The sequence below is a fragment of the Phacochoerus africanus genome, chromosome 3 (genome assembly GCF_016906955.1).
Source record: "Phacochoerus africanus isolate WHEZ1 chromosome 3, ROS_Pafr_v1, whole genome shotgun sequence".
NCBI lineage: Eukaryota > Metazoa > Chordata > Mammalia > Artiodactyla > Suidae > Phacochoerus > Phacochoerus africanus.
In genome coordinates, this window is record NC_062546.1 from 60,083,940 (window position 1) to 60,372,297 (window position 288,358).

Here is a 288,358-nt window from a genome sequence, read left to right on the forward strand (position 1 = left end):
AATTTCTATGCTCCTAAATTTATTGAGATTAGCTTTGTGTCCCCATATGTGGTCGATTCTTGAGAATGTTCCATGAGCATTTGAGAAGAATGTGTATTCTGCTTTTTTGGGATGTAGTGTCCCAAAAAAGCAGATATCAATGAAGTCTAACTTTTCTATTGTTTCCTTTAGGCTCTCTGTTGCTTTATTGGTTTTCTGTCTAGAGGATCTGTCCATTGATGTGAGGGGGGTATTAAGGTCTCCTACTATGATTGTATTCCATCAATATCTCCCTTTAATGTCTGTTAATATTTGTTGTATGTATCTGGGTGCTCCTGTATTTGGGGCATATATGTTGAGTGATAGTAACATCCTCCTCCTTGGATGGATCCCGTAATCATTAAGTAGTGTCCTTCTTTGTCTTTCTTTATGTCTTTTGTTTTAAAGTCTATTTTGTCTGACATAGACTCCTGTGCTGTGACTCCTGCTTTTCTGTTGTGTCTATTCGCGTGAAATATTTTTCCCCACCCTTTCACTTTCAATCTATATGTATCTTTTGTCCTAAAGGTGAGTTTTCTTGTAGGCAGCATATTGAAGGTTTTTGCCTTTTTATCCACTCAGGCCACTCTGTGTCTTTCGATTGGGGCGTTCAGTCCATTGACATTTAAGGTGATAATTGATAGATGATTATTTATTGCCATTTGAACCTCGTGTTCCAGTTGATTCTATGGTTCTCCATTCTTCCTTTCTTTTTTTTTTTTTTTTTTTTTGGTTGGATGGTCTCCTGTTATTGTCTGCTTGAGTGTATTTTTTTGCAAATGCAATATTTGTTTTTGGCTTGTGGTTGCCCTGTTTTTTAAGTATGCTAACCCCTTCCCATAATTGTGTGTTTTAGCCTGATGGTCCTGTAAGTTCAAACACTTCATTACTATATTGAAATTAAGAAGACAAACATACAAACAAACAAACAAATAGGGTTATTTACTTCCTAACATCCCTTGCCCAAATTTTATGGTTTTGATGACTCTTTTTTATTTTTTTCTTTTTAATTTTATTTTGTTTGAGGCCTGTTCATGATTAAATCTGTATGCTGGCTTATTTGAGTGAGTGCTCTCTGATTGCGGTTTCCTCAGTCCTAGTTCTTCCTCTTCTTCTTTTTTTTTCTTTTCTTTTTTCTTCTTCCTTCCTTCCTTTCTTTTTGGTTTAGAGAAGCCCTTTCAGTATTTCCTTAAACCTGGGTTTTGTGTTGCAGTATTCTTTAAGTTTTTGTTTGTTGGAAAAAATTTTTATTTCCCCTTCTATTTTAAATGATATTCTTGCTGGAAAGAGTATTCTAGGTTGCATATTTTTTCCTTTTAGCACTTTAAATATCTCTTGCCATTCCCTCCTGGCCTGTAGTGTTTCTGTAGAGAAATCAGCTGATATTCTTATGGGGGTTCCCTTGTAGGTAACATTCTGTTTTTCTCTTGCTGCCTTTAGGATCCTCTCTTTATCACTAACTTTTGCCATTTTTATTATGATGTGTCTTGCTGTGGGTCTATTGGGTTCAGTTTGTTTGGGGCCCTCTGTGCTTCTTGTATCTTGAACCCAGCATCCTTAGATTTGGGAAGTTTCCAGCGATAATTTCTTCAAATATATTTTCCATCCCCTTATCTTTTTCTACTCCTTCTGGAATTCCTATTATGCCTAGATTGGCCCGCTTTATATTTTCCCATAGGTCTCTTATATTGCTTTCCAGTTTTTTGATTTGGTTTTCTGTATGCTGACCGGATTGAGTGATTTCCATTATTCTATCTTCCACATCACTGACTCGTTCTTCTGCATTATTCATTCTGGTTTTTACTGCCCTTAGTTCCGTTTGCATCTCTGCAAATGAATGTTCTAGTTTTTCTTGGCTCCTCCTTATATGTTCTAGTTCCCTTCTGAGGGTATCTGCATTACTGTTCATATCTTCTCTTAATTCCTTCAGTATTTTCACTAGTTCTCTTTTGAACTCCAGGTCTGTCAGACTGCCGAGATCTGTTTCATTGTTGACTGTTTTGGGTGAGTTCTCCTGTTGGTTTGACTGGGGGTGGTTTCTCAGCTTCTTCATCTTGCTTGTTGTTTTCTTTCTCCTGAGGGAGTTGTACTCTCCGTTATCGGGCAGTGTTTGCCTTGTCACTGCTGTGGAATATTTCCTGAGGGCTGGCGTTGTTGGTCAATCTTTTTTGAGGCAGTGTGGCTTTTCTGGAGTGTTGATGGGGCTAACAGTGTTTTTCTTTGAAGCAAGGAGGACTTCCTGAGGGCAGACAGGACTGGGAGGTCCACACCACGATGGTAGCAGATTTCACTTGGTCATGCAGAGCTTGCTCTGGTGTTTTTAGGCTGTGGGGTTCTTGCAGGGGGTTGGCGGTGTTGGGCAGCTGTTCCTCAGGAGTGCAGCACCCCCTGGGGGCTGGAGCAGCTATCTGGGTCACTGAGAACCTAAGAGGCTCTTCCCTAGGGCATCCCAACTCAGAAGGATGGCCTGAGAATGTAGGCAGATCTTTTCACAGTCTGGCCAAGCTTGTTGCAGCTTTTCTGGGCTGCAGGGGCTCTTCTAGGGGGCTGGTGGTGCTGAGCAGCTATTCTGTGGGAGTGGGGCACCCCCTGGGGGCTTGGGCGGGTAGCAGGCCAGTTGGAAATCAAAGAGGCTCCTCCCCGGGGCAGCCTAACTCAGAACAACCGTCTGAGATCTTTTCCCGGCTTGGCCAGGCTTGTTGCAGCTTTTCTGGGCTGTAGGGGGTCCTGCCTGGAGCTGGCAGTCCTATGCAGTTGATCCACTAGGGCACCCCCTGGGGGCTTGGGCGGGTAGCAGGGCCGTTGGAAACTGAAGAGGCTCCTCCCTGGAGCAGCCTGACTCAGAAAAACCGTCCGGGAATTAGGCAGATCTATTCACTGCCTGGCTAGGCTTGTTGTAGCTTTTCTGGGCTGCAGGCCTTTTCTCTGGGGCTGGTGGTGTTTGGTGCTGCTCTGTGGAAGTGTAGCCCCTCCAAAGGGCAAGCAGGCCTGTGCAGGGACAGCCCCTGTGGTGGTAGGCTTCAGGCAATTGTTGAGGCCAGCCCTCCTGGATGGCAGGCAGCCCCAGGTTCAGCGAGAGCATAGGGGGTGGTGGGGGTGGGGGGAGGGGATGCACTGGGAAGCACAGCTTTCAGCTAGCTAGCGGGCCTATAAGCTTGCTGTGGCGTGGGGGGTATTCTATGGGGACCCACCCCTTCTTCTCTCCCCTCCCCAGCACGGGTGCAGACCAGGCTCTTTTCCCAGGTTCCCTCTGATGCGGCTTTCCACTTCCCCGCCCCTAGAGTATTGCTCCCTTCCTCTGCGACAGCTTTGTTTTCTAGTCTCCTAGGCAGTCTCTGCCCCGTCAAACGGTTTCTAGACCTCCCAAGCAGTTTCCACTCTGCCCCGCCCCCCCAGCCCAGGGACTAACCTCTGGAGCCTAGCTCTCGGTGCCCAGCCCCCACCCAGGCGTCCCCCGGCCCTTTCTCAGGGACTAACCTCTGGAGGCGAGGTCTCGGTTCCCAGCCCCCACCCAGGCGTCTCAATTTTTGGTGACTGTGCCCGTAGTTCAGATGGTCCGTTTGGTTCTTGATCAGCTTTTCCGTACTCCAACTTACTGCTACACTCTTCTCTGCATCTGGAGATTCCTCCGGTTCGTTTGATCTTTCCCCCATGTAGGTGACTTTCCAGGGTGCGGGATCCCTTTCTCCTCTGCAGTTCCCTTTCGGGAGCGCCCCTCCCGCTTGGATTCACCTTCTCTCACTCTCCTCTTTTCTCCCATTCTGCCCCGTAATGTCACGAACTTCTTGCCATTATTGGAGTTTAGGTTCTTCTGCCAGCAATTGGTTGCTGTTCTGTGTGAGTCATTTATTCTGTAGATGTGCTTTTTTTTGTTGTGTTTGTGGGAGAGGGCGAGCATGTCCCCCTACTCCTCCGCCATCTTGTCCTCTCTCTCCGAAAAGGATTTTAACATCTAACACAGTGATACTAAATTTTAAAACTTGTTAAATAGTAAATAATGGTAATGTAGGGAAAATTAAAAAGCTGTATTGAACTTAAAAATATGAATACATGGACAAGTGAGAAATCTAAATCCATGCATTTTGAGATACTATAGAACTGAAATTTGAAAATGGTGTATTGACACATCAAGTACTGCAAAAATGCTTCAAAAATAGCACTTCCTAAGTATCCAACAACAGCCTTACCTCCCAGAGGAATGGTTAACAAACCACATGCTCACACTTTCAGGAACTGGTCCTTTCATAAAGGAATCTGAAAATAGGTGCTAAAGATTGACATGCCTTCTTCCCTGGGGGTAATAGAAAAAGAAGTGTAGCTACATCAGAGGTGAAAATGAGGCACCAGAAATTAAAAAGCCTTACAATGAGAGTGAATCTTGTATAATAATCAGCTGAAAAGCTGCTGATATAAAAGCAATTGCCAATGAAGATTTGCTAGTTCTTCAAGGCTACTGTCCTTTGCACAGTGGTAAACTAAATGTGCTGTACTATATAGAAACTACTGTGCTTTTGAAAAACAGTGAAATGGATAAGCTCATCTTTTCTATACCTACCGTGTAATAAAATTAAATTTTTTTTTTTTTTTGCTTTTTTGGCTGCACTTGTGGTATAAGGAAGTTCTGGTTAGGGGTAGAATCAGAGCAATAGCTGCCGCCCTACACCACAGCCATAGCAACACTGAATCTGAGCCAGGTCTGCGACCTACACCACAGCTTATGGGCATGTTGGATCCTTAACCCACTGAGCGATGCCAGGGATACTAGTCAGGCTCATTACTGTTGAGATACAGTGGGAACTTCCTAAAAATAATTTTTTAAAATATTGAAAACACTCTCACCCTCCCATCATTTACTTAGATTTTTTCTACATTGGTTTGATTATCCTGTTTTCTGTCCATTTTCCTAATTGCTTTCCACTCTCATCAATCTCTTTACTCATATAAGGGCACAATGAAATAGGAGAAAAAGGCATATTCAGAAGTGATGCCTCTTATAAAAATTAAATGATGGCTTTCTACCATTATGGATATCTTATTTACATAGTCATATGTGTGTATATCTGTATATCTACCTCTTTGGTGATTATGTACCTAATTTAGGTACACCAGATGAGAGGACTATGACTTCCTGAGTAGTATTGCTTACAGGTTGCCAAAATTTTTTTAGTTATATGTGTGATTTCTTTGTGGTGATAAAATAAACATAAAATTAACCACTTTAACCATTTTAATGAGTATATATGGTATATTAACTATATCACAAGTATATAACAATCACTACTATCTAGTTGAAAAATATTTTTGTCATCTCAAAAGACCTCGAATCCATTATGTAGTCACTCCCCATCTTTCTCCTGCCCCCAGCCTCTGACAACCACTACTCTGCTTTCAATCTCTATGGATTTTCCCATTCTAGGCATTTCATGTCAATGGAATTATACAGTATGTGGCTTTTTGTGTCTGGATCCTTTCACATAATGCTCTCAAGTTTCACAGGAATATCTCTTTTCAATTCTTAGGAGTGGAATTGCTGGGTCAAATGGTAATTATGTTTCCTTTATTGAGAAACCATTAAATTGTTTCTAAAGCAGGTTACTCATTTGATATTCATGTTGACAATGTATAAGGATTCCCATGTTTACACATCATTGCTAACTCTTGTTCTCTTTCAATTATAGCCTTTCTGGTAGTGTGAAATGGTATCTCATTGTTGAGTTTGATTTAGCATTTTTCTAATAACTAGTGACATTAGGCATCTTTTCATGTATTTGTTGCCTTTTTTTGTTTTTTGTTTTTTTGGGGGGTTAAGCAAATCTTTCTTTTTTGGGGGGTGTTAGGCAAAGCTTTCTTTTTTTTAATTTTTTCTTACTCAAATGAATTTATCACATCTGTAGCTATATAATGATCATAACAATCTAATTTCACAGGATTTCCATCCCACAGCCCAGGCACATCCCCCACCCCCCAAACTGTCTCCTCTGGAGACCATAAGTTTTTCAATGTCTGTGAGTCAGCATCTGTTCTGCAAAGAAGTTCCATCTGTACTTTTTTCATATTCCACATGTCAGTGAAAACATTGGATGTTAGTGTCTCATTGTATGGCTGACTTCACTTAGCATGATAGTTTCTAGGTCCATCCATGTTGCAAAAAATGCTGGTATTTCGTTCTTTTTAATGGCTGAGTAATACTCCATTGTGTATATGTACCACATCTTCTGGATCCACTCCTCTGTCAATGGACATTTAGGTTGTTCCCATGTCTTGGCTATTGTAAATAGTTCTGCAATGAACATCGGAGTACATGTGTCTTTGCGAGTGATGGTTTTCTCTAGATAGATGCCCAGGAGTGGGACTGCTGGATCAAATAGTAGTTCTATTTTAGTTTCTGGAGAAGTCTCCTTATTATTTCCCACAGTGGTTGCACCAATTTATAATCCCACCAACAGTGCACTAGGGTTCCTTTTTCTCCACACCTTCTCCAGCACTTCTTATTTGTAGACTTTTGGATGATGGCCATTCTGGCTCATGTAAGGTGGTATCTCAGAGTGGTTTTGATGTGCATCCCTCTAATAATGAGTGATGTTGAACATCTTTTCATGTGTTTCTTGGCCATCTGTATGTCTTCTTTGGAGAACTGTCTGTTTAGATCTTCTGCCCATTTTTTGATAGGCTTGTTTGTTTTTTGGTATAGAGCTGCAGAAGGTGTTTATAAATTTTGGAGATCAATCCCTTGTCAGTCGATTCACTTGCAAAGATTTTCTCCCATTCTGTGGGTTGTCTTTTTGTGTTGTTTAGGGTTTCCTTTGCTGTGCAGAAACTTTGAAGTTTGATTAGGTCCCATATGTTTATTTTTGTTTTTGTTGTCAATACTCTGATAGGTGGATCTGAGAAGATGTTGCTGTCATTTATGTCAGAGAGTGTTTGGCCTATGTTTTCCTCTAGGAGTTTGATAGTGTCTGGACTTATATCTAGATCTTTAATCCATTTGGAGTTTCTTTTTGGGTATGGTGTTAGGGAGTGTTCTAATTTCATTCTTTTCCATGTGGCTGTCCAGTTTTCCCAGCACCACTTATTGAACAAGCTGTCCTTTCTCCATTGTATATCCTTGCCTCCTTTGTCATAGATTAGTTGGCTGTAAGAGCATGGGTTTAATTCTGGGCTTTCTATCCTGTTCCACTGATCTATATTTCTGTCTTTGTGCCAGTACCATGCAGTTTTTATGACTGTTGCTTTGTAGTATAGTCTGAAGTCCAGAAGCCTGATTCCTCCAGCTCCATTTTTCCTTTTAAGGATATCTTTGGCTATTCTGGGTCTTTTGTGCTTCCAAACAAACATTAAAATATTTTGTTCAAGTTCTGTGAAGAATGTCCTTGGTAATTTTATAGGGAATGCATTGAATCTGTAGATTGCCTTAGGTAGTATAGTCATTTTGATAATATTAAGTCTTCCAATCCACGAGAATGGTATATCTTTCCATCTATTTGTGTCCTCTTTGATTTCTTTCATCAGTGGCATGTAGTTTTCAGAGTACAGGTCTTTTGTCTCTTTAGGTAGGTTACTGCTAGGTATGTTATTCTTTTAGATGTGATGGCAAATGGGATTGCTTCCCTAATTTCCTTTTCTGCTTTTTCATTGTTAGTATATAGAAACACAGTCAATTTCTGTGTATTGATTTTGTATCCTGTGACTTTACCAAATTCATGGATGAGCTCTAACAGTTTTCTGGTAGAGTCTTGAGGATACTCTAGGTATAGTATCATGTCATCTGCAAATAGCAATAGTTTTACTTCTTCCTTTCCAATTTGGATTCCTTTTATTTCTTTTCCTTATCTGATTGCTGTGGTTAGGACTTCCAAAACTATGTTGAAGAGTAGTGGCGAGAGCAGACATCCTTGTCTTGTTCCTGATCTCAGTGGGAATTCTTTCAGCATTTCAACATTGAGAATGATGTTTGCTGTGGGTTTGTCATATATGGCCTTTATCATGTTGAGGTAGGTTCACATTATGCCCACTTTCTGAAGGGTTTTTATCAGAAATGGGTGTTGGATTTTGTCAAAGGCTTTTTCAGTGTCTATTGAGAGGATCCTATGGTTTTTATTCTTCAGTTTGTTAATGTGGTGTACTACACTGATGGATTTGTGGGTATTGAAGAACCCTTGCATCCCTGGGATAAATCCCACTTGATCATGATGTACAATCCTTTTAATGTATTGTTGGATGCGGTTTGCTAGTATTTTGTTGAGAATTTTTGCATCAATGTTCATCAGTGAAATTGGCCTATAGTTTTCTTTTTTTGTGGAATCTTTGTCTGGTTTTGGTACCAGGGTGATGGTGGCCTCATAGAATGAGTTTGGGAGTATCCCTTCCTCTGCAATTTTTTGAAATAGTTTCAGAAGGAGAGGTGTTCTCTCTTCTCTAAATGTTTGATAGAATTCAACTGTGAACCCATCTGGTCCTGGACTTTTGTTTGTTGGAAGTTTTTTAATCACAGTTTCAATTTCAGTTCTTGTGATTGAACCATTCATCCTTTCTATTTCATCTTAGTTTAGTATTGGAAGATTGTGCTTTTCTAGGAATCTGTCCATTTCTTCTAGGTTTTCCATTTCATTGGCATATAGTTGCATATAGTAGGCTCTTATGACCCTTTGTATTTCTGTGATGTCCATTGTTACTTCTCTTTTTTCTTTTCTAATTTTATTGATTTGGGTCCTCTCTCTTTTTGTTGATAAGTCTGGCTAGGGGTTTATCAATTTCGTTGATCTTTTCAAAGAACCAGCTTTTCATTTCATTGATCTTTTCTATGGTTTTCTTTGTTTCTATTTCATTGATTTCTGCTCTGATCTTTATGATTTCTTTCCTTCTACTAACTTTAGATCTTGTCTGTTCTTCTCTCTTGAGCTGCTTTAGATGTAAAGTTAGCTTGTTTATTTGAACTTTTTCTTGTTTCCTGAGGTGGGCTTGTATTGCTATAAACTTTCCTCTTAAAATGGCTTTTGCTGCTTCCCATAGGTTTTGGAGTGTTGTATCTTCGTTGTCATGTTCTGCTAGGTATTTTTTAATTTCCTCTTTGATTTCTTCAGTGATCCATTGGTTGTTTAGTAGCATGTTGTTTAGTCTCCACGTGTTTGTGTTTTTTGCAGTTTTTTTCTTGTTATTGACTTCCAGTTGTATAGCATTGTGGTCAGAAAAGATGCTTGATATGATTTCAATTTTCTTGAAGTTGTATAGCATTGTGGTCAGAAAAGATGCTTGATATGATTTCAATTTTCTTGAAGTTACCAAGGTTGGTTTGTAGCTGAAGATGTGATCAATCTTAGAGGATGTTCCATGTGCAGTTGAGAAGAAGTGTATTCTGTTGCTTTTCGATGGAATGTCCTATACATATCTATTAAGTCCATCTGGTTTAATGCTTCATTCAGGGCCTGTGTTTCCGTATTGATTTTCTGTCTGGATGATCTGTCCATTGCTGTAAGTGGAGTGTTAAAATCCCCCACTATGATTATGTTATTGCTGATTTCTCCTTTTAAGGTTGTTAGCAGTTGCCTTATATATTGTGGTGAAACTGTGTTGGGTGCATAGATATTTAAAATTGTTATATCATCTTCTTGGATTGATCTTTTGATCATTATGTAATGTCCTTCTTTGTCCCTGAAAGTGTTCTTCATTTTAAAGTCTATTTTGTCTGATATGAGTATTTCTACTCCAGCTTTCTTTTGATCCCTGTTTGCATGAAATATTTTCTTCCATCCTCTCACTTGTTTGTGTCCCTAGAAGTGAAGTGGGTCTCTTGAAGACAGCATATATATGGGTCTAATTTTTATATCCATTCAGCCAGTCTATGTCTTTTGGTTGGGACTTTTAGTCCATTCACATTTAAGGTAATTATTGATATGTATGTTCTTATTGCCATTTTCTTAATTGCTTTGGATTTACTTTTGCTGCTCTTTTTCCTTTCCTTCTTCTCTTGTTCTTTTCTGCCTAGAGAAGTTCCTTTAGTATTTGTTGTAAAGTTGGTTTAGTGTTGCTGAATTCTCTCAGCTTTTGCTTCTCTGTGAAGGTTTTTATTTCTCCTTCAAATCTGAACGAGAACCTTGCTGGGTGGAATAATCTTGGTGGGAGTTTTTTTCCTTTCATCACATTAAGTATATCATGCCACTCCCTCTGGCCTGCAGAGTTTCTGTTGAAAAACCTGCCAATAACCTTATTGGGGTTCCCTTTTATGTTATTTGTTTCTTTTCCATAGCTGCTTTCAAGATTTTCTCTTTGTCTTTAATTTTGGTCAGTTTGATTAGTATGTGTCTTGGGGTGTTCCTCCTTGGGTTTATTTTATTTGGTACTCGTTGTGCTACCTGGATTTGAGTGAATGATTCCTTCTCCATGTTAGGGAAGTTTTCACCTATTATCTCTTCAAGTATTTTTTCTGTCTCCTTCTGGTACCCCTATAATACGGATGTTGGTGCATTTCACGTTGTCCCAGACTTCTCTGAGACTTTCTTCATTTGTTTTCAATCTTTTTTTTCTTTTCTGTTCTGCATCCGTAATTTCCACTAATCTGTCCTCCACCTCGCTTATTTGTTCTTCTGCCTCTTGTATTCTGCTGTTGGCTGCTTCTAGTGCATTTTTTATTTCAGTTATTGTATTTTTCATCTTTCTTGTTGAAGTTTTATATATTGTATCTCTTTGGTCAGTATTTCCTGTAAGTTATCCATCTTTGCCTCCAGTTTATTTCTAATGTCTTGCTTCATCTTCAGCATCAACAGTCTAAAGTCTTTCTCCTGGATGCTAAGAATCTCCTCCTCACCTATCTGATTTTCTGGGGTTTTTCCTTTCTCCCTCATCTGAGTTATAGTTCTCTGTCTTTTCATTTTTATAGGTTTTTGGTGTGGTGACCTTTTTACAGATACTAGATTTGTAGCCTCTCTTACATCTGATGCCTGCCCCCCTGTGGCTGAAGTCAGTCTAGGGGCTTGCTATAGGCTTCCTGATGGGAGGGGCTGATGCCTGCCCACTGGTAGGTGGAGCTGATTCTAATCCCTCTGGTGGGGTGGGGCTTAGTCTCTGGATGGGATTAGAGGCAGCTGTGTGCCCAAGGGGTCTTTCGGTGGCCTGATTACTGAGGGGTGAGGCTGTGATCCCACCTGGATTGTTGTTTGCCCTGGGGCATCTCAGCAGCTGACTGAAGGGTAGGGCCAGATTCTCCCAAAATGGCCACCTCCATAGAAAAACACTGCTGCTGAATATTCCCGAGAGCTTTGCTTTCAATGTCCTTCCCTCACAACAAGCCACATTCACCCCTGTTTTCCCAGGATGTCCTCCAAGAACTGCGGTCAGGTTTGACCCAGATTCCCTTGGAGACTTTGCTTTGCCCTGGGACTCAGTGCATGTGAAAGTCTGTGTGCGCCTTTTAAGAATGGGGTCTCCGTTGCCCCCAGTCCCGTGGAGCTCCTGCGCAGAAGCCCCACTGGCCTTCCATGCCAGATGCTCCGGGGCTCTTTCTCCTTGTGCCAGAGCCCCACACATCAGAGTTTGATGTGTGCCTCAGAACTCTCACTCCTGTAGGTGAGACTCTGTGAACCAGTTAGTTTCCAGTCTGTGGAGCTTCCCACCCAGGAGGTATGGGGTTGTTTATATCATGAAATTGCCCCTCCTACCTCTTGATGTGGCCTCCTGTTTTTCTTCTGGGGTAGGGTATCTTTTTTAAGTTTTGCTGTCCATTTGGGTGAAGAGTGCTCAGTCTTTAGTTGTGAATTTTGTTGTTTTTAGGAGAGAAGTTGAGCTCCAGTCCTTCTATTCTGCTGTCTTAAACCCGTCTCCTGCCTTGTTTTTTATTTTTGTCCTAATGTTTACTCAGGACTTGGCCCATTGTATTAGATTCTTAGGGCTACTGCAACAAAGTACCACAAACTAGATGGCAGAAAACAACAGGAAGTCACGGTGTCAATGTTCTGGAGGTTTGATGTCCAAAGAATATGTTGACTGGACCATGTTCCCTCTGAAATCTTCTATCTCTTCGTAGCTTCCAGTGGTTCATTGGCAACCCTTAGCACTCTTTAGCTTGTGGATGCCTCCTACCAAGCCTCCATTTTCATATGATCCATCTTGAGTTAATTTTTTGTATATGGCATGAGGTAAATGTCCAACTTCATTCTTTATCATGTAGAAATTCAGTTTTCCCAGTATCATTTTTTGAAGAGATTATTCTTCCATCATTGAATGGTCTTGGCACTCTTGTCAAAAATTAAAAGAACAGAAACTGCAGGTATATTTTTGGGTTCTCAATTTTATTCTACTAATAACAAGTTTATCTTTATCTATTAATAGCAAGTTTATCCTTAATGCCAGTGCCTATGTTTGGGAACTTATAGTTGTCAATACCAACTGCAAGTAGTCATAGAGACACTGGTCTATAAATTTAAATATAATATATTTTCCTGGTTTTAGTATCAGGATAAAGGCTAGCCACAGAATTAGCTAGGAAGTGTTTGCTCATGCAGTTTTTTGGAAGAGTTTTGAAGAATGATTGGTGTTAGTTTTTTGTTTGTTTTTTTTTTGTCTTTTTGTCTTTGCTAGGGCTGTGGCATATGGAGGTTCCCAGGCTAGGGTCTAATCGGAGCTGTAGGCACTGACCTATGCCAGAGCCACAGCAACGTGGGATCTGAGCCATGTCTGCCACCCACACCATAGATCATGGCAACGCCAGATCCTTAACCCACTGAGTGAGGCCAGGGATTGAACCCACAACTTCATGGTGACTAGTCGGGTTTGTTAACCACTGAGCCATGAAAGGAAGTCCATTGTGTTAATTCTTCTTCACTGGTGAATTCTATAAAATATTTAAAGCCATCTGGATTGAGTTTTTATTTTTTGGTGCTTTGAAAAAACTGATATGATTTTCTTACTATAGGTCTGTTCAGATTTTCTATGTTTTCCTTGATCACATTTGGTAGTTTACAGAAATTTGGTTATATCATCTAGGTTATCTAATTTCTAGTTGTATGATTGTTTATAGTGCTCTTCTATAATTTCTTAAGACTAGGTGATAATTCCCCAAATGTTATTTCTGATTTTGGAAATTGGAATTTTTTTTTTTTTTGTGAGCCTGAAAAGTTTAACAAAATAGATAAATCTTTAGCAAAAGAATTAAGCTTTGGTTTCCTTGATTTTTCTATTATTTATCTAGTGTCTATTTTGTTGATTTCTCTCTTAGTCTTCTTTCCTTCAGGTTTAGATTGCTCTTCTTTCTCAAGTTACTTAAGGTATAAAGTTAAGGTTACTGATTTGAGAGTTTTTAAGTATTATTGCTATAAAATAGCCTTCTGAGTACTGCTTTCACTGATTCCATAAACTTTGGTATAAAATGTTTTTTGCTTTCATTCAACTCAAAGTATTACATAATTTCCCCTGTAAACACTTTTTTTCTCCCATTGATCCATTGCTTGCTTAACAATTGTGTTTAATTTCAACTAGAGTTGACCCTTGAACAATGTGGATTTGAACTGCCCAGATCCATTTATACTCAGATTTTTTAATAGTAAATAGTAGACAGTACTACATGGCCTGTGATTGGTTGAATCTGCAGATGGAGAGGAATCGTGGACACAGGGGGCTGATGATGTTATACGCCATTAACATGTGCCTTGTTAAAGTGTTAGCCATACCTGTAAATTTTCTGGTTTCCCTTATTGTACTGATTTTTTGTTTCATTTTATTGTTTTTTAAATTATTTTATTATAGTTGATTTACAGTGTTCTGTCAATTTCTGCCATATAGCAAAGTAAGTCAGATGTATATATACACAGATGTATATATGCAGTTCTTTTTTTTACATTATCCTCCTTCATGTTCCATCGCAAGTGGTCAGTTATAGTTTCTTGGGCTATATGGTAGAATCTCATTTTATTGTGATTAGAAAAGATACTTTGTATTATTTCAGTATTGTAAACATCTAGAGTTTTCTAAAATATGGTCTATAATGGATAATGTTACATGTGAACTGAGGAAGAATGTATATCATACTAGTACTGGTTCATTGTTGTGTATATGTTAGAATTTACTGGCTTATAGCATTTTTTCTGTCCTCTATTTGCTGTTTTATCCTTGGTAACCATTTGTGTGGAATATCTTTCCCTACCTGTTTCTTTCAGTTTATTTGAATCTAAAGTGAATTTCTTGTAGAGAGCATGTAGTTGGGTCATATTTTTAAAATTTTAAAAACAGTCTAGCGGAAAAGATATAAATGAATGAATAATAATTTTGGTGCCTCTAAGTGGAAGAATATTAGATATTATATAAAGTATTTTATTGCATGTACTTTAATTTTTTTAAAAAAGGTAACATTGTTTTAATATTATATGCCCCTGTGTACATTATATTTCAACTTCTGTATACACTACAGCTTGTTTATCACCAAAAGTTTAGTTTCTGTCCATCACCGTTCAGTTGGCCCCTGTTTACCCATTTCATCCTCCCCCCACTCCCTCTTTGCGTCTGGTAAGCACTAATATGTCCTCTGTATCTACGTTTGTGTTGATTTTGTTTGGTTAGTTTAGTTTTTATATTCCACATATGAGTGGAATTATATGGTATGTCATTCCCTGTCAGAATTTCACTTAGCATAATACACTTAAGCTCCATCCAATACACTTAAGCTCCATCCTTATTGAAAGTGAGAAGATTTTTTTATGACTGATTGGTATTCTACTATATATGTGCATGTATATGTGTGTACATATGTGATGTGCATGTATGTGTGTGTGTATACACATGTGCATGTATATGTGTATATGTGAATGTTCTTTATCCATGCATCCATCTATAGGTACTTGAAATCTATCCATATCTTGGCTGCTATAAATAATGCTGCAGCGAACACAGAGGTGTGTTCATCTTTCCATGTTAGTGGGTTTTTATTTTTAGATAAATACCCAGAAGTTGAATAGCTGGATTGTACAGTAGTTCTATCCTTAACGTTTTTGAAGAAACTCCCTACTCTTCTCCCTAGGGGATGCACCAACTTGCATTCCCACTAACAGCACATGAGGGTTGTTTTTTCTCCACATCCTGTCCAACACTTATTATTTCTTGCCTTTTTGATAATAGCCATTCTGATGGGTGTGTGGTGATATCTCATTGTGATTTTGATTTGCATTTCCCAAATAATGAATGATTTTGAAGATATTTCCATGTGCCTGCTAATCTTCCGTGTCTTATTTGGGAAAACATTTATTTAGATCCTCTGCCCACTTTTTGGATTGAGTTTGTTTTTTGTTATGAGTTCTTTATATATTTGACGTATTAACTCATAGATATGTGACTTGCAAATGTCTTCTCTCATTTGGTAGGTCATTTTAATTTTTTTTGATGATTTTCCTTTACTCTGCAGAATCTTTTTAATTTGAAGTAGTTCCATTAATTTTTGCTTTTGTTTCCCTTGCCTGAGAAGACATATTCAGAAAGATATTGGTAAGATCAAAATTGAAGAGCATATTGCCCTATGTTTTGTTCTAGGGATTTTATATCGGTTTAGGTCTTACATTCATATTTAATCAGTTTTGAGTTAAGTTTTGTGTATGGTGCAAAATAATGGTCATTTCATTTTTTTCTCATGTAGCTGTCCAGTTTTTAACATTTATTAAAGAGGTAATCCTTTGTAAATTGTATGTTCTTTGTTTCTTTGTTGTAAATGAATGTGTATGTGTGAGTTTATTTCCGAGCTCTCAATTCTATTATTTATGTCTTTTTGTTTGTTTGTTTTGCCAATAAAATGCTGTTTTGTTTGCTATAGCTTTTTAGTATAACTAGCAATCAGGGAGTGTTAAAACTCCAGCTTTCTTTTTTCAGCAATTTTCTGGAATTGCTTTAGCTGTCCAGAGTCTTTTGTGGGTCCATACAAATTTTAGGATTTTTATTTTATTTCTGTGAAAAATGTCCTTGGAATTTTGATAGGGATTTCACAGAATTTGTAGATTGCTTCAGGTCATATAGCAATTTTAGTAATGTTAATTCTTCCAATTTACGAGCATAACACATCTTTCCATTTCTTTGTGTCTTCAGTTTCTTTCAACAATGTCTTACAGTTTTCAGTGTACAGGTCTTTCATCACTTTTGTTCAATTTATTACTAGATATTCTTTTTTGTTGAGACCATGAATGGGATTGTATTCTTAATTTCTCCCTCAGTTCATTGCTAATAAAGAGAAAAGCAGCATATTTTTGTACATCTGTGTAGCCTTCGACTTTGTATTTATTTACTAATTTAGTAGGTTTTGGTGGGGTATTTATGGATTTTATATATAAGATTGTGTCACCTTTACACAGTGACAATTTTACTTTTCTTTTCAATTTTGATGTTTATTGTTCTGGCTAGGACTTTGAATACAATGTTGAAAAAGAGCATCAAGGAGTTCGTGTCATGGTGCAGTGGAAGGGAACCCTACTGGGAACCATGGGGTTATGGGTTTGATCCCTGGCCTCTCTCAGTTAGTTAAGGATCCCACGTTTCCGAGAGCTATGATGTAGGTTGCGGAGGCAACTCAGATCCTGTGTTGCTGTCACTGTGGCTAGGCTGGCAGCTACAGCTCCAATTTGACCCCTAGCCTGGGAACTTCCATGTAATGCAGGTGTGGCCTAAAAATTAGCAAAAAAAAGGGGGGGGCAGCAAGAGTGGGCATCTTATCTTGCCTTGTCCCTGATCTTAGAGGGATAGCTTTTAGTTTTTCATTGTTGAATGTGATTGTTAGCAGTGGGTTTGTTATACATGGCCTTTATTATGTTTAGGTATATTTCTCTATACCTATTAAGTTTTTTTTTAAATCATAAATAGGTTTTGAATCTTGTCAAAATCGTTTTCTGCATTTAATGAGATGATTATATACTGCTGCATTTTTTTTAATATGATGAATCATATTGGTTGATTTGCAAATATTGAACCATTCTTCTATCCCTGGAATAAATCCCACTTGGTCATGCCATATTATCTTTGATATTTATTGTTCTATTTGGTCTTCTAATGTTTTTTTGAGGACTTTTCTTTTTTTCTTTTTGTTTCTTTTCTTTTTCTTTTTTTAGGGCAGCACTCCAGGCATACGGAAGTTCCCAGGCTAGAGGTCAAATAGGAGCTATAGCTGTGGCCTACACCACAGCCACAGCAACACCAGATCTGAGCCATGTCTGTGACCTACACCACAGCTCACAGCAACGCCCGGAACCTTAACACACTGAGTGAGGCCAGGGATCAAGACTGTGTCCTCATGTATGTTCATCAGATTCATTTATGCTGAGCCATGATGGGAACTCCTTGTTGATTTTTGCATGAGGGCTCATATTTGTGTTGTCTTTGTCTAGTTTTGGTATCAGAGTAATGCTGGTCTTATAAGAAGTGTAGGAAGCATTCCTTCCTATTCAATTTTTTGAAAGAGTAAGGAATAGTTAGTAAATTTTCTGAATGTGTGGTAGAATTCACCTGCAAAGCTGTCTAGTCCTGGATTTTAATGTTCTGGGAGGGTTTTTTTTTTATTACTCTTTAAATCTCTTTACTAGTAATTGGCCTATTGAGGTTTCCCATTGCTTATTTTTTAATTTATTTTTTTATTTTTTGTTATTATTAATTTTTTAATAGTTATTTCCCCAATACAGTTTTTTTTTTTCCTTCTGTACAGCATGGTGACCCAGTTACACATACATGTACACATTTTCATGCTCCGTCGTGACTAGACGTGGTTCCCAGGGCTACACAGCAGGATCTCATTGCTAATCCATTCCAAAGGGAATAGTTTGTATTTATTGACCCCCAGCTTCCCAACCACCCCACTCCCTCCCCCTCGGCAACCACAAGTCTGTTCTCCAAGTCCATGATTTTCTTTTCTGTGGAAAGGTTCATTTGTGTCTTAGATTAGATTCTAGATATAAGTGATATCATATGGTATTTGTCTTTCTCCTATTGCTTCTTGATTCAAACTTGATTTGGAAGTTTGTATGATTCTAAGAACTTATCCATCTCTTGTAGGTTGTCCAAAGTGTTGGTATGTATCTGTTGATAGTATTTATAATCCTTCATGTTACTGTGGTATCCATTGTAATTTCTTCTCTACCATTTCTGACTTTTATTCATCTGAGCCTTCTCATTTTTTCTTAATGAGTCTAGCTAAAACTTTCTCAATTTTATTTTTTCAAAGAAATATCACTTAGTTGCATTGATTTTCTATGTTTTTGTCTCTTTTATTTCTGATCTTTTTTATTTCCGTCATTTTACTAACTCTGAATTATTTATTTAGTTATTTTTGGTTTAGTCTTTTTCTAGTTCCTTTACGTGTAAGGTTAGATTGTTTGAGGTTTTCTTGGTTCTTGAGGTAGGGTAGTATTGCTATAAACTTCCTCTTAGTGCAGTTTGTGCTACATCTCATAGATTTGGTATGATAATTTCATTTTTGTTGTGTCTTTAGGTTTTGAGTGTTTTGTTTTGTTTTTTGCTTTTTAGGGCCACACCTATGGGATATGGAAGTTTCCAGGCTAGGGGTCAAACTGGAGCTGCAGCTGCTGACCTATACCACAGCCACAGAAATGCAGGGTCCAAGCTGCGTCTGTGATCTGCACCACAGCTTACAGCAATGCCAAGTCCTTAACCCACTGAGTGAGACCAGGGATCAAACCCACAACCTCATGGATATTAGTCGGGTGGATACTAGTCAGGTTTGTAACCCTCTGAGCCACAATGGGAACTCCTTTTCATTCTACTTTGATTCTTTTGTTGAGCCCATAGTTATTCAGTAGTACATTGTTTGGTTTCCACAAATTTGTGGTGTTTTTTCCTAGGTTTCTTCATGTAGTTGATTTCTAGCTCTCTTCAAGTAGTTTCAGACTATTATGTTGGACAATATGCTTGATATGATTTCAATCTTATTAAATTTATTGAAAATTATATAGTGTCTCAACATAATGGTTTATCCTTGCATGCTCCATATGCACTTGAGAAGAGTGTGTATTCTGTTGCATTTGGATGGAATATTCTGTATAAGTCTCTTAAGTCAAACTGGTCTGATATTTCATTCAAGATTGCTATTTCCTCATTGACTTCATGTCTGGATGCTCTATCCATTGATATAAAAGGGGTGTCAAAGATTCCTGTTATTGTGTTTCCCATGTTATTATGTCTGTCTCCTTTTAAGAGTGTTAATGATTATTTTAAATATTTTAATGTACCTGTGTTACATGCATATGTAGTAATAAATGCTATATCTTCTTCATGAATTGTCCATTTTATCATTATATACTGTCCATATTTGTCTCTTGTTTATATTATAATGTATGTAATATATATATATATATATATATATATATATATATATATATATATATTTAAATTCTCTTCCATTATAGGTTTTACAGATATTGAGTATAATTTCCTGTGCAATAGAGTAGGTCCTTGTAGGCTATCTGTGTTACATATAGTAGTGTATGTATTTTAATCCTGATCTCATAATTTATCCTTCTCCCACCTTTTGGTAACCATTCGTTTGTTTCATATGTCTGTGAGTCTATTTCTGTTTTGCAAGTAAGTTCATTTGTATCCTTTCTCAGATTCCACATTAAAAAAATATCGTATGGTATTTGTCTTTTTTTATCTGTCTTCACTTACAATGATAATCTCTAGGTCCGTCTATGTGGCTGCAAATTATACTCTTTCATTTTTGTGGTAGCTGAGTAATATTCCATTGTATATATGTACTACATCTTGTTTATCCAATTCTCTGCTGATGGACATTTAGGTTGCTTCCATGTCTTGGCTATTGTAAATAATGCTGCAGTGGACATTGGAGTGCATGTATTCTGTCAAAATTTTTTTTTTCTGGGTCTATGCCCAGGAATTGGCTTGCTGGATCATATCATAGTTCTATTTTTAATTTTTTAAGGAACTTCCACACTGCTCTCCACAGTAGATGCACCAACCTACATTTCCACCAGTGGTGTTGGAGGATTCCTTTTTCTCCACACCCTTGCTAACATTTATTTTTTGAGGACTTTTTGATGATAGCTATTCTGACTGGTGTGAGGTGATACATCATTGTAGTTTTGATTTCCATTTCTGTAATAATTAGCAATGTTGAGCATTTTTTTTATTTGCCTTCTGGCCATATGTATGGCTTTGGAGAAATGTCTTTGTAGATCTCCTGCCCATTTTTTTGATTGGTTTGTTTGGATTTTTTGATACTGAGTTAATTTTTATTTTCTGGTTACTCTATATCTCCATCATTTTTCATTGTGTTTCTGTCTATTCTAGTTTGGTGGTTTTCTACTTTTCTAAGATTCCTCTTTTTTGATGTTTTATGTCTCTGCTCTACATGTGTTTTGTGGTTATCATATTTGTATGAAACATTTCATGGATACCTTTACTTTTCTATGCTGATAGGATCTTCATTTGTCTATATGAGTTAGTCCTTTTCTTCCATTTGTTTTTGTTGTTACAAACTTTCTCTTTTTCTGTTGTGAGATTATTACCAAATTGAAATAGCTAGTTATTTTTATAGATTTCCCCCCTCTGATTTTTATGCTATAATTGTTTAACAACCTATCCTGACATAGAGCTTCAATTTTCTGATTCTATCCATTTATTTATCACCTTAACACAAAGTTCTGTTACTTTAGTCGTTTCCTTCTTTTATACTTTGCATACTTCTTTTATAAGGCAGGTCAGGTGGTGATGAACTTCAGCCTCTATTTCCCCTTCATATCTGAAGGATAACTTTTCTGGACAGCGGAGTCTCAGCTGATAGTTTTTGATACTTTGAGGCTGTCATTCTGTTGTTCTAATCTCCTGAGAAATCAGCTGATTACATAATAGAGATTGCTTTGTAGATTGAGATTCCTTTGTAGATTGCTGTCTTTCATTGTCTGGCTTCTTTTAAAATTCTTTGCCATTGACTTTTGAGTTGTAATATAACACGTATCAGAAAAGGTCTTTTTGTGTTGAGATAATTTAGAGTTCTTTTAGGTTCATGGATTGTATATCCAGGTTTGGGAAGTTCTCAGGTAATATTTTCTTAAACTCTCCCTCTCTTCTTTCTGGGATATGAATTATCACTTATGTTGTCTTCCTAATAGAGTCAAAGAGTTTTCACAAAATTTCATTTATAAAAAATACTTTCTTCTACCATTTCTAGATTTCTGTCTTCGAGCAGAGCATATGAGAGGATTAGCAAGCTCAATTTCTAGTGCTTTCTAATGTGTTCTTCATCTCAGTTACTGAGTTCTTCAACTCCAAAATTTATGTTTGGTTCTTATATTAAAAAGAGTTTCAGTCTCTTTGGTAAAGTATTCTCTTTATTTATTTATTTTATTCTTCAGCTCATTCAACTGCCATTCTGGGTTTTCTTACTGCTTGTTTCTTCATGACAGCTATTTGAATTCTCTCTAATTCAAGTTTGATTTCTGGAGAATTGTCATTTTCTTGTTGTGACACTGCCTTACCATGGTTTTTTTTTTTTTTTAATTTTCCCACTGTACAGCAAGGGGGTCAGGTTATCCTTACATGTATACATTACAATTACATTTTTCCCCCAGCCTTTCTTCTGTTGCAACATGAGTATCTAGACAAAGTTCTCAAAGCTATTCAGCAGGATCTCCTTGTAAATCTATTCTAAGTTGTGTCTGATAAGCCCAAGCTCCCGATCCCTCCCACTCCCTCCCCCTCCCATCAGGCAGCCACAAGTCTCTTCTCCAAGTCCATGATTTTCTTTTCTAAGGAGATGTTCATTTGTGCTGGATATTAGATTCCAGTTATAAGTGATATCATATGGTATTTGTCTTTGTCTTTCTGGCTCATTTCACTCAGTATGAGATTCTCTAGCTCCATCCATGTTGCTGCAAATGGCATTATGTCATTCTTTTGTATGGCTGAGTAGTATTCCATTGTGTATATATACCACTTCTTCTGAATCCAATCATCTGTCGATGGACATTTGGGTTGTTTCCATGTCCTGGCTATTGTGAATAGTGCTGCAATGAATTTACCATGGTTTTTCATAGTACTTGATGAATTACTCCTCTGTTGGTGCATTTGAAGCAGCAAATACTTTTCTTCTGTGTGTGTGTGTGTGTGTGTGGTGAAAATGCTGAAGATTTACTCCCTAAGCAAATGCCAAGTATAAAAGAGAGTAATATTAAGTATATTCTGTACATTATATCCACAGAAATCACTCATAAGTTAAAATGTATACCCTTTGACAAACATCTGCCATTTCCCCCCCCACTCTTCCATCCCTGGCAACCACCATTCTGCTGTTTTTATGAGTTTGATTCCACATATAAGGGAGATCATACAATATGTCTTTGGTTTATTGCACTTAACATAGTCTTCCATGATCCATGATTTTGCAAATGGCAGAATTTCCTTCCTTTATATGGCTAAATAACATTCCATTGTGTATATATACCACAACTTTAATTCTTCATCCATTCATATAACAATGGACGCTATGTTGTTTTGGTATCTTGGCTACTGTCAATAATGCAGAAATAAACACAGGAATGCAGATACCTCTTCAAAATACTGATTTCAATGTCATCAGATAAATTCCCAGAACTGGGATTGCTAAACCACATCATAATTCTATTTTTAATTTTCTGTGGAGCCTCCATGTTTTCTATAATGGCTTTTCTCTGGATGTACCTATTCCTTACTGTTCCTTCTGTGACAAGTGGAGGAGGGGATAGGACTTTTAAGATGATATGCCTCCTTTGAATCCTGTGAAGCCAGGCTGTGTGCTGAGAGCCTCTCATTTGCTTTCCCTAGAGCTGTGCCCTGAAATGTTCACATTTGTATGCTTTTCACCAGTAGAAAGGATAGTTTTGGGGGTGTGCTTACTAGTCATCAAAACAGGCTCATGCTTGCCACCTACTGGGAACTGGCCACTGGGAAGGGGTTGTTGTGTGGGTGTGGCATGTGGAACACTGGTGACAACTTTGGGATAGCTGGGCATATGTTGGTATGCTCCACAGTGTCTGATAGGTCTCTAAGGCTCTGTCCATTTTGTCTTCATTCTTTCTTTTTTTGGTTTTTCAAACTGGATCATTTCAGTTGATGTAGTCTCAAGTTCACTGATTCTTACATCTGTTCTGCTGTTGTATCCAAGGTATTTTTCCATTCAATTATATTTTTAGCTTCAGAATTTGTATTTGACTCTCTTTATAAATTTCTTTTTCTTTCTTATAGTCTCTGAGACATTGCTCCCCTTGTTGACTTGTTTCATGTAATTGTTTATGGCTTCATTTAACTCTTTGAGTATATTAAAGACAGTTATTGTCTTTTTTCTAATAAGTCCAATGTCTCTGCTACCACAAGGATAGTTTTCTGTTAATTTCTTTACTTCTTGTGAATAGACTGTGTTCTTGTTTGTTTGCCTTTTATTTTTTTTTTTTTGGACCACACCTGCAGCATATGTAAGTTCCCAGGTTAGGGGTTGAATTGGAGCTACAGCTGCTGGCCTACACCACAGCCACAGCAATGCAGGATCCAAGCCACGTCTGTGACCTACATCACCAGCTCACGGCAATGCCAATCCTTAACCCACTAAGTGGGACCAGGAATTGAACCTGTATCCTCAGGGATACTAGTTGGGTTCATTACTGCTGAGCCACAATGGGAACTCTCCTCCACTCCCTTTTTAAATTGTTCATTTTTGATTATGGCTACTCTGGAAATTTTGCTTTCTCTTCAGAGTGAGGTTTTGTTGCTTGTTGTGGATTGTAGTTCAGTCACTTTTCAAAACTGTTGTCTTTGTTATGTGTGGCCTGAAAAGTTTCTATTTTATTAGCTTAGTGGTCAACTAGTGGTTTGACAAAGCTTTCCTTAAATGCCCAGAGATAAAAATAAACAAAATATACTCTCCTTGTGTTTGCAAATTGACTGTGTTGCTGTGCCCTTTCAACATTTACCTAGGGTGTTTGAAGCTTTGCTTCAGCCTTTACCTTCTGCTTGGGCTGGGGTGTAAATATCAGCAAGAGGTAAAAGCTTAAGATCTTCTCAGATCTTTTATGAAAATGAATCCTGCCCCAGGTTATTGGTGGGTCCTTTTGGTTTGCTTTAGAATATGTGGGAGCCTTCCAAAGTCCTTATTCCCAAAGTACTTTACTCCCCAGTTTTCCTCCCAGACTTTGAGCTGTGTCTATTGTTTTTTTGTCCCTACTGTTACCTTTTGCCTGGACAGTAGCATGTTCACTTACCTTTCACTGTTTTAGGGAAACAGCCTCACATGTAGCCTCTTTTCTTCCCTAAGAAACTTTTGAGTTAGGTGAGGTAGATGCCCCAACATTTGGGTGAATGTGACATGATTTTCCTATTACAGTCAGAATATGATCCTTATTAAAATTTTGTGTACTTAGGCTCTAGTTATGATAAAAGTATTTGCATATATTTCAGTCATATAAGTAGATACAGAAGTATGGAAAATTAAAAAAATGACAGATGCTCATGAATTATATGAGGAAATTTAGGGGCTTATATATACGTTCTTGTATCCTTTGAGTATGACTAGCTACTATGCTTACCCTTTTCCCACAATTAGAAAAAAATATTACTAGACTATTGGCCTGACCCAGTATAGCTTCTTATTTTAATGTTAATGAACTTTGTGGACACTGAGGAACATTAAGTCCATTGAAATGTTTTGTCCCTAGATGTTCTAGCTGATGAGTTTGCCCCTCTTATCAGTCCTTCTAAAACACAACATTTAATGTCTTGGATCTTAATATATCATGCTTGATTTAGAATAATCACTCCCTTTCTGTCCACTTAGGGAGGTTCTCATAATAGCAAGAAGGGGAATACTTGCCAAGCTCTATGGTTAAAAGATCTAATCTCCCCAAATTACCATGCTCACTGAATTGTAATTGACAGGGATATTCCTGTATGTGCAAAAAAAAAAAAAATTTACAGTAAATAGCACTATTGGGCTTACTTAAGTGAATATCTAATGCAAGGAACAATATGCTGAGCAAAATGGAAAACTTTATTCATCAGAAGTTATTGTAGATGGAATTGTACTCCTTTAGATAAAATTTTATTTTAAGATTTTTAACTCCAACTGAGTAGGAAAGTAATTCTTATTTTAACTGGAGCTTGTTAAATATATGTTTTTAAGGGAGTTTTCAATACAGTGAGTCAGGTTGAAGTGACATTGTAAGATATAACATTCCAAATACAAATACATTTTTAATTTAAATTAGCTGGCAAAAGTAATAGCATATTTTGTATGTGACATGCCATATGTCACATTCTGAAAGCAAACTTCGTTTGAGTCACCCTTTGTAGTTTTGCCTGTAGCACTTTCTAGTAATGACTTTGAGGTAGTTTTCTTTTTCTTTCTTTCTTTTTTTTTTTTCTCTTTTCCTAATGCAATAACTGTCTATAGAGAAGCAATAGGTTTTTAAACCAAAATTCTGGAAAAAATTTCTTTTCATAATTGGCATTACTTAATGTTCAGAGAAAATTACATAATATAGGCTAGATATTTTTTACTAATCTGGGATTGGGAAGTTCTCCTTACCTAGGTCACTGTGTCTGAGAACTGACTCTGGTTATGATTAAACATGAAAAGGCTTCATAGAGCTATTAGGTGTGTGTTAATAGGAATTCCGAGCTTTAAGGGGATAAACAAAAGTAACTATAATTACTAAAGAAACACTTACTCAATGTAAAAATTTGGCCTCAAACTCCCAATTTTAATGTTTGTTCTGAATAAATTTTAGAAAATATTAGAATACTTAATGGTTTAAGATTTACAGGCAAAATGCTATCTGGACATATGCTTTAAACAAATTGCTAAGATCACTGATTGCTTTTCCATAAAAGCCATTCCAATACTGAATTTATCAATCTTTGAACAGGAACTAGGGCAATTATGTGATTTTTAATAATAGATTTTGGGACTATATGATACGGTTAACATAGTTCAGAAGTACTTTGTAGTTTTTGCCAAATATATGAATGTTTTGACAAAATAGCTTTCTTCCTGCTCTCACAATACTGCCCTGGGATTTAACTTCCTTTGCCCCTCCAGGCTTTTAACTTCCCATTCATCATTGAATTCCACGGTACAAAACAGGGAGATGCAGCGGATCCTGGTTCCTGTCTTGAGACTACATAGCTGGAACTCTCAACCAACAAAGTTCTCCATAGTCTATTAGTCGGAACTTAAAGAAAATTAGACTACAAAAGCCTAAAAAAGAAGTTTACTGAGCTGAATAAATAACTGTGTTTCTTTAGGTTTCACCACAGAAAATAAAAATTCAGGTTTGAGAGTTTGAAAGCAGAGTTAAAGCTCTATTTTTTTTCTTTTTGGCTTTCAGCTTCCAGTACTTAAATAAGTCAGAAAAATTTACATTTCCTGTCTGAATACCTGTCTAATTTACAGAGTTGTTGTGAGGAAAAAATACCATAACAGATAGGAAAGCTTTTTATAAATTGAAAGAGGAAATGCAGGCATAGTAATGGTTATACTTATATAGTTGGTTTTCAAGAAAGCTTCATTGAGTCACTCACTCATATTAGGATAATTAATCTCTATCTAGATCCAGGGAATAGAGATTCGATGGCAAAGCTTCTTCCATATAACATAAGGGGAAAATGTCCATCAAGGGTTAGTTTTGTGGTTATACATCTGGATTCTTGGGTGACACTTGTAAAATTGGAGAAGAATGATTCCTAGTTCTGGTGTGTTGCTTGTGTTGCCTGATGCCTTGAGGCATGTTGTAATGTTTGTAGTCATGTTTGCTTTAGATTTACATCCTAGGGAAAACCTCTATTTCCCTGGGTGGATATCCAAGCGCTATTCATCCCATTACCTGTCCTATCTCCTTTATCTAAATAAGATTAATAAGAACAAAACGCTTTTTGTAACCATACACATCATTTATACTGAAGCTGCAGTTAAGTATAATTTTTCAGTACATGACATATTTTCATGCATACACCTCATCTCTATACAACCCCAAGTTGTTGAAGATACATTTCACAGTTTTCCTTTACTAACACTGGAGTTTTCTTTACTAATGAGTGAACAGTTTTAAAACATGAATTCATGATTACATTATCATTTATTTCAATTTTACAGCACACACTGAATATAATATGCTTGAGAAACACTTCAACAGTTCGTTATTTCCATATTAAATGTAACCATCCACTTCTATAAATTAAGTTTACTAGGAAAACTCACGTTTACAAAAATGATACAAGACTAAGCTGGATTATCACAATCGGCAAGGAAATGAACTCAGGAATTCAAACTAGTATGTCAGGAACACTTTATCTTCACGGTAAACATTCACTTTAGGCAAATCCCACTTGGCTTCATTTAATTAAAAAGCTGAAAGAGAAAGAAAATTCTGTGCTGAAAATAGGGAAAACACATATGTTTTTTTTTATTCCACTTTAAATTAGTACATGTAAATATAAAATTAAAATGCCATAGGTGTATTAATTCATATCATTCTAATTTTTATATTGGGACACTTTCTCTGAATTAGTTCCCTTTGGATCAGGTAGGTCAGGAAGAAGATGCTGACAGGAACTTGAACTTGTGGTGTTTAAGTCTGCATAACTTTGGTGAGCCATTCTCAGTGTTAGCTAGACCACTGGTTTAAACTGACAAGGTATGGGAAAAAGAGGAAATGGATTGAAATGAAACACATATTTTGAGTGGGTCATTTCAATGTCCTAAACAAAATATTTTTTCTTATTATTTAATCTATAATTTAATTTAAAATAACTAAACACCTGATTTTTAAAATTTTTATATTTTCACTATATTGAACTGGAGCCAAAAAGAATGTATCATAAATCATAATAAAAGTATCATCAGATTCTGATGAAATTATACAAATAGATGTTTGTACATATAGAAAATAAAAGTAAAAGGTAACTTTTTACCTTCTCTAACTTACCTAAGCACAGTTTTTAATGTATGAACAGAAATTTAAGTTTATTAAATTGTCACTTTAAAGAACATTCACTAAGCTGTTGTTATTTGTACCTTCCGCTAACCTGCAGCAAGTTTTTTTTTTTTTTTTTTTAGTCTTCCCACTGTAACTTTAGGACAACCAAAGACAAACTCATTTTTAATTAAATATTAAAACAAAAATGAAATTAATGGTTACTATAGCTGAAAATCCACATAGTTGGAAAACTGTTCAAACTAATAAGTTTAATATTTAGATGTTTAATTTATATCTTAGGCATATAATATATTACTTTGTTTTTCTGAATCTCGGTTTCCTCATTGGTGAACAGAACACTTGTTTTGGATGGTTTTCAAAGTTCTTTCCAGTGCTAACAATACCTTATAATCCTGGTGACAATGTATGCTAAAAGTAAATAGATATGTAAATATAAAACATTAGGAGTTCTCTGGTGGCTCAGTGAATTAAAGGACCAGTGTTATCACTGCAGGGGCTTGGGTTGCTGCTGTGGCACAGGTTCAATCTCTGGCCCTCGAACTTCCACATGCTGGAGGCATGGCTAAAAAAAAATTATATAAAATATTTATACATATATAATATATTATCTATAATTTATATTAAATAATACCTATGCAAAACCAAACTTTTTTTTTGTTTGTTTTTGGTCATTTGTCTTTTTAGGGCTATGCCTGCGGCATATGGAGGTTCCCAGACTAGGGGTCAAATCAGAGCTGTAGCTTCTGGCCTGTGCCACAGCCACATAATGTAGGATCTGAGCCACGTCTACAACCTACACCATAGCTCAAGGCAATGCCAGATCCTTAACACACTGAGGCCAGGGATCAAACCCACGTCCTCATGGATACTGGTCGGGTATGTTAACCATTGAGTCACAATGGGAACTCCAAAACCAAACTTTTATCACTCTTTCTGAGAAACTATTAAGTTAAAAGATAGAAATGATGTGCTGATATGTAGATGCAACAAGACACCACTTCCGTTTTTTTGAGATGACAGGATATGACTTAAGTACTGCTAAGGTAACACTGTCATGAAGAAGAGTGTCAGTGGGAAAATTCCTCAGAGCATTAAGATGGTTGCTGTTCAATCCATGTAATCCTTAACAACACTGATGGCAAAGCAGATATGTATGTCACATTTAGATAGACACTTTGTTCTCTGTCTTCAGTTATAAGATTGTCCTGAAGATAAAGCTAACTGAAAAATGAGTGTTAATGAAAAAAGAAAACTTGATCATAGAAGATTTAAAACTGTAAAGTTGAAAAAATTATAACTTAAAACTGAGAATTCCTAATTTCTTTGCTTTTATGTAAGGGGCAGTCAGAACATTTCAAGTTATGGAATACCAAAAATTACCTTTAAGTACTGCTAAAAATATTGCTATACCATAAAAGCAAGAAGAGTAATATAACCCTTTATGATCATTTTATACGTCCTTACTTCTTGGTGCTGGAAAGATTAAAATGGTTCTATGACTTTCATACATCGCTATTTTCACAAAGTAAAAGGATCTTTCTATTTTCTTAATATTGAAATAGACGAAGAACCCCCGGTTACCAAGTTATTTGTTTATGCCAGTGGTCTTTCTAAAAGGAAATACTTTGTTATTATTAAATGAGTTATGAATTATTATGAGATGAGAAATCTTAATCTTGAACTGATCCATCTATTAACTGTACTACAATAAAGGATATATCTAGTGGAATACTACCTATTTTATATTTAAAACCTTTTTCATAAATAGCTATAAGCATTTGTTCAAGATACTGGAAACACTTGAGGAACAGAGAAGTGTCGAATGTTTTGTTAAAATGTTTCATAGAAAACTGTGAACTATTACTCTGTAGGTAATCACTCAATAGTTCATGTTTGATTTTAATTTTCATTATATAAATGTCCAAAGTGTGTCCTAGTCTGAATGTTTTACACTGATTTCATCACTCAAGAAATAAGTATCCTCAGTTCTATTTATCAGGGTCTGACATTTTTTTCTCTTTTCACATTTACCTGTCTAGTAATGTTGATGTATCACTTAATGGTTCTCAGAGATTCATGCTTCTAACATGGTTTGGATAAGTCTTTCCTAATAAGGCTTATAAAAACACATAAGATGCTTCTGTATCATACTGAAAAATAGCTGAATAAGAAAAACTGAATATATTCTTATTCTCTGGAATATTTTTTCAATGTTGTAGTCATGTGGAGAAGCTGTGTTCGGGGTCACAGTCAACTTGTGACTAGACTTGTCTCTACTCCGTCATGAATGAATCTCAGTACAGTTACTGGTGGTGTGCGCAACAGGGACTCCTGTGGCTAGCTTATTCTCAGGTGAGTACATGCATGCTCAACTCTAATGCGGGGAGCAGAATAAGATGAAGGCTACTTGGCAAGGGTAGTGAAATGTCCACAGAGTTACAGAACCAGAAGGTCCCCCATCTCTTAGTCTCAAGGGATGCAGCTATTTCCTGCAAGTCTGTATGTATAACGATTATTGCTTAAAGTACATCAGAGATCCAGAGGGACCTTGTGTATACAAAGAAGGGATGGGATGAAGATCTCAACACACTTCTCTCTTTAGGTTTGGCTCTCATAATTGCTCTCTCTCCATAACAAATATTCAGGATATAGATAAAAATGCAGTCCTTGACTTGCTGGGGAGTGATGCTCCAAAAGTTCATAAGCAAGTTTGTTATTTGAAATCAAGTTTTTCTAGAAAAACATTAAAGTAGAAGCTATTTTCTCTAAATGAGGGTCTGCAAAAGTCAGCTTCAGTCAGTATTCAACAGAGGCTTACTGATCATAGTTGTATAGAAGAATATTATGAATAGAAGGGTGTGGCAAGAAAAGGAATGACTGAGAGCCATGGCCATTATGTTTCCTTTCTAGAGGAGAGAAGGACCTGGGTACTGTTAGGTATAACACAGTAACTTACCTGATATGATGATGGCAGGTCAAAGTGATACAGCAATTTACACAAGCAAAGAGAGGAAAACACTGAATTTGAAAACTAGTGAAATGAAGGGGTAATAGGCTAAGCTAAAGGAGCTGATTGAAGAAAGACAGACCATGAGAGTACATGGTATTGTGCTTGTTACGGCTAAACCAGGGGTGGGCACACTTGCTGTGAAAGGCCAGAAAGGAAGTATTTTAAACAATGTGGGCCATAGTTCTCAGTTGAAACCACCATTCTGAGTTGCTCTAGTGCAAAAGCAGCTAGAGATAACATACAAGCAGATGAATCTGACGTGGGCCAATAAAACTTTATTCATGGGTACAGAAATTCGAATTTGATATAATTCATATGTTACAGCATTCCTGGCTTCCCTCCCTCCCACCCCCTCAATGATTTAAAATTGTGAAAACCATTCTTAGTTTATGTGGCACAAATAAAACTGGCAGTGGGCTAGCTTTGGCCCACAGGCAGTAGTTGCTGGCCTTGAGCTAAATCACAGGCTACAGTGAAGCCTGTATTATACGAGGAAACAGATGGAACCAAACTTTACAGAATTTTTGGAGGTGATTTATTGTGTAGCTAGGAAAGTCATACTGAAGAGCAGCTAATGGTACTGAAATATGCTCATAATGTACAAAAGAAAAAAAGCAGTTTATAAAATATGCATGGCATAATCCTTCATAGGTTCAAAATATATACAAGCCAAACTGTTGACATTGATATCCCAAGTGTTGGAATTATGAAACATTTTATTTTCTTCAGGTGCTTTATATCTTGTAGAAAGAACAGGTATTAACTTTTCCTTCTTTCTGGTTAGCCATTAGTGGATTCTGATAAAGCAGCAGCATAATCTGTGCAGATGTTACAACAATTCTGCATTACTCTAGAATAAGTGATAGCTTATCTAAGATAATGACTATAGATAGGAAGATAAATTAGGAGGTTAGGTGGCAGTTCAAAAAAGATACTATGTACATAATTTAAGACCACAGTAGTGGAAATAGAAAGTGATAGAGGCCAAAGTGACTCCAAGGTTTCTATCCTGTATGACTGTGGGGGTAATGCGTTTTAGGGAAAATGGGTAGAAGAGGAGACACAGGTTTGGAGCAGAGGTGAGCTTGGCTTTAGAGTTGAGGGTAAGGTGGTAATGTGGTAATGAGATCTGGTTCTAGATATCAGGAGAAAGGTCAGGAATTGACATGTATTTCGCAACTAAGAAATAATCTAAAAGGAAGGTACAAGAGTGTCATGTTAAAAAATCCAGGGCATAACATGTCAAAAAGGAGCTGGTTAACAAATGTCTGTCCTGGAAAGGTTCTATGAGTGGCAGAAGGAGAAGATATGTCTGAATTTATTTACTAGTGACCACTGGAGCCCCATGTGACAAATAAAACATGTTTGTTCTTTTTCCTATGAAATACCTGAACAGGCACCAAACAGTTGTTTTCTTCTGACTTCTCTTGAATTAATTACTTTAACTGCTCCCTGGAGTGTTTTTTTTTTTTTTGGTCTTTTGTCTTTGTTGTTGTTGTTGTTGTTGTTGCTGCTATTTCTTGGGCCGCTCCCGCGGCATATGGAGGTTCCCAGGCTCTAGGGGTTGAATCGGAGCTGTAGCCACCGGCCTACGCCAGAGCCACAGCAACTCGGGATCCGAGCCGTGTCTGCAACCCACACCACAGCTCACGGCAACGCCGGATCGTTAACCCACTGAGCAAGGGCAGGGACCGAACCCGAATCCTCATGGTTCCTAGTCGGATTCGTTAACCACTGCGCCACGACGGGAACTCCTTTTTTTGTTGTTGTTTTTTTTAAACACATTGTACACCACAGCTCGAAGCAACCCCAGATCCTTAACCCACTGAGCGGCACAGGGATAGAACCTGCGTCCTCATAGATACTGGTTGGGTTTGTTACTGCTGAACCCCAGCAGGAATTCCCAGGATTTTCTAACCCTTATATTCACAAGTGTTCAGAGGGGGTACAAGGGAGAAGCACATTACAATTGTCAGCCAGGCCTCTTCAGCCAAAAAACCTGGGGCTCTCTTGTTTGTAATAGAAAATTACCTAACCCCGAAAAGTCTTTCAGTCTAAAGTACATGATCTAAAATAGAGGCCTAAAGAGATTCAGGACTTTATTAGGAATTGGGAAGAGGATCTTTGGGAGTAGATGCCTTTCTATATCCATAGTTAGGCAGGTAAGAGCTGGCACGTCCTACTACTGCTAAGACAGCCTCTCTACACAGCCTACAGAGGAGGCATGTAGGAAGAGCTTGGATGACATTACTATTAATAACTAGTCTTGGTCAGAGACAGGGAGACTAGGTCTGGGGGAAAAAGAACAATAAAGCTAGTATGTGGGGTAAGGTCAGGGGAGAGGTAAAGAATAAAACTTAGATATCACAGGAGCTTCTTACAACTTTCCCTGCTTTCAGTAGGTGGCTAAATGGTGGAGTTGCTGCCAGAGTAAGCACATTGTATTAGCACAATGGAAATAACTTCCTAGAGCTTCCTCTGCCGTGTGTCTCTGTTCAGACCATGCGTTCCAAGGTTTCAGAAGCTGGAATATACAATGTCGGATCACAAACACTAAATTCTGAGTTTTCTACAAAAATTACTTTTAATTTATATATGTTCCAAGTATCTACTTCTGAATTATCAAATGTGATTAAAACAATCAGTATGTGTTTAGAAGACTTGTATTTTTTATTCTGAATGTTAAGGTTTATATTGTTTTTTAATGGGAAAAGGGATTTCACTACATTTTTCCTCAGTAGAATTAAATATATTTCTGTCAATTCTTTGGTTCTGCTTTCATCCCTAAGGTAATAAAACAGAAGTAACCACATAGAATTGTATTTTGTCTGAAGTGGTGGGTATATGCATTTATAGGAATATCAGTATTTAAAGAACATGCTGTGTTTGTCGGTGGTTAATTCTGTGGATCAAAGTCTCTTGCTGGAAATTTTTATCTTGAGGATTTGTCCCTGTAGCAGCTAAGTACAATGACATAAGACTGGAATATGTGATCTCACGGTTATCTTGCATTTGTAAAACAATACTTTGCTATAACTTGTCTTACTTATGAGGTCAGTATTACAGTTGTTATCTAAAAGATGAGGGAAACTGAGGCTCAGAGAAGATTAAAAGACTTGCCTGCGGTTACAGTTTTAAACTGCCATGGTCCAAATCACATCTTCTCACTCAAAGTCCAGATCACTTTCCAATACACCACAGTGAAATACAACAATATGGAAAAAATAGTCCTTAAGATACGATTTCCATATGTGCAATAGTATTACAAGACTTAGCGCTGTATTCTTCATCTAGGTAACACATGGGCAGACAGTGGTGCCACTATGACACTCCAGCTCTTCTCTGAATCATCTCTAAGTCTTGGGTCCTCTATGTCATTCTTCAAAGCTGGAACTCAGCATGAGAAAGGCAATCCCAGTGAAATTCTCATCAGTGATACAAATTGTGGGTTGATCACCAGACCGTTTCTGTACCTTCTATTTGTATAGCTCAAGACTGTACTTGTTATCTACATCTAAGTAAGATGTAGAAATGAATGTGCTATTGCCACATACTCTACATCCTGGGTTTTTTTTTTTTTTTTTCTTGCTTTGCTTGTTCACTAGCATACTTTTCTCAAAATTCGTTAGGAGTGTCTTTTCACATCTAGTGATTATTCTATACTTTCCCATCAATCCATTTTTTTTAATCATCTATCAAGATGTCATGAATTACAAGTATTTTTTAAGACAATGGAGGATAGTTTCTATGTCCATTGTAAGCTTAATATACATACACACACACACACACACACACACACACACACACACACATATATATATATATATATATATATATATATATATATTTTATGCCAGCCAACTCAGGATTAATTTGAGGTTGTAATTAAGTATCTTTAGAGCTCAGCTTTCTGGAATAATATTTCCACATACCACACACCCCTTTAAGGTGTGGAACAACCCAACAACTCCATAGGGTGTCAGGTGATGTGAATTCCATCTTCTGGAGTTGTGCCATGTGGCAAACCAATATTCTTCTCTCCACTATGTTTTAATCTTAATTGTTCCTGTTGCATTTAAATAAGGAATAAATAAAAAGTGTTTTTGAGTAAATATATTCAATTAACAAATATATGATAAGCACCTACCATGTGCACAGCACTTTGGAGATATAAAAAAGGTATTTTCAAGGACTTCCTCTAAAATACCTTATGATATTCTAGGATGAAAGGAATTTTAAAACATAAAAGTTACATATGAATACTTAATGAAAAATGTAATGTTGTAAGGTGCTACTGAATAGCCAAGTGCTAAAGTGGCCAGTATTGGAAGTAGGTAATTACTTTTTTTTTAAATTGAGAATCCACTACATTTGGGCACAGCGAATTGATTATATAACTTATGCCCTCAACATTCTGAGCTAGGTATTAATTGTATCAAATTTACAGATGAAGAGACAGGCTTAATAAAATTTAGTTACCCATGTTCATAAAAAACACTACTTTAGGGTTGAGGAAAAATGAGACTCAGAAGTTAAATAACTCCATGTCCAAAGTTAGTGAAGAGAGGGTGGGAGACCCAAACTTGGATCCATGTGACTACAGAGCAAGAGTTCTTAACACAAAAATGATACATTGGATTTGAACTCAGGTCTCGTGATTCTAATATTTTTCCATTATACCGCTCTACCTTTCTAAGACAACTAAAGGGTTGTAAACAGAAAGCAAAGTGATAGAATTAGTAGAGAATGCTTAAGGCTATCTTCCTCCTAAAGTAGAGACTGAAGAGTGAAATATTTTTACAGAAATTTTTTGAAAAAATTTTGAGTCAAAGTGTGTCAATGGGAAACAGTGGGAAAGTAATTACGCATAAGGAAAGACTCTCATGCATGACCAGTAGCACTTTGCTCTTCTTAGAAAATGGAACATGCCCTAAAATGAATCTTTAATACATAAAATAAATTCAGAGGTACCAATGGAATAAAATTTCTTCTTACAAACTACAGCTTAGATGGCAATTAGATCAAATTCTTGATAGTCTTGATATTTCACTGATAATTGGACTCTTGAATCCCTTAAAATTAAGTTCATCAACAGATTCAGGGAAAAATCTGTTTCTTCCTGACTGAATCATGTAAACATAAAGTTATTAATCTTCAGCATTAAAAAATCCTGCTTAGAAAAAATTAAAATACAGTAGAAAGTTGACAGAACACTGTAAACCAGCTATGATGGAAAAAATAAAAATCATTATAAAATAAAATAAACGTCACTACATACATTAAAAAAATTTAAAATAATATATCAGGGTTGATGATAATAAGCATCAAATATTTGAGCAATACTATGTGCCACTTACTAAGTACTAGGCAAGGTGCTAAGTGATTTATATGATGTAATCTCTACAAATGTCAAAGTATATAAATATTTCCCATTTACAAATGAGAAAACCAAGGTTTAGAAAAGTTTCTTAACTTTCCCAAAGTCACAGAGCTAGTAACAAGTATATGAGGGAAATCCGCTTACTGAAACTTAAAAAATGATATGGGAGAATTTAGCGATGGCATGAAACATGTTGATGGTGTAGGAAAAAAAAAAAAAAAAACTCTTAAACTACTACTAAGAAATAAGGAGAGAGTTAAAGAAATAGCATAAACATGTAACACAGACATTTATCCCTTTCAGCAAGTACATAGATCAACAACCAAAAAATAGCAGTGTGAAGTACTGAGCAAGTAAGAAGCCCAGAAATATTTAATATTTTATGAGGTTTAAGATTAAAATAAAAATGAAAAATCAAAACTCATTCCATATAGAAGAAATAAAATTGGAGATTAGAAAGAAAGCAAAATTGTGAGGAAATAATTGAAAAATAATTCTGGACATAGTTCTATCTATAAATAATATTTCTTGGTTCAAAACTTATAATTCAGAGAAACTTTAAACAGACATTGAAGGCCACAAAAGGCCAAGATGCCCAAGACAGTACTTTGGCATTGGAGCTAAAGCCCCTGGCTAAAGGCATTTTTCAATTAGTAAATGGTGTTATGTTCAAATGTGCATTTTCACTAAGGGGTATGTCAGGTCTTAACCAAAGCACAGGTACTACATAAAGTAGGTAGAATTGGGGAGCTTTTTCCATTCTTTTTAAAAGAAAATTGCATATTCTGGCAGCTCATCTCAAAGTCAAGGATATGGTCTTGGTTGAGAAAGTATTTTTACTTTGTTTTTGTTTTTTCTTTTTGTTTTTTGTAGGCTGACTTCATGTATGCCTGGCATAAATGATTGACTTGATTTAGTTCAGTCACCAGGATTTATGATCCATTACAGTAGGGACTCTCTTTAAAGATGGACAGCCACGGTGTCTTCTCAGTACTCAGGCCAGGACATACCTTCTGGAATACAGAATACTTTTCCTCTCATTGTCATGATGGTGTCTAGTATCTTATATCCTACAAACTACCTTTATCCACTATAAACAAGGTTTGTTTAGGTTTTTTTCTTCAAATACTATTATGCTGCTGCCACTGATACTTGTTTCTGGGAATGCAAAGTGTTCCTTCAGAAGGTGTACAATGTTCATAACGGACCAAGCCTCTCCCATGGGATTATCAGTGGGAAAAGGTCTCTATTTATTAAATCTCATTTTTCAACTCTTCCAAAGTTATTTCTCTCATTCTTTCTTTCATTTTTCCCGTCTCTCACTTGGGCTTTTGTCACCACTTTTTTTTTTTTTTTTGTTCAGTGAATTAGTTGGAAACTTTTTTTTTTTTTTTAATTATACTGCCAGGTTTTTAGAACTTATCTCAGGCTTTATCTAAAACTCTGGTATATACTCTCTCTCTCTCTTTTTTTTTTTTTTTTGAAACAGTTGCTCTTGATGTTAATCATCTACTTAGTAACATAGTCACTTATAAAAGAACTGGTAAAAATTTCTGAGAAACAACCCTTATTCTGAAGGAAAATGATGCAATGGATTAAAAACAAACCCCAAAACAGCATCTATGACCACTAATGTAACTGTGACATATATCCACATATTGGACTGAAATGAGAATAAAAATTTTCAAAGGCAAAGTTGGTATTTTTTTTTTGTTGTTGTTCATAATGTTCCCCTATAATACCACATTTTGTTAGCTCAGAGGGATGATGAAAATGCAATGGAGGGAACACATATCCTACGCTATCAACCTGATAAAGCAAGAGAATTTGATTGGGAATGGTTGGAGGTATGACCTAGAAGTGCTAGAAGGATCTATGGAAACTTGATGAATAAGGCACCACTATATACATGGAAAAGATAAATGCAGAAAAGCAGATACAAATAAAAGTTCTCATGGGCTCAAGAGAATTACGAGAAAGCTTTAAAAGTGATAGAGGAAGAGATGATTAAAAGAATCACTTAAATTGGGCAGTGGAAGAGCTGGGTTGCTAAGGCCTGCAACAGCACAGCAAATGACGGAGCTTGCAAGAGGCCACAGCAAGGATCCTGCCCTCTCTTTTCTGTAATGGCATGTTGTGCTTTTTCTAACATATCTAGTTTCTGCAGGTTTTTTTGCTATGCTCTGTTCTGATTCTGTTTCTTGGCAGCTCCTTCTTACAGGTTTTTGAACTATGTCAAATTTTTTGAACTATGTCAAATTTCATATTTATAAACCACTCCCAGGTGTGATTTCCATTTGACTTCTTACAAGAGAGTTCATCTTCATTTTGAACCCCATGAGGCCAGCAGACTCACTGTTTCTTTCGCCTGGTGGGGCCTTGACAAGGGAGTGGGACTGGTTACACAATAAGAATGGTTGGTGCTACACTGATAAAGAAAATAAGCATAGACTCTGGTTCAGAAATGCTTACTATGAATATCTAGGGGGAGGCCTAGAACACATATTTTGAAAAGTTTGCCAGGTGATTTACACGTCCACTCCTGGTTAAGAACCAGAGGACTAGAGATGTACCTACTAAATGAAAACTACTCCTTGGGAAAACAGTACAAACTTAAAACTCTTGATGTCATAAAAATAGTGCTGTCAACTGTAACACTGTTCTATGGAATGAGTAAAAACTAAACTTTTTCTACTTTTCTAATCATTCTGTCAGAACAATATAGATAGGGAATGATATTCTTGTTTGATTAGGGGCTTTGATATACAGAGAAAGATGGAATTTGCTCTTAACCTTTCCCCATTTTCTGACTGTCAAATAAGTAAGTCTTAAGAACCTCACAACGTCCCTTCCTCTTTTATAGAAATAGACATCTTCCATTGACATTGTAAATGCTGTAGAGTGAAATGAATTAATTTTTAAGTGTGTTTGGCAGCCTGAATAAAAACTATTTTACAGATTCCATTAATAGAACACATGCAAGCCAAATTAAGACTCTAAGCATCTGTCACTGAGATTCTCCTTGTCAGGATAGGGGGGAAAAAGAAAAATATAAACTTCATTTTTCTTGGGTACATTGAATCTTAGATTTGGATAGTCTGATTTTATAGTTTCTAAACCAAAATTAGCTGGCCGATATCAAGAATAAAACAGAAAAACTGTGAGACTTGACTTGTCTGTTTTACTACTCTTTTGCCCTCAGAACTAATGTTTTTTAAAAAATTCACTTGCACTGCAGGCTGGATTAAAGGCAGATGGTCCCTTTAATGCTCAGATCTGATACATTTCTCCCATTTCTTCCATTTCTTTAGTAGTATATTTATCTTTAATGAGTTTGGGAAGAAGAGAATTGCAAATGGACCTCTGTTCATACGTCAAAATAAAGAGCTGGGGGCAAGGAGTCTGACTCTTCCATGATCAATCATAATCAGGTCTCTTTGTCACGAGAGTACTTGTGTGTCCCATGTAAGACTATGTGTTGCTGCACAATATAGAAACTTTCTTTTAAAATAATTGCTCATTTCATATGTGTAAAGAATGTAAGGTATGAGATTTTATTTTCTATCAACATACCACTAGTTCTATTTTCTCAGCAGAAAGAGTTTCCAAAATCTCTGAGAAAGGAAATACAGGACTTTTACTTGTTCATTAGAAAGGAGGATGGGGTCAGCAATTAGGACTCCCTAGAGAAACAGAAAGTGGAATATTTATTCCTTTGAGAGGAGCTGAGAGGAAGGTGGTCAAAAAATGAACCTATACCTAATTCATGACTTAAACAAATATAATCTGGCACATCGGTTGTATTTTGCTTCATTAAAAGTATAATTTGGTTATAACAACATCATTTTGGAATAAATTTTCAACAGCTTCCTATCCCTGATTATGAAAACATTGCTGAAAATCTTACAAGATATTCATTATGACCATTTTTACTGACCAGAAATGATTTTATCATTTAATTTTCCTTTTCAAGTTGGCTTTTCTCATGTGAAAAAGCTAAAACTTTGCAGAGTTCCAACGACGATGATGCAGTTTATTATACAATGAACAGATTATATGAGCAAAAAATTTGTAAATGAAGTTAAAATCATGATGGATAGGCAACCTAAGAGAAGAATCAGTTTTGATACATTGCACAAAGTTTAGAACCTATTTTGTTACATGTTATATGTGTATTACATATGTACACATACATATATCTTTAAAGTGAAACTATATCATGCTTGGGAACTGGGGCAGTCCTTATATCTCCTTTATATGGTGCATGCTGAACACATGGTAGGTGCTCAAAAACTTGCTTAAGCAAGAGCAGAGTTGAAAACCATTTGGCAAATAAGTTAACTACTTTATATTAATTGATGAACACATATTAACCACTGACATTCTATTTCTTAGGTAAAAATGAAAAGATTCACATTAGTATAACGATATTACCTGTAAGGATAGCCATGGTACTTGGAACGAAATATTGAAAGTAGAAAACTGAAGAAGAAGACCACCAGGCCTAATCCCACTAGACAAATGACTGGAAAGAGACAAAATAAAATCACCATTAGTGTCTAGACACATGCAATCCAAATGTTTATATATTTTTTAAATGCATTCAATTAATTACAGTATACTTACGTGTTATAGTTCATGGCACATACAGGTACAACAAACCAGACAATCATTATTTTCCATATTCTTCTCAATGAAAATGTACTATTTGGAGTATGAAAACAACAAATGTGACTGATCTAAGTCTTCTGGTGGTTCTCTTCTCTTACAGAATTCCTACAAGTACTAAAATGCCCCCAGAGGGATCAAAACAAGACACAATAAAATATGCGATAAGCCACAAACAAGATTATCAGCCCCTGCATTATGAAGTACTGGCTATATTAGCAGAGACATTTGCATTACTAAATTGAGCAATATAATTTTATTCTTTTCAGATGCCATGCAATATTTATTACAAAGGAATGTAGTTTTAGATTATTGGCTAAAAGTACTGCCTCTATAAAAGCATGTTACTTAGAAATAATAGTTCAAGCAGGCGCACCAAAGGCTGGGAACAAAAGTTTGGTGAGAGAGAAAATATAAACTCTGTCACAGTCAAAGGAGAAAACCCCTTAAATAGCTGGTAGTAGTGTCAAGGTACTTCTGTTGGTTTTACAAAGGACCTCAAGGATATGTTACTGCAGAATGTGCTAGGCTAGGGTCTAGGTTTTCAACAGCACTTTGTTCAAGACAAGTTGAAAATAAGGATTTTTTTTTTCTTTTCCTTTCATTTATGGTTAGGAAGATTTTAAAGTAGATGACTAGTAAAATATATATCATAGAAATATATGCAAATATATACTGGATTTTTAATTAAGATAGACTGCTATTAGTAAAATAAATACAAAGATGTTTATAAAATGTGAATGCTAAAAATCCGAGCCTATTAAATGCAGGTACGTTTAGAATAAAAGAAAACATAGGTATACTTAGAAAAATTGAAATTTACTTAAATCTGTTTTGTAATTAAGTAGAAATCGGTTCTCTTAGTAAGAAATATCTAAACATTTCTTAAGAATAGAACATGCGCACAATAATTGTATCCTTTTATTAGGTTCAGGGAATTCTTTAAAAACCACTGAAATAACTAAAATAATTAATTATAAAATAAAGGGGAAAACAAGAGAGAAGAGATTAAATACACTAAGACAGAAAAAAAGAAAATTAAACAGTTCTATATGCTTCTATGTGATGAAATACAATTTTTAGAAATTATTCTAGCATATAAATTAGACCATGTTTAATTACAATATTGGAAATCAGGGAGTATGGCATTGTCAAAATAAGGTAAAAAATAAATCTTCCTTCAAGGCTATAGGAATACCATTCTTTCAGTTTTGAGAACAAATTGGGATAAGACATAAGTACATAATAGCATTCAATTGTAGCATCTGTGACACTTCACTCAGTTGAACTTCAAATGAAGATTGGCAGAAAATAAAGAAACAAGTTGCTGAATGGTGCAAAATGAGAAACCCCTGTTTTTTCTTAAATTGTGGAATATCCAAGTATGACAGACACCAGGCCCTAGACACAGCCCTTTGCTTACAACAATCTTACTAAATCCAGAATTACATGATGCTTTACTTTACACTCCCTGTATTTGGTATTTTTATCAGACACTTCTTTCCTCTCTGTTTTCAGACACTGAATAAAGCACTCTTTTCACTCCTTTTGCTGCTTTTAGTAGCCTCATTTGATTGTGCTCAGTAGGAAATGAGCCTCAAAGTATGTGATCAAGTAAAACGGAATATGTTTACTTGATTCCATGCAGTGGAACAAAATACTGTTACTCAAGCACTTGGTCGGGGGGAAGGAAGAGGAATGGAGAGAGGGGTTAGTAATTACCAACCAAAACCACTGCAGCCCGTACAAGATAACACACTTGGAAGAAGAAAATGCTCTAACCCCACAGAAGCATTCTGACCTGGGCAATAATAAACACAATATTTGTATTATATCAAAAATAAAAATCACACTAGAATCAAAAGGGAATAATTTTAAAGTGTTTCCCATTCCCCAACTCTCTCGGTCTTTCTGTCTCTGTCTCTCTCTCACACACACACGTATAAACAAACTGGCAGTGGGTGGGGGTTGGAGTGATTTTATACATATATATGTAGATATATATTCTCTACCTCTACCAAGGCAGAAATTAGAAGCAGTGGTTTTATAAACTCACTATCTTAGATGTGAGATTAAGCAAGTACTACTTTTCTTACTACTGTAATATAACAAGATACATGATACATAACCACATAATTTGTCCTTATAAATATTTGTCAGTCCCTAGGAAATCACATTCAAAAGATAAATCATAAGATGTTCTAACCAATGCTTAACTAAACAAGGTAATGCTTCTGTAGTTTCTTTACAAGAGTGTATAGTTGGCATTATGGGAAAACAAAGTGTAGACTAAAATATATATTCCATCCCAAACATTTTGACACTTAAGATATCTAAGTATTTACAAGTCAGTATGACTGACTTAAATACAGGTCACCCTAGCTAAAATAAAGAAAATAAGTCTGGATTTTTATTTAAAAATTTTTTAATAATTATAAGTCTTTCCCAGATGCCTATGCACCTCATACATAAATTCTGGGTTTTAAAAAGGATGCAGAAATGCAGGGTATGTTGAGGAAAATCTTAGGGTTTGTGGAGGCATAATCACATACTCACATAGGGATTTGAAATTAATTATAAAAATGTCTGTGGCAGGAAATAGTGAATGTAAGGCTCTCTGTCCTTTTCTAACCTATATTCCCCTGGGCAGAAAATGTTTCCCTTTTCCTGCCAAAAATATGTTAAAAATGTATTCTTTTTCTGCAACTCCCTGAAAGCAAAGAGTCCTGTCAAAGTATAAAGCAGTTAATTTGCTTTAGACATAATGCTGGAACTTGGTAGAGTTGTAAATCTTGGACTATCATTGCAAAAGGCAAAGACCCTGGAGAAGATGGTATCATGAGATGCCCCCTTTCTAAATGTTGGTAAAAGCATGTTTGGAGGTAATTGGAAGGTGTTATAATGTTTCAGGATACAAGACCTATGCAAAAAAACTTCTCTGTCAGTCTTTGAGTGCTACCTGATTCGGGTGGCATAGGGAACATAGCACTTGCCAATAAGATCTTTAAAGACTCTGCACACAGAATTTTCCACCTGTTCCTGTAGGGTAGACTAACTAGAGTGACTACCATTCCAGATGCGATGAGTCAGAGCACCTTTGACAAGAGTGAATAACAGCTCTTATTTATACCCAATTCCATAGAAATCACCCAGTCCCATTTTGGAAGAAATGTATTTTTAAGTATTTACACACACATCCAAGAAAGAGAAAAAAGTAAGAAACACCACAGCTGTCTTCAAACCAGGACATTTCTTTAGAAGTTTGCTTACAGAGGACTTTTATATATTTCCCATTTGATTTAAATGAAGCTTAAGACTAAAACAACTACAAAAACACCAACACAGAGACTTACTTCGTCTTTTTCCAACATCTCCTTTGGATGTTGCCGCTTCATTTAGAAGAACCATCCCCATGGTGATAGCAGCGTCTATAGTAGTTGTCAAGGAAACAGTAGAAATATATGCAAATAAAATCTATTAATTTTTCTGGATCTGAACACAGGGTGTTCTGTCCCAGAATGATTAAATTACAAATGCATAAAGAGGTAAATGTAATGTATTTTATTTATAAAACATAAAATTACCATTCTTTATTTAAATATGCCTTAATTTTTAGACTATGTAACCTGGAACTTGAATTTGTAAGATTTCAAAGGTCTCATTCTAAATGCTCTTAAATTCCAGGACTTTCATAATGTATATAAATTATATGGACTCTCAATATCCAACAATGACATTTCATATTATACATAAAGATATGCACTAGTTACAGTTAGAATGACATTTCATTAACAGTTATAGAAAACTAGAATATATTCAGCATGGAAACAATCAACAAACCCTGATTGGATGCCTAATGTATACAAGAAAAAAAAAGCCACTACCAGCCTCAAGCAATAGCATGCCCCTGCCCAACATTATGTATATGCCATAAACTACCACAAAGCTTTCATGGATGATGATAACACAATTTGAAAACCCTCTGAATTTAGATAATTTAGTTGTGTTTTGTATTAGCAGTTTATTGTTTGTACATTTAAAGGATTCATTATGCTTAAGGTGTTTTAGACAATTTTCTGATATAAATTTTCTCAAGTCCAAGGTCACAGGATGTTGCCATTAATAAGATAACAGAAAAATTAAAAACTTCCATCACTCAAACTGCTAATACATAGGGAATTTCCATTGCTTAACTTAGTTCTTTGGAGCAGACTGATAGGTCTGATAAAGATCCCTAATGAGGAGTTAAATTAGTATTCTCCTTTTCTCTCTTTCTGGCAACATCCTTTTATATTCATGTATAATTCTAATCTATACATTTAAACATACATATTTGATCTACTGAAAATTCATACAGACTTCTAGATTATTTTAACTATGACAAAAATATTTTTGTAAATCAATATAAATTACATTTAAAAATTTCATATAGATAATATAAATAAAACAAATATTTATTTCATGCCATCATCTTCTGAGTAGCTTCCAAAACTGCTTAATATGAGAAAATGGCACTATTTTTATTTCTGGAGATAAAATAAGGTTTATATAATTAAAAGTTTGAACATTTTAATGAGTAAAGCATGTATTAAAATATTCTCAGGGAGTTACTATATATATATATATATATATATAGTAAGTACATATAAACATAAACATGCACTTAAGTGTATTTTATTAAGCAAATTATATTTTATTGGCCATTAACTATGGTCACTCAAGTATAACACACCCCTATCAATGTATCTTCATGCTAGATACTATTTTTACTATCATCCCTCTGTAAATTGTTATATTACATTGTTGAAAACTATGCAGTCAACCTGCTTTTCATTTGACTGTTTTTGAACTTCACACAAATTCAAACAATGCTATGACAAAATGACAAGATTTTCCTAAAAGTATGCCACATTTTACTGCCTCATTTTATTGCTGGGCATTTGTTTCAAGAAGTTTGCTATTACAAATATTCCAACAAAGATACCTTTTTATATGTACATGTACAATTTTTTTTTCTAGGGTCTAGAAAATTTTTGGCAGGTTGGTATGTGTGTTTTCAAATTTACTGGGTACAATCATATTCTGTAAAACAAGCAGTGTTGAGTTTCCTTTCTTACATTGACCCAACAAAGTACTGCCAAACTATTGATTTTTATCAAACTGTTGAGTGGGGGTCTATGCGACTCTATCTTTTCATAATTCCTTTTTTGTTCAATCTTTTGTATAGTGTTTGTTTTTTAGCCTATTTTTCCAGTCACCTTAGGATGCTTCATTTTTTTCTGGATATGAACTGACTGAAGTGTTGCATATAGATTCTTTTACTTGTCTTTTAAATTGTTTAGTTATGAAGGTTTTCATTTTAGTATGATTAAAATTATTCTTTTCCTTTATTACTTTTGCTTATTGTCTCATGAAATTAGTTATTACCCATAAATCTTAGAAATATTCTCTAGCTTTTAAATTAGGTTCAGATGTACAACATAGTGACTGGTCATTTAAATACTTTAGGAATGATCACCCCAACGAGTCAAGTAACCACTGGTCCCATACAAAGTTATTACAGTATTATCACTCATATTCCCTATGCTGTATATTACATCCCCATGACTAATTTATTTTAAACCTTAAGTTTGTACCTCTTAATCTACGTCAGTCCTTATCCTCCTGTACTCCATCAATTATACTGTTCTCTGTATCTCTGAGTCTGTTTTCATTTTGTTGTTTATTGGTTCCTTTGTTTTTTAGATTCTACATTAGAGTGAGATCATATGGGATTTGTCCTTCTCTGACTTAATTTCACTTAGCATGATACCCTTTAGATCCATCCATGTTGTCATGCACATGGCGAGATATCTTTTAATGGTTGAGTAATATGCCATTGTATACATATACCACATCTTCTTTATCCATTCACCCATCAATGGACAGTTTGCCTCCATATCTTGTCTACTATAAATAATGCTGCAATGAACATAAAGATGCATACATCTTTTTGAATTCTTTTTTTTTTGTTTGTGTTCTTCAGATAAATATCCAGAAGTAAAACTGCTGAATCATATGCTGGTTCTATTTTTAATTGTTTTGGTGAAACTTCCATTCTGTTTTCCATAGTGGCTTTATGAAATTAGATTCCCACCAACAGTGCACAAGGGTTTTGTTTTTTCCACATCCTTGCCAACACTTGCTATTTGCTGTCTTTTTGATGACAGCCATTCTAAGTGTAAGGTGGTATCTCTTTGTGGTTTTTATTTGCATTTCCTTGGTGATTAGTGATGCAGAGCACCTTTTCATATGTTTGTCTGGCATCTATGTCTTCCTTAGAAAAGAGGAAGTCTTCAGGTCCTCTGCCATTTTAAAATCAGCTTGTTTGTTGATTTTGATACTGAGTTGCATGAATTCTTTGGGTATTTTGGATATTAATCCCTTATGGGATATGTGTTTGCAAATCTCTTCTCCCATTCAATAGGCTACCTTTTCACTTTGTTGATGGTTTTTAACAATGTGAAAAAGCTTTTTAGTTTGATGTAGTCCCATTTGTTTATATTTGCTTTTGTTTCCCTTGCCTGAGAAGACAGATCCAAAAAAATATTGCTTAGACTTACGTCAAAGAGCATATTTTCTATGCTTTCTTTTAGGAGTTTTATTATTTAAGGTATTACCTTTAAGTATTTAATACATTTTATTTTTGTATATGGTGTGAGAAATTGGTCAGGTTTCATTCTTTTACATGTAGCTGTCCAGTTTTCCAATACCATTTATTAAAGGGGCTTTCTCTCATTGTATATTCTTGCCTCCTTTGTTGTAGATTAATTAACCTTAAGTATATGGACTTATTTCTGGGGTCGCTATTCGGTTCCAATGATGTGTGTGTGTGTGTGTGTGTGTGTGTGTGTGTGTGTGTGTGTGTATGCTCATATCATACTGTTTTTTATTACCATAGCTTTGTGATATAGTTTGAAATCAGGATATATGATACCTCCAGCTTCGTTGTTGTTCTCTCAAGATTGCTTTGGCTAATCAGGTCTTTTGCATTTCTATACGAATTTTAGTATTATTTGTTGTAGTTCTGTGAAAAATGTCCTTAGTATTTTGGTAGGGATTACACTGAAACTGTAGATTACCTTGGGTAGTATGAACTTTCTAACATCTTTAAGTCAGGTAGTGTCATGCTTCAACTCAGAGCACTCTAATAATAGCTTTCCATCTCACCCAAAGTAAAAGCTAAAGACCTCAAAATGGCCTCAAGGCTGTACCTAATTTGTACCCTGTCCCACTTCTTATACTTCTCTGTCCTTGTTTGCTCTTATCCATGTCTGTTATATTCTTTCAAGAGGAACCCCTCTGCCTCATGATCTTTGAATCAGCTATCCTTCTGCTTGAATGCTCTTCCCCGCAATGTCCCTGTAACTCAGTTCCTAATTCTCTTCAAGTTTCTGCTGAAATGACATCAGAAAAGCTGCTCTGAACTCTGTGCTTCTTTTATACTGCTTTGTTTTTTTCTCTATAACACTGTTTTTGAAAGAAATTTTAGATTCTGTATATTTTTAATATACTTATTGTCTTTCTCCTCTTGCCTCAATTTTAGCCCCCAAAGGACAGGAACTTTGTCCTGTTGATTATTTACTCAGTACAAACTACTCTTTGATGTAGTTATTATTATTGCTCTCAGTTTACAAACAAGGAAACTGAAGTCACCAGAGAGGTCTGAATAACTAGTGCAAAGTACAAAGGTAATGAGTGAAAGTTGCAAACCAAAAAAAAAAAACAAACCTTAGAGGAAATGAAGTAGGATGGTGGTAACAGAAGGTTAGATGAAAGTTATGAGGGAGGGGCAAAGAAACAAAATAGTTAAATCTACTGTAACATAATACATATCCTTATACTAAGCATAACATGTCAAGTAAAGATGTACATAAACAATATAATCTCTTTAAAAACTAAGGTTTACTTTTCACATTCTATGTAGCAGTTCTTTGCAAACTTTTTCTGTAAAAGGCTAGAAAGTAAATATGTTGGGCTATGCAAGCCCTGTGGTGTATTATTACTATTCAACTCTGCTGTTGTAGTGCAAAGTAATCACAGATGACACACAAATGAAGAGGTGTGGCTGTGTTCCAATAAAACTTTGTTTTTTAAAAGAGTAGACAGGCTGGATTTGGCCCTCATTGGTCCTACTTTGCCAACCTCTGCTATAAAGGATCCGAGACAGTGCCAAAGATACTATAAACCGTTTTGCCTCAGGGGAAGTTAGCTTTAATCTTATGTGAAAATTAAGAAAAGCAAAACTTAGTAAACCCTTGAGCATATGATCCCCAAAGAGGGAATTTTAAAACTAAGAGATTGTGAGATATAGGTATATCCATAACTCCAAGGTAAAATATTTTACTAAAAAGCAGTAGGGTCAGTAAATAAGTATGGTCTTGTAATCAGAACGTTTCCTGCAAAAGTGAGTTTTCTAGGCTTTGTTAAACCTAGAAAACCTACTTTAAACTTGATGGTTGTAATTAAGATACATGAGTTAAACTTGCCAATACTCCTCTTTTATTTAAAGAAACTTTTTAACTTAAGGCCTTTGAATATTGAGAATTATTTAGCTTGAGATCCACTGTATCAAGAAAACAACAGTGTTGGCTAAGAGAGAGACTTCATAATACTTATTTAGGGAAAAAAATCACATTTGTACAAATATATTTAGGTAAAGGGACTGATTTATAGGCAGAGGAAGAAGCTTGAATGTCAGAGTTAATAGGCAGGTGGAAGGCTAAATGACTAATGAAACCTCTCCTGAGAGAGTCTATGTCCAACTCTGGAATAACAGATGCTTTTCTGTCATTAAACTGAGGGGCGTAACTATTTGTGCTTTATCAAAGGGTCTCAACTATCAAAGAGAACATGAGATGTCAATGTAGAGTAAATATATAATAATATTCCTGAGGTTTTTCAATTTTTCTGAGATTGTTAATGCCTCAGCCTGAAACATACACACTCACACCTGTTCTACTTCATGTATTGCTTTACACATTTGTACTGATTAGTATCATAGCAATATACACTTCACTCTCTGTTTCTGTTTACCCTGTCAATCACCTTCTTACTGCTGAAAAAGTCAAAATATTGACATGATCCTACATAAAAACAGAAGCTTCTATTTGTGTAAATTATATACAAAACCCAGAGGCAATGATCATCCTACTGAAGTGGTAACAAATATATTTGCATTACATTATAATCCACTCTCAATTGCACATGATGTTAGGTTTACTATTGCTCCTAGGAAGAGAATCAGGATTATCGATTTAAAGATAAATGAGAACAGATGTTGAAAAAAAGTCAGCATGTTATAGAAGACTTTTGCCTTCTATCTAAATCTAAAATGTCTTCAACTTGCATCCATCATTAAAGAAACATTTGCTCTCTATCATAGATTGAAAACAAATCATAGTGAAATCATGCTCTTTTGTAATAAATGGAAAACATTTTTTTTCCTCAAAGGAAAAGCAAGTATGATTTTTATAAGAATACATGTATTTTTAAATATTTAAAAACTATTATTGCTAGTTAAACCTTTGTCTTTTATATTCAGAACTTTTACTTCCAATTGATATTTATCTCATGTTATCTTTTTGAAAGCCCACAATTCAGAGGGTGCGCAGAATTAAGGGACAGGCCAGAATTTATATACCTGACAGTAAATCCCATTTTAGAACTCATGTGTCTTGTTTCCACTGGCACATAGAACTTATCTTGGTGAACTGAGATATGGTTCAAATTTCTTTGCAAAGGTATGGAAAGATTTTCATTATTTAGCCAATTAAGCTTTCATCAATCTGCCCTTCACTCTCTCATTTTATGTTTTTGTACCTGTTTTACCTTCTGCTAGACTACTCTTGCTCACTTATTCTCCACCTGGGGAGAAAACTATCAAAACTGAGTTGAAAAGTCAGTTCAACTTCTCCAGGTAGCTCCTTCCAAGTATTGATTACAGCATTTGTTATACTGGATTAAAATTATTTTCCTACCAGTCTACCTTTTTGTAAATAGCAAATACCTTATATTTGCATCAGGTATTAAACACAACTGAATGAAAAAATTATTTTTTACTGGGAAAAATATAAAGGATTACTGAGATAGTGGTAGATAGTTCATATATTCTATTTTAAAATGTCATAAAATATTTTTTATTTATTTTAAAAAGTTTTCTCTCAAAAATTACTTAGGATTGTTCTTTTTCTTTTTCCTCCTAAATAAGGTACTGAAATAAAATGCCGCTAATAGGAAGAAAAATCTTACTTTTAATAAATGTGAATCCATAACCTATGACATCAAATGACTCCATCTGTTCTTTCTTAGGTTATTTTCAATAAAATTCTGTATACAGCAATTGCATCTAATGATCTGGCTTACTAAATTAGGAGGAGAAAACCAAAAGGCAGAAATGTTCTTTAAAGATAAACAAAAAGTTACCATCTGGAATTTACATTTTTTTTTTTTTTGCAATAAGAGAAAAATACACATGCAAAGTATAAAAAAATTACACAGAAAGTTTAAAAAATATCATTATACTCTGCCAAGTGAAAGTAAAATCAAATTATTATATAATGAGAGTTCCCATTGAGGCTCAGTGGAAACAAATCTGACTAGCATCCAAGAGGATGCGGGTTCGATCCCTGGCCTCGCTCAGTGGGTTAAGGATCCAGCTTTGCCATGAGCTGTGGTGTAGGTTGCAGAGTGGCCTGGATCCAGTGCTGTTGTGGCTGTGGTGTGGGCCAGTAGCTACAGCTCTGATTCGACCCCTAGCCTGGTAACCTTCATATGCCATGGGTGTGGTCCTAAAAAGACAAAAAAAATTTCCATTAAAAATACTATATAATGGCTTCTTCTAAACTTTGATAATTTTAATAAGTATACATTTTCAAAGAAATTTTCTCCTCTCATAGACAGCTATAAATAAAAATAACAGAAGCAATAAAGCAACAAATAGTTACCAGTAGCAGAAAGAGGATGGGGACTTTTAATTCCATGTACTACTGTTAAAAATCTATATGGAAGACTTCGTACTGTTTGTGAAATTTCTTTGCATCCTAAATCTCAGCTTGAGGTCAATAAGCCAGGAAATGAAACCCTGGAGAATTCCTGCCATACAATGGAACAATGGCTTCAACACATCTTTTCATTCCTTTTGCTGGGTATTCCTGATGGGTTTAATGGACTGGCTGCTTTGAATAAAGTATGCTGCTAAAATGCTACATCACAGATTGAAATTGGATAGAAAAGAAAAATAAAAAACTGAAAAGAGCTAAAAAGCTACTTGCAATAAGTAGTCCCCATTTTCTGTGGGTTCACTTTCTATGGTGTCAGTTACCCACAGTCCAATAACATTAAATGGAAAATACCAGAAATAATTCATAAGTTTTAAACAAAGTTTTAAATGCCATTCTGTGCAGTATGATGAATTCTCATACATACTCCCTGCCCTGTCCCACCTGGCATGTGAATCACCCCTTTCCAGAGTACACACTGTATTCACCACCCATTCATTAGCCTAATTAGTGGCCATCTTTTATTACCAGATCAATTGTTGGAGAATTGCAGTGCCTGTGTTCAAGTAACACTTTTTACTTAATAATGGCCTCAAAGTGCAAGAGCAGTGATACTGGCAGTTTGGATATTCTCTTACTGTGTCTAATCTGATAAATCAAACTTTATTATACGTATGTACATATAGGAAAAAATACAGTATATAATGTGTTTGGTATTATTGGCAGTTTTAGGCATCCACTGAGGGTCTTGGAAGGTAGTTCCTGTGGATGGAGGGGACTGCTGAATCATGTTTTAACACAAATGTGTTTTGGTTCATAAATTAATTTATATAATTAAAAGATAAGTTAGTAAATATGGCATTGCCCTTATTTTTTAATATGGAAATAAACACATTTTCAAATATTTCATTTTCTCACCTAAGTCTCCTCTGATGTGCAGAAAATATTAATCTCTCACCCATGTTAAAATTGGAAAACACAAACTAGGTAGTTACTAATCAAGATCACAAAATTTGAGAATGGAATTGGAAACAATCCAACACTCAAGTAAACTATCTATGAGACAAACTAGAGCAAAAAATATCCATCATAGTAGGTTGTTAACTTTGAAGCCATAAAATGGCAGATGCGTAGTAAATGCAACGAATGGGCTACAGATACGCAGAGTTCCAAGAATGCACTCAAGTATGAGCAGTCTAGGGTGAAAGGAATAAAAACTCTGAGAACTGACAGGAAGAAGATAGCGGATGTTTTTAGTGAATTTCAAAAAGACAATGTTAGTTCCCCTGCAATAGAAAATGGAGTCTTATAACTCTCTTCGCAAGCTTCATTTCCAAGGTCACATTTTCAAAAGGTGTCATCTTGTTATCTTATTAATTATATGGTTAATGAATCTCTCTAGAAAAAATTAAGCCATTCTACTCCCAGTGAAACTTTCAGAATTTATTTTTTTGTTTTGTTTTGTTTCTGGCCATCTACACCTTTGCCAGACGTTAAAGAATCAATTGGTAAATGTTTATGCATGCCGTCTGTGACCAGCAAATTCTGAGTGGGAGAGATGGGAAAACATAATGGGAAAAACTGTAGTCCTAGTCAGTACTAGATGTTTTATCTACATCATCTCAAATTTCACAAAGGAGTGCCATGTGGTTGGTTTGCCAAGGCAGATTTTACAAATAAGGAAGTCTGTGAGCTTCTTGAAGTGGGAATGCTTTTAGGCTCTTCCCAGCCCTTTTCTCCATTGGAATTAATACAAGGCTCAGTGTGTCCTGGCACCTGGTGCATTGTCCACAGCAATGATGCAGGTCAAAAAGAACTAAAGGTGGAAACTGTGTATTTGCTGGTGGGTAACCAAGTGCACTGTTATGACAGAACACAGTGATATAATACAAAGGCTCTAATGGTATTAAAAAGAGAGTCTTTCCCATCCAAAATAAAGTTAAAAACTTCAAGATGGCATGACTGACACTTAGTCATGAATCCTATGTCCCAGGACCATGATAAAATATTATATATAAAACTTAGATACCTGCAAAACCAAGAGACCATAAAAAAAACTGAGTTCTAATCCCAGTTTTTCCTCCAACCTAAGGTGAGTCAATTAAATTTTGTGCGTTTTAGTTTTCCTAGTTATAAAAGGAGTTTTGGCCTAGGTGAGTTCTAGGAATTTTAAAGGTTTAAATGCTATGGTTATATAAATGACCGAATCTTAGTAAATAGGAGAGTAGTCAAATTTGTAAATGATACTATAAGCCACATTTTAAATCCTGGTAATGACTCACTGTTCCCCAGAGTATAGCTGGTGACCCAAAAAGTAACTTTACTTCATTCTAATAATATTCAGAGTTTATTTTTAGATAGACGAACCTCACCTCCTTCCTATGCTATCTTCTTTACCCTATTTTCTATAAGCCACAAATTGCACTGTATTATCTGATTCATAACATTTAGTCTGCCATGTTCCAAAAAGATATCTAATTACCCTAAATCTCCTTCTTCTCACTGTAACATTTAAGGGAACCAGTATGAAGATAATTTTTTATACTGCTTTTTATATTACAGGACACTTCTTTTCTCCCCATTAAGATCCTAAAGAGGAAAAGCATACAAACATCACAAAAAATTCTAGTTAGATAATCAATGCAGAGCAAAAGCTATACTTCAAAGTTCAATAGTGAGCAAAAAAGATGATTATAGTCTATTAATGATTCAGAATGAAAATTTTCATTATAAGAACAAATAATTAGCATAAGAATTAGAAAAATAGTCACATGGTAAAGTTTAAAATTTAATGTCTTAAAAGTCTTGATATTTATTGTCAAGAAAAAAATCAATTTGATAGCATGCAGCTTTGTTTTGTTCTACACAATCCATCAGTATTTTAAAGGATACTTAGTACCAGAATAATGTGTGACTCTGCCACGAATTGAGCCTGGCTGCTTCCATGAATGTAGCTCTATAAAACAAGACAGAGAAGCAAAAATTACAATCTGGGGAAAAGCAGATTTTTTGGTTGTTTTTTTCCTTTGTAATGTGGTTTTATGCCTTGAAGATAAACAATGGATGACTCTACAAATTAAGCTATTTATAATTTTTGAATAAAATAATTATTACTTAGAAATAACAGATGAAAATGTTGGTGGCTGATGTTACTATAAACTCTAGAAAGCAACCTAATATCAAAAGTACACTCCCTATAACTTGTTAAAAGGTTTACTACAAACATATATATGCAATTGTAATGATTTTTCCACAATTACTGTGAAATGCACTTAATGTACTTAGTATAGCTTAAGGTAAAATTAGAGCAACTAAATTTATTTACTCTGCATTTTTTAAAGTAAATAAAAAATGACCTATCAAATATTATGTCACTCTTTCCCATATTATCAAAGTTTTTAAAATAAGGACATAGCTTTATAAGTGCATTCATCTTATTAGAGAATTTAAACTGATTTTTTTCTAAAATGTAATTATTAAAATTGTTATACACCATTAAGAAATGTACAATTTTCTATACCTACTAAGAACTACATTAGTTTATACCATTCAATTATAGAAATCTTGACAAAAATCTCTACCCAGGAGATTTGCTTCTGAAAAACTGATTCCCACAATATTTCTGCTTTAATTTAACTAGGAGACAGAGTTATTCTGTCCTGTCCTTAACTCTGGGCACATCACCAAATCTCTCAGATATTCAATATTCCCTCATCTATAAAATGAGGAACCGGATTATATGATTCCTATGATCTTTTTGAAATACCCTGAATTTTCTGTGTACTGTCATCAAATCTACCGTGGCATTTTCATGTAAAAGCTGCTCTTGATACTCTTAGCTAAACTGTCTTTATTTCCATCTCTAATTTCTCAGTAAATTAGAGGTGTGTTAAGCTATATTTTTAAAGCACAGTTTCAAGCAAACTGGCTAAAAAATAGCCATTTCTGGTTTATTGACATTATAGCTTCTGAGAAATCCTATCTTATGTTTTCTTTTTGTTCTATTAAATATTACAAATGACCAAAGTGTAGCAAAACAAATACAAATACTATAAACCATGTGCTTGACATTACTTCAAGTCTGATTAAAAAATAAGACTCTCAGAACTAAGACATGAAGGTCTAATTCTGATAATTTTAACATTATAGATAATAACAAATACTCCCCAAAAAAACCCCAACCATACCAAGTAGTAATAATAACTATCATCTATTAAGCACTCATTTTGGGTGGAACACACGTTTTAGATGCATTATATTATTTATTTCTAATAATACTATATGGCAGGTATTTTTATTATAGTCATTTTATGCATAAGGTAACCAAGGCTTAAGAGAGGTGAAGAAATTTGCCCATTTTCACATCTGGTATATGCAAAATTTGTGATTTGAAATTAGGTCTGTTTAAGTTCAGATCCTGATCTCATTATATTGCCTTGTTATTTGCTGGACAGTTGATTGGATGCTTCAATATGTTATCCCATCATATCTTAACCATATAAAATAGTTATTATCACCTCATATTCCAAATGAGGAAATGGAGATTTAGAAAAATTAATTTAAGATTGCACATTTAGTGACTGGTGGAATTAGGACTGTAGCTAAATTAGATAACCTCCAAGGTGGTAAGAGTGGGTATCTTTGCTTGTTCCAGATTTTGGAGGAGAACGCTTTCAGCTGTTGGTTTGTCATAAATAGCTTTTATTGAGATACTTTCCCACTTTGGTAAAAAGTTTTATCATGAATTGATGTTGAATTTTGTCAAATGCTTTTTATGTATATGTTGAGATAATCGTGTGTGTGTGTTTTTTTTACTTGTTTTTTGGTTAATGTTGTATATTACATTGATTTTGTGTATACTGAACCATCTTTGTGAATTTGGGATGAATTCCAACTTGGTTGTGGTGTATGACCTTTTTTATGTGTTGCTGGATTTGGTTTGCTCTATTTTTTTTTTTTTGAGAATTTTTGCAGCTATATTCAGAGAGTGGCCTATAATTTTCTTTTTTTCTTTTTTTTTTCCCAACCGACAATGATGCATTTAATTCCACAATGGTGGCAATTGTTTTGTGTACTCTTTTTTTTTTTTTTTCCAAAAGTGGATCATATCAGATATACCTTTTTGGGACATGGATTCTTTCTTCTAAGTTTTATTGAGCTATAGTTGATTTACCTTGCGATAAATTCTGCTATACAACAAAGTGATCAAAGTGATTCAGTTATACATGTATATGATATCCATTTTTTTTCCCCTCAGATTATTTTCCCATATAGGTTATTACAGAATATTGGGTAGAGTTCTTTGTAATATACAGCAGATTCCCACTGAACATCCATATACAATAGTGTGTATATGTCAATCTCAAATGCCTAATCCATCTCTGCCTCCCAGCTGTCTCCTTTGGTAACCATAAGTTTCTTTTTTGAAGTATGTGAGTCTTTTTCTCTTTTGTAAATAAGTTCATTTTTATCACTAAAGATTTCACATGTAAGTGATATAATGTTTGTCTTTATCTGACTTCACTTAGTATGGTAATTTCTAGTTGCATTCATGTTGCTGCAAATAGCATTATTTCATTTTTATGGCTGAGTAATATTCCATTGCATATATGTACCACATCTTCTTTATCCATTCCTCTGTTGACGGACATTTAGGTTGCTTCCATGTCTTAGCTATTGTAAATATTGCTGCAATGAACATTGGGGTGCATGTATCTTTTCAAATTACGGCTTTCTCCAGATACAGGCTCAAGAGTGGGATTGCTGGATCATATTATAGTTCTATTTTGAGTTTACTGAGGAACCTCCATTCTGTTTTCAATAGTGGTTGTACCAATGTACATTCCAGACAACAGTGTAGGAGGCTTCCCTTTTCTCCACTTCCTTTCCAGCATTGTTTGTAGTCTTTTTGATAACAGCCATTTTGACTGGTGTGAAGTGATAGTTCATTGTGTTTTTGATTTGCATTTCTCTAATAATTAGCAATGATAAGCATTTTTACATGTGTTCTTTGGCCATCTGTATGTCTTTGGAGAAATGTCTACTTAGATCTTCTGCCTATTTTTTTGACTGGGTTTTTTTTTTGACACTGAGCTGTATGAGTTGTTTGTAAGTATTATTTCGGAGATTAATTCCTTATCAGTCACACTGCAAATATTTTCTCCTGTTGTGTAGGTTATCTTTTTGTTTTGTTTATGGTTTCCTTTGCTGTGCAGAAGCTTATAAGTTTGGGTGCCATTATTTTATTTTTTATTTTCATTACTCTAGGAGGTGGATCTGAAAAGATACTAACACAGTTTATGTTGAGGAGTATTCTGCTTATGATTTCCTGTAAGGGTTTTATAGTATCTGGTCTTACATTTAGGCCTTTAATCCATTTTGAGTTTATTTATTTATTTATTTTTTGTAAGGTGTTAGAGAATGTTCGAATTTCATTGTTTTACATGTAACTGCCCAGTTTTCCCAGCACTACTTACTGAAGAGACTGTCTTTCCTCCATTGTATATTCTTGCCTCCTTTGTCACAGATTAGTTGACGATAGGTGCATAGGTTTATTTCTGGGCTTTCTATCCTATCTGCTTGTCTATATTTATGTTTTTGTGCTGCTACCATACCGTTATGATAACTATAGCTTTGTAACATAGACTGAAGTCAGGGAACTTGACTCCTTCTGCTCCTTTTTTCTTTCTCAAGATTGCCTTGGCTATTTGAGATCTTTTGTGTTTCCATACAAATTTAACATTTTTTGTTCGATTTCTGTGAAAAATGCCATTGGTAATTTGACAAGCATTGCACTGAATCAGTAGGCTGCCTTGGGTGATACAGTAATTTTGACAATATTGATACTTACAATCCAAGAACATGATATATCTTTCTACCTGTCTGTGTCATCTTGAATTTATTTCAACAGCATCTTATAGTTTTTGGAGTATAGGATTTTTCCTCCTTAGGTAGGTTTATCCCTAGGTATTTTATTCTCTTTGATGTAATGGTAAATGGGATTGTTTCCTTAATTCCACTTCCTGGTCTTGTGTTTTCAGTGTATAGAAATGTAAGAGATTTCTTTACATTAACCACAGATTTGCCAAATTCATTGATGAGCCCTAGGAGTTTTTTGAAAGCTTCTTTAGAATTTTCTATGTACAGTATCATGTCATCTGCAAACAGTAACAGTTTTGCTCCTTCCTTTCCAACTTGCTTTCCTTTTATTTCTTTTTCTATTCTGATTGCCATAGCTAGGACTTCCAAAACCATGTTGAATAATACTGGCAAGAGTGGACATCCTTGTCTTGTTCCTGGTATTAGTGGAAAAGCTTACAGCTTTTCACTGTTGTGAATGTTAGCTGTGGGGTTTGTTATATATGGGTTTTATTATATTGAGAAAGGTTCCCTTCATGCACACTTTCTGGAGGTTTCTTATAAATGGGTGTTGACTTTTGTTAAAAAGCTTTTTCTGCATCTAATGAAATGATCATATTGTTTTTGTTCTTCACTTTGTTTATGTGATATATCACACTGTTTTGTGGATATTGAAAAATGCTTGCATCCTTGGGTTAATCCCACTTGATCATGGTGTATAATCCTTTCAATGTATTGTTGGATTTGATTTGCTAGTATTTTGTGGAAGATTTTTGCATCTATATTCATCCGTGATATTGGCTTATAAATTGTCTTTTTTGGTGGTTATCTTTGTCTGGTTTTGGTATTAGTGTGATGATGGCTTCATAGAATTTCTTTGGGAGTATTCCCTTGTCTTTAACCTTGTGGAAAACTTTGAGAATGCTTGGTATAAGTTCTTTTTTGTACATTTGGTAGAATTCTCCTGTGAAGACATCTGGTCCTGGACCTTTGTTTGTAGGGAGCTTTTAAAAAATTATTATTACATATTCTATGTCACTTCTACTGATCAGTCTATTCAAATTATCTATTTCTTCTTGATTAAATTTTGGTGGGCTGTAATGTTTCTAGAAAGTCATCCATTTCTTCTAGGTTGTCATATTTATTGGCATATAATTATTCATAGTATTATCTATTTTTTTCTGTATCTCTGCAATATCAGTTGAGATTTCTGCTTTTTTATTTATTTTGTTTATTTGGGTTCTTTCTCTTTTCTTATTGGTGAGCCTGGTCAAAGGTTTGTCAATTTTGTTTATTGTTTCAAAGAAACAGGTCTTGGTCTTATTGATTTTTATTTTTTTAATCTCTATTTTATTAATTTCCTCTCTGATATTTATGATTTCCTTCTTTCTGCTGACTTTAGGTTTTGTATGTTCTTCTTTTTCTAATTTTTTAGGCAGTTTCATATTTTGAGATCTTTCTTTTCTCCCTCTCCCTCTCTCTTTCTTTCATTCAAGGCCTGCTATTCCTTGTGTTTATTATCACTTCACAAATAGGTATCTTTTTTCCTCTTTGATCTGTATACTGACTTAAAATTTAAGTGGTTATTTCCAATTGTGATTCTCATGGGATCTTGCCACTCCCTTCTGGCCTGCAGCATTTCTGTAGAGAAATCACTGAAAGCCTTATGGGATTTCCCTCGTAATTAACTCTGTTTTCCTCTCATTGCTTTTAAAATCTTCTCTTTAACTGGTTTTATTATATCTTGGAGTAGATCTGTTTGAGTTCATCTTGTTTGGGACTCTTCTGTGTTTCCTGTATCGAGATATCCATTTCCGTCTTTAGATTTGGAAACTTTCCAACCATAATTTCTTCAAACACATTTTCAGTCCTCTTTTTCTTCTCCTTCTGGGATCACTATTATCCATATATTGGCACACTTTATATTATCCCATAGATCTCTTATGTTGCTTTCATTGTTTAAAATTGGTTTTCTGCCTACTATCCTGATTGGATGATTTCCACTAATTCTATCTTCCAAGTCACTTGTTCATTCCTCTGCATTATTCATTTTCCTGTTCATTGTCTTTAGCTCAGCTTTTGTCTCAGCAAAATGAATTTTCTAATTTTTCTTGGTTCCTCATTGTTTCTAGCTTATTTTTAAACATAATCTGCATTTCTGTCAATAGTCTCTTAATTCCTTCAGTATTTTCATTACCTCCTTTTTCAACTCAGTAGCTATTAGATTGAAGAGGTCTTTTTCATTGTTTACTTCTTCAGGGGAATTCTCCTGTTTTTTAAACTGGGAATGGTTCCTCTCCTTCATTATGCTTATATTTCTCTTATTCTGTGAGTTTAAGGGAAACAGTTATCTACTATAGTATTGGAGGACTATTTATATGTGGGAGCATCCCTGGGTAGCTCACGTGGGCTTACTTTTTTTTTTTTTTTTTGGCATGAGGGCTACTTTTGGTTTGGATGGCTGTCCCTTTCCTCAGTATTTGAAGACCATCATCCCTTTGATGGGGGTGTGAAGGTACATGGCTCAAGTGTGCTCCCAAGGGAGCTGATGGCAGTGGGCATCAGCAGGCCACAGGTGCCCAGGGAGGTGGGGGTGATGGGTGATGCCTGTCTCAGAGCCCTCAGTGGCATTAGGCTGCACCAACCTCTGGAGTCTGATATGGCAATATCAGCTTGTGCCCACTCCCAAAGGCTGCACCAGTGGTGCCTGCTGCCTGAGAAGCCCGTTCATAGAGAAAGAAGTTCCTATGGAATCCCTGCCTCCCTCCCCTGGCATTCCCCAACAATGGCACCTTATTTCCCTGGCAGTTGCAGGCCTCCTTCCATACTCTCTGTCTATGGAGCACCGAAACCTTGCTCCCAGACTGTTTCCATGTAGCTGACCCTACTCTCTCACTGGGTCTGACTTTCAAAGCCCGAGCCTCAGAACCCAGACCCCTCCTGTCCCAGAGGCTCAGGCTAAGGTGCAGAGGGTTGCAGCACTGACCATACGTGTGGTTCTTTGCCCTCTTCAGAACAGTGGCTGCACTTTTCTCTGAGCCTTTGAAGCTCCCCTTCTGCCCTAGCTGATCTCCTCACTATTCAGGGGGCCTCTCAGTGTACAGAAGCCTTTTCTCTTTTACAGCTCCCCACCCTAGGGGTGCTGGTCCCATCCTGATTCGCTTTTCTCTCTTCTCTTTCTCTTCTATTTTTTCCCCCTTCTGTCCTACCCAGTTATGTGGAGTTTTTTTTTTTTTTTTTTGCACTTTTGGAAGTCTCCTGCTAGTGTTCAGTAGATGTTCTTTAGAATTGTTCTACATGAAGTTTTTATTTATTTATTTATTTATTTAATGTATTTGTGGGAGAAGGTATGCTCCATGTCCTCCACCATCTTGACCTGATGTCCTACTTATCATTTCTATCCTGATGTTTCCCATATTGGTATCTCCAGCTTGGTCCTCTGAACTTGTGTATGGTTTGCTCTACATTCATCTCCATTTGGTAGTCACTAATAGAAAGTCTAAAACTTAAAATGGTCAACACCAAACTTTTGATATGCCTCCTTTTCTATCTCAGAAACAGCAACTTAGTTTTTCGAATTGTTTAGGCCTAACCTTGGAATTATCTTTGTCTCTTCTTATCCCCTCTTTTTCCATACATCCTGTCATTTAGAAAATAATGTTGATTCTACTTTCAAAATTCATTCCAAATTCAACCACTCATTACTACTTCCAGGAAGTACTGGCAAAGAAGCCTGAGGATAAGGTCCAAGCATCATTGCCTTGTCCAAGCAGTCATCATCTCTTGCCTAGATTACTGCAATAGCCTCCTTTGTTCTCCCTGACTCTATCTAGTCCATCAGTAGATTAATCCAGTTCAAACTAATCAGATGTATCAATACCCTACTCAGAACTATTCAATTCTTTCTCACTTATGTGAGAAGAATATCACATGCACTCTATTTTCAGCTTCCAGTAATAATAGCAAAGAACCTACAGATCTCTCTGTAATTTAAAAACATAGCTAGGGTTAAAGGAAAAAAAAATCCACACTTGGTCCTGAGACTCAACATTTCACTACAACTAATCTATAACACTTGGGGCTTATTTATATACATGAGGCAGTACAGAGCAAAAGTCTCAGAGACAGTCCTGATTCTCCTACTTGCTACCACTGTGTTATCTTGAACAAATTACTTAACTGAAGTGATCTCTTCCTATCAGGAACAGGAAGATATTCCTCAACATACTGTCCTACAAATCAAATAAGTTAATGTCACATTAAATAGTGCAGTACTTGGCTTTCACTATAGTAAATAATCAAAAATAACCAATGATAAATCATTTTAAAGTCTCTATTCCAAACAATTTGATCTATATCTTCTAAACATTTAGGTGTGCATGCTTAAAAACCAACCTCAAATTCATTTATTTTCACAGGTGAATTGTGTGTTGATATTTTTAAAAGATATTCAGGAACCTAAACTAACATTGACTTTTGTCCATTTCCTTTAGTCATCAAATACTTCAAGACCCGATACTCCAACATACTTAGGGATTTAATAAACTAGAATTCAGTTGATGACTTCTCATTGAGCAATTATTATACACTATGCACTGATTGAAGCAACAGAGAGCAAGTGAAACAGAAAACAAACCCCCCCCCCAAAAAATGCTGTCACAAGTTTACACATTCAAACTATGAGAACACATTTTGTGTACCAAAGTGCAACAGAGAGCTTACTGACACAGGCTAAAAGGACCAAGTGTGCCAAGACCATACTGGAACAAGAATAAAAGAACAAATTATCATCCCAGAAGACTTAAGTATTGACCTTGGATAGGTATCTTTCATTTTGGGGGTTGCCTAAAGCAATGACAATACAATTCAAAACAAACAAAGTTTAAAAATTTTAAGCTAGTCTTAAAAATTTGCATTTAGCTGATGTTAAATTTGTATTTAACATACTTTAAGAAAAAGGAATATTGAGTAATGAATTTCTTTACAGCTTTATTAGCATGATGTTCATTTATATTCTTTCCCTCTCTGATTTTTACTAATTTTGACAATGAAAATATCTGTAGTTGATGAAAATTTAGTCCTAGCTATACATTTAACTTGTATCTATAAGCACAATGCATTTGGAGATCAGATGACTAGTCAGAAAGAAAATTTACATGCTCTTTTTATTGAATAGTCTCTTTTCCGTGGAGACAAATGCTTTGACAAATCATTAATATAAATATTCTTCATTCGTCCAGTCAATTGAACATTTACTTCATGGCACATTGTACCAAGATCAAATGAAAAGGATGGTTACTTTAAATTACTTTATCAGAAAGTTCATTACTATGACTTATCTGAAGGCCAGTTTTATTTAGAAAAAAAGTAGATGATTTGAAGTTTGGATAGCAAAATATAAAATAAATAACATATATGAATAATTTTCTTCTTAATTTCAAGTAACATACTTGAAAATAAAAATCAGTATATTTAAGTACAATAGTTCTCCTATACAGTAGCATGAAAAAAGGAAGTGGCAATTAAGCTAAATATAGTAATATATCAATAGATGAAAAAATCTCATTCCATGTAACTTATTCCTAACTTCTGTGGAAGATGGAATCAGTCATTATGCTCTGCTTTTTCAATATTAATTTAAAATTGTGTTGGTAGTGAGTGATCACTAAGAAGTCCTTTTATATATGTAATTGTTTGAAAAGACCAATAAGTGGTTGTGTGGGGAGCCATTGCATCAAACAGCATAATGAACTCAGAGTCAGGTGTCTTGGTTTCTATTGCTGAATATGTCTATTCAGTATAAGAAACCAATAGTTAATCTTGGACAGTTCAATCACTTGAGTCTCAGTTTCTTAATCTGTAAAATAACTACATTGAAATTGATTGCACCATGAAAATAGGGTAGTATAGTAGTTTACAAAACGCATTTCAGTCAAAATGCCTAAATTGGTATCCCTATCCTGATTCTGCCTCAGGTGTGACCTTGAATAAAATTACTCTAAACCTCAAAATGTTCAACTGTATAATGGAAAAACAAAATATGACAAGAGAATTAGATAATAAAGGTAAAATACATAGCATCAGACCTAAAACCCAGTAAGTAGACAATAAATGTTATCTGTCAATACTGTATTACTCATCTAAGATTCAAATGAATTTAAAAATTTTACTTAGTCACATGACCCAGAGATGACATAATGTCCACTGACTTTTGCCTATTGTTAGCCAATTAACAGTTGGCTTTATCTGGGGGGCTAAATTCTCCTGCAAGTGAATAATTTTCCTTTAAAACTTCTTACTTAAATCTCTAATATATCAATATTAATATTGTCAGCCTTGGAGCAGAAAGAAGCAAGATATAGATAACCAATCTGTTTGATGAATCCTAGTAAAGACTATTGCAGTATTGACTATTAAATGCTCTTTGGAGCAAAACCAAATACTAACATAAGCAGAGTACAAAAAAGTTGTTCGGTAATATACATAAGCCAGGAAATAAGTCTTTTGAAGACTTCCTAATACATATGTTCAAATTAGTTATTTCTCCCTTACTTACTGATAAAATATACACTGGCATCTATTTGGCTTAAGTTCCATACTAGAAAAAAATAATAAAAGTGTCCTCACAGCAATCCCAGAGAGATGTGACATTGAATTTTGAAAATTTAGAAAATGTGACTTACTTAAAAAGAATCATTTATGACACCAGGAAAATGGCAAATGAAAACTTAGATTTGATATTGTCTGGTGCTACCCGAATGACAGTTTCTATTCAAGGTCAAATCCACAAATCCACTTTTGGTCCCTTCTTTCATTTTAAAACGCATGACTGCAAAGTGAACCAGCAGCTAGAGAAAACACTGCTGTGATTATCTTTTACCATCTACATGAATTCTTTCTATTCAGTCTTTTCATGAAGTTTGACTTAAATCGGTGTGAAATGTAAATTTTCTTTTTGTCCATTTTCTTACCCTCTTCTTGCATTCATCGTGATAAATTACCTGTGTGAATCCTGTTAGCCTTTTTCCATCCCTTATGAGGTAGTAATACCTCTTAGTACAAGGGCAGAGACACTTGAGATTTAAAAAAAATCTTCATTATCAACACAAAAATAGAATGTAGGGTGAATATCTTGTATTTTCCTTGACAATACTTCCAAGGAGTCAAAAGGGTTGCCTCATTGCTTTTAAACATACTTATGTCTTTAAAATTAATTTTGTCTATTTAAGATTTGCCAATAAAGATCCACTCTTTCATGATCAAAGCCTATATAAAAAATCTTTTTTTTATATGATAGAATCAATCTCTTTTAACGATCAACTCTAAATAAAGAAGATGCTATTATAAAATACATAAATTAGTAGAAATGCAGTAATAACACCTGAGACCTGAGTCTCCTTTGTGTGAACCCAGAATACTAAAATGAAATCATCTTTATTTCAGTTTCCTTCTGAGAATATTAACATCTAGGAAGACTCTTTCAAAATGTTAAGACAAGATATACTACCTTATTTAGTTTTAAACTCGATACAAATACTTAAAGGCACTCTATGATCTTCCCATTGTTATGATATTAAAATCTTGCTTAAGATGGAATCAATTAATCGAGTCTTTAGTGGGAAAAAAACAAAACAAAACTGCGAGAGCAGGCAAGCAAGCAGGCTGGCTTCTGTTGGCAAATGGGAGTATCCTGGGTCACCAATGTTGCTGCACAAAACCAGTTGAAATCCCAAGGCACTTAACACTCTGACATGCTAATAAAAACTTTCTCTACTTCTTGATAGCTACATATTTCTAGCCCTTTGCTTAGGGGTCCTCTTTTTATTCATCACACTACATAAATTTCTCTGAGGTAGCACTAGTTCTTGCTAGGCTGCTACACCAAATGGCAGATGTGATACAGACCATACAATAGCTAGGCCAGGTCCTTCTGGATTTGCCTGAAAGAAGAGATATAAATAGGTATTATCTACATCCAGGTGGCAAAGAATGCCACCGTGTTTGATTTCCCCGGAGGCCATACATATCTAGAGCTTGAAATTCCTAATCTGTCATTAAATGTTTGGCTTAAACTAAAAAAATGATTATGGGGAGTTTCCGTCGTGGCACAGTGGTTAACGAATCCGACTAGGAACCATGAGGTTGCGGGTTCGATCCCTGGCCTTGCTCAGTGGGTTAACAATCCGACGTTGCCGTGATCTGTGGTGAAGGTTGCAGACGTGGCTCGGATCCTGTGTTGCTATGGCTGTGGTGTAGGCTGGTGGCTACAGCTCCGATTCGACCCCTAGCCTGGGAACCTCCATATGCCACAAGAGCGGCCCAAGAAAATGGCAAAAAGACAAAAAAAAAAAAAAGATTACAACAGAAATAAAATAAAACAGTTCTTCATGAAAATGGTAAATCTGATTACTTGCCAAAGTGTTCTGCCTGTCAGCTATTTGCAGTAATGTTAGGTTGACTGAAATGTTAGGGTGTCTTTTAGCCCTAATTCACTTGGACTTACTGCATGGCTGGTTGTGGATGTGACCTGGAATGGAACCTGCCAAGGACTTCTGCAATTTTTCTTATCCTATTTGAGGATCAAAAAGGTTGACCACTCAGCCTAGGTCAGTGATTCTCAATCACTGTATGCATGAAATTCACCTGGGGTTTTCAATTAAACAAATTCTCAGATTTCAAATATGGAGATTCCAAAGCAATAGGTCTGTGGTAGGACCAGAAACTTGCGCTGTTGATGAGCTGAAAGCCATTTGTACATACCTACATTTGGCAAGAGACTGTCTAAGAAGAGGGAAATTTGTCATCTTGTGAAACTGTCACAAAGGCTACTTACTAGTAGGATGTTTTCTGAATCAGTTTTTTTTTTTTTTAAATCTTAAAAGAATTTCTATATATTTAGAGAAAACTACTATTATGAGGTATTTTGGTATTTTTAAGCAATAACAGAACTGCTATTTTAAATGTAGTTTAGGGCTCCATGGAGACAAGTCTATAAAAACAGTGCTAGCTGCAAATTGAGCCCACGCCAACAGAAGAAACAACATGATGTTTAACAGGCAAGTGAGCAAAAGATCACAGCATAGGTCTAAAAACTTAAGTTTAAATCATCCAGTCCAATTTTCTAAGAGATTATCTAGACTACTGCAGGACACATGGTCAAGATTAAGAGAGACAGAAACTGAGCCTACTGGGAAGGGAGGAATGCTGGGCCAACACCTCTTAGCCAGGGACACAGCACTGGGCAGGCAGTACTGTGACTGTGGCCCCAGGTCAGGAAGGGTGTGACTGGTCTTAGTCAAACCCTTCTCTACAAAAAGTTGTCAGCCCTGACAGCACAGTGGAGAAATCACTCTCCTTATGAGCTTTACCTTACTGTCAGTGTCAATAAGACTGGCAGTTCATGTATCATAAGCGGGGGTGGGGAGAAAAAGGAACAACATAACAATGACAACAAACTCCAGGCAAAACTAAGGAAATCCTAAGCAGAATATGCTGAAATGGTTCATTCTTACTGCCCCTCCCTAGAAAGTCAGGCAATGGGAACCCAGAGTGCAGGGCTGAGAAACTCTACAGATCCTCTGAAACTTCTCTAAGCCCCAGACATTGGTGTGATAGCTACTGGGGGCAAACTGTGTTTGGAGAAGCACCTTTTACTTTTTGATTAAAACTGACAATACAACTGATGAGAGAGCTTATATTCATTGTGCTTTCAAAATGTTGAGAAGTTAAAGATACGATAACATAGTAAGACTAAGTTTCTTCTGAGTGTACAGCAAAAACTTATAAGGTCCTACAACTCAGCTTCTAAGTAATTTTAGTAGTTAATATTTTCTTGAAAACACATTTCTAGACTTATAATAGACTTTGTTTTATTCACTAATAAAAGAAAATATGAAATTCACAGTATAATTATGCTCACAGAATTTTTTTTGGTAACTAAAGTATTAAGTTCAAAATGAAAAGTTATTTGTTATATGCTTCATTTTAAAATCAACTGAATAGCTTTTGATATGAGATACATTAAATATTTAAATCTACAATGCAAAAGTTTTGCATTTGTATAATACAACAAATATTTGGGTTTTTAAAATTTTTATCCTTGGGGAAAAAAAAATCAACCATCAAGGAAGATTACTATTCTCGGTCATTATTATGAACATAATCTAAAATGCAAGAATAACAACAATAAATACAACTAATGTAGCTTAAAATATTCCTATCACTAAATATTTTGCATCTGTGATTTCTCTAAGAAATGCATTATAAAGAGAATTTCTCTTTTACTCTATTCTAGCTTTAGAAATAAATTGAATGATTTCCCCCAGGAAAAGCCATTCAATCTCTCTTTAATTCATTTTCCTGATAAAGACCAATTTTTTTTTTTTTTTTTACTTATGGGGCTACTAGGTGATAAAAAGATGTTATCATCAAAAAAGTCTATAAAATGTGTGAAAAAAAATAAAAAAGGGACCACTGTTTTTCAAAGCATTGTTAAGCATGTTATTTGTGAAAATGGGTGTTAACATCTTCACTCTCCATGCTCACGTGATAATTCTTTGATTATCCTATATATGTAGCATATTCATGTGGATGACAAGTATCCTGTGTGGCGAAGCAATTCCACCTTCTGATCACAGTCTTATACTTGGTATTTTTTCATGTCACTGCCTAACTAATTGCAACATGAGCAGAATATTGCTCAGTCTGGGTCCCATTACATCAGGCTGAACTATCTGCTATGAATGTTTTTGTAGTTCAGTTCCTCAGACGGCTTTAGTTCATATCCTTGAAAGTTCTGTCTTAAGAATGACACTTTTCCTAAAGTTCAACTAATGCCAATTGCTTTAGAAGTCAGGTCTCATCCATTTTCTCCATTTGTCCAGGATCACTGCATTCTGATGAGCAAGTCTGGAAAATCACTGCCTCTAAATCTTTAACATCAGAGGCTTTATCTTGACATTTGATATAAAATATAGCACAGTGGTATAATAAATGAAACCTGTCTAAGAAGTGAAAACGATGCTGATAAGGATTCAGATATTGGACCCATCTAACACTGCTGACAGTACCACAGTTTTGCAGGCCTTGAGAATGGGTTTAACTAATGATGGATGCTACCGGTTGAACAAGCTAATCTATCAAATAAGACATCAAATTCTTGGTGTAATTTTCTATTTCTTTAAGCTTAATATTTGACAGCTTCAAATCAAATAGCATTTATCTTCACATTTAATGAGTTAACAGTGTAATTCAGGTATATTAGAAGTTATATGTGTGTGTGTGTGCGTGTGTATGTATATATATGCTAATATACAACGTCTGGTCCTACCATAAAAACTACAGCAGCAACACAGCAGTCATCTTCCACAGAAGCAACACACTGCTGGTAACTCTGGATACAAACCAGGCCGCTGGCTGTAGGATTGGATGTGTTGCTTAACTGACCTATGGTTCAGTTTCCTCATTTGTAAAGCAAGGATGTTATAATAACTTAAAGCTTTTAGAAAAGTATGACATGAAGTAAGCCATCATTAAGTGTTGGCTATTATTGTTATATTTATTTATTCCACCTATATTTATTGAATGCCTAGTGTGTGATAAGTACATCTCTAGGCACCTGAGATAAGAGCGAACAGAGAAGCTATCCCTGGCCTCATGGGGTGCATAGTCTAGTGTTTGTGCATGAGTCTTGGGGGCAAGGAGCCTGAAAAAGATTAAAAAAAAAAAAAAAAAAAAAGCTCAACGGGAATGGATAATGACAAAGAGAATATGGTTGGAAAAAAGAGGATGGAGTTTCTGAAGAAACACTGATCTCAGTGTCCTTGTGAGACCAGTTAAAACACCCTCCCTGGAAGAGGGTGTTTTAATAGGGAAATATGAGAGATCCAGGAGAATGGACAAGAAATGAAGATCAGCGTAATCAGGAATAAGAGAATAGAAGAAACTGAATTCAATGATATTAATTTCAAGTTTGAGAGCCTGGTTTTGGAAATGTTACACATTCTGATGAGGTTTTAAGTAGTTCCTAAAAGAGCAGTTGACGTGAAATGAATAGGTAGGTTACAGAATTTAAAGAGACAAAATGATGATATGAAGCCAGTATACTAGAAGAACTGACAGCATGGGTGTTCTGAAAACAAGATTGAAAAAAAAAAAAAATCCTATCATGTCTGAAGACAGAAGAATGAATTAGATAACTTTTAAAAATCCTTTAAGATCCTCTAATCTTATTTTTCAAGGAAGTAACTATGTGATTATCTCCAATATTGTAGAAAATAGATGATACTTTCCAGAAAAAGTATAAATGACACAAAGACTATAATATTCAATCCTAAGAAATAAAAAACATAACATCATTTACAGAAATACTGCAAATCAATCTGATGGGATTTTTTTCTTCTTGAAAATATTAAAAAATGAAGGGCTGCACAACTCTAATTTATCCTACTTAATTAGAATTAATATATCATATTGTGGTTACTGCACTATTTTCTTAATGAATCACAGTAATATGTATTCATAGTTTCTTATTTATAGTTTCCTTCCAGTTCCTAAAAATATAGTAAAAACCTGACTGTCAAACATGTGGGAGAAGGAAGGTACATATTTAAAAACAAATTCTCAAATTAGAATAACTCTAATTATCAAGTAAAATTTTTTTTCAGGTGGAAAACATGTTCAGTAAAAGATAAAATAATATTGGCAATTAGCATCATCTTTTTGGAATAAACAATCAAGCTACTGTTGTTCACTTCAAGACATTTTCTTGAGCAAATTAAACAAAACTTAGTCAAAACTCTTTAATGCTTTAATTTGCTTAGTAAATCAGGCCTGCATAGTATAATATGTACTTATCCAAAGATAATGTTAAACTATTGCAAACTCTAAAATCAAGTCTTTTTCTTTTTTAATTGAAGTGTAGGATATTTATAATATTGTGGTAGTTTCAGATGTACAGCTAATGATTTGAGCTTTTTGTAGATTATATTCCACTATAAATTATTACAAGATATTAGGTATAATTCCTTGTTCTATATAGTAAATCCTAGTTGCTTATCTATTTTAGTATGGTAGTTTGCATGTATGAATCCCATTTATATTGAGTCCTTAATTAATCCTTAAAGTAATTAAAAAATACGTACACCTTTTTTTTTTTTTTTTTCCTTTAAAATACAGCAAACTGTTTTCTAAGTTAAGATTTGGGTTTAGAAGTTCCCATCATGGCTCAGCAGTTAGCAAACCCGACCAGCATCCATGGGCCTCGCTCAGTGGGTTAAGGATCAGGCATTGCCATGAGCTATGGTGTAGGTTGTAGACATGGCTCGGATACCATGGCTGTGGCTCTGGAGTAGACCTGAGGCTACAGCCCCGATTGGACCCCTAGCCTGGGAACCTCCATATGCTGCAGGTGCGGCCCTAAAAGACAAAGAAAAAAAAAATAAGATTTGGGTTTAGAAAAAGTGAAATAAATTCAGTGGCACAAATGCTCTGAAACTTTTACCCTTCCAATCTTCAAAATAGTATTTGAGGGAAAAAAAGCAGAATCTTCTATGCTTAATGGACTAATTCTGGAACCCTATAAGAGAAAGGAAACTGCCAAAAAATGTGATCTTAGTTCAACACTGAGGAGAAACTTAGAAGAATTCTTCAGAAGAAATGTTCCACGAATTTTTATTATGAAGGAGAAAGCCCGTAGGGAGGGAGGATGATGACAAAGCAAAGGGAGGGAGAAGAAAAAGGAGGAAGTAATTTGAGGAGTAATGCTTCTTATGTCTGCGTTACCAGGACCAAGCCCAGAATAAGGCAGAAGTTCTTAAACTCACTGCACATAAAATGCAGGAAACCCTTAAAGGGTGGACTGGAAAAGATCAACTAGTGAACACAGGGGAGTGTGGAGTGGCTTCTGGAATGCAGGGTACCTTCCACTTCTTCATCTGGTGATGGTTATAGAGGTGTGTTCTCTTCATGAAAACTAACGAAGCCATGCACTTAAGATTTGTGCACTTTTAAAATTTTTATTTATTTATTTATTTTTTTGTCTTTTGTCTTTTTAGGGCTGCACCATGGCATATGGAGGTTCTCAGGCCAGGGGTTAATCACAGCTACAGCCTCTGGCCTATACCACAGCAACATGGGATCCGAGCGCTGTGTCTGTGAACTACACCACAGCTCAAGGCAATGCTGGATCCTTGATCCACTGAGCAAGGCCAGGAACTGAACCCGCTTCCTCATGGATACTAGTCAGGCTCGTTAACAACTGGACCCACGACAGGAACTCTGTGTGCACTTTCTTAAATTTATGTAGTATTTCTATTAAAAATAGAAAATAAGTAAATAAATGGAATTTTGCCACAGTGGGACAGTTCTGGATCCCGTTTTCTGGAGTCAGCCATTTTCACAAGTACTCTGGGGGGCTCTATGCAGCCAATTTCCAAAATATATCCGGAAAAAAACAATAGTTGAGAGGTTCAAAAGTAATTTCTTTATCCTCTCAGGAAGGCTTTCTCTTGCCCCAGACATTTCTGGGCTATTCCATTAATCTGCTGATTTTAAACCCGTCTGCTCCAGTTGTCCAGAAAACAGATGGATTACCAACTATAGACTTAAGGTCAGAACTTACTTCCACTCTTACTTTCTATTTCTACTAACTAGGCTTAAAAAGTACCAGGCCCTGTACTAGATAACACAAACATTAGAATATCAGTTTCTGCTTTTCAGAATCTTATAACCTGGTTTAAATAAGTATACATTACCTAAAATACCAAAAGAAAAAAAAAAACATAAAATTAAGTGACATTAAGTGGCAGCAAAGCACTACGAAAGGAAAAGGACCGAGGGGGAAGGAAGACAAGGATATTATCAAAACTAGACAAAACCTAAAGTAAAATGTCAACAGAAGAAGAGGGAGGAGACACTCCTGGAAGGGCAGGTGGGAGAGCACTAAGGTAGGAACACTGTGGACTGCATGTAGGGCTACTGGAAGGCAGCAGTTAAAGAAGAGTCTAGAAGTGTAGGCGGTCACTGTATTTCGAGGGGTCTTGGATAAAAGACAGAAATAACTCTAACAAATTTTAATTTTATAGGAAAAAGGAAGTCACAGAAGACTTTTGAACTGAAAGGAGATGTGACTGTGAGTCACTTGAGGAAGCTGAATCCGGATGCCATAAATTTAATGGATCGCGGCAAGGTGAAGGTAAGTCACCATGCTGTATTATATAGCGACTGTGAATGAACGCTGTGTGGTTAGATAGATCTGGACTCTGTTGCAACTTGATCAAGCTGCTTAACCTGAGTCAGAGTTTCGTTGCTTGTAATTGGGGATAATAGTGACTGTTTCATGTAAGGGTACGGCACACACAGAAGGAGGTAACATGCAAAGCTTGTAACACACAGAGGAAGTTCCTCATTGTTGTCATCCTCATTGTCATCCACGTTTCCACGTCACTCATGCTTTCTGTGCTCTTAGATATGGTATATTTAGATGGCTCACATGAGTTTGCTTGGAGCTAAATTCTGATGAGGAAAATAAAGGGTAAGGCAGAAGGAAGAAAAATAAAAAAAGGTATAAAATACATGCAAGAAGTTCAGTATGCCAAAGAAGAACTAAGAAATATGCAAAATAGCCAAAAATACACAAAATGCAACTTTTCTAATAGTGCTTGTCTTCATTGTCTCATACTTGGATTTGGGTGAAAGCTTCCAGACTGGTTTTGCTTCCTCTAAAAAATAACAGAACTGCATCCTGCTGTCAAGATAATACAGCAAAAAGAAAACTTTCTTTTTTCCAGTGGTAACCAATCTGCCTACCTGACCTTCCAAGACAGATGACACTGGTTTTAGATGTACCAGATTTTTACATACATCTTTCCAAATTTAACACCATTTAACAACACTGGGATGCCCTTGTGAATCCAGTCAGGCTGACTTTCCTGTAAAACACACACCATTTTCATCTCTGCCTCTTCATCTTAGTGTACAGTCACCTATCATCTGGAGGGCTTTCTATCCTCTTTTGAACCAACTTAAATATGACTTATCAAATCAAAATTCAGTACCACTTTCTCAATGAGGCTTCTTATAGCGCTCAACTCATCAGAAATCTTTTTCTGATCTAAAACTCTGAAGTATCAATAAGTCAGAACTGCTAAGTTTGTACTTGATTAGATGCTGATTTGAACTGTTTTCTGCTTCACGTTTTAGTAGACTCATGACTCCAAACGTCTGGTAAAGTTCTTAAAATAGGACCATGGTTGTGCCTATTAAAATAACTAGGATAATGCTAGACAGAAAGTGTTCCTCAACAACTGCTGATTGATTGCTTAGCCAAGTTCTCTATCTAAAAACTTCTATCTTTCCTTCCCCACAAAAAAATTCTTAGTTATGGCATATTATTATCAACCCGCCTCCCAAGCCAACCTCAAATTCATCCCAACCCTCTTTTCTTAACTCTGCTCATTTTACCACATATCAAGTTCTGTCATTACCAGTCTAGAGTCACTAGCACACTTCTCGTTCAGGAACCCACCATCTGTTACCTTAGTCTTCAAACTAGGCCTCCAATCAACAGTTTTACATATCACTTTCCTAAAATACAAAGCCACTCAAGCAACTCAAAGAGGTTTCTGGCAGCTGGATGCCAACAGAAGACAACCTAAACATCTCAGTGTAGCACATAAGGTTTTTCCAAAACTATACTGAATCAAATTTCTTAGCATCACCTGAACTGTCCTCAATTTACTCCATTTACTATACATCTATTACCTTGAACCTCCCATTAACTTTTCATTGCTCCTTATTTTTGTACTTTTCCCAGTGTAGTAGGTTGAATAGTGCCCTCACAGAAGTCATGTTTGTGGAAAAACTCACAGTGTGACCTTATTTGGAAATAGGGTCCTTGAAGATGTAGTTAGTTAGGGTTGGGATTATATTGGATTAGGGTGGCCCCTAACTCCAAAAAGAGCATCCTTATAAGAAACAGAGGCAGAAACAGAGAAGGTGATGTGAAGGTGAGGACAGAGATTGAAGTGGTGCACCCACACGTCAGGGAATGCTGAGGACTGCCTGGAACCACCAGATGTTAGGAGAGAGGCATGGATAGTTTCTCTCTCAGAACCTCCTAAGGAAACAACCTTGCTAATATGTGGACTTCAGACTTTTGGCCCCCTGAACCGTGAGAGAACAAATTTCTGTTGTTTTAAACCACCCAGTCAAGGTACTTTGTTATGGTGGTTCTAGAAAACAAATGCAATAAGTTATCCATTTGCTAAAATCCTACTTCGAATGTAGAGATCTGGGCTCTTTCAGTTCTCTTTGCTCATCTCCTGTAGATTCATCCAGGCAGTAAGCTGTTGCTCCATCTTTGCTCCTACAGATATATATTAAAGCTTGTATCTGTCACTGAGTTGCACAGGTTTTTGTCTGTTGATAAGTAATTTCCCCTGTGGGTCTGGGAGCTTATCCAGAGAAAAGTAACTCATTTGTTCTCTGACTTCCAGTATTTAGTGATGCTTGACATAACAGATGGGCAACAATTAGTTAAAAATTTTATTTTTATTACTCAATTTATTATTTATAGTTATACAATGATCATCACAGTCCAATTTTATAGGATTTCCATAAGTATAGGTTTTAAAAAATAACATAACTCATACAAACTTACAAATTCTTATACTATATTCAATAGTCTCATTATAATGCTTATTATAGAAGTTAAGGATAGAAACAAAACCTGATATCTTTAACATAATTTCAGGTTTCTTAAAATGTTAATTTAAAGCTTTTGAGAACAGCTTGGCAAAAGCATTTTTCAGCTGTATATGCGTTTACATTAACCTATTACCTAGGTTCAATTACTCTATGCATGAAAGTAGCTGAATCTCAAAGAAAATAATAACTATCTTATATAAAATTAGGTTAGTCTGACAGACATTTAATGTTACACTAAATACTGGTGCTAAAGCTTTGAGAAACATAATGACTCAAAGAAAACAAAACCAGTATTCAAAAAATATGGAGTCTAAAACTCATGAAATATTCTTCACTTGTAGTTAACAAAATGAGGATTTATAATTCATACAGTTCAACAATCAGAACTAGCATTCTTCCAGTTATCACTGTTTAATGTTGCTCTGCATGGCTGAATCAATTTTGTGAGTTCACCTACAGATTCATTTCCCAAATGTGAAAAGCATAAAATAGTGGAGTAAAGAGTAGAATAAAGTTGACAGCCTAATATAATCTTCTCTAGAAGTAGTTTCATTTTGTGAAATGTTGAAATTGTTGTACCATGGGAGGGTGTTGAGAAGATGTTCATGACCAGATACTGGCACAATCAAAAGTTCAAGGTGGTTTATATTTCATCCATACAGAAGGTGTAGTTACATGATTTTATTTGTTATGAAATACTTATCACTGTATTAACATCTATCACATTTTAATATTAGTAACATGAAATTGTCTACACTATAAAAACATTGATAATCATATTTCTTTTTCTTCACTTCTGCAAACATTAATTTCAGAATGGAAGCTTCTTCTATTGACATTTCAAATGCTTTTTAAGTATTTGCATTATGACTTTATCTGTTTGATAAGTGCAACATCATGAAGAAAGATTGAAAAATACCTTCTTAGTAAGCTTAAGAACCAATATTTTAATACCTAATTAAATGCCTCTGTTAGATTATGTATAATGAGAAATCTTTGTTATACTTCCTGGGGGTGGGAGGGGAACCCTCAAAATAGAATACTATTCATAAGAAATAACATTTTCTTTTCTTCTGCTTCTTTAATTGACCTATCCATAAAATAAATGCAAAAAATATACACTAGGCTCTAAAAGGAAAATAAGTAGCAGATAAACAACTGTACATTAAAGATACCATAAATATATGCCTTAAGAGTCATCTAAGATTTCCTGAAAATTCAGAGGTGCATTACATACTAGTGCTCTGTTAGGAGTGCTGAGACCACAGGAGGTAATGCTTCCATCTCTAGATTATAATCTAATTCGATTAGGTACAAAAGACAGCTATTTTTGTTAGACTCACTAGTGAAATCTGGGAGAGGTTCAACCATGTACGATATGAGCATCTTAAAGTATACTTAATTGGGGAGTTCCCTTCATGGTGCACAGGAAACGAATCCAACAAGGCACCATAAGGTTGCGGGTTTGATCCCTGGCCTCGCTCAATGGGTTAAGGATCTGGCGTTGTGGTGAGCTGTGGTGTAGGTCACAGACTCGGCTTGGATCCCGCGTTGCTGTGGCTGTGGCATAGACTGGAGGCTACAGCTCTGATTCAACCTCTAGCCTGGGAACCACCATATGCCAGGGGTGCAGCGGTAAAAAGACAATAAAATAAATAAATAAATAAACACATAAAGTATACTTAATTGGCATCTAAAACTCAACATTATATAAGAAAACAAAGAGCAGAAAATGGATACCTTGACTTTGATCTCTGTTGAGCTACCCCATAGGGATTTAAACTTTATGAGCAAGAAAGGGCATATGGAGTTTTACCTGATTACTTTTTTTTTTTCTTTTTTTGCTTTTTAGGGCCACACCAACGCATATGGAGGTTCCCAGTTAGGGGTCCAATCGGAGCTACGGCTGCCAGGCTACACCACAGCCACAGCCACAGCAACAGCAACATGGGATCCGAGCCGCGTCTGCAACCTACACCACAGCTCAGGGCAAAGCCAGAACCTTAACCCACTGAGCAAAGCCAGGTATCAAACCTGCAACCTTTTGGTTCCTAGTCAGATTCATTTCTGCTGTGCCATGACAGGAACTCCTGATGCTGAATTCTCTTAGCTTTTGCTTGTCTGTAAAGCTTTTGATTTCTTCTTCAAATCTGAATGAGAGCCTTGCTGGGTAGATACTATTGGTTGGAGGTTTTTTCCTTTCATCACTTTACGTATATTGTGCCACTCCCTTCTGGCCAGCAGTTTCTGCTGAAAAATTTGCTGGTAACCTTACCATGGTTCCCTTGTATGGTATTTGTTGCTTTTCCCTAACTGCTTTCAAAATTTTTTCTTTGTCTTTAATTTTGGTCAGTTTGATTAAAATGTGTCTCAGGATGTTCCTCCTTGGGATTATTCTATATGGTATTTGTTGTGCTTCCTGGATTTGAGTGAATGATTTCCTTCCCATGTTAGGGAACTCTTCCGTAGAGTGGAGTCTATGTTTCCCCCAGTCCTGTGGAGCTCCTGCCCTCAAGCATCGCTGGCCTTCAATACCAAATGTTCCAGGGGTTCCTCCTCCCAATGCCAGACTCCCAGACATGGGAACCTCATATAAGCTTGGGAACACTCACTCCTGTGGGAGAGCCTCTGTGATACAGTTATTTTCCAGTCTGTGGGTCAGTTATGGGCCAGTGCGGCGGTTATATGATTGCTTCTATCGTGAAAGGACACCTCCTACCGTCTTGATGGGACTTCTTTGTCTTTGGGTGTAGGGTATCATTTTTGGTAGCTTCCAGTCTGTTTTGTCGATGGCTGTTCAATAGTTAGTTGTAATTTTGATTGTTTTGTGAGAGGAGGTGAACTCAAGTTCTTTTACTCCTTCATCTTGCATTTGTCAAGACAGTCTTTTCTCCAATGAGTGGTGCTGGGAAAACTTGGACAGTGGCATGCCATGCCCTCCTTCCTTCTGTGCCCAGACAGATGCCTATTCTAGCAATATTGCCTTTTATCACCAAAATACTGTCTTTGCTCCCTTTCTTTGGACTAATTATTTTGTTGACTATGGCTCTAATCTCCGTCACTAAGAAGGAATGCATGATTCTGAGATGAAAGTCATGCATATAATCCAGGGCATTTTAAGTGATCTTTGGAGAGATGGGTCATGAAAATACAAAGATGTCTTTAATGAAATAAAGCCATAAACTATGAAATGCCAACTTGCTATGTGGCTTTGGGTAAATTACTTAACCCTGTTGATTGCCAATTTCCTACCTAAAATTTAAATGAATGGAGTAAGGATCCTTCCCATTAGAAAATTCTATGATAAAAGAGTGTGATCACATAGGAATAAACAAAGCTCATTCTCTCTATTCCTAAGCAACAAAAATCTGCAGATGAAAAAGAAAAGAAGAGGGGAAAAAGAGGGAGAGGGGCAGACTGCGATAGATGGTGCATTAAGGAAGAGGAAGGAGCGAGTGAAGGGGAAAGAAAGGAAACCCTCCTCATTTGGTGTTCACGCCTTGTCTTGGCACTGCTCCTGGATGGTGTTTCTGAATGAGAGTGCAGCATTTGGGATGGGCAGCTCTGACTGGTAGTGCGTGTCCTACACACTGCAGAACATGCTGCTTTTCTGATCCCTGATTACTGGGAAACTAAAAAATACCACCCTGTGGCTCCAAAGTGCATTTCTGTGTAGGAAAGAGGACACATTTCCACATGTGTTTTGTAAAGAGTCAATGTTAGAATCCACTTTGCTAGTTGCCCTAGACTGAATGAAAACTAAGAACCAGTAAAGCTACATGGCTGTTTTTTTTTAAAGTAATTCCTTTACAATGTCAGTTCACTCACTCTTCTGCTTAATATCCTTTGACTTCCCCACCACTTAGATTTAAGTCCAAAGTCTTCACCAAGGCTCACAAGCCTGCCAAGTTAGGCAGGCCAACCCACATCCTGGCCTGCCCCCCACTGTCACTCCAGCATCAGCCATCATGCTCTACCTTCCCGCTCATCACTATAACCCCACTGGCTTCCTCAGTAGTCCAAAAAACTATTACACATGTTTCTACTTCAAGGCCTTTACATGTGCGTTCCTTCTTCCAGGTATTAGTATAATCACTTTCTCATTCATTTCAGGTCTCTGCTCAGGTGACCCCCTTTCAGACAGGCCTTCTCAGAACACTATGTAAAAAAAACATGTGTCCATCATTTTCTTTTCTGTGGAAACAGGTCATTTGTGCTGTATATTAGAAAAGAAAATCATGGACTTAGAGAATAGACTTGTGGTTGCCGAGGGGGAGGGAGTGGGATGGATTGGGATCTTGGGGTTAATTGATGCAGACTATTGCCTTTGGAATGGATTAGCAATGAGATCTCGCTGTGTTGCACTGGAAACTATGTCTAGTCACTTACAATGGAACATGAGAATGTTAGAAAAAAGAATGTATACATGTATGTGTAACTGGGTCACCATGCTGTACAGTAGAAAAAAAAATAAAAGATAAATAAATAAATAAAGCAAGCATGCCCCCAACCTCTCTACTGCCTGGCTTTATTTTTCTCAAAATACTTATTACCACCAGACACATTTGCTTTTTCACTGCCTGTTTCCCCTAAATAAGAGGAACACTTTTAGAATTTACGAGCTCCGTCTGCATTGTTCACTGCTTAACTGCAGTGCATAGCTAAGATCCCTTAGCAGCCTGCCTGGAACTGTATCTGGCACATCACAGACACTTTTAAACTTCTGTTCAATGAATAAATGAATGAAAAAATGGATACAAGACAGCCAAGAGCTTATTTTCAATAATATAGAATATACAATGTTAAAAAACAAAACTTCAACTTCAAATTCTGCAACTCTAATGTGCAACCCAAAGTACCCAAACTTTGAAGAAATCCCAGCTTGGAAAAAAAAAATGAATAGTTTGGGGTAGTCAGAATATGTTATTTGTTTTACCTCTATTTCCGTGATATTATATTCTATAATTAATTAGGCTCATGTCACATATTGCTTTAAAGTTTATAGCTATGCTAATGTCCCTTGCTAGTTCTTCCACAAAGTCATTGAATTCAAAAAGTTTAGAAAGATGCTTTCTTCCTTAATCATAGCAGACCAAGCATGGAGAAGGAGCTTTTGCCATCATTTGTGGAATCAATTAGCAAGAATCTAGCAGTTCTCCCTGGTACTAGGGTTCAAACTGAACAAACAATATCGAGAGCACCCATGCTGCTGCCTTTGCACAGCTGTTTCCAAAAACAAAGGACTAGCAGAGTCAAATGTGTTGTCCATCTTCCTGCCTAAGAGTTAACCACTGAAGGAGAGAGGTTTATTTCAGTTTATATCCTATAAGAAATCCAAACACTATTCATTCAGGCTTCTGATAACAATTCTTCCTAATCTCTTTTTCTCAGAGAACCAAACCTTTGGGGGAATTCCTTCAGAAATGCAACTACATTTTCTCTTTTAACTTCCAGAGGCATAGTTTTTACTAATACCAACTCATTCCATGAAGTTTCTCACACTATTCCCTCTTAGATGGCACAGAGAAGAAGCAAAGAGATGTTCTCTTTTAAATTAGTAACGAGGGACAGTATACTTCCAAGTATCATGCACATAAACAGATAACTTCAACTCATCTTTTTGGACCCCTTCAAAATTGCCCAATAATGCTGGAACCAAATGAGTCATAAGTTAACAGTCAGAAGAAGTTAACAGTCAGATGAAGCTATTAGAAAGCCCCAAGAAAGGTAGGTTTTTTTTGTTATTGTTAAGTATATGAGTCTGACACCCAGAAATAAATACTTCTCCTCTCCCCATTCAGATTACATCTAAAGAATAATATTCCAACTTGAACAGTGCAGTTATTAAGAGAGGCAATGAAAAACTAGAGAGTAAAATAGAGACCAGTAACTAGGACAGTGAGGAATTACACATCTGCTATATAATAACAATTGAAGGAACTGGAAACAAGCTGCCTAGAAAAGAGTCCAGAATGGTAACCCACCTTACACTTGTTCAGCTGGTGTATGGACCTGAGAAGGCACTTATTCTATAAGACTTCTGCAGGTGGGCAGGAGAGGACTAGTATTAGGCATTTCAGAGAACAATTTTAAACCCAATGTAAGAAATACTTTCCCAACAAATAAAGCTAAAATTGGCTGTCTTATGAGAAAGTTCCCTTTTATCTAAATTAAGAAGAGGCTCAAAAACTATCATTTAATACGGATGTTGTAAGTTTCTTACTCAAATGTCAAATTCTGGCCTGGATAACTTCTAGAATCCCTTCCATCTGTAAGATCCATGTAAAGTCTGAAAATTAAATGCCAAAGTCTACAAAAATAACCCTGAAAACAGAATTCTTTATTTTCACTTCAAATACACTTTATTGATTCCTTATCTAATGGTTTTTCCATTCTCATCGCATTGCTATTACCTTAGCTGTAGACTTAATAACTTGAAATTCATCAACAACCTCTTAACTTATCTCCAAGAACTGAGATTATGTCAATATGACTTAGTAGTCTGTTCAAAGAAATCTTTGCCTGGCAAAGATAATACAATAAACCAAAAAACAATCTCACTGTTTGCTTCAGGTAGTTCTTACAGATCAATTTATAAGAGACAAGAGTTTGCACACCTGGAAAGACAGCTTACTTTAAGATTTTCGCCTCTAAGTATCCAGCAAATCTAAACTATTCTATAAAAATGTTAGCTAATTCAAATCACCTGCCTGCCTTGAAAAGCCCACATTAAACCATTTGAGTCTTGATCTTGATATCCTATAACTATCTTACTTCTGAGACACTGCAGAGGCTTTCTTACTGCAGCAAGTCTTAATAGATTTAACTTTGCTTTAGGAATGGCTGTCTGATGACATTGTGGGGAGTTTCACATCTCACTTCTATACTGAACTGCCAGCTAACACTAACACCCAAAACACTTACTATAAAACTAACTTCCTTCTTAAAACATTACCTTTACTATGTTGTTCTATGGCTTAAAAATTTTAATAGTAAAATTATATATACTTACAAATCATCTTCAATCTCAAAAACATTAAGTAAAAATATCCAGATATATACACTGTAATTTTTTGCTTAAACTTTCAAGCACAGGCAAACTAACCTATGGCAGTGGAAATCAGAACAGTGGCAACCTATGATGGGGAGAGTGTAAATGGAAGAGGGCCTAAAGAAACCCACAGCAGGGGGTGAGGATAACAATAGTTTGTATCTTAATTGTTATAGGAATATATATTCAATGTATTCAAACTTGTCAAGCTGTACATTTAAGATCTGTATATTATACTGTTTGTATACTTTACTTCCATAAAAAATATATGACTTGTGGTTCTGCACAAAATGGAGTAGATGTATTTCTCCTTATTCCTCCCACTAACTACTGCCCCCTAACTCTGGATGTTATAAAACAAACATAAGAAGACTCCAAAAGATAGAAGAAAGCATACAGGCTAGGGACCTCAGGAACCAAAGAACAATACAAGTCCCTTGGGGTTTCTTTGTACTTCTTATATCCTGAACTGGGTAATATTGGAGAAGCTGGGAGGCCAGAAACATTAATGGCACAGACAGACAAAAAGCTCCAACAAAAGCCTGCTCTTTCTAGCCCCCAGAATAGGAAAGGGGTAGCCTCACCGTTAGACGACAAACATCCTCTCCAATCACATCACCCACTTTTTCTTCACATCACCCTATAATTTCCTACTGCTCTTATGATTAAGAACAAATTACCACAAGCTTTCAAGGTCCTTCATAATTTAGCACCAAGTAATCTCTACAACTTGAGTTCTCACCATTCATAGACACTAATCACATCAAATTACTTTCTGTTCTCTGAAAAAGATATACAGCCTTTGTTCACTCTGTCCTAATTTGAATATATTTTTCACTTGGTCTTTTAACTGACAAAATTTTATTTTTCCTACCATACCTAACCTATAATTTTACTATTAAAATTTTTAAGCCATAGAACAACATATTAAAGGTAATGTTTTAAGAAGGAAGTTAGTTTTATAGTAAGTGTTTTGGGTGTTAGGGTTAGCTGGCAGTTATGAGCCTCTGTTCTTATGCCACTTTGCTTTTATCATGATTAGGGCTGTTGTGACATTGTATACAAAATGAACTCTATACTTACCTGCATCCTCAACTAAAATTGTAAAATTTGAGAATACAAGAATTAAGGCCAGAATATTGTTACAGTGTCAGAGCAACACAGAGTGAAAGGCACAAAGTAATTATTTATTGAATTGAACTGAAATGACTTGAAATTTAAATATTTCTGTGGCACTGTATGAGAACTTCATCTTTTTCTGAGTCAATGCCATTGGTTTCTTAGGCTCTGAGTTGATTTGAATTTGAGTGGATTTGGACACTTACAATATCGATATCATCACCTAGGCTTATTGCTGTCACTGCAATTGTGCCTTTTAAAAAAATAATCTCAGGAATGTGCAAAGGACAAGGTATTCTACAACTGATAATGGAATCTATTAAAATGTGTATTACAAGTAGATTGTGATATTACAATACTTTTATACTGACCCAAATTCTGCTTATAAAGAATGAGCTAGGAATATATCTTACATGGGTTTTTATTGTTTGTGTAACTCTTCTTTCTATGGTATTCATTGCAAGGGCAACCACTTTGTCCAAAAAAGAGCCTATTTTATAAGTTCTATTTAACATTTAAGTCTTTATAATACACAGAACTAGCTTTTTCTACTGCCTTAGTTACTGCCTAATAGGAAGTCTATACTCTGAAATCTGCACTAAATCTAATAAGCTACAAATTATTCCAGTGGTGTGTCACACTTGTCCAAACTCTTATGAGAGAGGAAAAAACTGTGCATTACCATGGCCTAACATTTATTAGAAAATCCAACCATTAATAAGGAAATAAATTTCATTCTGAATTAAATCTTTCTTGAGTAAGCAGCACTTTAAGTGTCTGCTCTGCAATATGTGTTCCACCTTTCGTGAGATATAACTGACATATAACATTGTATAAGTTTAAGGTGTTCAACCTGTTGATTTGATACACTTATATAATGATTAACAGTATAGCATTAGCTAATACTTCCATCCCATCACATAAATACCATTTCATCTTTGTGGTAGGAACATTTAAGATCTACTTTCTTAACAATATTTAATTATATAATACAGTATTGTTAACTATGTTCATTTCACTCTGCTATAAATTATATCCCCAGAATATATTATAAAACAGACATATAAGATACATATCTCATCACTGGAAATTTGTAAACTTTGATCAAAATCTCTCTAATTTCTTCCATTCTCAACCACTGGTAACCACTACTTTACTCTGTTTCTCTGAGTCTGGCTTTTAGATTCCACATATATTATTCTGTAATGTATTTGTCTTTATCTGTCTGGCTTAGCACACTAAGCATTGTACCCTTCAAGGTTAATTCAAGTTTTCAAAAAAGGCAGGATGTTTTCATGGCTGAATACTATTCCATTTTATGTATATATGCCACATTTTATTTATTCATTCATCTACTGACATAAATGTAGGTTGTTTCCCTATCTAGGTTTTTGCAAATTATACTCAAAAGTGAAACTGCTGGATCATATAGTAGCTCTATTTTGAATTTTTTGGAAAATACCATTTTCCATAGTGGCTGTACCAATTTATATTTCCAGTGACAGTACACAGGATTCCTTTTTCTCCACATACCTCACCAACAGCTTGTCTCTTTATTTCTATGAGCCATTCTGACAGGTGTGAGGTAATATCTCATTGGGGACTGGATTTGCATTCCCCTGATAAGTACTGATACTGAGCATTTTTTCATGTACCTGTAGGTCATGTGTATGCCTTCTTTGGAAATATGTCTCTTCAGGCTCTCTGTTCATTTTTTAATCAGGTTGTTTATATTTTGCTACTGAGTTGTATGAGTTCTTAATATATTTTGGATATTAACCCCTTATTGGAGATATGGTCTGCAAATATTTGTCCCATTCTATAGGCTGTCTTTATATTTTGTTAATGATTTCTTCACTGTGTAGAAACTCTCTGTTTTGATGAAGTCCCACTGATTTTTCCTTTTGTTGCTTTTACTTTTGGTATGATATCCAGGAAATCAATGCAAACACCACTGTCAAGGATCTTTTCCCCAATGTTTATTTGAGGAGTTTTATGGCTTCAGGATTCTGTTTAAGTCTTTAATCCACTTTAAGTTAATTTTTGTGAGTAGTGTAAGAAAGTTTCATTTCTGTGCCTGTGGTTATCTAGTTTTTCTAATACCATTTATTCAAGAGAATATTCTTTCCTGTTTGAGTATTCTTGGCTCCCTTGTCAAATATTGGTTGACCATATATGTGGGGTTATGGGCTCTCAATTCTACTCTATTGATCAGTGTGTCTGTCTATTGTCATGCTGGTACCACACTGGCATAAAATTACTGTAGCTGTGTAGGATAGTTTGAAATAACGAAGTGAGATGTCTCCATTTTGTTCTCCTTTCACAGATTTGCTTTGGCTATTTGGGGTCTTTTGCAGTTCCACATAAATTTTAGGATTTTTCTCTTTTGTGGAAAATGCTATTGGAATTTGGAAAGGAACTGTGCTGAATCTACAGATGGCTTTGGATAATATGGACTAACAATGAGATCCTGCTATGTAGCACTGAGAACCATGTCTAGACACCTACAACGCAAGACGTCAATGGGAGAAAAAATTATGTATACATGTATGTGTAACTGGGTCCCCATTATGTACAGTGGGGGAAAAATGTGTGTTGGGGGAAATAACAATAAAAAAATGGACATTTTAACCAAATTAATTGTTTTGATCCATGGTCATAGGATATCTTTCCATTTATTATGCTTTCTTCAATTGCTTTCATCAGTGTCTTCCGAATTTAATATATAATCTTGAATTTATTCTCAAAAAAAATTGACAGTATTGTAAATAGGATTGTTTTCTTTCTCAGATATTTTATTGTGACTGTATAAAAATGCCAACTGATTTTTGTATGTTGATTTTGTATCCTGCAGTAATATTGAATTTGTTGATTAGTTCTAACTTTTTGGGGGATTTGGTGGAGTCATTAGTAATTTCATCCACTAGATCATAGCATTGGCAGAGTTGTATTTCCCACTTTCTGATTTGGATGCCTTTTTTTTTCATTTTCTTGCTTGACTTACCCTGGTTAGTCCTTCCAGTACTATGTTGAACAGGAGTGATGAGAGTGGGCATCCCACTCTCCCATTCCTGATCTTAGAGAAAAAGCTTTTAACATCTCACTGTTGAATCTGACATCTGCTATGGCTTATGTGTCCTATATTGTGTTGAGGTATATTCCTTCTATACCTAATTTCTTGAGCATTTTCTCATAAAACAATGTAATTTGTCAAATACTTCTTCCTCATTTTTGGAGATGATCATATGGTTTTTATCTTTCATTCTATTAGTACAGTATAATATAGTTACATATGATTTGCATAAGTTGAAACTGCATCTTAGAGATGCACCCCACTTGATCATGGTGTACTGATTGGTATAGTGTGCTGAATTGGTTTGCTAATATTTTGTCAATAAATAGTGCATCTGATAGTTCCCATCATGGCTCAGTGGTTAATGAACCTAACTAGCATCCATGAGGACGTGGATTTGATCCCTGGCCTCACTCAGTGGGTTAAAAGATATGGCATTGCCGTGAGCTGTGGTGTAGGTCACAGACATAGCTTAGACCCCATGTTGCTGTGCCTGTGGTAGAGGCCAACAGCTACGGCTCTGATTGGGCTCCTAACCTGGGAACCTCCATATGCCACGGGTGTGGCCCTAAAAGACAACAACAACAACAACAAAATAGTCCCTCTATGTTCATCAGCAATATTGGTCTGTAATTTTCTTGTCGAGTAGTGTCTGTCTACGGCTTCGGAATCAGGATAATTTTGGCTCTGTAAAGTAAGTTCAAGAGTGTTGGCTCCTCTTCAAACTTTTGGAAGAGCTTGAAGATTGATGTTAGTTCTTTAATTGTCTCATAGAATTCACCAGTGAAATCATCTGGTCCAGGGCTTTTCTGTGTCAAAAGGCTTTTTGTTACTGACCCAGTCTCCTTATTTGTTATTTTAGTCTGTTCAAATTTCCTGTATCTTCATGGTTGGGTTTCAGCAAATTGTATGTTTCTAATCCTTTATCCATTTCTTCTAGGTTATTCAGTTTGTTGCCCTGTTTTTGTTCACTGTAACCTCTTAGGATCGTTTGTATTTCTGTGGTATCAGTTTTTAGTGTCTCCCTCTTTCTAATTTTGAGTCTATTTTTTCTGAGTTAGTGTAGTTAAAAGTTTTGTCAGTTTTATCTTCTCAAACTCCATCTTCTATTTTTGTTGATCTTTCCTGTTGTTTTTCCATCTCCTATTTTTTTTTTCTGCTCTTTGTTATTTTCCTCCTCCTGCTATGTTTGAGCTTGGTTTGCTCTTTTTCTACTTCCTTAAGCTGAAAAGTTAGCTTGCTTATTTTAGATCTTTCTTTTCAAATAATGTGGGAGTTTATCACTATACACCTCCTGCTTAGAACTGCTTTTGCATCATCCCATAGATTTTGATATTTTGTGCTTCCATTTTCTTTTGTTTCATGAGATTTCTTTGTTTCTGTTTTCTTCTTTGACCCATTGGTTGTTCAGCAATGTGTTAATTCCCATATACAGGACCTTTTCCAAAGTGAACTTTATGCCACTTTGCTTTTACAACAGACATGTTAGTACCAATTTTTTCTAAATGAAAGACCTCAGAAGAGGATTTTTGCTTTTATGAGAAAAGGTAATTCCCTTTACAGAATTTTGGCCTACAAAAATTAGTAATGCCCTGCTTTCAGACAGTGGAGGAAACCTTTATTTGTGACATTCCCAGATTTCTTCCTGTTATTAATAGTTTCATAGAACTGTACTCAGAAAAAGTACTTGGTATGATTTCAACATTCTTAAATTTCCAACACTTGTTTTGTGACTTATCATATGGTCTCTCCTGCAGAATGTTCTTGCATGTACTTGAGAAGACTGTATTCTGGTGCTTCTGGATCTGTTAGGTGTATTTGGTCTAACGTATGGCTCAACCCCAATGTCCCTTGTTAATTTTCTGTCTGATCTATCCATTATTGAAAGTGGGGTATAGAAGTCCTTTTTGTCTATTTATTCTTTCATATTTGTTTACTATTACAATGTAATAGTAATACTATTACAATGTAATATCAGTAAACTTAATGACTCTTTATTATTATATGATGACTTTCTTTTGTTACTGGTTTTTGGCTTAAAGTCTATTTTTTCCTTATATAACTACCTCTGTTCTCTTGTTTTCTAATTCATGTTGTTTCTTTTTTTCCAACCCTTCTCTTGAATCCTGTGTCATTTAAGCTGAATTGCATCTTTTGTAGGCAGCATATACTTGGTGTTTTATTTTATACATCCAGCCACTCTATGCCTTTTGATTACAGAATTCAATACATTACATAGAAAGTAATTATTGATAAGTAAGGATACATGAATGTCATTTTATCACTTGTTTTCTGGCTGTTTTGTTGTTTCTTTGTTCTTTTCTTTGTCTTACTGATTTCCTTGTGAATTGATGATTTTCCATGGTGATGTGTTTGATTCCCTTCTCTTTATCTTTTGTGAAGCTACTGTAGGTTTTTGCTTTCTGATTACCATGGGACTTACTTAAAACATGTATAAAACAGTCTATTTTACATTGATAACAATTTTACTTTGGTAACATATAAAAACTATAATCTTTTACTCCCTCTTTTATGCTTCTGATGTCACTACTTACATCTTTTAATATTGTTTACACACTAATAAATTGTTGAAGCTATAGCTATTTTTAATACTTCTGTCCTTTAACCTTTACACTTGGAGTTAACCCATCTCCACATTACAGTATTAGAGTATTCTAAATTTGACTGTATGCTTACTTTTACCATTGTACTGTACATTTTCATATGTTTTGATGTTACTAATTAGTATTCTTTTGGTGAAGGTTGAAGACCTCCTCTCAGTATTTCTGTAAGGAGGTGCAGTGATGATGAATTACTTGGTTTATTAGGAAAAGTCTTTACCTTGCCTTTGTTTCTGAAGGAAAACTTTGGTGAGTAAAGCATTCTTGGTTGGTAGCTTCTTTCTTTTGCACTTTGAATATATCACCCCTTTCTCTCCTGGACTGCAAGGTTTTTGCTGACAAATCTCTGATAGTCTTGTGGGGATTACCATGCATAAGAAAAAATTGTCTTTTGCTACTTTTAAAATTTTTTGTTTCTGACTTCAGATAGTTTTGTTACAATGTGTCTTAGAGAAGATCTTTTAAAATTGAAAATTAGGGTTTACCCAAGCAGCAGAACTTGTCCAAATATCTCTCCATATTTGGGAACTTCACAGCCATTATTTCTTTAAATAAGCTATCTCCTTCTCCTTTTCTTTCCCTTCTGGGGCTCCCCACACTTGGACATAATAACCAGTAATGAAACTTATAACTTAATGAAGTGTTATTATAGTTAAATGATTGCTAATTAAATTTACATTGTATTTTAATAAACCTGTTTTTAAGAATATGTTGAATATGATACATGCTTTCAGAACTTATTAACCAATAATCACCATAACTAAAATATGAGCAGGGTAAGAATATCAATGAAGACATATTACAATGAAAGATACAGCCATTCTTTCATGGCAATAACTACCATGACCATTCAGAACTGGAGAATTTTATATTCATCTAAGGGTATATCAAAATGATTTCAACAAAAAAAGCAACACGAAGTAGGAGAGAAGAAAAGGGTTTTATGAATACAGAAAAGGGGAATGCCATTTCATGACATAAAAACAAGGGAATAGTAATGAGAAAAAAATATATCAAAATATAGTATTAGACACTATAGTCATCTTAAATAGCAAATGTTACTTTGAAATGTAATGGTTTCAGACAATTTAGATGCCATAGAATGAGTGCCATAATAGCAGAGGCATTTCTTCATATATGAGGCTTGAGATAATTTGTATGAATTGACAAGCTGTAAGACTCCTAAAGAACAATACAGTGGTACTGCATTCTCTGTGCAATCTCAAACATTTTTATGTATTATTAAAAATTTAAAAAGTGTGCATCACTTTGGATACCGTATAATTCTGAGTAAACAAGAACTTGTAGGTATTAGTTTGCGTGTCCAATTAAATTGAACCTGATAGGTATGTGCGTCAAAAAAAGCACACACAGTGGTGTGGTGCAATCTCATACAATCAAAAAAGCACTCCTAAAGATACACGGTTTACATTTTGAACGTGAAAGTAGTACCTTAAAGATTTAACAAGTTTATACACTGCAAATCATATTTCAGACACAATATACAGTTAATGATTGCTTATTTGACAATATTCCCTTTTTTGTTAAAAATACTGTTTTCATTCCTTCAGGGAAAGAAAACGGTAATGTTGCCTGACTTTCAGAGCTTTTGACAGATTCTTGCAAAAATTGATATATAGGACACCATAATTTTGTGTCTTGGCAGAGGTAAAATGTTGCTTTTCATAGTAATAGCTTCTTTGGGAGAGAATTAAAGTATTTTTGCATTATTAACATGGCAACTCTGCTAGTACATCTCATAAAATTCATTTTAGGCGTGAGGACTATTTAGAATATTATAAATTTCAACAGTTCTTTTTAAGTTACACTCAGGGATAAAAATAATAGATTGTAAGTTATAGCAGAGGCAAATATTTAAAAATTGTTTAAAGACATTTTATGGTAGATATTCTATTTCAATACACAGCTTGGGATAAGTCTAAATTAAGTATCTTGAGACAAGTCCAAAACTTTTCAAATAGATTATACTTTAGAAAGGTAAGGAATAAACAATTGCAACCTGTTTATGCAAATTATTAATAGACTATTAGTTATATAGCTAGAAATAATTTCATAAATAAATACTTAAATGTAGTTAATGGTCTCCTAGTTAATAAGTAGAACAAAATTAATTTAAATCACTTATGTTTTCAGGTTAATATAAGAATAAGCAAATTAAAAATAAAACAAAAACTTTGACATTGTCTAAGAGGATTATAAAGATAATATTCCAGTTCTGTGGCCAAGATACTTTGATTTTATATATTTTTTGCATTATCATATCTACCAATAAGATTGACAAAAATGAACAGGACAAATAACTACCATGGCCATACAGACCTGGAGAACTTTCTATTTATCCAAGAGCCATAAAAAAAAGCAGCACTTGAACTAGGAGAGAGGAAGGGGGTTTTACAAGTACAGAAAAGGAGGAATACCATTCCATGATCATAACACTTACAACGAAAGAAAATGTATTATGTGTTCATTGTTAACCAGAATTAACATAAAATAAAATAAATCAGATTCATTTTTCTACCTGTGTCCTATTATAACACATACTTTAGGCTATTTTATTATTTAGCTAAAAGGACACCAAAAGTTTAATAATATTTAGGGGGAGGAAAGAAGTGGGTAAGAGAGAATGTAAGGAATGGGACAGAAAGAGACAGAGCTACTTTTATTTTAAAATATTCAGCATGACTCATCCAAAATAATGTGACATTTCTCCAATGCAGAACTTTTGTTTCTTCCCTTTAGGGTTATTAATTATTCTGAAATTTTAGAACTAATTAAAAAACTATAGCATAATTTGGTCATAACATGAGCAAATCACACTGTGGCTTTTTCTTTAATATAAGAGGGACACAGTATATTTTAATTCTTTCCTTGATCAATATATGACACATACAATGTGGTGTTTAAGACTTTATGGAGGATGGAGTTCCTATCGTGGCTCAGTGGTTAACGAATCTGACAGGGAACCATTAGGTTGCAGGTTTGATCCGTGGCCTCGCTCAGTGGGTTAAGGATCCGGTGTTGCAGTGAACTGTGGTGTAGGTCGAAGACGCGGCTCGGCTTGGATCCCACATTCCTGTGGCTCTGGCATAGGCCAACAGCTACAGCTCCAATTAGACCCCTAGCCTGGGAACCTCCATATGCTGTGGGAGCAGCCCTAGAAAAGTCAGAAAGACAAAAAACAAAACAAAACAAAACAAAACAAAACAGACTTTATGGAGGAAAGAGTTACTTAAATGTACAGAAACACTAAAACTTATTATTTTAATGTAACTTAATACTTATATTTAACACAAATTTTCTCATGGCTCCTAATCTTCACATGCAAAGATGATGTAATAATATGAATACTGAAATGATGACCTTTGAATGCTAATTTCATCCAAGTTTATAAAAAATTATATTCAAGTCATTGATTAGCATTTTAGAGAAACATAATATATTGAAAAACACGCAATGAATAAGAAATATTCTGAGTTACTTAAATTCACATGGTCGTGTTTTGAAGATGTAGAGCTATAAATCTAAAATGCTTTTTTTCAAGTTAGAATGCATATGTTTATTATGAATTACATTTAATAAAACTACCTCAATTTTATTGATAGGATGAAAATAATTTTCTGTTTTTTTATGACCATGGAGGTCTATTTAGTACCTTATTCTTTATAATGTACTAAATAGTTTACCAAAATTGCAAAATATTTAAATAATATAAACCAGTTAGTAAATAATTTATCCCTCCATTGTGGGAGAGTCAATTCTTCTCGTGTTCTTTCTTCTTTTTCTTTTTCTTTTTTTTTTTCAGGGTTGCACCTGCAGCATATGGAGGTCCCCAGGCTAGGGGTCTAATCAGAGCTACAGCTGCCGGCCTGCCCCACAGCCACAGCAACGCTGGATTATTAACCCACTGAGCAAGGCCAGGGATCAAACCCACAACCCTATGGTTCCTAGTTGGATTCGTTTCCACTGTGTCACAATGGGAACTCCTGTGTTCTCTTTTTTCTATATTATCTGAAATCACATTTATTCTGGAGTCTTAGAATGTTTAACCGTATTAGATTAAGTTTGACATCATAAAACACATTCTCACTTTGCAGTGCTATAATCCTTTTGGGTATGTGCTTCTAAGATTTTAATTACTATAAAATATAAACAAACCTTAGGAGGGAAACCACCATTTTTCAGACACAGTTAACATTTTTGAAAGACTGAACTCTAACTTGAGTTTCTATTTGCGAAAAAAGATTTGTTCATCTATTCAGTTTTATTTTTATTTAATATCTATCATATGTGTAATGTCTTAATAGGCAGTAAGGATGCAAATCACATAGTCCCTCTTAATTGCCAAGATTTTAAGTAGCAAGAGCTGAAAGGAAATATAGGAGCAGTCTGCGCTGACTTCACAAGTTGGTAAGATCAGTGAGTTTAGGATTAAGAGTATACATTATGATGATGAAAGTCAAAGCTAGTGAAGATAAGTCAGAAAAAAGCAGCAATAGACTCTAGAGATAAAGGCAAAGAGTTTTACCAATGGCCAACTAGATACAAATAAGATAAAATAAAATAAAAGGAATATAAAGACAAGGCAAAGCTTGCCAAGAGAAAAATATGACATCACAGTAACTAAGTGACCACGGTACCAAGGCAAAATTTTAAAACCATTCAGCTTCTAATACCATGTGATGCAATAATAAGCAAAGCTTTAATGACTGAGACTATTGGGCACAGCCATAGACATCTCTCCACTAGTCTATCAGCTCCATGATGTATCTGGACCTGGCATTTAATGGGCCCTCAACAAATGTTTATTAGATGGAAAAATAATGGAATGAATAAGTGAAAAGGCAAAATCCCCATTCCAAGCTTATCAAAAGTTTTCTGCATATCTGTGTATCTCCTGTTTAACAGTTATTATCATTTTTTGTTTAAAAATTTTCATTATATGTTGACATTCTTTTTGCTGGTGGTATGAAGATTACAATGAAACTACTGAACATCCTTGTAAATATTTATACTCAAAAATAATTGTATTTTAAGTTCAAATAAGCCTATACAATTTTCAACTATGACTAAAATACTTCATTCAAAGAGCAAACATTTGCAAAATCTGTGAGGCATGAGAGTGCAAAGCACTGGACAAAGTCTAAGACTATCATGGCTACCTGAAACATAGAAAATGTGCCATATTAATGATAAATTCTAGATTAAGCAGCATGCATTTTTCCAACAAAATGCTTTTGCATGTGCATGGAGAACACAGTTCTTAGCTACATTCACAACTAAAGTGTAATGCAGTGAAAAAAATTTGGATTATATATGGTAAATTCATAGGAATTCTCATGCACTAGCTAAAAGACAAATCCTAAGAAATAGAGGATAATACATTTATTTATGTTGGGAGTTATAATGTAAGTATAAGCTTTATTTCACTGGAATGCATTTCATTCGGGATGATTGTGTTTTTAACAACAGAAAATGTCTTTATATCTCATGTTATATAGATTCCCTTTAGCTACACAGTAATGACTGCTTTTGTGATGACTTTCATGCTGTTAAGCAGACCATTAGTACTTGACTTGCGCCATTACAGAGCATCTTAATATTGATAAACAAATAAATCTGCAAATCAGCACAGTATCATACTGCCTGCACTCTTAATTTTCTTTTTTTTTTTTGTCTTTTGTCTTTTTTGTTGTTGTTGCTATTTCTTGGGCCGCTCCCGTGGCATATGGAGGTTCCCAGGCTAGGGGTTGAATCAGAGCTGTACCCACTGGCCTACGCCAGAGCCACAGCAACGCGGGATCCGAGCCGCGTCTGCAACCTACACCACAGCTCACGGCAACGCCGAATCATTAACCCACTGAGCAAGGGCAGGGACCGAACCCGCAACCTCATGGTTCCTAGTCAGATTCATTAACCACTGCGCCACGATGGGAACTCCTTAATTTTCTTTACATTCTCTGTGTTCATTTATGTTTAAGTTCAATGCAGTGAAACTTGCTCTGATAACACTTTTAGATCCTTGAGACATGTTTTATTCTAAAATTAATATATGAAAATGTGAACAGTCACCAACAAATATATTCACGATATTTGATTTTTTTAAACTAATAGCTAAATGAAGACCCAATAATATACTTCACAGTCACTTGTCTCATCTAATTAGCTCAGTCCAGTTAGAAAGCTGAACTATTAAAGCTAGAATAAGAAGTTCAAAGCTGATATAGGCCCATTATATATCAATTCTATTGATGGCCACAAACTATACACCATTTTGACCAGTTTCCCAAAGGTTATACTGTTGATTAGAAGGTGAATGGGCCATGGGGATGGATAGCCGAGAGGACTGCAATTCATGCCACTTCTGGAAAATATAATTCAAAACATACCTGGTGCACAGAGCATCAGTAACAAATCTTCTATAAGGGAACAATTTGTTCATCCACATAAAAGTTTTTAAAATGTTTAGTAGGATAAAACAAATTCTGATATATATATATATATACATGTATATATATTTATACTTTACAGAACTGTCTACAAGCAAATACTATATTGACTTAGAAATCATTCACAACTTGTGAGACATTTTAACTATGTGCTGCTATTTTCTTTAGTGCAGGATATCTTAAAAACACCAATTCAGAATCTGTTTCTTTGAGTTTTTCCTGCTTTAGAATCTACTAACAAAGAATAAAATTAGCCTATCATTGGAGGTTGTGGTAGACACTGTCTAAAAGGGCACAGCCCATGGACCTCAGCCTGACTTTCATCAGCAATGCTGGCATTCCTTTGCCTGGCTGGCTGTCTATAACACCTGAATCCACCAGTGCATGGAAAGCAATGCCTTCCCCAGAGGAAGAGCACTCAACAGAGTGACTGAAGAGAGGTGGTATATAAATAACTTAGCTCCCCTCGCCACTTGGGTGGGAAAATTACTGTGTATTCTACATTGGCTCCCAGAGATCTCCAAGCAGGTTTAAGCTACAGTGGATCACAACACTCACGGGCTAGAAAATGCATCTTTTTTGACTGCCTTCCTTTCCTGAACTCAGTTTTTCACTCCTTTCCCATGTTTCCTTCACCTCCAGTATGAAGTACTTTCACCTGAATCATTGTCTTTGGGTCTGTTTTGGGAGGAGGCCAAACTAAGAGTCTTTTCAACTTTTAAAAGGGCTTATACATCTATTATCATATTTTATCACACAAACTACAAGGTAAGAAAAGCAGAATTAGACTAATTTTATATAAGTAACTTCCTCCCAATGACAACTGCTAAGAGACAGAGCTGAGAACTCAACCCTGTGTTCTGCTTCTCTTTGCCTGTACACCTCAGGACAAAGGCATAAAAATGACTGTGGACCGAAGTCATTTTTACTTATGTAAATACTGTTGACTGAATAAAAACACACAACCTAGAAGTTTGTTCCATAGAATTTCTGAGGATTTCAAGCCCAGTATATAGCGCCTCAGATAACACTGAGAAACTGTTTCAGGGAGGCAGGGAGGCAGCATACATAGGAGATTTTGCAACAGAAGACCAGATAGAACATCAAAAGATTACTGTTAATGCAAGAAAACTAGACATCTAAAGTTAATGAATTTAGTGCTTTTCTATGTATGGGAAGAGTCAAAGTCTGGGCTCCTTGAAATCATTCCTTTGATATGCACCTCAGCTCTCTAGGGCCAGTATCCAGTGTTTTTCTCATCCTGAGTCTCCTCAGGGTGCACGGCTAGGGGTGGCTGCAGTATTCTCTTTCCATCCTGAGTTCCCTCAAGGCTCACTTTCAGGGTAGCTGTAATGTGATGTCTTGATGGTAACAACAACCTTTGTTTACTAATATATATTTTTCTTTCTTTTTTTTTTGTCTTTCTGTCTTTTGGGGGCTGCACCTGCGGCATATGGAGGTTCGGGTCCAATTGGAGCTGTAGCTGTAGCTGCCAGCCTACATCAGGGCCACAGCAACATGAGACCCGAGCCGTGTCTGTGACCTACACCACAGCCCACAGCAATGCCAGATCCTTAACCCACTGATCGAGGCCAGGGATCAAATCTGCATTCTCATGGATGCCAATCAGGTTCGTTAACCACTGAGCCACGACAGGAACTCCACAGGCAATATTTTTCATTCACAACATCTCTCTTTAAGCTTATATAAAATGTCAAAGATTAAATCATGTTTACAAAGGTAAATGATTATAACATTTACATATCAATCATATTTAGTCATGGCATTCAATATATACAACCATCCTAAACAGTAAACCACAGGTCAGTGTGATCCTGGGCACTCAGTGGTCACTTCAATTTAGGAAAAAAAAAAAATTAAGGAAGTCATAAATGCTAGATGGGATGGTTTTCTTGGCTACAAAATATTTATAAAAAATTATATTTCCTATGGCTGTAAAACAGGGCTTCTCATTTCAACACTGATGACTCCTTGCTGTGAGGGGCCTCCTATGCACTGTAGGATGCTGAGCAGCCTCCCTGGCGTCCAGCACTAGTTGCCAGTAGAGGGCAGATGCCCCTATAGCTTTGAGAACCAAAAGTGCATCCAGAAACTACCAAATGTCTGGGGGCAGGGGGGTGGGGGTGCAGGCAAATTCCCTCTTGTATGACACTAGTTTCACATCTCAAAGTCCCTTCACGGCTTCATGAGACAGCCAGTCTATAAGGGCATAGAGTTTAATGTGGCTTTGGAACAGAAACCATTTAAACCTGCCCTGAAATGTTACAAATTAGGAAAAGCTGAAGTCCTGGTAACACTTATCTAATGTGTAGTGTTTCAAAGTTATCAAGTGTGGAAGAAATAACAAGAGGTGTGACACTGATGCTTCTGAAATATTACTTAATGCTGTTTCATAGAAAGCACCATGGCCTTGCACCTTGGGACCAACAATGGAATCTGGTATCAATTAGCTTGTCTTTCCCACAAGTAGCTCAATAATGCCCTAACAAGTTGAGGCAGAACATAAAACCTCTGGTAAGATAAGAGATATGATGTGAAATAAAACAATGATTCTGGAGAATAAGTAAAACAGAGGTGAACGTACTAATGAAAACTTAAAGTGAACTTTGATGAAGTTCATCAGCACAAAGAAACTGTTGCCAATGTCCATTTCAATAAATTCAGATATTAACATAAGTTCTCCTGTACTCTGGGGGCTTGGGTTTAATTGGTTTTACTTCATAATTCCGTTGTTAGCTTTGCATTCTAATGAAGTAATGAACATGAAGGAGGCAGAGGTGTATCAGAATACCATCTAAACCCTGAAAAATCTCTTTACTTCTGTTTCACTGTCATCTTTTAATGGCAAACTCTTAAGTTCCCTTTGTTGTGTGTATGTGGAAGGTTTATATATATGATATTTGCTTGAGGCAAGAAAAGGCTATTCCATTGCCAGTGGCCTTTTAAGCTCTCTGCTTATATTTTGAATGACTAGCCTAGCTTTTAATGATCTGCCTTTCACTTCTTAATGCAACAGCATTATCTTCAATCTGTTACCTACAGAGCAGCAGTCTGCTTAATTATACAGATTGTTTTCTCTCCTTGACAAGAAAGTACAAGGGGGTACTATTTACTGATACCTTTTTTTTTATAATTTTCTAAGTGCACTTATTAATTTTCTGATCAGAAAGTAAACTTTAAAAGCAAAAGTTAACAAAAAAAAAGTCAAAGTATCATATTTCAAAGAATAACAAGAAGAATCGGACAATAGAGAAAAAGAGCCTGGAAGCTAAGGATACATTCCAGGACTACACCTGGCCAGATTTATCTTATGTATACATCTGTATCTAGGGTCTTATTAGGCCTTAGTCATTTTATTACAAAGTATTATATTTGTCATGAACCATATATAATTAGCCAATTTCCATGAAGATAATATAGGTATCATCTCTGATTCATAGGTTACTTGGGGCCCTCAGATTTCTTAATTTGTCTAAAATTTGAAATATAAATTTTAGCATCAACATTCAAACATTAACCACTGTTATTAACCATATATAATCTAAACTTTATATTTTACAATATTTAGTCTAATTATTATCAACTTAGTCTTCGATGACTCAATCATGTTACAAGATCCACCATTCTAATTCTGGCTTCTAGTACTTTCTCTTGATTATTATTTTTTCTTCATTTGTAAAATACCTGCTTTCTGACTTCACAGTATTATTTGGAATCTATAAGATAATGTGTATAAAAGCACTTTTTATATCAGCATTTCCAGAATGTGTCTAGTACCTATGAAAGAGAAATCCAGAACAAAAGTAAGATTGATTGGTACTGGGTTAAAAAAAATTAAATAGGTTTTTTTTTTATCAATGAAGGTGTACTATAAACTTCCACATGGATAAGAATAGATGCAGCATTTACCAAACATCTGATGAGGAAAAAAAATTTTAGAGCATAATAATGATAACAATTATTTAATTAAATCCTTGCAAACAGCCTATTAGGTAAGTCTTTACTATTGGTTAGGGTTATCTATAAAAAATATGTGGTAGGGATGAATCCAGGATTATCAGTATGCAAGCATGTATAATTTGGAATTTTTTAATAGAATTACAGCAGGCATAAAGAAAAGTGTATATTTCACAAGTTTAAAGTTATGAATTTTCACAAACTGAGATTGCATTTGTGTACCTATCCTAGCTGAAGGAATCTAGAATCCCCACATGTCCCATTCCAGTAACTACCTACCCAGCTCAAATGTACTACTTTTCTGATATTCATCATACAGATTAGTTTTGCAGTTAAATAAATGAGTGTTACAGTAGGTACGTTTTTATGCTTGGCTTCTTTCAATTAACCTAGTATTTTTGAGATTTATCCTTTTTGTTATATGTAAAAAGCAGTTATTGCTATAAAATATTTCACTGTCTGAATATACTACATATTATTTATTCATTCTACTATTGAAATTTATTTATTTATTCATTCTGCTATTGATAACATTCATTCTACTATTCTGGTTGCTGCCAGTCTGGGGCTACTGAGAAATTAACATTCTTGTACACCTCATTTGCTTATCATATATACACATTTCCCTTAGGTATATACCTATGAAATGAAATTTCAGGATGATGTGATGAGTTTAAATTTATACTGTCAGCTTTTAAATTCATATACTACTTACTGAAACTGCGTGGTATCAGCATTACTGGTCTTAATCTTTTTGATGACTGTGTTATATAGCACCTTATTGTGTTTTAAATTTCATTTACATAACAACCAATAAGGTTTAATTCCTTTTCATATGTTTAGTGGCCATTTGCTCAGCCTCATTTGAGAAGGAACCTAATCTAGTCTTTCCCCAATTTTTTTTTTCTTTTTTTTTTTTTGCCACCAAGTTGCCTGTTTCTTACTGATTTATAAGAATTCTTTATGTATTCTGGATCCAAATCCTTGTAAGATAAATGCATTACAAATATCCTTTCCGACTCCATGACTTGCCTTTTCAAATTCCTAATGGAACCTTTTGAACATGAAGAGTTTCTAAGTGTAATATATTTCAGTGTAGTGTTTTTCCATTCATATCTACCTCCATGGTCACTACATAAGTTCTGTTTATGGTATGTGAATAACTGTCAAGATTCATTTTTCCCATATACATAGCTAATTACTTTACCATCACTTATTAAAAAGACCCTGCTGCCTGAATGCATTATGCAATCACTATAGCTATAAATCAAATGGCCATTTGTGTGCATCTGTCTCTGAAAACTCATTCTGTTAAACTGGTTTATGTGTCTATCCTCATATTGATAAAACACTACTTTAACTAATGTAGCTTTAAAATAAATTTTATAAACTGGTAACATAAGTTATTTAGCTTTACATTTCTTTTTTAAGGATTGTCTTACTGTTCTTAAGCATTTGAATTTCTTATTATGCAAAACTTAAAATATCAAGTGATAATATTGATCTGCATCTAATACATCAATGCCCTAAATGGAAATTGTTCAGTTTGAAAAAAGTAGTTGAATCTTTTTATAATGTAGTTTTTATGTTTACTAAAAGGTATAAAACTAGATTTTGTAAAGCCAAATCCCATTAAAAACTCCCATATACTGGAAAACCTGCAAATTAGGCATTTTTAAAAGTTTGGCACAAAGAACCTACCACTACTCAGAATTCTATTTAGAAACCAACTTCAGAGAAAAGGAAAAAAAAAAAAAAAAACTGGCTCTGGAAACTATACAGACCTTAATAGTACAATCCTAAAGTATTCACAAAGTTAACTTTAACATTGAAATAATTCTTCATGAACAATTTTAACATAAATTTCTTACATCAGGTAACATAAATAGCCAAAGCAAAACATATTTTTAAAATTTAGGAAAATTGGAGTTCCTGTTGTGGCTCAGTGGTTAACGAATCCAACTAGGAACTATGAGGCTGCGGGTTTGATCCCTGGCCTTGCTCAGTGGGTTAAGGATCCGGCGTTGCCGTGAGCTGTGGTGTAGGTTGCAGATGCAGTGTGGATCCCGCGTTGCTGTGGCTCTGGCATAGGCCAGCGGCTATAGCTCCAATTGGAACCCTAGCCTGGGAACCTCCATATACCATGGGAGCAGCCCAAGAAATGGCAAAAAAGACAAAATAAAATAAAACAAAATTTAGGAAAAATGAACAAAAATTAGACAGTATAAATAAAAAAAGAAAAAAGAAAATGAATTCTTCACAAAAAAAAGAAAGAAATTAGGTGATATTTATGTGTAACAGCTACCTAGAAAAGTCTTTAAAATATAAATGGTTATTCAATTATGTTACAAATGAGAAAACTACAATAAAATTATTGTCTTGTATACCTTACTCCAGGAAATAGGCATTGGTCATCAAGAATTAATGCCAAATTATAAAATTCCTATAAATATTCATAAGAAACTTGCTTTGTCACCTTATTCTCTACCACTGAAAGAGATAAAAAGTCTTATTATAATTATTCTCAAAAACACAAATCCTATATGGTAATTTCTCTTTAGAAATAAAGGTTAAAGTATGAAGAAATTACCCAAGGAGGACAGTGCTAATTTTCAAGTTATATCCTAAAATTTAAGCACATCTATTATAAATAAAGCCTTTCACTATTATTATTCTAATGGACAGTCACTGTTTAAAGTATAATTCTGCACCAGTAACTGTTTCATTTTATAAAGCAAAGTTAATCTTCTATTTTGTTCCACTAATATGAAAACACATTATTATGCAAATCAATTCATTAAAAGAAAACTTAAAACACAATTTTATGTTTCAGTATATGTTGACATTATGCATGTAAAAAAGCAGGAAGGGAGGTTTTGCTAAAATATGTTTAAATGCCAAACAAGAAGGGGCAACATCCTCCTGCCCCTTTAAGATGAAATGCACTGTCTATATTGCTTAGTAATAAATATCTCACATCAGTCTAAAACTTTACCTACAGTTCTGGCCAAAAATACACTAAAACCTTTGATTTTGTAGAAAGAAGTTCCTATATTTCCAAGATGTTCATGAGTTTTTCCTTCAATCCAAATACTGTATTTAAACATAAGAAAAAATTATAGGAGTTCTGTTGTGATTCAGAGGATTCAGAACCCAACATCGTGTCTGTTAGGATTCAGGTTCAATCGCTGGCCTAGCTCAGAGGTTAAGGACTTGGCATTGCCACAGCTGCAGTGCAGATCACTGATGCAGCTCCAGTACTGTGTTGCTATAGCTGTGGTGTAGGCCAGCAGCTGTGGTGTAGGCCAGCAGCTGCAGCTCCAAAATTCGACCCCTACCCCAGGAACTTCCATATGTCACAGGTGCAGCCATTAAAAAATAATAGCAAAAAAATTGTATTTTTATAAAATATAAGAGGGTGAAAAGTTTGGGACAAAATCCATCTTTTTAAATACCTTAGTTATAGGTTTAAATTCATCATTTCTATAACTTTTGACTAAGGTTTTAAAAAGCTAAAGTACATACTTTGAAGGCTATAGGCACATATGAACGAAAAGTTATTTCCTTTTAAAAATATAGAAAATTCTCTTAATGTGTTCCTCTGTGTCATCCTAATACCTTTCCTAAGGGCCATCCAACCTCAGCCTACAAACAGTAATACAACAGTGTGGAGGGGGATTAAAAAGTATTCTAAGTCAATATAGAAAATTGCTTTCCAACCTAATTTGAACCTTAAGTCTTCCTGTTACTTTAAGGTTACTGATTGGTTTATGCCGAATTGACAGTGACATGTGGAACCCATTCTTCTGACTATTGAGGAAAAAAAAATTGAAAGAATTAAGATAATCCAAATTAAGAAACAAAAATTTCCTACTGGAGTCCTTATAACCATTTAATAAAACATTTACTGAGGACCAACTATATGTAAAGATGAAAAGTAGCTCAAGAGAAACTCCCTATGTTAAGAATTTGACTAATACAGGATGCACAAAATATTAAAAATTTATTATACTAGAGGAATGCAAAGATTTTTGACTAACTACATGTTTATAAATATGAAAAAGGAAGAAGGATTTCTAACCTGATTAAGAAAGAATGCATCTCAGAGTGATGACAAGTTAGGTGATATGTGAAGGATGGGCATGATGTGGTAGAGAGGATGTTCTGGGAATGGAAGCAGCAAAATAAAGCATATAGGTAAGGGCGAGGACAGTACAGATAAGCTAACACTAGTTTCTCTGCTAAGTAGTAGAGGCCTCAGGTTGAAAAGGAGAATTATAATGGGCAGGTAATACAGGCGCCATTGAAGATTTCCAACTTAAATGATAACTCAGGTCCACACATATTAACATTATAACTATATTAAAAGTATGCTTTAGGAGTATTCATCTAGTGGTCTAAAGTGCTCATTTATGAAGTCTAGTGCCCAGCATATATTCAGTAAGCAACAGATGGCATCCATGTTGCCATGGTTACTGTAATCAGCACAAGCTTTTTTGGAGCTTACTCCAGCAAACCACATGTGACAGGATTAGAGCCTCATGATTTAGCAAAACAATGGCTGAAATGGTAAGAAAATAGAGATTACAATGAAGATGAAGAGTGACAGGTGGATATGACACTTCAAAATACGCCTCTTCAGCCTAAGGATTATTTTTAGCTGAAGGCAGCTGAATAGAAGCAGACACAAAAAAAGCACTCTGTCCTCCTCCATCAAAAACAGGATATAAGTTTACAAAGACATCCCCCCTCTCTATCAGGAAGGACAAATGTTAATCCCTGGAGACAAATTTAGACCCTCATCAATGGAGAAGATAACTGCTAACTGAAATCTACATAATAAATTTTAACTTTTGCTTACATTGCTTTTCCTAGTCACCTCCACATCACTGGCTTCCCGTCAATGCTTTTCTTTCTGTCTTTCACTGAAGATGGTAATTAAGCCTGAGTGCTAAGCTGCCTCTGAGAGTTATTCACTTTTCCCTGGATATCTCCCATGTATATATGAGGTATACATGCCAGTAAACTCCTACTTGTTTTTCTCTTGTTATTCTGTCTTCTGTTATAGGGGCCTCAACCAAAAACTTAGAACAGTAGAGGGAAAATTATATTTTCTTTCCCTACACTAGACAAGCTAAAACATTTCACAAGAATGTCAATTATTTTTTCATATATTTTAACAAATCATAAAAGCAATTCTTAATGTTTTTTAATTAAGGAGTGTTATTCTGGAAGAATATTAAAAGGCAATATTGAAAAATTTGTAAGATTTCCTAAATTTACACTTTTAAGTATCATTAACACAACAGTGATCAAATCTTTGTATCACACCCTTCTCTATGTGATAGGAATATATCAGGGACCAAAAAAGATAAAAAGCCACACTGTCAGGTGCTTATATCCTATTGGGGTCCTGGCAAAAGACAGACAAAACTAATACAAAGTAAGTAAATTTACATAGCATGCTATAAATACTATAGAGAAAAAAATTAAAAAGCAAAGGGAGATAGTGAGTATGGGTACTGGGATGGGGTATTGAGAATAGGACTACTTTTACATAGGATAGTAAGGAAGTCTTGAAGATAAGGGGACAATTTATTGCTTGATAATTACTTCCAATTATTTTCTCTGTAAAATAATTTAATTTTGAATATTAAAGACACTCAAATTACTCCTTTAAGTCATGACATATTTCAAAAACATATAGTACACATAGCAAAAACCATGTCTGATTTCCTATAGCAGCTGATTATCCAGAGTCTAATGTTGACTCCATATCTTTGGGATCTATAGAAGAAATTTGGTTATTATGTAGTATCAGTGACTGTAACTCTCATAATTTTTAGCCAGTCCTTAAAACCTGATTGGGCCATCAGGGAACATGCAATAAATAATGTGAATTATATCCCTATATCATAGTTCCACAGTGAAGTTCAAAGAAAGTTGCAAATGATTTCAGAAGAAGAAATAGGAGTTCCCATTGTGGCTCAGCAGAAACAAACCTGACTAGTATCCATGAGGATGCAGGTTCAATCCCTGGCCTCGATCAGTGGGTTAAGGATCCAGTGTTGCCTTGAGCTCTGGTATAGGTCACAGACACAGCTCGGATCCTCTGTTGCTGTGGCTGTGGCTTAGGCCAGCAGCTACAGCTCTGAGTCAACCTGTAGCCTGGTAACCTCCATATGCCATGGGTGTGGCCCTAAAAAAAAAAATAGAACAAGAAATAACTTTTTAGCTTACTCTTCTTTTTTATTCATTTTTACTGAAGTATAATTGATTTACAATGTCATTTTAGTTTCAGGTATACAGCAAAGTGACTCAGATATATATATATATCCTTTTCCCTTACAGGTTATTATAAAATATTGAGTATAGTTCCCTGTGCTAGACCGTAGGTCACTGTTGGTTATCTATTTTATATACAGTAGTATGTGTATGTTAATCCCAATCTCCTAATATATCCCTCCCGCTTTACCCCTTCTTAATATTAGAGATATCTGAAGCACTAGAATAAGTCTCATCAGATTACATTATACATTTATATTTATAGAGAATTTATAACATTATTTGCCATACGATAACCTTATTCAATTCAGAACCACAATTTTAGAAATTAAGAATTCATAGCTATTTTAGGTGTGAGTGAAGTTATTACTTTTTAGAAAGACCTTATATAACTTTCAGAGCTAACTACTGAAATATTTATGTATGAAATGAAATTATATTAGGCAGTTATTTCAAAAAGAATCCAACAGCAGGTAAAGAGAATGAGGTGGGAGAATAGATGAAAAAAGATTGTTTATGAACTGGTAACTGATTATGTTTGGTGAGGAGTACATGAGGAATGTCATACTTTTCTTTCCCTCAAAATCCATGTATTTTCCAAAAGAAACAGAGAAAAAAAGGCACACTTTAAAACAAGTTATTAACCTTTGCCTACCTACTCCTAAATCAAAGATAGAATTTTGTAAAGTTGATCTATTATAATATTTCCCACCCACTAAAAGGAAAGGGAAGGCAATGGTAGCAGTTACTAATGTAAACTTTGCTACTGATTTAACTACATACCAATTTCACTTTAACTTTGTGGTAAACAGTTCCTGGCATCCTAATACAATGACCACCAGGTTCTTGATATTTTAGTGAACTCTTCTGAACCAATTAAATTTACAACTGATGGGACATTGGCTATAAACTGTTCCTATTTTTTCCTTTGGCATTACATACATATTCTTGCCATAGCGGTATACAAAGTTGAAAAAATGATTTATGTGTGTATGTTTGGTATGGTAGGTACACTCACTTTTCTTCAATCCACACTAAAGCAGTCTCCACCCTAAAAAAAAAATGTGCATGTGTACATTATGTACATGGGAGAGGCAGTAAATGAGAAGCAAAAGAACACACATTTAGATTTAGAAATAGAATCCTTTCATACTAAGTAGTAAACACAACTTCTGATTCCTATGTAAACAGGATTAAAGATTACAATATTGATGCTTAGAATATGAACTTACCACTTGTCCATTGTGTGGGTTTTTATGAGCATATGGAGGTCCACGGATATGATTCCACATCTGGCCAGAAGTCATAGCAAAAACTATACACTGAAAAAAAAGGACACAATATTATAGCATGTAAACCAAAAAATACCAGAATACTGCTTAAATAAAATAGTCATGAAACTATCTTTCTAAAATCATGTATCAGTTCATCCATTAAAACAACTTTCATTTACTAACAATGAGACCTGGTGTAAGTCACTTATTCTTCCTGCTTCTCAGATTTGATATCTATTAAATCAGGAGACCAACTATGCTGGACATATGTTAATGATTAAACTGGGTAACATATGTAAGGCAGCTGGCAAGGCGAGACAATCTGATATGTCCTAACCAGAGCCAGTCAAAAGCATAGATGAAACTGTTTTAGATACAGCCAGGATTAATTCATAAAAACCATACTTGTGCTACATGTTTTGCTTAAATCATGTAATATGCTTAAATTTACAAACCTGCACATCTTTAGACTGAAATGTGTCTTCAGGTCTAATACTTCCAACTGTGTCATAACATGTCCTGCTCACTTTTTTTTTTTTTTTGGTCTTTTTGCTATTTCTTGGGCCGCTCCCTCGGCATACGGAGGTTCCCAGGCTAGGGGTGGAATCGGAGCTGTAGCCACCAGCCCACAGCAACGTGGGATCTGAGCCACATCTACAACCTACACCACAGCTCACGGCAACGCTGGATCGTTAACCCACTGAGCAAGGGCAGGGGTCGAACCTGCAATCTCATGGTTCCTAGTCGGATTCGTTAACCACTGCGCCACGACGGGAACTCCCAGCTCACTTTTTATTTGAGCTATCTGCCTCCGGTAGGTAGTTATATCAGCAAAGATTCAAAGTCAGAAAAAGCAACGTGACGGGGAATCTAAACATGTTAGATTTGCACAATTTTTAAAGAAGAAAAGAAGATACAAAAAGGGTAAGCTACAGTAGGGAAGGGTAATTTATGAAGGATTTTTTAACACAGAGAATAAATCTGCCCATACATATTATAACTTCTTGGGAGTCATAACCTTTCAAAAGAAAATGAAAATAACAGGATTACAGACATTAATCTGAATCCTTTCCCCCACTTCCTTGACAATACCTCTGAAATTAACACAAACTTCTTAAAAGCCAGATTTTACTTATACATATATTTGCCTAGATTGGAGATGTTTTCTGAAAGTTAAGACTTTACCAAACATTTGCACATTAAACTTAGCTAGAATATTAGGCCCAGAGTGACAGAGAGAATGATGTACCATCTAAGAAATCATTTTAAAGGGTATAATTGTTACGTGAGAAAAATAAATTGTATATCTAATTCACATGAGTAGCATGTCAGTGATTCAGAGAATATATTAAAGTTAATTATTCTCTAGATAGATTATAATAGTGTGAAAGGTATACTTTAAAATCCAAGAAAAGATATATCTATTCAATTAACACCTTTATAGTATAAACAGGTGGCATTTTTCTTTTTAGTTGACACTTGGTTATATGAGAATTCTACCTTTCTTGGACCCTAACCTTCATAGTCACTAAATCAGTGCTGAAAATATATGTATTCTGTATATTACTTTTACCTGTCTGCCCATTCCTCCTCTGTCTTTTACTGCTTCAATTGATACTCCTATTTCCAATGGTGGTGGAAAAAACGCATGATCAAGTGTGTATTTTAGAAAGATGGTGCCGGAGGCCAGCTCCAGCGGCCAGGGAGTATACACTTTTTCCCAATTGGAGATGGACGGCGTTGGCGAAAATGTACAATACAGAGACAGCCTCTTTGTCCCTTCTTTCAGGGCGCTGGACTGCTCAAATTTTATTAGCATAAGTGGTTGATTATATTGACAGTTTTTCACTACAGATTACATCATAGTGTTAAAAGTACATTGGTTAACTATTAAGCTTTGTTTTTGCTCACACGGTACAGTAGCAATACATCACATTTTTAAATCTTCAACTTAACTAAATTTAATGAGTACAATTCAAGGACAAACAGGTGCAGCATATCATGTGGGAAAGAGGAGACTCAGCACAAACCATCTCATGGCCAGCCAATTTCCACAAGCTGAAGAGGTTACAGACACAAAAATCTGGCATTTACAAATCTTGTTTTTAGACTAATGTATATCTTTAAGCGTTATGGCAGGAAGACAGTATGAGAAAATATAAATCAACTTAATTAGCTACCGCTTAGAAGCTTCTAAAATCAAGGACAAAACTCACAGCTGGGTTTCTTTTGATCAAGAATAATATATGTCTAACTTCTATAAACCTCATTAAAATCCTAACTCTAAAGTTTACTGTAACTAGTTAATAGATAAACACTATATATTAATTAAGTTGGATATGAATAGGGAAAAGTCCTTCAGGATGAAATTTTTATTATATTATTGTTGTAACTTTGTTAAATCACAAATCACCACAGGAAAATAAGAATGGAAAATAAGAATAATAAGTAAAGAATCAGGAAAGACTGAGGAAAACAATAACAAATAAAACAACAGGAAAGACTAGGTCACCCGAGAAACAATCCATGTTCTCCAGGGCAAACATGGAAATTGTTTTCCCAGGAAAGCCCCAATTCTTCTCCATAAACATCAAAATGAGAGCCTTATAACTTGAGGCCTGCCCTCAGCTTGTACCGTACAGGCAGGCTTTTATCCTGACTAGAATCCCACCTTCGGCATGTACCATTTAGGCAGGCTATTATCCGGTCCAGAGGCCCACGTTTGGCATGTACCATTCAGGTAGGCTTTTATCCTGTCCAGAGGCACACCTTCAGCATGTACCATTCAGGTGAGCTCCCTTCCTTGGTTAGGAACCTGCCCTCAGGTTTTTTTTGCCATCAGGCAAGGTCCTTGTTTTGACTCCCTGCATTTTCTCGGCTCCCCGCAAGATGGTACTAGCCACAGCATGGAGAACAGAACAGACTGGAGAAAAGTATAACTTGAGGCATAGAAATCAGTTTGGAGGCTGATTCATAGAAATGTTCAAGAGACTATTGCGGCCAATTCAATGGAAGTGACAAAACTGAGAGACATAGACACATAGGAAGAATATTCAAGAAGTGGAATCAATAGATGGTGACTGCTGTAATAGAAGACAGTCAAAATTAACCTCTGGGTTTCTGATTTGAGCAACCGTGTATATGGTTTGTGTTGCCAGCCAATTAATATAGAACAAGGCAGAAACATGTGAGGGTGAAAGCAAAGAAGTTCACAAAGATTTGGAGTAAATTTTTAAATGGGTTGACGCTTATGTACTTTTAAAACATCCATATCTAAACATCTTTTCAGGGTTCCCTTTTCTCCACACCCCCTCCAGCATTTGTTATTTGTGGACTTATTAATGATGGCTATTCTAACTGGTATGAGGTGGTATCACACAGTAGCTTTGATTTGCATTTCTCTAATAATCAGGGATGTTGAGCATTTTTTCATGTGCTTGCTGGCCATCTGTATATCTTCCTTGGAGAAATGTCTATTCAGGCCTTTAGCTCATTTTTCCATTGGGTTGTTGGCGTTTTTGCTGTTGAGTTGCATAAGCTGCTTGTATATTTTAGAGATTAACCCCTTGTCGGTTGCATCATTTGAAACTATTTTCTCCCATTCTGTAAGTTGTCTTTTTGTTTTCTTTTTGGTTTCCTTTGCTGTGCAAAAGCTTGTCAGTTTGATTAGGTCCCATTAGTTTATTTTTGCTTTTATTTCTGTTGCTTTGGGAGATGACCTGAGAAAACATTTGTAAGGCTGATGTCAGAGAATGTTTTGCCTATGTTCTCTTCCAGGAGTTTTATGGTGTCTTATATTTAAGTCTTTCAGCCATTGTGAGGTTATTTTGTGCATGGTGTGAGGGTGTGTTCTCAGAAAGAGAAAGACAAATACTATATCACTTATATCTGGAATCTAGCATATGGCACAAATGAAACTTTCCACAGAAAATAAACTCATGGACTTGGAGAATAGACTTGTGGTTGCCAAGGGGGAGGGGGAGGGAGTGGGATGGATGGGGTACTTGGGGTTGATACAGACTATTGCCTTTGGAATGGATTAGCAATGAGATCCTGCTGTGTAGCACTGGGAACTATGTCTAGTCACTTATGATGGAGCATGATAATGTGAGAAAAAAGAATGTATACATGTATGTGTAACTGGGTCACCGTGCTATACAGCAGAAAATTGACAGAACACTGTAAACCAGCTATAATGGAAAAAAATAAAAATCATTATATAAAAAATTAAACATTTTCATTACAAAAAATCTTTGGAGAGTTAGACTTCTAAGAGACATTTACATATATGATCTAATGACAGGTGTAGGGGAAAAAAAAACACATAGGGGAATTGTTAGCACATAGGTGCTTACTAAAGTCATGGGAATGGATGAAATTACCCAAGAAGAGTAGGCAGGGTGAGGTGCAAAGACGACCTAGAGACATAGAAAAGAATTGTGACAGAAACTGGTAAGCTCATAAACTCATAAATAGGAGCCTGCAAAGAAGCCTGGGACACGGAAATCAGGAAGGAGATGAAGACAGTAGATACATTACAACAGAAGCCAAGAACAGAATTTTTGAAAAGGATGTGGTGGTCAAAAATTGCCAAATGCTGGGGAAAGAACTAATACTAAACGACCTGACAAGACTTCTTTTTTCCTTGATTATTCTTTAGAGATACTAAATTATTCAACAGACTAAAGTAGCCAAGAGACAGTAGTATCTATCTAAGGACCCTCAACATTCTTAAGAGACACCACTATTATGTGATTTACTTATTTTTTAAAAATAACTTTTATGGAGTGTAGGTCATTACAGTTTTAGGTGTACAGCAATGTGAATCAGCCAAACATATACATATATATCCATTCTTTTTCAGATTCTTTCCCCATATGGGCCAATCACAGAGTATTGGATACATTTCCCTGAGCTATATAGTAGGTCCTTGTTACTGATCAATTCCATACATAGTAATGTATATATGCCAATCTCAATCTCCCAGTCCACCCCTCCTTCCAGTGCTTCCCCTTTGGACCCCCCCCCCAAGGTTTGGTATCAAAATCTTTGAGTCTGTTTCATGTTTTTGAATAAGTTCTTATGTTTAAAGTATTTTGCCCAGAGTATATCATAGTGGGGAAGGACAGAGGCTCTCAAATTAGAACCCTTGAGTTTCAGGCACCTGTGCTACCATGGAGAAGTTCATCATTCTGGGCCTTAATTTCCTGTCTATAAGGATAATATCAGTATCATCCATTTTAAGCTACTGAGGTTTTAGTAAATTAGTCCATGTAGCACACTTATAACTGTATGATATACAAAGTAAACTCAAGAAATATTTAATATGATTCCAAAGCCCGCCACCATTTGGTCCCAACCCTCCTTAACTGGCACTGTAAGTTTCACCCAGGTCACTCTTCTTACTTCACCCACTCCATCCATGAGGCAGGGCCTACATCTATATCGTGTAAATACCACTCATGCTCAGTACTCCTACCTAGCAAACCCTCTCTACACCACCCAGAAGTTCACTCGTGGTCTACATATCATTCTCCATAAAGCCCTTCTAGCTTATTTTATTTGTTTGACAATTATTTATTGAGCATACCTGGTATTTACTAGACACTAGGAATGTAAAAATAAATAAAAAGATGGTCCCTATCCTTAGGTGGAAATCTTCTATTAGTGACATGTGCTCTGAGCCATGAAAACTAGGTAGGTACTTCATTCATTCATTCATTCATTCAACATTTATATACTGAGAGCCTACTAGATGTTCAAGAACTATTTCAGAAGCTGAGAATCAAATAATGAACAAAAACATAAGTGGGGAACTGTGATTACGGAGCTTACCTGCTATGGGGAGGGAAATCGTAAAAATTTATATATATATATATATATATATATATATATGATAGGCAATGGTAAGTGTGTTGATTTTTTAAGGTTTTTTTTTTTTTTTTTAATGCTGAGTGCTAAGGTCACTGCTCCAAGCATTGGAGAAGCAGACAGAAAAAGACAGAAAACCCCAATTTACTGAAGTAGAAAGCTCCCAAGAACCAGTACTGGTTAGAAAATCCAAAACTGTAATTGATAGACAGGGACAACTCTGAGAGGTAAAAACTCGGGGAGTGGGCAGCCATAACCGAGGAGCCCCCACATTTTGCGAGTTTTACCTCCAAGAGCTCTATTAGCGCCTCACGTGAAAGTAAGAAAATTCCCCTGTGCTTCTCTAGGGGAGGGAAAAAGGACAATTTTGAAATATAGAAGAGTATTCTGCTCCTAAAAAGGTCTGTCCTCAGAAGAAAACATTTTACCAGACCCTAACCTATTTGGAGGATATCAAAACATACCTAACCTGGAGAAAGGGATACCTTCATCTCTAGCTTCATCCTAACCCCACATAAGGGAGGGGCAACACTGGGCAACTCCTGTGAAGTCCACGGTCCAGGGGCCCAGGGGCCCAGGGGCCCCAAAAGCCTGAGCCCTAACCCTAAAGAACCTATCTCTCCTCCTCACCTCACCATCACATCACTAAAGGCTTATTGACTATAGTTCCTTTGACCCAGGACATCGAGTCCCGCTTTCACCAAAGTAAGACATTCGAAAGGGGGAAGAATGCAGTTTGCAAAGATAGAGAAGCTTTCAGAACTAAGTCAGATGTGGCAAGAATACTGAAATTATTGGACAAGCAATTTAAAATTATTACAATTAAAATGGTAACAGCTTTTTAAAAATTTTATTATAATTGATTCATGATGTTCTGTCAATTTATGCTGTACAGCAAAGTGACCCAGTTATATATATATATATATATATATATATATATATATATACACACTCTTTTTCTCACATTATCCTACAATATGTTCTAATAGCTTTAATGGAAAAAGTGGACAACATGCAAAAATGGATGGGTAAGGTAGGCACAAATGGAAATTCTGAGGAAAAAAAAAACAAATATTAGCAATCAAAAAACACTGCAACAGAAATGAGGAATGCCTTTGATGGACTTGTACTAACAAGACTGGATACAATGAAGTAAGGACTCTTTGAGCTGGAGTATATTCAATAGAAATGCAAATCTTAGGCAACGGTAAGTGTGTTGAAAAGTAAAACAGGGAAGGTGGAAAACATCATGAGAGAAGGGCTGCAATCTAATAACGAGTGGCATTTTTGGCAGAGATCTGAAGACAATGTCTACAAGCCATGTAAGTATCTAGGGAAGAGGGAACAGCCCATGAACCAGGCTCTACTGAAGGAGAATGTCTGGCATGTTTTAGAAAAAATGAGTAAAGAAGTCAAGAGGACTGAAGGACAGCTGACGAGTAGCAAAAAAATGGATAAGGTTGGTAGAGTAACAAGGCAGGGCTAGAGCCCAGATCCTCATAGGTTAGATAAAGGTGGAACCAGGAACTAGTTAAAAGGCTGCTGCAAAAGTGGATTAAGAAATAATGAGAGCTTAAACAAAGGTAGTAGGTACAGTGAGAAATAGTTGGGAATGTGGAAATATTTTGAAGGAAGAGTCAATGAGATTTTCTGAAAGGTTAGGAAAAGGGAAGAAAGAAGTGGTGAAAGAAGACTACAAGGTTTTCAACTTCAATAATCGAGAAAAAAAAAGTTGCTATTAACTGAGAAGTCAAAGGCTATGGGAAAATTAGGTTTGGGGACTGAGGAGTCTGTTCTGTACCTCTGTACCTGTTCATTCTGAGAAACCTGATAAACTTCCAGGTATAGGTATAGTATAAGCAAACTGGAATTATCAGTCTGGAGTTTATGGAGAAGAATTGGCCCCAAGATAAAATTTGGGATTCAATAATGTATTTAAAGCTTTAAAGCTGGACACTAAGGAAATAAATATAGGTAGAGAAGATGACCAAAATCCAAACCCCCGGTCACTCTAAAATAAGAAGTGTAGTAGATAAAAAAGTGAATGAGCGAAGACGATTAAGAAGGAACAATTACAGTAGTAAGGGAAAGTATAGATGTGGCCTCCTGGAAGACAAGTGAAGAAAGTGATTCTGGATGAGGAGATCAGTTATATTCAGTCTCACAAGAGATCAATGATATGAAGACCCAGAACTAAATTTGAATTTATTTCCCCAGAAAATATTTGTGCCCTTGACAAGAACATTTTCAGTGGACGAGTGGGGTAAACGCCTTATCAGAAAAGAAGGAAACAATGTAGACAGCTGTTTAATTTTGCTGTAAAAGGGATCAGGTAAATAGAACATCTGGAAGAGAAAGCAGTGTGTCCCTTTAGGATAAATAAGTAAGTATCTGAATTGCTAAGAAGAATAAAAGTAATGAAAGAAAAAAATCAGGATGACAGTGAAAGAGGGGAAAATTGTTGCAGCACTGTCACTGAACAGATGAGAAAGGATAAAATCTAGTACACAGAGAGAGTGTTAGTCTTAGACAAGGGTAGAAATAGTTCAAATAATAGAGCAGCACAGACTCCAAGGGGCCCATGCACATAATGCAGTGGTGGAAGGAGATCTGTGTACTTAAATGGGATAAAAACAAACCTTCATTTTCAATAAGTATATAATTTCCTTCAACTATGAAAGTAGTTGACAGATCACAATAGTTTTAGCAGTACCTGTGATTTTTGTCAATGGGGAAATAACAGTTATAGTAGATATCCCAAAATATTGTTTATTCTCATAACCACTTCAAAATTACGGTAGTTACTAGATCCATACTAGGTTTGGTGATTTAATATATTAATAAGAGAACATACATATTACAATGTTACAAATTTTACTTACACATAAGGGAAAATGTTCAAATTTTAAAATGAGATATTAAAACTAAATAGCAATAGCTATACTATCTGTGATTTGTTGTAGAATTTTTAAATTCATCTCAAAACATGATTTATTCAAGATTCCAAGAAATGGTTAAATAAAACGAAAGCAGGTTTAAACATGTTTACTCTGTCTGCTAAGTCATTTTCAAATAGTAACAGATGTATTTACTGTATTTATAATCATACACAGAGCTGTGGCACTTTTCAAAACATAACAAAATACTAAATAAACATAAACTTCTAAAATGCAAAGTGGCCTATGTTAATGAAAAAAACACTTTCTCTAAAGAGTATAATTGATATTTCCATTTTTGGTTTTAACTATTGAAATGTCCAGTACTTCAGTGATCTCATTAATCTGAAAATTTAAATTTTTATAACTAATTTAACTACAATTTTACTTTTGTAGCTATTTACTAAAAAATATTCATGTAAAACAGGACATGATTCATAAGAGTAGAGTTCAGTTAATTTTTACATAAACATATTCTTTTAACCAACACGGGTTACAGGTTAAACTGCACGTTTAAGTCTTTCTCTGTTGACTCATTTAACTTTGTATAGTAGCATAATGCCCTCAAGGTCCATCCATGTTGTCACAAGTAACAAGATTTTATTTTATTTTTTGTTTTTGTTTCTGCTTTTTAGTGCCACACCTGCGGCATATGCAAGTTCCCAGGCTAGAGGTCGAATTGGAACTGCAGCTGCTGGCCTATGCCACAGACACAACAATGCCAGATCTTTAACCCACTGAGCGAGGCCAGGAATTGAACCCACAACCTCATGGATACTAGGTGGGTTCCTTCCTCTGAGCCACAAAGGGAACTCTGAGATCTCATTTTGTAATGGCTTTAGTAATATTCACTGTATATACCAGAAAGTCTTCATACATTCATTTACTGATGGACACTTGGGTTGTTTGCATATCTTGGCTATTGTAAATAATGCTGCAGTGACCATAGCAGTGCATATATTTTCTGAATTAGTGCTTTTGTTTTCTTTGAATACATATCTAGAAGTGGAATTTCTGGATTATATAGTGGCTCTATTTTTAATTTTTTGAGGAACTTCCATACTCTTTTCCACAGTGGCTATGCCAATTTATATTCTCACCAACAATGCATGAGGATTCTCTTTTCTCCATATCCTTGCCAACACCTGTTGTTCCTTGACTTTTTAATAATAACTTCTGACAGGTATGAAGTGATATCTCATGTGGTTTTTATTTTCATTTCCCTGATGATTAGTAATATTGAGCATCTTTTCACACATGTATCTCTCTTTAGAAAAATGTCTATTCAGACCCTGCACCTATTTTTGAATTGAATTGTTTTTGCTATTGAGTTGTATGAGTTCTTTATATATTTTGGATGTTAACCGCTTATCATATATATGAATTGCAAATATTTTCTCCTATTCAGTAAGCTGCCTTTTCATTTTGTTGGTTTCCTTTGCTGTGCAGATGCTTTTTAGGTTGATATAATTCCACTTGTTCATTTTTGCCTTTTTTTTTGTCTTGGCTTTTTATGTCAAATACAAAAAATTATCACCATGAACAATATCAAAGAACTTACCACCTAGGTTTTCGTCTGGGAGTTTTATGGTTTCAGGTCTTACACTCAAGTCTTTTATCCATTCTGAGTTAATTTTTGTGTATGGGATGAGAGAGGAGTGCTTCTCATGTGGCTGTGCAGCTTTCCCAACACCATGCATTGAAGAGACTGTCCTTTCTCCAACGCCTATGTTTGGCTCCTCTGTGATATGTGTGTTTTTTCTATTCTGTTCCACTTACTATGTGCCCATTTTTAATTCCAATACCATACTGTTTTGATTATAGTAAACTTTGAAATCTGGGATCATGATGCTTCCAATTTTGCTCTCAAGATTGCTTTGTCTCTTCAGGGTCTTTTGTGGTTCCATACAAACTATAGCATTATTTCTTCTATTTCTCAGGGTTTTTTTTTTTTGATAATTGTAAATGGAATTTTTAAAAACATATCTGGAATCTAATATACGGCACAAATGAAACTTTCCACTGAAAAGAAAATCATAGACTTGGAGAATAGACTCATGGTGGCCAAGGGAGAGCAGGAGGGAGTGGGATGGATGGGGTGCTTGGGGTTAACAGATGCCTTTGGAATGGATTAGCAATGAGATCCTGCTGTGTAGCACTGGAAACTATGTCTAGTCAGTTATGATGGAGCATGATAATATGAGAACAAAAGAATGTATACATGTATGTGTAACTGGGTCACCATGCTGTACAGTAAGATAAATCTTATGAAAAAATGGATGTTGAATTTTTTGTCAAATGTTTTTTCTGCATCTCTTGAGATGCTCTTATTTTTATTCTTCATTTTGTTAATATGATGTATTACATTCACTGATTTGATGCCAAAATCAACTACAGCAATTGTGCTTTTAACTATTCTACACAATGAGATTTCATTGGAGATTTAGTTTGGGGAAACATAGTTTCACATTTAAAAAAATTTAAAAAAATCATGCTTTCAACTCTTGGATTTAAATTTGTTTCATAGATGTACACTGTGCAGTTGATATAGCTTTGAAAAAATAGTTTTCATCTGTAAAACATAAAATTTTAAAAAGACCAAGCTATTAGTGAAGTTGAAACATTAAATACCAACTGTACAGAAAAAAATAAATATTGTATCTACATTTTATACAATCCTTTGTATAGTCCATGTCTTTAAAATGTTATTACATTAGAAATAACTTAATGATTTATCTATTTACTTATTAAATAGGTGATGTAAATGACCAGAGTATCTACAGACAACTGCGTCAGGAGATTTACACTATTCATTTTTCCTGCTCACAAGTGAATTGTTGATAGCAAATTTATAAGATTATATTACATGATCATTATTTCATATCACTCAATCTATATGTTTCATTTTTAAGGAAAAAGGAAGGAGGTTTCTTTATGGTCCTTTCAACTGCCAAGAAAAGCCTCTTAAGAGTAAATATTTAATGCTATGGAAAGGAATTACACACTAAGGATAGCTGTTTTGACAAACAGTATTTATAACCATTATTGAGTTGGATTAAGAAGAAATTAGCAGTGGCATGGAATACTGAAGTGCGTTGGTCACTCCATGTACTGGATTTTCATAATTAAAAAGCAAAAATCTCAGGAAACCACATTCAAATGTTAAAAAAAAAAGCAGGTCTGTCCATTTACAAATAATTTTTAAATGTTCAAGTTTATTGAGTCTGTTACCTATCCTTTTTAGAGAAAATTAAGAGCTAGATTTACTAAGAAAAGTATACTCTAAAAAGTATACTCTAAATGGAATGGAATATAATTCATTCTATTATATTGTTGCCATACTCCTCATACTTACTAAAATATATATTTGACTATTATAGAAATTACTTATTTTTAAACAGAATACCCATCTTCGGATGGCCAAATGAATCAACTGCCTGATGTGAAAAGTTGTCTGTTGAAAGTTACTTTACTGGAAAAAACATTAACAGCAATTATTTTCTTCTCACTCCAGAGCAAAACCGTATGCCACAGAGATAGTACCTGTATGATATTACATGTGACATAAAAAGGAGTTTATTTTATTCCATTTGAAGTCAGATCTGCCCTGTAGTTGTAGAATGGTCACAAAAAATACATTTTTATTGATACCTCACAATGTGTAAATGCCAAATAACCTTTTGTGAGTTGTGGGCACTGCGTAATAATTTATATTAATCTTGAGCTTTTCTGATTTATAAATAAAATTTACATAATAAAACTGATATAATTTCTTTGAGACAGAAGAAACATTAAGGTATATGCATCATCCTACAGTACAAAGTATCAGTGTTAAAAGGCAGAAAACAGCTTCTATCCAACTGAGATTTACTGTGATAATAAGGTTTGGGTTATTGAATAATGTTTTATCTTTCATGATTTTAATCGCAGATTCTTAGGATTTTGTGTGCAAGTGTTTTGAAATGATTAACTACTCAGCACACTAATACTGCTGCTCTGAAATGACAGCCATCACTGCAAAGATTTAGGTTGCCATGAAGAACTGCATTAAGGGCTACAAAACGTAACATTTTTAACTCACTTTGATATTCCAAGTCGACATTTCTTTATGAAAACCATAAACTATATATATCTATTCTACATTTTCTCTGAAGTTATATACTGATGCAGTTCAATATTTTACACATCCACTCTATTTTAACCTCACCATGAAGCAGGTAATGTGCATGCTTATTTTCCATCATCCTCCATCTTTAGGGGATGAAGGGAGTTTGGAAAGCAGAGTGACACCAAACTATAGCCAACGCATATTCAGCTCCGTGAACAATCATCAGCACCATTAAATAGTAGTTAACAAGCATTTTTCCCCCTTAGGAAGCATGAAACGAGGAAGAATTTATAAATACTCCCTTACTTATTTTTTTAAAACTCAAAACCAGGAAGCTCTAACATCTGTGTTTTTTTTTTTTTTTTTTCAAAAAAAATATACATAGCCGATTTACAATGTTTCTTCAATTTCTGTTGTACAGCAACGTGGCCCAGTGCTGCAGAGTAGGACCCCAGTGCCCATCCATTCCACATGTAACAGTTTGCAACCACCAACCCCAAACTCCCTGTCCATCCCACGCCCTCCCACTCCCCCATGGCAACCACTAGTTGGCCCTCCTTGGCAATGATCTGTTTTTGTTTTGTAGATAGGATCATCTGTGTCATATTTTAGATTCTACAAATAGGTGATATCATATGGTATTTGTCTTTCTCTTTCTTACTTCACTTAGTATGAGAATCTCTAGTTCCAGCCATATTGCTGCAAATGGCATCCTTTGTCCTTTTTATGGCTGAGTAGTTTGTATATATATATACACACACATACCTATCTTCTTAATCCATTCATCTGTTGATAGACATTTAGGTTGTATCCATGTTTTGGCTATTGTGAATAGCGCTGCAATGAACATAGGGGTGCATGTATCTTTTTGAATTCATGTTTTGTCTGCATATAGGCCCAGGAGTGGGACTGCTAGATCATAAGGAAGTTTTATATTTAGTTTTCTGAGGTACTTCCACACTGTTTTCCACAGTGGTTGTATCAATTTATATTCCTACCAACACTGAAGGAGGGTAACTTTTCTCTACACCCTCTCCTGTTTTTGTTATTTATTGACTAGTTAATGAGGGCCATTCTGACTGTTGTGAGGTGGTACCTCATAGCAGTTATAATTAGTGATGTTGAACATTTTTTCATATGCCTGATGGCCATCCGTATATCTTTGTAGGAGAAATGTCTATTTAGGTCTTCCGCCCATTTTTCACTTGGGTTGTTTGTTTTTTTGTTTTTGTTTTTTTTTTGCTGTTGTGTTGTGTGGGTTTTTGGTATATTCTGGAGATGTTTTAACATTTACGTATGTTAGTTCCTCTATGCCAGGAAATTGCAAGCTTTGTCTCTATCCTATCCCTAAAGCACTATGAATAGCTTCCTCTCCCCAGTATATACTTTCTGTGAGTCATATACAGTAAAATGAATATGATAATGAAAAAGAAAAAAAACCCAAAGAACAAAAATCCACCAGTCATAGAATACAGTCTGCCCTGAAGTAAGGACTCTTAATCCCAGAGGTACTTCCGTATAGGTTCAATGATAAGAAAACACAACTGCTAAATTGTATGTAGTTTGGTTCTTTACTAAGAAGTGAGTTTCACCAAACTGTTTTTCTCCTTATTTTCCTTCAGCATAAATTTTTTTCCATTACAGAAGTGGTCTGCTGTTGTACAGTTCATTACTATTTTTATTTTAGGAGCTTTCATTTTATTATGCAATCCAAGGCTTTCATCAAGAATTTCTACAAATAAGATGACAATATTTTGTCAAAATTATTTAAAAATACATTCTCATTTCCAAAGGAAATTGGGATATGGGTTGTTTTAAACAGACAAATATATAAGATAAATGGTTCAGCATTTTTGGAGAGCCTCTTAATTTTATAAGGCTATCCCAAGAACAGGATTAAGAAACATTGGAACTGAACAAATCCAGTTTTTCACTTAAATTCAGTCTTTATACACAAAGAAAAATGGTAAAGAAGATTTGAATTATATATCTCACCTCACTGTTTAAGTGCTTTGAATAGCTTTCATAAGCCATCAGCAGATAAGGGAAAAAAAAAAAAAAACACCAGAAATATGTATAATTCAACATCTTATATTCAGAGTAATTTCAAACATATTGTTTGAAATACTGTTTCAATATATTGTTTGAAAACATGTCTGTTCTCTGCAGCCTGTTACTGACTTCTGAAAGGCTGCCATTGGGGAGTAGACCTACCTGCCAAGATTTTCTTCTCAAGTATGTGTCTGCGAATGTTAGAATATCTTCTGTTATGCCAGCTCATTAGCTTTCAAGGATTCAGAGGAAAGTCTGGATATCTTTACTGAATGAAGCAACCTGAAAACTGGCCTGATTGTAAAACCCCAAACACTTTTAAACTTAATGACTTCATTGACTGAGACTGACCAGAGAGTAACCAATTACATTAGAGTAGTAATCTCTTTTGCCTCAACTACCATAATGTGAGAAAATATTTTTAAAATTTCCTTGAAAAAAAATCTTATTTTCCTTACTCTAAAAAGCCCAAACTATGAATTTGTATTTATCTACCATAAGTCCATAGAGGTTCTGTCTGAATTTCTAGACTCTAGCTATTATTGCAGAAGGTGGCTGCTTTAAGGTGACCTGCCTGGTCTGCTTATTAGTCTGTCCTATTACATCCAAACAGTCATAAAGACCACTAATACTCTGTTGAAAAGAAAAGTGGATGAGCAGCTATTGCAAGAAGGCAAAAGGAACATATTGACAATTAGCTATAAATACATAAATTTATATACATATTATTAAATAGCTTCATTTTTGATATTGTTTAACATCTTTTGTTACTTTTAAGTACCATTACTTTTCCTCTTCATATTGGGAAAGAGATTTTATTTTTAATTACATATCTAAATTGTTTACTATGTGAAAATCCAAATGATTTTTGGATCTTGACCTTGATTGAATTCAGAAAACTATTCAACTTGAAATTTATTACCAGTTCTCTATAAATACTGATGAATTTTGTGATGAAATTTCTGTGTGGACAATTGTATCACAGGCAAATAATATCTTAAGTAAATAATGTCTCTTTCTTTATACTTTATTCCCTATATTTCTTTTTCTGTTATTTTGCAATAAGACCACTAGTAAAATGATGAAAAGTAGGTGACTATGGGCATCATTTTAAATTATCACTACTAAGATATTTGCTAGAAATTTACGACAGCTATAAGCAAACTTTCATAATAAGGTTAAGGCTAACCTCTTAAAATCATGAATGATGAATTCTAATTTCTACAGTACCTAGTTTTTAATTAATTTGAAAATGCTGAATGAGCCATTCCTGCAACCTGACTTTTGCTATTTTATATATAGCTAAACTGGGTTGGTAACATATTTTAAAAGCTTTTTATGTCTATGTTCATAAACAGGATTTGCCATGTGCCATATTACTGCCTCCTATTTTTTGCTATCTCTTCTCTAAATTTACATATCTGGACTTAACATTCTTTTTTGATGGCTATATTTCATTATCTATATCAGAGTGATTTTTAGAATTTCACTGACCTTTGTGGCAACATGTTTCTGGTAAATTTCCTTTACCTGTAGTGAAACATTGCTTGCATTTACAAATTATTTTCTTAAAATAGATATGAACAGCTACTGTGCTAAGTCCTTTGTTGATACTGTCATTATTGCTTATATTTGAATAAGGTCCATTTTCACTGAACCAGCTATTAGCTGGAGACTACTCTGGGATGGGAAGAGATTTCATGGCTCAGTGGTTTAATTTTCGTTGTTACAGAGAGTGGCCGTTTACTTAAAATATATCACTTCTGCGTAGTCACACCTCTTTTGTCTCTGAGCAACCGAGCAAGTTCAGGAAGGCTTCTACTACAATCTTCACTCCCCTTGATTTCTTATGATCCTCTGCCAGTAAGAAACATAATCATCATTTCAAAGGTAATTCACTCATTTTACTGGATCTATCTGTGCCTGTACTTTCTGAGTTCTGCCACGCTGGTTCCCCAGGACTGTCTGAGCTGTCATTTACCACCTCTCCAGGTCATCCTTCTGTATCCAAACAAGTTCCAGATCATAGCTGTTCCTTCTCAGAGCACAGTCCCCATTTTCTGGGAACAAATATTTCCTGCCTATTTTTGAGATCTGCCACTAACAGCAGTCCCTTTAGCACCCTCTGTTTCTCTCAGTGAAAAAGGGCCCTGACAAAAAAAAGAGCATCTTATACAAGCTGAGCTTGTTTCAGTTGTTTTTGACAAAATTTACAGGTACTTTGGAGTATGGGTTAGTTTTCTCTGTTTTCCAAAACTTCATTTGGAAGTTAATTTTGCAGAGGTTTTATTGTTCTTCATTATGTCCTTAATTTCTAAGAGGAAAATAAAAATTTTCAGAACTAAACTGGAACCATGTTCTTAAAAAAAACCCAAACTTTAATATAAATGATACCAGAGCCTCATAAAAGAAGTTGGGTAGTTTTCTCTTTTACCATTCTCTAAAAAATCTTGACTAACAGTTGATGAATATTTGCTAAAGAATTACTGATCTTGTTGGCTCTCAAGGATGATTTGCAAATGTTTAATATATTTCTTCCTGACATAATTTTAGTTTACACTTTTCCAAAAGTTTTTATCTACATGTAATATAATTTATATATAGCACTCTGATTTTTTTAAGAACTTGTTTCAGTTACATGGAAGTAATCATTATGGTGGGATAAGACTTTTCCACATTCTTCCCCCAACCAAAAAAAAACAAAAAAACAAAATTGACCATTGCTCATGAAAAGAGTGCTTTGAAGTGTGTAAGAGGAACAGTTTCAATGTATCTAGATCACTACTCCTCCAGGACATCAGAGCATGGAGCCAAGAGAGCCTCTCTGTCTGTGATTTCTCCTACAGGGGAAAGTGAGCGTCCAGCTTGCCCAGCTGTGTGGTATGCTACCAGAGACACACTTCTTTCTCAATCCACACAGAGTACTGAGTCATGAACTGAACAACTAGGACATGGTGCGTGGCTGGAGAATAGCAGCCATCACTCAGAATGGAACATATCAAAGGTATACTCATGGAATCCACCAGGAAGTCTGCCCATGAGATGCTAAAGACTCCTTACCTATGGATCCCCCAACCAACCTACGCTTTTTACCCACACACCCCCTCATCCTAGGGCCAAGCCTCCTGTGCACACCCTGAAGGTGGTGAAAGTAAGCATTTGAGACAACTATTAGCACATGCAGAAAGCCAACCAACTCTGCAAGGACTGGGAGAAAGGAGCACACTAGCGCTTTCAACACTACCCTAGGGAAAGTGAGCAACTGGGAGGCTACTGGCACCCATCCTAGCTTTATAAGATTAAGAAAAACTATACAATCTTGAGTACCCTCACAAAAGGGAACAAAAAGTGTAGAACAGGCCTGCCCACAGAAAAGATCTGAGAAAACCTCAGAATCCCTAAGATGGCTGAAAAAAGGAATTTCTCTCCCAAAGCCACTTAATTAATTTTGCAGGAGGTTACAACTTCCTCAAATATGAAGACAGTAATGTATGACTTCCATTTCAAGGAACATGAAAAATCAAAGAAACATGACACCACCAGAGGAAAACAATTTTCCAGTGACCACTAAAAAATAATTCAAAATAGTGTTTTTAAGGAAGCTCACTGAGCTACAAGAAAATACACAAAGGTAATTCCACAAAATCAGAAAAACAATACATGAACAAAATGAGAAGTTTAACAGAGAGCTAGGAATCATAAAAAAGAACCAAACAGATATTTGGGAGCTGAAGAATATGACAAATAAAATGAAAAATACAATAGAGAACATCAACATCAGATTGGATCAATCACAGGAAAGAATCTGTGAAGGAGAGATCACTTGAAATTATCCAGTTGGGGGAACAAAGAAAAAAATAATGAAAACCTACATAATTATGGGATACCTCTAGAAGAAATAATCTTTGCATGACTAGAGTCCCAGGAGAAGAGAGGAAAAATAAGGCAGAAAGTTTATTTGAGAAATAACCCAAATGTGGGGGGAGATTTGGAAATTCAAATTCATGAAGCTCATATACTGAACTACCAAATTTCAACACTAAATCATCTTCTCGAAAACAAAATATAATAAAACTGACTAAAATCAAAAACAATTTTAAAAAGCAGGAGAAGGGGAAAAAACCTCCTATACAAAGGAATCCCCTGTAAGGCTATCAGTGTACTTCTCAGCAGAAAACTTTTAAGCTGGAGAGAGAGGAATGATGCATTAAAAATGCTAAAAGGAAAAAAAAAAAAAAGCACCAAGCAAGAAAAAATCTCCTGGTAAAGTCGTCCTTCAGAAATAAAGGTTAGTTTAAAAACTGAAAAATGTGATATATGGAATGATTGGCCAACAGGGAACTTCTATAGAACACAGGGAATTCTACTCAATACTGCAATAATCTACATGGGAAAATAATCTGAAAAAGAATCGATGGATGTGTGTATATATGTATAAATGAATCACTCTATTGTACAGCAGAAATTAACATTATAAATCAACTATACTTAAATAAAACCTTAAAAAATAATAAAAACTGGGAAAAAAAAACTTTCCCAGACAAGACAAAAGGTAAGACGTTCATCATTCAATTGCCTTATAAGAAATCCTGGAAGAACATGCTTAAGGCTAAAAACAATGTTAACAGCAAGTATAAAGTCAAATTCAGAATACTCTAATCCTATAATATGGTGCTTCATTAATAACTTAAATCTAGAATAAAAATTTAAAAAAGTGAACTATGATACCACAAATACAATGCTTTGGGAGGCGAATAAAAGGTAGTTTTTGTATACTAAGTTAAGGTATAAGAGATTATAGTATCTATAAGATGTCTTATGTAAGCCTCAGGGTAACCACAAAGAAAAACTAGACCAGATGCCACAAAAGAAAAAGAGAAGGGAATCAAAGCATATCATTACAAAAAAATAAACAATTCATGAAGGAAGATGGCAAGAGAAGAAGAAAGAAACATGGGAACTGCAAAACAGCCAGAAAACAGTAACATTAATAAATCCATACATATCTATCGACAATTTACTTTAAATGGAAATGGATTAATTTTTTTATTTCTCCAATACGTTATTTTTTTTTTCCTACAGCACGGCATGGTGACCCAGTTACGCATACATGTGTACATTCTTTTTTCTCACATTATCATGCTCCATCATAAGTGACTAGACATAGTTCCCAGTGCTACACAGCAGGATCTCACTGCTAATCCATTCCAAAGGCAATAGGCTGCATCTGTTAACCCCAAGCTCCCAATCCACCCCAGTCCATCTTGCTCCCACCTGGGCAACCACAAGTCTATTCTCCAAGTCCATGAGTTTATTTTCTGTGGAAAGGTTCATTTGTGCCATATATTAGATTCCAGATGTAAGTGATATACTTTGGTATTTGTCTTTCTCTTTCTACTTCACTCAGTATGAGAGTCGATAGTTCTGTCCATGTTGCTGCAAATGGCATTCTTTTGTTCTTTTTCATGGCTGAGTAGTATTCCAATGGGCATATATACCAACTCTTCCTAATCCAATCATCTGTTGATGGACATTTGAGTTCTTTCTATGTCTTGGCTACTATGAATAGTGCTGCATTGAACATGTGGGTGCATGTTTCTTTTCCAAGGAAAGTTTTGTCTGGATATATGCCCAAGAGTGGGATTGCTGGGTCATATAGTAGTTCTATGTATAGATTTCTAAAGTACCTCCATACTGTTCTCCATAGTGGTTGTACCAGCTTACATTCCCATCAACAGTGCAGGAGAGTTCCCTTTTCTCCACACCCCCTCCAGCATTTGTTATTTGTGGATTTATCAATGATGGCCATTCTGACCAGTGTGAGGCAGTATCTCTTGGTAGTTTTGATTTGCATTTCTCTAATAATCAGTGATGTGGAGCATTTTTTCATGTGCTTGTTGGGCAACTGCATATCTTCTTTAGAAAAATCTTTATTCATGTCTTTAGCCTATTTTTTTCAATTGGGTTGTTGGCTTTTTTGCTGTAGATGTATAACTTGTTTGTATGTTTTAGAGATTAAGCTCTTGTCGGTTGCATCATTTGAAACTATTTCCTCCCATTCTGTAAGTTGTCTTTTTGTTTTCTTTTGGGTTTCCTTTGCTATGAAAAAGCTTGTCAGTTTGATTAGGTCCCATTGGTTTATTTTTGCTTTTATTTCTGTTGCTTTGGGAGACTGACCTGAGAAAATATTCATAAGGTTGATGTCAGAGAATGGTATGCCTATATTCTCTTCTAGGAGTCTGATGGTGTCTTGTCTTATATTTAAGCCTTTCAGCCATTTTGAGTTTATTTTTGTGCATGGTGTGAGGATATATTCTAATTTCATTGATTTGCATGCAGCTGTCCAGGTTTTCCAGCAATGCTTGCTGAAAAGACTATCTCTTTCCCATTTTATATTCTTGCCCCCTTTATGAAAGATTAACTGGCCATAGAAAAAATCTCAAATCGACAACTTAACCTTCCACCTAAATGAATTAGAAAAATAAGAAACAGAAACTAAAGAAGGAAGGAAATCATAAAGATCAAAGAGGAAGGCAATAAAACAGAGATTCAAAAAACCATGGAAAAAAATCAGTCAAACCAAGAGCTGGTTCTTTGAAAAGGTAAGCAAAATTGACAAACCTCTGGCTAAACTCACCAAGAAGAAGAGAGAAAAAAACCCAAATAAACAAAATCAGCAATGAAAAAGGAGATGTCACAAGGGATACTACAGAAATACAAAAAACCATGAGAGAATACTATCAACAATTGTATGAAACAACAAATTTGACAACCTAGAAGAAATGGACAACTTTATAGAGACTTATATCCTACTAACCTGAAACAAGAAATAGATCAACTGAACAGACCGATGACTAGAAATGAAATTGAGGATGTCATTAAAACACTCCCTACAAATAAAAGTCCAGGACCAGATGGCTTCACAGGCGAATTCTACCAAACATACAAAGAGGAACGTATACCCATTCTCCTTAAACTTCTTTAAAAGGTTGCAGAAGAAGGAACACTCCCAAAGACATTCTACGATGCCACCATCACCGTAATTCCAAAACCAGACAAAGATACCACCAAAAAAGAAAATCATAGGCCGATATCTTTGAAGAATATAGACGCAAATATTCTCAACAAAATTTTAGCCAACTGGATCCAACAACATATAAAAAATATCGTACACCACAACCAGGTGGGATTCATCTCAGGTTCACAAGGATGGTTCACCGTATGGAAATCAATCAACATCATACACCACATTAACAAAAGAGAAGTCAAAAACCACACGATTATCTCAATAGATGCAGAAAAAGCATTTGACAAAGTACAATGTCCATTCATGATCAAAACTCTTACCAAAGTGGGTACAGAGGGAACACTCCTTAACATAATAAAAGCCATTTACGACAAACCCACAACGAATATAATACGCAATGGAGAAAATCTGAAAGTCTTCCCACGAAAATCCGGAACAAGACAAGGATGCCCACTCTCACCATGGTACTGGAAGTCCTAGCCACACCAAGCAGACAAACAAAAGAAGTAAAAGGCATCCAAATAGGAAGAGAAGAGGTAAAACTGTCACTGTATGCAGATGACATGATACCGTATGTAGAAAACCCTAAGGACTCAACCCCAAAACTACTTGAACTGATCAACAAATTCAGCAAAGTAGCAGGTGATAAGAGTAACATTCAGAAATCAGTCACATTTCTGTATACTAACAATGAAATATTAGAAAAGGAATACAAAAATACAATACCCTTTAAAATTGCACCACAAAAAATCAAACACCTGGATATATACCTAAGGCAATGAAAGACTTATATGCCTAGAACCATAGAACATTAATCAAGGAAATTAAAGAAGATGTAAAGAAATGGAAAGCGATTCCATGCTCTTAGGTTGGAAAAATTAATATTGTAAAAATGGCCATATTACTCAAAGCAATCTCCAGATTCAATGCAATCCCTATCAAATTACCCGTGACATTTTTCCCAATATTTCCCAATATTTTACACCAATATTTTAATTAGTGTAAATATTAAATATCAGATATATATCACTGAATATAATACATGATGTCTATATTTCCATTTTATTAGATAATTATATTTTTAAAATTTGGCACAATCATAATCAAAGGGAAGAAAAATCCTTTTAGTAGAAACTAAAATTGGATCATGTTCACCTGGATTCTCCTAGCACTATTCTAACAGGTTTCCTGATACCAGACTTACTCTTCAATCGATTGCCCTGCCCATTTCCACCACAGTGATCATTCTCAAACATAAACTATGTTACATGCTCTGGGAAGCCTGTCGTGACTCGCCCCACTCAAGATTAGGTATCCTTCCTATGGATTTCTGTAATATTCTGTGCTCACCTCCATCACAGCATGCATATTACACTGTATTTATATTTTTATTAGTTTGTATCCCCTCAGTGAATCATTTACAGGTAGGGTTTACGTCTTGTCTTTACATCCCCAGTACCTAACAAATATCAAGCACATAACAGAGACACAAGAAAAGAGTTGCTGGAAAAAAACAGCTGAATGAGTATATTTCCAAACTACTAATTCTGATGAATTCTTAGTATACTTCTAAATATATTCAACATTCATTTATCTAGAACTTGTAATATGCCAAGTATACATGGAAAGACATTATATTTAATAGTGAATAGTAGAAGGAAAATAGCAGTCTAGACTAAAGGTAAACTTAAATTATATCACCTAAGCCTTAAATTTTTTTTTTCTTCTTATCCAGACTTGATTTCCATTATAGTAATAACCTGGCTCATTTGTTAAATATCATACAAGTTATAGTCTTACAGAAAGAAGTATGGTAAATGTGATAGCATACCAAAGATACCATGGCCCAACCAGTCTTGTTATAGATGAACTCCAAGTTGTTCCTTCTCAAATAGAGCAAACCACCAACAAGTGACACCAACAAGGCCAAAGCAATGGTGCCAGAATAGTTGGGTGGTCTGAAGACTCGAATCTGCAAGAATACAATGAAAAAATTTTAATTTGAAGAAAAATATTAATCTTTTTCTCTTGACCATATTCTAGTCCTTCTGATCTTTCACACAAATAATTCAGAAAAATGCCACCTTACTTTTCACACCTGTCACTAGCATTCCTTTTGTTCTCTATGGGTCAAAAATATATGCCTTATAACATTATGGTTGCATAAAAAAGATTTGCTCTTCAGTGCTTTTAGATGAGGTTAAACATTTGCAAAACCTACTTATACTTAACCCAGAGCTGCTGTGGTTCACCCATGGAACATGGGACATCTGGTAAAAAACAGAAGTGAAATTGAGGGTACAATATTTGTCTTATTTCAAATTGGGATTTTTAAAAGGCTTTTTAGAACAGCTATACTGAGATATAACACACATGCCATACAATCCACCCACTGAAAGCATGCAATTCAATGATTTTTAGCATATTCATGAAGATGTGCGGCCATCACCAGAGTCAATATCAGAACATGTGAATCACTTCAAAAGGAAATCCAATGCCCTTTAGCATTCACTCCCATCCTCCTCGCAACCAACAGCCCTAAGCAACCACCAACCAATTTACTTCCTGTCTCTACATATTGCTTTATTCTGGAATTTCATATCATATGCAGTCTTTTGTAATTGGTTTTTTCACTTAACATAATCTTTTCAAGGTTCATACTTGTAAAATGTGCCACTACTTCATTCCTTTTTATGACTGAATATTTCGTTGTATGGATATCACATTTTGTTTATCCTTTAATCAGTTACTCAGTTGATGGGTATGTGGGTTGTTTTCACTTCATGGTTATTATAAATAACGCTGCTACATTTGCATTCTTGTACAAATTCTTATGTAGGCATATGTCTTCATTTCTCTCAGGTATATACACCTAGGTCATATAGAAACTCTACGTTTAATGGTTTGAGGAACTGCCAAACTGTTTACCAAAGCAGCTACACGATTTTACAGTCCCACCAGTGGTATATGAGGAGTTCTATTTCTCAGCTTACTTGCCTAAGCTTATTATCTCACTTTTTGATTCTAGCCATCCTAGTGGGTGTGAAGTGGTATCTTACTGTGAGTTTGAGATGTATTTTCCTGATAAAAAATGGTGTTGAGTAACTGCCCAATTTTTAATCGGGTAGTCTTTTTATCATTGCGTTATAAGAGTTCTGCATATATACTAGATACGAGTCCCTTATAAGAAAAATGATTTGAAAATACATCCCCCATTCTTGGGTTGTCTTTTCAGTTTCTTGATGTTGCTTTCTTTAAAAAGCAGTTGAAATTGATAATCAAAAACATGATTTCACAGGATGTTCAGATCTTGGTTCCCTACTAAAAGAAACCAAGGCTCCTAGGAGAGATACCTAAGTGAGCACTGGGTAGAATGATATGTAGATACAAGATAATCCTGAATACACTGTTACATTAGAAAGTAAAAGAAAATTATGGACACATTACAAGGACAGAGAAGTGAGCATGAAGGTGCTCACAGTAGTCAACTCTAGAAAAATTTTAGTACTAAAATATTTAAGTATACTGATACCTTACAAACCAATGGAGAAAAAAGCAATTCATAAGTTTGTACCAATGAATGAATGATAAAGAGGGGAATGATTGAATGATAAAATGCTAAGGGCCAACTAGAAATATGGAAAAAAGTGCTAGAACTGGAACATTATCCTTTTGCAACCATCATGATAAAATCTGGATCTGGCAAGAATCATCAGTGGATAGTAAATATTGACAAAGTTTTGATGAGGAGTACAACATCTGCATGATCTTAAAGTGCCTCAACATCATCAGTTTACTATTTAGAAAGAAAGGGGGAAAAAAAGAATAGTAATTATTTAATGGAGAAATTATTAGCCTACGCCATAGCCACAGCAACACAATGAGTGAGGCCAGGGATCAAATCCACATCCTCATGGATCCTAGTCGGTTTCATTACCACTGAGCCACAATGGGAATGCCTGGAATTGTTCCACGTTAAAAGAAGCCAAAAAGACATGACAAACTAAACGTAATACCAGGTTCTAGAGTGGATCTTGTACTGGAGGTGGGGAAATGTTATAAATAAAGGATAGTATTAGGTCAACTGACAAAATTAGAATATGTATAAAGGCTCAAATAGAAATATTTTATCAATGTTATTTGTGAAAGTGATAACTGTACTGTCCTTATGTATTTCTTAGGAAACGCAATTTACCTTAAAATGGTTTGGCAAAAAAATTGTGTGTGGGTAAGTATGTGTGTAGAGACAGGGTGGAGGAGGAGTAAGAAAATTATAATAGCAAAGGAAAAGCCATAAAAAGTTAACAATCTGTGAATCCTCATAAAGGGTACACTGAAACTATACTAATTTCCTTTGTGCCAGTTAATTTTTTTTTCAGCAGATTAATAGTTTAATATATTTTTAGTATACAGAAGGGAAAGTTGTAAAAGAAAAAATACTATGATGAAAATAATGTTTGAAAATATGCATTTTTATTTGTGAAACTTTGTAAAGTTTGAAGTTATTTCCAAATATACATATATATATTCAAATATATATATATATTTACAAATGTGAATCCATCAGCTAACAATGTTTAAGTATAATAAATGGGTTAGAATCATTTCTGATTAAAATTCAGTATTTCTTATAAAGAATTAATAGTGCTTTTCAATATTACCCTTAATATTCTATACCAAATAATACATTGTAGAACTGAATATCTGCCAAAACATTTCCATAAAGTGACAAGAATTAGTAACTTTAGTAATATCATTAAATACCTATATTATTTATTTACAATGATGGTAGTATAATATGACAGACATCTTTCCTAACCGATAATAAACGTGTTTATACCTTATGGTAAAAAGTAATGCCTCTGTATTGCTTTTAAGGTAAATAAAAGAGCTGGACATAATTGTTCACTGTAGAAAATTCTGGTGATATTACGGGACAAAACAGCCATAGTCCTCTACATCGACCTTAACTACCATCAACATTTTTGGTTCATTTACTTGCTGGATAAAATTGCTACATATCTACACTCATACTTATGCTTTCTGAATTCATACTATAAATACGGTTTTTCTAACCTACTTTTTCACTTGTTATACTTTGGACTTCTTTCTACATCAAATAGTCTTTTACAAATCATCATCTAGGCTATGGAACATTTAATTAGTCTTTTGTTTTTAGACATTTCTTTAAAATTTTTTCCTATGGCTAAGAATTTAAATCATTCCTGATTATATCCATAAGTTTAATTCCCGAGTTGAATTATTAAATTCCATAAAATAAAGATATGACACATGCTATTTTTAGAGCAGTTATGCCAATTTATAGTCCCAAGAACAGTATATGCAAGTGGCATTTTCTAACATGGCTCATCAAAAGTGGGTATTATCATATTTTTATTTGCCCAAAGCATAGATAAAAATCATACATCTTGCTTTTTAATTAGAATTTCTTTGATTACTGAGACTATGGAGCAATATTCAGAACATTTTTTAGCCTCTAAAATTACTTTGTGCCTAACTCATGTATTTTCTTTAGTGGTTCACTGATATTTTAAGAACCATTATTCTCAAAACCATTTAAATTCACCTAACCCATATTTTAGCTTACAGTCAGCAGGTGTAGTTTTCTTGAAGCAAGGAGAAATGTTCCATAGAGAAACTGAAGAAAAAAAATATCCTGTGGTCTTATTAAAATGTTCTAACAAACCAAGCTAATTAGGCTTTATTAAAACGGTGGGGAATAAGAACATACATGAACATCCGTTCTGTCAGCAATCCACTTTGCGAGTTGTTCAGCTGCAAATCCAATTCTTTGAAGGTCAAAAGTATCAGCTCTCTTGGGTCTGCCTTTTGGAGGAAAATGCATGAATGTAGGAGCAGAGTTCATGTTGAGCTGTAAAACATGAGATAAAAAAATACTAAATATAATATCCCAGCAATCTCTATATATCCTTAATCTAACACTTTTGTTTTCCCTGCACAAATTTTGGAAAGATAGGATTTATTATGAAAATCCAGTGTTCCAGAGCTTAATTACTGTTTTTATTCATCTTAATGTATAGAAATGAATGGAAAAGAACATATGAATTAGGCCAAGTTTGTGAAACCATCACATTTAACATACATCATTCATATTCTCAGCTGCATTATGTATTTGATCAGCCATTTCATTCTTTATTTTCTAGAATTCTGTAACTAGAGTAGATAATGAAATGATTCAAAGTGCAAAACAGAATAGTGTAATTTGGTGGTACATTGACTATTTTAACTTCTTAAGCAGCTATTAAAGAGAAAGGATTGACATTTGATGAAAGATTTAAATATATTACATAATTAATTTCAAGTAGATTGACTTCTCTGTTAAAACTTTAAAGACCTATTTAAGTGATGGTGGCTGTAACAGAAGCCAACATTTTTGCTGTAAATAATTTGAAATCCATAATGATGGCCTTTTTCTGATCAACTCTATTTTTCAACTGTCTCAAAATGGTTGCATCTCACAATTATTTTCAAAAGGTAGGCTCTGTTTGAAAAATGTACTAAATAGAACACTATCCTAGTTATAAGTGGTGCTTATTAACAAAACAAATATTAGGTTAATCTGCATTGAGGAGTAAATTTCAAAAAATACATACAAAGGTTAAATTATTGCTGCCCAAGCATTATGAGAAATGTTTCAAAGAAATGTTTCAAAGAAATGCAGGGAGATTTTTGGCCCTGACTTGCAATAGTTCAGCATTCCCTAATAATGAGAGTAAGTAAAGCAAAAGCAAATAACAAACATTAGCTTATGGTTTTCATCAAGGTAAAAATACAACAGTACTAGCTGTGGGCTTGCATATTAGGGAAATTTAGTAATTTATTAAATTCAACAGAACATAGTCACCAGTTCTTTTCTCTCTGTGCTTCTTCCCACCCCACACTTTGTTCATGTGTGTTTTCCTGATGGATGTGTGAGAGAGCTTCACCCAACAAGTAAATATAGGATTCATGGGAGAGAAGCGCACTGGAACAATCAGAAACCCCATGCTAAGACTAAACATCCTAGAATTTTAGACTTTAGAAAAAAATCATATAATTCAAAGCTTTCATCTGAATTAAAATGTACCAATTCTCCAGAGTACACAAAGCAGGGTACAGCACAAAGCTGATTTCTACTGCAGAGCTTCTTCTAACACATCATATGCATTAACTTAGCCTGTTGTCACACACTTAGCCTCTGCCATCACACGGGAATCATATCTAATTTACTTTCCAAACAAGTCCCCAACAAGCCAGGAATTGTCAAATTTCTGCACTTGTTCTTAATATCATATTCAGACACCACTGTGACAGTGCTGACAGAGCTTTAAAACATCGGTTTAGAGGGAGTACTTCAATAGTTTAATGTGAAAGCAAACAAAGAATCCTTCAGCAGTTCTCAAGTAAAAAAAAAATATATACATTTCCCCATTTTTTGTAGATTATAATTCTCCATAAAAATCATTAATAGCTATAACTTTTGTACACCTCTGCATTTTAAGATGAAAATTCTTATTACTAAGCCAAGGGCTAGGTTTTGGAAAAGACAAAGCAGCTCTATATTTGGAATTCTGAGGATTCAAAATTAACCTGAGGAAATTTTTCAGTTAAAAACAATCTTGACTTCGACTCTCATATCTATGCCAAACACTTTTAAAAAATGTTTAGAGCATATAAAAGAACTCAACAATTACATCTAACAATGTATCTATGTGTATATATACTGGCAACCTATTCAGTCAGTACCTAGCACAAAGATAAGGATTACTTTGTTTTCTCTTCAAAAATTTTTTTTCTTTTACAGGCCACACCTGCAGCATGTGGAAATTCCCAGGCTTGGGTTCAAATCAAAGCTGTAGCTGTTGCCTACACCACAGCCACAGCAACACGGGATCCAAGCCGCATCTGTGACCTATGCCGCAACTTCCAGCAATGCCAGATCCTCAGGTCACCAAATGAGGACAAGGATTGAACCCGAATCCTCATGGACATTATGTTGGGTTTTTAACCTGCTAAGCCACAATAGGAACTCCTTGTTTTGTTTTCTTTAATCTGAATTAGCTGCCAAAATTTTAAAGAGAGAGAAATTTCATATAAAAATTCATTATTTTGGGTCTACTTGAAATACGGATCTAGCTCCACTGGTCTGCATTTCTTCACTAGAGGCAGAGCTGAGCAGTGTCTCCCTCACTGAGTTGGCTTCCTCTCCAGTTTGCTGTTGTCCTGACACATGCCAGACTGTCCTCAATGGTGAGACTAACAGTCATTCAATGGTGATTTGATTTTCTTTTTTACAGTATAGTAGTTATGAAAAAAAGTGAATTTTTTAAAAAAAGACACATGCACCCACCTGTTCGCTGCAGCACTACTCACAATAGCCAAGACATGGAAATAACCCAAATGTCCATTGGCAGATGATTGGATTAGGAAGATGTGGTATATATACATAATGGAATACTACTCAGCCATAAAAAAGAACAAAAGAATGCCATTTGCAGCAACATGGACGGAAGTATTGACTCTCATACTGAGTGAAGTCAGAATGAGAAAGACAAATACCATATGATAACACTTATATCTGGAATCTAATATATGGCACAAATGAACCTTTCCACAGAAAAGAAAATCATGGACTTGGAGAATAGACTTGTGGTTGCCCAGGTGGGAGCGAGACGGAGTTGGGTGGATTGGGTGCTTGGGGTTAACAGATGCAGCCTATTGCCTTTGGAATGGATTAGCAGTGAGACCCTGCTGTGTAGCACTGGGAACTATGTCTAGTCACTTATGATGGAGCATGATAATATGAGAACAAAAGAATGTACACATGTATGTGTAACTGGGTCACTATGCTGTACAGTAGAAAAATGACAGAATATTGTAAATCAGCTATAATGGAAAAATAAAAATCATTATATAAAAAATAAAATAAAATACCAAATAGGTGTAAAAAAATTTTTTTTGGTGGCATCTACAGCATATGAAGTTCTGGAGCCAGGGATCAAATACAAGCCACTGCTGTGACCTATGCCATAGCAGCAACTCTGAAAAAAGTGAAATTTGAGTGTTTTCGTTAAACAATGTTTTTTAAAGGCCAAGAAAAATTTTGTTCTAGATGGTACATGTTCATACTATTCATGAAGAACTAATATTTTTAATATACTAACTACGTTTATTAAACAAAGACACCATAATTAAACTAAACTAATGCAACTGGTTTTCTTCATTTAGCCTCCAGGACTGATCAGGGTAGATGTTTGGGCTTGAAGCCCCTGATCCAGCAATCAGTTTGAACCTGGATAACTAATATCTAATATGACAGAAAGGATTCAAGTATATAATAAACAGCACTTCCATGTGATGATCTCTAAGGCCAATTCTCCTGAGATCCTGTAGAGACCTATAAATTACATGAAAAAATATCTGGATCTTCTAGTACTATAATTTACCTTTATAAGGCTATTTGAAATTACATATATGTGTTTTTATCTTTTATTAGTATTAGCTCCTGAGTCTGTAAGCTCCTCATGGGGAAGAACTATGTATGTTTTTCTCACCAATTCATTACTCCTACAAAGTAGGAACTCAATTAATATTTGCTAAAGAGATGAACAAAAAGAAACAAGCCCAAAAGGCAAAATAAATTTACAGTGAAATAAATAAATGAGGAATACTAATAGGAAAGACCAAGGGTAAAGGGTACTGAAGGCAAAAAGAGAATTTACCTTATTCAGCTAGAAAGTAGCAAAGAAGAATGAATTATCAAGCCGGAAGCAAGTAAGCACCAATGGCCCATTTATAATTAGCTTGATTCTGGAGTTCCCACCATGGCTCAGTGGTTAACGATTCTGACTAGCATCCATGAGGACACAAGTTCAATCCCTGACCTTGCTCAGTGTGTTAAGCATCTGCTGTTGCCTTGAGCTGTGGCACAGGTCATAGACGTGGCTCGGATCCTGTGCTGCTATAGCTGTGGGGTAGGCTAGCAGGTAGAGTTCCAATTAGACCCCTAGCCAGGGGATCTCCATATGCTGTGGGTATGGTACTAAAAAAAAAAAGGAGGGGGCATAATTAGCTTGATTCTTTATAGAACTGTAAACAACTGAGTCAAAGACTGTCACATGTTATGTGAGGAAAATAAAACAGACCAAGATAACCAAACTAATCAATGCTGGGTCCCACAGTAAGTTTTACATTGGAAAAACACTGTGTAGTGATAAATATATATATAAAAAAAAATAACAACTGCAGGGTAACAACAGGAATCATGGAGCCAAACTTCTGAGTTAAGCTCAAATTCTATCTTCATATCACACTAATTTGTAACTTTGGACAAGTGACTTAACCTCTCTATACCTTAATTTCCTCATCTTTGAAACAGAGATAAAAACAATGTATTTCTCTTTGGATTACTGTGAAGCTTATGAATGAAAGAAAACACATGAAGCACTTAGAAGAGTCCTTGAACATAGAGACTCAGTGTTAGCGATGATGATGTAACCATGACAAACTCTGATAGGACTGGTATCCTTATAAATAAAAGATGAGTCCTATTGGAGTCCCATCTTTATGGCCTCATTTAACCTCAGGTACCTCCTTAAAGGTCCTACATCCCCTAAAAAGCATACTTGCATTTAGGGTTCCAACATATGAAATTTGAGAAGGATATAATTCAGTCTCTAACAGAGAATAAACACTTTTAAATATTTAATATTTGACTTATAACATTCTCTGTATCTATCACACTGAAAGCAGTAAAAGTTGAGTAAAACTTACATTAAATCCTATATAAAATTTCAAAACTTTATGCAAAATAACACCCAAACCATATGATTAAGTATTAAAATAAGATTAATATGTAAACTGACACTGTATGCTGAAATAACACATTTCCTCTATAATGCAAAAGTTAAAATGTTTGCTCACTAAAGTATAAACTGTGTAATGATAAACTTAACATTAATGGTTAACTATTTTAATCTTGTCACAGAATAAATAACTACTCATATTCAAGGAATTATATCTTTATCTGGCAAAGATGTATCAACCATGAGCAACTCTATTAAATACATTATCACAATAAAAATACTCCTTTACCTGCTGAAAAACGTCTGTTCCCTCATCATAGTCCACCATACTGAAGAAGAGTTTGTTGCAAAAAGCAGATGAATAGCGCCAGGAGTTAGCCAGTATTTGATATTCTTCATTAGCTTGCCTGATAAGGATAATGGGGCAGAGTAGAAACATTATCAGTATTTAAGCATTAACAAAGCTATTCATAAAACAGGTAATTCTAGGGCAAGAGCTTCCTATTTTTGTACAGACTGAAAGCTAAGAGTAGGTTTTATATTTTAAATGGATGTAAAAAATAAAAAGTATTCCAGGACATGTAAAAATCAAATCAAATTAAAAAATTTTAACATTCATGAATAAAGTTTTACTGCAAGACACCCACACATTTACTTTTTGCTCTGGCTACTATCATACTACACAAGGGCAGAGGTGAGTGGATGTACAGAAACTGTTGGCGGGGGAAGGCTCATCCTGGCCCTTTAAATATGAAATATGCCAACTCCTATTCTAGAGGATAAAACCATTTTGTGCCTTCTCCTATACATATAACAAATCTGAGAATTTTTAGTAAAAAGTATAGAGCAATTTTTAATAATTTAACAATTAAGTTTAACAGAGAAACAAAAATCATGAATGTTTCAAAACTATAAATACAGTTACACCATACCTTTCTATATTCCATCTTTCTAAATATGCATTTCTTTGTTTTTTCTTTTTTTGGCTTTTCAGGGCCACACCCACAGCATATGGAGGTTCTCAGGCTAGGGCTCTAATCAGAGCTGTAGCCACCAGCCTACACCACAGCCACAGCAATGTGGGATCTGAGCGACCTTTGCAACCTACACCACAGCTCATGGCAACACCAGATCCTTAACCCACTGAGTGAGGCCAGGGGTCGAACCTGCAATCTCATGGTTCCTAGTCGGATTCATTTCTGCTGTGTCTACGGGAACTCCCATTGTTTGAGTAGCTAAACCAAATGCCATAAACAAGTCCTCCTTGAAGAGCATATTTACTCTGATTTTGAATTCATTTCTATTGGACATTTTGTTGATAGTCCAGATACTATCAAGCCCTATTTTTAGGTGTAGGCATGGAGTAGAAATAGAGGAATGCTGGAAGAACATAGGCACAGTCATGGAAACAAGAACAATAATGCTAAAACATTTTCAAAAGAGAGAAAGGGGGCTTATTCCATAAAGGTGACAATTCATAGGAATCTGGGGGAGTCCCCCTTCCAAAAGAAGTAAATATATAAAAAGGTATAACCCCACAATAACAAGACTGGGAATAGAGTCAGCAGCACGTAAAAGATTCCAAGAAATATCTGGAAAACATAAGGCTAGTGGAGAAGTTTTGATGGAAGGAGTTAAAATCTCAAAGACAATGGCAGGGTAGAAAAAAGCTCAGAAACATACTGGATTAGAAGCAGTAGAGACGCTGGGTCCGAGATTTCTTCTTGCTAACTAGCTAGCCTGTTACTCTTCCATGGATGCTGGCAGAAGGCATGAGACTCCAGGGTCAGAGACAAAGGAATTTATTACCTCATGTTTGTTTGTATCAGATCCCTATGCCCCCAAATCTCATGGGGTGACACAAAAGATCCTTCCTGGATGCCTGCACACATAGCTGACAGTGCTACAGGGGAGCAATACTGAGTTTGAGAGACTTACTGTTTTCATAGTATGTGATAACACGCCTTGTTCTTTGTTCAATGAAAGAATAATATCACATCTTTAGGCTTGTCAATGCACACCAAACCCTTTGCATTCTTGGCATGCCCAGTAAGAACATGCAGGATGATCAGAGCCCATGGCAGACTGCTTTTCTCAATGGTATTCCCCCCCAAAAAATAACAATGTCACATAAAAAAAGAACAAAGAAAGTAAAAGAGTATTTAGAAATGGAAAATATGATTTCTCAAATTAGTAGCAGAAGATAGAGTTAAATAAAATTCACAGAACAAAAAAGACACAGGTAGACTATATTGGGGGGAGGAAGGAAAAAGGTACCAGGATATATAATTCAATAAATTCAACTTTCAAACAAAAGGAGCCCCAGAAAGAGAAGAGACAAAGGGAATATTTCTGCAAACATAATACAAGTAAAGGAAACTATTGAAATTAAAATTACTTCCCAGGTTCTGAATAAGATGAATAAGAAAAGACCAACACTTAGTCATATTGTGATAATTTAGAACATTATGGATAAAAAGAAGATCCTAAAAATGTTCAGAGAAAAAAATACATAACAAAGGTAAACAATGAGATTGGGATTGGACTGGTAGAAACAGCACTAGATGCTGGCATAAGAGAACAATGCCTTCAGAATTTTGAGGGAATGTTATTTTCAATCTTAAAATGTATTCAAGACAAACAATTGATTAAGTTTGAAATAAACATGTTTGAAAAAATGTAAGGAATATGAAATTACCTTAGGCTATAACTGATAGAAAGGTAACATGAAGAGAAAAAATGAGAAAACTTGAGATACGATAGAAGCACTATAAGAAAGGAAAAAGGGCAACTAGAAACAGGGTCCAATAAGAAAGGTAGAAGATGTGAAAGAAAGCTATGATCCAACTATGAAGGTATGAAATACTACTCCCAATAGGAATCTCATTGGACTTCAAGAGAAAGAGCAGATTCTAAACAATCATCATAGAAAGAAAGAATTGGAAGGTACTATGACATATTAGGTCCCACAACAGGAAAAGCGACAACAAAACAAATATAAAAGGCAAGGTCTAAATAAGAAAATCCAACTGGATTATAATCTTGATTTATAGGTGATGATTGATAATTAAATTAATTATTTTAATTATTGATTGATAATTATTTTAGGCAAGGTCAAAATAAGAAAATTAAATTGTACTAGAATCTTGATTAACCGGTGACAGGAATGTTAATTATTTTGAATGCTTTCTTTTGCATGGGGTAGGAGTCATCAACGACAGCATTGTAGAAATGGAACCATAATCAAAATATATACTGGCAGTTGATGCCATTTATGCAAAAACAGTTAAGTCAGCCTACAGACAGAGCACAGATGTAATGATGGTTACAGTATAGAATGTGAAGTGCTATCAACTATGACAATACAGAAGTATGGGTAACAGGATTTGTAAGGTAAAAGGAAAGGAGAAAAGGTGACAGGGAAGGGTGTACGTACTAATAATCTTCAATGTAGGGATTCAAGAGACATTACTTATGGTTATAAGAGGATATAGAATAATGCTATTTACTGTTACAGTAATAAAAGAGGGAAGCTATAAAAAGCTATGGTAAAGGGAGAGAAGTTCCCATTGTGGCACAGCAGATTAATTACCCAATGTTGTCTGTGAAGATGCAGGTTCAATCCCTGGCCTCGCTCAGTGGGTTAAGGATCTGGCACTGCCACAAGCTGCAGCACATGTGGCAGATGCAGCTCAGATCTGGCATGGCTGTGGCTGTGGCATAGGCCAGAAGCTGCAGTTCCAATTCGACCCATAGACTAGGAATTTCCATATGCCGCATGTGCAGCCATAAAAAGAAAAAAAAATGATTAAGAGGTGAGATGAGAAAACATTTGTAAGGTTGATGTCAGAGAATGTTTTGCCTGTGTTCTCTTCTAGGAGTTTGATGGTGTCTTGTTTTACATTTAAGTTTTTCAGCCATTTTGAGTTTATTTTGGTGCATGGTATGAGGGTGTGTTCTAGTTTCACTGACTTGCATGCAGCTGTCCAGGCTTCCCAGCAATACTTGCTGAAAAGACTGTCGATTTCCCATTTTATGTTCTTGCCTCCTTTGTCAAAGATTAATTGACCATAGCGGTCCAGGTTTATTTCTGGGTTCTCTATTCTGTTCCATTGGTCGGTCTGTCTGTTTTGGTACCAGTATCACACTGTCTTGATGACTGTAGCTTTGTAAGATTGCCTTAAGTCTGGGAGAGTCATGCCTCCTGCTTGCTTGGTTTTTGTTCTTCAGAATTGCTTTAGCAATTCTGGGTCTTTTGTGGTTCCATATAAATTTCTGGATTGTTTGTTTTAATTCTGTGAAAAATGTCATGGGTACTTTGATAGGGATTGTATTGAATCTATAGATTGCTTTGGGTAGTACAGCCATTTTTATAATATTAATTTTTCCAACTCAGGAGCATGGAATAGCTTTCCATTTCTTTACATCTTCTTTAATTTCCTTGATTAATGTTCTATAGTTTTAGGCATATAAGTCTTTCACCTCCTTGGTCAGGTGTATTCCCAGCTATTTGTTTTTTTGGTGTGCAATTTTAAAAGGTATTGTATTTTAGTATTCCTTTTCTAATAATTCATTGTTAGTATACAGAAATGCGACATTTCTGAATGTTAATCTTCAGGATGGATTAGCAATGGGATCCTACTGTGTAGCACTGGGAACTGTGTCTAGTCACTTATGATGGAACACGTAATGTGAGAAAAAAGAATGTATACATGTATGTGTAACTGGATCACCAGGCTATACAGTAGAAAAAATATATTTATAAATAAATGATAAAAAAAGAGGTGAGATGAGTTAAACCCTCACCTATCACAGACAGAAAGGTAAAGAATATAAAGATCAAGTCTAGTGCATAAAATACTATAAGACCAACATTTAGATATATGGAGGAAAAAAACCCATCAGAAGAAGAAAACACAAAAGAATCATAGAGTAGGCCTGTGGCTCTGCAATCTGTAAACAGATGAGTGCAAAAAGCTAGGGATAATCTAAGTCCTTTTCATCAACAAGGAGCACATAATATTGCTTTGATTAAAAAATATACATTTAGGAGGGCTAAATATGAAAAGGGCTTTAATCTGAGGTCAGTGAACACCAAGTAAAGACCCTAAGGGCATTGTTTTAAGAGATCCAGTATAAAAACAGATCACTGTAACGATCAACCTAAGACTGCTCAGGAGGCAGAAAACTAGTATATATTTTGAATATGTTTAATGAAATAGTTAACAAACTTTTAAAGCTTGTTAAATAAGATTTAACCTGAGCACCTAATAACAAGAAGTGAGCTAATCTCACCTCGAGGTCTCTGCTTTCGTGGAGCTGTTATTTTAGGTAGGAGACATCTACTAAACAACCAAATAAATACAATAATTCAAAGCTAAGAGAAACACTGAGGGAAAAAATATATGAAATTGTATTCCAGAAAACAGTGGAGGGTCTACTTAGCTGATATGGTCATAAAAGGCTTCTCACCTGAAGTGATGTTCAAATCTCAAGGATGAGAAAAAGCCATCATGAAAAAGATAAGAAAAGAGATAGAAGAACGAACATTTCAACCAGCAAGAATAGCAGGCACAGGGGCCTAGAGAGGAAAAGGATTTAAGATGTTGGCAAAATGAAGCTGTTACGTAAATGCGAACACATTCTGTCTCCTAGAGGAATACATACGGATTACACAGCTGAAACCCCCCCCTCATTTGTTTTCAACAGAGCCCCTGGCTCCCCTTTCAATCCTGAATTAAAACAGAGTTAGGACTAATGTAAGCCCTACAATGTGATTTAATTTTTGTCACATGGAAAATAATATTACAGGTAATTATTCATCATTGATTTTCAAAGAAAAATGCATCATCACTTTGCACAGTGAGTCAGCACTGATAATGAAGGAGATCTGAAAACCACACATCAGAGACCAGGGCTCCCTTTGAAAAGCGTTAAGAGGATGGTACTACAATTAACAATTTTTGTTTATTTTTACACAAAAGCACATTTTACCTAAAAACACACACTTTAACTTTTAAAATGAGACTTAGGAAAATGGCACATCCACAAAAACTGGCTTTCTTGGGATGATGGTATTCTAAGAAGAGAAAATATTTCATTTTGAAAAATACACCAGAAGAAAACAATCAAATTTTAGTATTTAACGTCTGTGTATACGAACTTTGGAATGACAGAAGACTGGGATAATGCTGAATTTCTTTCCCTCATTAGGTTACAACCTACCCCAGACCTATTAGAATCTAAGCAGACATTCATTCACTCAGTAATTCACTTCACAAATATATATTAATGCCAACTGTGTGACAGGTAATAAAGGCTTGCATAATAAGTGCTGCAAGGGCCCTGCTCTCAATGAGAATATAGTCTGGTGAGAAAATGATGCCCTCATACAAGTAAATACAAAATTTTAGATAATTAGAAATACTCTGAAGAAAATAAAACAAGAAAATGTGATTAGTGGTATTGAGGAGTCAAAGAGTTTGAAGGCAAAATGAGTTTATCCTCTGTTTTTCACATTGTTCACTCGCTGTTTAATTTCCCAATAATCATTTGCAGGTTTTATCCATTATTCCAAAGTCATAAAGAGTTCCCCACTGCCTATCTAACGAAGGCCATGGCAGAATGGAAGACAAGACCCGCCATACCCTGGCCACAGTTTACATCTACAATCTATGTCCATATGAACACATTATACACTCAAAGGGTCTCTCTGTTTTGTGACATCTGTGTTCACTCCTTAAGCATAAAAAGCCTTTGCTTAAAATGTCCTCCCTCTTTCAAAAGCCTGCTCAAAAGTCTTCAGAAGTCACTTCGAATCTCCACAATACCTCAGACAACTGTCTGAAATGGAAATTCTCAGTGCTATTTATTTTATGCATATATTGTTCTGTCTATGCATATTATGTTAATGCACTGATTATTCAGTGGCTAGGACCTAGCCCAGAATAGGCATTTAATAAAGGTTTGATGACAAAAAAACATACTTTCCTAAAGAGTCAATATATTATATATACCCTAAAACTAAATAACACTAAATTAGAGATTCTGAATTTTGGAGAGTCTAACTAAAAGCCTGCTTAGTCAGATTTATGTCATAGATAAATGTCTCTTTTAAGGCCAATGTGCTTCACTGTATTGGTGGTCTTAGGAAGAAAAAAGAAACACCTTAAATCTGTGTACCATCACAAATATATGCTATTTGTCAAAGGAATAGTAGTCTCTACTTGAAAGATTGTAATGACTAAATCATCTAATACCACATTCCTTACATCAATTTCATAAGTAATATAGAATCTAGGTCTCAATCATCAATGATCAACACTTTAATATGTGCTGCAATAATAAAAAAAGTATACCTCACTGTCCCCAACTTTAAGAAGTTTGCTAGAGAAAGGAACAGACACATACTAACACATAAATAAGATATATATTGAGAAAGGAATAGGTTGTGGGTGCTATACAGCACAGAGAAAAGAATGAGATCACAGTGGACTGGAGCAGCTGGACAAAGTGTGAGTGCAAAAATATTCAGAGAAGTATGGCAGGACCAAAATTATAACAAGCAAGGAAGGAGAGGAAGAGAATATTAAGGTAAAAGAAGCAGTATAAACAAAGATTACACAGTCTATGACTTACGTAGTCAAATAATAGAATTTAAGTTTCATATTAGAAAATGAGGAAAGAAGAGGCTGGAAACTCTCTTCCAGTAGAAGATAAATAAGATCTTGACTTTATTCTGTAAAGAGTAAACAACTACTATGAGTGTTTTGAAAGAAATGGATTATGCAAAATACTAATTAAGAAACGTGCATCTGGCAATAGTGTGTATAATATGCTGGAGAAAGAGAAAATAATGTTTGTAAACCACTTAGAATGTTAGTATAACAGTTTAGTTGGGAAAATAGATTAGGCTATTAAAATAGTATATAAATGAAGATATGATGTACTTGTTAAATATTCTCCTTTAGAATCTAGAGCACCAAAACAACAAGCAAGATTTTCTATACATGTTGCTTCTAATTAGGAATCTGGCTAGAATAAAAAATTTTGGGGGAGCCAAACAGATCACATCTTTTCAACACAAATATAATACTTAGAAAAATTTAAAATGCCAAGGTAAATGAGGGCCTTCCTCTATTGAGTGTAAGTTAGTAGCAACAGGACCAGTAAGCAGATATGTCTGTCACTAAAAATAATTCAAAAAGCCTGAGAAAGACATATTTCAATGTTGACATCTAGCATAGAAAAGATTCATTAGACGGAATGTGTGCCAATAATACTCATGCCTGTTCTCTAAACTCAACTCCATTATCTCTTATACATTCCCCCATATTCCAACTTCTTAATGTTTAAAAGGTGTAGAAGAATCCTAACTAATAACAAAAAATTCACTGGACTCTTGCATGTGTTCATGTCAGCGTGGACTGATAAGCAAAGACATCACTAGTGCTTATTTGAACCCTTCAAACTTCACTGCCATCTGAAATTGCAAGTTGAAAACCACAAATGCTCCTAGCACTTAAATAAACACATTTCTAACACTGTTAGATAAAAAATTATTTTCTGTCTTAGTTCATAGGAACATTAGAGACATAACTATGTGAATGGAGGGAACACTGTAAATTTTTCTAATATATTCACATGCAGCCTGAAGAGGGCAGTCAAGTTGCAGCAAAGCATTCAAGGAGGCTTAAGCAGTGACTGCGGGGCACAATTCTGGTAAAGCTCTTCTATTAAATCTTCTCAATTTTTTATTATGGAAACAAGAAAAGACATCACTTAATCCAAATGCTATAACATTTTATATTATTATCCTTTTTAAAGGGTTATGTAAAACTAAAAAGGCAAATGCTATAACATTTTATATTATTATCCTTTTTAAAGGGTTATGTAAAACTAAAAAGGATTACAACTCATCTATAGTTGTATATATTTAGTATAGATAGCGCCCACAATGAATGTAATTTTTATCTTTAAGACCCTTGAAGGGCTTTAAAAAGAAATATGGTTTCTCTTTTTATTTTATTTAATTTTTAATTTTTTGGCCCCGCTAATGGCATGTGAAAATTCCCAAGCCAGGGACTGAACCTGTGCCCCAACAGGGACCTGAGATGCTGTAATGACAGTGCTGGATATGTGACCATTTACGCCATAAGGGAACTCTTGGTTTATCTTTTTAATGTTAATCAAAGTTTGAACAAAGTGACATTCATATCAAAACCCCAATGTATGCCTTTTGTAGTTATCTATTTATGATGAATTATATATAACTATATATTGCATAGTTATTCTAAAGTACATCTTCATAAAAACCTCAAGTTAATAGTGACAGAGAGAGATCTGGTGTGAGTGGAACCACTTATTGCTTATGGTCCTGGTACCTTAAAAAGAAAAAAAAAAATACTTGTAAACACTACCCTGCACAAAAATTTCCACAGGTGATTTGTCTCTGATTGTACTATAGATAAGCAGGAGCCTATTGAATATACTGAAATACAACAAATAGACTCAATGCTTCTGCAGAGCTGAGGAATTGACAGTTCTTGACCACACTGTGACTTGCTCTGTATAAATCATTATTTGGTAAGATAAGTTAAAGATGATGTGTCCATTATGCTCTGTTTTCTGTACATTTTCCTGGGAAAGCAATTCTAACATGCATATGGTATTCAAACACATACTCTACAGCAAAAAATATATATGAACATGAGATTAAATTGCTATAATATGCAGAGTTAAAACAACTCAGTTTATGAGTCAACAGAATTTTTGTTCTGTTAAGAAAAATGGTAATACTAACATATAAAAATACTTAAAGGTTGTATGCTTATAAGACTGTAGTAAGGAAACAAACTCATTTATCCTTTGATCATTTAATAAGTTTCCATATCTAATTATATATGTTACCTGTACACACTATTGATATGAAGATAATCATATATATTTGATAAATATACAGAGAATTAATATTAATAAAGAATGAATAACTGAATGAATATAGCATTTGCAAAGGGTAAAAGTGATCAGAAAGACACAAGCCCTTGTCTCAAGATATGTCAATCCACTAAAGAGACATAATGTTAAAGAAAACAAAACAACAAATAAACAAGTTCAAAACAATTTAAGTCCTATGATAACATGCCCAGGAATTATAATATCTTTTTAAAAATCTGTTGAATAAATGAATTCATTTATTTTCAAAAAATCTGATTGGTTGAAATTACAAAATGATTAACTCTTACCTTAAATCTCATAGGATTCCACAATGATTCTATGCTTTAATTTCATGTGATAAAGAGTCTAATATATGAAGCCTTTATAGAACATTGTTATAATGAATCAAATTAAGACAGACAAAATTAGAGAAACTGTCCCATGAGATGGTGATTAGGTGTTTTCTACTTATCTAAAAACATTAGCATCATCAGTAATATTTACTGAAGTTTACAGTGGGCCAAGAACCCTTTTATGTATTTACATCTATCTCATTTAATCCTCACAGAGCCTTATAATATAGGTGCTAGTTTTCTCTCTATATGAGTAAATGGAAGGACAGAAGTTAATCAACTTGTCTCTGTTCCAAGGCTAGTAATCACTAGTGCCTGGAGAATTAAAACTCAGTATGAGACCCATTAAGACTACACCTATACATAAAGATACAGACACAAACTCAATTTTCAAAAAGTGTTGTCCCCAGACCACTTGCATCCAAAATCATCTGGGACCTTTTTAAGACTTTATTTTTTTAAGTAGTTTTAAGTTTCTGACTAAATTGAGAGAGAGGAACAGAATACCACTTGAGTGATTGTCAGCATCACTCACTAGAACGATAACTTTTTTTTTCCTCAGGGATTAATCTATATTGACACCTCATATCACACAAAATCCATAGTTTACCTTAGGGTTCATTCTTGGTATTGTACGGTCTATGGGGTTTAGACAAAAGTATAATAAATATATATACCAATATAGATATTATTTTCACTGCCCTAAAAATCCTGTATGTTCTGCTATTGATCTCTCACCACCCATTCTTCATAGCCACTGATCTCATTGTCTCCATTGCTCTACTTTTCCCAGAATGTCATATAGGAGGAATTGTACCGTACTTAGCTGCATCAAATTGATTTCTTTCACTTAGTAATATCATTTAAGGTTCTTCCATGTCTTTCTGTGGCTCAATAGCTTATTTCTTTACAACACTGAATAACATTTCATTGTTCAAATGTACCACAGCTTATGTGTCCATTCACCTACTGAAGGCCATCTCTGATGCTTCTAAGTTTTTGACAATTATGAGTAAAGCTGCTATATGAGTAAAGCTATCTGTATGCGGATTTTTGTGTGGACATAGGTTTTCAATTTTTTGGGTAAATACCAAGATCAACAACAAAAGTCTGTTTAGTTTTGTAATAATCTATCTTCCAAAGTGGCCTTACTATTCTGCATTTTCCCAGCAGTGTAGGAGAGTTTCTGTTGCTTCACATTTCTGTCAGTATTTAGTGATGTCAGTATGTTGGATTTTGGCCATTCTACTAGGTATGTAGCAATATTTCACTGACATTTTAATTCGCATTCCCTGATAACATATGACGAAGAACATCTTTTCTCATGCTGATTTGCTATCTCTAGATCTTTGGTAAACTATCTCGTAAGTAAGGTCTTGGTCCTACTTTTTAACTAGGTTGTTTATGTTTTTATTGTTGAGTTTTAAGAGTGCTTTGTATATTCTGGATAACAGTGCTTTATCAAAAGTATCTTTTGCAAATATTTTCTCCCAGTCTATGACTTGTCTTCTAATTCTCTTGATATTGTCTTAAGAGAACAGAAATTTTCCTTTTTTGCAGCATATGGAGGTTTCCAGGCTAGGGGTCAAATCAGAGCTGTAGCTGCCAGCCTATGCCACAGCCACAGCAACGCGGGATCCTAGCCGTGTCTGTGACCTACACCACAGTTCACGGCAATGCTGGATCCTTAAACTACTGAGTGAAGCCAGGGATCAAACCTGTGTCCTCATGAATACTAGTCAGATTTGTTTCCGCTGAGCTATGATGGGAACTCCAGAAATTTTCCATTTTAATGAAGTCCAGTTTATAATTATTTATTTCACGAATCATGTCTTTGGTGTTGTATCTAAAAAGACATCACCATGCCCATCTAGGATTTTTCCTAAGCTATCTTCTGAAAGTTTTATAGTTTTGCAGTTTACAATCAGGTTTATGACCCACTTGGATTTTTTTATGAAATGTGGTGTAAGGTCTGTGTCTAGATTCATTTTTGCATGTGGGTATCTTCTTGTTCCAGCACCATTTGTTGAAGACACTATTTCTGTTCCACAGTGTTACCTTTGGTCCTTTGTCAAAGATCCACTAACTCTATTTATGGAGTTCTATTTCTGGGCTCTCTGTTCTGTCCCATTGATTTATTTATATATCCGTTCATTAATACCACATTGTTTTGATTACCACAGCTCTATATTGAATCTTGAAGTCAGGTAGCATCAGTTCTCCAACTTTGTTCTTTCTCCTCAATACTGTATTGGCTATTTCCAGTCTTTTGCCTCAACCTATCAACTTTAGAATAATTTTGTCAATATTCACAAAATGACCTGCTGGGATTTTGATTGGGATTGCACTGAACCCATAGATCAAGTTGGAAACATTTGACATTTTTTGATAATGAGTCTTCTTATCCATGAATATGTAATAGTTATTTACTTCTTTGATTTCATTCACCAGTTTTATAATTTTTCTTATACAAATATTTTGCATACTTTGTTATAGTTATAAATTCATATTTCACTTTTGGGGTACTGATGTAAATGATACTGCTTTTAATTTCAAATTTCATGTGTTCATTGTTGGTATATTGGAAAGCAATTCACTTTTTTATATTAGCCTTGTATCATATAAACTTGTTATAATTTCTCATTAATTTCAAGACTTTTTTGGTTGATTCAAATTTTCTACATAGGTGATCATGTCATCTACAAAAAAGCACAGTTTTATATCTTCCCCCCCCAATCTGTATACATTTTATTTCCTTTTCTAAAAGTTTTTAATTTGACCTTCACTCATTCTTTTATTGATGTTCTTCCCTTCTTTATGTAGATCCGAGTTTCTGATACACATACTTTGCTTTTCTATAAAGAACTTTTTTTTAAAACTTTTGTTGCAAGGTAGGCCAACTGGCAATGAATTCCTTCAATATTTGTTTGTCCTAGAAAGTCTTTATTTCTTCATAAATGAAGGGCAATTTCACAGGGTATGAAGTTTTAGGTTGGTGGGATTTTTTTTTCTCTCAAAACTTTAAGTACTTCACTCTACTCTCTTCTTGCTTTTAAATGTTTTTTTAAAAGCTGGATGTAATTCTTATCTTTACTCTTCTAGAGATGAAATGTTCTTTCCCTCCAGCTTCATTTAGAAAATTTTCCTTGTTTTTGAGTTTCTGTATTTGAACATAACAAGTTGAGGTGTATTTTTTTTTGTTGTATTTATCCACTTTGGTATTCTCTGAGCTTCCTTGATCTCTTTGGTTTGGTACCTGACATTAACTTGGAGAAATCTCAGTCATTACTGTGGCAAGAATTTTTTGTTCCTTTCTTTCTTCTTTTGGTATTTCCATTACACATGTGTTAAACCTTTATAGTTGTCCCACAATCCCTGAATATTCTGGTTTTGCTTTTTCTCCGGTACTTGTTCTCTTTTTTTTATTTTCAAGGATTCTATTGATACATCCCATTTCCTCTGCTACATCTACTGTACTAACAACTTCACCAAAGATATTCTTCATTTCTGTTACAGTATTTTTTTGTCTCTAGCATTCCTTTTTCATTCTTAGGATATTCATCTCTCTGCCTGTCCTGGCCATCTGTTCTTGTATCCTGTCTACTTTATCCATTAGATCACTTAGCATGTTAATCAATTATTTTAAATTTTTTGCCTGATAATTCCAACATCCATCCCATGTCTAGTTCTGATGGCCACTCCGCCTCTTCAAATTGTGTTCTTTGCCTTTTGACATAAAAGGGACTGCTTTAAACAAGCCTTTAGTAATGTAGTGTTAGCATGTAGGGAGAAGAGAAGTATTGTACAGTGAAATCACTAGGCCCCAGTCTTTGAGTGAGCCTATGGCTCTAGACTGTGAACTTCATAAATCCACAGTTGATTTTCTCCTCCCTGACATGGACAGGATGGCTGAAGTGGGCTGGGTTTAGGTATTTCCTTTCTCCATATGAATGCTATCATCAGCCAGAGTTGGCTATTTTCCTTCCCCAAGCCAGTTCGGCTCTGATAATACCCCAGTAAGGTAAAGCCTAGTTATCTAATTTCTCATGAGGGCAGGCATTATTAATGAAAACAGAGAGCTCTGGTGTATTTTAAAATGGTTCCTTTCTCCTTCATCTGCTGGAAGCCTGAGGGATTTTTCCCTCATATTAACTATGGGAATCTAGTCAAGATCCTGGAGTTAAATCTCCCAGTATTATTATGACTGAGTCCTGCTGCAGTTTTTAACTCTCAGAGTTACCTACACTGAGCCTCAAGCAATTCACCAATTACAATTTAGGTTTTCTTATCCCAGCACTGGTTCCCACAGCAGTTCTACTTGTGAGTCTCTGAACTGGCAAGCTGTAACTCCCTGCATTTGGCTTCCCTCTAATTTTGGATCTCTAATTAATCTAGGAAGAGTTGACTTATTAGTCCATTCAACTTTTTATTTGTTGTTAGGGTACAGTGGCAACTTCCAAGCAAACTCATTGCTTGTAAAACTGGAAGCTTAAAAGTGGAATATTTTTTAAAAATACAAATCCCTGAATATCTATCACAGTAGTCAGACACTTCTATGGATGGGTTCCAGGAATATATGCCTTAGCCAGCTTTTCAAGTACATTTTATGCACATAGAAGTTAACTTCATCTGATCCTGTAGTACTGTCCCCTCCAAAGTTAAAGATATTAGTCTATGTTCTGAAAGAAAAACCCTGTACAAAATGTAATAGAGTATAAAATAGAGCAAATATAAAACTAACCATAATTCTCTCAACTGATTTCCAAATAACAGAATACTATTCATTAGCTTTTTGACCAAGTAGGAAGAATACACATAGCATTTGAATTCTGATAATCTAGAGTTGTATACTGGCACTGATTTCATGATGGATAAACTTGGAAAAATCACATGAACTTTTGTTTATTCTTCCCTTTGTAGTGTGGCAATACTAAGAAGTTCTCCCCTCATTGTTCGTCATGAGGTTAAAAGCATGAGGTTTAACAAAGTCTTCAGTAAATGGAAAAAAGTTATGCAAACCTCAATGTGTCAGAATCTAGCTTCAATGGCACTGAATATTTGCATTTCCAAATCTCATCTCTGGCAATTTCCCCTTCTACTCTGCACCAGGCTCAGAAGTCTTACTTTACTTCCCTCAATATAGGCTTACTCTCGAAATTGGATTTTTTTTAATGTGCTCTTCCTTCTCCTCAAATCTGCTTCCTATAGACACAGAGGACGCATGCCCTACAACACACAGGACACACTGGACAATGTCACACAGCTATGGCCAGGACACAGAAGCAGATATACATGCCTTGTGAATTCCTAATCATCCTGTAGATTTCATCACTTCAATTATCACTTTCCATTATGAAGTTTTTTTCAAACATTAACAGATAAGACCAGGTTCCCCTAATAGATCTCTGTGCTTTTACTTCATGGTGTTTATGAGTTAGGTAATTATAAGGTTAACTGTGTGATGTGAATTCTGTCCAGCACTTCAACTAGACTCTGAGATCAGTGAGTGAGACCAGGTTGGTCTGTTCACATAGTCTCCCTAGTATCCAGCACAGTATCTATACATAGCAACTGTTCAATAAACACTGGTTCAAAATAAATTAAATGCCAGAATCAATATATTGTACCACCACAGTAGTATCCACTTCTATGGCAAAATCCTTGACTTTATAAAATATAGATTATTTCTGTCACCAATTCTCTTTAAGATTCTGCAGAGGAAAACTAAATAAAACAAAGAATAAACCTTACTCTACAGACCTGAAAAATGAGAATTTAAATAAAAATAAAATTAATATTAAATATATAACTTCTTGCTAATAGTATTGAGAAACACTTTAGAATCTTTAAAAGGTTCCATGTTGGGGGAACCTGGAGGAATGCCAGGTTTGGTTCTTCCCTTAAAGGACTTACAGGAATTAGCATATAGCATATAGTCATAACTTATTACAGTCAAAGGTTAAGATTTGTTACAGCAAAAGGATACAAAGCAAAATCAGGAAAGGGAACAGGCAGCTGGAAGAAATCTGAAGGAAACTAGATCTAAGCCACAAACTGCAACCTAGGCAGTGTTGGATCCTTAACCTACTGTGCCAGGCCAGAGGTCAAAAATGTACATCATTTTTAGCAACATGGATGGACCTAGAAATTATCATATTAAGTGAAGTCAGCCATACAATGAGACACCAACATCAAATGCTTTCACTGACATGTGGAATCTGAAAAAAGGACAGACTGAACTTCTTTTCAGAATAGATACTGACTCACAGACATTGAAAAACTTAATGGTCTCCAGAGGAGACAGTTTGGGGGGTGGGGGGATGTGCTTGGGCTGTGGGATGGAAATCCTGTGAAATCAGATTGTTATGATCATTATACAACTACAATTGTGATACATTCATTTGAGTACTTTAAAAAAATAAATAAAAAAAAAGAAAGAGCTTGAAAGTAAATAGGAACAATGGAAGTCATAAGAATACCACTTTGTGAGGAGTGGGAGGTGACTTAAGAGACAGACAAGCCTTGGTGGTTTGATTGTACAATGAAAGAATATTAAATAGCCAGAAGTATCCATAAAAAAACTACTACAAAAAGAAAACCAAAAGAATCAAAATTCTTCGACGAATGAAAAATTTCCCTAAAAAACAACGATGAAGAAGAAAAAATAAACACAATATTTCAACTTGGGTTAAGTATCATTAAACGACCATCTGAAGGCCAAAAAAACCCTTCAATTCAAAAACTCAAAAAGATATAATATGAAAGCTAACCAGAATCAAGAAACCAACTGAAGGAAATAAAACAAAATAAAGCAAAACACAGAATCCCTGCAGAGATGAACGTTGCATTACAATGTGCTCAAAGAATAGAGTTGACTAAAAATTCAATAAAGGACATTAACTAAAAAATGTTTAAATAGATGAGAACAAAAACAAAATAAAGGTTAAAAAGGCATGATAGATACAAAAGATAGACAAAAAAAAAAGATTGAACACATGGAGAAGTAGAGTCCCTATAGCAGAAACAAAACAATGAAACAGAACTGATATTTTTAAATAATAAACCAATAAAATTTTCTGGAAATAAGACCTATATATAATATGGAAAAGGCCCAGTATGTACCTAGGGAAGGTAACCCAGAATAGCCAACTGCGAAACACAGTGTAGTATAATTATTAGATTTCACACACAAAAAATTGAAATACACTTGGACCTTCTAGGCAAAAAGATAAAGGGCATGCAAAAGTAAGACCATAAAATTGGCATCAATTCCTTGACAGCACCAAATAAAATTTGATGGGACTATGTGAGCACATTCAGAACACTCAACGTCTCCAGGAGACAAAGAAAAACTGCTGTCTCTTCGGTCTCCATCACCAACATAGAGACCCATTGGGCTCTTTAGATATAGAGTTAAGTGTATGGCCTACTCAAGCATTCTTTTTGATAATTTATTTAGACTGACTCACAAATCAGTTCTTCTATATAGGTTGCATAAGAAATGTCTAGGCAGAGCCTGATATCCCTGTTTTGGGGTTGGTCACCTGGGACATAAAGACCAATAGGTGAAAAGAGTCTAATAGGTCTTGCTTGCTAAAAAGAAATGGTATATTCAGGAGTGCAACTGCCTAGCCACAGCAGCCTATCAATTTTACATAAAAAAAGAGGCAGTCAACTTTTGAGGAGAAACCACATCCCCTATGAGCACCTAAAGCAAAGCCAATGGCTCAATGATACCTTCAATTCACAGAGGCACCCCTAAATGCCTAGGCCTGCTTCACTGACGATTTCACTAACTTGAAATCTTTCTGATAAGCTGTTCAGCCTCAGACACGGCCATGTAAAACCAAAGCAGACAGTGTTCTGTTCAGTGGGCAGAACTCAACAGTCCTCCTAGTTCTGACTGTGATTCCTTCTGATTAACATGTTTACAGTGGTATGACTGTTGCAAATAGCTAACCATATGGTCTTTCCTTTGGAAGATATAGACTGGAAGATGAAAGACACCCATCCCTCTTTGAGAGCATTACTCTTTTAGGAAACAAATCATGCCTTCCAAATGGTCACCAATGGGTCACTATTATAGAAACCAACGGTAAAGACTCATTATCTAATGAGTTGGTTAATGGATAATGGAACTGCTGATGGAAACTGCGCTTCCTAGATCATCCCCATCATTACCTGGTTCTGCCATGCTAAAAGATACAGCAAGGCATCCATCCACCATCATGAACTGAGTACAATTTCATACAGAAACAACAATGTATATCAGACTTGGGACTCTTACCAAAACTCAGCCAGTTTCCTTTGTGGAGGAGGAAGCCACATTGGTCAGGGAACTGTCCTGATCGATTTTTAGCAGACTGTACTAGGCCTCTGATTTCCTCTCATAGATCCATCCACTGGCACCTTACCACTTACCAAAAGTCAAATTTTTTTTTACCCTTTTTTTTCCCTAAGGTACAGCATGGTGACCAAGTTACACCTACGTGTATCCATTCATTCTTTTTTCTCACATTACATGTTCCATCATAAGTAACTAGAAAGAGTTCCCAGTGCTACACAGCAGGATCTCATTGCTAATCCATTCCAAAGGCAACAGACTGCGTGTATTAACCGCAAGCTCCCAGTCCATCGCAATCCTTCCCCTTCCTCTGGCAACCACAAGTATATTCTCCAAGTCCATGACATTCTTTTCTGTGGAAAGGTTCATTTGGGACATATATTATATTCCAAATATAAGTGATGTCATATATCATTTGTCTTTCTGACTTACTTCACTCAGTCTGAGAGTCTCTAGTTCCATCTGTGTTGCTACAAATGGCATTTTTTTGTTCGTTTTTATGGCTGAGTAGTATTCCATTGTGTATATATACCAACTCTTCCTAATCGAATCGTCTCTTGGTAGACATTTGGGTTGATTCCATGTCTTGCCTATTATGAATAGTGCTGCAATGAACATGCAGGTGCATGTGTATTTTTTAAGGAAAGTTTTGTCTGGATATATGCCCAAGAGTGGGATTGCAGGGTCATATGACAGTTCTATGTATAGATTTCTAAGGTACCTCCATACTGTTCTCCATAGTGGTTGTACCAGCTTACGTTCCCATCAACAGTGCAGGAGGGTTCCCTTTTCTCCATACTCCCTCCGGCATTTGTAATTTGTGCACTTATTAATGATGGCCATTCTGACTGGTGTGAGGTGGTATCTCCTGGTAGTTTTGATTTGCATTTCTCTAACAATCAGGAATGTCGAGCACCATTTCACTGCTGGGCATCTGTGTATCTTCCTTGCAGAAATGTCTATTCAGCTCCTTGGCCCACTGAATTGTATGCTTTTTTTGCTGTTGAGTTGTATAACTTGTTTGTATATTTTAGAGATTAGCTCCTTGTCAGATGCAGTGTTTGAAACTATTTTCACCCATTCTGTAAGTTGTCTTTTTGTTTTCTTTTTGCTTCCTTTGCTGTGCAAAAGCTTGAGAGTTTGAGTATGTCCCACTGGTTTATTTTTGCTTTTATTTCTGTTGTTTTGGGAGACTGACCTAAGAAAACATTTGTAAGGGTGATGTCAGAGAATGTTTTGCCTATGTTCTCTTCCAGGAGTTTGATGGTATCTTGTCTTACATTTAAGTCTTTCAGCGATTTTGAGCTTTTTTTGTGCATGGTGTGAGGGTTTGTTCCAGTTTCATTCATTTGCATGCTACTGTCCAGGTTTCCCAGCAATACTTGCTGAAAAGAATGTTGTTTTCCCATTTTATGTTCTTGCCTCCTTTGTCAAAGATTAACTGGCCATAGGTTTCTGGACTTATTTCTGGGTTCTCTATTCTGTTCCATTGGTCTGGATGTCTGCTTTGGTACCAGTACCGCAATGTCTTGATGACTGTGGCTTTGTAATATTGCCTGAAGTCTGGGGGAGTTATGCCTCCTGCTTGGTTTTTATTCCTCAGGATTGCTTTGGCAATTCTGGGTCTTTGTGGTTCCATATAAATTTCTGGATTGTTTGTTCTAGTTCTGGGAAAAATGTCACGGGTAATTTGATAGGGATTGCATTGAATCTGGAGATTGCTTTGGGTAATATGGCCATTTTTACAATATTAATTTTTCCAACCTAAGAGCATGGAATCGCTTTCCATTTCTTTACATCTTCTTTAATTTCCTTGATTAATGTTCTATGGTTCTAGGCATATAAGTCTTTCACTGCCTTAGGTATATATCCAGGTGTTTGATTTTTTGTGGTGCAATTTTAAAGGGTATTGTATTTTTGTATTCCTTTTCTAATATTTCATTGTTAGTATACAGAAATGTGACTGATTTCTGAATGTTACTCTTATCACCTGCTACTTTGCTGAATTTGTTGATCAGTTCAAGTAGTTTTGGGGTTGAGTCCTTAGGGTTTTCTACATACGGTATCATGTCATCTGCATACAGTGACAGTTTTACCTCTTCTCTTCCTATTTGGATGCCTTTTACTTCTTTTGTTTGTCTGCTTGGTGTGGCTAGGACTTCCAGTACCATGTTGAATAAGAGTGGTGAGAGTGGGCATCCTTGTCTTGTTCCGGATTTTCGTGGGAAGACTTTCAGATTTTCTCCATTGCGTATTATATTCGTTGTGGGTTTGTCGTAAATGGCTTTTATTATGTTAAGGAGTGTTCCCTCTGTACCCACTTTGGTAAGAGTTTTGATCATGAATGGACATTGTACTTTGTCAAATGCTTTTTCTGCATCTATTGAGATAATCGTGTGGTTTTTGACTTCTCTTTTGTTAATGTGGTGTATGATGTTGATTGATTTCCATACGGTGAACCATCCTTGTGAACCTGAGATGAATCCCACCTGGTTGTGGTGTACGATATTTTTTATATGTTGTTGGATCCAGTTGGCTAAAATTTTGTTGAGAATATTTGCGTCTATATTCTTCAAAGATATCGGCCTATGGTTTTCTTTTTTGGTGGTATCTTTGTCTGGTTTTGGAATTACGGTGATGGTGGCATCGTAGAATGTCTTTGGGAGTGTTCCTTCTTCTGCAACCTTTTAAAGAAGTTTAAGGAGAATGGGTATACGTTCCTCTTTGTATGTTTGGTAGAATTCGCCTGTGAAGCCATCTGGTCCTGGACTTTTATTTGTAGGGAGTGTTTTAATGACATCCTCAATTTCATTTCTAGTCATCGGTCTGTTCAGTTGATCTATTTCTTGTTTCAGGTTAGTAGGATATAAGTCTCTATAAAGTTGTCCATTTCTTCTAGGTTGTCAAATTTGTTGTTTCATACAATTGTTGATAGTATTCTCTCATGGTTTTTTGTATTTCTGTAGTATCCCTTGTGACATCTCCTTTTTCATTGCTGATTTTGTTTATTTGGGTTTTTTTCTCTCTTCTTCTTGGTGAGTTTAGCCAGAGGTTTGTCAATTTTGCTTACCTTTTCAAAGAACCAGCTCTTGGTTTGACTGATTTTTTTCCATGGTTTTTTGAATCTCTGTTTTATTGCCTTCCTCTTTGATCTTTATGATTTCCTTCCTTCTGCTGAGTTTAGGGTTTTTTTTTTCCGATCTTCTTTTTCTAATTTATTTAGGTGGTGGGTTAAGTTGTCAATTTGAGATTTTTCTTCTTTTTTGAGGAAGGCCTGTATTGCTATGCACTTCCCTCTGAACACTGCTTTTTCAGCATCATAGATTTTGAGTGGTTGTGTCTTCACTAGCATTTGTCTCGAGGTATTTTTTTAATTTCCTTCTTGTTTTCCTCATTGACCCATGCATTTTTTAGTAGCATGTTGTTTAGTCTCCTTGTAGTAAGTTTTTTTCTCATTTCTTTTCCTGTAGTTGATTTCTAGTTACCTGCCACTGTGGTCAGAGAAGATACTTGAAATAATTTCTATACTCTTACATTTTTTGAGGTTAGCTTTGTGCCCCAAAATGTGATCGATTCTTGTGAATGGTCCATGTGCACTTGAGAAGAATCTGTATTCTGATTGTTTTAGATGTAATGTCCTGAAAATGTCAATTAAGTCTAACTTTTCTATTGTGTCCTTTAGGATCTCTGTTTTCTGTCTAAAGGATCTGTCCATTGATGTGAGTGCAGTGTTAAAGTCTCCTACTGTGATTGTATTCCCATCAATTTCTCCTTTTACGTCTGTTAGTATTTGTTAGAGGTATCTGGGTGCTCCTCTACGAGGGGCATATATATTGATGATTGTAATATCCTCATCTTGAATGGATCTTTTAACCATTAAATTGTGTCCTTCTTTGTTTTTCTTTATGGGCTTCATTTTAAAGTTTATTTTGTCTGATATGAGTATTCCAACTCCTGCTTTCCAGTCTTGTCCATTGGCATGAAATATCTTTTCCCATTCCGTCACTTTCAATCTATATGTGTCCTTTGCCCTAAGGTGAGTATCTTGTAGACAGCAGATTGAAGGCTTTTGCTCTTTTATCCAATCTGCCACTCTGTGGTTTGATTGGAGCCTTCAGTCCATTGACATTTAAGGTGATTATTGATAGTTATGTAATTATTGCCATTTTATACCTTGTTTTCCAGTCAATTCTACATTTCTCTTTTCTTCTTTTCTTTTTTTTTTTTTTTGGTTGGATGGTTTCCATTTATTTTATGCCTGTGTGCTTTTCTTTTCGGTTTTTGAGAATGTGATGTTCAGTTTTGATTTGAGGTCGCCCCGTTTTTTAAGTATGTTAACCCCTTCCTATATCTGCTTGCTTTGGCCTGACAGTCATATAGGCTCAAACACTTCATTAAAATAAAAAAAGAATCTATTTTTTCTTATTTTCCATCCCTACATTGTATGATTTTGATGTCTTTTTTTTTTTTTTAATCTTTATGTTTAGATTTGTATGCTGGCTTATTTAACTGACTGCTTTTCAATTGTGGTTTCCTCCATCCTAATTGTTTTTTCTTTTGTTCTTTTTTTTTTAATTTGAGATGTCTTTTCAGTATTTCTTTTAGAATGAGTTGTTTCTATACTCTTTTTGCTTTTGTTTGTTGGAGAAATTCTTTATTTCCCCTTCCATTTAAAATTATATTCTTGCTGGGTAGAGTTTTCTAGGTTGCATATTTTTCCCTTTTAGTGCTTTAAATATATCTTGCCACTCCCTCCTGGCCTGTAGTGTTTCTGTAGAGAAATCAGCTGACAGCCTTATGGGGGTTCCCTTATAATTAATTAAGGGAATTAATATAATTAATGCTTTGCTTTTCTCTAACTGTTTTTAGAATCCTCTCTTTAACTTTTGCCTTTTTTATTATAATATGTCTTGGTGTGGGGCTGTTTGGGTTCAACTTGTTTGAGGCCCTCTGTGCTTCCTGTATCTTGAAGTCAGTATCCTTTAGATTTGGAAAGTTTTCAACCACAATTTCTTCAAATATATTTTCAATCCCCTTTTCTTTTTCTTCTCCTTCTGGAAGTATTATTATGTGTAGTTTGGCCCACTTTATATTATCCCATAGGTCTCTTATATTGCTTTCATGTTTTTTCATTTGGTTTTCTGAACGCTGTCCTGGTTGGGTCATTTCCATTATTCTATCTTCCACATCACTAATTTGTTCCTCTGCATTATTCATTTGGTCTTTATTGCCTTTAGCTCAGTTTGTATCTCTGCAAATGAATTTTCTAATTTTTTGTGGCCCCTCCTTATATTTTCTAGTTCCTTTCTGAGGGAATCTGCATTACTGTTCATATCATCTCTTAATTCCTTCAGTATTTTCACCATTTCCCTTTTGAACTCAATGTCTGTCAGACTGCAGAGGTCTGTTTCATTGTTGACTGCTTTAGGTGAATTCTCCTGTTGCTTTAACTGGGAATGGTTTCTGAGCTTCTTCATGTTGCTTGTGTTTTTCTTTTTCTGTGAACTTGGGGAAGCCAAACTGTAGTCTTGTAAGGCTATTTCTATGCAAGAATACCCCTTTGTATTTTGGGGGGTGTTACTATTATTTTTGGTGTGGGAGTTTGAATCTTTGCTGTCTCTTTCTTCAGTGTGAGCAGGCTGTTATCCCCAGGATACTCAGTGTGTTTTCAGGGAGAAGGAGGCAATGGGTAGGGCCAGCAGGCAGTGCCTGGTTGTTGGGCTCTCAACAGCAGCAAGCACCTGCAGGAAGGTGGCACAGGTTACTCCTATTTGCAGGGCCCTGGGAAGTGGTAATGAGCTCTAGCGGGATCTGCAAAGTGGCCAGAGAATTTGGCAGTAGCAGCCAAAGGGTGCGTGAGTTCCGGCAGGGGGCGGGGGTGAGAGCAGCAACAGCTTGTGTTTGATTGCAATGACCTCCTCTGAGATGAATGGAACTGCAGGTGGTGCCTGTTCAAGGACCCCTATTGGGAGTGGGCCATAACAGTCTCTAGCATCAGTGATAACTACAGTGGTTTGCCTCCGCCACCTGTAGACCATGCATGAAGTGATCTGTCTTAGCCCAAATAGGAGGTGCTGCACAGGCTGTTCCTAGTTGCAGGGCTCTGGGAAGTGACAGAGATCTGGCATATGGGTACTGCCCTGAACATTCAGCAGTGACAGCAGCAGGGCTGGTGTGTTCTCAAGGGTGCGAGAGCACCAACAGTTGATTCGGTCACAATGTCTTCCTCTGTGATCCCTTTGAGGTGATTGGGGCTGCAAGTGGTGCCTGTTTACTGACCCCTAGTGGTATTCGGCCACTGCCACCTCTGGAGCTAGAGATAACTGTGGTGGTTTACCCATGCCCCCTGTAAATCATGCAAGAAGCACATCATCCTGCTTAGCTCCTACATGATGTGCGGCAGAAGGAGCCCTTAGTTTCAGGTTCCTGGAAAAACAGTGATCAAGCATCTGGGCACTGCCCAAAACGTTTGGCAGTGGCAGCTGCAAGGCGGCTGTGCTGCCAGGGGAGCAAGAACAACATCAAGTGGTGTTCCATCATAGTGTCCTTCTCTGTGACGCCCTCTGAAGTGGTTGGGGCTGCGAGTGATTTTTGTTCAGATATCCTCAGTGGCAGTGGGCCACGCCCACCTCTAGAGTCAGGGATAACTGCAGTGGTTTGCTCCCAGTGGTTTGCAGGTCTGGTCCACTGTGGGCTAGTAAGCAGCTTCCCACTGCTGGAGATACTAGGTCCATGGCGGGCTAGAAAGCGGCTTCTGGCTGTGGAGGGGGTGAACCTGAGATGCCCAGTGCAGGGCGGGCTGGCAAGCGGCTTCCCCTGGCTGGGCAGGCCTGGTCCATAGCAGATGAAGCAGCTTCTGGCTGTTGGGGTTGGAGGGAGGGCTACGCCAGGGACGCTCTGCCCTCTGTGAGCTCGCAGGCATGCATGCACACTGGGGTGCAAGGAGTTTCCTATGGTGGGCCGCCCCTCATCCTCCTCTCCCCTCCCTAACAATGGCGCCTTGCCTCGCCTGCAGGTCCGGACCTTCTCCCGGGTTCCCTCTGCCATGGCTTTCCACTCCCCAGCCCTTAGCGTACTGCTCCCCCTCCCCATGGCACACAGCTCCTTAGCCCCTTAGGCTGTCTCCACAAATCCAGCGCCAGTCCTCTGCTCGGGACTGACCTCCAGAGCCTAAGTCTCAGCGCCCAGCTCCCACCCAAGCATCTCAGGCTGCAGTGTCTGTGCCAGTGGTTCAGAGGATTTGTGCATCTCTCACTCTGCTTTTCCATTCTCAGACCCACTGCTGCACTTTTCTCGACAATGTCTTGGAGGTCCCTCTGACTTGGCTAATTTTTCCATCAGTTAGGTGGCTTCCCATGATGCGGGTTCCCTTTCTCCTTCACAGCTCCCAGGAATGCTAATCCAGTCCTGATTCCTTTTCTCTCTCTTTTTCTTGTGTTCTACCCAGTTATGTCAAGAGTTTCTTGCCCTTTTTGGAGGTTTAAGTTCTTCTGCCAGCATTCAGTTGATATTCTGTGTGAGTCATTTTACATGTAGATGTGTTTTTTGATGTGTTTGTGGGAGAGGGTGAACACGTCCTCTTACTCCTCCGCCATCTTGCCTCCCTCCAACATCTTTTCATCAGACTACAAAGTCACTGTTACAGTCTGATCAGCTAACTCTAACACTCCATTGTGATTTTTTAAAATAAAATTTTGTCATATTCCTGGATTTCTGGACTACTTACAGCCAAAAATATTGTGCTTTTTTGCCACAAAAGCCACCAAAACATGTGTCAATAGTCAAGGTATTCACCAGTCATTCCATGCTTCCTACTATCTGCCAGTATCCAGTATTGCTTCGTGTTCTAACACCTCAAAAACTAACAGAAAAAGACTTATGACTCTGTATCTCCTTTTTGTATCCACACACCTTATTAAGGCACTGTGATCACAAAACACATCCATCTCAAGAAAGGGTTCATCTCTGAACTGTTTCCTATGCAATGATCAAAAGAAGGGGATGGGTCATTATTTGAATCTGTGAAAATTCAGGATTCTGCCCTGACAGTCTTGGGTACGATGCTGCCTTTTTCCCCTTGACAGCCACCTCGAGGAAGCCCAACTGCTTTATCCCCTGTGCTGCAGCAGCCTAGATAAAAAGAGGAGGATTCTAATTTAGTCTAGGTCAGTCACTGGATCCTCCTGATGTACTGACACAGTCCTAAATATTGAAGATAATGACCACTTGGTTGAATAAATTGAGCACCAAGCCCTCCTGCAGCAGCCAAGGTAGAGGACAGATTCAGTTCTATAAATTTCATAAAAATGCCTACCTCTTGTACCTGAAACTTTACAGAAAGGTCTGGGTGTGAGGAAGGAATGACTAGAGCAGAAGTGAAGTTATAGCTCCTGGAATGGGAGACACTGATTTTATGGTGGAATCTCTTCCACCAGCAATCCCAGTATGTGAATAGATAACACCCCAGACCCTGAGAAGTACTAGAAAGGGAGGCTGTTATGATCCTTTGTCTCTTAGAAACACCATTGCCAACTTCCTCACGAGGAAAAAACGCCCAGGTATGGCTCTCCAAAACCATTCAAGCACCTTAAACTTAACCAACTGCTGGACCTGCTGTCTGTCCTCCAGCAGTGGGCTCTGAACCAACTTTGAGTGCCATTCTTCTCAAGCCTGAAGAATTTATAGGAAACATTAATGAAAGACCCCAGGTACTACACTTCAACATAAAACACCAAGCATGCTTTCTAGATGTTTCTCTCAGTCCCATCCCCATGGCTATTGCTCAGTCCTTCCTGGAAATAGAAAAGGATTAGCCTATCAGTGCCATGTACAAATCTGACAGATTAGACTATCCTTAGGCAGCCTGCCTAAAATAACTGACACAATTTAATCATCCACACGGAGCTGGGGACTCAAAGCCTACCACCCAGTCAAGAGATTACACTGGAAGCCTTATCAACCTGGGCCCAGTGAGTGATGTAGGTCCCACAAGGGAGACCTCAATAATTATAAGCAATGCTCCTAAGGCCATACTTCTCATATGCAAGTTTAATGCTATCTAGTTGTTGCTCAATACCATGGTAAACTGTACCTAGAATGGATCCTAAGAGACCATCTAGTGTTAAAGAAAGTATGCAGGCCTTAGGTTACTGTGGCTATGTCTCCAAAAGAGGCCACACTCAGTTGCTTGGGGGAGCTCCCCCAGAGGGATAACTGACTCATGCTTATGCATACCCTGTGGGATGCTTTCTCTATGATGTGAGTCACCTAATTAGGAAAAGGTGATATATTAGTTACAGGACAGCTGTAACAAAGTACCACAAACTGGGTAGCATAACAAAAATTTTTGAAGGCTAGAATAAAAATAAAGGTGAAATAAAGGTGTCGGCAGGGCCACGCTCCCTCTGAAATGGTAGGGGAGAATTCTTCCTGCCTCTTTCTAGCTTCTGGCGGTGGCTACTGATCCTTGGCATTTGCTGGCCGCCAAGAAACTATCAATAAGGCAAAAATATTCACTATTTACATTACTGTTTAACATCGTATTGGAGGTATTAGCCAATACAATCACATATAAGAAATAATAAGATTTAAGAAAAGACCAAGTAAAACTCTTCTTGTAGATGACATAATGGTAAACTTAGAACACTTAAGCAAAGTAATAAATTAACACAAAGAATAAAAGAAGTCAGTAATGTGACATAGAACCAATAGCTTGCATATACTCATAAAATACACAGTTAAAATACATAATGGAAGAGAAAACTCCAATAAAAAAAGATAGAATAAACTTAACAAGAAACATGCAAAACAAAAGTGAGAGAAATGTAACACTCTTAGAAGACATCAAAGATGTACAAATGAAAATTCATCATAGGACACTGCAAGGCAAGTGGTTTGAACTCTTCAAACCAAAAAAAAAAAAGTCAATGTCAAAAGTATATGAATGTTGTACACATGCACATGTTCGTGAATAAAAGCATATGAACATTATACACTAAAGAAAACTAAAGAGGCACAACAATTAGATGCAATAGATGAACTCTGACAAGATCCCAGACTGGCAGGGGGAGGAAGTATAAAAGACAGTTTAGAGACAAACGTAGTTAAGATATACCACTGAATTAATGTCAATGTACTTAAAATGGTATTCTGATTATGTAAGAATGTCTTACTCCTAAAAGATGCATACTGAAATATTTAACAGTAATATTTTGTGTCTACAAGTTATAAGTACATTTGCTGCAATATGATTCATTTTTTACCTATATACTTAAGAGTGTGAAAGAAGAACCAAGTTAGACATCTCCTCACCCAGTTAAACAACGGTGAAGTCACAGCCCACTGCAGTCACCCTCAGGGCACTGAGAGGATGTCAGGCTGACAACCAGGATGAGGCACTCTGAGCTGTGCATAAACAGGGGTCCTTGAATAGTTAGATGAGTGTCTCAGGAAGAATTTCAATGATTCCAGCTAACTGTATCTTCCCATACAGAAGAGCACTAAACTAATTAACCTGAGATATCCACTCTTTGGAATTAGCAGTAATCTTTTACCAAGATGAGTGTTTGTATGCATTTCCCATCCAAAAAAAAACCCATATAAACTGGCTCCTCCTCTACCTCTTCAGAGTTGTTCCTCAGGGCTGAGTGGCTATCTCCCAGGCTATGGTCCACAGTAAGACCCTGAACAAAATTTAAACTTTTGTGTGTCCTTAAGTCCATGAGCAAAATCAAATGTGGCAAAATGTTAAAATTAGTGAATATTGGTAGAGCATAGAGTACTGTTTTTGTACTATTGTTTCAATTTTCTCTGGGTTTGAAATTAAAAGATGGGTGACCAAAGCTGGACTTTATGTGCAAATAATATTGAAAACAGAGCTCAGAGAAGGTGACAATGTCACAGAAGTAATGAAAGTTCATTGAAAACATTCATTTATTCATTGTACAAGAGTTAGGATTATCCAGTCTGAGGAAGGGACACCTGGGAAGGAATTTAATACAGCAAAATTTAATCATGTGCCTTCAACCTAAAAATAAGTAGATAAAATAAACTAGATAACCTCGACAATATCTTAAATATTGTCCATATTAATCTGGTCATGGATTCAATCAAGCCCAAAACAGTCTTCACGTATTATTAGCCAAGCTGGCAAAGAATATGTAAATGGCATGCAAGCTTGCCTACCTTGTTCAGGTAGCCAGGCATATTAGAAAAACTCAAGCATTGAGGCCAAAGGGAAGTATTATCTAAGGACTAGAGGAAATGACAAGGGATTTGGTCCCAAAACCATTTAGAAAGCACTTACAAGTGCACTAAGTGATACACAAGGATAATTTTATCTATCCACAACTCTCACCATATGTGGTCACTTTAGAATCAAATCTCATAGATGGGACTTCACTGCACTGACACAAAAGGCTGATGAGTCCAGTTCTAGTTATGAAATGCTCTGAGCAAAAGCTTTTCAGGATCTAATGAGTTTAAGAAATGCTGGCTGATGGATCCCTGCCCTAAAAGATGAATAATCTTGGTTAGGAATGCAAATTACAGTTCATGGGTAAAAGTAGTGATGAATATGTACACTTAAGGAAAGCATTAAACTTACTAGCTCTGGAGTTGCAAATGCCAACCCTGACAGGTTTTTAGCTCTGTGACTTTGGATAAATTATATATAACCTCTCAGTTTTGATTTCTCATCTACAAAATGGATTTTTTTCAGACCTACCTTTTGGAGTAGTGAGGATGACATGAGATACTATATTTATAAGTGACTTAACATAGGAGTGCCCAAATAGTTTACACATAGTAAACAATACTTTAGTTAGAGAAGGAAGGACGATAACCAGTTAACATCCAATACATCAATGTAATAATTTATCCACCCTCATCTAAAAAATATCTTTATAGCTATTTTTTCATATATTTTAAGTCCAATAATATATTAACTTCTAACACATTACAAAACTTTGATTATATGTCCAAACTGATTGATTCTACACGTACTTTTTGATTTTCCTTTACCTGGACTTTTTTTTCTTACATTGAGTGAACCATAGTAATGGCCTTAAAAGAGGATATTTAGTTGTTAGAATTTTTAGTGAATTCTGGAAGAGATGAGTAAATACATCTAAAAGATTTAGCAATTATGAGGAATATTCCTTATAGTACAATTTGATAGAGGAAGTTTGGAGTTAACACTTACGGGAGGCGAGAATTGTATTGAGTAGTCTTAATTAACAACTTTATTTGGCCAAGGAGTTTGATGTCCTCACTGAGGAAGGTGAGAATTGAATTCTGAAATTTGTGAATAAACTTACTGTGTGAAAGAAGAATAGAATGATTTACTAAGAGGGCTTAGAAGAAGCCAATAGCTCATTCGCCAGCTTTCAGCAAAGAAAAGCAACCGGAGATTCCAAGTGTGAGTTAACTCTACAAGAAAATTTCACTTTTTCTTAAAAGAAAAAAGCAGAAAAGTCTCACAAAGGTAAGCACTAATCTTTTAAAATTATAGCTATGAATTTTCAATGATTTTATAGGATTATAAAAAATTATAGCAGTTTTATAGAAATGGTCCAAAATTACAATGACACAGAAGGACCCAGAAAAATTTAATTCATGTATTTTTTTTTCAAGTGGCTGCTGATGATAGGGTGACTTTCTCAATGAATCTGCAACTGTCTTTGAGGTTTAATTTATAATAAGGATATAATTTGAATACTTTTTCCTTGAAAATTTTTCTTGAGACTCTTTACATTTTTAATCTTATCTGTCACCTTGAGGCCTCTTGGATTCACTCTGTGCACTATCACACAGGTCAAGGTTAGTGCTCTTGTGATTCAGTTACAGTAGATCTCATACCACTGCTCAACCACGATTATTTAGCAGAGCCCCTTTTAAATCTATATTATATAATTTTATATATAATAAAGTCTATATATAATTTGATTAATGTCATCCAACGAAATCCAAGACATCCCTCTTTTAGCTCACTTAAATTTTTTCCTCTCCAGTTCCATTAAAATCCTGAGTTATTTCAACATACAGGTTTATAATCTAGATATTATCCCAGCCTTATGTTTCTGAAAGTTTCCCTGTGACATCGACAATCAACTACATTGTATTTCAGCAATTTATTTATTAAATAAGCCTTTTATAATAACTTTCTAATCTTCAACCTCATCCTTCCACACAAAACAGTTCTTCACTCTTGTGAAAATCTAGCTTAACTGTTACCACACCTAGTTTATCAACTTTCCCCTGGCTTCTTTGACCCCCCCTCCAACTTTGAACACACAGTTGTACATTTCAAATACACTCTCAGTAGCATTCTCAGAACATGTCCCTAATCTATTTCACAGAATAAACTGAACACGTTAATCCCTACAGGGAGTGTTCTTGCTCCCAACTTGCTAAAGATTAGGGAAGAAAATCATCTAATTCTACAGATTCTTCATTAATAATTTGGGTATTCTAGTTTCATAAAGGATTCTTGTCAATGCTATATGGTCGTCCAATTAATTAATACTTTCCATTCCTATTGTTCCTCAATGAAATTAAATTTTAAAAAGCTGTGAATCATGAACTTGCTTCTTATCTTCCCTTTCTCTATATTGGCTGCACACTAGGATTACCTACATCATGTTTTTCAAAATGTCAATGTGTTGGCCCCATCACAAAACAATACAATCAGAATGTGCAGGTATGGAAACCATGTATATGCTCTATACTTTTTATCTGTCTTTAAACCTTTACCTGTTCTCTCTTTTTTCTCTAATAACTTCATCCTCATTTTGATCCATGAATTGTTTTAACTTTTTCTAATAACTTCTATCATTTCCTCCTGTAAATATTAAAACTATTCTAAGATTTAAAAGTTTATTCCAAAATAGGTTTAATAAACAAGCAAATATAGGTTATTTTGAGTTAAGTGTCACTGAAAAAATTAAGGGGCCATATTTAACCAGTTAACAACATAATGTGGTAAGTTAACTATTACCTAAAGGATATACTACCTAACAGTATGAAGTGCTTTATGTTATCACAATGCATATAATTATATTGTAACTATGAAATTAATACGTGAATAAAGTCTTCCTAGATTATATTTGCAAAAAATAATAAAGTATAATAATTAAATAAAATACAATAATCAAATAGATAAAATCTAAATAAATACAAAAATAAATAAAATGTAATAATTAAATAGATTTCTTCATAACAGGGAGGAATATAGGAAATCAATATATTCAATTTTTAGAAGCAAAGAAATGATAATAAAGTCTTTATAGTTGCAAAATACATAATAATATATTTCTTAATAACAGTGGGGAAAATAGGAAACCAATGTATTCAATTTTTAGAAGCAAAGAAATATGTGTGTATATTTATATATAGGCAGGATGCAAAAGACGTTTTATATTTTTGTGGAAGCTGAACTGTTACACTGAATGCCAATTAAGACAGTATTTTTTGCCTTAGGAGGGCTTTTCGGTACCCCTTAGATAAACATAAACATACTCTGTCCTTAGGTGCTAGCCTAATTCTGACTAATGTTAGTGCCCACTTAAGCACTGGTTCTCAAATTGATAGGAGAGAAACTTAAAATCATATGAAGTGCTGTCTCTGAAAACTATAAGGCACTGATGAAAGAAATCAAAGATGACACAAATAGATGGAAAGACATAACATGCTCTTGGATTGGAAGAGTCAATACTATCAAAACGACTATACTACCCAAGGCAATCTACAGATTCAATGCAATCCCTATCAAATTACCAAGGACGTTTTTCACAGAACTAGAACAAAATATTTTAAAGTTTGGTTGGAAGCACAAAAGACCCAGAATAGCCAAAGACATCCTGAAAAAGAAAAATGGAGCTGCAGGAATCAGGCTCCCAGACTTCAAACTATACTACAAAGCTACAGTCATCAAAACTGTATGGTACAGGCACAAAGACAGAAATGTAGATCAGTGGAACAGGATAGAAAGCCCAGAATTACCCTCGCAGCTACAGTCAACTAATCTATGACAAAGGAGGCAAGAATATACAATGGAGAAAAGACAGCCCCTTCAATAAGTGGTGCTAGGAAAACTGCACAGCCTCTTGTAAAAGAATGAAATTAGAAGACTTCCTAACACCATACACAAAAATAAACTCAAAATGGATTAAAGAACTAGATGTTAGACCAGATACGGTAACACTCTTAGAGGAAAACATAGGCCAAACACCCTCCAACATAAACAACAGCAACATCTTCTCAGATCCACCTCCTGACTAATGAAAATTAAAACAAAAATAAACAAATGGGACTTAATTAAACTTAAAGGTTTCTACACAGCAAAAGAAACCCTAAACAAAATGAAAAGACAACCCACAGAATGGGAGAAAATATTTGCAAAAGAAGTGACTGAAAATGGATTAATCTCCAAAATTTATAAATACCTTCTGCAGCTCAATACCAAAAAAAATGAACAACCCCATCAAAAATTGGGCAGAAGATCTAAGCAGACAATTCTCCAAAGAAGACATATAGATGGCCAACACATGAAAAGATATTCAACCTCACTAGTAATAATTAGAGAAATACAAATCAAAACCACTATGAGGTACCACCTTACACCAATCAGAATGGCCATTATCAAAAAGTCTACAAATGCTAAGGGATGGAGAGGGTGTGGAGAAAAGGGAACCCTATTATACTGCTGGTGGGAAGGTAAATTGATGCAACCACTGTAAAAAACAGTATAGAGATTCCTCAGAAAAATAAAAATAGAATTACCACTTGATTCAGTAATCCCACTCCTGGGCAGAGAAAACCATGACTTGAAAAGACACATGTAAAAAAAAAAAAAAGAAAAGACACCTGTTCATTGCAACACCCTACACAACAGCCGAGACCTGGAAACAACCTAAATGTCCATCAACAGAGGAGTGGATCAAGAAGATGTGGTACATACACACAATGGAATATGACTCAGCCATTAAAAGCAAAGAAATAACGGCATATGCAGCAACATGGATGGACCCAGAAATTATCATGCTAAGTGAAGTCAGTCAGACAATGAAACACCAACATCAAATGCTATCACTTACATGTGGAATCTAAAAAAAGGACACTATGAACTTCTCTGCAGAACAGATACTGACTCACAGACTTTGAAAAACTTATGGTTTCCAAATAAGACAGGTTGGGGGGTGGGGGGATGCACTGAGGGTTTGGGATAGAAATGCTATAAAGTTTGGTTGTAATTATTATTGTACAACTATAAATGTTATAAAATTCATTGAGTAATTTTAAAAAATTAAAAACATATCATAAAAAATATACATGGTTCACCATCTTTTCTACCACTTTGAGCTATGCCCCAGCATATGCTCATTATTAAACTGGGATGAGATCGTGCATGAAAATTTCAGAACACTGAAATTCCCTTTCTGTGAGCTAGTCTGGGAAAAAAATCCTCTGGTTTTTTTTTTTTTTTTTCCCCATCGGCCCATGTTACTAACAAATTTGATTTCCACTGAAGTTCAAAATGATTTAGAAATCTAAATTAAATCTACAGATAAATATATTATGTGAAAAGTCTGAATGTGGAGCCACATAAGTGTTTGCTCTTGAAAAGAAAAAGGGTTTAGCCAAGGAGAAACAGACAACCTGAACTGTCCTTATCCATTGAGGAAATGGAATATGTAATTTAAAATTTCCAGGTCAAGAAGGTTTCCCTAGAGAATACTACCAAACATTTAAAGAAGAGTTAACACAATATTTCTAAAATTGTATCATTTTACACAATCACTTAAAGAAAATAAATGAGGAGGAAAACATTTCTGAATACATTTTATGAGGTCGGTATTACCATGACACTAAAACTAGACAATGACAGAATACAGTGAAAAATAGATATCAATATCTGATGTGAACTTAGATACAAAATTCCTCAACAAAGTACTAGCAGATAGATTTCAGCAACACATAAAAAGAATATGCCACAATCAAGTGGGATTTATTCCAAAACGCAAGGCCAATTAAACCATTGAAAAGTCAATGTAGTCTCCCAATGTAGTCTCCCATATCAACAGCTTAAAAAAAAAAAAAAACTGTCAGTTGCCACACCCCAAATTTAACAAGATCCAATTCATGATAAAAACTCTCAGTAAACTGGTAATGAACTTGCTCAGCCTGAAAAAGAATATCTATAAAAATCTTACAGCTAATATCATATCTAGTGATGAAAGACTGATGCTTTCTCCCAAAGATCATATCAAGATGTAAAACATAAAAGTATAGAACTTTCAGAGAAACACTTAAGAAAAAAAATAAAACTTTGTGATCCAGGGGCAGAAAAAGAGATCAATTTGACAACAAAAGTAAGATCTATGAAAGAGGAAACTGATAAATTGGATGAAATTAAAATCTATAAAAGATCCTGTTATAAGGATGAAAAGACAAGCCACAGACTAGGAGAAAACATTTAAAATCACATATCTGACAAAGGGCTAATATCTACAATCTATGAGGAGCTCTCAAATCTCAATAAAAACATTTCCATCAGAAATAGGCAAAAGACATAAACAGATATTTCACTATCAAGTGATACAGAGATGAAAAAAAGGCACATGGAAAGATGTTCAACACCATTACATTAGAGAAATACAAAATAAAACCACAGTGAGATATTGCTCCATACCCACAGAATGGCTAAAATAAAAGACTGACAATACCGATTCTGGTGCCAATATGGAAAAGCTACATTCTTTATATACAATGCTGGTGGGAATGTAAAATGACACAGCCACTCTGGAAAACATTTTGGCAATTTCTTTTTTTTTTTTTAATATAATTACTTCTATTTTTTTCCATTCTAGTTTATAATCTTCCGTCAATTTTCTACTGTACAGCACGGTGACCCAGTTATACATGTATACATTCTTTTTTCTCTCATTATCATGCTCCATCTTAAGTGACTAGACATAGTTCCCAGTGCTACACAGCAGGATCTCATTGCTAATCCATTCCAAAGGCAATAGGTTGCATCCATTAACCCCAAGCTCCCAATCCACCCCACTCCCTCCCCCCCACCCGTGGCAACCACAAGTCTATTCTCCAAGTCCACGATTTTCTTTCCTGTGGAAAGGTTCATTTGTGCTGTATTTTAGATTCCAGATACAAGTGAAATCATATGGTATTTGTCTTTCTCTTTCTGCCTTACTTCACTCAGTATGAGAGTCTCTAGTTCCATCCATGTTGCTGCAAATGGCATTATTTGGTCCTTTTTATGGTTGAGTAGTATTCCATTGTGTATATAGACCACATTTTCCTAATCCAATCATCTGTCGATGGACATTTGGGTTGTTTCCATGTCTTGGATATTGTGAATAGTGCTGTAATGAACATGCAGATGCATGTGTCTTTTTCAAGGAAAGTTTTGTCTGGATATATGCCCAAGAGTGGGATTGCTGGGTCATATAGTAGTTCTATGTATAGTTTTCAAAGGTACCGCTATACTGTGGCGATTTCTGATAAAGCTAAACATTCCATGACCATGCAACCCAGCCAGCACACTCTCTGGTCATTTATCCCAGAGAAATGAAAACTTAAATTTCCACAAAGTCCTGTACAACAATGTTCACAAGTTGTATTTGTAATAGCCAAAAACTGGAAACAACCCAGTTGTCTTTTAACAGATGATTAAACAAACTGCAGTACATCCACACCATAGGATATTATTCAGTAATAAAAAGAATGAAGTATTGATAAATGCAATGGCTTGAATGGATATGTAAGGAATTATGGTAAGTAAAAAGAAGCCAAATCCAAAAGGTCATAGACTGTATGATTCCATTTACGTAAGTCTTAAAATGATGAAATTATAGAAATGGAGAGTAAATTCAAGAGGAGGGGAGATGAGGTGGATATGGCTATAAAGGGCAACAAGAGAGATTCTTAGAGTGGGAACTGTTCAGTATCTTGACTGTATCAATACTGTATCCTGCTTGTGAAAGTGTGCTATAGTTTTACAAGATGCTACCATTGGAGATCAGTGAGTAAAAGGTATAGGCTCTCTCTATATTATTTCTTACAAGTGCATGTGAAAGTGCAATCTTTTCAAAATAAAAAAGCTTAATTTAAAAAAATGTTGCATATATATTATATTTTATTGTCTAAATTTTTCTTGGTATGTTCCCACTGAAAAATACTTCATTCATTACAAATTGTTTACTTCTGTATCATAGGAAGAAATTTCTAATCATTAGAGGTATGGAAAAGTAGATACACTGTCTTAAATGAGTGTGTCCTCTCTATTAAACTATTGAAATAGAGTATGTTTAAGGGGGCTGTTTCATTGCCCATTAGATATAAGTATGGGGGGTCATCACATATCAAGGCAATATCTGAACCAAACTCTGTAACATATGTACCTTTACACAAGACATAGAGATAACAAATCTGTTTCATGATTACATGCGGATTGATCAATAAATATTTTACACAATTAAAAAAACCCAGCCTATCAAAGTCATTTCCTAGAAAACAATGACTTTGAGCTTATGTTGAAATGCACAGTTACAGCTGACTATGACACTGAACAAATGTTTAATTTTATTATACATATTTACTTACTATAATAAATACATAAGCATAAAATACAATTATAAATTTTTAAAATGCCTACATACCTACACACAGAACACTGCCGCTGAGGTTGAAGAGCAGTGAACATAACAATCATAGAATAGTTTCGAGGTGGTGTCTTGATAAACTTTCGGAATTTGTCACCATTCATTCGGAAGATTGAGCGCCTAGAACTCCATTCCATCAGCTGTTCTACTTTTTCGGTTAAGAGATTCTGCAAGTAAACACAGGAATTTAAATTTATACAGGGTTAAAATCTTTCAGTTTGTACTTCATATAAAAAGAATTACAGTTCAGCTGTGGTGCACTGACCTAAGACTCTGACTGCAGTGGCTCTAGTCACTGCGAAGGTTTGGGTTTGTTCCCTGGCCCTGCATGCAGTGGGTTAAAATCATTTAGCGTTGCCACAGCTGCAGTGTAGGTTGCAACTGTGGCTCAAATTCAATCCCTGGCCTGGGAACTTCCATATGCTGCAGGTACACCCATAAAATATTTAACAAAAAGAACTACATGGCATTTTACTTTACCTAGGATTAATTTCTACTAAAAGCTCTTGTTTTGGTGAATACATTGTTAATTGACTATATATGCATAAAATATTCCATCTATTTTTCCTAATGTTTGCAAGGTTGTAAGACAGACAGCAAGAGTAGAAGACTTTGACTTCCAGAAAGATGAAATAGATATGATTTCATTAATCCTCTACTAAACACAGCTAAAAGGTCTAGTCATTATATGAAAAACAAGCATAAGGTGGATCTGGAAAGTGGAAAGAAAAAGGAAGACTGGTTCAGGACCCCAAAATGAAGAGTGACAGGGCAGTGAGTTCCCTGCCTCCCCTACCCCAGGCCAGCAGCTAGAGAACCTGGCAATCCAAGAAGACCAGTGGACACAGGAGGAAGAAAAAAAAAAAAAAAAAGCTACTCTCTTTACCCAAAGGGCAAAAAAGGGCATCCTAGTATAAATACATACATACATACATACATAACTGTTCTACTCTAAATAGCACAGAAGAAATACCATACTCCACCAGTTCCCCTGCCAGCAAAGGAGGGGCAGCAGCTTGAATTCAGCTACAAGTCCCCCCAAGATTTAAAGTGTGACAGCCTGGAGGGTCTCCTAAATACAAGGACAAGAAACTTAGGCACAAAGGAGCATAGCACAGTTCTATGTACAGTATGGTCAAGACAAAATCTATTGTGATCCCAGTCAGGATGGTGGCTAACTGGAGCTGGCAGAGGGCCGGGGAGGTGGGGTGGGGGCCTCACAGAATCTGTGGAGCTGGGGCTCAGGATATTCTTTGCCTGGGTTGGGGACAGACTGAAAGGAACACCCTAGCTTCCAGAGGGAATGCTCTAGTAGTCATTCACTTCATCTGAAAAAGCCTCAGAAGTTAAAAACTTTTATAGGGTCGTGTTCCTGTTAAGAAATTTGTTGGCTGGAAAACCAAACAAGCAATAGTGGTCAGGGGAGAATGGCCTGAATCATCCCACTTAAGGAGTTTAAGGGCTTAGGGAGAGATGTAATCTCAATTAACGAGACTTTCCATACCCAGAGTTAAAACTGAAAGCACCAAGCAAGTCTAAGAACACTGTGCTAGAAGAAAAAGGCCTACATCCCAGTCATGAAACAGGAAGGCTTGGACAAGACGCTTCCCCACTCAGAACCCATGGATCATCTATTAACATCTGACCTGCCAATAAATATACAGGTGATTGAGATGGTAGATAAAAATCCTTGTCAATGATAAAGTACCGTAACATAAGGCAGTAGGAATATTGTTTTCGCTACTGTTAAATAACAAAGGGTGATCTCCCCACTATAAGCTTGTATGTAGTCTACAATTCCTTTTCTGTCAAATTTCCCACATATTCTGAAAATGCACCAACACAAAACATGAGTGAGAACCACAGTTTTAATTCTGGCTGTTATCACAGAACTTGGGAAAAAAAAAACTTTATATTCAGGTTAAATATTAGATTAAAAATGAGATTTTTTTCAAATAAAAAAACAGGGAAGGGAATATAAGAGTGCAAAATTTCTACACCTATCATATATCATTAATCAATAAAAGCTTTTAATTAAAACACAATACTATTTAAAATAGTAGTTAAATCTACACATATTGAAGAAAAGGACACTTCTGTCTGCAACTTACTTTAAAAAAATGGTAGACTGATGAACGACAGGACGGGCACACAACAGAGCAAGCATAGTAAAATGCTGATTGTAGACTCTGGGTGGTGGGTATTTTGAGTATTTACTGCAAAATTCTTTCAACGTTTATGTATGTTTGAAAATATTCTTATTAAAATGGAGGAAAATGAAATTCACCAAACATTAATGACAGTTGTTTCTAGGTGGTGAAATTGTTTAGCGAATTTTTTTTTTGCTCATCTGTGAACACTTCCACTTTGCCTTTTGTTATCATGTATTATTTTACGTTTCATTTTATAACCATCATTCTAGTTTTTAAAATAGTTGCCTATTATCAGCTACTTATAAGTTTCTACCACCAAATTATTAAAATCCAGAACTTTAAGCCCAGAACTGTCTTACACATCATGTCCCCAGTGACCAGGCCAGTGCTTGCTTCATAGATAAATACTTGTATGACTAATTAATGGAACATTTTATTGGAAATGCAGAAATGGAACTAGCATAGCTCTCTCGTAACTAACACAGTCCTTGGTCTAGACACTCCCCCATCCCTTTGTGGCAGGAGAATTACTCTTTTTAAAACATTTCCTATTATGATCAGAGCAGCCAAAGGTGAAAGCTGATCATCAAAACTTGGAAGTGGTGCGTATATAAGGTCTCACAGATTTAGTGCTAATATTCATTTGGTAAAAATATTATAAAACATTTTGCTTCCATTTAACATTTAATATGTTATATTAAAAGCACCACTATTAAATGCTAAACGACATGGATATACATTGGTACAATCTTTCAAGGTCACACTACTAACATATAGAAAAATTTAATGTGTAAACACTTCAGCTGTTCTAGGAATTTATCCTTAAGAAATAATCAGACAAGGCACACATGTTTATATAAAAGCATTATTCACTGCAGCACTGTTTGTAACTGCAAATATTTGGAAATGATATGTGTGCCTATAAGAAGCAGACCAGGAAGATCATACTGTGGCATGAAATAGAACACTATTATAGTTATTCACAAGATGAGACACACTTACCTAAAAGGATGGTCACAACTTCCCTTTAAGTAAATCCCAAAAGATTACTTATCACAACTCTATGTAAAGAACTATTTCATATTTTAAAAATAAATAGGTATGCCTACTCATTAACTTATTTTAACATACACGCTAAGTATCTTAAAGGATACATAGCAAATTGATAATGTTTTATTTCTAGAGGAGATTACAGGGGTATATTTATTCTACTTTACAAAATTTGTTATTTTAAATATTTGTATTACCTCATAAACAACAAAACAACCGAGTTTTTGCCAATTAGAAAGAGACAGTGAGGAGTTCCCATCATGGTGTAGCAGAAACGAATCCAATTAGGAACCATGAGGTTGTGGGTTCAGTCCCTGGCCTCACTCAGTGGGTTAAAGATCCCACATTGCTGTAGCTATGGTGTAGGCCAGCAGCCATAACTCCAATTCGACCCCTAGCCTGGTAACCTCCATATGCTGTGGGTGTGGCCCGGAAAAAAAAAAAATGAAAGAGACAGTGAAAGAGATAGCCAAAAAGAGAGTAGCTAAAAGACAAGAAATTCTGATTTCTCTAGGAAGAAATGTGTAACACAGCCAGGGATCACCTCAGTTTTAACCTCTGCCTCTTTGCTGTTCCTACATTAATCTTCCTGTCTCTGGGCTGATTTCACTCTCATGGAAGATACATTCACTCCACTTCAATCTTACCCTTACTTTTCGGTCAAGTTGATATTTGAGAAAATGACATTTCATTATACTCTAACTTGTGCACTTACCACTACATTCATCTTTATTGACGAACACCTTAGTTCATTTCAGTGAAAATGACCCAAAATAAGTACCACTACATTCATCTTTATTGATGAACACCTTAGTTCATTTCAGTGAAAATGACCCAAAGTAAGTATCAAAAGTTCGTGTTCAATAACAGGATTTTATCTCTTTACTTAGAAACTGAAGAAAGCAATCCCGGATATTTCAAATCTAATTTAGTGAACCATTAGAGAGAAGAGATACAAGAAACCAATATAAGCCCAACATATAAAACCATTTTCATGGGTCTAGTAAGATAAAATTTTGAGCTTTTCTGGTGATAAACATGCCAGAAATGGACAAATTTAGGGCTATTAAGTTACTGCAGTGTAACATAGTCCAAACTACGTTAATTGAGTTTCCATTCTGCCTCCATAAACATCAAATGCTATTTAAAGGCTTACTTTTACAATCTAGATAGAAAAGCAAACTTCTCTACTCTGATCATAAAAGATTCTCCTAATCTAACAGCATTAAAGTTTTATATACACTGAGGTTTTTATTTTTGCTATTTTTACTTATGGTATGAGGTAATACTCTAATTTTTCTATGGATCACTTTCATTGCCTTTTTTTTTTCATAAAACAAAGAAGCAGCTAACATAAACTGAACTCATGCTATATGCTAGGCACTGGCACTGTAGTAACAGCTATTGTGTGTGTGTGTGTGTGCGCGTGCGTGTGTGTGTGTTGGGGGGGGAGTTGTTGCAAAGATGGGGCAACCTGTTCTGTATGACCACAAACTCTATGCTGGGTATCACAGACACTACGGCATCACCTCATTCCACTGCCTCTGATAACCTCAACAATACTTTTAACACATGAGTATAAAATGTGAAGATGTAGACAACACAATCCATTTGACAAACTGTGGGGAAATCAAAACCCATTAAAAATATTTTTCATCATATCTGTATTAAAGTTTTTTTCCCCAGAGAAATCAAATTTTACCACATATTCTACAGATGCCTCAACAAAATTAGTTCTATGTAAATAGGAGGCAATAAAATAAAAAAATTATCATAAATGCAGTCCCATATAATACATTCGGTAGTGCAAAAGCAAATACTGATACTAAATTTTGGATAATTCTGGGAGCTAAAAAACAAACCAAAATAAAAATAACCACATCATCTAAATATATTCTTATGTAGTATATGCAAACAAAGCAAATACATTCATTAAAAACTGGTATAAAGCCAGCCACAAAATGCAGTAAGTGCCTATCAATTCCTATAAGGTTACAGGTAGTCATAGTGCATGTAGAAAAACAAATTTTTCAAGAGAGAAAAACTGGCCTAAAAAATGTATCAATGAATCAATTGAAAGAATTCCAACATTATGCTTATATGTGTATTAAAATCAAAAGTTTCAGCTAGTATAATGTGTATCACAATTGAGAAACTATAAATGAATCCTAAAAGAAATTCATAATTTAATGACTAGAACCAGAAATATTTATAACATTTGGCATATGTTATCTTCAAATGAATAAAAAAAATCATTCCCAAGGTCTCAAAATCCATTATTCTTTCAGAAATTCAGGCAGTCTCTTAATCAGGAGCCTTTCCTACATTAGAACCATCACCACTGTCTTCAAAATACCACTATATATTTACTTCCTTCATAAAAATCTCATCACATTTAGCTTGAAGCTAACATTAAAGCAATACCCCTCACTGTTACAGAACCAGAGTTTTATAAGTGAATAATAAATTTAAACAAAGAGTATCTAATTTAAATCTAAATTGTTAGAGAAGCAACTCAAGTTCTAATTTCGATGAGTTGTGTGGCCTGTGGCTTATTTAAAAACAACCAAGTTCTCCACAAAATGGGACCTTAGCCTTGCTCTAAAGTGTTGGGTTACCAAGCTCCATCACTAGGTGGAAGTATCACCACCTCTGGTCTTTCTTGCTCAGGGAGCTAGCTTCTTTCCCCAGATCCCTTCTGTCTATGAACCTCTTACTTTAAGCACTTAGACCTTCCATCCCTATTATAACTGTATACTGGTCACAGTTTGGAGAAACATTGTGTGGGGTTTTTTTGGTGCGGTGGGGAGTAAGGCACTTTATACACTCACGAATATAGACAGCCACTATAATAAATAAATACAGATCTTCAACCAGAGTTATTCAACCAGAAACTTTTGAAGTTTAGAAATAGCTAAATGCTCACGGAAATTACTTATCTTAAACCTAGGAAAAAACCTTACGTGAAAAGCACTTCGAAACTATCAACAGTGGGTCACATAGTGTTCGTGTGCTGTGTGTGTACATATACAAATGCCAGTCAATAGACATTATTGAAATTTATACTATTACTGGAAAACAATGCTTAGTATCAACTAAAGGTTTTTTTCCCCCATTGCCAAATTAGAATGTCAACTGCTTTAAAAGTCTAGATCATACTTATTTCTGACAAATGATAAAGTATGAAAGAGCAGACAAGATGTTAGGATACAGGCACATGCTTTTAGTATATGTCCTTACTTCCAATGTCAGATGTCTGGTCACCATTTTCAGAGAACACATTCATGAAGGTTTTTCTAACTGGTATCAGTCTAATTTCAATGTATATTTAGCTTACTATATATAAAATCCAATGTTCTAGACTTTTTAAATGAATATTTTAGCTATTAGGTTGTCAGTATTTTATAAGGCTTGATCATCTAAAGAAATCATTTTCAAAGAGTTTTATTTAACTCAAAATCCACTGTGCTAAAGAGAATAATTTTTTAAAAAAGAAGAAAAGAAACACATGTATTTAGAGAGTTCCCATTGTGGCTCAGCAGTTAGGAGCCCAACTAGTATCCAGGAGGATGCAGGTTCGATCCCTGGCCTTGCTCAGTGGGTTAAGGATCTGGTGTTGCCATGAGCTGTGGCGTAGGTTGCAGATGAGGCCTGGATCCTGCATTGCTCTGGCTGTGGTGTAGCAGGCAGCTTTAGCTCCAATTTGACCCCTAGCCTGGGAGCTTTCATATGCTGCATGTATGGCCCATAAAAAAAAAAAAAAAAAAAAAAAAAAGGCAAAAAGAAACACATAAATTTACTCAATAAATTTCCAAACATACTGACAAACTGAAATTAGCAACTAATATTTCAGGAACTCAGCACCTAATTGACCCAAGAACAGTACAAAGTTCACCTTTGAAAAAATAGTTATCCAGATTATACTCCGATATTGGTTCAGATGTCACTGGCTCAAAGTGCCACTGAACCTAGTTCTAAATCAGAACAGACGACTCCTGAGCTCAAATGAAAGAAACCTGAGTTACTAGCACTAAAATCTGCAGCAAATCTCTATCATTAAGTTAGGCTCCTCTTCCTGCTTTCATAATTCTGACCTTGATCAAGGTGCTACCTCAACTCCATATGTCACTTTTCATTATCTTTCTGACCTCTTCCTACTGTGCTACCCCTGGTGACATTTTCAGGCTGAACTGATTCAGTTTCTCCTAGCTTCCACAACTAATTATTTACTTTCGATCGCTGCTAACTGAGCAAGCTTTTAATTGGACTCTCAACCCTGTCACCTCCTGCACAGCCTCCATCACAACCTGTAGGCCAATTCAGTACATTAAACTTAAAAATATCTTCTATTATTTAAAGTGAAAACTGAGTACACTTATTTCATGAAACATTCAGGGATGGGAGAAAAAGAACTATGAATAATAAAACTATATTCAATCTCAATCAGAAAATTATATCCACTCAAAGTAATGTAAATTCTTCCAATGCCCACAGCATATTTCCATCCCCCATTCAAAATCCCTTTATAAGTCAATGAAATTTGGGATTTTGTAGAGTAAATATAACTATAATTGATGTACGAAGACATTAGCATAACAGAGTGTATAAAAATTAAGGTTACAACTTATAAATAGTAAATGCCATAATTAGCTTACAATTACTATAAGGCACACTAACTGAAGTGCCAATAATTTTTTAGCAAAACACTCCTAAAAACATGGTATATTATTTTTCTTTCTGTAAGCAATGATGAAAATAAAATCAACTTTTTAAAAGGCATCCAATTCAGAAACGTCATTTCATTATTATAGATAGATTATATGCTCCCAATTAGAACATTACTATAAAATGGGTAGGAATGCTTAGGTTTTTAAACACCTCATTAATTCATTCTGAGAAAATAAATATTATATTACTTTAGGTGAGACAAAACTGTCAAACTAAGTCTAGGTAATACTGGTTATCATCCCAGAGCTATTTTACACAGAACCTTCATTCTAAAGACTCAGAGAAATACATTAAAGATAGACCTTTGAAACCTTTTATTATCCAACTAGTCAAATTAGAGTCATTCAGTAAAATCACTAACTCCCTATAGCATACCTTAAATTCATTAAGATTGTCATTTTAACAGAACACTGTAAACCAGCTATAATGGAAAAAAATAAAAATCATTACTAAAAAAAAGATTGTCATTTTAATTCTTACAGCAAAGACAAGTAAAACACAACTTGTAAGGATAAAAGATTTAAATCCACACACATAATAGGAAAGACCTTTACTTATTTTTAGAAAACTATAAAGCTAAAATGAGTGGTACATGGTATTGCACTAGACTTAAAAATAACTAGCTCTCTGAAAAATTTCTCTTATCAATCTCACACGGCATTTCAAAAAAACAACAGCAAAGAGAATACATACATCTCCTGCCAAGATAAGCAACAGGGACTGTATTTATCCACCTATCTGAAACAAATGAAAGCAAACACATATATGAAAAATAGTATTTAAGACACTGGACATCAAGAAGTAAAGACAGTGATGCCCAAGGGACAGGAAGCAAACAAAGTGAGCCCAATGACTGCTCCATCCACTACCTTGAAAGAGAGCCAAAGCTGAGGCCCACAGAGAGGGGATACAGGTTCAGCTCAGCCAACTCCCTGACTTCAGAGAAGGAGCTGAAAGTCCAGGTAACCAAGCAGCTAGAATCACAGGATAGAGGACTAAGGAGAGCTGCAAAGAAAAAAAACTGGAGATCTAGAGATAGTCCCCATTAAATATTCAGCTGAGTGCTGATCAAAACGTGAGTATGAGGAAATACCTGAGCCTGCAAAAAAAGCTCTGAAACGATAATGAAAACAGTATCCTGCACTCACACAGGGCCCAGAAGAGTGCCTTTTCCTACCAGCCAGACTGAAAAACTCCAAATTCACAAGGCACTGGTAGAGCACTCAAAGAGCCTTGCCTCAGTAGTGGGTAAGAGTTACCCCTAAATTGACTGCTGTTCAGGTATTGCCTAACTAATCTCATAATCAAGACCCAGAAAGATCAAAAACACTTGCATCTCAGAACAAAGATCAACAATACTAACAGGAACACAAAAATATCTAGCACCAAATAAGGTAAAATTTTAAATGTCTAGAATCCTATCAATAATATTAGGCATACAAAAAAAAGCAGGAAAATACCGTTCTATGATAAAACAAATATATTAAAACTGACCCAAAACTGACAAAGATGTCAAAAATAACAGAAAAACACATTACACTGTATTCAGCATGTTCAAAATGGCAGACACGAAATATATTCAAAATATCCAAACTGAACTTCTAGAGATGAAAACTAAAATATCTGAGAGGAAAAGTACAATGGGTGGGATTAATGACAGTTTAGACATGCAGGAGAAAAGATTACTGAACTTAAAGATGAAACAATGAAAAGTTATCTAAAATGAAACAGAGAGAAAAGAAAATTACAATTAAAGATTATGCAGAAAATCAATGAGCTGTGGGCAGTGGCCCAATAACTGTATATTTATTGTTTTCAAAGAAGACAGAAGAATAAAAAAAATTTTTTTGAAGAAATAAATGGCCCAAATTTCCCAAAATTTGATTGAAATTATGCATTCTAAGGGATACAAGATCTTTTACGCAGATCTTAGAAGTGCAACAAATCCTAAGCACAAGAAACAAAGAAGATTATACTAAACCATGAATTTCTCAAAAACAGTATGAGAGAAAAATCTTAAAAGCAACCAGAAAATAAAGAAAGGCACATTTGATACAGAGGCACAAAGATAAGGATGACAGCGGATTTCTATCTGGAAAAAATACCAGTGAGAAAACAGCAGTGACATTGCTAAAAAGTATTGACACAGTATATATAATCATCCAAAAGTGTATGTTTATCTCATACATAGTCTTACAATAAATCCCAAAGTCTTTGTGCCCATCCCAAATCAAGAAATTTTATGGTTCTAAAATGAAGTTCACTCTTAAAAAGGTTTTCAGGATTGTTTTCCTTCATCCTTCAAACTTACTTTTAACATGTTAATAAATAAACATCAACTCTGATTCTGAAGTAAATTCCATTAGCACAAAAACAGCATGTTAACATTCATAACTTTGAAGAATAGCGTTATCACAAAAGTGTGACCTTGGATACCACATAGCTATTAGGGCTTCGATTTATTGACTTTCTCTTCTCTGAATGCCTAAAGTACCGAAAATAAATAAATGCTTTGATTTTTCAGAATTTAAAAATGGCCTCTCGGAGTTCCTGTCATGGCGCAGCAGAAATGAATTCGACTATGAACCATGAGGTTGCGGGTTCGATCCCTGGCCTTGCTCAGTGGGTTAAGGGTCCGCCGTTGCCATGAGCTGTGGTGTAGGTCGAAGACATGGCTTGCATCTAGCATTGCTGTGGCTCTGGTGTAGGCCGGCAGCTACAGCTCTGATTAGACCCCTAGCCTGGGAACCTCCATGTGCCACGGGTGCAGCCCCACAAAAAAATAAAGAAAGAAATAAAGAAGCAAAAAAAGAAATAAAAATGGCTCTCTCACATAGAAACATCTGGATTCAGAATACAAAAGATATGTACACATAATTAATGATCATTCTATTTTCATGTCACTTTAACAATGAAAAGTTCTTCAGTGAATGCCTTCAATGGACACAATACTATGCCAAATTCTGAAAGTTATAACAAAATTATATATAGTTTCTGTCCTCAGGAATCACACAAGCTGGGGAGAAAAAACAAACATGTATAAAACATCTGGTAACACACTGTTGTACTCATGCCAAGGTTAGCAATACTGAATAATGAAGAGAAGAGCAATATTGGCTCTAATGATCAGGGACAACTTCATAGAGCAGTTTATTGCTTTCACTAGATCTTCAGAATTTGTACCATTTTGACTGAGGGAGAAGAACAAGAGACAGCAGTAATCAAAAGGCAAGGAAGAGAAAAAAAGGAGGGACTGAATAATGATAATGGATAAAATAATGATAACGATGGACAATGATGGATAAAAGGATGGAAGGGATCTTAGAAAAGAGAAAAACCAGTGAAAAGCAACTGAGTAGTTTTAATATAATAGTGGAAAGTGAGGAAAGACTGCAAGTTAGAATATATGGACAGCAGAGCTACGGTTTAAAAAAAAATATGACCATCTAAATTGTAATTACATTATTAATCTTTGGGAACAATAGATGGCAAGTTATAACTCAAATGGTTTTTGATTTTAAGTAAAACTTTAAAATAACAAACTCAAAAAGCAGATGATAATGTGTACCCTAACTAGCAATGACTTAATTAAATACTTCTATGGAAGTATATAACAATGTTCTGACCGTGTAACTGGCATGGTGAAAATGTAGTTTATACCACTTTAATAAGTGATAAACATTGTTTCAAAGCACATTAATACACAATGAAGAGTTTCTGTTAACATTATCTATAGGCTAATGAATCCCAAAATGTTCACATCTCCAAACTGGTAAAAACTGTGCTAAATTAGAAACTGCATTTATTTAAGCAAAACTCTATTTTTTTTGGATATTAAGTTGTATCAGCTGTTTACATATTTTGAATACTAACTCTTTATTGGTATTATTTGAAAATATCTTCTCCCATTCCAGTAGGCTGTCTTTTCATTTTGTTGATGGCTTCCTTTACATCAACAAATGCTTTAAATGGTCTCATTTATTTTTTGTTTCCTTTGCTTGAGGAAACAAATCCAAAAAGTTATTTCTACAATTTATGTCAAAGAATGTTCTGCCTATGTTTTCTTTTAGGAATTTTATGGTTTCTAGTCTTACATTTAGGTCTTTAATCCATATTGAGTTTATTTTTTTATATGGCATGAGAAAATGTTCTGATTTCATTCTTTTACATGTAGCTGTCCAGTTTTTGCAGGACCAAGAAGAGCCACTTTCTAAAATCTCACTGTCAGTTTATGGCAAAGCCATTTTTCAAGCTCAGACTTCTTCAAATCCAAGATTCTGTTCTGTCTCTACCATTGTGACCATAAAATAACAAATTCTTCTTAAGCCAAATGAAATTTTATTAAAAGATATGTAATCCTGGCTCTCTCAGAATATTACATATGTAAATATCTTTATTTTCCTTAAATGTCACATCTCCTACAATATAAATTTTGATTTGAATATCATTTCAGACCCTTAAAGCCTTTGCTTCCATTCATACCTGTCAATCTTCACCTCATGTTAATCCCAAAAGAACTCTAACTGCATGGACAAAAGGCTCCACTATTTGAAATTCCCTGAACTCATTATATTTTCAGAGTATACCTTTGTGAATCCAGTTACCACCTGGGATTCTCTATTCATCTCCTTTCACCACACACCACATCCAACCTGCAGGTTCATCAACTTGTCTAACTCTTCCTCATGTATCAAGACTAAGTTCTGTCAATTATCATGCAGAGACATGGACTTATTCTTATCAAGACATAAAGTGAATCTACTTAGCACTTATCATATCGCTTTTGTTAGTTTTTATGTATGTCTCCCTCATTAAACAGAGTCTCTGAATAGGAGGTACTTTTTTCACCTTTAGATTCCCCCTAAACCTGTGAACTCCTACAAAAGTGCTACTACATTTAATGAAAGATCAGTAAATAAATTAATCAAAAAATAAAAAATATAAGATAATTCCTATGTGTAACTGGAATCTTTTTCCACATTTATAATATAATATAAAAAGAAAGAAAACACACTTAGTCCTAGTGTACCTGAGTCTTAAGGCACACTTAAGTTTGCCTTTAAGTCAAAGTGGTTTTTTTTTTTTGAAATTAACAATTTTATAACAATTCACTGATACATCAATACATTGGTCCTCTATCAAATTAACTATAATATGTTCATGAGGTTTACAATTAAGAATATGTTAAAGAAATATTAATAAGGTTAACATCAATTAAGCATCTAAGTATTTTTATTTCTCATAAGAATATTAGGCCACAATGTTTGATCACAATTCCCACAAAGAGCTGTTTTTAACAACTCTTGCAAAATACTGCCCCAATAATAGAAGTCAATCTATTTACACTATCCGTCTTGAGATTTAATTCAGCTCATCTGCTTACTAAGGTGATCTTCCCTTTCATCTCATTCCTGATTTTTCCTACTAAAACTACATCCTAATTTAAGAGAAGCCTCTCCTCATGTAAGAGGGGATTTTTTTGGGGGGTTGTTTGGAATATAGAAATGGTTCATGCTTTCTTATAATGTACTTTTTAAAGAGTTGTCCAAGAAAGATTACCAAAAAAATTCCACTTTTTGAAAAACCCATTACTATTCCCCTTCACTTATGAATAACTGAGACTGTAGTAAATGTAATTTAATTAAAACTCCCAAAGATGAACAGTTTTAGTAAAAATTAGCTCATTATCTCACTGGTGGCCAATTTTGTTTTAAGACAGTGATAACACTTCAAAATTTTCCTTTATATTGAGTGAATATACTTACGCATGTACTAACCACCCAATGGACCTAGTTTGCCCTCTGGAGCTACACAGAATAAGTCTTAACCATAGAAGATATATTTTTAAAAATTCAAAGGGAACAACTATGAGCATTTAACTTTCTAAAATACACTTGCCAAATTACTTTCAATATTCCCCCATGTAACATGGTTTTCGCTCTTTACCATCACCATCAAACTTCTCTGCACAGGCTTCAGCTTTCTAATCTAAAGTGATTTTATTTGCTCTTCATGTCATTACAAAATGACTATGAATTTGTTTAAACAAACAAACAAAAAAAAACCCCACAACTTAGAAAAGAATCCAATCTACTACTGAACACTATAATTATTATGATTAAATACTGAATGTTTACTGGACTACGATTAGTAGAAAATCAGAGCACAAAGTTTATATTTGCAAAGCACTTAAAAAGTGTCTGTCATATAGTAGTATTACATTTCGACAAATAAAATTAGCCCATCCATGATTTATTATCCTCACAGTGATACAGACCTATATCTGAAATGCATATGTATAATCATATATAACAACAGTTAGCCTATTCAATACTGGATTTTTTAACACTTTTACTTTCTTAAATATCAAATTGCTAAAAACTGAAGCTTAAAAACCTGCCAAAAATTACACAGCACTATTCTCAAATTCTGCAACTATAACCCAAATTAGGATCACGAAATAATTAAAATCAAGAGATGTTATAGAGAAAAAGAATGAAATACTGCCATTTACAGCAGCATGGGTGAACCTAGAGATCGTCATACCAAGTGAAGTCAAAGACAAATATTACGTATCACTTATGGAATCTATATACAAAACAGAAGCAGACTTGCAGACATAGAAAACAAACTTTTGGTTACCAAAGGGAAAAGGAGGGAGGGAGGGATAAATTAGGAATATGGGATTAACAGATGGAAAATACTATAAATGAACTAGATAAGCAGCAAAGATTTACTGTATAGCACAGGGAACTATATTCAGTAGCTTGTAATAACCTATGATGGAAAATAATCTGAAAAATGTGTAACAATCACTTTGCTGAACACCTAAAACTAACTCAATATTGTAAATCAACTATACTTCAGATAAATAAACTCAAGATTAAAAAAAGAGAGAGAGAAATTATGTTACAGAGAACTTCTATAGCATCTTCAGGAAAAAAAATGTATTCTTCAACTTTCCAGGATGGGATGAAATAAAGGGCAGATCACAGAAAAAGAGAAACCCCATCAGCAGTGACTCTCCTCCTACCAGAAATGTTCACTGCTGTTATCATATTCAATTGACATTACTTACTGATTCCTGCCTATGAAGTTTATAAAATACATTTTAAGGATGTGAGGAAGTACAGCCAGGATCTATCTTAATGCAATACTATTGTCAGACTTCATTTCATTCATAGTTGTTTGTAATTGGTGTTTGGAATATTTTCCTTGAGGTGTGGATAATCTTTAAAATTCTATTTTATTACAATAAGAACACTTAACATGGTATCTACTCTCAACAAAATTTTAATTCTATTATTGCTGTCCACAGGCACAATGTTGTACAAATCTCTAGAGTTTATTCATCTTGCTTAACCAAAACTTTATGCCCATGATTAGCAGTAACTCCCCATTTTTCCCTCCCCTCCCAGTGCCAGACAACTACCATTTCACTCTTAGATTCTATGAACTTGACAGTTTCAGATACCTCATATAAGAGGGCTCATAAAGTATCTGTCTTTCAGTGACTGAAATTACATTTAGCTTAATGTACTCAAGGTTCATCTATGTTATCACATATTCCTCCTTGTTTTCGGCTGAATGTATACACCATAGTTTCTTTATTCATTCATCTCTCAATAGCCATGTTAGGCTGATTCTATACATTGGCTGTTGGGAATAGTGCTACAATGAATACAGAAGTGCAGTTATCTCTTTGAGATTATGATTTCAATTGTTTTGGATAAATACTCAAATGCAGGATTGCCTGATCATATACAATTATTATTTTTAATTTTTTGAGGGACTTCTATACTGTTTTGCATAGTGGCTGCACTATTTTGCACTCACATCAATAATATGCATTTCTATACACTAACAACAAACCATCTGAAAAGGAAATTAGGAAAACAATCCCATTTATAGTAATACCAAAAAGAATAAAATACAAATAAGCTTATCTAAGGAGGTAAAAGACATGGATAATGAAAACTACAAAATAAGAAATTAAAGACGACACATACAAAAAGAAAAAGATCTCATGTTGACGGATTGGAAGGCAATATTGTTAAAAAGTCCAGAAAACCCAAAGTGCTTATGGATTCAATGCAATTCCTATCAAAATCCCAACGGCATTTTCGGTAGAAATATTAAAAAAATTCTATAATTCACATGGAGCCACAGAAAACAGGAAATAGTCAAATCAATCCTGAGAAAGGAGAATAATCCTCACTGCCTTTAAAGTATCATTATATTTAATTTCAAGAACAGGTAAAAATCATCTTCAACATATCAACAGTGTATGCCTTAAACTCAAGAAATAATATGATTATCAGATACAACTTAGAATAGATTTACAAGGAGATCCTGCTGAGTAGCATTGAGAACCATGTCTAGATACTCATGTTGCAACAGAACAAAGGGTGGGGGAAAAAATGTATACATGTAAGGATAACTTGATCCCCTTGCTATACAGTTGGAAAATAAAATTAAAAAAAGAAATAATATGAGAAAAAAAATCTATACACGTATGTGTAACTGGGTCACCATGCTGTACAGTAGAAAATAGAACGCTGTAAACAAGCTATAATGGAAAAAAATAAAAATCACTATATATATATATAAAGAAATAATATGTAAAAAAAAGAACAATTGTAAGAGGGTACAGGTTGTGAAAAATTATCTGTGCTATTTTTAAGTTATTTTAGTATCATTATACCATTTATTAATAAATAATTAAAATAATTTTAATAGGTACTACCAGTTTCAATTGGGCCATTTTTTGTGGGACAGCAAAACTGCTAAATATACATATTTTACTGAAAGAGCTGATCCCTCTTACCTAGCAGAAAATTCTCCTAGGAGCTTTTTAGGTTCTAATTGGCTGATACTTTCGATGTTTCCATCTAGATGAAGACCCAGTTGGACACCAAGTATAATAGCTAGCTTAAAATAATGTTAGATTGATCTATTTCTCTAAAGTGGTTTCAAACTATGCCCTCCACTCCTAAATCCACGTGTTGAAATTCTAATTCCCAACGTTATGGTATTAAGAGTTAGAGCATTTTGTAAGCAATTAGGTCATGAGGGTGGAGCCCTTATATATGGGAACTCAAACAGCTCTCTTACCCTTTTTCTGCCACATGAGATACAATGACATGTCAGCAATCTGAAACCCAGCAGATGGCTCTCACCAAACTCCAACCAGGCTGGCTTGGTCAGACTGCCAGCCTCCAAAAGAGTGGGCAGTAATTATCTGCTGTTCATAACCCACCTAGTCCATGTTACTTTGTTATAGCACCCCCAAAATGACTAATAGAATGGCATAAACTCTCTCAAATTCTCAAGAAGAATGAGACAATGTTAGTCACAAAATGAGCTTTAGCCTTTACAGAAAAAAACTGTGAATAAAAACTCTAAAGTAAGCCTCCTGAGGCAGAGTTACCAGAAGAACAATCCACATATAAATTACTCCCCTGGGGTTAAGAGACAGCTGAGTGCTTTACTAAATCACACCTTAACCTACCTGCTGCATGGAGAAAAGAACTTCCAGTTTTTAGGGGTTTTTTTGGCCTTGCCCATGGTATGTGGAAGTTCCCAGTTCCCAGATCAAACCCGAACCACAAGTAGTGACCTGAGCCACAGCACTGACAATGTCAGATCCTTAACCCACTGCACCACAAGAGAACCTCCCGTTTTTGGAAAGAGCCTCAGCAAGAGAGAATCTGATGAACACAAACTACCCTATGAAAGAAATGAGAGCAGGAGGACAACAAAACACAGAAGACAAAACATTGACTGCTAGAGAAAAGAATGCCTCTTGACAATTTTATAACATGCATAATTTTCCAATACTCACCAAATTTATTTATATATCGTAATTGTATACTTTTTACAGCAACAATGAGGAGTGCAGGTTAAACCTCTGCAGACCTTGATGGTGGGGACAGACTGTGCACGACAGCTACCAAGTGAGTGTGCAAAACACTAACACGTGACCACAGGTGGATGAACAGTGTGAAAGCCAGTGCGGCTCCCTGTACAGAAGGTGAACTTCCCTTACTATGTCTACCTAAAGCCAGACAGATGATTTGTGAAAAAGACTAAACAACTTCCAGGAACAAAGCATCACACACACACCCCCAAAAGATAATGGAAATAGCTAAAACAACCTAAGGAAAGGATTGGTTTAGCCAACTTCTTCATTCTCTACCTTGTACTGTGAAATAAGCATTTTTTTTTTAACCTCTTATATTTAGAATCTCCAGGAAGTGGCAAGATGGTGTGCCTCATGGGAGACAAACATGCAATTTCTGCATGTGTGACAGCTTTTCTTCCAGACTATCTTTTCAATAATATTTGTAAAGCAAAAAGCCTGGGAAGCTAGAAACAGAGTTTCTCTCGGTCAGAGGAGAGATTTATTTCCTAACCAGAATAATAAAGATACAAAGGGCAAAGGCTGGACAGATTTGCTAGCACCCCTTTCAAAGACTGAAGTATCCTAAACTCAGGGTTCCTCAACTGTGACACACACAGCCCAAGACACAGCATTCAACAGGACCCACCTCTGCATCACCCTGTGGGATGTGAGGTTGGTCCATTCAAAGCTGAAGGTCATCCTGCCTGCTGCGTATAGTGTAATAAATCACCTAAATCCATCTGGGTTCCCTGCCTACTTCCAGAAAAATCTATAAAGTGTGGCAAGCCAACGTAGCAGCTGCCACTACACTGTTGTCTAAAAACTGTCTCAGTGCTTGATATATACAAACCCTATATGGCTGAAACTATAATTTTGGATGTGACTTCTGTGGAAGGTAGTATAGCTCTGATTCTCCTTTTTCTCAAACAGAATAATCCTGGGTACCCCTGGGGTGACTTGATAGTATGCCAAGAAAAACATATCATCCTGAAGCAACAGTTACATTCAACAACCAAGTATAAAAATAGACACATTTTTAAAATTAAAAAAAAATAATGGAAATAAAAAGCAAAGTTTGAAGAACGTTTTAATATAAAACATAAGATTGCAAAGACAATTTGCGTAATAACATGGCTTCACGCTGAACCTCCAGATCTCCCGAAGTGTGAATTCATTCTTCCACCTCAGTATGAGAAACACAGAGTAATAGTTAATTAAGAGAAATAGCTTGGACGTCAATTCTGCCTTTGAATATTGGCATATCTGCTACGTGCACAATTTGAGGCAAATTACGTCAACTCTCTGAACTTCATCTACAAAATTTAATTGTACTAGCTTGCTGTGGTGCTTAAATGAGGTTTATATACCTATGCTTACAGCATGGCACAAAGCAAGTATTTAATAAATGGTAGTTACTGGCTCATTATAAATTATGTTGAAACATACCAGCAAAATATAAATATTAGTATATGTTTTAAATAAATCTAAAAAATGATATGTGTTAAAAACACCTTTCAAATCTCCTCAAAACTACCAGTAGTTGCCACTCAATGAAAGGTTTGAGTTTTCTTTAGAATAAAGGAGGGAGATAAAATTAAGTCTATTTGAATTGATGTAGTTTCATATGTTATAAATATACTTGGGACATATTTCAAACCAATGAGGACAATCTTTTAACCAATTCCAACAAGCATCATTAGGAAGATAAGTGAACATTCAATAGATGTGCTTCAGCACTTAGTGTGTGTGTGTGTGTGTGTGTGTGTGTGTGTGTGAAATAGTATTTTAATACTAGGAAAAGACTTAAAGCATGTGCTACCATGTGTTTTGAAATAAATACATAACAAAGGAGATACATAATATACAAAATTAAAGTTTCACCAGAGAAAATTACCAAGAATTTACAATGTTATTGACACACTATAAATAATAAATGAGTAACAATACGTGGGTACACTGTCATATCTCTGGCCCCTTCTGAGAAAAATTTTCCCCAAGTATTTTGTACATTTAATCCAAAGTTTATTATTTATAAATACATGGGTGCAAATAAGCCTTTATTTTTAATAAAAATGAGTTGCTTATTTGATGGAAGGACAGATATAGTAGGGTAAAATTTTAAATTCCAAGTTTAAAAATTTGAGAAATAAGCAGCACTAAAACAACCAAAGCAACATACAAACCCCTGTGCAGCACAAAATGGATAATAAATTACATAAAATAGTGTAACATATTATTTAAATGCAGAGAGAAAAATATTTTTAGTCAAGATTCCTATAAAATCATTCTAATCAATCAATGAAAACATATTAAACACTGTGTATCCATTTTAAAACCCTTCTGTCCAACTCCTAAGCTGATTCTATGTCCTAACTACGGGCCAGAGAAAGTCCAAGTTTACCCTATTATCTCATCAAAATTATTAATTGCACCTTTTTTCACTCTCAACCTGGTTTGGACAATGAACTATGATTACCCTAGTTCTAAATACCCGGCTCCTTCTACCTATAAATTATTATCTTCACCCTGTTCCAGATGTCAGGAAAATTACAAAGATACTCTGAGACAGGCAAACTGAACTTCATGTGTATATATAATATTATTTCATTATCATTATGCTATAATTTGTTATCTCAAATTCATATGGTGAAATTTCCTCTGATTTTCACCTCAATTAGTCTTAATTTGAGGGGGTATATATGTTGTATGAAAACAAATTGCCCATACTTTTACCAGCAGGTATCAAGAAAACCTATATAAATAAAGGTAAAAAAATTAGTGACTAAGAGAATTAAGTTGCTTACCCATCCTACTGCACTATGTGAAACACAGCAGCAGCTAGGATAAAAATATTTCAATAACTGTAAAAGTGCAAATAAACTTCTCTTTCACATATTCTTAATCACAACCTGTAGCAATAAAAGAAATTAAGATATTGAATTTTTATTACTATTTCTTAATATTTGTGCATTCGATAAATAAGTAATCACACAGTACTTTTCAAAAATGATTTACCAAAATACTACAGGGTCTAAAGCAGGTCTATTTGGAAATATTTATGAAACAAATAGTTACATCTTTCTGAATGACTAAAGAAAGTCATCAACCAGAGTGCCTTACCAGAAAAACTATGAGGTTAAAGCCTAGAACGGACAATGAGAAAAAGATAAGGTAAATTCCATTTACTGAAAACTGGGAAAAAAAAATGTAGAAATATATGACAAAGTTTTATCTAAATTCACAAATTAGAATTGTTTTATATTTTTTCTTTTTTTTTTTGCTTTATAGGGCCACACCTGTGGCACATGGAGACTCCCAGGATAGGGGTCTAATTGGAGCTACAGCTGCCAGCCTACACCACAGCCACAGCAGCACCAGATCTGAGCCACATCTGCAACCCACATCACACCTCACAGTGGGATCATTAACCCACTGAGTGAGACAAGGGATCGGACCTGCAACCTCATGGTTCCTAGTCGGATTCATTTCCGTTGCACCACGATGGATACTCCTGTTTTATATATTTTAAAATAGGTATTTATCTTCTTAATGAAAACTAAAATTATAAATGGATTTGGATGTTTATCAAAATGACTTTTATTAAAAATAATTAAGCCTAACTCTATTTGGCTTGGGTCAAAAGACACTGACTGTATAAGTACACAAAACAAGGAAGGATGGAGATAAATCTGGTTTCGGGAATGACTACATCCAAGGACTTGACTCTGTTGTCAGTACTCCAGGCAGCCATAGAAGGTCCAGGAAGGCAACAATGTTTATTTCTATAAACAAAGACTTACACAGAGTTGGCATTCAAATATTTATGGACTGAATCTGTGAAAATCTTCTTGTGTATCTGCTTAGCTTTTGCATATCAGAATTTTTCATGCTAAAAGTGATAAGCAACCTAAAATCATATCCTTTCAACTTCATATACTAAACAGCAAGGCAAGTGACCTTGCTGCTAGTTCCATTTAGAAAGTCTCAGGGAATTGCTCTAAGTCATTGGCCCAACTCTGTGCCAAATATTACAAGTGGGATGAGTGATATGACTAGCCTAGCCTGGTAATACAGTTACCTCGGTGGTCCTTAAAGAGGGAACTGTTCTGATGAAAACAAAGAAGAGGTAAAGGAGTGACAGCCTTCAGAGGACAAAAATAATAGGTACCACACCTTATTTAAAATGCCCTTCCTTACCAGCAACCCCAACACAAACAAGCCCTTCATCTCAGCAATTTCATAGCAGTGTTCTGTCCTGCAAACATCACAGAAAGGTCTCCTTCTCTAGGTACTCAATATGTACACACAAAAAAATACAAAGTTGCACAAAGAGGCAAAAGTCATCTACCACTTATAAAAAGTAGGGGAAATCTTTATGGGCCAGGCTCCAAATGCCACAGATCACTTCCACTCACATTCCATGGACTGGAACTCTGTCCCATGGTCCTAAATAAAAGTAAAGGGTAGAAAATGTAGTCTAGCTTGTGTCTATGAAGGAGAAAAAAAAAAAAAACTGATATGGAAAACAGCTCTGGCACACCATCAAAGAATTTAGAAAAAAGAAAAAAGTAATAAAATCTGATAAAAATATGAAAGCCACAGCAGGAAAGCAACATGAGAAGTGGCTCTCTACAGCTGGTGACAACTATGCTCAGGTAAATGCACAAACAAGAGTTGCTATTAGGGAGTTCCCGTCATGGCTCAGTGGTTAACGAATCCGACTAGGAACCATGAAGCTGCGGGTTCGATCCCTGCCCTTGCTCAGTGGGTTAACGATCCGGCATTGCCATGAGCTGTGGTGTAGGCTGCAGACGTGGCTCGGATCCCATATTGCTGTGGTTCTGGCGTAGGCCAGCGGCTACAGCTCCAATTGGACCCCTAGCCTGGGAACCTTCACATGCCGCGGGAAGGGCCCAAGAAATGGCAAAAAGACAAAAAAAAAAAAAGAGTTGCTATTAAAAAGATATATGTATCATTCAAAAAAGTATAGGATAATACCATACAAACTGTCAATTTTATTAAGACATTATCTTGAAATTCCACTCTATTCAGACTGAGTAATAAGAATGCAGAAAATGGATTCCATAATTTACTCTTTTATAAGATCAGTCTGTTAGCAGCTGAATGAATAAGGTGCTAGTATGATTATTACAAATAAGATAAGAAAGACTTGTTATTTTTCATTTTTATTTGGGCTGATAGAGAAACTCAAAAACAACATGACTATCCCAAGTTACTTAACTTCCCAATATGCTCTATAACATTCATAAGTGCAATAAGAAAATGCAGAGCCCACAGCTATGAGGCTTACAATGATACATAAAGTAGCAGCTATAAAAACGGGAAAAAATCAATTTATTTTTCTTTTTGCTTTTTAGGGGTACACCTATATATGGAAGTTCCCAGGCTAGAGGTCAAATCAGAACTGCAGCTGCTGGTCTCCATCACAGCCACAGCAACGCCAGATCCAGGCTGCATGTGTGACCTACACCACAATTCACAGCAACGCCGGATCCTTAACCCACTGGGCAAGGCCAGGTATTTATCCAACCTGCATCCTCATGGATGCTAGTCAGATTCGTTTCCACTGCACCACAACAGGAACACCCTAATATTTCTATTTTGAAATAGCAAGTAAATATCTGATAGAGGAACAATGATGTAGCCTATAATGGGGTAAGAGGGAAATACTTCTTTTTAAAACATTTATTTTTTAAATATATGCCACTAAACAATTAAGTTTTAGGCAAATTGACAATTTCTTTTTACTATTTGTAATAGTAATTGTCAGTTTATCCTGTAAAAAAGAAAATAAAATGTCTACTACTCTTTATACTTATCAGTTCAACTGGTATCCTGAAGCTTCAAGATGAGTGAGCTGTTTAAAATAATTATCATTTTCCAACTACTTACTTTTCTGAGTAACTATTTTTCTCAGAACTATGAGCTTATTTTAAAAATCACTGTAAGGATGATTTCCCTCCAATTTCAGCTTGCTCTTGTTCTTCCCACCATACAGCATCCTCCCTTACCAATTGCTCCTGGACCACAAATTCCAGCAGCAAACCTGCCAACAGTATGCTTAACTTAACCAGCTCTGACCATTGCACAAAGTCAAACTCCTGTTGCAAATCCAGTACTACACACATATACACATGCATGTTCATTTTCTTTGTGGTCCTGCTTCTCTGGCTGAACTCTGATCCTCAGTTTATATTATCACTTCAATTTTATCACTTCAATTTTACATCCTTACTAAGTCTTATATTAAGTAATGTTGTCCTATACACAATCATAACTCTTTATGGTGATTTTGTAAGCCACCACTTAAAAGCACAGAAAGTCTCGAAGTGCAAGCTCACTCGCTTTAGTAAGTAAAATTCTAAAACAACCCCTAGAACTCTTACACAATTCTTCCCCCCATGAGTAGGGACAACACCTGTGAGTGTCATGGAGTAGCACATCTATAAGTACGTTACCTTATACAGCAAAGCAATGGAGATATAAGTCAGTTAACTTTGAGTTACTCACAAAGGATATTATACTAAGTGAGCCTGATGGAATAAGGTGAGCATTTCTGAAGAGTGAAGAGTCAGAGAGGTAAGCCTACTAGCCTAGAAGAAAGCAAACAGCCATATTTTAAACTGACCATGGAGTGAACCACATGGCTAGGACTTGATGGTGACCTCAAAGAGCCCAGAGAAAATAGCCAGCAAGAAAATAAGCAAATAGGTCTAAACTGGCAGAAACTTAATTCTTCCAGCATCATAAGTAAGCTAGGAAGAGGTTCTAGAGCAGCAAATGAGACTGCAGCCCAGCCACACCTGAACTTCAGCCTGTGAGCCCCTGAGCAGAGACCCAGACTTCTGACCTACAAAAACTAGGAGATTAAAAAAATGAGTGTTATTTTTAGTCACTAAACTTGGAGCAATTTGCTATGCATCAATAGAAAACTAATATATTCACAAACCACCTTTGTATTTATAGCCTATTTCTAAATGTTTCTAGTGGATTATTCATCTTAGGAAGAGGAGATAAGAGTGATGGAAAGATAAATTGCAAAGCAGATCTATTATTAGCTATACCACACTTTCTAAGAGATAAGATTATTTTAGAACAAGGCATCCACACAATATATACACAATTATTATAAACAGTCTATGAATGATAACATCACAGAAGAAAACCACAGTAAAACAGTGGTTGGTAAAACACTGCAGTACTTCACCTCATGCGGTAATTCTGTAATGACACCCCTGGTTAGAAGGAAATGCCGGGAATGGTTTTCATTTCCCAAAATCTCTGAAGCCAGAGACTCCTACCTAGCTGCCAGTGCTGTTATTTTTCCATTTCTTTCTCAGGTATGAAAAGCTTACTTAAAAATTAATTCTTACTTCTTTTTGTTAGTGCTCTTGATCATTTATATCCAGAAACCATACATGATTGATGTGTTTTTAATCAGAGACCTCTGAATTATTATGAATTCTTACCGGTTTATATCTTGTAAAATGATCCACAGCTGAAACAGTGTATAAGAAATTTGGCTAAAGTTAATAATGCTAAACAAAAGGCTGTAATTTGTCAAAGATCAAACACTGACAACTTTCTCCAAGACCATTCAAGCAGAAGCAATATTCCATACATTTATGAAATACTGCAAACATGAAAAAGTGCATCTGATTCATAAAAAGTCATAACATTAGGAAATTGGTTCAAGACTTTTGAAGATAGGAAGGAAATGAAGGTTACTGTTAACTGCCTTAACAACATCTCATTCTAAGACTGCAATACTGTCACCTAAATCAAAGGAAAACGCTTATATAAAATTTTCAAAATCACAACTAATTCCTTACATCTTCTATATCTTTTTTTTTTTTTTTTTTTGGCCACGCCTGAGGCATGCGGAAGTTCCTGGGCCAGGGATCAAACCCACATCATAGCAGTGACTGCTACAGTGACAATGTCAGATCCTTAACTACTGGGCCACCAGGGAACTCCACATCCTCTGTATCTATAATGAGCATTCCTCTGATCTCTTGACTAGATCCTCAGAGCTACTAAAATGGCAATAACTCAGTCTCCTTAACTTCACTCAGGAACAAGTGTATCCCCGTATTTCCTCACATGAAAGCTCCTGCTCCTTTGTAAATCATACCTTCAAAACCTAACATGATCTACCTTGTTTGGTCACTGTCATCTACCAAACTCTTGGTCACTACCCTTCAACTGCCCAGTATTCTAGACATTGAATAAAGTCCATACATGTAACAATCTTACACCTTAGCCCATCATCTCCTTAACCTCATCATGTCCAATAACCAACTCAACTCCACTTCAGCCCACCATAGTCTTGGCTGGTACTATTTCATCTCTAAAATGATAAACTGATGCAATAAGCCACTAATGAGCAAAATCTATTCTTACAACATATGGATCCTTTGATCTCACTGGGGCCTTTCTCCTCTCCCCTCTCAGCACCTACCTTGATTTTCCATATCATTCACCCCACAGCACATCTTCAACTCTCCTTTCTGCCCTTCCTATCCCACCTACCTGAAAACCTCTGACCCTGAATCAATCCAACGGCCTACATTTCTTGTCTCTATAGCTCCCCTTCTGAGCTCAGCTGGAGGGGGGGGGGGAATCAAATAAGGATTATATTAAACCCATGATTTCCAAACTTATATGGCCCTTCTGTCACTTAACCATGCTTCCTTCTTTGCTTTCTGAGTAAAATGACCTATTCCAGCCATTTAAAACAGGTAATTCAGGTAACACCTATTCTAGCTATATAAGACTATATTCCCTGACCTAATCACCCCACCCCATCCTACCCGCTTACTCCTCCCTCTCAGCTTACCTTCCATATCACCAAGAAAATATGGGTCTCTGGCAACAAAGAAACAAATCTGCCTGTAACCACACCCCCTTCTTTTATCCATTTCTCCCATCAAAAGGTAACACTCCAAACAGCTTAATTACAGAGCACTAGGAGCTCCAAGTCTCAGTTTTTAAAAAATAAAGACCGGTGTTCTCTTCCATCTTATGGGTTTGCAAGGTGACTGCCCATCCTTCCCTTCCAAGGTCAAGGGTTGATAGCGCATCCACCCAGTCAAATTCCAGTCACTGTCCTAAATGAAGAAAGAAAACCGCAAAGCACGTGGTGACTGACACTTTGCCCTTCTGCCTAGACTGACACCTGACAAACATGTCTGCTCACACAGCCTGTGCTCTGCGGGGTAGGCAAATGCAACCCTACCACATGCATGGAAGAAAACCACACACTATGTGCACACAGCCCTAAGAAGCACCACATTCCCATATAAAACTAAGTCCACTGGATGATTTCGGGTTCCCATCCCTGTCTCCTCCTGCAGTCAGTCCCTGGCTCTACGCAGCTCTCCCTCCACTCCAACCTCTTCCCCAGCTCCCCCTACATAACTCTTTAGCCAAGCACAGCAAAACTGCCCCATAAAGTGTCTCTACTTCCTTACAACCAACTCATCCACCAACCTACTCACTACATTTGAGTTTCCCCCAAGCCCTCAATTAAACTGCTCTTGCTAAATCCAGAGGACCCTTTCCAGTTTCTGGTTAGCTTGTCACCATGTGTCTCCATGGACTTCTCTCTTCTTAAATTGTCCTTCTCCTGTGACATCCAAAATCTTCTGGGTTTCTCTCTAGCTCACAAGCAGCATAGGCTGTTCTCTTCTGAAAGCCTACCTTTCCAAGGACATTGAGGTGCTAGGAGCCCTAGGCATCCGCAACTGCTCTTCTATTTTCACTCTATATCCTCTAGCAGGGGAATTTTTAACAACCACCAAAAATTCAGTTCCAACTGATGCTTACGATTTCCAAATCCACTTTATCTTCAGCCCAGATCCAAAGGTCCGTATCCATACCTTCCACTGCCTCTCTAACATCTCGGTTTAGATTTCACAAAGGCAGCGCACACATTCTTGTAAGTGAACATTTCCAAATTCTCTTTCTTCTCCTGTTTCCCATTTCAGTAAATAGAATTTCCCTTTACCAAGGAATGTAGTATTATTCCTGTCCCCTTTTCCCTCACCCCAAACACAACCAATTACCAAGAACTGCCTGTCTGGCTCCCAGAGAGCTCAAAATCCAGCTACTGTTCTGCATGCTTACAGTCACAACCCAGGTCAAATCTGCATTAACTGTCACAGCCATTTCTGCTGTGGGCTCCTGAGTAGACTGGTGCCCTTCCCCCAACTTCGCCTCTCCACCTGAGGGACGACTTCGCAGCACAGCTGTGACAATCCTCCCAAATATAAACCTCATCCTCCCTCCAGATAATACCCTTCAGTTCCTCCTACTGACTTCAGGGTCAAGCCTAGATGCTAACAAGGCTGACAAGGTCCTTTAAGATCTGTCTCTGGCTTCCATTCCAGCCTCAAACCCTGTCACTCCCCAACCCTGTACATTCTAAACCAAGCCACAACAACTATTTTGAGTTCCTTGAATTTGTTGCACTTCTTCATACTTCTGGACCTTTACTGATGCTATTCTGCCTAGAATACGCCTCCCTTCATTATTTCCTATGTATATCTTTTTGGTTTTCAGTTGACCCTAATGTGCTAACACAACACTATAGCACCCAAAACGTTCCTAGTTTATGCAACTCTCACACCACATTATAACCGCCTGTTTTCCTGTCGGAATCTCCCACTGGGGTGTAAGTTATAGGATGTGTCCAGGTGAAGTTTTATTCACCACTTCACCTCTAAAATCCAGCATGTCTGACATGTAGTATTCATCAAAAAAAAGTTTGCTGAACAAAAGGGGTGGTAGATCACATTTTAGAGAAATGTCAGTGGTATGGTCCTTATTCGGTAACATGTACCATATTTTAGGAACATGGCATTCGAATATATTTACTTTCTATCATTTACTTCAATACTATTTCTATTTAAAACAATCAAAAAGGACATGATATTTTCATTTACAAAATATTTAAGAAATCAATAACCAAACAATCATAAAATATAAAAGACTCATCTACTGTGGGCTTCTGTTATACTTATAATGACACAGACAAGTAAAACTAGAAACTACCATATCAGCCCTCACTTCTATCCTTCCCTCTTATCAACCACAAAAATTCAGCATTGATCAAAAAAGAAAAGTACCTCTGTGGGAGCCATGGGATCCAGAAACCCAAACTGAGCTGCGTGGTAAAATGCCCTCTCTGTCAAAACAAACATGAAAAGTCTGGAAAAGGAGACCACTTACTCAAACGTGCAGATTACAGTATATGGAATCAAGAATCACAAAAAATCAAGTGAATGTAACACCACTAAAATAAAAATAAATAAATAAAACTCTAATAACTAATAATAAAAAAATGCAGATCTATGAACTATCAGACAAGCCTCTTAAGTTTAGTGAACTACAAGAACACACAGACAACTAAATGAAATTAGGAACACAATGCATCAACAAAATGAGAATCAACAAATAAATAGGAATAATCAAGAGAACTCAAACAAAAATCCTAGAGTACAAAAATATAATAACTTTTCCCAAGAATTCAATAGAGAGTTTCAAAAGCAGATTCAACCAATGGAGAAATAAAGAATCAGAGATGTGGAGTTCCCTCCATGGCTCAGTGGTTAATGCACTTGACTAGGAACCATGAGGATGCTGGTTCAGTCCCTGGCCTTACTCAGTGGGTTAGGGATCTGGTGTTGCCATGAGCTGTGGTGTAGGTCACAGATGTGGCTCAGATCCTAAGTTGCTGTGGCTGTGGCATAGGCCAGCAGCTGTAGCTCTCATTTGACCCCTAGCCTGGGAACTTCCACACGCTGTGGGTGCAGCCCTAAAAAGAAAAAAAATTCAGAGATGTGGAAGATAAGACCATCAAAATTATCCAGTCAGGGAAGCAAAAAGTAAAAAGAATGAAAAACAGTGAAGAAAACTTTCAAGAATCATGGGACAATGAAAAGAATAATGTCTGTACTATGGGAATTCCAGAAGGAGAAGAGAAAGAAAAAGGGACAGAAAGTGTATTTAATGCAATGATGGCTCAACAGTTCACAAACCTGGGGACAAAAAGAGGTCCAAAGGACTCCAAATAGGCTGAACCCAAATAGGACTACCTTGAGACTCCTCTCAAATGCTGTAACAAGTCAAAGAGGAAAAGTAACCATTATCAAAAGGTTGCTGCCAAACCTTTAATCATCTGATGAAAGCAATCATGACATTCTCAACAGCCAATTTAGCAGCAGAACCTGTCACATAGGAAAATAAGTATTCATGAAAAAGTATGCATAGCAAAAGCAGTATCTTTAAAATTTTTCTTTGCTAATACCAAATCAATGTATGCAAGTCATTAAAAATCATTTGGGAAACATAAAACAAACCCCAGAACACCCTGTGAATTCATTCACCAATACCAGCACCAAAGCTAACATTCATTAAGCACTTACTATGTTCCAGGCACCATGCTAAATACTTTACCGGGATTATCTCACGTAAGGCTCACAACTCTGTAGTATGGACTAACAGATCAGAAGTTGAGGCTAAGTGAGATTAAGTAACCCAATCAAAGTAACTTTACTAAGCATTTACCAAGTACAAGGCACTAAGCTTGACTACAGGGATATAGCTATATATTAAAAAAAAAAAACAAAAACAAAAACAACAAAAAACAGAAACCCACAACTCTTTTCCACAAAGGGCTTGTGGCGTAACAGGAATGTCAGACAACAGACAATTCACATCAGTGCCATAAAGAAAAAGCACAGAGATCCACCTCTGTGAGAGCAGGGGAGGAGTTCCTGATCCAAAGCAGGGGTGAGGGGGTAACCTGCTTAAGTTAACACTAGAGGGGAACATGGAACAGTGGTGAGACATAGAACAGGAGAGCCAGACAAAGGCTTACTCAGGAAAAGCACTAACTAGCACACAGAGAACTTGGATTGTGTTCTAGAGAAGTTTAAACAAGGCTCCTCAAAGACAGCCTTGGTTAGAGAAGTCCCAGGGGATATCATCGGGTGGGGTGAAGGAAAGGATGGCAAAAAAAGTTACAAGTGACTTTTCTGAAACTAAGTAAAATGCATCCAGATTTTTGGCTTCAGCAAATAGATGCATGAAAATGCTTTACTTAGTGTTAGGAATTGTAGGAAGCACAATTTGGGGAAGAAAGATGGAACAAAAACTTACATATTTTCTTGATCCATGATCAAGACTGCTATAGATGTAGGCTTACCTTAGCCTAATTTCATTTATTTAAACAACTTCATAAAGAAGCAGATGGCCTAATTTTGTAAATTACATTCTCAAAGGGATCAAGTCTAAGCCATATTAATAGGTGTGTTTTAGATCTACCACATCTTTAATCATTTTGAAATTTAAAAAACAAGTACCCATAAAGGAGAAGTTCATAAAAGATCAGCTATGAAAAGACAGAGGAAATAACAGCGTAATGGAAGTAGTAAAGAGGGGAGGGGCAGAGACAAAGACAGCACATCTCAGCCAGGAATAAGGAAATATAAACTCTGGTGGCACGAAATGGAATTTCTAGTCCCAGCTTTGTTATTTAGCCTGGAACCTGACTTTCCTCCTCTATCATTCTATATTGCAGTGTTTAAACACACACACACACACATCACCGTTACTATTCTCTTTATGATTCGGAATATGCTCCGACATCAAAGCATGTGACTCATGCAGTTCTCTGTAGGAAACTAAGTTGAATTACTGCCATTATGATAGTGTTACACTTAACTCAGCCACTCTATCTCCCCATTAAGGCTTCATGAGGAAAAGTACACAGGAAATAAGAACTAGACACAGCAAAGCCACTCCATGTTCATGAGTATGAGAAAATTCCTTTATTCCCTTTGAAAGCACAAACTCTTCAAAAAAAACAAAACAAAAAAAAGAACCAATCAACATTGCACAATACCTACTCCTTGAGGAGGTGCTAATTTTTCTTTTGCTTAATCTTAAATGTTAACCAAAAGAACACTATTAAAATATGATCTTTTAAAAATATAAGTATTTTCCTGTATTTTACTTTGTACATCTTTAAAAGGAAACTACATACCAATCTATTACATACACAAAAAGCAAAAGGAAAACGTATTTTTTAAAAAACATTCACACGGAAAACAGCATATAGCAAATATATCTCAGACATGATTACTCTCTTCCACTCTTTTCTGGGGCTAATAGCTTTTAAGGCACATAATAAAGTTACTCCTAGTTTATTTCCTATAATCTTTTGGGCATAATACATGAATAGAGAATTTCATTTCCCACAATGAAAACAAAATTATTTAATAAAATGAACATAAGGAAAATTCACTTCCAAAGACAATGAAACATATACAAACTTCTTCTAATACCACTGATATTCAAAAACTGGGGACAGCTACATAAATCTAAATGGTCCTCTACTAATATTTAATTACTAGTTCACAAAGAGGGTCACAGGGCTAGGTAATTGTTAAGTAACTAAAACATGGTATAGGCCGAGTTCTTTGGAGTAAGGCTATAAACTTACAAGTTGTACAATCGTGGGTAACACCCTTAATCCAAGATGACTTTCCTCGATAAAAACCTTTCAAATACAAAAAATCAGAAATTCAATTTAAAATATCTTAAACATTAAGAAAGCTTACTGACTCATATATCAAGGAGTCCAAAATTGGAATAATTCCAAGGCTAGTTAAGCCATGCCATCAAGAACCCATGGTCTTCTTCCCACTTTGCTACTCTGCCATGATGAACTTACTGTTTTGCCCTCAGGCTGTACTTTCATGGTTACTAGATGGGTTCAGCAACTCAAGCATCACATTCTCAGACACATATCCAAAGCAAGGAAGAGAATCACCCCACCTTGTGTCCTTTATGAAAAAGGAGGAAATCTTCAAAAGTTCATTTCTAAACCAGTAATTTGCAAGGTACTGTACACTCATGATAATCTCTGACTAATAAAAATGATTGCTTGGGGCTTGAAGTAGTCCCAGTTTCTCCTACTTAAACCAAAGTATAGTGTTAACAAATACAAAGGTAAGGCAAATGAAAATGTCACAACCATCAAGATATTGAAAGGATTAACAAACAATGTAAGTAAAATGCCTGTATCTGCTCTATTGTTCTTTTTCATTTTCTAATATAATTTAAACCTTAATTCCAACTCCTAAATTGGTTAAATTCACTAGATTGTACAACAGTATCTCATTCACTTTAATATTTAGTATGAATAGTAAGCAGATTACACAATTTGTAATGAATTTTGTACCTTAAGTTGTGTGGCAAAAATATTATGAACTTCCCAAAGGTTTGCTTTGTTTCCAAGCAGACACAGTGAACCACAGTATTTCCAGAAGTTGAGTCAAATCATACTGACAACAATATTAAATCACCTCGAAAAATACAGTAGGAAAAAAACTGCATTGGGGAAATAACTATTAAAAAATAATAATAAATAATAAATAAATAAAATAAACAGAGTCACTTAATAAAATCAATACTACAATTTATCTAACCTATCCTCAAGTGTCCCTTTTCATTAAAGGTAGCTGAGTTCTCATACTAACATGCAGGGAAAAGAAAATTTCCCTTTAACTCCCAAATTCAAACTCGTTAGGTATCTTCATAGGATCAACCAAACATATAATAATAAACATGTTAGTAAAGCCTTCCTTTTACTCTTAACTTTTTCCAGTTCATTAATGGATTCAGGATGCTATACTTTTAAGTTAAGCCATTTATCAGACTGTGAAACACTTCAAAAGCTACTGCTGACACGGCCATTAAAAAAGAAGAGACAAACTGGCAGGCAGATAAACAGATATCAATTGCGATGAAAAAAGATAATGACATTCTTCTGAATAACATTTTTGAAGTTTTACTATTCAAACAAAGTATTTATATTTTACATACCTATGCATAATGGAGGAATCATATTTTTGCAAGATACTCTCCTTAAATCTATGTAGAACTCTGCAAGAAACTATGTGAAGTCAGCCTCCCTATGCACAACAGGCAAAATACAGGATAAAAGCTATAAAGATATATAGCAAGTGATAACTTCAAAAATAAGCTTAAAATTTGTGCCCAATAAAACAGCACTGCTAACATCAATGAGTATACAGATAGGCCAGATGGGCAGAGGGAAGAACTAAGATATGCTTTTAGATATGCTTAATTAGAAAAGCTGCAGCTCTCCTGCCAATAGTTAAGAATAAAAACTGGATAAAGACTGACATAAATATTACCTATTTGGGGAGTTCCCATTGTGGCTCAGTGTGCTAAGCACCCGACTTTGTCTCTGTGAGGATGCAGGTTCAATCCTTGGCCTCGCATAGTGGGTTAAGAATCTGGAATTGCTGCCCCAGCTGCAACTCCAATTTGACCCCTAGCCTGGGAAGGTCCATATGCCACAGGTGTGGCCATAAAAAAATTTACTTATTTGGTCCCCGCATGCATGCACACACAGAGTGTGTACTATAACATGGATACATTTGTTCATGATCTACCTGTTCTCAAGCAGGATGGTTATGCCTATACTTAGCCAAAGGTAAATTTTCTATCTTGGTGGGATTAGTAAGACGCTCCAAGAGGGAGTCTTATGGAAGAAATAATCATGACATAGTCTAATATGCCAAATAAAATTGGAGACTACCTACTAAGGTAGTCACAGGCATATCAATCATACTCTCATCCAAATTCACTTAATATTAAAGGCTAAAGAGAACATGCAAAAAAAGTTAAACAGCCAATGAATCTGTGGCTCAAGTTTCATGTTTCTGCTCTTTCCCTTTCTGTGTCTTTCATGAAGAAAAGGACATATGCACGGGACTGACACACTGGTGGTATGTACGTAGACGAAAATACCCTGAAATGTTCTCTTTTGACAAAGTTATGGTATCTTATCTAGAGAAACAGTTCTTCGTGGGTTTCTATATAACTTGCAAGCCCAGGTACTGACCGACTTTGTTCTCAAGGATATCTGTATAGCACACAACCTTAGAAGAGTGTCCCTTCCTGAACCAAGAGCAGGTTTATTTACTTTCAAATTTAATAAAGAGTTCCACATCTCCCTTGAGGGCTAAGGTCAAAAAATTTTACTGCCCACTAAAAAACACTGGGTTCCGAAAGCTCTAGGCTCCTCTCCTGCTCTGAAACTCACTACATTTACAGGCCATCAGCTGACCTGCATCACAAATGCAAACACTAATATTCTGGCAATTCTGCCACTGTAAACAAAATTTGTCACCTGTGTGCCAGGAATCCCATGCCTTCTGCCATGATCCATGAAACTGTGGCAGGCTAAGTCTTCATTAGTTAGAGACAAGCAGTTTTGGCCATTCTAAGGAAGATACGGCATTTGCAATCACTCTTCAAGGAGTAATGATACATAAAAAGCTAACCCAGATGAAACAACTACCCAACACCACCATGACTGGTGTATGTATACATATCAATGTATAATTACTATGCATTTCTTAACATTGTGCTCATATGTTTACAAACTTTGTCTTCCACTTAAGTTCTTGCTTAAAGGTGAAATCAAAATCTATCACTTACCTCCATCATCTCCCTATCATATGTTAAGACAGTAAAGTATTTATTTCATGGCTGTACCACTAAAAAGTAACTGGATATATACATCTCAGTGTAAAATGTATTTACAAAAGTTACATCAGAGGCAACTAAAATATTTCACTTCATTTAGGCTTCATTTCATATTCTCAAAAATATTTATGAGCTATTCGATGTTTCATATTACATATTGTCACCTACATGTTGTAAACTGATAGCTAATTATTTTCTTTGCAGGAAGTATAAATTATAATATCATTGTCCTTCACAATCAGAGGGGAAGTGGTTCCAGGACCCAGCAGATACTAAAATTTGAAATTCCCAGGTCCTTCATACTATAAAATGGTGTGGTATATAGTCAGCCTCTGTATCTACAGATACAGGACCCACGGATATGGAGGTCTGATGGCAGTTACTTTCGATGATGGCAAAGTCACTAGGGCCCCTGGATATCATTACAGAACTTGAGCTCTTTTTATATTATTACATTTTTATATTATTAGGAGTCATTATAGGTTAAAAATGAAGCTCATTAGCTGATAACATGGAATAGAGAAACTGTCAAAAATAATGGAAACCCATGATGTACTAGAAATGCAAATGATATACTACTAAGAAGCTAAAGTCTCCCAGAAATCTGTATCACTTAACAGGAGGATTCAAGTCACTTGACATGACTGTATTCAATGTAACTAAGGAAACTGACTATAAAAACCTTCAGTCTATTTTCTTTGCCTATTCACTTATTTCCCTTGATTATATTCTTAAATAAAAATATAACAATACTAATTATTTTTAATGAATGAAAATGTCTTCATGAAGAAATAGATATATAAAAATATGCAGACACACACACATAAATTCATGAAAACCACCAATTCTTACATGATGTAAAATCTCCTCCTGAGACGTTCTCAAATGATCTAAGAGTTTGGAATTATCAGTGCTTCATAATAAAATAACTAAGACAATTTATTCTATAAGCTATATAGTTTACAATTATTATAAAGTCAGTTTGTTTAGCAAAAAAATTAATTTGAAAATGTATCATATTTTAGGATCTCATTCATGTCTATATTTTCATTTAAATGAGGAACACATAATAGCAGCTGCCAAATTACTGACCATTTCTTACGTTCTAGTTATTGCACTAAACACTTTAAATACCGTCTCATTTAACCCCAACAACAACCGTGAGATTGTTGAAATGTAGGCATTGTATCTGTATTTACAAACAGAAGAATAAAATTCAGGGAAGTTAAGCGGTTTCATGTCAAACAATTAAATAGGATATGAGTTGTTAACTGAACCATCCATTCCACTCAAAAACCTACGGTAATAACTATTAATGTCATAAACACTACTTCCATCAAAATGACTAGTGTTCTGAGTAACTGATTCCAGATTCAATTTTAGATTTCCATTTGGATTCCCCAGAACAAAAGAAAACACCATACCATGGCAAGTCAACTCTTCTGGTACTTGTTAGTAATATTTTTGTGGTAAATTAAGTTTCAACTGTTACACTTTCTGGTTCAATCATGTTAAATCTCACACGAGGCTTTACGTTCTAAACTAAGCAAAGAAAGGAAGAAGCCACAGTCAAAACAACTCTATCCACATACTACAAATTCCCTAGAAAAGTAAGACAGTCGTGAACAATCACTCCCCACTATTTCCAATGTTTTTCTTTCAGTATTAAAAGAGAGCACAGTGGAGTTCCCATTGTGGCTCAGCAGGTTAAGAACTTGATTAGTATCCATAAGGACTCAGCTTCGATTCCGATCCCCAGCCTCGCTCAGTGGGTTCAGGATTTGATGCCGTTACTGCAAGCTGCGGTGTAAGTGCCTGCGGCTACAAACCCCAAACCTGGGAAATTCCATATGCTGCAGGTGCAGCCATAAAAAGAAAAAGAAAAGGCGGGGGGGGGGGGGGGAGGAGAAAGAGAGCATAGCTTTTGAACTGAGTACCAAATAGAGAACTAGACTACATTTAAGAAATATGCACCCTCATTTAGTAAAGTATTAAAACATCAACTATTTGTTATTTTGCTCTTTTCCTTAAATATGAGTATTCTATAATATCACCATATAGTAGTATTAGACTCTCCTATTTTAAGAGAAATAAAAGCAGTTTTGGAAGACACACTTTTTAAATCTTCAACAATTTTCTCCCTGATTTTGTATTTTTAAAATGCCTTTTATATTTTAATGGAAAACAGATGTTACCGTAATTTATAATTATACTAAATTAACAAATGTTGTCACATGTTTAAGTCACCTTGCAATTGGAGATGCTAAAATGCGTTAAAGATGGACACTTTTTAGACTTGTTTTGGGGGCTTTTTTTTCCTTTCAATTAAAATCATCAGAAGTTCCATGCAACTCCTCATCATTTTTATTGTCTTCTGCTCTGGTAATCTACGCACACACAAGAAAACTCCTTTTTAATCCCCTCTCTTTCTTAAAAAAATACGAAATCTAAAACATTAAATACCAAACGCTAGAAAAAAAATCTTTAATTTATAGTTGTAAATAGTTTTAACAGTGGTTATTCACTTAACCTCTTACCAGAAGTCCACCAAGAATTTTGTATGGCCTATTTTCAAGTTAAAATAAAAAAGCTAAAGGGAAGAAGTGGCTTCAAGCAAAGAGTAAAGAGAATCAGAATTATTTTGCATGTGAGGCTGTTTTTTCAATCTTTCTACCCAGCTACCAAGAAAGCTGTGGTAATAATTTAAACCTAAATTCGATTTTGAGCTACGTGTATGTAAATAAAACTTTACCAGGAAAAACCCCTTGAACTAACATAAAGAGAATACGCTTACTAAAAAGACGAACAAAACCTTACATTTCCAAAATAATTTTTTTTTCTAACCGTACTTGATGGACCATCCAAGGTAAAGATGGTTAACTGAAATTCACAAATAACGCTACAACTACTTTAAATATAGTCAGTTACTTCAATCCTCATCTTCATCAGTTATTAGAGGAGCAAGATTGAAATCAGGTGAACTGAATTTCACAAATTAGCACAACTTAATATTCCGTTATTCGCACAATTACACCTCGGGTTCAACATAAATATATACCTTTAAACATGTGTAATAAAAATGCAGAATAACTTTACACAGTCACAATAAAGGGATAACGAAGGGAGCAGGGACAAATAGCTATTGTAGGTTTGAGATACTCCTAAAGGGTATTTTCACTTCCGACAAATCCCTTTTTACGGACTGAACCCCAATCTCGGCCTTCAACTTGGGCTCAAAAGCGCCGCGGGTCTGAAAGGTGTGAGGTGCTGGGAGCACAATGGGAGATGCTTCGTCGTTGTTTTTTGAGAAAGCACCGGGCAACCTGACTTCTAAAACCGTGAAGCCCATAGGACTTACGCAAGGGCCCCCGTATCAGGTCTGTGAGCTCCCCAAACCAGCCATTGCCCACGCCCAGCGGCCCGGCTGCCTAGCAACGCGGTGAGGCTGCCTGGCAACACAACCCGCACAGACTCGTCCCGGCTGTGTCCCAGGAAGGCCTAGGGGATTCATCCTACCTCCTTTTTCTTCTGTCCTCCTCCGAGCTGGATGCAGAGAAGCAGCAGGAGGAGGAGAAAGGGAAAGCTCCCGGTGGGCAGATACCGCGGCCGCCGCCCCGCCTGCCTCCGGCGTGAAGGAGCGCCCCTGGCACCCATTGCCGCAGGGCAGTGTCTCCTCCACGCTCGGTAACCGTGCGCGCCCAGCTCCTACCGGCGCCCTACACCCGCCAGACCAGCCGCCAGAAGCCCCCCGCCCGTGCCCTCGTGGGTGCCTGCGGCCTCGCCAGGGAGCCGGGCAGTAGCTGAGCAAGCGAAGGAGGAAACTGACGGAGCATCCGGTTCACCGGGAGAGGAGACCTGGAAAGGCCCGGGATGGGGCAGGAAGTGGGCGTGGCCAGGGAGCTCTTGGCCTCAGTGCGCCAGATGCTGCGTTTGCAGCCAGGGTTCTCCCCAGATCCAAGCTGTGTAGGAAACGGTTCTCTCGCTGTATGGTCTGAATTGTAGGCTGTCCTGCTACTGACACTGACATCAGGTCCCGGGAATACTCGAGGGTCCTGTGAATCCAACGTTGTACCTAGAACCAGAGACACGTAATTGCCTTCTTCGTTGGTTTTTTTTTTTGTTTTTTTTGTTTTTTTTTTTTTTTTTTTGCTTTTTAGGGCTGCATTTGTGGCATATGAAATTTCCCAGGCTAGGATCAAATCAGAGCTGTAGCTGCTGGCCTACACCACAGCCACAGCAAGGCTGGATCCCAGCCACATCTGTGACATACACCATGGGAATGCTGGATCCTTAACCCACTAAATGAGGCCAGGGATCAAACCAGCATCCTCATGGATACTAGTGGGGTTCTTAACCCATTAAGCCACAAGAGGAACTCCCTACATTTTTTATAGTATTCATCAGTAACTGACATTATGTTTTTATATTCATGTTATCTGTCTTTCCTCATTAGAATGTAAACTCCAAGAATGCAGGGGGCTATATATTCTTTTATGTTGGAGTCCGCACTACACAGAATAGTGCATTTTGTTGAATAAATAGATGAATCCAGTCATTCTCTGTTTATTCCCAAAAGTACAGCACTAGCCATGTCACTATCCTCCGCCCACAGACTTTTTTTTTTTTTTTTTTTTTTTTTTTGCTATTTCTTGGGCCGCTCTGGGGGCATATGGAAGTTCCCAGGCTAGGGGTCTAATCGGAGCTGTAGCCACTGGCCTACGCCAGAGCCACAGCAACGCAGGATCTGAGCCGCGTCTGCAACCTACACCACAGCTCACGGCAACGCCGAATCGTTAACCCACTGAGTAAGGGCAGGGACCGAACCCGCAACCTCATGGTTCCTAGTCGAATTCGTTAACCACTGCGCCACGACGGGAACTCCCCACAGACTTTTTCATTAGCCACTCGCTAGGTTCAAAAAAGATCCAAACTCTTGGTAATGGCTCATAGCACCATCAAACATTTCATTCTTGCTCCAACTCAGCAGCCTTCAAACTGCAGTATGCACCAATGTCTACAAAGAGTAAAAAAAATTAATTTCCAAAATCTCAATTAGGTGTAAAATTCCCTAAAATTGATGCACTGGGAAGAAACACCTGAGGTGAAGGCTGACTCTTTCTTGTTCTCCTTGCCCACATTTCTTTGGGCGATTGCCTTTTCTCTCTTTGCAAAAGAAAGATATCTCTTTAACCCATTCTAACTGCTGTGCTAATGTGTACTGCCCCCACAGGGGAAAAAAAAAAAAGTTCAGGGCAGAAAACAAAAGGTTAATTCTAAGTATCTGTATAGGTGTTGAAAAGCAGTTGATTCGAATGACAGGAATAAATGTGTTCACTAATCAGAGGTTTCCAGTTTTTTGGCTTTCAGCATTGTTGAAAGGAAGAAATAATCCAGTTGTCAGCTACAGATCACTTAAAAATAGTTTTAGGGATGGACTGCTATGTAACTTCTCACACATTACTCAAAGGTAGTTCAAAGAATTAAGTGATACTATAATAATAGGCTTATATCTCGGTATATTTCTTGTAGACACAGTTTCTTAGCACTTAACCTTAACAAAAATTAAAAATAAGAAAGTGATGCTGAATATTATGTCATTCTAGAAATAATTAATATTTATCCACAGTTGTATAAACTAATTTTTAAAAACCTTAATTATTTCTACAAGTAATATTTCCCCAAAACAATTTTGCCTTTCATGTTTATTACTGTTTCCTCAAATTCATAATTCATGTTGTTATTTTGATCAATTGGGTATTGCTAATAACTAATGATATCAGTGCAAAAGATAAATTTTAATATAGCCTTAGAGTCACAGAAGTTTGTTTAAATCAAATTTCAATTTATACAACTTTTTTTTGCAGAGAAGAATGACTTTCAAGCATAAAAAATCAATAAAAAACTTTCAAGCATAAAAAAAATCTTAGGATAAAATTCTCTCAGATTATATTGCTGGTGGAAGAGTAAATTGGCTTAACCACCTTGAAAAATTGTTTGGCAGTAGTGCTAAAGCTGAATACACCTACTCATGACCCAGTGGTTCTGCATAGATATATATTCACCACATGACATGTACAAATTTGTATAGCAGCTTTATTCATTAATGGCCAAAGGTGAAAAGAGACCAAATATCCATCAGCAAAAAAATAAATTATTTGTGATATAGTTATACTATACATCGATAAAAATGAACTGATGACATTCATACATGTTATGAATGAATTTTACAACATAGAGATCCAGAAACAAAACTAATATATTGGGGTCTATGGAAATAATAATCAACCAAATGAGAACAGGCAAAGGCTATTTACCCAGGCTACCATCACTTGGGTTTTTGCAGAGACTCAAATGCAGGCAGAAGAGTGGGAAACATTAATAGTAAAAAAAAAAGAAAAGCTTCAGGTGTGTAGAAGGTAGAAAGTACAGGGCCCCTGGGCTGAAAACGGCCAGGACTTGTCACTTGTTGAGTAAACTGGACTTTGCTTCTCTTTCACACTTCAAGGGGAAGGTTAATGTCAGGAGCTGAGCTGTGCTGTAATGAGAAGATAAGATGACCACATCAATCACTCATGGGGTCAAGGACATCTCCCTAACTGACTACACGTATGCAGAAAGCCTCCTGGAGTCTAAAAGGGAGGGCACACTGGGCCATAATGAGTTCTGCTGACCCTCCCATTAGCTCTTGCCCTGGAATCCATCTTGACTAAAGTATGCCCACACCATTTCAGGGAGGACCCATAGGGCCCATCAGGTGTGAGAAATAAAACAAGATAATTGGCAAAGGAAAACAAAGACCTAGAAGCACTGCCCCCATATAATTAATTTAAATCACTTTTCTGGAGCCTTCCTCATTCAGGAAGATGCCCACAACTGTACTCTTCTTCCAGGTGTGTATTATTGCCTTGCCTCTGTCTTAAATTAATAAACCACTTCTCTGTGTGCTCTCCCACATACTATGCTGTGCCTCTAATAGTAAACTTTGTGCGTGTGTTTTACAGTTTTTGCCTCCTTGAAACATTCTTGCTTTCAATGTCGGGTGGGGAAAATAAGGGCAACTCTGATTTCTAGCCTCTAGCTGGGCTGGCAGCTAGGATTCCTGGTTTTCACTCAGGGTGCCCATGTTCAATTCCTGAGCAGGGAATTAAGATCTCATTTCAAGCCTCACTCACTGCTCTCTCTCTGAGGTCACTAGGATTTGAGGCTGTTGACAGGGGAAGCTATAGATGGGCTAACTAGAAGGGGACACTTTCTTTATGTGACTGTCTAGGGTACATATTTGGCTTTCTCTAGTTGGTATTAATTTGGAAGCAGAGACAAAAATTAGGGATGTTATTACTAATCAAGTTATTAACCAAATCCTGGCCTTTCAAGATTAGTTGTTACAGACGTTACTGTTTTGGTTTCCTAGATTGTTATTACAACTAGATATGTAAGTTCCTATCAGTTTAGCAACAGCCTGTTTTATTAGGTTACGATAGATAAGGAGTTGTTTTCCTGGGCAGGATGCTGCAGCTTGTGGATCCCCAGCTAATATTATTTTCATATATGACTTATGACCTGACTGTTGTTGGTTATTATATTTATTATCTCAGATTAGAATTCAGGACAGTGGCAGACGTCCCAAGAGGGAAACCTGGAGTGCTAAAAATATTCTACAACCTATTTATTTATCTGAGTACTGATTATTACATGAATGTATGTTCTTTATAAAAATTTATTGAGCCATAAACTTATGATGTATTTGACTGTTATGTTTCAATACAAAATTTACTTTTTAATAAAGAATTTTATGGAAAGTATATATTTAACATCCCTTGGAGGCAGTAGAATGGAAATATAAGTTCAGAAGATAAAAAGTAATATAAAATATTCAACTGTTAAAAAAGAAGAGCTGCTTCCTGTTTTGTAACGGATAATGATGGTCATAATTTTCATACTTTGGAAATATTTAAAAGAATGTTGTGACTTTTAGTTTTAAATATCAGTATTTATAACTTTTTGAAAATTTTATTCTTTACAACTCATTATTTTTTTTCAATATTTGTGTTGTATGTTCCATGAGATTTTATAGTTTATTTATTTATTTTATTTTATTTCTCAAATGAATTTATCACATCTGCAGTTATATAATGATCATATCCAATTTCACAGGATTTCCATCCCATTTGCTTTAAAATACACAAAGGAATATCTGGTCTTCCATTTACTTTTTAATATATATAATGATTTTTATTTTTTTCTATTAGAGATGGTTTACTATGTTCTGTCAATTTTCGACTGTATAGCATAGTGAACCAGTTACACATACATGTGTACATTCTTTTTTCTCACATTATCATGCTCCATCATAAGTGACTAGATATAGTTCCCAGTGCTACACACAAGGATCTCATTGCTAATCCATTCCAAAGGCAATAGGCTGCATCTATTAACCCCAAGCTCCCAATCTATCCACTCCCTCCCCCTTCCCCCTGGCAACCACAAGTCTATTCTCCAAGTCCATGATATTCTTTTCTGTGGAAAGGTTCATTTGTGCCATATATTAGATTCCAGCTATCACTAATATCATATGGTATTTGTCTTTCTCTTTCTGACTTACTTCACTCAGTCTGAGAGTCTCTAGTTCCGTCCATGTGGCTACAAATGGCATTCTTTTGTTCTTTTTTATGGCTGAGTAGTATTCCATTGTGTATATATATCAACTCTTCCTAATCCAATCATCTGTCAATGGAAATTTATGTTGTTTCCATGTCTTGGCTATTGTGAATAGTACTGCAGTGAACATGCAGGTGCATGTGCCTTTTTGAAGGAAAGTTTTGTCCGGATATATGCCTAAGAATGGGATTGCTAGGTCATATGGTAGTTCTATATATAGTTTTCTAAGGTACCTCCATACTGTTCTCCATAGTGGTTGTACGAGCTTACATTCCCACCAACAGTGCAGGAGGGTTTCCTTTTCTCCACACCCACTCCAGCATTTGTTATTTGTGGACTTATTAATGATGGCCATTCTGACTGGTGTGAGGTGGTATCTCATGGTAGTTTTGATTTGCATTTCTCTAATAATCAGCAATGTTGAGCATTTTTTCATGTGCTTGTTGGCCACATGTATATTTTCCTTGGATAAATGTCTCTTCAGGACTTTGCCCATTTTTCCATTGGGTTCTTGGCTATTTTGCTGTTGATTTCTATAAGTTGCTTGTATATTCTAGAGATTAAGCCCTCATCAGTTGCATCATTTGAAACTATTTTCTCCCATTCTCTAAGTTGTCTTTTTGTTTTCTTTTTGGTTTCCTTTGTGAAACAAAAGCTTGTCAGTTTGCTTAGGTCCCATTGGTTTATTTTTGCTTTTATTTTTTTTTTGCTTTGGGAGAATGACCTGAGAAAACATTTGTAAGGTTGATGTCAGAGTTTTTTTTTTTTTTTTTTTGTCTTTTCTAGGGCCTCACCCATGGCATATGGAGGTTCCCAAGTTAGGGGTCTAATCGAAGCTTTCTCTGCTACCCTAAGCCAGGGCCACAGTAACTCAGGATCTGAGCCGTGTTTGCGACCTACACCATAGGTCATGGCAATGCTGGATCCTTAACCCACTGAGCGAGGCTAGGGATCGAACCTGAAACCTAATGGTTCCTAGTTGGTTTTGTTAACCTCTGAGCCACGAGGAGAACTCCGAGAATGTTTTGGCTATGTTCTCTTCTAGGAGTTTGATTTTGTCTTGTCTTATATTTAAGCCTTTCAGCCATTTTGAGTTTTTTGTGTGTGTGTGCATGTGTGAGGGTGTGTTCTAGTTTCACTGATTTGCATGCAGCTGTCCAGGTTTCACAACAATGCTTGCTGAAAAGACTGTCTTTTTCCCATTTTATGTAATTGCCTCCTTTGTCAAAGATTAATTGACCATAGGTATATGGGTTTATTTCTGCATCTCTATTCTGTCCCATTGGTTTTTATGTCTGTCTCGGTTTGCATGTCTGTTTTTGGTACCAGTATTACACAGTCTTGATGACAATGGCTTTGTAATATTGCCTGATGTCTGGGAGAATTATGCCTCCTGCTTGGTTTTTGTTCCTCAGGATTGCTTCGGCATTGGGTCTTTTGTGGTTCCATATAAATTTTTGGATTGTTTGTTCTAGTTCTGTGAAAAATGTCATGGGTAATTTGATAGGGATTGCACTGAATCTGGAGATTTCTTTGGGTAATATGGCCATTTTAAAAATACTAATTTTGCCAACCCAGGAGCATGGAATAGCTTTCTATTTCTTTACATCTTCTTTGATTTCCTTGAATAATGTGTTATACTTCTCAGCATAGAAGTCTTTCACCTCCTTGGTCTGGTGTATTTGTTTTTTTGGTGTGTAATTTTAAGAGGTATCTTATTTTTGTATTCATTTTCTAATTTTTCATTGTTAGTATACAGAAATATGCCTGATTTCTGAATGTAATCTTATCTCCTGCTGCTTTGCTGAATTTGTTGATCAATTCAAGTAGATTTTGGGTTGAGTCCTTAGGGTTTTCTACATATAGTACCATGTTATCTGCATCTGTGATAGTTTTAACTCTGCTCTGCTATTTGGATGCCTTGTATTTCTTTTTTTGTCTGATTGCTGTGGCTAGGACTTCCAATACTATGTTGAATAACAGTGGTGAGAGTGGGCATCCTTATCTTGTTCCAGATTTTAGTGGGGAAGGCTTTCAGCTTTTCTCCATTGAGTATTATATTTGCTGTGGGTTTGTCATAAATGGCTTTTATTATATTAACGTATGTTCCCACTATACCCACTTTGGTAAGAGTTTTGATCAAGAATGGATGTTGGACTTTGTCAAATGCTTTTTCTGCATCTATTGAGATAAATATGTGGTTTTTTACTTCTCTTTTGTTAATGTGGTGTGTGATGTTAATTATTTTCATATGTTGAACCATTCTTGTGAATCTGGAATGAATCCCACCTGGTCATGGTGGATTCAGATGGCTAAAATTTTGTTGAGATTTTTTGCATCTATAGTCATCAAAGATATTGGCCTATAGTTTTCTTTTTTGGCAGTATCTTTGTCTGGTTTTGGAATTAGGGTGATGGTGGCATCATAGAATGTCTTTGGGAGTGTTCCTTCTTCTTCAAACTTTTGAAAAAATTTAAGGAGAATGGGTATAAGATCCTCTTTGTATGTTTGGTAGAATTTGCCTGTGAAGCCTTCTTGTCCTGGACATTTATTTGTAGTGAGTGTTTTAATGGCATATTCAAATTTCATTTCTAGTGATCAGTCTGTTCACTTGATCTATTTCTTCTTGATTCAGTTTTGTCAGGCTGTAAATCTCTAGAAAGCTGTCCATTTCTTCTATGTTGTCAAATATGTTGGCATATAATTATTGAGAGTATTCTCTCATGGTTTTTTGTATTTCTCTACTATCCATTGTGATTTCTCCTTTTTCATTTCTGATTTTGTTTTCCTCTTCTTGGTGAGTCTAGCCAAAGGTTTGTCCATTTTGTTTACCTTTTCAAAGAACCAGCTCTTTGGTTTTATTGCTTTTTTTCTATTTTTTAATCTCCATTTTATTGATTTACTCTCTGATCTTTATGATTTCCTTCCTTCTGCTGACTTTAGGTTTTGTTTGTTTTTCTTTCAAAAGACACAGTGTTGCAGATTGGATAAAAAAGCAAAAACCTTCAATCTGTTGTCTACAAGAAACTCACATTAGGGCAAAGGACACATATAGATTGAAAGTGAGGAGATGGGAAAAGGTATTTCATGCCAATGGACAAGATAGGAAAGCAGGAGTTGTAATACTTGTATCAGACAAAATAGACTTTAAAATGAAGCCCATAAAGAAAGACAAAGAAGGATACTATTTAATGGTTAAAGGATGCATTCAAGAAGAGGATATTACCATCATCAACATATATGCCCGTCATAGAGGAGCACCCAGATACCTCCAACAAATACTAAGGATATAAAAGGAGGAATTAATGGGAATACAATCAGAGTAGGAGACTTTAACACTGCACTCACATCAATGGACAGATCCTCTAGACAGAAAATCAATAAGGCAATAGAGATCCTAAAGGACACAATAGAAAAGTTAGACTTAATTGACATTTTCAGGACACTACATCAAAAAAAAATAAGAATATACATTCTTCTCAAGCGCACATGGAACATCCTCAAGGATTGATTACATGCTGGGGCACAAAGCTAACCTCAACAAATTTAAGAGTATAGAAATTATTTCAAGTATCTTCTCTGACCACAATGGCATGAAATGAGAAATTAATCACAGGGAGAGAAATGAGAGAAAACTTACTACATGGAGACTAAACAACATGCTACTAAAACACCAATGGGTCAATGAGGAAATCAAGAAGGAAATTAAAAAAATACCTCGAGACAAATGCTAATGAAGACACAACCACTCAAAATCTATTGGATGCTGCAAAGCAGTGTTCAGAGGGAAGTGCATAGCAATACAGGCTTTCCGCAAAAAAGAAGAAAAATCTCAAATCGACAACTTAACCCACCACCTTTATAACATACTTTTATTTTCAAAGTATGTTATCCAAGTATTCTGAAGACCACATTCTTCACAATGCTGCCTCTGTCACTGGTGCATCCTTGTGGAATCACCTTGTCTATATTTCTTGCATTTCAACATCTTGCCCACCTTTCAGTGTATAACTCAAATATCACTTTTTTTTTTTTTGCTGTCTTTTGTCTTTTTAGGGCTGCACCTGCAGCATATGGAGGTCCCCAGATGAGGGGTCCAATCGGAGGTGTTGCTGCCCGCCTACGCCAGAGCCACAGCAATGCCATATCTGAGCCATGTCTGCAACCTACACCATAGTTCATGGCAACGCTGGATCCTTGACCACTGAGCGAGGCCAGGGATTGAACCCTCAACCTCATAGTTCCTAGTTGGATTTGTTTTTGCTGTGCCACTACAGGAACTCCTATCACCTCTTTTTTTTTTTTTTTTTGTATGTGTACCTTTTTGTCTTTGTTAGGGGTGTACCCATGGCATATGGAATTTCCCATGCTAGGGGTCTAATCAGAGTTGTAGCCGCTGGCCTAAGCCACAGCCACAGCAAGGTGGGATCTGAGCCTAGTCTGCAACCTACACCATAGCTCACAGTAATGCCAGACCATTACTCCACCGAATGAGGCCAGGGAATGAACGCACAACCTCATGGTTATTAGTTGGGTTTGTTAACCACTGAGCCCTGATGGGAACTCCAAATGTCACCTATTTTGTGTCTCTCGATTCACAGCCAGCAGTAGTCAATGTCTCATCTTTGGTTACATAGATATTTTTCTAAGTTGCTTATTTAAAAACATATTTAGCATTTGATACAGTTGTCAGAAAATATGTCAAAATTAACTAAAGACAAAAAATATTTACAACAAAAAATATTTACGACTATTCTTGTAAAACATATTACAACTATTCTTGTCAAAACATATTACAATAAACATTGTGATTACCGTGATTTTTAACTTTTCTTTTAAAAATAAGCAATCTTGGGTGTATCCCTTCCTCTAAAATTTTTTGAAATAGTTTCAGAAGGAGAGGTGATAGCTCTGCTCTAAATGTTTGATAGAATTTGCCTGTGAAGCCATCTGGTCCTGGACTTTTGTTTGTTGGAAGTTTTTTAATCACAGTTTCAATTTCAGTTCTTGTGATGGGTCCGTTCATCTTTTCTATTTCATCTTGGTTTAGTCTTGGAAGATTGTACTTTTCTAAGAATTTGTCCATTTCTTCTAGGTTTTCCATTTTATTGGCATATAGTTGCATATAGTAGTCTCTTATGATCCTTTGTATTTCTGTGATATCCGTTGTTACTTCTCCTTTTTCATTTCTAATTTTATTGATTTGAGTCCTCTCTCTTTTTTTCTTGATAAGTCTGGCTTGGGGTTTATCAATTTTGTTGATGTTCTATGAGGCCACCATCACCCTGGTACCAAAACCAGACAAAGATTCCACAAAAAAAGAAAACTATAGGCCAATTTCACTGATGAACATCGATGCAAAAATCCTCAACAAAATACTAGCAAACCGCATCCAACAATACATTAAAAGGATTGTACATCATGATCAAGTGGGATTTATCCCAGGGATGCAAGTGTTCTTCAATACCCACAAATCCATCAGTGTAGTACACCACATTAACAAACTGAAGAATAAAAACCATAGGATCCTCTCAATAGACACGGAAAAAGCCTTTGACAAAATCCAACACCCATTTCTGATAAAAACCCTTCAGAAAGTGGGCATAACGGGAACCTACCTCAACATGATAAAGGCCATATATGACAAACCCACAGCAAACATCATTTTCAATGGTGAAATGCTGAAAGAACTCCCACTGAGATCAGGAACAAGACAAGAATGTCCACTCTTGCCACTACTCTTCAACATAGTTTTGGAAGTCCTAGCCACGGCAATCAGAGAAGGAAAAGAAATAAAAGGAATCCAAATTGGAAAGGAAGAAGTAAAACTATCACTATTTGCAGATGACATGATACTATACCTAGAGTATCCTCAAGACTCTACCAGAAAACTGTTAGAGCTCATCCATGAATTTGGTAAAGTCACAGGATACAAAATCAATACACAGAAATTGACTGTGTTTCTATATACTAACAATGAAAAGCAGAAATGGAAATTAGGGAAGCAATCCCATTTGCCATCACATCTAAAAGAATAAAATACCTAGGAGTAAATCTACCTAAAGAGACAAAAGACCTGTACTCTGAAAACTACAGGCTACTGATGAAAGAAATCAAAGATGACACAAATAGATGGAAAGACATATCATGCTCGTGGATTAGAAGAGTTAATATTATCAAAATGACTATACTACCTAAGGCAATCTACAGATTCAATGCATTCCCTATCAAATTACCAAGGACATTCTTCACAGACCTTGAAAAAAATATTTTAAAGTTTGTTTGGAAGCACAAAAGACCCAGAATAGCCAATGACATCCTGAAGAAGAAAAATGGAGCTGGAGAAATCAGGCTCCCCGACTTCAGACTATACTACAAAGCAAAAGTCGTCAAAACTGCATGGTACCGGCACAAAGACAGACATATAGATCAGTGGAACAGGATAGAAAGCCCAGAATTAAACCCATGCTCTTACAGCCAACTAATCTATGACAAAGGAGGCAAGAATATACAATGGAGAAAAGACAGCCCCTTCAATAAGTGGTGCTAGGAAAACTGGACAGCCACAGGGAAAAGAAGGAAATTAGAACACTCCCTAACACCATACCCAAAAAGAAACTCCAAATGGATTAAAGATCTAGATATAAGTCCAGACACTATCAAACTCCTAGAGGAAAACATAGGCCAAACACCCTCCAACATAAACGACAGCAACATCTTCTCAGATCCACCTATCAGAGTATTGACAATAAAAACAAAAATAAACAAATGGGATCTACTCAAACTTCAAAGTTTCTGCACAGCAAAGGAAACCCTAAACAACACAAAGAGACAACCCACAGAATGGGTGAAAAATCTTTGCAAATGAATCAACTGACAAGGGATTAATCTCCAAAATTTATAAACAACTTCTGCAGCTTCATACCGAAAAAAAAAAAAAAACAAGCCTATCCAAAAATGGGCAGAAGATCTAAACAGACAGTTCTCCAAAGAAGACATACAGATGGCCAAGAAACACATGAAAAGATGTTCAGCATCACTCATTATTAGAGAAATGCAAATCAAAACCACTCTGAGGTACCACCTCACACCAGCCAGAATGGCCATCATCCAAAAGTCTACAAACAAGAACTCCTGGAGAGGGTGTGGAGAAAAAGGAACCCTAGTACACTATTGGTGGGATTGTCAATTGGTGCAACCACTGTGGAAAGCACTATGGAGATTCCTCAGAAAACTAAACATAGAACAACCATTTGATCCAGCAATCCCACTCCTGGGCCATCTATCCAGAGAAAACCATGACTCGCAAAGACACATGTACTCCAATGTTCATTGCAGCACTATCTACAATAGCCAAGACATGGAAACAACCTAAATGTCCATGGACAGAGGAGTGGATCCAGAAGATGTGGTACTTATACACAATGGAATATTTCTTAGCCATTAAAAAGTACAAAATACCAGCATTTTTAGCAACATGGATGGACCTAGAAACTATCATGCTAAATGAAGTCAGCCATACAGTGAAACACCAACATCAAATGCTTTCACTGACATGTGGAATCTGAGAAAAGGACAGACTGAACTTCTTTGCAGAACAGATGCTGACTCACAGACATTGAAAAACTTATGGTCTCTGGAGGAGACAGTTTGGGGGGTGGGGGGATGTGCCTGAGATGTGGGATGGAAATCCTGTGAAATCAGATTGTTATGATCATTATACAACTACAGATGTGATAAATTCATCTGAGTAATTAAAAAAATGGAAAAAAAGAAAAATAAATAAATAAAAAATAAGCAATCTTTTCAAAAATGATTTTTTTTCTTTTTATAGCCACATCTTCTGCGTATTGAAATTCCCAGACTAGGGGTCCAATCAGAGCTGCAGCTGCAGACCTACACCAAAGCCATAGCAAGGCCAGGGATCAAACCCCCATCCTCATGGATACTACTTGGGTTCTTAACTTCCTGAGCCACAATGGGAACTCAAAAAATTATTCAAAAAGACATAAAAAGTATTAAAAGTGAATGGCTAAACTATACATAAAAATAACATGGTGATTTAACAAAAGAGATTAAAGTTATAACTTTGTTCATTTCTACATTATTTTTGAAACAATATGTGGAAAAGGATTTATTAGTATACCTTCCTGTATATGTTTTTAAGATATGAAAATGCATAAATCTGTAAATTAAAGCTTTTAACTGTAGATTTAAAATACAACTTATCAATATTTTAAATAAAACAATGTGCATATTATAATAAATATACCATGTTGATAAACTATGATAACACTTAATAAAGAGAAAATTGCATGCGTTGCTTTGTATACATATTTGTATATCTCTGTAATGAGTCAACCACTTATATTAATTACCATCTTTAACCAAAGTAATCATTTTTCCCAGATAAAAGGGAGAACTGAAACAAAAGCTAGAACTGCTTAAGTAGCTATTTTTCATAAAGACTATTTCTTACTTTATATTAAAGGGGTAGATACATACATACATGTATACATACATATGTACATATATACATTTACATAAAGTTCAAAGGCGTTTGCATATTTTGCTCTTAGCTCTTCTAAGAAGTGTAAAATTATGTATAGTGATTGTGATATTGTGATTTATAATAAGAAATATATATTTGGTCTTTGTTCATTGCTACCACAGAGCCCCTAAAATGATTAGAATTTTCTAAGTGTGTAGAGGGATTGAGGTGTCTTTGGTTATGTTAATGATGTGGCTTTTGGAAAGTAAGGGGTCTGGTTGCCAGAAAAAACCCATTGATTAAAGGGTTGAAACTTTCAGTCCAACCACAAAACCTCTGGGGAAGGGAGAGGAGAGAGAGGCTGGAGTTTGAATCAATGGCCAGTGGTCAATGCTTTGATTAATCATACCTATGTATCAAAACCCCAAAGGCCCAGTTCAGAGAAATTCTGGGTTGGTGAACATGTGAAGATTCAGGAGAATGATGCACTTGGAGATGGCATGGAAGCTCTGTGCCCCTTATGTCATACATTTCCCTATGCATCTCTTATATGTGGCTATTCTTGCCTTACATCCTTTTCTAATAAACCAATAGTCTAATAAAAATGTTTCCCTGATTCTGTGAGCCACTCTAGCAAATCAATCAAACCCGTGGAGAAGGTCACTGGAACTTCCAATTTATAGACTATCAGTCAGAAGCACAGATGTTAACCTGGGTTTGTGTCTGCAGTTTGAAGAGGGTAAGGGGAGTGGAGAAGGAGGAAGAGAGGTGTGTAGTCTTGTAGGGCTGATGACTTAACCTGTGGGACAGATAGCACCAGAATTGAGTTCAATTGTAGGACACCTTTCTGGTATTTTGAGAATCCCTTGGTGGTGCCAGGGAAAAACCCCACCACACATCAAAATTGGGGGCAGAATCTCAGTGTTTCTTACTTACTTGTCTTTCTTACTTACTTACCTTTCTTACTTAAAAATTATCAAGTACCCAAAGATTATTTTCTAATTAGCTTAGTCATGTGTCTAAGTCATTGCTATCAATAGAACTCTCTGATTGTGAAATGTTTTCTATATTTGCACTGTGCAAAATGTTAGCCACTGGTCACATATGATTATTGAGCCCTTAAACTGAGGTTAGTGCAATTAAGGAACTGAATATTTAATTCACTTAACTTTAAATAATATAAATTTTAGTAGCTACAGTGGCTATTATAGTAGTCCATACTGTTCGGAATAGTCTAAGGTCTTAAAGTTAGTTAAGAACATGGAATATAATCTTAGTTAATGCATTAAGCCCTTGGATTGGCAGCCTTGTCGGATTTTCATAAAGTTAAACTTTTAAAAAGATATTCGCTATTATCACACACACATATGTTTTCAATTTTTTAAAAGTCATGAAAACAGTAATAATTTACTTAAATCATAAAAGATTTTAGGGAGTTTAAGCTGTACAAAATTTAGCCCTGGTGCTGTATAAATCTAAATATTGTACTAATTTTATATTGTAAACTAAAATAAAAAATTATATGGTAGCCTATTTAAATAATGCCAAGTTACTTCTTATATTAGAATTATCTCTTATTTTAATCTCATAATTATAGTGATGAAGGCTATTAAGTACATGCATATTTCAGCCTCTACAATTTTTAAAACAAATGTAACACAGTAATGTTTTCCTTTTTTTAAAAAAACATTTTTTTAGTATTTGTCTGTTGGGTGTGGAAAAAGGGAATAAGGAGCTTGGCAAGAGTGAAGCCATCTTGCTACCATCGTCCATCTTGATCAAATTAAGGTGACTCATATGAGGGCTCTAAGAAAAACAAAGTCATTAGGACTTGAAAAATGCCAGGCCCTGATTGTTCTAAAGAAATTCAATAATAGCAAGATTGTGCTTGAGGTTAATCATTAAAGTAACAATATGAGGCATTCTTTACATCTATACACTTTTCTGTACCCTGCATGTAACTAAAGATTAATGTAGCATGTTAGATATGTAAGCAAGGACCCCCAACTTTTGGTTCAGGGTCCATGATTGGGAAGTGATTCCCCGTGGACCTGCTGGCATAATAAAGCTATTCTCCATCTTCCTCGAGTGTCCTCTGAGGTGATTTCTGGGAATTCTACAACATATTCTGGAGGACCTAGTGAGATTCCTCAGAGAGACTGGCCCATTGACCCACCGTCATTGTCGGCTATGCATGCGGCAGCAGGACCAGCTGCTGCTGAGTAAGGTGCACCTCCCTGATTTCAGGGAACTCGGGACTGTCATGCCCTGCAGCCTTGGGTTGGGCAGAATGAGGAGAGGGACCCAGTGAGGAATTTGAATCAGACAGGTTAAGGGCCAAGGTAAGGAACCCCCGGACACATCCTGCCCATAGGGCAGAATAAGGGGCCTGATCAACCCCTTGGGGATGGGTGCCCGGAGGGAAAGCTGCATCTGTCACTGGTGGACTCCTCTGGTTGGACTGGAGTAGTAGTACTGCTGGGCTCCTGATTGGAGTATTAGTCACCTGTATTTGGAAGTTGTGCCTGGCTGGAGCAGTAGCCAGGAACACGCGGGGGAGTGGGGTCCTGCCGGGCTTCTGATCAGAAGCTTTGCTTGAACAGAGCACTACTTACTCCCATTTGTAGGCTGTGCCTGATGGAGCAGTAGCCAGGAACCCCTGCAGAATGGGGGAGAACCAGGAATGGGGAAACCAAGATAACCTCTGAATGTGTGTGAGAGTGAATGTGAAACCTGATTCGATTATGTTTCAGGTTTGAGTTTGCGGCTCCACGGCTCTAGCGGCTATGGAGTCTGAGTGGGTCCTAACCTGCCATTCTGTGGTGACCTCAAAGGCTTTAAGGCTGTGCCAGGCTCTGAGGGACTCCTTCCCTCCCTGCAAGTCTGGTCCAGGTCCGGGGTTTATACGGACCAGCCATATGCCAAGGGGCACCTAAACTCCCAAGAGGGGGGAGGTCAGGAGGACATCTGAATGGCCACCTTCTGAGAAGGGGGCACCCTGCCTTGTCTCATATGCGACAGGGACATATGGTGGCTATATGGGATGGGATTTAGTTTAGAGCTGGACTTCCAACTGTGATACTTAGAATAAGGAGCTTATGAGTCAGGGAGATTGTGCCCACGGACACTGGGAGGGGCACTATTTGAAAAATTAAGCCAGGAAATTCTGACCTCACCAGTTCAAAAGTTATGTACTAAGTTTTTCTGGGACTCCCCCATTTGTCCCCTCTGCTGTGACACCCCTCCTTTTGATTTAAGTTGGGAGTCGCCCCCCTGCGTAATACCTAGGGAACAGCTGGCACATTCAACTGTTGATACATGTTTTCATTCATGCTCCAGTTATCCCAAGAATGTGGTATCAGAAAGGACAGAAGGGAGAATATGTGCAAGGAATCTTAGGATGGTTGGATGCTTTGAATTACAGCAATCGAAACTCTGTAACTAGTTTAAGACATTTAGCCTTTATTTGCTCCAGTGACAGCAGAAGCTGCCTGGGAGTTCCGCCGTTGCTTCTAAGAGTGGAGGAGGACTTTGGGAATTGAAAGGCACAGGCTATCTGCCAAGTTGAGAGGCTGACAACCAAAAGGCAAGTGTGGGAATTTCTGGGGGCAGCTGGATTTTGCCACATCTGGATACCAGGGTTCTTACAAATTGCTAAGCCACTCTTGAGGCTATGGCAAGGTCTGGACAAACACCACTTCGGTGGGAGCCTGAATAAGAACAGGCATTCTTAAAGCTCAAAGAACTGGTCATGAAGGCTCCTGCACTAGGACTTCCTGATGTGACTAAAGACTTTAATTTGTTTGTACATGAAAAAGAAGTGGCCTTGGGGGTCCTAACCCAGACTGTAGGGTCCTGGCAAGGACTGGTGGCCTACTTGTATAAGAGACTGGACTCAGTGGCCTCAGGATGGACCCCATGCAGCCAAGCTATAGCAGCCGTAGCACTAATGGTAAAAGAAGCCGAAAAGATAATCTTGGGACAGAGGATTTATGTTAAGTTCCCACATTCTGTCCTGGCCTTACTCACAGGGCTGGGAGCCAAGTGGCTGTCAACACATAGAGCCCTCCACTACCAGGGATTATTGTGTGAAAATCCCTGTGCTCAGGTGGAACCTAGCCAGGCTGTTAACCCAGCCACTTTCCTCCCAGTGGGGTTGGGCCTGACTGTGAGGAAATTTTGGAGAAAATTCATGCCAGTCTGTCCGATCTGCAGGACTCTCCACTGACTGATGCGGAGGTCTATTAACTGTTGGGGGCAAGGAAATAAAAAATAAGGAAGAAATCTTAATGCTCTTGGAAGCTGTTTGGGACCCAGAAAGGTGGCAGTAATGCACAGCAGAGAACACCAGAAAGGTCAGACAATGGAGGCAAAAGGAAACTGGATGGCTGACCAAGCAGCCAAGGAGGCAGCTACACAGGAACCACAGGTAACTAAGGTTCTAATGATGCCTTCACTCCCACCACAGCCTGTATATAGTAATGAAGAGCTAGAATGGCTAAAAACTGAAGGGGGATTCCAGCAAGCTGACGGATGGTGGGTGTTACCAGATGGATGAATCTTTGTGTCCTCCTCTCTGGCATATAAAGTAGTACAAGATTTCCATCAGTCAACCCGCCTCGGTAAGACCAGGGTATATGAACTATTGCCTTATTTCCCGATTAATGGCTCTGTGTATTTAAGTTAGTCAACGATGTGTCACTTGCGCTAAGAATAATGCTGCACCAAGGACTCAATTGCCTCCTGGAATGCATGTAAAAGGTACCTTCCCCTTTAAAAGTTTGGAATTTGACTTTACTGAAGTGATGCCTTGCCAGGGCTATAAATATGTACTTTTTCTAATATATACCTATTTGGGGTGGGTTGAGGCCTACCCCACAGGGACTGAGAAGGCAAGGGAATTGGCTCGTTATCTACTGAGAGATATTGCGCCCCAGTTTGGACTGCCCCTCATCATTGGGTCTGACAATGGGCCGGCTTTTGTGTCCAAGATAATTCAACTAATAAGTAAGCTATTAGGTATTAAATGGAAATTACACGCGACTTATTGGAAATTACACAGCTCCAGACAGTTAAAAGAATGAACAGGACCCTTAAAGCAACATTGACTAAATTAACACAAGAGACAGGACTGAGCTGGATAGATCTTCTACCAATAACACTCATGAAAATCAGGATGACATCCTGATTGTCTGGCTATTCCCCTTATGAGATTCTGTTTGGGCACCCTTCCCCTTTTAATAAAATGGTTGAAAGGAGACCCCTTGGTCTCTAAGGAATTAGGTATGTCACAGCAGATGGAACAGTTGGGAAAGGTAATGAAAAAAAAATAACCAGGTTTATCCAGGAAAGAATCCCTATCCTGCTGGGAGTGGAGGTTCACTGATATAAACCAGGAGATATGGTGTGGGTAAAAGATTGGAAAAGTAAAATTCTTCAACCTATCTGGGCCTATCCATACTCTGTGGTACTAATCACCCCTAACTGCTATTAAGGTCGCAGGTGTTCTTCCTTGAATTCATCACAGTAGGGTGAAGATTGCTGCAGACAAAACCACCTCCTGAAAAGTAGAAAAGGACACAGACTGGCCACTGAAACTCCCCCTTAAGAAACAAGAAGGAAAATGACTTCAGCTCAGAGCGTTCTGCGACTGCTGGAGACAACCCTGCTGCTACCAGGACATCTAGACCAGGTGAAGATCCAGGACAATGTCTTTATATCACGGGCCCAATTCTATGTGAACTTTCACAACCAGTCCAGCTGGGTATGTGGAGCCCTGCCAATGTCTGTAATGGATGAACTACCCTGGTAGATATCACCTTTCCACCAGGGTGATTTGGCTAATTTATGTGACTTTTATACCTGTTTTTCAATGGTATGATTACTTGGCAGCCATATTTGTTCCATCACTAGAAATGACAGATATCATGATGAGGGTGGAAGCTTTAACTTTACCAAACAGGCTTTATTAAATGAGATAAAAACTATAAACGCACTAAATACTAAACAAATACTGATGGGAAGGGCTGTCATTCAAAATAGAATGGCATTAGGCATCCTAACAGCTGCCCAAGGAGGGACATGTGCTATCATAAAAGTAGAGTGTTGTGCATATATTCCTGATCTCTCTGGTAATCTGATAATGTAACTGCTGCATTAGATGATATGAGGCATCAGGTTAGAGCAATGTCTGATGATAATCTTATTTTTTGGACTTCTGTTTTGTCTTGGTTAAAAGGGGACTGGTGGAAAATGTAATACTAATCATAGTTATTATACTGCTATTGCTAATCTTTGGACCTTGAATTTTTAATTGTGTTACTCAGCTTGTTGCATCCCATTTAGGAACCATGTTCCAAGCCCACACCCCTTGAATACAGTATTTGCCAATGACTGATGCACATCAGAAAGGATGAGCATCAGGAGGAGGGAATGTAAGGATGTGGAAAAAGGAAATAAGGAGCTTGGCAAGAGTGAAGCCATCTCGCTGCCACCATCTATCTTGGTCGACTTAAGGTGACCCATATGAAGGCTCTGAGAAAAACAAAGTCATTAGGACTTGGAAAATGCCAGGCCCTGATTGTTCTAAAGAAATTCAATAATAGCTAGATTGTGCTTGAGGTTAATCATTAAAGTAACAATATGAGGCATTCTTTACATCTATACACTTTTCTGTACCCTGCATGTAACTAAAGATTAATGTAGCATGTTAGATATGTAAGCAAGGACCCCCAACTTTTGGTTCAGGGTCCATGATTGGGAAGTGATTCCCCGTGGACCTGCTGGCATAATAAAGCTATTCTCCATCTTCCTCGAGTGTCCTCTGAGGTGATTTCTGGGAATTCTACGACATGTCTAAACTGGATATCCCCAGTGTGCATGTGTACCAGCAACATGATTTTTCTAATGTGTCACTCCTTAAAATGTTGCAAGCACAAGAAAAAGAAAAAGCGAGGAACAGAAATAGAAAAATAATAAGTGAGAAGGCAACTTGCAACAAATATTAAATTATGACTATACAGAGCTAATTGTCTCCTCACTTGCAAGGAGAGGAGACCAAGTATAGATGCAGGAAAAGCCATTTTGACACATGTACACAAAAGAAAGAGCGCTTGACAATTTTATTGGATCATTCAATTTAAAAGCTAGGGCTTATTGAATCCTAAAGTGTAGAAATGAAATGAAAGAAGAGTCCTCTACAGTGAATAAAGTAATCTCTTTGTTGCGAACAAGACAGTCTTCCCATGAGTGTTTCTTCCTCTTTTGTTCTAAAGGAGCTATTGAATGAACATCCTGCTAACATGAAAAGTTCCCCCAGCAGTCGTCGCAATTTCACACTGTCACTGGGAGATTTCACCAGTCAGAGGGTATGTATACCTTACATTTAGAAAACATGAAGGAAAAGGGATTTGGTATGAAAAAGTTGCAATTTTAGATTAAGATGGCCCCACGAGACTCCAGTGGTCAGTAATGTTGATATTTATGCAACCTTGTATCTCTGGAACTTGCCATGATTAGGAACCTGACAAAACCCCCTGACCCTGGGCAGATGAAACTAAATAAATTATTTCTCACAAGACTGAAGGTAGACTCCTTACAAGTCTTTGAAGTGGTGACCTAAAGGATTTTTACTCCTGATGATGTCTCCTGAACTCCGGCCTTAGCAGTGGCTCAAAGATGGACTTAGCAGTTCTATGTCCATCCCTTCCTTTAGACCTTTCTTCGTATAGACTAAACAAGCAGATCACAGAAGTGGGTAAAAGGCCAGAAAAAAATTCACCAAGAAATAGCATAAATTTGATCTTATGATCAAAAAGTCCCAAGGGAACTTGTTCTTAAATAAATAAATACAACAAGCTCATGCCGAAGAATGATGATGAAATATTAATCAGAGGAACCTCCCACGTGTGATCAGGAGAACGCTGTGAACACTTGCACAGATAGAGATTTCTAGGTGGCTCAAATGTGCATCTTATTAGTGAGTCTGGTGTCCTGGTCCAACAGTTAGGTTCTTGGCTGAACCTTGGTGGCACCTGAAAGTCTGTTAACATCCTCCAGCCAAGGAATACACCACAAGTGGAGCCGCTGGAGTTTATTGGCTCATTGCTCACCATGGGGACTGTGGGTTCTTTCAGTAGGAGGATGTTAGAAGAAACCTTCTATAGGATTTCAGCTTGTTTTTAATCTTTTTAGAAATATTAAAAAAATACATGTTTTTTTTTTTTTTTCTCCAGATTGGAGGCTGTCAGAAACAGGGAAAGTTTCATGGTAAGGTATCTTAGGGTAGAGGAGCAAAGTAGAGGCAAAGATAAAATTGATAGAAAAAGGATCTGTCATTTATTAGTGGAAAGTGGCAATTTTTGTGGTTTGTACGTGGTCTATGTTCTATGTTCTGATGAGACTATGCAAGAGACTTGTTTTTGTCTTGCTCTCTCTCAGTCACAAAAGTGGCACTGTCCCATCTTGATGTGTTCTGTGAGAGGTTGTATATTCAACAGAGGAAAACTAAGGCCCGTGAGAGCCAGAGGAATCCAAGCTGCCTGGAGTGAGGAGCTAGTTTGTTCCTTCTCCTTGTGGGCAAAATTATCTTAATTTCTTTTTTTTCTTTTTCTTTTTTCTTTTTTTTTAGGGCTACACATTTTTTTCCCGGGCATTTGGAAGTTCCAAGGCTAGGGTTCGAATGGAAGCTGCAGCTGCCAGCCTACAGCAGAGCCACAGCAATGCCAGATCCAAGCCATAGTTTGTGGGAATGCTGGATCCTTAACCTACTAAGCAAGGCCAAGGATCGAACCCTCATCCTCATGGACACTATGTGGGGTTCTTGACCTGCTGAGCCACAACAGGAACTCCTATCTTAATTTCTTAATCCAAAAAATTAGAGGATTTTTGTGAGGCTAAATTAAACAGTACATATAAGGTAATTATTTCAATGTTCAGAATATATAAATTCTTAATAGACATTTCCTAGTGTCATGATTATATTTTACCATTACCTTGAAAGTACGTTTCCCTCCTCCTGAAAAGTAAACAATCTGAGGACGAGGACTGTGTTTTATTTCCTCTGTACTCCCTGCACCAATTACAGTAGAGTGATTGGGATCACGGATGCTGAAGCTAAACTCCTCCCTTTACTTCTTAACTAGCTGTGCGACTTTAAGCAGATAACATAACCTAGTCTGTGTCTCAGTTTCTTCATTGGTAAAATTGGATGAGAATGGCACAATGAAGATGAAGGAAGTGAATGCATGCCATGTATTTAGAAGAATACCTAACACATTGTAAATGCTATATGTTATCTCCACTGTGCTCCTAGTTGCTCAGTAAATATTTAACTGAATGCAGACATGAACTCTCTACTCACCTACACATTTGTAGGTATAGTCCTTATCTAAGAGACATGCTTAATGGCATGTTTCCATTGGAGGGATGAGCCTATAAGTGAAATGTCAAAACATCCTTCTAGCTACATTGTGGAGAAGATACTACCAAGGAACAAGGATATGAACAGATGTCAGCCCCACATTCCTAATACTGTATGTGATGTGATACAGGAGCATGAAAATCTTTTTCCCAAGAACTGTTATGTAGATGCCTCTATGTGCTACATAGAGGAAAGTGTGAAGTAAAAATGCCTAGAATTACAAGAAACAGTTTGAAAACCAGTGATTGGAAACATTGAGCATTAACATTTAATCCTAGCAGCCTTTTCTCATTTTCCAAAACATATGCATTTGTTAGAGAGTACATCTAAGTAATTTCAGTATTTTTCAAAAAATTGGCTCTTGAAAACAAGTTTTCATTGATGAATATTTCTTGGAAATATTCTAGAATAAAAATGATTTTTATGTGATGATAAATCACACACAATTATTTTTTAATTTTCTTGCATTTTTGGCCACCCTGTGGCATATGGAGTTCTCAGGCCAGGGATAGTATCTGAGCTAGATTTGCAACCTACAGCAGAGCCATGGCAAAGCCGGATCCTTATCTTATTGAGCTGGGCCAGGGATTGAACCCACATCCCTGCCACTGCAGAGACACCAATGATTCTGTTGTGCCGTAGTGGAAACTCCTACACAATTATTTTTAAAATGTATCTTAGTAACTGAAATCTTAAATCAATAGGAATTAGACTATTTTTATAGGTGTTGTTAAACTTCACCATAGTACTATTTTCCATAATATTAAAATAAAACATTCCCTTTTTTTCATAAACTTCAGTGGCATTTATAAAAATGCTTTGCATATGATCTTTTCATTATTGTTTGATTTCTGCCCTAGAGTATCTATCAAAGTCAATGTAAATTCATATTTAAAACACAATATTTAGGATTAGTCTAGGAAAGAGATACACCAAATAGAATTACAGTGCTAAAGAGCATGCACCCATACAATGACATTTTAGAACCTCTGTTTGTATTTGGAATGTTTTCAGAAACATCCCCAAGCACATGATTTGATTATGTTGAACATTTGGTTATATCGAACAGCATGTCACTTATTTATTCAGCATGTTTCATGTATCTGGAGAGGCCAGTAGAGCACATGGCAGGGCTAAGAAATATCGTTTCAAAGAACTGTGCATTGGTTTGAAACTGGGGGGAGGGGGCACTGTGGGAACCAGCAGGGAGGGCATTATTGTCTTAAATTCTTGTACATCAGATACTCTGAGTGTTTTTGAGCAGAGTGCTTCTAGAGTATTCTAGACTCACTAAGAAAATTCACTTTATCTTAATGAAATTACATAGAAGGAAAACAGGGATACAGATAAATAATTGAAGCTATTTAATTCATGCAATCTGCAGCAATTTTTTTTTAAATAGAGAAAAGAATCTAAGAAGGTCACAGGAGTGTATAGAGAGTATCTCAGAAATTCGTAAATAATTGAAGAAGTATTCTACAGAGCCAGGAAAACATTGGAAAGGAAACTCTAAAGCCAGGTGAGCAGAAGAGATAATTTCACCATCCTTATTATGCCAAACAAATTGTCTGAGCTTGGACAGATGTGAGTTTGCTGCAGAATACTTAACAGTCTTATTTTGATTTGTGGTTCTTTTGGTTTAAAATGCTGTAATTTGTCAGGATACAAGTGGCCAATTTAACTTGTTTTTCCTTCTTTTCAATTATCTTTTCTTCTGAAATATATATAAAAGGTTAAATGGAACTTTAAAATGTAGTGAGTAAACTATATACTGAATCTTCAGGTACATGGCTTTCTTCCTAATTTATTTCCTAAACTCACCAAATAAGGTAACTTATATGCTTGTATTCATATGCCAATAATTTATTTCACTGAATAAATGTTCATTTTAACCTTATCATTCTCAAGGAAAAAAATGATGAGTAGTTTTTTTTTTTAACACCAAAAATGCTGAGCTAAGTATAATTTTTTTCTTATTAACAAAAGTAAGTATTTAACTGAAATTGCAATCAGTCATTAAGTTTATTGGTGGAATATTATGACATACTGAAAAATTGAGTCTGTTTCCTGCAAGAGTTCATAATATATTCTAGGGGCAAAATTTATTAAGAAATATGTCAAAGAATATGTCTCTGGACTAAAACCAGGACTTACCAAGAATCTCAAAGTATAAGTACCCTAATTTGTTAGTTAATGCATTTTAATCTACATTGTTTTATTACTAAAAATCATTTTACTCATTAAAAATATATGTACATGAATATAGGGTAGGATGAGGGGAATGCATATAGAACTTTTAAAGAATGAGATAAAAAGCATTTTAAGTCAAGGATTTGTTTTGTCTAATGATATTGAAGTTTTTCCTCTGGGAAGCACTTAGTAATTGCATACAGTGCCTTTCCAACTGAGAATAAATCAAGCTTCATAAGCATTCAAACTTCACATAGAAAGGGGTTAATAATGTGTGAATTAACAATTTAAAATCATCAAGAAATGTATTTTCTCCATTACGATGTGAAACAGTTTATATCAATATGTAAATTACAGTAAATTTCTAGTGACCTGGCGTGAGTGAAATGGAGAATCCATCAGATTCAAATTAATTTTTAAATGTTTCATACACTTTACTTATGAATTCATACAGCTAAAATTTCTAATTTGATAAAAAATACACTTAATATTTCAATCATATCAAACATCACTTAATAGTTATGATCAAGAAGACTCTTCAACATGAAATCATGGTTTACCATTGTTATCAATATTTTATCTTTCCTCCTAATCTCTGCTGTGTGCTCTGTTTTCCTTGATATTACTCCATTCTCACCCATCACTCAGGCTTTAAACCCTAGCACTGGTCCTTTTCATTTTATACATGGATTCCTAAGATAAGATTTCTACCAGTTTCAAGTCCACTGCTTGTTGACATAAATAAAATCTAGTTTTAAAAATAGTAATGAAAGGCATATAGCCAGAGAAAAATCATTATTTGAAAAGATACATGCACCCCAATGTTCATTTCAGCACTATTCACAATAGCCAAGACATGGAAGCAACCTAAATGTCCATCAAAAGATGAAGGGATTAAGAAGATGTGGCACATATGTACAGTGGACTATTACTCAACCATAAAAAATAATGAAATAATGCCATTTGCAGCAACATAGATGGACATAAGAGATTATCACACCGAGTGAAGTAAGTCAGGCAGAGAAAGACAAATATATAAGATCTAATGTGGAATCTAATAAAAATGATACAAAAGAACTTATTCACAAAACAGAAATAGACTCAAAGATTTCAAAACAAAACTTGTGATTATTAAAGAGGAAATACAGGGGAGAGATAAATTGGGAGGTCGGGATTGGCATATATACACTACTACATACAAAATCGATAAGTAACAAGGTCCTACTGCATAGCACAGGGAAATATATTCAATACTCTATGATAGCCTATATGGGGAAATAATCTTAAAAAGAATAGATATATATATGTGTATACATGCACACACACACAGACATACATATGCACCTATGAATGCATGAAGTGCATATACCTATGTATGTATAACATTCACTTCATTGTATACCTGAAATTAACACAACATTGTAAGTCAATATTCCAATAAAATTTATTTAAAAATTATAAAATAATAGAGCATTCAAAAAATAAAAATAGTAATGAAAAGTGGCATTGCTTTACATTTTAGCAATCTTCTTAATTTCTGGCTTAATAGAAGACAGCTCTATTTTTATACTGTTTCTACATTTAGTCTGTTGTGATAGCACGCATCATAGAACTTCTGGAAAACTCCAAAGTATACTCATGAGAGAATGATAGTGAAAAGAATTTTGCCATAGATTAGCCATAGGTTTGGGTATCTAAAAATAGGTCCTTCATTAGGTTTGTCTATGTCTATTTTTGAAACATTAAAAGAAGCAAGTAAGTCACATATGGTCACAATGATTTCAACAAAGATTACCATCTTTATTTGTGGCTTTAAGCCTCAAATAAAATTCTTCCCAGTACTAATACTGGGCATCACCTATACAAAGTCTATTTTTAATTTAAGGAAAAAATATTTTGCTGTTTAACCAAAAGCCATTGAGTTTACATAAATTTAAGGCATTATTTTTGCTATAAGCCCATAATATATTCCAAATTCAAAGGTAAATGATCTTAGGAATTAAGTCCCAACTAATTCCTTTCCATAAGATATGGTAACTGAAAATTAAGTCTATTAATTATCCCAACTGTTCATTATTATTATGGCTGGATGGTTGTACATTTATTGAAAGCAATTATTTATGGTAAATAGCTTCCTATTTAAAAAATACTCATTAACTCTTGTCTAATATTTCTATTTTCAAGAAGATAAAACTAAGTATGTGGTATCATCACAGCAGTTAACATAGGCAAAAAAAGTGTTTATTGAAGTATTAGAATTATAAGTTAGTTTACTCCTCTACTAGGAAATAAACTTAGAAAAAAAAACAGCTTTTTAAAGTCAGTTATTTGGGGAGCAAAGTATTTGAGGAGTTGGAAATTCATTTATTATTTAATCAACAATCATTTAGCATGCTACTCTAAGGAACATGACACATTGATGTGTGATCTTAAAATTTTAAATAAATAAGTTAAGCCTTGGCTGTCAAAAGGCTTACATATTTTTTGGAAGACAAAATAAACACTCCTGAATCTTATGTAAGGAGTAAAAAGTAATACAAATGATACCGCTCAATATATATATAGCATAGTAGGAAAGGATAAATATGTGCATTATTATAGCACACCTTTATTATAGGACACCCAGTCAACTCTGTGTGCCACTCGCTTTCTTTGCACCTGCTCCCTGCTTAGTCAGACATGCATTTTGTGATGACTTCGTCCAGGCTTTACACAGATACGTTGGGCAATGTCTCAACTCAGACTGTCCCACTTATTTCTCACTTCCTCCCTTCAGGGCTTCCCTGATACTATGGTAGAGATACCATGGTTGAGGGGGGATTAATACCATGGAGCAACCCTTGATAATTGGGAAATTAGAACCAATGGACAGATGGTTCCATATTTCATCACCCTGGCAGATAGTTCTGCATCTTTCATGAAAGTCACAAGGACTGAGGTTTGAGCATTGGCCTCCTTGGGTGATGCATCTTTGTATTGTTTTTTTTTTTACCCTTTCCCTTTCCATGTCCACTGGCTCTCTCTCCTGCTACCCGAAATCATTTTTCCCAAATAAACTCCTTGCACATAAGCCCTGAAAGAGGGCATTTGCATGGACAAGCTGGAGGATCTTAAGCCATCAGAACCATTGAGGTTGGCAGATGTAATCCTCTTGCTACAGGAAAGCAGCTTCCCTTTACCTGGAGACATTGCAATACTGTGCCTAAAGCCAGAACTTCATAAGATGATGCTTTCTTCCTCACTAACTCTAATCCTGTATCCTGGATCAGATCTAAGCATAACTGGAATAGAGAACAGCCACTGTTTGGGGAGGAAAGAGCTTGCACACCAAAAGTATTTGCAATCTGGTCAGCACCTAGCCAGGAATGAGTGGAACATGTGGAAGTGGAGCTTGAGGATATTGGCTCAAGGGGACTAGAAGAAAAGTCTTGATAATTGAGTATTTATTGATTTAGGGACCCTTACTCATGACTGGGGGTGCATTGTCCCCATAAAGTCACCTGGAACTGGTCCAAAAACTGATGAAACATGTCTTTGAAGCGTGGGTACAACGATGGTCTACAGTTAATGAGGTGGGGATTCCAGAAGGCCTTTGCATGGTATTGAGGAAAGAATCAAGAGGCGAGGGAGGTGGGAATATGGAACATATTCCTCACTTCCTGCCCCAGGGGCATGGGTTACCTTCCAGACTAGCTAGTCATTCAACTACGCAGAACCGGAAGGTACAGGGGAATTAAAGCCCTGGATTAGCCTTGACCAATGGAGGAAGAGATCAGTGAGAAATGGGAGTCAACAGCCAAAACGGGACATCATTTTTGTTTGTTTGTTTTGTTTTATGGCTGCATCCATGGCATATGGAAGGTCCCTGGCCAGGGACTGATTCTGAGCCACAAGCAGCTATGTCCTCCATCATAGCTATGGCAATGCCAGATCCTTTAACCCACTGGAACAGGCCAGGGATTGAACCTGTGCCTCTGCAACAACTGGAGCTGCTGCAATGAGTCTTAACACACTGCCTCATGGTAGGAACTCCCGGGGGTGGGGGAGGGGCATCATTTTTTGAGACACATTTATTAAGTACCTCAGTGGGCCAATGGGATGACGTGCTAGTCTCTTAAGAGTTGAGGACAACTGGATAACAAAATCTTTTTTTTTTTTTTTTTTAGGAACGTTCTGTTCTTTTTTTTAATTATTTCTTCTGTTATAGTTGATTTGGATAACACATTCTTATAAAGAATTTCTCTTCTCTGTTTAATTCCCACTGCCCTTTACTCCTTTCCTATGATTAATTCCCAAATAAATTACCTGCACAAAGCCTCGGCTTCAGATTCTGCTTTGGCAATCACTTTCATCATTTTATTGGAAATATTGGTCTCTTTTTTTTTTCTTTCCCAACAAGACTATAAGAACAGGAATTCTCACTTATTCATTTCTATATCTCCAAGGCTGAGTGCATAGTAAAACCTTAAAAAAAATGATAGCATTTGTGGACAATTTCCTGTGAGTAGACGCAAGGGCAGCTTGCAGGCTAGAATTAAATAGGTAGAGAGAAATGTGAATGCATGAAAAATCTTGTCTAGTGATAAACCCATGAATCTTCTCTTTTATTTATATATCTCTATATTTCCAGGTACTTGCAATAAAAATTTTGTTTGTTATCATGTAATGCAGAAGTTTCGTTCACTACAGAGGAAGGGATGTTTCATGCATCTTAAAGGACTATTTGATTTCATAGAAGTACAGGTTGATATAATTTAAATAACAAGTAGCTGAGAGTATCTAGTTTTTAGAACCGTGCCAGGCACTAGACCAAGTGGTTAGCATGAATTATCTCATTGACAAATGAGGAAGTGAAGGCTGTCAGAGGTTTAATATCTTACTCAAGGTCATAATGTGATTAAATGGTACAGCTGGAAGTAAAATCCAGTTTTACTGTAGCAATAATCTCAGTCTTCCTGATGTTAAAGATATTTAAACATGTCTATCTACTTACAAAATCAGGAATCCTTATTGACAGAGATCACACTTCAATACTTTTTTTTTCCTCTGTGTTTCCATGGTCCCTTTTCAAAAGAGAATGTTTGTTGAATTTGAATTCAAGTAAAATGTGATTAACAAAGATATCACATGATTAAAGAAGAATTTGGAGATGAAAGATTAGCAGGATGAAGAGGTAAAGTGGAACTTAAAAATTTCAGAATATGTCTGAATCCAGTTAGGTATACCAGGGGCATAGACTCTCCAAAATCTTTTATCCAGAGATACCTCCAGTTTTTCCTTCTAGATCTTTTGAGAGTATAAGGGCTATAACCACATACCAAGATAACCAAGATTATCATTCCATACTGAACAGGCTAGTAAATGAACTGGAGCACTTTTATGCATAAAAATATTTAAAAATAGAATAAGCATCCACTTGCCTTTGACAATAGATGTAGAACTTTTTAAATCTATAAGACCACTGAGTCTATTGCAACTTCACAGTGCTATAATTTATGGGTTATAAACTAGTTGAAAGCCTATATAGCAATAGCATAGGAATGAACTATGAAAAATGCTGATTATATAAAATGCTTCTAGGATTAGTATCAAAAGATATTAATGTCTTTACAGTCTTCAGTAAGTTTCAATTAGAGCTTTATCTCTAGAAAAGTTTAAAACTATCTTAAAATTAGCCAAATAAGAGAATAAAATGCAATCATTACTCTCATGATCATGACTCCTCCATCATGCTTCAACAGTTTAATTAAAAGATGGGTGATAAATCTTATTTCAGCAGATGTGTATATGAGAGTGAGTAGGAAGTGAAGTCAATGAGCCAAAATACAGGATGACACAACATTGTTGTAATAACATTTTGTTGTATAAGCAAATGCTATTTTGTGACTTATTTGCATACAGAGATTTCATTTATTGATTCAATTGTAATGCCATGGGCATAGTTCAATAAACATTTTCAAATAGAGAAGAGAGAACAATATAATTTAGATTGATTCTATTTTTAAGTGGAATTATTTCTTCATATTTAGATGCAAATTTGAGCATAAAACTCATGTTTAGTTTTATGAAAAGATTAGGGATTATCACCATTGCTAACTTTAAATACTCTTTTCAGTACCTAGTAAAAGAACCCCTAAATAAATCTTTAGTGAAATAAAGATGTTTTAACCCTTTATTTTTCTTTCAAAATTCAAATTTCCTCTCATGGCTAGTAACTACTCCTACATATATGCAGCTTATTTAATATTTCTTTATGACTCTTGAAAAAAGATAAGGACATAAATATTATGGAAATTGAGGGTATTTTGATAAGGAGAAGTGAGTTGATGACATACTAATCCAATGCAATTAATTTAAAAAATTCTTCTATTTAATACATATTGTATATATGTGCATGTATATATGTAACACACATAATATTTTACCTAAATTTGCTATATTATTATATCTCTATATTAATATATTTATATACTAACATTATATTGAAATGATATATTATATAAATAGATATGTTAATGTATTTTATATATATGTATGTATCTTTCCTCCACTGAGAACATATAAAGCTTTGAAAAGGGCTTGATAATAATTTTTTCTATTTCTGTTTATTTTTCTACTTTTTTTTCTCAACATACACTATAAATATAAAATCATAACATGCATACTTTGAGATTATTGTAAGTATGAGTCAGAAAATTTAAAACATATATTATTGTATAAAAGATTTTCTTTTCAATAGTAAAAGGTAATAATTATAAAAATACCAAACAAATCTTAAAACCAGACAAGGAGATTTCAAGAAATAAGAACAAACATGCTAAGTGAAAGAAGCCAGACACAAAAGGCCAATCATTGTATGAGTCCATGTATATCTAACTTATAGAATAGGTACATATAGTGAGACTGAAAGTAGATTACTGTTATCAGAGACTGGGGAAAGGGGAATAACTGCTACTGAGCAGAGAGTTTTTTATTAAAATTTTGTGGATATGAAAATGTTTTGGAATTAGACAGTGGTGATGGTAACAAAACCTTATGAACATAGTAGAAACCACTGAATTATATACTTTAAAAAGGTAAGACTTAGTCTATGTGAATTATGCATCAATTAAAAATGAAAATAAAATTTAAAATAGTTCCAAAAGAGAGGACATTTAATCTTTTATTTCACAATGACATACATTGTGGTGAAAGTCTGTTACTTATGTCTCAGTGGGGAAAAAAAAAAACAAGCACATTTGGAAATATATAATTGGAGGTGAAATATTTAAGATATGTTTGAGGTTTAACAATTGTTTCATGCACTGTTTAGCAATTGTGTACCGTGCACTATAAAATGAAATATGAAGAAAGTCTCCCTTGACAGTATTCATCACTGAGTTTTGTCATTTTGCCAGAGAGTGCGATCATCTAAGAGGTCTGTACTAAACTTCAATGAAAATGCTGCAGGTTTGTTTTTTGGCCACACCCACAACATATGGAAGTTCCTGGGCCAGGGATCAAATCCAAGCCACAGCTCTGACCTGCGCCACAGCTGAGGCAATGTTGAATCTTCAATCTGCTTCACCATAGCAGAAACTTCCATTGTGGCCTTTTTGGTCTCATGCTAAATATTAGGATGCGCTCACAATCCATTATAGTGTAGATTGTTATACACCTTCAGCCTAATAGTTGTATGTGTATATGCCTGTCTCCCTGTATCAACTTTGTGTGTGCACATGTGTGGTTCATAATAGAGCAGAGGGGAATTGGGTGGATATTTGCTTAATGAGGAACAGATAACACTATATCGGTGAGTAGGTCATCTGAGTACTTTTAGCTTTGGAAATAACTTTTTATGACTTTATGCAAATCACTCCTCTTTTCCTTAGTTTCTTTATCTCTAAAATAAGGGATTGGATTAAGAGAAATTGTGGCAAACAAGTATAAAAGGTATATGTGACAATTCTAAGCTACTGGTAGAGGCTCCCTAGAGTCTTTTCTTCACAAGGAGTCCAGTCTCCCGAGGAAAGTGCAGACATTGATTAGTGACAGGTCACGACTCTAAAGGAACAAGGGAATCAAAGCATTGATATCATGAGCTAGGTGATCTTTAAAGACCTTCGTATTTCTAAAGTTCAATCACATTTTATTAAGCCCTTTTCCCAGCTGGCATACAATTCAACTAATTGTATTAAAAGGCACATAAAATTAATCATTTCACTCCCTAAAATTAAACTTCAATAATATAAACATTCTTACATTATATATTACTGTTAAAACCATAGACTTGTTCAGAAACATAGTCTTTGTAGTGGATAACCCACATTTTTATATTTTGTCTGATTATCTATTACTTATCATTTTTATTCTTCAACAAACAATGAGGGAATACTGAGTGACCTTTTATATTTCACAGAATTAATTGTCTTAAATATAGCCTGTCTAAATCAGAAGCATTTTTGCCCTCTGGTTAATGGTAGGGTGACTGTGAGGGAAAACACTTCACAGAATGAATGGCAGATCAGAGTGTTTTATAGAAGAGCCAAATGCTTTCAGCTCCAATTTGCAATCCTACCCACTTTAATTAAGAAAAGTAATCTGCATGGTAATGGAAACACAAACCATTTTGGCAGGCGGGGGCGGGGCAGGGGGGAATCACCTGCCCTAGTACCAGGAATCTATGCATGTATCAAGAGAAATACATAGAGCTCAAGTGTAATGTTTTGTAAATAAACAGTGCCATGAAGATCAAAGTGAGAAACAAGTCTGGGACAAAGGAAGCTAGTAAACAAAATGAAATTGTCAGTAATTAAGGTCAGGTGAGAACATTAGAAACAATTTAATTACTTGCTTTAAAAAGTTGAAATAGATTATGAATTCTGTATGTTGGTTAGCAATGCAGTTCTCCGTAATTGTTTTAATGGCAACTACATGCTGAATACATCAAGAACAGAATATAGGAAATATATATCACTTCTAAGATCAATGAAGCGTTTCTGATATAATAGAAAAGGATGAGTCAAACTCAATTAACTCAGCCATGAAAGTTATTAACAATAACTATAAAAATCTATACTAACCTGACCTTTTTATATATTCCTCCAAAGTTCTTTAGAATTTTGAGGTAGAATAATTTCACAAAATACGATATTCTGGGAAAGTTCCAAGAGTATAGTAAAATTTTTTGAATAGTACATTTCTTGTATAATATACTGCATAAATTTTCATATTTGAAAACACATGATTAATAAAGTGTGTTCACTATCATTTTGCTCTATGATGATGTTAATATGATAGGCTTCAATTTTAGTTTCAAATTCTATGACTAATAATGAATCAAGGAAAATGTAACATTTGGACATTTGCTAGAGTGAAGAAGATGCTGAATGACTGTTCATACTAGAAATGAGATAGAATTTGAGTAAAATACACATCTAGATTACCAGTCAGTCCTCAATAAATTAGTCCATCATCCAGAGGACTTATTTTCATTCCTCAGTGGAGCCAGTTAGGGGAAAAAAATATATATGTTTATCTCACTGAGGATTGGCAGCTGACAGAGCTGAATTTTAAAAAGAAATTATCCATTAAAAAACATTAAAGCAGAACTTGGTGAGCTCATCCTAAAATTCATATGGAAATGCAAGAGACCCAAATAACCAAAACAATCTTGAAAAAGAACAAAGTCACAGACTCATACTTTCTGATGGCAAAATTTCCTACAAAGCTACAATAAATAATCAAGAATATGGTTTTGGCATAGGGAGAGAGTTACAGATTATCAATGGAAAAAAAATAACTGGGTTCCAGAAATAAACCCAACATCTGTGGTCCACTGATTTTCCAATCAAAATTAAATAATAACATAATTTATGGAGTAGTCATTATATATCAGACATTGAACTAGACTATTTGCTTCTTTTTTTTTTTTTTTGTCTTTTTAGGGCCACACCCATGGCATATGGAAATTCCAGGCTAGGGTTCGATTCAGAGCTGTAGCCACTGCCCTAAGCCACAGCCACAGCAATAGGGATCTGAGCCGCATCTGGGAGCTACGCCACATCTCAGGGCAATGCCAGATCTTTAACCCATTGAGCAAGTCCAGGGATTGAACTTGCATCCTCATGGATGCTAGTCAGATTAGTTTCCTCTGAGCCAAGATGGGAACTCCTATTTACATATATTCTTCTTATCTTAACCACATCCGTGCAAGTTACCTTTATTGTACTCATTCTATTGACAAGGAATTTGAGGCTAGAGAATGTACATCAACACACTGGTAATTGGCAGAGTTATACTTCTGAACCCAGATCCATCTGATTCTATAACCTAATTCTAAAGGAATCATGAATACCACCCTATGTGATTACTTTGATATGCCTTTAAAAAATAAAGATAAAGCAGATAGTGAAAAATATTAACATTAAATAAACATAATTGTAAAAATAGTTGAATAAACAAATATAGGAGGCTATTCCACACCAAAAATTAAAACAAAACACGTGGTTGTGTCTGTTGAATGTGCAAAAGACATGAAGCACTGCACTATGGAGAGTGGAGTTCTGCCTTTGGTGTGATTACAAGGTGAGTCTTCCCTTCAGACTTCACAGCCCTTGACTTTGGGCCTTCAGAGTTAATATATTTAAAAACATTACAGCATCCAAGGAATATATTTTATTTTGGATGCTTGGTAATGATGAACAATTATTTTTTGTATCCTTGTTATATGACTACTTTCTTGCTCTACCCATACTTGCTTCACTGTTATGAAAAAAAAAATCTAAAATATAAAAATAAATTACAACTACAAATGTGAATGCTACTGTGAGAGAAACCTAGTTTGTCAGCTTATACCTAATGACACTATCATCATTCATAATATGCAAAAACAGAGCAGGTCTAAATATCTTCATAATTACAAGAGTGTAACACTCCCTTAAGTAATATCACAAGGAGTAAAACATCCAAATGATATTACATTAAATCTAGTTGGATTTTACAGTGTAAATTATAAATACCAACAGAAAGAAAGTGTCCTTGTTAATGAGTATTTGAGAAGTGACAGCTCACAGAGGGGAGTCTAAGCTGCTAGAGTGAAAGTGTCACATGTCCCTCTGTGCTATAAGAGGAGTGGAGCTGAGGAAAGAAGCTGAGAGCAGAAGAGAAACAGGAGGAGCAGAAGACAGGAAGAGAAATGGAGATACCAGGAAAAGGAGATGGAGATGAAGCAAAAAAGAGGAAAAAATTGGGCACAGGTAAGAAGTTAATTGAAAAAGGACCCTGCCTAATGGCCATCGTCAACTCTGGGTGCATTTGGCTCCTATGAGTTCTGCAACCTACACATGATTGCTACTCTGTCCCTGGAGCTAATCTGTTCTTTCAGCTGGAAGAGGATCTACCTGGACTCAGGGATAAAACACACTCAACCCATTACACTCATTTATAACTTGCCTTCTTTCTCCAAGTGTTTAAAGCATCTTGACAATCATTTAACTTACTGTCAACAAGATAGCACCTAAGTTCTCAAGAAAATGCTTGAATCTAAAAATAGTTATATTTTTTCTTTTCCCCTTGACCCAAAGCTTCATAAAACACTTCCTGAAAAGTTTGAATATAACCTTGTTTCAGATAAGGTATGGTCTCCATATGTTTAATTAGTAGTCTATAATTCTCAATTTCTCTCCAATAAATTAAGTAATACATTTTGCTTCTCCCCATGAATGATAAAGAATGGAAATTTTACTTCTAACCCCCCCCCCATTTCCCCATTAATGGCCATTTTAAAAATGATTTCTTCAGAGATTTTCTTAATCCATTATTATCAAGTTATTGCTTATCTATTATGTCATTTCCTTTTATGACAGCAAGTATACTACGTTTGTAGTTATCAAATTATTTGTATTTAAAATATATTTATTTGGATCTAATTCTTGTAATCAATTTTTATATATTATGACATTCATTTGTGACTTTCTATTTTTTTTTAATATTTGGGTGGCCATATTAATTTTTCAAAAATATTTTTAATTAGTATGGTAGTTCACAATTTCTTGAATATTTGGAATTCTGGGATCCTCTCTTGGTAAAAACTTCTTGAGTCATATATTAGTGTTCTCCAGAGAAATGGAACCAAGTATATACACACATACAATATATATAGGATTTATGTATGTGTGTGTGTGTGTGTGTGTGTGTGTGCACATGGAGAGAGAGGGAGGGGGATTTATTTTAAGGAGTTGGTTCATGTGATTGTGGAGCTTTAAGTGAAACCAAAATCTGATGGAGGAGGCTGGCAGCTGGACACTCAGGGAATAGTTGAAGCACGAGTCTAAAGTCAGTCTGCTGGTGGAATTCCTTCTTCTTCAGTTAAGATCAGTCTTTGTTCTATTAAGGCCTTCAACCAATTGGATTAAGCCCACTCCACTTTATGAAGCATAATCCACTTTACTCAATGTCCACTGATTTAAATGTTAATTTCATCCAATGACATCTTCATAGAGACATCTAGAATAATGTTTGACCAAATATCTGGGCACCATGGGCCAGCCAAATTGGCATACAAAATGAACCATCACATTTTTTTTTTCTTCTACCATGTTGACACTTGATATTTTCCTCTTCTTCTCTTCCTCCTGATCCTTCCCTTTTTTGTCATTTTCGTCATTCTTCCTGACTGAGCTACTAATTCCTTTTTTTTTTTTCTGAATTCCTCTAAGATTCTTTTTGGTGTACTTAAATTATAGAAACTTGACTGGGGTCTGCTGTATCGTTAATTTTTTTATTGATTTTCCTTTTTTAGACAGTGAAACTTCTTAATCAATATTTAGACTTTCTTTTCACTGGACATTTTTTCATAATATTTTGAACAGTTTTTTTTTCTGTTTTCTTCTGCATATAGCAGGTTTCCATTGTCTACTTACTTGTGATATTGTGATTTATAAGAAATATATATTTGATCATTCAAATGACCAAAATACATTTGTTACATATATTTGGTCTTTGTCCACAGTTCTTGGCCCCCAGCTCTTAAAACCCTTAGAATTTCCTAAGCATTTGAGAATAATAAAGGTGTCTTTTGTCATGTTAATAAAATGACTTTCAGAAAGCATCTCCTAAGGAAGCTGGTTACCAAAAGATCCAATCAGTAATTAGAAGGTTGGGACTTTCTGTCCAAAAATCTGACCTCTGGGGAAGATAAGGGAGAGAAGTCTGGAGGTCAAATCTATTGCCAGTGGTTAATGACTTAATCAGTCATACCTCTGTAATGAAGCCTCCATAAAAACCCAAAAGGACAGAGTTCAGAGACTTTCTGGGTGGTTGAACACATGGAAGTGCTATTGAATTATACCTGGAGAGGCCAAGGATGCTCTGTGCCCTTTCCCTATACCCTGCACTATTCATTTCTTCTGTCTGGCTCTTCTGAGTTACATCCTTTTATAATAAACCAGTAATCTAGTAAGTAAAATATTTCCTTGAGATCTGTAATCATCTCTCATGGTCTATTCATACTGCTTAGTTTCTTCTTTCTATGAAATAGGACCCCCCGCTGGCTGTCTTTTGCAAGGTTAATCAAAATGTATGGTACACCCTTGTCAAGAACTGTGAAGGGTCCAGGATTTTTATCATACTTGCAAGTTAACAATTAATCTACCACATTTTGTTAATGCCAGCAAAAGACAGAAGAATCCAGGTTGGAGACAAAAACTGGGCAGCATGAGCTTAGTGGTTACATAGTTTTTCCTTGGCCTGCAAGCCCCACAAGGGCAAAACACAGTGTCCCAGGTGAATACTGTGCACATAGCTAAGAAACCTCAAGCTTAAGAAGAAACCACCAGTCTAGTAATAGGCTGAGAGAAATCTGCCTAAACTGTACCCCAGAAGAGAAATTATCTTTATTATTTTGGTCAAGAAGCAAATATGCCCTCAATCCTGATGGGAGACACTCTATATCTTCCAAAGTTTAGAGCATAGCTGTCAATTCCTCTTGCTCAGAAGAGAAAGAAGAACAAGCAATCCATAAACTGTCTCTCCTGAATCTTGACTTCACTGTTCATTTTGTTTCACATTTTAGGGTCTTAATTATCTGACCTCTCCCAGTTTCATTCTTTTTTGTTTTTGTTTTTTGTTATATTTTAAGACTGAAAGTTATGCAAACATCCTTCTAATCCCTGGAGGATGGGATCCACCTGATGGTGAAAGATGCAGAAGTTCCTGATGGCTATAAGTTATTTTGTCTTTTGGAAAGGTGAGCTCAGTCTCATTATAGAAGAGGTCTTGAGTAGTGAGATATCAGCACTTTTCCCAACTCTGACAGGACCCCCCTCACCAGAATAGTGGTGAAGAGTTACAGGCAAGAATGCATCCTTTTAGGCCCCAAGGATAGTCTACATAGAGGATCATACCATTCACCTACCCCAAAGTGAGCCCCATTAGTCCCTGCTTTCTGTAACTACCCTCTGCAGTAATCTGTCCTTCAGGCCTCAGAAATCCAGAATTTATGCAGGAGTATGGATGTTATCTCTTCCTAAATCAATAACTTGCCTTCCATGAAGCACTAATCTGAGATGTCCAAATACTTTTTGGTAAGCAGTGTAGAGCTTAAGGATTTAGGCATGCTTCTAGTGATACATTAGGATGATTCAACTATAAGCAGGTATTAGCATGGATTGGAATATGAGAGATAATGGCTAAAGAAATATTTTTATAACTTTGGAGGATGATATAAGAATTAACATTCTTGGAGTTTCCTTGTAGAACAGCAGGTTAAGGATCCATTGTTGTCACTGCAGGGGCTCAGGTTGCTGCTGTAGTACAATTTTGATCCTTGGCCAGGAACTTTCATGTGCCATGAGTGTGGCCAAAAAACAAACAAAGAAAAAAAATTCTTATATTTTTGTATTCTTTGCATCAAATAGAAAAAGTAAATCTTCCTTTTCAATTCAGATGCCTTTTGTTTCTTATTCTTGATTCACTGTGCTAGATAGACCACTTTTAGTACTATGTTAAAATGGTAAAAATGGTACAAGTGGTAAAAATGGACATTCTTTTTTTTTTTTTTCCTTTGGTTGAGCCCATGGCATGCAGAAATTCCTGGGCAAAGAATCAAACCTGAGACACAGCAGGCAGCAGTGACAGCTCCAGATCCTTAACCTACTGCACCATAAGGGAACCTCAAGAGGGACATTCTTGTCTTAATCCTGAACATAGGGGAAAGAATTCTGGCTTTCCTCATTAAGTTTGATATTAATTTTTAAGACTTCTGGATGCCCTTTTTCATGTAAAGGAAGTTATATTCCTAGATAGCTGAATATTTTCTCAGGAATTGATGTTTTTTTTTCAAAATATTTTCTGCATCTATGGAGGTTATTAAATGGTTTTCTTTTTTAATTTGCTAATAAAGTGATTGGCACTGATTAATTTTTGAAATATGAAACCAATTTTACATTCTAGGAATGAACACCCTCGCCACATTTACGTAATGATGCATTATCCTTTTTATACAATGTCAAATTAAATTTGCTAAAATTTTATTTAGAATATTTGCATCCAGAGTTATGTGGGATATTGGTCCCTGGTTTTATTTTCTTGTAATATCTCTGGTTATGTGATCAGGGTAATACTGACTTCATAGGGTAAGCTGGGAAGTATTCCCTCCTCTTCAATTTTCTGGAAGAATTAGTGTGAAATTGGTATCATCTCTTCTTCAAATGTTTGATACAGTTCACCAGTAGAGCCATCTGGGTCTGGGGTTTCCTCCTTAGGAATATTTTAAACCACAAATTCATTTTTAAAAAGATATAGAATTATTAGTTTATTTAGGTCTTCTTAAGTAGTTATCTTTCACGTAACTTGTCATTTCATATTAGCTGGTGAAATTATTGGTATACATTTGTATGTAATATTCCCCAGTCATCATTTTAATACCTGTCATTTCTATAATGATGTTACCAGTCTCATTTCTGGTATGGGTAATTTGTATTTTCTTTTCCTTACTAGTCTTTTAGAAGTTTATCAATTTCATTGATCTTCACAAAGAACCAGCTTATGGTTTCTTTGATTTGTTTTTCCTTTTTCTGTTATCTATTGCTTTGCTTTCCACTTTGATCTCTAGTGATATCCTCACTGTTTACTTTGGGTTTAATTCTTTTCATTTCTAGATTTTTAAGGTTTAAGCTGAAGGCCTTTTACTTGAAGTCATTTTTCTTTTTCTCTTATAGGTGTTCAGGGCCAAACATTTCTTCCTAAGTATTGTGTCAGAGCAGCCTATACTTTTGAAATGTTTTATTTTCATTTTCATTCAACTTGAAATACATTCTAACTTCCATTTTAGTTTCTTTTTTCAACTTAAATGTTATTTAGAAATATGTTATCTAGTTTCCATATATTTGGGGATTTCCCCTGTTATTCATTTCTATTTTAGTTCTGTTTTGATAGAGAATGTACTCAGTATGATAGGAATCCTTTGAAAACCATTGAGCCATGATTTATGGTTCAGTGTATATACTGTCTCGTAAATGTCCCATGTGTGGAAAAAAGTATGTATATTTTATTTTAAACTTATTTTTTGTCTATAAATAGATGAGTTTAGTTGTTTTCCCAGGGTAAAGCAAAAACAGAATCTGTTATAATGCTTTAGCCAAGTAGAAATTTACCCTACAAATTTCCTGAAGATGCTTATCATTGTTGAAACTTTACTAAACAGGACTCCATTCCAGCTTCTTTGGTAACATTCAAACATTGAGCTTCTCTTTATCTTGGGTTTTGATTTAAATATGTTGAATTAAACTAGAAAGCATATATTTAAGAAGATAGAGAATGAATCAAATATTGTTACTACAAAGCACATATAAAATAAAAAGATTAATTTTATTACTATTTGACATGTTTAAACTGAAGTAAGAGTTTTAACTAAGGGACACAACCCCACCCTGGCTGAAAAGGCAGCTGCTTGCCTTTTCAGCTATACTTGCCTCATGCAATACTCCTTGTAATTATGTAGCAACTACATGACCTATGTCCAAGCCAGCAGCCTGGCTAATAGTGCTCCAAGCATTGCTTATCATTTTTGCTTCTGTAACCTTGCTTGCTAAGCTTCACAGGCAGGGACACTGTCTGCTTGGGGAAAGGAGAGGTCCGGGGCTGCTTACATGGGATAAATAAGACCCTGTATTGTATAAAAATGGCTGAGAACAAAGACCTGGTGTTCAGACTCTGAAGGTGACTCCTCTGAGCCAGCACTGGTGCTGAATAAACCTTGCTTTTCTGCATCTCCGAGTGCTGCTAGTCTCCTTCCGCTGTCACGGTTTCTACAGTTTCTGCAACATAACTGTCAATGCCTTCTTGAATCTCCCATTTAGCATTGCATAAATGGAAAAGATCTTGTTACATTATATATATATACACACATACATGCATATTTTGATCAACTAATACACAGGAAAATAGTCACTTTATGCATTTTACATACATCTTGCTTTTAAATGATTGGGTTGGTTAATTTATAGAGATAGAATGTGAACTTCAAGATGAACTGAATTTTAAAGATTAGGTGAATCCAAGAGATAATAAAAATTACAAATCCAAAGTTAGGACTACAAAGCTGTTCTGATAATACTTAATCTGGTGTTTTTGCACTATTGTATCATGAGTTCAAATTTTGTAGAGCATTATATTAAAAAATATAAACAGGATTTCCCAGTGTGGCTCAGTGGTAAAGAAGCTGACAAGTAATGATGAGGATAAAGTTTTGATCCCTGGCCTTGTTCAGTGGGTTAAGGATCCTGCCTTGCTGTGGCTGTGGCTGTGGCTGTGGTATAGGCTGGCAGCTGCAGGTTTGATTCAACTCCTAGCCTGGGAACTTCCATGTGCTGCAGGTGCAACCCTAAAAAAAGGGGGGGGGGAAGGAACCTGACATAGGATATTGCTGTTTATTTACTGTCAAATAAAAACATTAAAAAAAAAAAGCCATCAGTAATGATCTCCAATATCCACTCTTTTCTCTACCGTTGGACAATAAATTTGATTTTTAGCAGACCAAAGGACTTCCCTGGGCCCTTGGTGTCCCTCGGCTACTTTTTTCTCTTTCCCCATTAGCTTATTTTCCCATTCCCAAGACAGCTTATACACATGATTCACAGCTTTCCTAACTGTCCCTCTCATTATGAGCTAATGCTCTTATCTTGAAGAACAACTCCATCAATCAAGACTTACAGACTTATATGCAAAACAGATCCACAGACATAGAAAACAAATTTATGATTACCAGAGGGGAAAGGTGGGAGGAGGTATACATTAGGAGTTTGGGGTTGACATAAACACACTACTATGTATCAAATAGGTAACCAACAAGGATCTACTATGTAGCAGAGGGAAATACACTCAATATTTTGTAATAACATATTATGGGAAACAATCTGAAAAATACATATAAGTATATACACACATATATACATATGCACATATATGTAACTGTGCATGTGTATATAACTGCATATATGTAACTGTATAAGTGTAAAATACATATATATATATACACACATATGTATATAACTGAATCACTTTGCTGTACACCTGAAACTAACACAACATTGTAAATCAACTATACTTCAATTAAAAAAAAAGACTATGCAACCTGCGGCAGTTATGTAATTCTTTAAATTTTCAAATTCCTATTTGGTAGAATGGAGTCAGTAACAGTACCAACCCTGTTGGGAGGAATTAGCTAAGGTAACACACTTAAAGCTCTCAATGAACTGAATGATATAGTAAGGTCAATAAACTGACTTGTCTTTATTAGTGTCTTTTTTCCCTTATTTCACTTAAAAAGAAAGTTTAGATTCCCAAACTACCTCAATGTTTTGCCTTTGGACTTTATCTTTTTTTTTTTTTTTGTCTTTTGTCTTTGTTCTTATAGATTCCTTTGATTTTAAAAGAGTTTTATTTAACTTTTGAAAAATTTGATAAAACTCAGGGCACACACTCTTAATTTACTTTAACTATAAAAAGGAGCTGGAATATAAAAGATAGAAGAAAAATGGATGATTTCCCATTTTTTTCCAGATCACCATCTGTCTGATTTTCAACAAATATTCCACTTTCAACTGTACAGATATGTATCAAGAGAATTTTGGTACAGCATGAACTATAAAGGGATTTTATATATATATATAAAATCTGAAAAAACAACCATTAGACACTTCTTCCTCCCAATTAAAAAGGACCCTGAGGCCAGAGATTTAAAATATGCAACAGAAAAAATCATGTTCGAAATAGTGAACAAAAGCTTACCTTATTCTTCTTTTTGTCTACTTAGTGAATGCAGATGCCAAGTTCTGTAGTTTAGACAATATACTATGTGTTTCAGTGTGAGGTGAGAGTTACTCTTTACCTTACCTTCTTTGTTCATAGTATTCATTCAAAGCATTTTTTTTTTTTACAATTTTTGATGCAGAATATCCCATCTAGAAGCCTTTGTAAGCTCTAGTACACCAGGTTGCTATGGAGAAGGATCGAGAGTGTATAAATTGATTTTTTAAAAATTGTTTTTAGCTTCTTCGCTGTGTCCTATTGTTTGTGTGGCCAGATTAGGCAAGAAGAATATATTCTGTAGGATTTTACAGAGATCTGCAATCAGGTATATGAAAGGAAGGTTCTCACTCAACCATGGAAGCCTATCAAATTCTTTTATGTGTTTACTATCAATCCTTACTTTCTTTGAGGGTTTAAATCAAAAACTAAAACTAAAACAAAACACCCCCCCAAAAAAAAACCCAACTCACCAGACTTGTAACTATAAATATAGTTTTCCCAATTTGCTGTATAATTCATCAGTTAAAAATATACTTTTTCTGGGCTTCAGACCTACTAAATCAGAGTCTTCACAGAAGAGGTCTGAGTATCTCTATTTTTAATCGATGACTCTTAGGACAGACAAGTTTGGGAATTATGGGTAAAGGAAGCCACAGAATGGGAAAGTACAACTAGTGTGGCAGTGAAACATGCAAACAGGAAACATACGGTTATTCACTGCTGGAGATTTTATCAAGGGATAATAAGAATGCTAAGATTATGCACCAGTAATTAACACTCAAATTGTCTGATAAAGAAATAGACATGGCACATTAAGTACAAACCTAAAAATATGTCAGAAAACAACTAGACTTGGCACAATGCCATAATAACAAATAAAATTCCTGATTTTCAGACTACAGGATAGCATTCTGATTCCTTCCTCCATTCCTCCTTCCCTTCCTCCCTTCCTTCCTCGCTTCCTTTCTTCTGTCCTTCCTTCCTTCCTTCCTCTCTTTCATTTGAACTGGCAGAGCAGTTACACTTACTGACATAAATGTCTTCTTTAGAATAATATACCTAAAATACTTTATCATTAAAAAGTAGCTGTAACAATGGACACGAATCATATAAGAAAACAGTTGCAAAGTAAAGCCAGTTCTCATGTTGATGACAGAGATGATTTATTCCAACTGATGGATATTTTGTAGGCTGGGTAGATGGAAGGCAGTCTGTCATATTTTCATTATGTGGGAGCCAGATTTCCTGACACTCGCCATTTGGCAATAATATTTCTATTATTTTGTTTAATGTTTAATGCGTTTTGCAATAGTATTGTTAGGAAGACTCTAACACTCTTGAAATGGAAAACACATGAATTACAAAAAAGAAAAAAACAAATTTCAAAAACAGAGCTCAAATGTTACCTTTAATAGAAAATTTTAATTCGGCAACAGGGGACATAGTCCAAAAGAAAGACTAATGTAATAATGTGATGTGATAGGAATGCATTTATTTTAAATGATTTAATAAACTGGTATTAATAATGATGATAACTAACTTATCCTTGCTGAGGACTTGCACCTACTCTGTGTCAATCATTGTACTAAGGAATTTACACAGATTACTTTATTAAATTATTTAACCTCTATGAATTGGGAATTTTAATGATGTTTATTGTTTTACAATCAAGGAAACAGAGGCTTAAAACATTAGAAACATGGCTAGTGGCAGAGCCAGCATTTGAACAATAATATTAAAGAGGTGCTTTTGCTGAAAGCATTGTGGACCTGACTGACTGAAAGCTAGTATAAAGTGATCAGGGGATGGGGACTGTGTGCCTTTTTCCACAGAATTTTTTTTTTGTCTTTTTCTAGGGCCACTCCCACAGCATATGGAGGTTCCCAGGCTAGGGGTCTAATTGGAGCTGTAGCCGCCCACCTACACCAGAGCCACAGCAACCCAGGATCCAAGCTGAGTCTGTTACCTACAGCACAGCTCATGGCAACGCCAGATCCTTAATTCACTGAGCAAAGCCAGGGATCGAACCTGCAACCTCATGGTTCCTATTTGGATTTGTTAACCACTGAGCCACGACTGGAACTCCCCCAGAAATTCTTTTTATATCCATACCTCTTGGGCCCTACAGCCCAGGCACATGAAGAATCTTGGTTAGAAAATGAAAGTTTAGTAAATAGCTCCAAACAGAGGTGGTTACAGAATCTGTCAATAAATACTATCATTATACATTAATATTGTATTAATATAATTTCCAAAAATGATGCTCTACTAAACTGACAGATTATTTCCTATTTTTGCTATAACAGATGACCACAATTTTGGAACAATACAGATTTATTATTTCAAAGTTCTGAAACTCAGGAGTCTACTGGGATAACCTTAAGTTATTAGTAGGGCTGGTTACTTATAGAAGCTCTAGGGAAGTATGTTTCCTTTCCCAGCTTCTAGAGGCTGCCTGAAGTCCCTGGCTCTTACCCTTTCCTCCATTTCCAAGGCCAGCAGCATAGCATATTCCAATCTCTTTCTCTTTCAGACCTCTAATTCCATCAACATATCTCCCTTTCTCACTTTGGCTCTCCTGCCACTGCCTTATAAGGACTCTGTGATTAGACTGAATCCATCAGGGTCATTCAGAGCAATCTCCCATTTTAAGATTCTTAGCTTAATTAGACTGTTATGATCATTATACAGCTACAGATGTGATAAATTCATTGAGTAATAAAAAAATTAAAAAAAAAAGATTCTTAGCTTAATATCATCAGCAAAGTCTCTTTTCCACGGTAAGGTAACACATTCACAGGCTCTGGGGTTTAGGATATGGGCACTTTTAGAGGGCCATTATGCAGCTTTCCATGACTGGATTAATAAATTCAAAGATAATCGTGCATATATTTTATTTATCCTACAGGATTTCATTGCAGAAAATGATTAATTTATACTAATGGAGAAACTGAGGTCAAGAAAGAATAAGAAAGCATTGAAAAATAGCTTAGTCTCTTCAAGTTTCTTTCAAAATTTTAAATTAGAAGAGAAAATGGAAACTACATGACATAGCATTTTTGCACATGGGCCAAATGAAAATGGAAATAAGAGGCCAGCCTAGATAAGCAATTATACAAAAAATATAATCCTGCTCCTTTTTCTGTCCTGTTTCACTTACAGAACTTGTACAGAGATAAGATCATGCACTTGACAATCCTTAAGTCTTTCACAGAATCACTCAAAAATGGAAAATTGTATGAATCTAATCAAATTTGGTGAAGCATATGAATCCCTAGATTTAAAACTTACTATGAAGGCACAGCACAGTAAATTTAAAATACCTGTGTCAAAGCATATAACACTGAAATTACAGAAATAGGGCATAAAAAGAAGACCATAGAAGTATCCAGAAAGAAAAATAGCTCTCATGCAAGAATCAGTCTCAGAATGGTATGAAATTTCTCTAACAACACTAGAAGTCAGGGGGGAAATACTTTCAAAATTCTGAGGTGTCTAAACTCAGATAAACTATTGACCAGATAAAAAAGAGAATGAAGACATCTTTAAAAATATAAGAACAAAAAAGAGCATCTCACTTGTGCTTTTCTTTGGGAAGTTACTAAAAGACATGCTTCTGCAAAATGTAGGATAAAAAAGACATAGATACAAACATAGGATCTGGAAAGCGGTGATTTAATAGAGGAGTTCTAATAAGGGAGTTGCAAATCTGATTCCAAAGGTCGATAAAAAGTGAAATTCTGGAAAGAAGTTTCAGTGCTGAGAAGGGTGAAAAGTGGGAAATTAAATAATAAATTTGAGTTGTGGGGAAAAAAAATAACTGCTTAGTTATATTAGAAATTATTTGGGGAGTTCCCGTCGTGGCGCAGTGGTTAATGAATCCGACTAGGAACCATGAGGTTGAGGGTTCGGTCCCTGCCCTTGCTCAGTGGGTTAACGATCCGGCGTTACCGTGAACTGTGGTGTAGGTTGCAGACGCGGCTCAGATCCTGCGTTGCTGTGGCTCTGGTGTAGGCTGGCAGCTACAGCTCCGATTCGACCCCTAGCCTGGGAGCGGCCCAAAGAAATAGCAAAAAAGACAAAAAAAAAAAAGAAATTATTTGGGGCCTTTGGGGGAAAAATAAGAGTGTGTATATAAAACTAAACAGGAGAAAAAATAATGATTATATAGACTCCAAAAAAGTGTACAAAGAAAGGCACAATCATAGTTTACTGTTTGGCTTAAATGTGAACATCGTTTACATTGTCAAAATAATCTAAACTCTGCTACTTTCATTAAATATTTTGATATAACTATATTAAGAGGATAGGTGATCATAAGATATAAGAAATGGTCATGTAAAGTAGTTAAATCCTCATCATAACATGAAACCAATAGATGATGACTGAAATGGAAATATCAAGAAATAGAAATAGAACGTAACTGTTTGGATATATGGCGGTAAATACCAGAAGGAATAGATTGAAAGGTATAAGTGGTACTTCTAGGGATCAAGCCTGGAGGAAGATGTGACGCAGAGGATAGGAGCCTGCTGTTATTAAACATGTTTTCAAATACAATTTGCTTGTTAACTTTGTACCAGAATGACTTTGATAGAAATAAAAACATTTCAAAAGAGCACTAGAACCAAACAAGAAAAGCAATCGACATCTTGTTAGGTATCTAGTAAGTACTTAGTAAGTGTTATCTATCGTTCTTGCTGTAGCCCATGGCTTTTCCTAGGAGGGAGAAGACAGGAGTAGGAGAAGAGAGTGATTTATAAACTCGCAGCACTTTGGGTGCGTATGGGATTCTTCCTTCTTTTTTATCAGCACACAAACATACTCCATTTTTTTTTTTTTTTTTTTTTGCTTTTTAGGCCCACACCCACGGCATATGGAGTATCCCAGGCTAGGGGTCTAATCAGAGCTACAGCTCCCAACCTACACCACAGCCACAGCAACGCCAGATCTGAGCCGCATCTGTGACCTACACCACAGCTCATGGTGACGCCAGAACCTTAACCCACTGAGAAAGGCCAGGGATTGAACCTGCAACCTCATGGTTTGTCAGATTCATTTCTGCTGCGCCACGATGGGAACTCCTACTTTTGTCTCTTCTCTCTTAAAAAAAACAAAAAGAGAAAATTTAAGTATACTTTCCTTCTAGCCGCTATCCCACCTATTGTAGCAAAATTCTTCAAAAGCATTGTCTGTAATTATTGTCTCTACCTTCTCCTCCCATCCTCTCTAGAACTTAACTCCAATTAGGCTTCAAATCCCAGCACTCCATTGAATTGCCCTTGCCAAGTTCTCATTTTCATTGGGGGACCATTCCTTACAGTTACACAGTGTTTCTGTAAGTTTTGTGAGATAAGGCACCAACTTTCTTTTCTAGAATATCTTTTAAGGGTGTTTGTGTCATGAACAAAGATTCACTTGGAAGACAGAAATATTGTCTTTCTCTGGGATGAAAGTCAAGCAGGGTTACTGCTCATTATAATCCCTATGCTTCAGGATTTTTCTGCTCTTATGTAAGCCACTGCCTGTGTATGCATTGCCTGACCCTCTCTGCATCATCTGGTGGATATTGGGGCTTGAGGACAAAAGCTGACACTCCAAGTACCCATGGTTCATTTCTCCATCAAGTCTGTGTTCAAACTTAAACTTCTTGTAGATGCTTAAAGACCCATTAATTTGAGACTATCATCATCACAATCTTTATCCCCCTTACCATGCTCACTTCTCTCCCCCTCCCAGTGCTTATCACATTTTCCATGTATCATTTGCTTACTTATTTTATTGTTCATCATCTTTCTCCATCATCTTCTTGGAGACAGAGATCTTTTCCTTTTTAGCTCACCCATGTATTCCTAGTGTCTAAAACAGTGTCTGACACATAGCAGATGCTCAGTAACTGTGAAAACAATGAGTAGATTCACCTTTTATTCTATTCTACTACCAGCTTGTTTTAATTCTGCCATGAAAATTCTCTATGCACATTAAAGTTTTGAAAATTCATTCAAAACAAAATAGGTGTCAAATGAATTTCTGGTATTATTTTTATTTTTCACTGATTACATTTTACACATTTGACAAAACTTGAAATAAGTGTATGGTCATGAATAGAAATTTCTACTTTCTTCCCCTCTGTTCCATGCATGTTGATCCCAAGGGCACTTTTTCATGAATATTCTGCCTGCTAAACTCCATCTAAGAATTTTCTTCACAGGAAACCCGAACTGACCAGAGATACTCAATATCAGGAAGGTTTTGAGAAAGCAGGTCTAAGATGGGTTTTGGAACTGCATTACGCACTGCCTGCTGGCAAAGAGGACCCATAGCTGGTAGAAGGTAGAATGCAGGTAGCCCCCTGAATCATCAAATTGTTAAAAATTTTACCAGTAGTGAGTTGGTATGTATGCAAGTGAAAGGCTGAATCAGCTGGTGTAATGAACCACAAGTGTGAGAAATATGGGAGAAATAGTAAGTTTAGGGACAGTGAGATGCTAAAATGACTCAGCCCTTCCTATTCAAACGAGCTGCTCTTTTGTGCTTTGAGTTAATAAAGAGGTTTCTCCTAAGCAAGATAACATGTTCCTTTTTCAGGATCGATTCCTATTCCCCACTTAGTCCCTGAGTCTATAGCTTGGCTTAAATCACAGAATAGCCTGGCTGGAGAATGTGGTGCACCTGATAGCAGAGGAAAATGACTCATCCCAAAGGACATGCAGGACCTTTCCAGGGCTGACAAAAGGCAGGAAAGTATGTGTGTTGGATTAAACTCAGGGTATTGGATCAAGAGGGCCAGTGCATAAAGTTGGATAAAGGAGAGTTTGACAACTTGAGATCACTCTCCCAGAATACTGGATTTAACACTTAGATAATGACCCTGGGAGATGGTACAAGTTTCTTAATAGTATGTCTTCTAGAAGCATGGGATAAGTGAGGTTGAGGTGGCCTGTGCTAACTGAAGTTTGAATAGCAGATATGGCTTTAGGGCAGAGACTACAAACATGTTTAAAGTTTCAGGGAAGCATGTAGACTATATAAGGCCAAAAGACATGCCTTTTGGTGATTATGTGCCACTGGAAGTCCCCGAGGTTGTACATTTACCAAAGCTACAAAGAATGCTGTTAGGAGGGGCACTAGCATCACTGAGACTAGTGGTGTTGTTTCTCTTAAGGACAAGGCTGATGATGAAAGTGAACTAGGATTACTAATAGCAAAAAGGTTGATAGACTTGGAAAAACAGAGGTGACTTGATGGGGTTATCTGTGGGAAGTCAGGTAGATGCAATTTTCATATTTAATGACAAAGTAGAAGGAGAAACAGAACTTAAAAAATTTGATAGAACACAAAGACCCTAGGAACAAAATGAGTGATCAGTAAACAAAGACACATTCAATTTGTAACGTCAAAAGAAACTAAATGTAGATGATTATGAGTTCAAGGGCAATTGTCTAATTTTCTTCCCAATTTCTATATCTGAGCCAGTTTTTGGATCCGGAGTCCACTGATTAAAGAAAAATCTGCCTTCCTTGGAATAATGGCCCTGAAAGATTATGGCAAGTATACTGATTAAAGGTTCCCATCCTTCCTCAAAGGGACTTATGGCTATTTACTTGGATAGAATTGTACAGTAGGTGCAGGTGAATGCACAAACATTTCAAAGACTACAATGCACAGAATCTGAGTTATCACTAACATGTGGAACCTGAGAGCGTCATCATAAGCTTCTGCTAGAAAGCTGGTACATATGAGACAAGTGACCAGCTCCCATCCAGAAGGTCATCAAAAGTCACCTTATTAGAACAAAAGACTCTGCTATCACCCAGGAAATCCCAAAGGAATTAGGAGCTTTCTGTCAGAAACTGCGCCAAAGACCAAATGTAAGAATGAAAGATGCTCCTAGTGCCTTTTTTTGAGACATTTTACATATAGTTTAGATTCATGCACGTTGCATGTTTGATGTTTTTTTTTAATTTTTATATAAATTTTATACAAACAAATAAATAGGGAGTTTCCATCATGGATCAGTGTTAGCAAATCCAACTAGGATTCATGAGGATGCAGATTTGACCCCTGTCCACCCTCAGTGATTTAAGGATCCCGCATTGCTCGGAGCTGTAGTTGCAGCCTTGGCTCAGATCCACCATTACCGTGGCTGTCTAGCCTGGGAACTTCCACATGCCTGGGGAGTGGCCCCAAAAAGCCAAAAATAAATAAATAAATAAATATAAAAATAAATAAAAATTTTATTTGTATAAAATAAAAATTTTATAGGAGTGTAGTTGACTTAGAAAGTTGTGTCGGTTTCAGGTGTATAGCAATGTAAATTAATTGTGCATTTGCATATATCCATTCCTTTTCAGATTATTTTCCCATATATTTTATCACACAGGTAGACTACCCTGTGCTATGTAGGTACTTATTATCTATTTTATATATATGGTAGTGTGTATATGTCAATTGCTCCTAGTGGTTTTGTCACTTAGGAAATTATAAGAATTTTAGGAGTTCTGTGTTAGGAACTGGAAGAAGAGACCAGTATATACATTGGCCTAAGTTTTCCTCTAGAAGAATGGTCTACTGGGTTCTTAGAGGAGCTGTTAACAGAACATGTATAAACTGTGACTCCAGGAGGCCTGAGGAAAGGGTAATAGTGGATACAGTGACATGATGTGATGTTCTGCCCAGTTCCCTCTTCAAAGAAATACTTGCTACTCTAGCTGCTTAAAAAAAGCCACTGGGAAAGCCTTTGGCGGCCAGACCTGTTCTGACATGGCCTTGTCCCCAGAAAACCTCCTTAACCCAGATCACAACTCTTCCTGATTAACCCAAATCCAGTGACTGACCACAAACTGACTTGTGGCTACTCTGAAGGGACCTGCTAGCACAAGAATCCTCCATGGGGTTGACTTAGGCTGTCATTTGTCCTGCATCAGGTCTCAACTTCTCTCTCTGTTCAGTTTTGCCTTTTCTTCTCCCTTCCACAGATACTCCTTAAAAAACACCCTGCATGCTAAACACCATCTCAGTCTGCTTCCCCTCAAAAGCCAGTCTGCCACAGATATCTTAAGTGTCCATTGATTTCAAAAATTATAAAAACTATATATATTCAGTAACTGAATACATTTGTGCAGAAAGCACAAATAATCATACGTGTATGAAAATTGTAGTACATATATGTTTATGTGCATTCCTTATTCTGCCTATATCAGGAATGAGTTTGAGAAGTGCTTGTAATAATTCTTTAGCCCAGTAGGGATAAACTGCCTATAGGTGGAAAGTTGGACTAGAGGTATCTCATTATTATATAGGCATCTTTCACCTCACAGAATTTCATTACCTGTTAGATAAAACACCACTCCATGTCACTCATACAATTTAGACAATGGACTCCTATGACATGACTATGACAGCCATAAAGGAATTTGGATTCAGCACTCATTGACTAAATAGGGCACATTGGAAGACCACTTGAAATGGCACCAGCCTAGTAGAGGGCACCATCAGCAGCAGGAGAGAACAGAGCAGCTGGTGGAGCAGCAGGCTGGTATGGGGCGGGATTACTCCTGAACAAAGACCCAAGTATGCTATGAGTCCAAAGAGAGGGAAGTGCAAATAATACCATGTTGTGAAAATAGCTGGATTTGTAAATCAAAGATCGAGTTTTGTGGTCACGAATCCCTGAAGAGGTTGTGGCACATTTACTGGTCTTTTCAGTGAAAATCATTAGTATAGTCCTTCAGTCATGAAGAAAGGTGATATTTAGAACTTTCATATCTTGGTTTCCAAAACCAATCAAAACGGAATATTATAATTGGCTAGTTGATTGGATAATTGATTGGTGTGATTGGATAAATAATTACTAAGAAGAAAAATTATGAATTTTACATTTTAGATGTAATGTCTTCTTTTCCCAAATGGATAGTTCAATCCCTGAGGGCAAGTACTATATTTTATATCTATTTAAAATTTTTATGGTGTTCCTATCATGGCTCAGTGGTTAACAAATCCGACTAGGAACCATGAGGTTGTGGTTTGATCCCTGGCCTTGCTCAGGAGGTTAAGGATCTGGCAGCGTTGCCTGAGGTGTGGTGCAGGTCGCAGATATGGCTTGGATCCCGCATTGCTGGGGCTGTGGCATAGGCCGGGAGCTACAGCTCTGATTAGACCCCTAGCCTGTGAACCTCTGTTTGCCTCAGGTGCAGCCCTAGAAAATACCAAAAAAAAAAGACAAAAACATTTTTTTTAATTTTACCTACCTATTGCTGTGCCAGCACCAAGTATTCAATAAATTTTTGGTGATTCACTTTTTTTTTTTTAAATTGGTGTCTCAAAGCAGGACCCATAGCATGTAGTAAGTAAATTAGTATAGAATCTAGAGTCAGACCAGGGTCAAATTTTTACCTCTTACTCACTCTGTAACTTTGGGGACAAGTTACTTAACCATTCTAATTCTTAGTCTGTTAATAATAGCTACCTTGCTGAACTTTTATGATAATTAAAAATTCTATTTACCAAACACTTAGCAGTGTGTGTGGAACAGAGCAGAGGTTCAATAAACAGTAGCTCCTATCATCAGTTCTGTCTTTTTTAGGATGTTTTTATAGGAGCTGGTGAAGAAAGGAAAGTATTGGCACTAGAAAATCAACTCCATTATTTTTCTATATTTGTATAGTTCATAATGTGTGAGGATAAAAGTTCATGGATATCATAATTAAGTGATATATTTAAAATTTTAATAGATAATTTCAGAGTTCCTATTTTGGCTCAGTGGAAACAATTCCGACTAGTATCCTTGAGGACGTGGGTTAAATCCTTGGCCTCCTAGCTCAGTGGGTTAAGGATCTGGCATTGCCATGAGCTGTGGCGTATGTTGCTGATGCAACCCAGATCTGGTGTTGCTGTGGCTGTGATGTAGGCCGGCAGCTGTAGCTTGGGAACTACTATATGCCTATGCCTCGGGTGCAGCCCTAAAAAGAAAAAGATAATTTGTGTCTGAAGCAATCTGTAAATCACTACATCAAGTCTCCTACTCAATGCATTATCTATAATATCCCCAGGACCACCCAGTTTCCATTTAAACACTTCAAGAAATAGGGCTTCTACCACCTCAAGTCTTCAGTTTGAGGGGCAGCTCTTAACATTAGAATATTTTATCTTTAAGATGAAAACAAATTAGGAAACTAGTGATCCTCCTCCCACTGGGTCTTAATTCTGCCATCTAGAACTGTGTAGCAGAGACTTGATAGCATTCAAACTCTTCATATAATAAAAGGGGGAGAATATTAATGCTGAGAAGCTAATGTTAACTGTCATATTCATATTATTAATATGGGGGTGTCAGTCGGGGAAGACTTCAAAGTGTGGGCAATTCTGAAGTTGATGCTAATTTCTATTGCTCTTCATATCATCATTTGCCCAAAAAGGTTAAACACACATTTCCTCTGTGTTTCCACAGCCTAATGCATATGTCTAATGCCTGATGAGTTCCAAGGTGGTGACTAAGAGACTGCCATGTGGTAAGTACTCAGTGCATATTTTACAAATCATCGAATGAATAAAGTCAATTAGGGGTAAAGGCATTTCAAGAAGGAGGAACTACATGGAAAACCCTGAAAGTTTGAGACTGCATAGTTATTTGATGTAACTCTAAGTAGTTCAATGGAATTAGCTACACTAAAGAATATTAACATTGGTCAATATACGAAGGAAATCATTTAAATTGGCTAATATGTGTAACTACTCAGAATAAAGCCTTGCATGTTGGACCTCTTCTCTGGGTTGATGGGTAGTGGCTAAGCAGGTCTCAGTTTCCCAAAGGCTGATAAGCCCTGGTTTTTCCAGCCTCTGACTTGTGAATCAGCTGGAGAGACAATACAGCAGAGAGGATAGGGGCTCACATCCTGAAGACAGTTGGCCATATGCAGCAGAGTGTGTGTAAGCAGAGAGAGATTTTAGTGGTTGTGGAACAGGTCTGTAATCCTGCCTCTCCACTAGACAGCCAGGTAGGATTAGACAGGTAGGCTTTGGATTTCCCAGAGACTCATTTTGATTTGTAATACAAGTTTAGTTAATGAAATGGTGAGAAAAATATCTCCTGCATCTATTTTTGTGAATTTCTTTCATTTTTCTAAATAATATGAACCAATGTACTATCTTTGACGAATACCATTTGCATTGTGGAAGGGAATAATTTGTTTATCAGATATAGAGCAAATCAGCATCTCTCTCAGGCTAGAGGTGGACTGTTTTCTAGCAGGTAGAAACCAGCATATCTAACATCTATGCTGGGCTATCCTCCAGGTCCACTCTTTTCTCTTGCCCTGCAGCACTGGCCTCTGTAGGCCGATTGCCCAGGCTTCAGGGGCAGCAAACCTGCAGCTGACTGCAGCCAATGGGAGGCGCTGCTGGAAAGTGCAGGGTGATATTGGGGCTGGCAAAGGGGTGGTGAAGCAGGAGATGAAAATGCTGGAGTGTTTTCCCTCCTTCTCTTTCTCCTCCTGGGGCAGTACTAAGGTGGGGACAGTGCCTTCTCTGTGGCTCCAGCTCTCAGTGGACAGTTCTTGCCCCCAGTGAACAGTCCCTGCCATGATTCCAGCTTCATGGGGATGTGATTCTGGCTCTTGCCCTCTGCTAACAGTCCCTCTTCTCTTTGTCTCTCCTGCCTATGGGTGGTAATAGCTTCATGTTGGTCCTAATACCTAGAATTACTCACCATCACCTATTTGGTTTTCTAGCCTTCCATCGTCCATGTAAAAAAGACATCTCTGTAATAGAGTCCTTCTGTTGTAAATACTTTATGAGGACTCTTTCTGATTATGGCCTCATTGATAAAATATCCTAGTAAAACAACATAAAAAAAGACATCTTTTCTTTTCCTTAAGTTGCACCAACAGAACCACAAAACTTTGTCTAATCATAACAGAATTAGTCTTTACTACCTTAATAAGTCTGGTTTTGGGGAGTTGAGTAGATTCTGATATACTGTATTTTCAATAGCTAGGCATCCTTAGGAAAAATAATTGAAACTACAGGAATGGAGGAGTTCCCTTTGTGGCTTAGCAGTAATGAACCTGACTAGCATCAATGAGGATGTGGGTCCAATCCCTGGCCCTTCTCAGTGGGTTAAGATCTGGCATTGCTGTGAGCTGTGGTGTCGGTCGCAGACACGGCTCAGATTTAGTGTGGATGTGGCTGGGGCATAGGCTGGCAGCTATAGCTCTGATTCAATCCCTAGCCTGGGAACTTCCATATGCCACAGATACAGCCCCTAAAACGCAAAAAAAAAAAGGAAAGAAAAGAAAGAAAAAGAAACTAGTGATGTAGAGAAGCCTCAAAGTCAACATTTTGTATTCCTATTTAAGAGGAAAAAGATTACCATAGTAACAGAAATATTTTAAAGATAAATTCATATTTTCAAGGTTGGTATTGAAGAATAATTTTAAGTGACTCAGAAAAATATAACTTTAGACAGGATGGGACATAGAGTCAAAAAAACATAGGAACGATCTACTTTAAATCGTCCTTACTTTCCCAAATGCACATCATTTTATAGATAATGAAACTGATGCTTATAAAAACTGATTTTCTAGAGGCCACACTGCTTAAAGTGTAGAATTCATATATCTTGGATTCCAGATAGGTGTGTTTTCAACAGTTCCATGCTGCCGCTCTTAAGTAAAAAAATATCTTTGTCATCATATTGACTAGTCTAGTTATAAGAACAATAAATTAAAACTAGATAATAAGTTAGGTAAAGTTTGCTTTGAAATTTTAAGGTATTCGTGCCAAAAATATGTGATTATTGGAAATATCTAACACATAAGATAGAATTTAGAAAAAAAAAGAGGATCACTTGGATATGTTTTGTATGCAAATATAGAGAAATAATTTATTTAGGGAAATAAGTGCTCTAGCTTATGATGAAGAAATGTACGCTGATAATAACAAACTAAGTACATAGCACTTTTAATTTAAGTGCTGAGCTAAAATAGTAAGAAACTAAAAATAACTTGTGTTTTATTGTGTTAATATTTTCTTTAAATGGTTAGCATTTCAGTAAACAGAAGTAAACCTACAAAGAGAAAGTAAATATTTCAGTAAAATAAGAGAATAAATGTATTACTCCTTGGTCAACTCACTAGAGAAATTTGGGATAACTCTAGCCAGCATCAGTGACTATAATTATCAAAATGGATAGTAGAGAAGAAATTAATTGAAATTGAAAATAATCAGGTTTTTAAACTTTGTTATGGCTACTCACTAACATATTAAAAGACGTAAATATTAAGGCAAATCATTTAGTTCTGAAGGTACTGCAGATGTATTTAATTTACATTGTTATTAACTTCAAAACATGAAAAAAGAGTACAGAATAAATTCCTGAAAATTAATAGAAAAAATGTTTATCTTAGATAATTGTAGAGTAGGAACAGAGGATTATTATTGGAAATTACCCAATGGTCAGTCTTAAAACTATTAAAACCAAGTACAGGCAGTCTTGCTTAGTGTAGTCTGCATATGCCAAAATTTCAGTTACCACATTTTAGTTAAGTGACCCCAGTCCCCTAGCCACACAGTTCATTTCTGTTACCCATAAATAGTTGCATAAAGGACAAAATTAGCTTCTAGGTCTTAGTCCACAAATCACCATATGAATAATCAAGGTGCATTATGATCAATGACTGATCACATCTCTTTTCTCAAAATCTGTGGGTAACTGATCACTATGCATTTGTTATTCAGTTCCTGCACAGACAGCAAAGTGCATAGTTATGTTGCTTCCTTGCTTCCCAGTGGTAAGCCCATGCAACATTTTATGAAAATGGTCACTGAAAGAGAAAATTAGCCAATAAATATGAAAGTGCAGCAAAGGAAACGAAAGTGATAACACTGGAAGTGAGATGCCCACTGAAGAGAAGTGGTGTTACAAGAGCTGGTAATGGGAATGTTGTGTTGCTGCCATTTAAACGTCTCTGGATATTGAAGCTGAAGATCTTGGGGAAGGTGAACTTCTAGACACAAAGAGGAACATGGTTGTGACAAAAGGGATAAAAGTGTCTTAGAGGAAATGATGCTGGCAAAACCCTTTATTTTTAAGGTACTCTTGGAGATACTTCCTGACACTGAAAGTGCAAAAGATAAATTAGCTGATCTAAACTTACAATGAGTTCCCATCTTGGCTCAGTGGAAACAAATCTGACTAGTATCCATGAGGATGCAGGTTCAATCCCTGGCCTTGCTTAGTGGATCTGGCATTGCCATGAGCTTCGGTGTAGGTTGCAGACACGGGTTGGATCCCACATTGCTCTGGCTGTGGCATAAATTGGCAGCCAGAGCTTCAATTCGACCTCTAGCCTGGGAACCTCCATATGCTGCAGGTGCTACCCTAAAAAGAACAACACAGAAAGAAAGAAAGAAAGAAAGAAAGAAAGAAAGAAAGAAAGAAAGAAAGAAAGAAAGAAAGAAAGAAAGAGAGGAAGAGAGGAAGAAAAAACCCTTACAATGGAGCATTATGATTCTTTAAGGAGTAGAAAATTTGCTTTTTCCAGTCACAAACTGCTCTGTGAGAAGAAAGCAAATGCTGTTCAAATTATTCTTGATAAGTTTTTTTTTTGGTAAAGAAATAAAATGCCTTACTACTCAATTTTCTAATGTCTTAAAATATACAAAATACACACTTCTTTTACTATTTCTTACCTCCCTATATATTTATAACCACCAGTGAGAGATCTTAATATTTTGAGAAAATTTTCAATGGTTTTTTGAACAATAATAATTTTTCCCTTTTTTTTTAGGGCCACACTTATGGCATATGGCAGTTCCTAGGCTAGGGGTCAAATCAGAGCCAAAGCTGAGGTCTATGCCACAGCCACAGCAATGCTGGATCCAAGCCACATTTGCTACCTATACCACAGCTTTGTGGAAACACTGGATCTTAACTCTCTGAGTGGGGCCAGAGATCAAACCCACATCCTCTCAGACACTATATTGAGTTCTTAACCTGCTAAGCCACAACAGGAATTCCTTCCCATTAAGTTTTAAGGTTGCTTTGCATAGTTTCTGCTTGCAGTTGTTTTCGTGATTGCACTACTTTTGCAAAGCCAGAACTGCCTACATTAAGCAACTGATTTGCATGGACCAACAATATAGTATATTGCCAAATTATTTTTGCGATGAGCAAGGTACTCAAGAGTAATATAGAGGGAACTATAAAAGGATAGATGCATTAGATCTCATTTTACTGAACACTAATTTCTATCTCACAGAAGTAACACTTATGGGGTTATTGAGTATTTACTGTGTGTCCTTTATTGTGCCAGAAAGTGTGGAGAAAACTAAAGAAGCTTTTACTTCAGTAGCTTGATCAAATAATCGTAAATCTCAATGAGCACAAATGAAGCAACTAGAGAACAATTAAGTACTGAACTACATTTATTTCTGATAAGAAGAGATTAATGTGATGTTATGTTTCCTGGGGAACTGGGCTTAGGGCAGAGCGAGAATGTGAATTAAGATGTGAATTATAAGAAGGATTTGGAAAAGTAGAGAGGATTATATTCTAAGGAGGAGACACATTATATTAGGACAAGATCATAAGTGGCTGTTGTCTCTGTCCATGTATTCCCAGGGCGCAGAGTAGCAAAGGACTTTGCTAGGACACACAAATAAATATTTGGGAGTCCACAGATAAAAGAGAGCATAGATCATCTGAACCCAAATGTGTTACCTCTGTAGGCCAGTGCCTAGGTTAGAGCAAGAGAACCAGAACGTGAGAAAATAGAGTGTGAATTTACCACTCACCAGGGACCACACAAATTAGATCCCGAATTCAAAAGGCTAGGAAAATAGTCAGGAATTCGAAGGATGGCATGAACTCTACAAATACTATTTTTGTACCTAACTCACATTCATACTTCATCAGGAAATACATACTTCCTTTTAAGGAAAGCATCAATTTACGATTTCCAGTTCTATTTAGCCCGAGGCCTGATGGTGGCAGCATTACATTGGTATGTTAAAATAAATGGGGGAAAAACAGATTAAAAAGTTAGAAGGGTTTAGACATCTGTTGACAGAGCATGAGCCAAGGCCTGATAAATAATTTTACTATGAAAAAGTGGATGGAATGACACCTAGTTTTCAAGTGGTAGCTTGTTGAAGATTGATACATAATTCTCTAGTTAATGGGAAGAGTGTCAGAGATAGTTTAATATATTAGAGCAAAAAGGTCTACACATGAGTTCTCGTCGTGGCACAGTGGTTAACGAATCAGACTAGGAACCACGAGCTTATGGGTTTGATCCCTGGCCTTGCTCAGTGGGTTAACGATCCGGTGTTGCCGTGAGCTGTGGTGTAGGTTGCAGACGCGGCTTGGATCCCACGTTGCTGTGGCTTTGGCGTAGGCCAGGGCTACAGCTCCGATTCAACCCCTAGCCTGAGAACCTCCATATGCCACGAGAGCGGTCCAATAAATGGCAAAAAGGCAAAAAAAAAAAAAGTCTATACAGAGTTGTTTAATGTAATCATGAATAAAATGTATGAAACAATATGGTAACTATGTAAACATACTATAGACACAATAATTAGAAAGAAAATGGTAAGGCAACCCAAGTATAAATATTAAAAATCTCACTACCATAGACATAATGTAATATACATGACAGGATGGTGGGAGTGGAAAGGAGAACATATAGTAATGCCAATCATGTCATCTTTTGAAGCAGAGAAACAACACATAGTTAAAATCACGATGGTTTCCTTCATTAACTTCAGAGGGTTTTGTTTTGTTTTGTTTTGTATTGTTTTGTTTTGTTTTGTTTTGTTACTTTTCAGGAATGTACTTGCAACATTTTGAAGTTCCCAGGCTAGGGGTGGAAATGGAGCTAGAGCTGATGGCCTATGCCACAGCCACATGGGATCTGAGCCGTGTCTGCAACCTCCACCACAGCTCCTGGAAACACTGGATCCCTGACCCATGAGTGAGGCCAGGGATTGAACCCATATCCTCGTGGATACCAGTTGGATTTGTTTCCACTGTACCATGACAGGAACTCCTTTTTCTTTTTTAAGTAAATAATAACTCATCATTTAAGAACATTTATCTGAAATTTTGAAATGCGTTCAGTTTTACTCCGCTTTCTTTTTCTTTTGTGAACTATAATTAGCAGTAAAATTTAATAAAAAGAGCATGTGGTAGTAATACATTTCTCTCCCTTCCTCTTTCCTCCTGTTCAGTATATATGAAAAGAGAAACATCATGTAGATTCTGCAAATGTTTAAGGTGATTTTTAATCTGTGGATGTTTGTAGTTAAAAACTATTTTTGCCTTGACATTTTTATATGATTTGAATTTCTGTGTTTTGTACAGATACTATTTTAATTTATTAAAACTCATTGCTTAAAGTAATATGTACTTGAGGTACAAACTTCGAAACCCAAAAGAAAGTTGAAAAAGGAGAAAAAAACTCACTCATCCTGTCATAAAGACACTGTTTCCTGAATTTTTTCTTTTTTTTCCTATTCCTGAAATTTTCAGTACAGACAAACTCTAATAATTTTGTGTATATTATGCATTTACGTCACACAGTATTGATTTTTTGTGTCACTATAAAGTCTTTATAAGTACCCTTTTAGTGATTGTATAATATTTCATTGGGTAGATATACCATAATTTAAAGTAAGTACATCTCATACAGTTTAAAGTACAGTATATACAAATAACCTTGAATATTCTGCAGTAGTTCAAACATATGACTGATAGAACAGTGATTGTCATGCTAATATTCAACTTTTTTTTTTTTTTAAGGGCTGCACCTGTTGCATATGGAAGTTCCCAGACTAGAGGTCGAATCAGAGCTACAATTGCAAGCTGCAGCCACAGCTGCCACATTAGTTCCAAGCTGCATCTGTGACCTACGCCAGAGTTCATGGCAATGCCAGATGTTCTAACCAACTGAGCGAGGCCAGTGATCGAACCTGCATCCTCACAGATAGTAGACGGGTTGTTAACCCACTGAGCCACAATGGGAACTCCTCGACTTCTTTCTTAATTAATTTTAAAACATGACCTCACCAGTAGAAGCTGTAACTTATTTTCTTTACATATCTTGAAAAATAATGTCTTGGAGAATGAGGTTGAATGCACAAGATACTAGGATTTAAGAAGAAACATATATAGTTCATAAAATTTCATATGCCCATTTTATTAACCAATAAAATAATTTAATTTCTTACTTTCAAAGTAAGGTAAACAAAATGAGGGATCAGTCACTCAATTTTCACTTTTAGAGTATAAAGAACCACGAAGGTTTTAATAGGTTTTAAACATCAGTGATGTACATATATATGAATCAAAATAAGCTTTATGGTTCAAAAACAAATAATTCCCCAAACATTAGTGGATTATATCAACAAAGGTATATTTCTTGCTCATCACAGATATCCACTGAAGACAAGCTTCACATAAGCTCTATGTTATTTTCATTCTAGGACCCAGTCTGATAAGAAGTCTTTATGCATAACATTGACCAAGGAAAAGAGATCATGTGGGCCACCTTGTGGTTTTAACAAGTTCTGCTTATATTTCTTTGGTCATACCAAGGACTAAAGGCAGGAATGTATAATGTTAACCTCCCCCCAGGGAAGGGTACCAGAGTGGGGGAAAGTCAATTATCTGACAGAAAAGTAGATTAGTCATGTTATGGGCTGAATTGTGTACCCCTCCCCCCAAATTTATATGTTAAAGTCCCAATCCCTAGTACCTTAAAATATAACTATTTAGGAGTTCCTGCTATAGCCCATTGGTTAAAGGACCCGATTGCAGTAACTCAGGTTTCTGCAGAGGTATGGATTTTACCTTCAGCCTGGCCCAGTGGGTTAAAGGATCCAGCATTGCTGTAGCTGTGGTGTAGGTTGCAGCTCTGGCTCAGATTCAGTCCCTGGCCCAGGAACTTCCATATGTCGTGAGTGCAGCCATTAAAAAAAAAAAAAAAAGTGATTATTTGGAGACAGGGCTAAAGAGGTAATAAAGGTTAAATGAGGTTGAATGGATGGGCCCTCATCCAATCTGATAGGTGTCTTTATGGGAAGAGGAGATGAGAACACACAGACAGACACCAGGGGCATGTGTGCACAGAGGGACAACCATGTTTAGAGGAAGCAAGAGGTGGCCATCTGTAACCCATGAAGAGAGGCCTCAGAAGAAGCTGTTCATGCAAATGCCTTGATTTTGGATCCCTGGCCTTTCAAAAAAACACATATTTGTTGTTTAAGCCACTCAGTCTGTTATGATAGCTCTGAAAGACTAAGGCAAGTCGAGTATGGCATCTCTTTGTGAAAAGCTTCCATAGATAGTTTACTGATTTGTTTAGCATTATGGAGCCTGATTTGGAAATAGACAAGAAAGAGAAAAATGAGAAAAAAAAGCAGGAAAGCAAGAGATAATTTAGTCAATATCATATGATTTATGAATTACATTCTTCAAATATTTATATGAAAATATCATATGTATATAACAATTTTCTCACTATATTTATTTCTTGTAAATTGTCCAATGTGAAAATTCAGGTTGATTTTTGAACTTAGTTAATTGATTGTAAGTCATTACTTGAAGAATTAAACTATCTCTACAATAAAAGTTTGATGTTAGGTTATAGGCAAAGTCTTTTGAGTCTTCATCCCAGAAAACTTTAAGAAAAAAGGCCTTGGGATTTCCTGTCGAGGCTCAGTGGTAATGAACCTGACTAGTATCCATGAGGATGCAGGTTTAATCCCTGACCTCGATCAGTGGGTTAAGGACCTGGCATTGCCATGAGCTGTGGTGTAGGTCACAGATGCAGCTCATATCTGGCATTTTTGTGGCTGTGGTGTAGGCCTGCCCCTGTTGCTCTGATTTGACCCCTAGCCTGGGAACTTCCATATCCTTAAAAAAAAAAAAAAAAAAGAGAGAGAGAGAGAAAAGAAAAAAGCCATGTAGGGGAGCAATATAACTTTACAGACAGCTAAATGTAGGCTCTCTCGTCAATGGAATTGGAAAATTCCTTTTTGAGCACAATGTAGAATAAATGCCTTTTTAAGTAACATTTTCCAAATATAAGTGAGCTCTGTCTTAAGCCTTAATATCTGAGGATTTACCAGCTTTGGTGATATAACTACTGTGTTCCTTAGGGGGTAAAATCACTTTAATCAATCAATAAAGAGAACACAGTGTGTTAAAATCAAAACACCCAGTAAACTTCTAAACTTTTAAAAAAAGATAAGTCATAATACAACACAAAAGCATACAATACATAAAGAAAGAAGACATATTTTGGGTGATTAAGTGTATTTCTTAGGACTTATGCGGTTTTGAAATTATTATTATACTCTGCTCAGTGTTCACATTGAATTAGATATTACCTTTTTTTTTCTTTAAATGGATTATTTTCCTACATAAGAACATAAAACCTATTTGAAAAATCACACAATTTTGTAGTCATTTCTTGGGTACAGGCTGCACTTTGGTGTATCAAAAAAATCATTTTATTCACAATGAAATTTCTAAGTAGGAGCAAACAAGCATTGTAGAAATAATTTTAAAGATATTTTTAAAAACTTGATGTACAGAAAGCCAAAAAATATCTCATTATGTCATTTACATTCTAGAAGTTCTATTCTATTGAGCTCTAAATGTTCATCAAACTGAGTTATCCTTGTTAGAACAACCTAATTAGAAAGGAATATATTCTGGAATCACTTAGATCTATCAGGGGAAGAGAATTAATGCAACTGTATCATCTAGACTTTCAGAGTGCATACATCCTATTAATGCTAATTACATTTATAAAATGCAAATTACTTACTTCCCTTTGCTCTGTGTATTTATGTTAATGTGCACAATTTAAACTAAGGCAAAAACATACTTAAGCCAATAATGTTCATATAAAACTAAAATGATTAGTTTATTTTTTAAGTAGCTATTGTAATGGTATATATCCTCTGAAGCTCCAATTCTACAGTTTATTTATTTATATATTTTTTTCTTTCAACTCTATAAAAATGAAAGTGTCTCTACAGGGTTAAATAGTTTCTGATCTCAAAGTTTATCTAAGGGAATGTAAAAATCACTTTTGGGATTTGGCTAAGAGGCTGAGAGATAAACAGAAAACTGACAGATGGGAAGAATAATATTGGTGCTAATTAGCTGAATCCAAGGATGATACTACCTAAAAATGATCTCAGATACTGCCTTAACCATGTAAGCACCATACAAGGGCATAGGGAAATAGTACCTACCTCTGGGGACAGACTGATTTGGATTTGGTCTTTACTTTGCCCTTTATCAGTTCTGTAACTTCAGGCAAGTTTCTTAACATCTCTAGACTCATCTGTAAAATGGATCTAATAATCATGTAAATCTCTCAGGGTTGTTGTGAAGACAACATAGGATAATCTAAACCTTCAGGGCTTAGCAGCAGCTCCTGGCAATCTAATCATTGCTCATTGAAATTACCTATTATTATCATGTACCAGCAAATCCTGTATAAAGGGGACACTTCTAAATGCAGTAGTTGGATTTTAGCAGTGGACAATTATCCAAACATTGAAGTAGGTAATAGCAAAATTAATGAATCTCTGTATCAACACATGTCATGAAAGAGGGGTGGCTTGAAGATAGAGGAAGAGTGCCTTCAGGAGCAGAGTGGTTTGAACAGAGTCTGGCAGGAATGCTCAGGTCTGGAGGGGATGAGAATGGGATGTGGGTGTGTGAGTATTGAGGAAGAATATGAAAAGTGAGATTATGAAATATACCCAAGTTCAAAACTGTCAACAGTCCCTAGTTATTTCATTTATTTTAAAATGTATTTTCATGTCTTTGAACGTTCAGCTTTTTCTACTATGAAAAAATAAATGCACATATTTACTTGTTAAAAAAAATCACCACAAACCCACAGCTGTAAAATTATGCTTTGCTTTTTTTCTGAATTTTCCCAATAATGAAGTTAAATTCCATGACATGTGCAGCTTTTTTTTATTCTTTCTTTATTTTTGGTCCATTTTTTTTATTCCTAGTGAAACTTAATTACTAAGTCAAATGAAATTAGGTAACTTTGCTCAGTAAAACTGAAGTTTTTTCTTTTTCTATGAACCTATTAATGCCAAACCAACTCAATGAGTGAAAGTACCAAGAAGACTTCAACTTGAGGAAAAAATTCAGATGAAGCAAGCTTTTTAAATATAATGTTTCATATTAGAGTGACACTTATTCTAAGGAGGCCCATTAGTGGTTTTATGGATTCCTTCTCTACATGAAAACATCTGATCTATCACTATCCACCATGAGAAAATTTGATTATTTTCAGAGATCACATCAATGTTGAATTGATAACCATATATTCAAAATACCTATTCTCCAGACTGATCTAGAGAGTCATACAATGACCCTCCAAATTCCGACAGAATGGAGTTCCCATTGTCGCTCAGCGGTAATGAACCCAAATAATATCTGTGAGGATGCAGTTCAATCTCTGGCCTCACTCAGTGGGTTAAGGATCTGGCATTGCCATGAGCTGTGGAGTAGCTTGGCTCTGACCCATCATTGTTGTGGCTGTGGCCAGAGGCTACAGCTCTGATTTGACCCCTAGCCTTTGAACTTCCATATGCCTTGGGTATGGCCATAAAAAGACAAAACAACAACAACAATAAAAAAAAATTCCAACAGATTTTTTCAAATTTGAAACCTGATTCTAAAGGCTATATGGTCATGCCAAGGAACAATACTAGTCACTACAACCTCACACCTGTCAGGATGGCCATCTTCAAAAAGACCGCAAATAACAAATGTTGGAGAGGATGTGGAGAAAAGGGTACCCTCCTACACTGTTGGTAGAAATGCTAGTTGGTGCAGCCACTGACTCTCATATTGAGTGAAATAAGTCAGAAAGAGAAAGACAAATACCATATGATATCACTTATATCTGGAATCTAATATAAGGCACAAATGAACCTTTCCACAGAAAAGAAAATCATGGACTTGGAGAACAGACTTGTGGTTGCCGAGGGGGAGGGGAAGGGAGTGGGATGGATGGGGTGTTTGGCGTTAATATATGCAGCCTATTGCCTTTGGAATGGATTAACAATGAAATCCTGCTGTGCAGCACTGGGAACTATGTCTGGTCACTTATGGTGGAGCCTGATAATGTGAGTAAATAGAATTATACATGTATGTGTAACTGGGTCACCATGCTGTACAGTTGAAAATTGACAGAACACTGTAAACTAGCTATAATGGAAAAAAAATAAACATCATTGTAAAAAAAGAAAAAGATTTGTGCACCCCAATGTTCATAGGTGCATTATTTACCATAGACAAAGATATGGAAGCGACCTAAGAGTTCAACGACAGATGAATAGATAAACATGTGGTATATATACACTAGAATACTGCTCAGCCATACAAAGGAATAAAATTTTGAATTTGTAACAACATGGATGGACTTGGAAAGTATTATGCCAAGAAATATCAGACAAAAAATTCTATGTTATCACATGTATGGAATCTAAAAATGAAACAAATAAATGAATTTAACCAAAGAGAAATATATTCATAGATATAGAGAACAAAATTAGTGGTTACCAGTGGGGGAGGGAAGATAGGAGTATGGAACTAAGAGATACAAACTACATTGTATAAAATAAGTAAGTGTCAGGGATATATTTTACAGCTCAGGGAATATAGCCAATATTTTATAATAACTATATGTGGAATATAATTAAAATTGTGAATCACAATGTTGTACACCCAAAACTTAAATAATATTACACATCGACTATACCTCAATTAAAAAAAAAGAATAGGATAAACACTCTTGAAGAAAAAGTATAAAGCCAAAGAAACTTCCCAGAGAGAAATCAAGGTATTTTATAAATCTATATTAACTCAGGCAATGTGACTCTGGCTCAGATTGATCAGCGTAATAGAATAGAGCTCTTCTAAGTAGATTCATACATATAAAGACATTTTAAATATCATGGAGTGAATGCAGCAAATTACTAGGATAAAATATCAATCCTGAAAAACTGTACTGCCTGAGAAAAAGAAAAATCAATTGGATTTCTACTTCAGTTCATAAAGGATGCCACAAAACATCATGCAAAGATTTAAAGAGGTGGTGTGGTAGAACTTCTTTGGGCTTTCACTAACAACAGCTAATCTTTTGGCCAATTATAATACATTTCCGATATCCAGGGAGGGCCCGTATGA

General features: G+C 35.9%; 1 protein-coding gene and 1 long non-coding RNA gene across 3 annotated transcripts; one reads left to right on the top strand and one right to left on the bottom strand.

Moving 5' to 3' along the window:
- Nucleotides 1–27,085: 27,085 nt before the first annotated feature.
- TUSC3 (tumor suppressor candidate 3) lies at nucleotides 27,086–218,935 on the bottom strand. 2 transcript variants are annotated; one of them, XM_047771894.1, is made up of 11 exons: nucleotides 218,591–218,935; nucleotides 179,627–179,796; nucleotides 141,604–141,721; nucleotides 136,241–136,381; nucleotides 132,320–132,460; nucleotides 108,453–108,542; nucleotides 54,955–55,018; nucleotides 44,377–44,451; nucleotides 40,790–40,880; nucleotides 34,096–34,158; nucleotides 27,086–27,376 (listed from the first exon to the last, which is right to left on the bottom strand). In XM_047771894.1, the coding sequence occupies exons 1-10, from the start codon at nucleotides 218,726–218,728 to the stop codon at nucleotides 34,140–34,142; spliced, it is 1,047 nt and encodes a 348-aa protein (XP_047627850.1). In that variant the 5' UTR covers nucleotides 218,729–218,935; the 3' UTR covers nucleotides 27,086–27,376; nucleotides 34,096–34,139. The 2 variants fall into 2 exon arrangements, with proteins under 2 accessions (XP_047627850.1, XP_047627849.1); XM_047771893.1 differs by lacking the exons at nucleotides 34,096–34,158; nucleotides 218,591–218,935 and having other exon boundaries at nucleotides 179,627–179,793.
- Nucleotides 218,936–236,433: 17,498 nt separating this feature from the next.
- On the top strand, nucleotides 236,434–239,034 carry LOC125122137 (uncharacterized). The gene is made up of 2 exons (XR_007133705.1): nucleotides 236,434–236,652; nucleotides 237,751–239,034. It is a non-coding gene; the product is annotated as an uncharacterized LOC125122137 (long non-coding RNA).
- The last annotated feature ends 49,324 nt before the right edge of the window (nucleotides 239,035–288,358 follow it).

Bases quoted from the DNA above. Each gene is read 5' to 3' on its own strand.
- TUSC3 (XM_047771894.1), bottom strand. From the start codon at position 218,728: ATGGGTGCCAGGGGCGCTCCTTCACGCCGGAGGCAGGCGGGGCGGCGG. The intron at 141,722-179,626 runs GTATGTAGGCAT...TATCCTTATCAG, and splicing joins CGGCAGTGTTCTGTGTGTAG to GCAAGCTAATGAAGAATATC. The intron at 136,382-141,603 runs GTAAAGGAGTAT...CATGTTTTACAG, and splicing joins GAACAGACGTTTTTCAGCAG to CTCAACATGAACTCTGCTCC.